At 34.7% G+C, this 288,358-nt stretch overlaps 3 protein-coding genes across 5 annotated transcripts; 1 reads left to right on the top strand and 2 right to left on the bottom strand.

Moving 5' to 3' along the window:
* The first annotated feature begins 49,999 nt into the window (after positions 1-49,999).
* Positions 50,000-184,653, top strand: ATS1 (phospholipid/glycerol acyltransferase family protein). Of its 2 annotated transcripts, none has more exons than XM_089815125.1 (12): positions 50,000-50,766; positions 89,649-89,746; positions 107,895-107,981; positions 108,121-108,218; positions 127,826-127,883; positions 128,167-128,268; positions 128,422-128,483; positions 128,619-128,729; positions 150,776-150,854; positions 169,886-170,005; positions 170,111-170,224; positions 184,050-184,653. In XM_089815125.1, exons 1-12 carry the CDS (start codon positions 50,448-50,450, stop codon positions 184,086-184,088), a joined length of 1,287 nt encoding a protein of 428 aa, XP_089671251.1. In that variant the 5' UTR covers positions 50,000-50,447; the 3' UTR covers positions 184,089-184,653. The 2 variants fall into 2 exon arrangements, with proteins under 2 accessions (XP_089671251.1, XP_089671249.1); XM_089815123.1 differs by lacking the exon at positions 184,050-184,653 and adding an exon at positions 183,328-183,754.
* Positions 175,026-176,974, bottom strand: LOC149575358 (uncharacterized). The gene is made up of 4 exons (XM_089815126.1): positions 176,863-176,974; positions 176,377-176,777; positions 175,867-176,272; positions 175,026-175,731 (listed from the first exon to the last, which is right to left on the bottom strand). Exons 2-4 carry the CDS (start codon positions 176,707-176,709, stop codon positions 175,148-175,150), a joined length of 1,323 nt encoding a protein of 440 aa, XP_089671252.1. The 5' UTR covers positions 176,710-176,777; positions 176,863-176,974; the 3' UTR covers positions 175,026-175,147.
* On the bottom strand, positions 177,119-179,852 carry LOC149575357 (uncharacterized). 2 transcript variants are annotated; one of them, XM_089815128.1, is made up of 3 exons: positions 178,326-179,852; positions 177,488-178,136; positions 177,119-177,365 (listed from the first exon to the last, which is right to left on the bottom strand). In XM_089815128.1, the coding sequence occupies exons 2-3, from the start codon at positions 178,102-178,104 to the stop codon at positions 177,125-177,127; spliced, it is 858 nt and encodes a 285-aa protein (XP_089671254.1). In that variant the 5' UTR covers positions 178,105-178,136; positions 178,326-179,852; the 3' UTR covers positions 177,119-177,124. The 2 variants fall into 2 exon arrangements, with proteins under 2 accessions (XP_089671254.1, XP_089671253.1); XM_089815127.1 differs by having other exon boundaries at positions 177,488-178,133.
* Positions 184,654-288,358: the final 103,705 nt, after the last annotated feature.

The raw sequence follows: 288,358 nt of genomic DNA, 5'->3' as shown, positions 1-288,358 counted from the left end.
CTTTATATTATGTGTGATATTTGTTTCAGTAAAGTTCTATATTTAAGAGTTAGCTTATGCACTATTTCATCTAGATGGTTGGATAATGTATAGACCTATATCTAAGGATGCCAAAGATATTATAATTTATTATGTATTTATTTGTATTCATTCAGTATCTGTCCTATATTGTATAACACATTTTGTATTATTGGAGATTGTGAACTCAAAGCTGACCTATATACCATGTTGGCTATATATGTAATGTAAATGATTCTTGTAAGGAAGTAAGATCAATGAAGCAAGAAGAAAGATCGATAGTTAGAAGTTTACTATGTAATCTAGAATATATTGGTTGTAACTAGGAAGGCCTTACAACCCAACATGTGTGTGGCTCATTTGATGTTATTCAAGATCTATTGTTAATAACATAGTTAGTTTCAATAGTATCTTGTTGTACTTCTACAATGTTGTTATTTTTTGGGGGCTTGGTCATCTCCTTTAGGGATACACCTAACTTGTAATGCATCATAAGTAGAGAAGATGTTAATCAACAAATCATTCTACTTGTTGTTCGCTACTAGTTATAGCAATAAAATCCCTGAACTAAGTGGATAATAAAAAGTCCTTTATTGTAAATCCTTTAACATGGTGGAAATTTAATTAGTGACCTAAGTACTCTGACAAGGTCACTCTCGAGAGGGTAAAGCTCCTAACAAGGCTAGATGTAAATCTCTTAAATATGTGGCACTTAACATTGTCTGTGTAACTCTTAATATGGTTATGCTCCCAACATGGTGTACTTTAAAAGGGTGCACAATTTGTGCATACTGATTCCCACTATGGTTTTCACCCAAGTTAGGATTCCATGAGACCAAAATTTTCATTACTTTGTGGATGTGTTTTCTTTTATTTTCTATTATTAATACTATACTATGATAAGGGTTTGAGTGGTTGAGAATTTGCATAATCTTTAGATTATGCATTCACCCCCCAGTAATCTGATATGTTAAGACTAACAAAATAGATATGTCAACACAAAGTAGATCTATCACTCAAACATAGAAATATTAAACAAATTATAGCACAACAATCAATGGATGCATAAATTGATATGCATGCTATCAACACACATCATCTAATGTACTAGATTTATTGGTGAACATCAAGTGATACATATATGACACACTAAGAAGCTGCACCAATGTTGACACCAATGATAACCATCAATGACAATAATATGGATAACCTCAACCTTACTTTCTAATACATGATTTATCCAAAATGGATTCATTAATAGGAAATAATTCGAGAGAGGAATAAATATAACTCATTAATGCTTCATCTCTAAATGAAAGATCATTGCAATGGAAGAAGGTAGAGTGTCTTTTCTAATGGGGTAAACCCTACTATGAATATAGAAATAATACCAAGATCCCTCCACAAGGGAAAGCTAATTGTTACAAATGGGAAGTACCTGTTGGTTCCTGATTTAACCGTTTTGGAAATAACCAAGAAACCAGACCAATACATCTAAGATTACCTAATTCCTATGATGGATGCACTTGACTGCAGTCTTGGGCCAACTATAAGGATAAATCCTTCTTCTTCTTTAGGCTTTGTTAGACCTAGGTGGGTGGACCTCAGATTCTTTATATGGTACCAGTGTAAAGGCATACAACTAAATCTGGAAAACAGATAAAATCCCTTAGTCTTTTATGTTTACGCAAGCATTCATGGGTGAAATAGCTAATAAAAAAGCACATGAACCTGATAAACTAAGTGAGGGTAAATTTTTTTAATTCTTAAAAACAAAGGAAAGATATTCGATTAAGATTTGTATCTCAGCATAACCCAGGTATGCAACAACAAAGAACATGCATCCTTCAAGCTGACTAGTCCCTTATTCATTAGGCATCAACTAAACCTTAATAGTAGATGGATACCTAAATTATACTCATATATTTAAACATGTGATCTATCTATTTGACTTGCAAACAGACATCAGTCTTCATAACAACTCTCGTACTTATTGTAAAATCCTTCTGGTGTAACCTGCAACCCTATCAGTAAAAACAAGCATTTACTTGGCTTCTTTGTTCCAACAACAAATTCATCCTGATATACAACCTTAAGGGTTTGCAACTAAGTTCAAGACCTTAGTTCTTAAGCATAGAACATTGCAAGTAATAGAAGTAGGAGATGAGAATCAGAATGAAACTAAGAAGGTTAAACCCTTTGCATTGATTTCATTGAAAATAATACATCATATGTATATCAAGGTTTAGAAGAGAACACCAAGAATGACTATATAATATGGAATACTTCAAAAGAGATATACTATGTTGTTCATAATAGGAGAATACTGAGAAAATTTGGTATCACAACTGTGAGAAAACTCAGGAAAATGGAGCCAAACTGGTCTCACAATCCACCTAAAATCTTCAAAGAATTGGAACTCTTACAATAAGCAAAAAAGGAAGATATATAGGAGAGAAAATCTTTCTGGGTCTCTAATCTGAATTTGATATGTGTCCCACTAAAAGAGTCTTCAATCTGGAGTTGTTGAAACTGAACTTCCTCATCTACCTACAGTTTGAGAACCATAAATGATGCCAAAATATCTGATATATCCCCTGTTAAAAATATGCAAATATCTCATGAAGGAATATCAAGAAATCATCACAATTTGTACTGAGGCTCTAGAAATCTGATCTCAACATGCCACATTTGCTTTGCCATGAAATTCAACATTGTGCAGTTGCCCAAAAAAAAAAATTGCTTCAACCACCTCCAAAAACATTCAATTCATCCTCACAGTTGCTGAAGAAGTCAAATCAGATGAAAATATATCTAAATCTGATTGCAATTTCATCTGCAACATTAAATTTGCACCTCTTCTCTATATAATTCTCGTTGCAAATCACTGCTAGATAAAAATTTTGTGCCCTAGCTCTGAAACTTCTTTATGCTCTATCAATTTCTTGCAATTCTATAATTCAAATAATGGCAAAATCGTAGATTATATTTGAGCATTGAAATCACATGAACGAGCTCTGATCCAAACTAACTTCTAGCAGCCATTTTTTCTCAAGTTGCATCAGAATTTCAAATCTCATCTATCGATCTCACCGGATCGGATGGCCTTAATTCAAAAAAGTAATAAGCTTTATGTCCTTAGGAGTGGGGCCACATGTTGCATTACTGCTTACCTGCATTGCTTAAATTTCTTGCATCTTAAAATAGTAGGTAAGTGTCAATCATTGATCAAGACAAGATCAATGACTACATAAATTTATAGTTGACTAAGGCCCAGTCAGTTGTTTTAACAAGGAGGAAGTCTCCATGTGAGTCTGTGTCTTCTAACAACCTCCACACAAGCAGGTCTCATATCACCTCCTGAGCGAATGAATACTTGACATCATTTTTTCCATGTGTCAAGCTAGTGCATTCTCGCTTTCTTTATTAAACAAGCATCTCCATATTGCAGGATTGTGCTAGCCATTGATCTTCGAAAGATCAACGGTGAAACTAATTATACCTTTAATCCTTCTAAGGTGGGAATAGTGACATCACCATGGACATGTGTCCACATGGCACATACCCACATTCCTTATATTTTGAGTAGTTCTTTGTTGTGGGCTTGTGCCAACCCTTGATCTTTGAAGGATCTACGATTGACAAAACTTTGATCATTTATGGTAGAGAAACCTCCTTGACAGCACAACTGGCAATATATGTTAGCAATCACTTTCTACTTGGCTCACAATGACATACACTAGGGCTTCCTGACCCCACCTTGCTACGTGTCACAAAGGCACTTGCCCACATTATTAAAAAGTTGATTAGTTCCATATTGCGGGCAAGCGCATTCTGTTGATTTTGTTTAAATCTATGGTGATTAAAATCTTGCACAATTGTATACCTAGTTAGCTGGACGGACCAATGAGACACTTCCTTTATATTCCAACTCACCTAACAACTACCACAGAAGACAAGCTATTATTATCTTCTGAGAAAGGCGGGCCCATGATGTCACATTATGTCACGTGTCACTAAGGGGCTTGCGCACATTGCTTAAAACTCGTGTACTTCCATATTGCAAGCAAGTGCCAGCCCTTGATTCTTGCTAAATCAATGATCACAAAATCTGGATTGCACAGTATTAATATCACTAAAAATACCAACCAATGAGATCACAAGAAAATCAAAACGTGCATGGGGAACACTGGCAACTCTGTAAAGGGTCTGACTGATTCTAACAACAAAAACTTTTGTGACATACTAGGGTTTGAAAGTCAATAGGGGCTGCGTGTCAAAAAGGTTCTTGCTCGCAATATTTAAAGACCTTGCAGCTCCATATTGTGGGCAAGCCTCAACCCTCGATCTCAAAAGAATCTACGATGCTCAAAATAAATTGCAACTAAGACAAGCATTTTTATCAAAAAGATTAAAAGGTCATTCTTACGTAAATAAAACTTTAGGATAAAAATTTCCTACCAAAATTATTAGAAATGATATTTTCTAAGGTTTTCAGAGGCTAGGGCCAAACAGGGCAAGGTATAAGGTTAGTTAGTTAATTTTGCCTAGGGTTTTGATTGAATTTCAAATTATTTGGGGTACACATTTAGGGTTTTTCATTGCTAAATACAACAAAACAAGGGTGGTGAAAAACCAGGCCAACAATACCAATACATGATTTCCTTGAGTGCAAGGATAATTTGAGTTTCATTCCTTCTTTCCGTAAGAGAAGGAATTGAGATATTATGACGAAAAAAGTTATATGGGTTTGATTATATAATATAATTTATGAAATAAAGCGATATGAAATAATAAAGGGGGTATATATATTCACCAAGTGTAATGCCCCGCCAAGGGATCCAAAACAATTAACCTAAAGTTTCACTAAGTGTGGTAGCATTTTTTTTAATTTTTTTTTAAACATCAAAGTTAAACCATTCACAACATACACATAGAAGTGGAAGCAATAACAACATTCAACTGAAAGTATACATAAACATACATAACAGGTTACATTCCTTAAGGATCCCTTAACGTTGTTTCACATTTAATTAACTAATATTAATTCCATCTAATACCACATCCATATGATATAATAATAAAAAGTCCAACGTTCTTAAACAATATACTTTGGTTCCAAATGTCCCTTAGTAAATTACATTTCAGAATGCTCAATCATCCACTGTACATGCCACAGGGTATGAAAGGCTTAAAATAATATACATGTGTGAAAATAAAGTACATCATCCTATTCTAATCCATGATGCAAATGCAATGAAGTAAATGAAACCATATTCGATACATGGTACATCATCATCATAAAAGATATAACATCCATCATAACAGATAACCAAAAATCACAACACATAATTATTTAAGTGCACAGTTGCTCCCAACCATAAATAGCATCATTAAACCATCGTGGGTCCTAGCCATCCCTTTGGGCATAACATCCCAAGTCACCAAAGAGATCATTGGTATTATCATAGTAGGAATGTCACTCCTAAAAAAAACACTACATTATATGCAGAAAGAAATCTAACATACTACTACATATGCATAAGAAATTTAATCATGCAAATAAAGCATAGGATGAGTAAATAACATCATCTAGCATATGCTAACCATCAATATAAGGATACGTGTCCATCATCGTAATCCAAGAACAAAATGAAGATAGATGCCAACAAAGAATGCTTTAGCCACGGTGTCTCAAACAGATCTCAAATGGTAAGAGTGAAAAAGCACTTCCACCCAACCGCATGGAACATAAATGGTCCACTCCCACCACACTGAGGAGATAATCCCAAGTCCCAAATAGTATATCAATCACATAGCACAAGTACTTTCTAAGTCCAGGAATCCTAAAAGTATACTAACTCAAAGGTTCCAACACAACCGACATCTAATCCCAGAGGCACACAAGACACATAGGAACCTACTATGTAAGCGAGAAAGTGTCATCACACGAATCACACTAGAGTTACCCTGGTAGTCTCTCAATAGACCTCGGCCCCCTAGTGATCCCTATGTGGCCACTAGTATCCTCTCGTACTGACGAGGCATACTACGTAATGCAAGGTCACAACCAAGCATTCTCTCTACTCCCATCCGAGTCTGTACTAGCACTCGAGGCATGGGCGAGAACAAAAAATTATCTTATTAGGTTCATTTAAGTCAGTATTAGGTGTAATGTTTTCACTTATTAAACAACTTACAATGAGTTACCCTGGCAGCCACTTAGGGCTCTGGCCCCCATTGCAAGCCACTTCCCGACACTACAAGTAGATAACCTACCCTAGGCTCATGAAATCATAAATCACTAAATCACCACAGTCCTATACAAGTGACTGGAAAAATATCAAAAGATAATCCACAATAAGAGCATCAAATCTCCATGAGAAACTTAAAAGCATCCATTGATAATCATGACCACAACAGTTCTCTATTGGCAACTGAAGGCATCAATGATAAATCACAATATCCAATGGTTCTCAATGAGCAACTGGAAGGTATCTCAAAGTAACACTATTCAAAGACTTCCAAAATGGTCAATTCATACATGACATCATCAAGATCAGATAAACACTTTAGTCCCATCAAGGTGACTGGAAGGTAATCCAAATACAACTGATTGATAACTCATAAATGGTTACATAAATCACAGCTTACACAAAATTTTGGAAACAATATCAATCAATAAACCACACACACAATGAAGCATGCCATCTCATAACCATGGTTGGGTTTAAAAGATCAAGATCAAAAGACATCATCATGACATCACCAATCATAATCCCCAAGCCTCTGGTAGACATCCTATAACTGGTCAACAATCTAGTCAACCCAAGAACCCAGAACAAATAGCATAGAGAAAACACAAAATTCAAGCACATGTTTTGGTTGTAAAAAAATCTCATAGTTGAATTAAGTGTGGGGTTTCAGTTTTCATTTCAATTTTCATTTCGAATTTAGATATCAAGTGAAGGAACATTGTTCATCTTCCTTATAACTAACCTGTGTATTAGTTTTAATAAGTTAAAGATTTCCCCCACCCCTAATTCATTTAAATCAATTTTCCTAAAGTGCCCAAAGGATAAATACATATTTGGACAATAACCCCCATCGAGTTCCATTTTAACATGAGTGACTACGATTTATCCTCATAATAATCTATCCTTCACAATTGGACTCAATTAAACAATAGAATTAAATTTATATTAATAGACTAAAATATTATAAGATGATTAATTTTATTAAAAGAAAAACTAATAATAAAATTTCATTTATAATAAATATAATAATTACTAATTATTCATAATATATATAATATTTAATATTTAAAATTTATTAATATTTAATAATATTAATTATAATAATCAAAATATTAAAAAAATGATTTCATAACACACATATATCAAAACATTTTTTTAAAAAAATTACCAAATATAAACTCCATTGTCGCAGGGCCTGTGGCGGCAGCAGGTACAGAGTACCCCTGTCATCACAGTACCTGTGACAACAGGTACTCTGCGACTTGCGGAGCGCGTGGGGCACAGGTTTCATCCCTCCCACATTCAATTTAAATTTTTTATTTTCAAAAACATTTTTCAATAAACATTTTCAAAGTTTTACTTATATGTATTTTTAAATAAAACGTCCCCTCAAACAATTAAAACAATTTCCCATTATGTCGTTTCTTAAATGCTGCGATATATATTTTTTTATTTTATTTTTTTATTTTTTATTTTTAAATTTTTTTTAAAATTTTTTTTTAATATAAACATTTTCAAACTTGTTTATATATATATATATATATATATATATATATATATATATAATTTAAAACTTTTTTTTCAATAATGCAATATATACATAATTTTTAAACAAAAAGGCCTTTCCAATTTTATTTTTAAAATAAGAATTCTCCTATAATGATCATTCATTAGATTTACCTATTTAATCCTTCTAATAGGTTCGTCCATAAGCATTTAAACCCTAATCCCATATATTCCTCAGATCTACGCATGTGGGGTTTGCTCATACAAAAATTTAGATATCCATGACAAGAATGCATACAACCAAGATATTCAACACATGAAATCCTCAGAAAGCATTCAAAAGACACGAAGAAGACAGGAAGTGCAAGAAGCAAAATATCATATGCAAAAATCACAAGTGTCTACTTGGACACTGATGCTAAATCACTTCTCCTCAGAATATGCAGAGCAAGCTCCTTCCTTCTCTAACGTTCACGGATCCACCCAAACACGCTTTCGAGCTTCTACGAGTACATGAATATAATGACCTCTCAAGAAGCACCTAGAACGTCTCTAGAAGCAACCAGAAGATAAGATAAGCATTGACAACTAAGCACGAGCCTTTTCCAACCTTCTAGATAAGTCACAAGGTTATAGACACCATGTGCTTGATTTGTGCACTAACCCCTGCATTGTAGACGTACGTGCAATCAAGAGGTGCGCTCTCCTAAGTAGACTTATGACTTTTGTTCTAATTCTTTTATTATTTTTATTATTATTATTTATTTATTATTTTATTATTATTAATTTTAATTTTTTGTAGTTATTTCTTTTACTCAATTAATTTCCCACTTAATTAATTTAAATCAAAATATCATGATATTATATTAATTTTTCCAAAATAATTAAATTATTAATTAAATCTTTTAATTTTAGACTTAATTAATAGAAAATTCACTAAAGACCTCCAAAATAAAATATGAAAACCCATCATAGAACAATCCATACAAAATCAGTCTAAGGGGTTAAAATCATGAATTACGTCATTCAACACATTTAGAAGGTAAAACATCTTAGATACTTGTCCTACCTCTCTAGGATAAATGGTTTAAGGGTTTAGGATTTGGACTTGAGAATTTATCTCCCCTCTCTTACCATTGAGATAGTGCGATAGGGTACGCTCATCGTGGCAATTCAGGGAAGTTGATACTCGGTACCTACAACCTGCATAAAACCCATGCATGTACATACTATATATATGCTAAGCTAAACAGGAAATGGTAGAAAGTGGTGCATCATGTAGATCCTGATTAGCAGGTGACTACGACTCCCTTCCTTAACCACATCACAAACACCATACATAAGGAGAACAAACACGCACACCATACAAATGCAAGTATGGGGTAAGTATCCATAAGAAAACACATGTGATAATAAACCATCTAACTAATCATCATCAATAACTGAAAATAATGTAATAATCATCATGCATACATGAAATGTAGAGTCTAAGTAATCTCATCATATATCACTGAATCCATAGCACAATATATGATAGTCTCAAAACAATGCTACTAACCATCAACATAAAACTGGCCTAATAGAGTTCGGCCATGATAGCAACAATGTATCTAGAAAAATGTAAACGAGGGCATGCACTACACCAAGGTAAAAACCTATACAAGGACTGTCAAATTAAAATGAAAACTAAAATTGAATGAGACTTGCAACCTTTACATCAAAATATACAATCCTAAAAAACCTGGAGGTGTCACGTAAGGGATGAGGTGAAGGTCAACCTCAAATTTCTCTACATATAACTATGAGTTCTAAAAACATTGTTAGAGACTGAAACCTAGATATGAAAATTCAATTTGAAAACTTATAAGCCTGCATCTACACACAAGAAAAGGTGAATTTTTTAAGTGGGGAGGGACTTGCCTTGGTCAATCCCCGATTGAAGAATCAACCTTAAAATGAAATAGATATAAATGAGTGAATTCTAACATATAGTAGAAGTAGATGCGACAATGAAGAACATCATAAAAATGTTGATGCACTTATATTTAATACATGATCAAATATGTTAATGCAATAACCTTAAATCAACACAAAAACCAAAAGAAAATTATGTAAGACAAAACCTCATGTATGTGGGTGCTTGCAACTTTTTCTTAATGACAAATTCTTAAATGCATGAGATTTTATCTCCTCTTTGATGGCCAAAATCCATTATCTCCAATGAAGAAAGAAGCTTGATCAAGAAGAAGAAATGATGGAAAGGGAGACCTTGAATGCTTGAAGGATGGAAATAGATGTCTCAATTGGTTGCATGAAAACTCTTTTAATACACTTTATTGATTGCTTGAGAATGGATTGCATATAGAACATGTGTATTACCAAATGAAGTGAGAAAACTTCCTTTTATACCAATTTTTAGGTCAAAATTGAAAAGGCCAACTACACAAGGTGGGAAAATAATAATAGTTTGCATTGGGTTTCGGAACTATCAAACCAAGTTCCTAGATCCAAGAAATATAACAAGGTTGGGGGAAATATGATGAGATATGAGAGGAAAATAGTCATAAATGCATTTAAAGTATGATTTTTGTGATTGTAGGAATAAATGGGAAGCCAAACAAAGAAATTTATGCCAACATAGAGTTTTGAGAATGATTAGGGCAATAAAAAGGACATTTATTTAAGTTATTAAATGCAATAGGCATTTCTAATATACCAAACCATGCTAAGGTGGGCTCAAATGTCTTAGAAAGAGAGCATTCACTTTTTAAGATGGTGCATCCTTAAGGGAATGATTAATCATATCAATTTAATTTACCATAATATTATTGTCTTTGACCAAGCCACCCTCAACAGGGTAGGTAGATATTGAGAGAATAATAAACATCATCTTCTAACAATTCATCCTAAAAGAGAGATTGTAGAGAGTACTATTATCTTTCCTCAATATGTCCTCATGAGAACGATGGTCCATAGGAGAGAAAAATTAAACTGTTCTATATGAAATATTCATTATGAACAAATCAAATTGAGAATGATATGAATGAAATGTATGAATCTATATGCAATGTTTATATAGTTTTCCAATGCAATTGCATAAACAATGATGAAAGGATGAAATTATTATTTAAAAAATTATTGTTTTTAAACATGGAAATGAAATTTCAAGAACAAACTAAGCCTTTAGTGTATAAATTGAAAGATAATGTCATATGCAATTTTTTTGTCTTTTTATTTTTATTTTTTCCTTTTCTTTTATTTTATATTGATTTAAAGAGGGGTAAATGCTTTGACCTAGAGCTATGAACCAGTGAGGCCACAAACGGGGGACCTCATCCCCATTAGATTTGAACCTTGATGGCAAGGATAACAACTCAACAAATTAACCATCACAACATGCCACTATTGGCATTTTCTTTTATTTTATAAATGAGCACAAGGTACATAGATAATATCTAAACACCAATTAGAAGTGGAAATATTATCATTTAAGTAACCAAAATGTACAATAGGAAATCATCATAAGAGGGGTCAATCATATCTTTTATTGTACATTAGAAAGGAGGTTGAACTAGTAGGCTTGAACGAGATCAAGCATTAATGTTATCTCCAATCATGCACTAAAATGAAAGGTTGGTTAGAGTAAAATAATTGATTAGTGCAAGATATGAGACAAAATAACAAGTTTTAGAACATATAGATTGATAAAGATATTTTTAAAAAGAAAACATAAGTACCTAAAATAATAATTGAAGAACAATAGAGACTCGTGATTTTAGTTTGGAGTTGATTTCCAGGGGACAAATCACCCTTGAGGGTATGGATTTCCTCAAAGGGAAAATATTGGCTTTGAGGGTAGATATTTTCTGAGAGAGTACAAATCACTTGGAATGGTAACAATTTCCCCAGAGGGTATTATATACCCAATAACTTTGTATGATTTATTTTAGATTGTTTGTCAAATATTCTACTTACCAAATTTGCTTTGATAGATCTACCACCTACTCTTGGACACATAAAAACAAGGAACAAGGTTGCAAAGAGGGGTTTGGCTTGTTGAAACCCACGTATGAATCAACCTGCAAATTAAATGAAATAGTTTGGAAGGAAAGTACATTGACATTAATCATAAATTACTTTATACCTTGATTGCACAATGCATATTTCGATGTAATTAGAAGTGTTAATACAATAACTTGGACTCTACATAGCCCAAAAGGAAATAATGAAAGATATGCCTTTCAAAATGAATGTTGTAGTTTACAAAAATGATTGATAAAAAAATGAATACAACATTGAAGATTTGAAGACTTGGATGCTTGAACTAATATGATCTCCTAGTTTGGTGGACATCATCACTTGATTGTAATTGTGGTATTGATTTATTATTATTGAATGAATGGAAAGGGATTCCCTTATAGATATCTTAAAGTAAAATCACTTTTAGGATGACTTAGAAAAATGACATTTACACATGGGGCATATCATTGGGTAATGTGCAACAATAAAATCTCACTCCTAAAATTTTGGGAAAAATGTCATCAACTAAGCACCTAGATGGGTACACAATGCCTAGGTACCCAAGTGGGTACACAATGAATTAGTAGGTACATATTCTAAAAAGTGAGCATGTTTATACACAAAAATGATTTTTAATGGAACCAAGATAATAGATTCCATTTTTTTGAAAAATGGGCCACGCATAAATGTGAGATCGATAGATGTATTAAATATGCTCAAATATTTAAAATGAGGTAAGTGCTAACCCCACATGTATCTTTCACATGAAGAGTAAAAGAATCATTGAGTGGTGTCATTGATGGCTAAGAATATCTTTTTCGCAAAATGTGTTACGGTTGAGACCAAGCAATAGAAGGAAGAAGTCTACAGCTATCGCTCGAGAAGTTTACTAGCATAGACTCTAGCTTACTTGTTGGAAAGAAGTCAAAGATGGATATCAATTGATATGGGTCATCAACACAATGAGTCACCATCAATGTGACATGAAGGAGAAGCTAAAGTTATTAGAATTTATAGTCCACTGATATAATTTAGAGGGGGGGTGAAATAATTAACCAACTATTTTCACTTACAATAACCTTAAACAAACTTAACCATATGAGTAATGTTAACTAAAACCACAACAAGATACTCACACATAATTAACACTAGATATATTAACTAAGGAAATGCTTGATCAGAGGGAAAACCCCAGTGGGAATGGTACTCACAAGATGATGTACTAATATAATTATTAGAGGATACACCCCGTTAGGAGTCTGTTACAACATTCAGTACATATAAGTCCATGTTAGGAGATTCCAACTCTGTTAGGAGTTGTGGAAGACAGCTGGACCCACTACCCAAATAGATTCAAGGTTAAGATCAAAGAACCCATTATCCAAATGATCTCTATATTATTCCTTATAGAATGATAGAATAGAAATGTACTTCCTTCCTCTGCCTTTGTCCTGTCAACTAGACTTCAACTCCTTCAAATCTTGTGACCAAATCTCATACTGTGCATCCAATGATCCCTTGGATCACTTATGCACATTCAGTAAGCATTATGCTCCTTCTCACACTGTGCACTAATACTTTTCATCCCACTTGATCTTCTTCTTCAAGACACACTATAAATAAGGAAAAAAAGTTTCCTTTATACTATATCTTTCATAATAATTCCTTTATTCGACCATGCGGCTTTCCCAATTAATTAAAATAAGATAATTAATTAATTCACAATTACAATAGCACTGTCAGCTCACAATCTATACAAAACTTCTCATGTGTGAAAGCATGTCTTGTGCACACACTAGCATCACCACACGATTGTCCTCTATCACCGTATAATTGTGCATCTCTTCATTACATCTCATATGAAAGATAGTGATAGATCATCATAACTCTATTTTCCCATGCTCTGTTGCTACACTACTTCTAGCAAATCAAATGTAACTTCCGTCTACCATCGACTCAAACTTAGTCCTCTTAACCATGTCATTAGGAGAACCTCAGAAACATGTCCTCTACTATGCATCATATAAAAATTCCTCAACTTTTGCACATCATAAGATTATTGACTACTATTCTTCCAATCTTTACAAAATTACTACTATGTTGACATCAATGACAAATATAGTCATGAATGCAACATATCAATACTCTCCAATGCATATGCTACTCACACAATGTAATATCATCAATATTCATGCTAACAATCTCCCCCTTTGGCATTGATGGCAACATAGATGAAAAATGTCTAAGTCCCAAGAATACCAAACTATATTGTGTTGTTGTTGCTGGTGTCATCTTCTTAAATCCTCTTCATCAATATGAAACCTTCTAGTTGTTTTCATGAGTTGTTTATGGTAAACAACTTCCAACACTTTTTCTAGATACATATCATTCCCATAGAGATATTCTTTTGCACACTTACATATTCTTCTATGCACTCACATATTCTTTTGTGCACTCACATTAATCTTTCTAAACCTCCCTAAAGAGATAACACTCCTCCATTAACAACTCAATAGGTTCTTATCTCACATTTTCTCTCCCCATTGCCTAGGAGATGTTTTTCTTGCACATATTCTTCTCCCCCATTGACATTAATGTCAAAGGTGTCAATACAAGTACAAAATACCAATTGCTAGAATATACTACTTTCAACTCTTAAATAAAATCAAGTGTGCAAAGATACTATTCAATAAAAAAATACCAAATACCAAGAGTCCTCAATGACTCAGTACATACCAGATACTCCCGCATATAGGAAGCATCAACATTCAGTCCAGTCTAACCATAGTTCTCTATACCACTAGACTTGTGTGCTCCTTGCATCATCTACTTTAAAGTAGGTAAGGGCATAAGCCATAGCATACCTCTCAGGCACTCAAAAGTATCTTTAGGCAAAGGCTTCATAAAGATATCTACAATCTAATCTTTAGTACTTACATAATCCAACCTTATCTCTTTCTCTGTTGCTTTCTCTCTCAAAACATGATAATTTATGGATACGTGCTTTGTATTAGAATGCAATACTGAATTCTTAGACATACTCACTGTACTTGTGTTATCACAGTAAATGATAATAGGTTCTATGAACTCAATCCCAATATCCTTTAGCATTTGTTTCATCCACATAACTTGATTATAGTTATTTCTTGCTGCAGCATACTCTATCTTAGTTATACTCTAAGAAATATAGTCTTGTTTCTTACTCAACCAAGAAATCAATCTTCTTCCAAGAAAGAATGCTCCACCACTGCTGCTCTTTTTGTCATCCATATTGCCTACCCAATCTACATCAGTATATGCACACAAAGTGAAGTCATTTGATCTATCATACCAAAATCCATAATTAAATGTACCCTTCAAATATCTAAGTATCCTCTTTACTACTTCATAATGATACTCTTTTGGATCAGCTTGGAGTCTTGCTACAATCCCAACTGCATTTTCTATAATTGGTCTATTGTGAGTGAGATATTGCAATCCTCCAATTATAGTTCTATACTTTTTCTATTCAACTATAGCTGTCTCATCTTTAATTGATAAGTTGTGACTAGTTATCATGGGTGTACCAACAGGTTTGCAACTTTCTAAACCAAATATTTTTGACAAGTCTTTTAGATACTTGTCTTGTGAGATAAGTATCCCATCTTTGCTCTGCACAATTTACAATGCTAGGAAAAACTTCATTTCTTCTATCATGCTCATTTTAAATTCATTTTTCATTTCTTCAGTAAACTTATCACTTTTTTTATCATTACCTCCAAATATTATGGCATCTACAAATATTACAATAATGAACAAACCATCATCAATTTTCCTTAAATATAGATTACCATCTACTATACCTTTAATAAATCCAAGTTTAGACAAATACCTATCCAACCTTGCATACCAAGTTTTAGGTGCTTGCTTCATACCATACAATGCTTTCTTTAGTCTGCATACAAACTCTTTTTCTTTTGTCAGAGGGAATCCATTAGGTTGTTTAATGTAGACTTCTTCTTCAAGGTATCCATTCAAAAAAGATGACTTGACATCCATCTGATAAACCTTGAAATTCTTGCTTGCTACATAAGCCAAGAACATCCTTATTGCTTCCATTCTTTCCATAGGTGCATATGTCTCTTCATAATCTATGCCTTCTTGCTATGAGTAACCTTTGAAAACAAGTTTGGCCTTGTTTCTCACAACTTCTCCTTGCTTATTCATCTTATTTCTGAATACCCACTTGGTTCCTATCGCATTCTTGTCTTTAGGTCTAGGAACTAATTCCCATGTTTCATTCTTCACAATTTGATCTAATTCTTCTTTCATTTCTTGCATCTAGTGATCATCCTTACATGCCTCATCTATGTTTTTAGGTTCTACTAAAGAAATTAGACACAATTCCTCATTCACTTTGTTCCTTGTCATCACACCCTTATCTTTGCTCCCAATTATATGATATGGAGGGTGATTCTTTGTCATGTTTTTGTTGGAAGTAGGAGTTGACATCTCAACTCTATTCTCTTCTCTAGGTTCAAATCTTTGTTCTTCTCTATGCTCATCAGATACATCATTCTACAAGTTATTTATAGTCTCAAAAAGAAATTTGATATTTATCTAATAATTCTAGAATTATAATCTTCTTCATTAGAATTATAATCTACCATCTTCTCTTTAGTACCAAACTTTTCATTAATCCTTACATTTGTGCACTCAATTATTGTCTTAGTTCTATAGTTGAAACATCTATATGATTTACTTTTCAATAACCAAGAAACATACCTTCATCACTTCTAGGATCAAACTTACCAATATCATCATCGCTCTTTATGTAACACTTACTTCCAAATATTTTAAAATACTTAACTGATGGTGAATGACCAAACCATAACTCATAGGGTGTTTTACTTGTACCTTTTCTGGTTTGTACTCTATTTAGAGTATATATGCAATGTTAACTACTTCTCTCCAAAATGTCTTTGAGATGTCATTCTCAAATAACATCGCTCTTGCTACTTTTTTTACTAACTTGTTCCTTCTTTCAGAAATCCCATCATGTTCAAGTGTTCTAGGTGAAGATAATTGTCTTTTGATTCCATTCTCTTCACAGAACATGTTGAACTCTCTAGAGGTGAACTCTCATCCTCTGTCTGATCTCAAACATTTAATCTTGACACTAGATTCATTTTCAACTCTATTCTTAAATATCTTAAATTTCTCAAAAGCTTTAGACTTCTCTTTAAGAAATGTTACCCACATCATCCTAATGAAATCGTCAACAAAGATCATAAAGTACCTTTCACCATAGAATCCTCTAGTTCTTGCAGGACCACTCAGATCTATATGAACAATCTCTAGTTTCTCTATAGTAGAGAACTTCTTGCTAGGAAAAGACACTTTCCTCTGCTCAGCCAAAATACATTCCTTGCAGATAACATTAGTAGGCTTAATAATCTTAGGAAAATCTCTCACTGCAAATGGACTACTAACTTTCACAATATTATCAAAGTTTATATGATAGAACCTTCTATGCCATAACCAACTATTGTCAACCTTTGCAACCAAACATGTTATTTCAGTAGGATTCAACTAAAATACATTACCTTTGGATCTGGTTCCAATACCAATTAACTTACAGTCTTTGTCTTTGACAATGCAAGTCTTCTCTATGAACTGCAACATATATCCCTTGTCTACCAGTTGTCCAACACTTACCAAATTATGTTTCAAACCTTCAACAAAGTAAACATCATCAGTGTTAGTTTTACCATCAAGAGTAACAAATCCAATCCCTTTAATATGACAAGTTGCATTGTTACCAACTCTAACAATACCTCTATCATGATTTTTGAACTTAACAAATTTGTTCATATCACCAATCATGTGATGTGAACATCCACTATCAATTACCCAATCTAATTTCTTCCCAACTTGGGTAACTAGAGCTCTTTCTTCTCTAATTTCTCTATCAAGATCATCTTCCTTGATAGCCACAAATCCTAATTCATCATCACTTTCACTTTGACCTATTTCATCAAATTCTTCATCCTCATTGGCATATAAACAATTTCCATCCTTATATCTTCTAGACTTAAATTCTAATGACCATATTCATCACAATTCCAACATTTAAATATTTTCTTACCATCTTTCTCTTTTCTTACCAAAAGGGCTATTCCTTCTTCAATCTTCTTATCTTCTTCAAATTTGCTACTATTGGCAAAGTCTCCTCTTGCACTTGTACTTCTTGATAGATTAGGTCAAATGTTTGGAGCACTAAAAGTTGTCACAACTCAGGCTAATTCTCCATACTATCTCATTTCTACTTCTACAAATTCTAATTTTCCAAGCAATGTTTCCTTTGCGAAATCTTTGGTGCATGGAACTACTAGCTGAATCATCTGAGTTGTTTGTTAAATGGTGGTGTTAAACTTTTCAAGATCTTCCATATAATCTCATCATCTTCTTTACTTCCACCAAGAGACCAAAATCCTGCAACAATTTCTAATATTCTTCCTACATAACTTCTCACATATTCATCTTCCATCATCTTAGCATCTTGAAATGCACAAATCCAATTTTGCAATCTCATTCTTTTTGCATGACCATCACCTTCAAAAGTAACTTCTAATGCTTTCCAAATTTAAGAAGTTTGAAATGTCTTTGCCTAATTGTATTCATTCTCTAGAAGACCTAAGAGTAGGGCTTCTCTAGCTCTCATTTTAAACATGAAAAAATCTCTTTATCCATCACTGCATTCCTTTAGCTTTGATTCTTCAACAATTGCCTTCTTAGCTTTAGTCAAAAGCCAATATCCTAGACCAATGCATAGAAGATACTTTTTTATTATTTCCTTCCAACTATTGTAGTTGGCCCCATCAAGTCTTGGACTATCCTTCCTAAACATATTCGCCATTGATCTCCCAAAGCTGCTAAGCATTATCTTCAAGGACCTAATGCTCCAATACCAATTATTAGAATATATAGTCCACTAATATAACTGAGAGGGGGGGTGAATCAGTTAACCAACTTTAACCTTAAACAAACTTAATCATATGAGTAATGTTAACTGAAACCGCAATAAGATACTCTTGTGCAATTAACACCATATATGTTAACTAGGGAAACCTTTGATCATAGGGAAAACTCTAGTGGGGATGGTACCCACAAGATGATGTACTAATATGAATATTCCTTGTTAGAGGATAGACCCTGTTAGGAGTTTGTTACAACATTCAGTACATATGAGTCCTTGTTAGGAGACTTTGAATCCCCATTAGGAGATTCCAACCCTGTTAGGAGTTCCACCAACCCTATTAGGATTTGTGCCAACCCTGTTAGGAGTTGTGGAAGACAGTTGGACCCACTACCCAAATAACTTCAAGGTTAAGATCAAAGAACCCATTGTACAAATAATTTATGTATTATTCCTTGCAAAATAATAGAACTGAAATGCACTTCCTTCCTTTGTCAGTGTCCTGTCAACTAGACTTCATCTCCTTCAAATCTTGTGACTAGATCTCATACTATGCATCCAATGATCCCTTGGATTGCTTACACACATTCTGTAAGCATTCTGCTCCTTCTCGCATTGTGCACTAATACTTCACATCCCACTTGATCTTCTTCTTCAAGATACACTATATATAAGGAAAACAACTTTCCTGTATACCATATATTTCATAATAATTCCTTGAGTCAGCCTTGAGGATTTCCCAATTAATTAAAATAAGATAATTAGTTAATTCACAATTACAATAGTACTGTCCGCTCACAGTCTATACAAAACTTCACTTATGTGAAACCACATCTTGCACACACACTAATGTCACCACATGATTGTCCTTTATCAATATGTAACTTCAGATCTCTTCATTACATCTTAGATGAAAGATAGTGATACATCATCGAAACTCTATTTTCGAATGCTCTGTTTCTGCACTACTTCCAAAAAATCAAATGTAACTTCCATATATCATCGACTTAAACTTAGTCCCCTTAACCACGTCATCAGGACAACCTCAAAAATATGTCCTCCATTGCACATCATCTAAAACTTCCTTGCCTTCTATACATCACAAGATTACTGACTGCTATTCTTCCAATCTTTACATAATTACTATTATGTTGACATCAATGACAAATACAATCATGAATACAACATATCAATACTCTCCAATGCATAGGGTACTCCCCTGATGTAGTATCATTAGCATTCATGCTAAGAGCACAAGAAGGCAAGGATGAAAAGCCACCATTGGCATACAACTAGGACTAGTAATAGCTATTAGCCTAGACCCTAGGCATAGGGTTCACAGGTCTTTCGTGAATAGAGAAGTCATGGAATTCAAAATTAGAATTCATTATGAGTGGGAAAAATTAGTTATGGGTAACTCTACCCTAACATCAACAAAATGGCCTATGCAATGAAGTGTGAATGTTGTTGAAGCGGTTGTAAAAAATGGAGAGGAGAGAAGCTGAAAGAGCATAACTACTACAGGGGGAGAAGAAAGTGTAGTAGAGTGAAAAGTAGTAGGGAAGAACTATTATAGGAAACTAAGGGAGAGCTGAGGATAAATCACTCAACAAATAAGTAGGAATACAAGAGCATCTTCAAGGGAGACATAGAAGAGATCTACAAGGTGAATCGGTGCAACATTATGGTCAAACATTTCGTATGCTTTCTTACCATTGCATCCTTTTGTTAGCACCTAATATGAACAACTTCATTCGGAATCCTATGGCGAAATCCTCTAACAAGGTGTCTCTTAGAGAGAGATTTGTAAATCCTTTAACAAAGTAGATGTAAGAAAGCTTTAGTAACCCTAACAAGTTGCAGGCATTCCTAATAGGATGTGCTTCTAGTAGAAGCACTTGCAACTCTTAATTAGGCACCCCCTTACATGCTTTATAAGGGATAGTGGATATATTATCCCCACCATAGTTTTCATCCTTATATTGAGGGTTTCCACGTACACAATACTTGTGTCAATTGATGAATGTTTTTGTGTGTGTGAGTTAACTTGTTTTATCCTGAGGCATTTATCTTATGCTTAAGTTTAAAATGGATTATCCTAAGGTTAGTTGAAGAAAGAAAGAAAATTGGTTTTACGAGTGCTATTGATTCACAGCGCCACCCCTCCCCCCCAAAAATATTGGTTGGGGCCAACAAATGGTATCAGAGCACATATCCCTATTGTAACAAGTCTAACAACTCAAGGGAAGATCAAATGGCATTGCTACAAAGATAGCTAGAAGAAGCCTTGGATGGAATTGAGGACTTGAAATAAAAGCTGAGAAAATTCTATTATGAAATTGTCTAACAAGGTGTCTCTCAGAAGGAGATTTATAAATCCTCTAACTAGGTAGTTGTAACAAAGCTTTAGTAATCAACCTAACAAGTTGTAGGCATTTGTAATAATATGCGCATCCCAAAAGCTCTTAACCGAGTACCCCTTTACATGAGTTATAAGGGCTAGTGGGTATATTATCCCCACCATAGTTTTCATCCTCGTATCAAGGGTTTCCATTTACAAAATACTTGTGTCACTTGATGAATGCTTCTGTGTGAGTTAACTTGTTTTATCTTGACACATTTATCTTATGGTTACATGTAAAGTGGATTGTACTAAGGTTAGTTAAAGAAAGAAGGATAGACAATTTTACAAGTAGTACTAATTCACCTCCCCCCTCTTAGTATCGGTTGGGACCAATAGTAAGACCCATCTTAAATTAATGAACTAAAATAATGAATAGGGCATACTTATAATAAATAACCAAAATTAAGTTTTGACAATAACAAATTAAGAGAGGATTTAAACATTACTTCAAGTTAATAAAGGTCAAATGAGTGTTAGAAGAGTGTGATATTAATGTGGGAACCTAAACATGATAAAATGGTGCTAAATTGAGCATCTAATTATAGGTGATAACTTTTTAGAATGATACAATATCTCCAATGAACACCTTTATCTATGTAATCCTGGGTTCCTTATGCACAATCCTCTGTGTGTTAATATGGACTAAAGAAAGAGTGTATTTTGTCTACTTTTTAATAAAGAATATAATAATAAGATGACTAATAAATCACAAATCATTTTCTTGTCAATCAGATAAAGAGTGGGAAATAATAGTGTTACAACTATGAAACCACAACTATTATAAGATTGAAATAAAGGACAATCTTATCTTTAGGTAAATAATATGTTTACATCCATAACAAAGTATAGTCTATTACCAATATTTTAACTAAAATAATAATAAAAAACCATCCTAATGCATGATCCCAAAAAACATGATATCTCATTACATCACCCAATTATCTATACTCTTCACGAACATCCACAATTCAATCCATCCTAACTTAAAATGCATCCCTACAAGATCATGAATATCCAAAATAATAAGTGACCTCAAAACCAAATAGAACCATCAATATTGTTCTCAAAGTTCCAACAATAATATTAAGAAAATATCATGGCATCATGATCTAACTGTTGGGAATGTAATGCAAACTAGGTGACTAAGAGGGGGGTTTGAATCAGGGACCACTTAAACTTCTTTCACTTAATCCACTTTGTTAAGTTGTGTAATCTACTTGCATGCAAGAAGCATAAATTAGTAAAGTAACAACACCATAACACAATACTTGGTAACCTAGAAACCCTCCAAGTATAAGGTAAAACTGGGGTGGAATGACACCCACAATGCTTCACTATTGTAGTAATAAAGTTGGCTTGTTAAGGCTTACAATTGATCACTTCTGGTGATCTAATTGGTTAAGAGTAATAAGTGTTGGTATCTCTAACCATTATTGTCTATTAGTGTCAATCACTTAATCATTTACAAGGCAAAGTTAGATGGTCATCACTATGACCAAGATACTCTACATAGGTTGAGTCATGTACATAAGCTAGTATGTACCGAGCAGTTTTATAGAAGCCAAGAAAATATATGGTCATAGAGTAATTCTCCATATATACTGAGCTCATCAATGACTGAGAAAGTCATTAGCGATCGAGTGAATTCCAAGTATACAAGTACCGTGTGATATAGTATATGTCGAGCATTAGAAGATTAACAAAGGCCAAGCAACAACAATGTCGAGCATTAGAGAGTGTTAAGACTGAGCAATGCAAGGTTTACATAAAAGTCAAAAATGGAACATAATTTTACACAAAATGATTATTAGGCTGACTTGGAAAGTTTATTTAAGTTTTGAAGAGGTTGTTACAGATTGTTTAATACTTAAGAGGTTGTTACAAAACATTTACATGACATGGATCACATATCCCTATGTGTATGTTCAAGGATTAGGATGAAGAGGCAAAGCATGAAATCATCTAGAAAACTCTTTGCAAAAATCTTTAAATAGTGATGATCTCAACCTAGATCATAATGAATGGAATGGTTAGAGAAGAGAAAAGTATATGTGCAAACATGGAGCATCTTACAATGAAGGATTGAGAAGATTGGAAGATATTCAAGAGGTTTGTTATCATTTAACAGAGCTAGTGACCTATTCATAAGAAGTGAAGTGAAAGGGAAAGACAAGTGTTATCAAATCATAAGAGAAAGGATTAGTAAGTAAGGAGAATACTCAAAATTAGCTTGCAGAGAAAATTGAGAGTTGAGTACAAAATCAATTTTAATAGACTTGAATCAAGGTAAATCTCTTAACAAAGTGGTCTTAACAAATCTTTGTAAGTCTCCTAACAAAGTCCTTACTCAGTTGTAAGTGTCAAATCCTTTAACAAGGTGAAACCTAAAAATTTCTTAAGTATTTAATAGGACAAACTCCTCACAAGGTAGATCATATTTTATGGTCAAACATTGTAACCTTAACTAGTTAACTTTATTACTGCAGTAGTGAAGGTTTGTGGGTGTCATCTCCACCCCAGTTTTACCTTCACCTTGGAGGGTTTCTGGGTAACAAATATTGTGTTATGTGTTTTTACTTTCATGCATGTGATTTAACTAATTTGGATGTTGCAGAAAGATTGAATTAATTATTTTACATGTACAAGTTATTGATAGATGTGGATTAATATGTGAAAAAGTATAAAGTGTTATAGATTCTGATTCACCCCTCCCCCCCTCCCCCACCCCCACTTCCCCCCCTCTTAGTATATAGTTTACACTTCCATAAATAAATAATAAGGACTATTATGTCCACCTTTTGAAAGGATTTATCCAATACAATCGAGTATGTACTTTGTTAGGAGTTTTTGTAAAGGACTATTAGGGGATTTCAAACTAATGCACTTGTTAGAATGAATAAATGGATTGATCTCTGATACTGAAGACACTCAGGCAACACTGTCACCTTGGCTAACTCTAGGACTCAGTTGATATTGGATGCTTGGTTCATATTGATCACTTGGTAGACACTTTTGACTCAATTCACACTACTCTGCAAGCTCAATTATCATCTTGAAACAAGAATACTCTATTGACTCGATTCACACTAGAGCTTGGTAGCTATTGTCAACTTTGTTGACATTATAGATTGGTGGAAACTATCAACTTGGTTGACACTACTTACTTCATGCTAGGTTAACATCGTTAATGTGGTTCCTTCATGAGCTCGGTTAACATTACAAACTGGTAACTTGATTACTACTATCTTTCCATTATGACTAAGTGTTTTAAAACTAATTGACAATATATCTTACCATGAGATTAACAATCTCCCCCTTTGGCATTAGTGACAAAAACACTTATCATGCACAATATTTGAAATCAAATTTTCTTCAGTCAAACTCCCCTTTTGACTATGCTCTATTTTGTAGCTCAGTTTGTACTTAAGACTTTGCAACTCAATTTGGACTAAAAATTCTATTTTGATTTTTCAATTATTTTTTTGGTTTTCTACATTTTACATATCTTTCTTGTTGTACATATTTTCTCCTTTATGTACGTATCTCCCTTTACATGTATATAAATATGTACATTTCCTATATACATTCCCCCTTGATATTGTTACAAATGCCAAAAAAATTACAAGGTTATGCTAAAATGAAAAAATAATTCATGGAGTACCTTCAAAATTATAGACAAAATCGTATTCCACTTATCTTGTAGCACCTTCAAAATGTGTAGATCAATCTGAAGCTCTGCTAATAACCCCAACATGTGATCTAAAACTAACAGATTTGTATCCTTGACTAGTATTGACCTTGCATGATCCATTCTCTTCTGCATAATGTCCATGTGGGGAAGTATCATACTTTGTATATCAACCAATGTTGCCCTTATCTGGCTTCTTCCCTTAGTAGTTATGCCTGAAGATTTGTCAATAATCTAGTTTTTGCAAAATGATTGGAACTGGAGCTCAGATTGAGTACCAACTGATTTGCACTATCCTTCAAGTCCATGTCAATCTTGGCCAGTTTCTTTTTTATTTCCTTGGTAAAGTTAGTGGAATCACTCAATTTTATGAATAAAGATACAACATTATTTACAACAATTTGTAATGCAGAAATCAAAGTGGATAGTTCTACTTGATCAATTCTTATTTTTTGTTCTACATTCTCTACCACTTTATTCTCAAACTTCCTTTCAGCTTTCTCAAGGAGTTTGTCCTACCCATCAATGTCCTCATTAAACTTATGAACAATATCAATCAAGTGATCAACGATAGATGATTTTTCATTTACTTGTATAGATAGAGCATCCACAAATATTTCTTTGATGTCTTCCAAAAAAATCTTCTATCTCTTTCAACCCTTAGCATTCACTGCTTCGCCCTTTTCTTCCACAATTCTTCCAAAATATCCATTTTCTTAGTAGATAGATTGGATTGGTTCCACTTTGGGATCACAGTCTCTTCATCTAGATCTATGTCATCAACTATCTTTTCTTTACCTCTGCTCTTGACAAATAAAGAAGGTATGATCTCATTGCTCTTGATAAATGAAGATTATCCATGGACCCCAACAAATTAAAGAACTAGATACCAAGAGGTCCCAAATAGAATAATTAAACTACAATACTAAACGAGTAATATATGAATGAATATCCTTTAATAGTAGAACCAAAGATGTCAAACTCTTACTAGAACCTAAAGGCATAATCCAAAAGCTCCATGTTAGCAATAGTTGTTGCAAAAAATCACTTATCTTCTAATAAAATATTATGCATTTCTTACTACACTACAATCACAACATCTTAAAACCAAAATTTTGAAACAATGAAGATGTAACACATTATGTTATTGCATAAAGCTCATATTAGAAGTGATACCAAGTTATAAAATGCATTATGAACAACATAAATCTAACAAATATTGTTGTGCATCATAATTTATACTATTATATGATTAGAATTAACATTTACGTGAGGTACTAGGAAAAAAATCCTCTATCAATATTATAAATATAACATTTTAAAAATATTAACTATTAACAAAACCTAGATGCTCATTACATAGCTTACAAGATCATCACATATGTAACCTCTCAAAGGAAAAATACATAGCCAAATCCAATATGAAATAATGGAAAGATTAAAGCCTACATTAATATCATTTCAAACAGAGATAATCAAGCTAAACATGTGGATTTCCAAGACACAAACACAAAAATCGAAGCTATACTTGATTTTACAAACAAATTCACGTAGGAATGATCATAGATCAAATATAAGAACCCTCAAAGAAGCCATAAAAAAAATTGCAACTATCTACATTATGATTACTTTGAATATGACCTTATCATATCTCTAACTACCACAAATTTTAATTAACATATAAAACTCATAAAGACATCTCTTTAAATCTGAAGTCCAGTTAAACCTATTGTGACTCCTATTATAAATGTTATTTGAACAATATAATAACATTACATTTATAAGCCCAATAACTAAAAATAAAGAGAAAATATCAATGCAATAATAAAACCAAGTTTCATGGGAGATTAAAACACATTTAATTTAGAGTCCTTCATGAATTATCATTCATTTCTTTTATGTAATTATGGGCTAAAACCACGGAGCCAACATAAACACTCCAAGTTGCAGTCTAAATAGTAGTTATTTCTCCTTGTAACAAAGATGTTAAAGGATCTTAGATCCAATATGAACACTTTCTCATTATACAAGACTATAATGCAAAGGAACAAAACATCAAATTAGAGGATACAAACATATTATCAAACACGAGCTCTAAGTTTCCAAACCATAACCAATTCCATAGTATTCCATAATCATGAGCTTGCAATCCCTGAGATAGATTATATTGACAATATCCATAGTTTGTAGTCTTGCAAATATGTAAGAAAAGTTAGCTCGTAGAACATTCATGACAACCCCATAAGCCTTTTAACTATCTTTAACTCTTTGTAATAGATTTCACAAGCATCCTGATCTAAGAAACCAAACCTATAGGAATATTCATAACCTATTTGTTGAATTATAAGAGGAGTAACTAAGAGGGGGGGGGGGTGAGTCAATTACCACTAAAATAAATCCCAGATCCCTTAGATGTCAACTATAAAATTTAGACTGATAAAACAAATTACTATTGTTACTCGGTAAACACACATAAATTGTTGTAACTCGATAAATGCAGAGTGTGAATTACTTTACTAAATCATAAGATGTTATTAGTAATTACTTGCAAGCATGAAAAAAATAACATGAGACACCAAGATTTAACGTAGAAACCCAATTTGGGAAAAACCACCAATATAACTAGTTACTATTTTTCACTCTCTTAAGTGAGCCTTATTAGGAGCCAACCCTATTAAAGGTTACAAAACAAACTGTTAGGTGTGACCCTATTAAAGGATTTAATCACCCTGTTAAGAGTGGCCTTGTAAAAGGTCTTGAAATAATTTGATAGAATTGCCACCTTGTTAGAGGATTTACAAATGGTTGTTAAACCAACTCTGTTAAGAGATTTTAGATCACTACTACAATGGTTAGAGAGTAACAATGAAATGACCTGATTGTGATGCAACTGAATTACTGAATACAAATCTCTACTTTGGTTCATACTTGATCCTTCCTGATCGAATAATACTTTTTTGCACCACAAGGATATCTCCTTATACTTCAAGTTTGCTTCCTCTTCTTAGCTCTTTCAACTTATTCAATGTGCATCTCACACACTTCTTGAAATCACAAGTTGACCTTTTACTTATACCTTTCAGATTATCAAGTCAGCTCAAATACAAATTAGAATAACCAATATTCATCACCTCAGTCAACTAGAATCAATAGGTAAAATAATTTGAGCTTTACATGTCAAAACAAGAAAATCCTTTGGTAGTCGATCCAGCTTGGTAGAAACTGATTCTGAAGTGATTTCCTGTGTTAACCAATAGAAGCTCAGTTAACACTAACTCTGCTCAACTTTCCCTTCGTTAACTGAGTGAGCTCGGTTAACACTCATTTCTACTTAACTTCCTTCGACACCTAAGTGAGCTCGGTAAATACTGCCTTTTGTACAAAGTAAACTCAGGAATGCTCAATAGACTAGGAAAAATTCCTTTACTGATCAAGTGAGCTCGACATGCACTGACTGTCAACTAATATGAAATTTGTGTAACATCAAAGACAACACACAATTAATCAATTATATCCAACAATCTCCCTCTTTGGCATTGATGGAAACACAACATGTCATAGTACAATGAATTTTTGAGAACAAGACTCCCTTTGTGAATGAACTACTTAACTTCTCCCGTTGCAAAATTTCAAAAAGATATGACAATAAACTTCTTCCTCTTTGACAATGCATGCCAAAGACAATTCTGATTAGTATTAATGTACCTTGGGTACAAATTCATCTGCAATATGTCCTTGTCAATGTTGTATCAACTTATTGATTTTCAATTTGGTTCTTGTTGATGCATCACTAAACTTTATTTAGTGAGCTTCAGATAGGGGAATGACCCCTAGCTTACCTCTTAGATACAAAAATGCATCCTTAGTTAATGGCTTGGTGAATATATCTACAATTTGTTCTTTTGTATACACATATTCCAATCTAATTTCTTTGTCTTGAACTAATTCTCTTACAAAGTGATATTTGATAGCAATGTGCTTTGTTTTGGAATGCATTACTAGATTCTTTGATATGTTGATTGCACTTGTGTTATCACAATACATCACTATTGGCTCTTTAATTTCAATCTTCATTCCTTCCAACAACTATTTGAACTAAACAATGTTAGAGAAATTCACTACTGCTGCTACATATTCTGCTTCTATTGTAGATTGAGATGTGCAGTTTTGCTTCTTGCTTGTCCAAGATACCAACCTTTTACTAAGAAAGAATGCTCCACCATGGGGTGCTCTTTCTATCATCAAGATTTCCTGCCCAATTAGCATCAGTAAATACTTTTAGCTCAAGGTTGCCTCCAAGTTTGTACCATAATCTATAGTCTTCAATGCCTTTTAGATATCTCAAGATTCTATTTATTGCCATCATGTGGTTTTCTCTAGGTTTAGCTGAGAATCTTGCCACTATCGCAACTTCTAAGGCAATATCAGGCCTTGTATGTACCACATATTGTAATTTCTCAATCATTGATTTGTATAAGATCTGATCTACTTCTTTGGAGTCATCATCTTATTTAAGCTTAAGCCCATTGCACATGGGGGTTCCAACTAGTTTTAAATCTTCCATTTCAAATTTCTTGAGTATCTCTTTGATATACTTAGATTGATTGATATAGATACCATTTATGTTATGTTGTATCTGCAATCCAACAAAGAATTTTATTTCACCAAACATGGACATTTCAAATTCTTTATTCATTTTTTCTAAGAATGCTTTGCATAAGCCATCATTTCCTATGAATAGAGTATCATCCACAAATATTTTTGCCAACACAATCTTCTTATCTGGTTCTTCCTTGATGTATAGGTTGTTGTTATCATTTGTTCTTTGAAAACCAATCTATATCAAATAGCTATGTAGTCTTTCATACTAGGCTCTAGGAGCTTGTTTAAGACCATATAGAGCTTTGTGAAATTTGCAGACCATGTCCCTTTTGTCTGGATCAACAAAACCTTCTTGCTATTCAATGTAGACTTCCTCATCAAGAATTCCATTTGAGAATGTAGATTTAACATCCCTATGATATACTTTGAATCCTCTGTGAGCTGCATAAGCAAGTAAAGTCCTAACACCTTCTAATCTTGCAAAAAGGGCAAAAGTTTCACTGTAATCAATACCTTCTTCTTGAGAATAGCCTTTATATACCAACCTTGCTTTGTTTCTTGACACTTTTCAATCTTCATTCAACTTATTTTTGAATACCCATTTTGTACTAATTACATTTTTATCTTTGGGCCTAGGTACAAGAGTCTAAGTTTTATTCTTTTCTATCTGTTCTATTTCTTCATTCATAGCCTCAATCCAACTTTCATTTTCCAATACATCTTTAACACTTCTAGGTTCAAATTTAGCAAGTAAACATGTACCTTTTAGTTTTATTCTTGTTATTGTTCCATCTTATTTGTCTCTAATTATCTGATCAGGTGCATGATGCCTTCTGACATATTTAGCCAATATTGGTTCTTTGACTTTTGAATGAACTGTACTGTCTTCATTTTGAATTTCAACTTCTGGCTCAGGTCCTTCTATTTGTGGCTTGGGTTCTTCAGACTTGGTATGCACTAACTTGGTAGTCTCTGAATGTGACTTGGGTTCCTGTGACTCGGTTCGAACTTCCTGTAACTCAATAGTTGATGGAGATTTGGAGAGCTTAGGAGATGAAGTCTCCCTTTTGTCAGATGTGTTTGGCAATGTATCATGTTCATAGTAGACAAATCTTCTATAATCTTTTGGTTCCTATTTTCTTTCTTCTTCAATCTTTTCTGCAAACTCATTAATTCTCGCATGTGCACTTTTTATGATTTTGTGAGTAGACAATTTTAGACATTTGTATGCTTTGCTTCTACAGGAATATCCTAGAAATATACCTTATCACCTTTTACATCAAATTTTCCTTTTCTTGATTCTTTCAAGATATAACATTTACTGCCAAATACTTTCAAGTAACTTACATTGGGTTTGTAGCCATACCATAGTTCATAGGGAGTTCTCTTTGAGTCCTTCTTCACCTAAACTTGGTTGAAAGTATGAACTATAGTGCCGATAGCTTCCTTCCAGTATTTGATAGCAACATTCTTCTCAATCATTAGTGTCCTTGCACAATCCATGATGGACCTACTTCTTCTTTCAGCTATTCCATTCTGCTCAGGAGTACCAGGGGTTGATACTTTTTTTTTGATTCCTCTTTCAATGCAGAAATTGTTAAATTCATTTGAGATGAATTCACCACCTCTATATGATCTTAAGCATTTCAATCTTTTTCCATTTTCCTTTTCTACTTTAGCAAGATACCATTTGAATTTCTCAAAAGTTTTTGATTTTTCTCTGAGATACATAACAGTCAACATTCTAGAATAATCATCAACAAAAAGAATGAAAAATTTTTCTCCACTATAAGTCTCTATTCCAATGGGTCCACATAAATTAGTATGTACAATTTCCAAGACATCTTCTAACTGATAGTTTTTGTTTTTAAAACTAGTCTTTCCCATTTTACCAATTTGGCAATTCTTGTATAATCCAACATCAGGTTTTTTCAAATTAGGAAGACCTCTTACTCTTTTAAGTTTTCTAATCTTGACCATATTATCAAAGTTTACATGACATAGTCTTTTGTGCCATAGCCAACTTTCTTCTACTTGAGCAATGAAACATGAACAATCACCAAGATCAAGATAAAATAGGTTACCTTTTGTTTGCCTGCCTGATCCAATCAGATTTCCTTGGTTATCCAGTAGTCTTGCCTTGCCATTCATGAATTCTACCTTGAATCAAATATTGTTCAACTATGCCACATTCAGAAAATTATGTTTTAGTCCTTCAACCCAATAGGCATTGTCACATACAAGTTTATTAGTTAATGAGATTCAACCTTTCCCTTTTATGCAATAAGGTTCATTATTTCCAAACCTTACACTACCTCCATCTAGTGTTCAAAATGTTCAAACTTAGTTTTTTCTCCAATCATATGATGATAACATCCATTATCTATGATCCACGTGTCATTCTTGCTAACATGAGAGACAAGCGTCGTCTTATCTCCTTCATCATCAGATTCATCTTTTACAGCAATATACATTATTTCATCTTCACTATTAGCAAAATCTTTAGCCATAAAACAAGTTTTCTCACCTTTGTCTTTTTAGGATTTGTGACCTTTGAATTCCTTCTTGCCTTTGTACTTGTGTCTTTTCTTCTCTTCCTTGCCTTCTTTGTTTGGGCACCTACCAGTAATATGACCAATTTCTTCACAAGAAAAACATATTAGAGGGATTTTACCTTTGTACGTTCCTCTTCTCCTATAATATTTCTTTGCAAGTAAAGCTTCAACAATTTCAAGATCACTGTCTAAACTTTCTTCACTTTCTAATTGATTATCTTTTTTTTTCTTGCCTTTTTCTTTGAGTGGGAGTTTAGCTTCAAATGTAGATTCAATATTCTTGGAAGTGGGAACATAGTTGTCAAAGTTGTCTAGTTCAAAAGTTGTCAATCTTCCTACTAGGGCATCCAAACTTAACTTGTGATTTGGATCACATCTCTTTTCTTGAATAGCAGATACTCTAACTGCATAGATAGGAAGCAAAGTTCTAAGTACTTTACTTACAACAGTTTCTTCTTTGATTTCTCCTCTAGATGCTCTGATTGCACTAACACTGGCCTTGATTCTTTCCACATATTTTGTAGCATTTTCATCTTCTCTCATATTCATTTGATCAAATTGTCCTCTAAGGCTTTCTACTTTGGCTCTTCTTACATTGACATCACCTCCATAGATTTCTTTTAGCTTGTACCACATATCAAAAGTAGTTTTACAGTCTTTGACTTCATCAAATTTAGCATAACTGAGAGCAGATGCAATGTTAATCATCATGATGTTATGGTTCTTCTTCTTAGCAATATAATCAACTGATAATGTTCCAATGGGAGTTTTATATTCTTCATCGAGATATTTGCATCTTGAATCACTGATGGTAGCTAGATGAAGCCTCATAAGTCCTTACCATGCTACAAAGTTATCTCTATTCAGTTTTGGAATCTCTCTCTTGTAAGACATCTTGATCTTTAGCTTAGGTCCTTGAAACCTTCTCTGCAAACACCAAAGCTTTGATATCAATTGTTCAATTATAAGAGGAGTAACTGCGGGGGGGGGGGGGGTGTGGGGTGAATTAGTTACCATAAATCCAAATCCCGTAGATGTCAACTATAAAATTTAGACTGATAAAATAGATTACTGTTGTTACTCGGTAAACACACAGAAATTGTTGTAACTTAGTTAATGCAGAGTGTGAATTACTTTACTAAATCTTAAGATGTTATCAATAATTACTTGCAAGCATGAAAGAAATAACATGAACACATGAGACACCAAGATTTAACATGGAAACCCAATTTGGGAAAAACCACCAATGTAACTAGTTACTATTTTTCACTCTTCTAAAGTGAGCCCTGTTAGGAGGCAACCCTATTAAAGGTTACAAAACACACTATTAGGTGTGACCCTATTAAAGGATTTAATCACCCTGTTAGGAGTGGCCTTGTGAAAGGTCTTGAAACAATTTAATGGAATTGCCACCTTGTTAGAGGATTTAAAAATGGTTGTTAAACCAACTCTGTTAAGAGATTTTAGATCACTGCTACAATGGTTAGAGAGTAACAATGAAATGAACTGATTGTGATGCAACTAAATTGCTGATTATAGATCTCTACTCTGGTTCATACTTGATCCTTCTTGATCGAATAATACTTTTCTACACCATAAGGATATCTGCTTATCCTCCAAGTTTGCTTCCTCTTCTTAGCTCTTTCAACTTTATTCAACTTGCATCTCACACACTTCTTGAAATCACAACTTGACCTTTTACTTATACCTTTCAAATTGTCAAGTCGACTCAAATACAAATTAGAATAACCAATATTCATCACTTTAGTCAGCTATAATCAATAGGTAAAATAATTTGAGCTTTACATAACAAAACAAGAAAATCCTTTGGTAGCTAACCTAGCTCGGTAGAAACTGATTCTAAAGCAATTTCTTGTGTTAACCAATAGAAGCTTGGTTAAAACTGCAAACTTACAAAATTCCTTTGGTAACCGAGTGAACTCGGTTAACACTGACTTTGCTCAACTTTCCCTTCGTTAATCGAGTGAACTTGGTTTACACTCATTTCTGCTTAACTTCCTTCAACGCCTGAGTGAGCTTGGTAAATACTGCCTTTTGTATAGAGTAAACTTAGGATGCTCAGTAGACTAGGAAAACTGTCTTTACTAACCAAGTGAGCTCGATATGCACTGACTGTCAATTGATATGATATTTGTGTAACATCAAAGACAACACAATTTTAATCAATTGTATTCAACACTATTAACCTTTAGATATGAAACCAAATGTTGGAAAATAAACAAGCATGATACCAATGGTTATGAAGATAAATATCTAACAAAAAAACTAGTTAAAGAATGAGATATATTGATTTTTTTTTTTTGGATTTGATCATGTGAGGAATTCTTTATCATCAACATTTTGAATCACACTATGTGATCCATCATAAAGATGCATGCAAAAGAAGAGGAGATGAAAGGAGGGAGATTATAAATTGATGCAGGAGCGTCTTGCATTAGAAAATAAAGGGGGAAATGTTTTTTTTTTTTTTTTTTAAAGAGAAAGAAAATCAAAAAAATGGAGGAGAGAGAAAGTGACAAAAATAAAAATAAAAAAAGGAGAAAAGAGGGAAAAGACATTTAATAGATAGCTTTATTAAATGTAACTTGTGGCTAGAGGGTTTATTTAATGTAACTTGCTAGGCCGACTTATGGTTTGAGGGTTTATTTAATGTAACTTGCTAGTGGCTGACTTGTGGCTTGGTTTGGTATAGAGCCTTGGCTTGTCATTATTGATTCAATCATTTGCAGGAGTGAGTGTGGAGAGTAGTTGAAGATCAAATTTTTCCTAAGTCTATGGAAAAAGTGTCAAATGTGAGGCAGTTTATAGTAGGATTGTGATTATCATCTAGCTTGGAGAAGAGCATGGAAGATGGAGTAGCTAAGCAAGAGAAGATTTACAAAGTGTGAGGACAGAGTGCCAAATGTGAGGTAGTTTACACTTGGATCTTGGATAAAGTTTGAGAAGAGCTAGTAGTCAAGGCTTGGGAAACAAGGAGATTTCTTGGTGGGCTTGTGAGCACAAGTTTAGAACTTCCTTGGAGGTTTCTACCAGATTGTGGATCTAGACTACCTACAATTGGGATTGGATCTCGAGGGATCTTATAGAATTACTATTGTAATTGCTTATGTATTTGGTTGTAACCTGAAAGGCCTTACAACTAGGCATGCTGGATGTAAATCTTATGATTATATTATGAGAATTGACATTATTTTGGATCTATTATCTATGTTATTATTTATTCTTCTACTGTGTGATTATTTGTTGGGGGCTAGAACATCTCCTTTGGGGATTACCTTGCACTAGACCAAGTGATATCAGAGCAAAGGTTGTTCCTAAGCATGTAGACAAATCACAAAAGTTGAGGAAGTTTGCACTAGGACCTTGGGAGGACATGCAAATGGATCTATGGTTGCAAAGATGGAAGGTTGATCTTGTTTGAGAAGATTGATCTATTGGTGATTTATTGCATAGGGTTTGCAAAGATCTTGGAAGATGGCTTTGAGAGGATTGGACCCTGGGATGATTACGAATCTCCGTGATATAGTGGAGAGGAGGATTAATGAGACAATAGCTTGGGTAGACATTATTGTGGATGTTGCTTTTTCTAAAAGATTTGAGGAACCCAAGAAGAAAGTTATATGCTATTGGAGTTGGAGTCTACCAATCCAAAAGAGAGTTGTCTGGTCAATTAAAAGACTTCTTTGAGAGAGAAGATGGCATCACAAGGTTGAGGTGGAAGAGGTTGGTTTTGTTGAACAATTTGTGGAGTCTGATACAAAACCTACAGAGCAACTAGAGGCTGTTGTTGAGGATATTTCTAACCTTTTTGATGTTGGGATGGAGATTGGTTTTCATGATCAATTGGTTGAGTTTGACATGGAGATTGTAGAGCACTTGGTCATGGATGATCCGGTTGTTGTAGGTGGTGAGTTGTATGTTGCAAAGCATCTTGTTGTGAGAAATTAGACTATTGGTGTTGAGAGTTTGACATGTGTTGATGGAGATCTACATATTGCTACTAATGTGAAGTTTGTTGTTGGTATAGATTCGCTAGTTGCTACTGTGGATGTGGATTTATTGATGAAGCATTATGTTCAGTTTGTTCTTGGGAGTGAGCATATTGATTGGATGGTTGAGATTCTAGTGTTTGACAAAGTGATGCAAATGTGGATGATTTGTATGTTGGTTTTATTTTCCCCAATGGAGTGGAAGCCTTTGGTGAAGATGAAGATGGTTGTAGATATTTCTTTTAGCTTCAAAATATAGGACACACTTTTCTATCTACCTAAGGAATCTAATGCAGGAGCATCTTGCATCAAAAAATAAATGGGGAAATAAATTTATTATTTTTATTTTTTTTCAAAGAAAAAGAGGAAACAAATAAAAAATAAAAATAAAAATTGGAGGAGAGAGAAAGTAACGAAAATTAAAATAAAAAAATAAAATAAAATAAAATGGAGAAAAGAGGGAAAAGGCATTTAATAGGCGGCATTACTAAATGTAACTTATGGCTAGAGGGTATATTTAATGTGACTTGCTAGGCCAACTTGTGGCTTGAGGGTTTATTTAATGTAACTTGCTAGTGGTAGACTTGTGGTTTGGTTTGGTATAAGTAGAGGGCCTTATCTTGTCATTATTGATTCATTCATTTGGAGAAGTGAATGTGGAGAGTAGCTGAAGAGTGATTTTTTCCCAAGTCTGTGGATAGAGCACTAATGTGAGATAGTTTACAACATGATTATGATTATCATCTAGCTTAGAGAAGATCATGGAAGATGGAGTAGTTGAGTGAGAGAAGATTTTCAGACTCTGTGAATAGAATGTTGAATGTGAGGTAGTTTACAATAGGAATGTGATTATCATCTAGCTTGGAGAAGAGCATGGAAGATGGAATAGCTGAGTGAGAGAAGATTTCCAGAGTGTGTGGATAGAGTGTCGAATGTGAGGCAGTTTACTCTTGGATATTGGATAAAGTTTGAGAAGAGCTAGTAGAAGAGGCTTGGGAAACAAGGAAATTGCTTGGTGGACTTGTGAGCATGAGTTTAGATCTTCCTTGCAGGTTTCTACCAGAGTGTGGATCTGGACTAGCTAGAGTTGGGATTGGATCTTGAGGGATCTTGTAGAATTACTATTGTAATTACTTATGTATTTGGCCATAACTCGGAAGGCCTTACAACCAAGCATGTTGGATGCAAATCTTATGATTATATTATGAGAATTGGCATGATTTTGGATCTATTATCTATGTTATTATTTATTCTTCCACTGTGTAGTTATTTTTTGAGGGCTAAGACATCTCCTTTGGGGATTCTCCTACCTTGCATCGCACCCTAAACTAAGTATCCTATAAAAAGGTCAAGAGAAAGAAGACAATATGCAAACCAAAAATAACAACACCCTATGAAATGAGAGACCAACCCAAAGACTGAACAAAGGAAAGCTAACCAAGAAATTAGAATTATTATTTTTAAATAGACTAGCATAAGAATAAAAACTAACATAAACATACAAGAATCCAAGTAAAATAAAGATAAAACAAAAAAATCTAATAACTAACATACATGAAACCAAGAATTAACTAACAAATCTAAGAATAACTACTATTAAAAGACGTGCTCAATAACATATAAGCTAAAGAACAAGTAACAACAAAATAACAAACAAATTGAAATAATTTTATTTTTGTATACGCTCTTATCTATAGCATCTAGATACATTGTAAAATATACCCTCAAGTGTGCATGTGATGATCTTTAATCCTTGAACTGCGCCAAATGCTTCTACCTCTATAACTCTGTCAATCTTTACAAAATAACTAGTATGTTGACATCAATGAATAACACTATCATGAATGTAAAACATATGTTTTGAATTGATTCTCCAACAATGCTAATATACTCCCCCATAGGAATCTCATTAGCATTCGTGATAACAATCTCCCCACTTTGGCATCAATGGCAACGTAGATGAAAAACATCTAAGTTCCAAGAATACCAAATATATTTATTCCTCATTTGCCTTTGCTCTCCCACACATGTTGCTCATGAATTTCTTCTACATTTTTACATTCATTTCAATCTTAGACAAGTTGTAAAGATTTTTTCATGTTCAAATCACAACCATATATTAATCAACAATCAATATCAATAACTACTATGCATAATGAAGGTGTTAATCTCCCCCACACATCAACATCTTTCTTCAATCTTCTCCTCCCATTGACATCAATCAATAATATTTCTTCCAAATACACATCTCATCTCTCCTCTAGAGGATGTATGAAATATAATGTTTTTCATGTACTCATCTCCCCCCCCATTGACATAAAGGGAAAAGGTATCATTGTGTCAATTCTCAAAGTTGAATCATTTGAAAAAAAATGTGTTCAAGCTCCAATGTCTAAAGACACTACAGAGTACCAATACCAAGAGTCCTCAGTGACTTAGCTCAAACACAAATACTCCCCCACAGAAGAAGCATCAAGCATCTAGTCTAGATAATAATAGTGCTCTACCACCAATTGGACTTATGCAACCTTTGCATCAATTACTCAAAAGTAGGTTGGGCTATAGCCCTAAGCTTACCTCTCAAATACTCAAAATGTGTCCTTAGCCAAAGGTTTTGTGAATATATCTACTATCTACTCCTTTGTGCTAAAATATTTCAATTTGATTTCTTTTTCTACAACTTTCTCTCTCAAAAAGTGATACTTAATAGATATATGCTTTGTCTTTGAATGTAATATTAAATTCTTTGACATACTTATAGTACTTGTGTTATCACATTGTATGATGACATGCTCAATGAACTCTATCTCAATTTCTTTCAACATATGCTTCATCCAAATAATCTAATTACAATTATTTGTTGGTGCTACATACTCTTCTTGTGTTGTACTCTAAAATGCAATCCCATTTCTTGTTCATCCAAGAAATGAATCTTCCTCCCAAGAAGAATGCTCCACCACTAGTGCTCTTTCTTTTGCCTGCACTTCTTTCCCAATCAACATAAGTGTATACACACAACGTGAAATGATGTGATATGTCATTCCATAATCTATAATTAAGCGTGTCTTTTGAATATCTAAAAATTCTTTTCAATTTTGCATAATGTGTCTCTTTAGGATCTACCTAAAATCTTGCCACAATTCCAACTACATTAGTTATATCAGGTCTAGTGTGTGTCAAATACTACAATCTACCAATCATAGATATGTACTTTTTTTGTTTAACAATAGGGGATCCAATAACCATAGGTGTTCCAATAGGTTTACAACTTCCCAATCCAGATCTTTTCAAAAAATCTTTAAGATACTTCATTTGTGATATAAAAATGCCATCTTTATTCTATACAATATGCAATCCCAAGAAGTATTTCCTCTCTCTCGTAATAATCATCTCAAATAATTTTTTAATTTCTTCTAAATAAGTTTCACTTACTTTATCATTACCTCCAAAAATAATGTCATCCACAAATACTACAATAATTAGTAAGCCTTTATCATTCTTTCTAAGGTACAAGTTACTATCAACATTATCGTTCATCAATCCCAAATTTGTCAAGTATTTATCCAATCTTGCATACTAGGCTTTAGGTGCTTGTCTCAGTCCATATAATGCCTTTTTTTAATCTGCAACAAATCCTCTTTATCTATCAAAGGAAAAGTACGAGACTTTTCAATGTATACCTCTTCTTCAAATTCTTCATAATTAGAAAAGATGATTTGACATCCATTTGATAAACTTTAAAGTTCTTATTAGCTGTATTTTTCAAAATCATTCTTACTACCTCTAGTCTAGCAATAGGTGCAAAAGTCTCTTCAAAATCAATTCCTTCTTACTGTGAGTAACCTTTACATAATGATCTTGATTTTTTTCTCACAACTTCACCTTGTTCATTCATCTTGTTTCTAAATACCCATTTCTTTCCAATAAAATTATTATCTTTAGGTGTAGGAACCAATTTCCAAGTCTTGTTCTTTTCAATATGATTTAATTCCTCTTTAGCTTCGTGAACATTCTTAGATTCAACTTGAGAATTTAAACATAGTTCTCATGTACCTTGTTTCTTGTCATAACTTCTTTGACCTTACTTCTAATGATCTATTCAGCATGATGGTTCTTTGCCATATTTCTATTAGGCGTCACTTGTTAAATTTTGACTTTTTCTCTAGGTTCTTCTCTCTATTCTTGTCTTTGAAATTTAGTCTACAAATTAGTGTTAGTCTCATAAAATAATTCCCGCTCAACATTCTACTTGTTAGTTCTCTCATTAGTTTCCTCATTAGAATTATAATCAAGTATGCTTTCTTGAATTATAAACTTTTTACCAACTCTCGCATTGGAACTCTCAACAATAATCTTTGATCTCTTATTAAAACATCTACATGCTTTGCTTTTCAACGAATATCTAAGAAACAATCTTGCATCACTTTTGGAATCAAACTTTCCAATATCATCATCTCTCTTAATATAGCATTTACTTCCAAAAATTCTAAAGTACTACACAATGGGTGAATGTCCAAACCAAAGTTCATAAGGCATCTTACTAGTACCTTATCTGATTTTCACTCTATTCATAGTATATAATGTTGTATTTATTACTTCTCTCTCGAAAGATATGTGATACATTATTTTCTAACATCATTTATCTTCTTGCTCCAGTCACTAATTTATTTCTCCTCTCTGTTATCCCATTATGCTTTGGTGTCATAGGGGTTGAAAGTTGTCTCTTTATACCATTATCTCCACAAAAATTATTAAACTCATTTGAAATAAATTCTCCTCCTCTATTAGATCTCAAGCATTTAATCTTCAAATTAGTTTCATTCTCAACACTAATCTTAAATATCTTGAATTTTTCAAAAGCTTTGAAGTTTTCTCTAAGAAATGCAATCCACATCATTCTAGTGAAATCATCAACAAGAATCATAAAATACCTCTCATCATAAAATGCCATAGGACTTGTCAAATATGTGTGCACAATCTCCAACTTCATTGAAGTAGTGAAAAATTTGCTCAAAAAAAAACTTTTCTTCTATTTTGCCAAAACACATTCTTTACACATGATGTTAGTAGGTTTCACAATCTTAGGCAAGTCTCTAACAACAAATGAAGTATGTCTCCCAACTTATCATTTGCCTACAATACATATTGATAAGCTTCTTCAACTGAACTAAGTTTCAACATACTCAATTCATCATGAATGTTAAATTTTAAATTATTAACATACCTTTAAACTTTTCCCTTAGAAGATTCACGATGCCCAAATCTAATTTCTACCTTGTAAAATTCTATAGCTTATTATTTCAAAGACATGTCCTTCTATTTCAAGTTTTGCAACTTTTAAACAATTCAAGTTCATAATCTTCAAGAATTAATTTATCCTTCAATCTAAAAACCATGGGTTTCCATCTATAACCTTAGGCTCATCATTGTTAAATCCTAACCTAAATAATCCTACACGTCTGACAATACATATCATACCTCTCCTAAATGATAATATATCTTAAGAATGGCATTTTTTATTTATACCTATCTATCCTATTGGTTCTGGTTATCTTCTTAGAGGTGCCTTTGTTAGTATTTGACTAAACTATTGATTAGTTAGTTAAGTTCTAAACTAAAGTTACTAGAAGTCGCCGACTTAGGAAAAGGTTTTAATTAATGTCTTTTGAAGGGTTATACTCTTTGAAGGAGACACCCCTTTAGAAAGGTATATGATCGGTTGTGGATGTAGAATTAGAGGACACACAAAAATACAATAGTCTGCTCCTCTATGCATTTCATTTCCAGCATTTAATAAGTCTACAAAATATATATTTTTATATCAGAATAATACAGTGGATTTATACTCAAGTTAATTTATACTTTCAGTCAACACACATAATATTTAGTATATTAAAGAAGTTCACTCTCAGCCAATCTGGGTTCTATTTTTTAACTCTGATTCAGTCTTAGAATTTGCAGAACTGTACATGGTATCAGAGCCTAGTTATAAAATCTAGGGCTCTGCAAATTTTTAGTGATCAAACCTTTTACATTCAGTAATTGTCTTCCATTTCCAATGGCATATTCAATCAGACCTGAAGATAGATTCGATGGAAAGGAACATTTTGAAGTATGGAAATTCAAAATCTTGATGATTCTCGAAGAAAATAATGTTAAATAGTTTGTTGATGGAGCATCCAAACAACCACTTGTTGAACCCCACAAATCTATATGGATCAATGGAAACAGGAAAGCCATTCAAATCATATTGGATGGAGTTAAGAATGACATTGTACCTATGCTTACAAAACACCAGACTGCTTACGATATGATGAATGCATTACGAAATGCATTTGAAATAAATAATGCAACGGGGGTCCTTGCACTAAAGAGGCAACTAAATCACATCCAAATAAAGAAAGGAGAATCAATAAACTCTTATTTTCTAAGAGTCGCTAGTATTAGAGATGAATTGTCCAGCATAGGAACCATCATAAATGATACCGAATTAACACTCATGGCCATAAATGGACTCCCAGAATCATGGGAAACATTTGCACAAGGAATAAGTGCTAGAGATCAGCTTCCTAATTTTAATAGACTTAAGAATGATTGTCTTCAGGAAGAATCAAGAAAAATAAAGAAAGGAGGAAAACCTAAAGTGGAAGATGAAGAACTTCACGTTCTTAATGCCAATTCTTATAAAGGCAAGAAAAAACATTTCAAGAAAAATAAAGGAAATCAGAAGAATGGCAAGCCCAAGAAAGACCTATAAAAAATAAAGTGTTTCAAATGTGAAAAATTTGGACACTATAGATCTAATTGTCCAGAAAACTCCAAGCAACAAGCAAATTGCACAAATGTTGTTAGAGAAGAAGAAACTTATGATCCAAAGAATCATGTATTGTATTCCTCCTTATTAAATGAAATCTCAAATAAGGCATGGGTGATAGATAGTGAATCCTCCAGGCATATAACAGGATACAAGAAAACTCTAGATTTCTTGGCCAAGAAAGTTAACGGTGAAGTTACTATTGGTGATAACTCAACACATTCAGCTAAAGGAATTGGTAGCTGCACTTTGAAGCTAATGATAGGAAATGCTCTTCTTCTCAAAGATGGACTATATGTACCAGGGATAAAAAGGAACATAATATCAATTACAACCTTAGAAGATGATGGAGACAATGTTGCATTCGCGGATGGCAAAGTATTAACTTGGGCTAAGAACTCTTCTGTCAAGAAAGCTAAAGTAATTTGTCAAAGAAAGGGATATTTGTATGAACTGAATATAGAACCCATTCAAGCCCTTGTTCACAAAGTAGAGGATTCAAACGAAATACACAGAAGATTAGGGCACCTAAACTTTAAAACCCTATCTACCATGGAAAAGATGGTTACCGGATTACCAAAATTAAACCAAGATCACCCCAGTATTTGCAAAGAGTGTGCCCTAGTTAAAAGTACTAGAAGTCCTTTTCATGATAGTACTAGAAAATAAATAATGTACTAGAATTAATTCATTCAGATTTATGTGGACCCATGTCTATTCCCTCCCTTAGAGGATTCTGATATTATGTCTTGTTCATAGATTACTTCTCTAGGAAAACATGGATTTACTTTTTAAAATGCAAAGAATCAGAAGAAATCTTACAAAAAATTAAGGAATTCAAAGCATTAACTGAAAATTTTTTAGGTCATAAAATTAAAACCCTTATAATAGATAATGGAGGAGAATATACCTCAGATTTGTTTAAAATTTTTTGTAAAGAATCAGAGATCAAGAGGGAGTATATTGTTCCTTATAACCCTGAACAAAACGGGGTAGCTGAAAGGAAAAATAGGACAATTATAGAAGCTACTAGGGCTATGATTTTTGATCAAAATCTAGAATACTATCTTTGGGTAGAAGCGTCTTGTACTACTATATACATCCAAAACAGAAGCCCTCACTCCTATCTTAAAGATAAGACCCCCAAAGAAGTATTTAATAAAATAAAACCTAATATAAGTCATCTTAGAATCTTTGGATGTCCTGTCTACATTCATGTGCCAACAGAAAAGAGGACCAAATTAGAACCATCTGGAAGGAAGGGTATCTTTGTAGGGTATAGTGAAACTTCTAAAGCATATAGAATTTTCATACCTAGACAGAAAACTATTGAACTTAGTAGAGATGTAATCTTTAAGGAAGATCTTGCATTTAAAAGAGCAATAAATTCCCATGAACCCTCTCCTTTATCAAATTCTGAAAGAATAAGTGAATTTGAATCTTAGAGGGAGAAAGTAGAAGAGGTTGAAGATGAAATAAACCTTGAAGAAAGTTCAAAGAAAAGGCCACTTTGGGCCATAAAATAGTTGAAGCAACTCAAGATTTTGTTGCCCCTTCAGGATCTGTTAGAGAAAGTAAAAGACCTAAAAGATTCTTTGGTTATACAAAAAATATGATTGATTTATCCAAAACAGAGCCAACCAATCCTTCTAATGCTATTAAACATCCAGCCTGGAAAGAAGCTATCACAGAAGAATATCAATCAATTATGAAAAATGATGTTTGGGAAATAGTTTCTAGGCCAAAAGGAAAATCCATTGTGTCTTCAAAATGGATATTCAAAATAAAGCATGCTGCTGATGGAAGTATCGAGAAATATAAAGCCAGATTTGTAACCAGAGGTTTTTCTCTAAAAGAAGGAATTGATTATGAAGAAACTTTTCCTCCTATTGCCAGATATACTACCGTTAGAGCTGTCTTAGCAATTTCCACATCTAAGGGATGGAAGGTACATCAGATGGATGTAAAGACAACATTTCTTAGTGGAAAGATTTTAGAAGAAGTCTATATAGAGCAACCAGAAGGTTTTGAAAGTCATGATCCAAATGCCTTTGTTTGCAGACTCAAGAAAGCTCTTTATGGGCTTAAACAGGCTCCTAGGGCCTAGTATGAAAGGATTGATAAATATCTCACTAGCTTAGGATTCTCTAAGAATGAAGTTGATTCAAACTTGTATTATAAAAGAGCTAAAGATGGTATGGTAATCTTGATATTGTATGTTGATGATTTATTAATCATAGGTGATGATCATCTTATAGATCAATGCAAGAAAGATCTTATCAGAGAATTTGAGATGAAAGACTTGGGTCTTCTCCATTACTTTCTAGGATTGGAAGTGCGACAGAATGCCGATAGTATCATATTGAATCAAAGGAAGTACACTTTAGATATCTTGAAGAAATTTGGAATGTGGAACTGCAAGTCCATGTCTTCTCTAATGGAGACCAATTTGCATAAACTTAAAGAAGCAGTTGCAAAATCACCTCCAATATATTCTACTCTCTACAGGTTTATAATTGGGTCTCTGACGTACCTAGTAAATACAAGACCTGATATTTGCTATGCAATTCATGCATTAAGTCAATTTATGTGTGAACCTAAGGAGATTCACCTAGTTGCTATTAAACACATTATGAGATACCTTCAAGGTACTTTTAACTATGGACTCAAATATGAGAGAGTTGCTTTAGATTTGCATGGATTCACCGATTCAAATTGGGGTGGAAGTGTTGAAGATAGGAAAAGCACTTCAGGATGCTGTTTTAGTTTAGGATCAGCTATGATTTCATGGATATGCAGAAAGCAGTCTTCTGTAGCTCAGAGCTCCACAGAAGTTGAATACATTGTAGCAGTAATGGCCTCTCAAGAAGCAGTATGGCTAAGGAAGTTACTTGTGGGATTATTTGGACAAGCCATGAATCCTACGATCATTCATTGTGATAATTAGAGTTCCATCAAGCTCTCAGTGAATTCAGTTTTCCATGATAGATCCAACCATATTGAAATTCCTTACCATTATGTAAAAGATACGGTAGACAAGAACTCTGTTAAATTGGAATACATTTGTACTGCAGATCAGATAGCAGATATACTCACCAAACCTCTATCTAGAGTAAAGATAGAACATTTCAGAAAGAGACTTGGTATGGTTGAGTTGTAATTCATTTGTACTCTTTAGTTATTAATAAAGTTAAAATTTATTTGTCAGGCTATTGACAGTTATGGGCTCCACCATGTGTAATCATTATTTAGAGGTGACGATCTCTGAAATAATGAATACTTGTGCAAAGGCATTATGAGAGGTGATGATCTCTTCAATAGTGCCCTAATAGTAGATTTTACTATAAGGTCCAGGTGAATTTTTAGATCGTCTTGTGATATTGACATTGCTATGTTCATGGGTCACAAATTGGATAAAGAAAGAATTCTAGAAATTCTTTGGGTTTATCCTGTATTCTGGTAGATCTTAAATTCAGGGTCTAATTGTGATTTAGAAATACCAGTTTCTATGAGTCACAACATGCATTTTATCACTAGTAGCAGTGATTTATCATATTATAGGCTAAGTAATATGACTTTCTATCATGTGTTCCATGATACCACATAAGAGACAAACAGATATATAGTAATAATACTTGCTTACTCATCTGTATTGATGATAGCTAGATATAAATCTCTCTGTACGATTATTAGGTTAAGAGGGTGTGTTAAATCCTAACCTAAATAATCCTACAGGTCTGACAATACAGATCGTACCTCTCCTAAATGATAATATGTCTTAAGAATGGCATTTGTTATTTATACCTATCTATCCTATAGGTGCTGGCTATCTTCTTAGAGGTGCCTTTGTTAGTATTTGACTAAACTATTGATTAGTTAGTTAAGTTCTAAACTAAAGTTACTAGAAGTCGCCGACTTAGGAAAAGGTTTTAATTAATGTCTTTTGAAGGGTTATACTCCTTGAAGGAGACACCCCTTTAGCAAGGTATATGATCGGTTGTGGATGTAGAATTAGAGGACACAAAAAAATACAATAGTTTGCTCCTCTATGCATTTCATTTCCAACATTTAATAAGTCTACAAAATATATATTTTTAGATCAGAATAATACAATGGATTTATACTCAAGTTAATTTATACTTTCAGTCAACACACAAAATATTTAGTATATTAAAGAAGTTCACTCTGAGCCAATTTGGGTTCTATTTTTTAACTTTGATTCAGTCTCAGAATTTGCAGAACTATACAATCATTATCTTCTTTGTCTTTCTATAATTCTTTCCACTACAAGGCAACATGACCTTTCAACTTCGACTGTGCTAACCTAGCTCTCTATGGATCGATAAAATTTTCAAGCTCAAAATAAACCCCAAGTTCATTAACCCAATCTATCAATTCCTCGAGATCTAAAGAACTGGAATACTTTTATACCCCCATTTTATGACTCTTACCAACTCATGTCATAACTCTCAATAATCTTTCTTCTTCTGCAAGGATTTTTGTTTCAGGTAATTTAATATCTTCAACAACTTCCACATATTCATTTTATGTTTTAGGATTCCTCCTTAAGCTATTTAAGACATTTTAGATCTCATTCCTCATCTCCACCTCAAATTTTTCAAACATATATTTTGACCTCCTAGGATTTATCTTTCTAAGCGGTACACCGGAATCCAAACAAGGTGCAATTGTCTCAATCTTCCATTTCCACCAACAAGAAGTCAATAGGTTTGTAATAGGTTACCAATATAACTTGTACAATTTCTCTACAATTGTAAGCCAAAACTATGATTTTCCACCTCACAACCAAGAAATCAAGGTCTTGATAAGTCCACCAAACTTAACAATGATCATAATAAATTCAACCTTCCCTCTGATAAGTCCAACCAAATCAAACCTTTCTCTGCATTTGATGTAGTACAAGGTAGGTGTATCCCCAAACAAGATGACCATGCCATAGCAAATAACAACACAACAAAAGTACAACAATATACAATTGAAAATAACTCTTTTATTAATAACGGATCTTGAATTACATCAAATTGAGCACATACATGTCACGTTGTTAGGCCTTCTTGGTTATGATCAATACATTCTAGATTAGAAACCAAACTCCAAACTCTCAAACTCTCTTCTTGGTCCATTGATCTTACCACCTTATATGACTCAATTACATTACATTTAGTCATCAAGACACATAGGTTAGTTTTGAGTTCATAATCTCCAATAATAGGAAACATGTTATACAATATAGGATTGACCCTCAATGAATTAACAAATAAATACATAATACATTAGTAATATCTTCGACCACATTAGATATAGGTCTACAAATTATTCAACCATCTAGATCCAAGAGCACATAAGCTAACTCTTAAATATAAAACCTCGCTAAAACAAATACCACACATCATATGATAAATAATATAGGAAATCAACACCTGAGAAGATGAAGCATAACTTCCACTAAATGTAACACTAAATTATGTGAACATAGGATGATGATCCATGATAGGTCCACAATAAGAAGCCAAGTCTACAAAATATGGAAAGGACAAACAAGTGCTCACAAAATCAAACTGTCACAAAGATAATTGGAAACAAGAAAACAAATAAAATATCTTTACGTGGATGCAAGACTGTTAACAACTTAATTAGATCTACTATAGCGTACACAAGTACTTGACTTCATTCCACACTAACCTCTAGCTTGATCACACCTTCATAGTTTAACCACACCATGATCACTACACCAATTCTTTGCCTTCATCAAATATATAACATTTTGTGAAACCTTAAATGTCCCACTACCTTAAACTCGCCTTAACACATTTTCCTTTGGTATTTAAATCCATTGATCACACACCACATTCCAAAACATGCATCACCAAGAATGACAATAGCTCCAAAATCACCAAGAAAGGTGTCCAAAGAAGACTCTTCATTCCTCAAAACCATAACCCTTGGGATACCTCTACAGAAATCGAAAAGACATTGTTTTTGGGTCTAACACTTGCCTTCCAACTTGGGTATCCAATCTTGTAAAATAGACATTGCAGTAATTGTAATAAATGATGGAATACCAAGTGACACTTGCTGCCTCTTCCAAGCATCTACTTGGAGAACCCCAAATGTCACCAATTTTCCCACTTTCTAGTTATTGATTATTCCATTCCAGACATCCATATACAAGAAAACAATATTGAATAATTATTCTCATAACCCACCTCTACTGTTGATAGGAGAACTTGTCACCCCTTATGAATGCATTGTGTAACTTTTTAATGAGAATTAAATATTACCAGTTAATTACCATTACACTCCAAGTGCCTTAGGACACTTTCTAGAGATTTTGGATGCACAACATGCAATTTATAAGGTAGATGACACCTTAATTTTCAAATTATTTTTGTCCAGTAAGTCTCCTAGCTCAACTTGCTATTACAATTTACAATAATGCACTTCTATTCATCCACCATATGCATAATACTTGCTCCACATACAAGATCTATTTCCTCAATAAAGAGGTGATGAAAGATAAAATGTACTTCACACACAATAAAAGAACATTTTAAGATGAATAATTTAAATAAACTTTAAAAAACAAGAATTAACAATATAATGATCATCCTAATCAATATATCAAAAGACCTTGAAATTGTTAACTTACTCAATAAAACAATGCCCTCATAGTTAAAAACTCACTCACTTCCTCATAATGAAAGACAACTATCAAATTCTCATATCATTGAATATTCTTCTTGTTATTATCTGGATAAAGATCAACCACCTATACAATTTAAACAAAAATTGACTGTTATGGGACAAGTAAGGAAAAGGACACCCTCACCTATATATGTTTTTGTCTAATTCTCTTATCTTATAGATAGTCCATACAAAATGGATGTCACTTCCAAGTTATTTCACCATCTTTTCCTTTCATGTTCTTCCAATTTCAGATGAAACATGACGATCGAGCCGTCAATCATGCAAACGTTGTGGCCCAGGCAATCTAATCACCTCGGTTGCAGCGAGTGAAAAAAAACCAAATTAACAAACTAATTTTGTTCCGTCCACCTGTCAGAAAATCAATGGTCAAGATCATCACAACAGTATGGAAAATCTTTTTTTTTTTTTTCAAATTTCTTCGAAGAATCCCACAAAACTCCCTCACCGAACGACCACAAAAGAATCGAGCGTTTTAGCGCCCTGCAAATATTATCTATCTCCTCCATTACCAGCTTTCAGAAGCTTTGACGCTCTTTTCAATACAGAATAACCTTAAAAATAAATAAAGTGCGAGCATCATGAATTCTTAGGAATCAATCTGCTTTGTGGATGTCTAGGCCTCGAGGCTTGAGCCCGATTTACCGTCAGGTTGCAGAAGCCTGCTTTCACTGAATTATAAGTTATCTCAAGTAATGAGTGGCTTTGATTTAGAAGACCGTCAGATTTCACAGCCCTGCGGTCGCCGAATTTCACTTTATCTGAAGTAATGGGCGGTTGTGAATTGGGCACCGTTGAGCTCTGTGAAATTTGTTTTCATTGGTCCACCTAGGTTTTAGATAAGGAGCTTGGGCGAATTGGGTAGCGGAAGATTTAATTGGGGTTATCTATGGCGGCGTTTTGGAGCGCTGCTGGAGGCTCTGCAGCAGTCTCCTGCCTGAAATCTGGGGGCACTGTTAAATCTGTAGCGGAGGTGCCGAACCTACGGCCGCCGCATCGCCAACGCCAGGTTGTTGTGGCGTCCACGAGCTGCCCTCGCTTGCATTTTTGTTGTAGTTGTAATATTAAACTGAAAATAAAGGCAATAGCGGAGCACAAAGGAGGCGCTGAGCAAGTTTTAGCGCGGCCTGGAAAAGCTGCGGTTGCTGAGGCCCACGGTAGTGATAATAATGGCGGCACAACCTCGCGAACATTTCTCTCTGAAGAAGGTTGGTTCAGTTTCCGTCCATTACTATTGTCAAACATTTCGAATCTTCACTTAAAAAATTTCTGGTGCATTCTAAAGGTAACGCTCACTTATTAATTAAGATTCTATGTCAGTGTCATTTGCCCTCGACTCGAGTACGAATTTATGACATAAAGCCTCTGAAAATATGCTGATAATTTTAATACAGAAATTCTTCTTGGACATTTCTCCTTCTGGCTGTCTTTCTCATTCTGATGATAGATTGTAGAATTTGTTCCGAAATGTTAAATGCTGATGAAGAAAGAAACACATGTGTTCCCAAAAAGAAATAACGGCATACAACAAGTAAATTGATTTGAAATATATTTGGTTATAGATCTTAAATGATTAAATTACGGATATTAGGTTTCCCTTGCAATTTATTTGGTGCCCTAATGTAAATATCCGCGATTCCATTTAACTGATGGAACTTGGAGCTGCCTAAAAATAATACACAGGTTACATAAGGCAGGTGTAAACGCAATTTGAACTAAAGATTTAAAGCGTTTGTCGTAATTTTGGAGATCACTCTTCTCGGCTGCCTTTTCTTTTCTTAGACGGGCAGAACTGTTATCTTTACAATAATTTAGGGTCTACTTTATGGTCACAATAGACAACTTTTGCTTTCAGGAATCCAAAGCTGCATATGTAGTTAAAGTTGTCTTGTAATTTAGAGCCATTTCTGGACCAAAGTGTGCAGTGAGTAATATGTTGCCCTCAAACTGTGAGCTGGGCTTTAAATTTATATGAAGTAAGGTTCAGTGCATGATAAATCTATGCAAATGAAGATTATTAATGCCCACGCCAGAGTGACATAAAGAGCACTTGCTTGCTATCGTCATTTTTGCAATTTCTCCATTTATTGAGTTTATTTCAATTCGTTTCATTATTAAGCTTCTCAATTTGATTCGACGCTTGAGGTGCACACTTAGCTTCTTTTCATTTTCCACTTTTCCGTGACAAATCTGCAACTTTTAATGTATGATGTTGCTTTTAAAGAATGGCTATCAGCTCTGGGATTATGTTGTGATGATATGGAGCTATTTGATGAAACTTATTGTGTCAAATGATGTTAAAATGAAAAAGTGTACGGGAACATCTACTAGAAGTAGGGCAACTGATCAAATCACTAGAGAGCCATTCAATGAAAATTGTTCTGGTGGGATTCAGTTAACATTATTCACAACTCTGTTATATGATTGACATTTAATGCATCTAGATTAATGATTTTCTAATTTTCTCACTTTACAAGTCATGCTAATTATAATATTTTTACGGAAAAGAGGACAGTTTACTGTGAGAGCTGAATGCAGCAGACATGGTAAAATATGAATCCATATACTATGTGATAATTTGTTAACGAAGATTACTTACAAGGCTGTGATTCATTCAAACTGTGTGATAGTAACTAAAGGAATATGAAATTCTGCAAGTGCTTGCTGGTGTGTGAAAAGGAAGTGTCCAAAATGAGCAGGACCGGGTGAATTACTCTCTGAATAGAGGAGCCAAAATGATTGGAGATGGGAAAAAAGGGGAGTCATATTATATTAAAATAAGATATGATTCCCCTGTCTTACCATGCTTGAGGTTAAATATCACCTCATTTGAACAATATATAATGTTAAATATTCCCCTGCAAAGTGCTTGCATAAAGGGAGTCTCATACACCAAATTGGTGTCTCTCTTTCTGATGACTTAGTAAACTATCTTTACCTTTCACCATGTGCAAGTCAATTGAACATTGGAGCCTCCAAGGATGTTATGGTACTGTGCAACATCACTTTAGTCATCTTACAAGCTCACTTTCTCTGAAGGTCACTCATGTCCGTTCACTTCACTTATATACTCTGTTTTAGAGGCTTTTATAACATATGATGATCCAATTGATCTCAATAAGCATTACTAATGCTTCTGCCAGAATACTTCAATGACATAAAATACTTAAACAACGTTTTTTTAATAACTGGAATATAGAACACCATAGTTCTTGTTTTTGGCTTTTCCATTTGTCTTAATCTGGTAATAAAGTACCAGCAGAACAGATTTGATTGGAGCCAAATGTTTCACTTTGTTTGTGTTGGATGCACAATGCACACATTTGGCTGATTCTGTCCTTTATTCCTGTTCTTCAACTGTTTGAAGGGTCCCCGAAGATCCGTACCAACCCAGGCCAGTCTTGTATATATTTTATTTGAAAAACCTCCTGCACAATCTCTGTTTATTATGTTTTTTAATCCTTTATCATTTAGAGTTTCAGGTGGAAACATATTTTTAAGTACTTCATTGGCCATACAAACCATGAATGGGCTTTAACTACTGAATGTTAGTGCATTAGCTTGAAAGATTGAGCTTAGATCGATGATTGAAGTGTCTTAAGATTGTTTCAAAGTTTAATAATTAAATCTCTCATGAAGCATCTCTTTGAATATATAGTCCACCAATATAACTGGGGGGGAGGGGGGGGGTTGAATCAGTTATCCAACGAATATCACAATTATCAACCTTACTAAGTCTTAACCATATGAGCAATATAATCAGAAACCACAGCAAGATACTCATGCATAGTTCACTAGATATGTTAACTAGGGAAACCCTTGATCAGAGGGAAAACCTCGGTGGGGATGATACCCATAAGATGATGTATTAATATAAATATTCCTTGATAGAGGTTAGGAGTCTATGAAATACATTTAGTACATATCAGTCCCTATTAGGAGACTTTGACCCTGTTAGGAGATTCCAACCTTGTTAGGAGTTGTGCCAACCCTGTTAGGACTTGTAGAAGGCAGATGGATCCATTGTCCAAACAGCTTTAGGGGCAAGACCAATGAACCCACTGTCCAAATGATCTCCGTATTATTCCTTGTAGAATAATAGAATTGAATTGTACTGCTCCTTCCTCTTTCTCTGTCCTGTCAACCAGACTTTTGCTCCTTCTGGTCTTGATACTAGATCACAAACCTCGCATCCAATAATCCCTTGGAGCGCTTACATGCATTTACCGAATACTTTGCTCTTGTTCACACTTCCTTGAACATGTTGCACTTCACTTTCTTATTCACATTCATACAAACGAGGAAAACATCTTTCCTTTATACCCTATCTTCAAAATAGTTTCTCGAGTCGGCCTTGAGGCTTTCTTAATTAATTATAATAAGATAATTAATTATTTCGCTATTACAATAACATGGTCGGCTCACAGTCTATACAACTTCTCACACGTGCGACAGTAGGGCTTGCACACTTGTTGACGTCACCATCAGACTATCTTTTATCATTGCGCATCTCCAGATTATATTTTTGTTAGAAGATATAATGCAATCATCAAAAATTGCTTAACAGTTACTTTGTCTCTGTACTGCTCTTTGTAAATCACATATAACCTTCGTATGTCTTTGACTTATATTACGCACACTTAGCCTCGTCATTAGAAAACAGATTCTTGACTGTGTGTCACCTGAACATCAAACCTCCGTCCGTATGACCTTGATCTCTATGTGCTACTTTGCTAGTGTTCACAAAATTGCTGCTATGTTGACATCAATGGCAAACACAGTCATGAATGCAACATGACAATACTGTCACATGCTCTCCATTGCTTAAGATACTCCCCCAAAGGAATACCATCAACATTCATGCTAGCAACATCCACTAATTTCAGATGATACTTAATGCTTCCTAAAACATCTAATTTTCAGGAAAACTGGAAAGGCGTATGATAAAAAGCTTTATCATGTAAAGCTTAATGATCAAATTAACTAAAGATAGTTCAAAAACCTGCAAAACAACATGGTTGGACTAGAATACAAATGTAAAGAGCATTAACGAATTCTTCCTTACATTGATATTTTCAATGTATGCATTGTTGTATGGTACCCTTGTGGAAGTGTTGAAGAACTTGAACTGACTTGAATTGTGGACAACCTTTAAATTGATAGGCATTAATTGAGAGTAATAAGTTGTGATTCAGTTGTTGTAGGGAATGATGTGACTTAGAATGTTTTGAGAGTTTCTGATCTTCAACATTCAATTTGTGCTCAAGGACTCATGATTGGGTAAAGGAAGAGATCAATTGATTGACCCAAACCATTATGCCCATTATTGTGGTTTGCTCAAAATAGTAGCCAATCTTTCCCGCATAGAAGTGCTAGAACTCTCCAGGGTCTCAGTCTTAATCATTAAAAGTCTGTTGTTGATGGGCAATGAAAACAGCAGGATATTTGAAAGTGCTATAGTAGTGTGTTGCAAATGTAATGGCTTCAGGACCATAGGTACATGTTCAGGGTACTTCCGAGTTTTAAATTTTTTTTCTTTAGTACATTTACTGTTGTGATTAGATAATTTTTTTGAAATTGTGGCAATGCTCAAATCTAGTTACAAAATTGTAACAACCATTCAATGTTTACCTATGAATCTTTGCAACCTGAATATGGATTAGTAGGTATGTTTTGTCAATAATACTCTCATTTGATGCATCTTTATGCTAGATCACAACTTCATTGTATTCCCTTTGTCAGCTTGGTATTGGTACTTATAAAAAGCCATAGGCTTAGGATAGTTTGGCACAACCAATCACTGAAGAAAAAAATCATTAAATCAATCTTTTCTTTTTAGTTTCAGTCCATGTAGTTTATGATTTCATCACTTTACAAGCAACATCCTTTACAAGTCTTCGTGAATTGTTCATCTTGTATATGTGTACTGTCTTAAATTGGAAGCACTTCAATCTAATGATGGTTTAACACCCATTTAGTGTGATTTTGTCATTCATTTGCATTCTTCCTCTTTCTTTTCCTTTCTGCTAGGTGGAATTAGGGTAGGACCTAATAGATCCTCTTTAAAGTTTCAACTTTCATGGCATAAAGCCTGAGGAAGGAATCAACCACCTAGGTCCACCCTTTCCTTGATCCAGTCACTCAGAATCTATTTTCTGCATTGTAATGACTATATCTTGAGTTCTGTACTCGATTTCTAGGATCCACGACCTATTTCGGGACCCCAAAAGAATGCCGAGTGTTTTGGGCATTGGTTGGTAGGGACCCAATGTATCCCTATTGAATTAGGGCTGCAATGTGCCTTGTTGGGCCAATCAAGGACGCGATGCATCCCTGTTGGGCCCTATTTTCGGTCCACTTCATGGGTCTTCTGTTTGGATTGTTCTGGGGTGTTAACTTTTAAGTGGGTTGACCTGTGGGAGAAAGTTAATTCCGAGCACTTCATAAACCCATCCATTTGCCTCATTTTGCATCTCAAACCATATCCAACATCCACAAGCACTCGCGTTTTAGATCCCAAGTTCTCAAGCACTCTTTAAGCATTCAAAGCATTCAAGCAGTTTGTCCATTGAAAATCAATGATTCATGCATTTAAGCCATTGAAGGAGTTTATGCAAGATCTAGCATTTCAACATTCAAGATCTCCCTTCATACATTCAAGATCCTTTGTTGCATCTTCAACACTTATATTCTCAACATCTACATTCATCTACTGTCATTCTTAAGGCAAATGTCAAGCACATTCATTCATGAAGGTTTTGGTTTAACTTTGATTTTGTATCCTAGGGTTTTTGAAGTTGAGTCAAGGCTGTTGCATCTACATACTTGATTACATTCTAAATTCAAGAGCATATTCATAGATTTACATTGCATCATGTTAGATCTATTATTATGTAAGTAATTGGTAAAATACTTTCTTGTTATTAATAGAGATCGAGAGGTCGTTATATAGAAAAGAATGGGACAATGTTTCCTTAGGAAATGATTGTAAAGAATAGAAACATTCTATTTTAGCTTGAAGAAAGCTAAAAAAGCTACAACTAACTAAATATTAGAAACATTCTAATATTTGCAATAGTTAACAAATAGATTACTATTAACTAATACTAGACGATTATCTATTATCGTAATACCCTTCTTTAATGGTTAATCTATCCACAATACCAAGCTGTCCTTTGAATTTGACAAACTTATTAGGACCAAGAGGCTTGGTGAGAATGTCTGTAGTCTGATTTGTGGTAGGAACATACTGCAAATCTATTGTCTCGTCTTCAACTAGCTATCGTATGTAGTGACAATGAACATCCACATGCTTGGTTTTTTCATGGAAGATTGGATTTCGTGCTAACTTGATAATGCCTGCTGTTATCAACAAACAAAGTAGTCATTCCTGCGAGTGACATCTGTATATTCCCAAGCATCCGACGAAGCCAAACATCTTCACATCCTGCCTTAACAGTCCCTTTGTATTCGGCCTGTGTAGAGGAGAGACAAACTGCCTGTTGCTTCTTACTGGTCCATGTGATGCACTGGATCCCAAACTGAACACATTTCCAAAAGTGACTTTTTATTGTTAATAGAGCTTGCCCAATTTGAATCTGTGAACCCACTGAGTCTAGGATTAGAACTTGGAGAGTAAAGAAGTCCATACTTTGAAGTGCCTTTCACATAATGAAGTGTTAGGATTTAACCACGGACAGAAATAACAATTACATGCAAATATAAACAATAACAGAATAATAATAGATCACATAAAAGAGAACACAAGACACAGATTTAATGTGGTTCACCCAATCCCTGGGCTACGTCCACCAAATAACAAGTCTAATATTATTATGATCTAGTGATTACAACCTGATTACAATCTGTAATCCCTTACAACTCAATACTACCGCAAGAACCAATTTTCGCATCACCACTCTGAAACAATCCCCAACCCTAAGCCCTTTTATACAAGTATTTTTGCCGCTTTAGGGTTAAAATTAGTTACAACATGTCGGTTGTAAAATGCCGATAAAATAACCCCAAATTTTTTTTTTTGCCACCCCCAAACCCTCACTTGGGACTCGGCTCATCCCTGAACTCATCCGAGGAATTATGGAGTATGTACAGTATTTCCTTGATCAATCACCATAATCTAACATGAAGCACACGTTTTGCGCCCATCCAATGATCGGCCTTGGGAGCTATCATAAAGCATGAGATGTAGCTGACTACAAAGTTGATGTCAGGCCTAGTAGCAGAGAGATAGATGAGGTTGCCTACTAGTTGCTTGTATGTAGTATCATCAACGGAAGGACAACCGGACTTTGCGGATAATATCAGGCCTTTCTCAATGGGTGTAGATGAAGGCTTACGATCCTTCATACGGAATTTGTCTAACAGAGCCCTAACATATTTGGATTGAGAGATGAATATACTAGAAGACTGTTGCCAAACTTCAACACCTAGGAAATAATGCATGAGCCTAAGGTCAGTCATATCAAAAGATTGGCATAAATTATCTTATTGCCAGTGATAATCAAATCATCCACATAAATAACCAGAAGGATGATGACATTGTCAGTAGTCTTGATGTACAAATTTTGAGTCTAAAGAACTCCTTTTGAAGCCTTGATCACTAAGGTACTTACCAAATTTTATGTACCATGCCTAAGGGGCTTGCTTTAAGTCATAGAGAGATTTTATCAATCTAAGAACATGACGGTCTTTACCAACAACCTTGAAACTAGGAGGTTGCGTCATGTAGACCTCTTCTTGGAGATCACCATTCAAGAAAGCACTCTTGACGTCCTTCTGATTGACCTTCCAGCCAAATCGAGCTGCCATGGTTAGGACTAATCTTGCTCATCTTTGCAGTAGGAACAAAGGCTTCCTCATAGTCAATGCCCTGATGCTGAGAAGAGCCCTTCATAACTAAATGAGCTTTGTACTTAGCCAAAGTACCATTTGATTTATATTTGATTTTGTAAACCCATTTGCCACCAATGGGTTTCTTCCATGGTGGAAGATCAGAAAGGACTAAGGTGTTATTCTTCAACAGGGTTTAGCGTTCAGAGGTCATGGCCTGTTCCCACTCTGGAATTCCGTTAGCCTCATAATATGTTCGAGGTTCAAACAGATTGTGAATGTTGGCCATTAGAGAAAAGTTAATAGATTCTGTAGGTTTGCTCTTTTTCCGAGGAGTTATCCCATCAATGAGCTCATCATTACGAAGATCAACACGTGTCTTAGTCCACCACTTAGGTCGGAGAGGAGAACGACCAACATTAGTATCAGGAGATGCATGGTGATCAGGTTCTTCATCATAAGAATCTGGATCAAACTTAGGTGAAGCATCTACAAATCGAGGTGATCCTGCAAGAGAAGCTGGAGGTGTTTGTACAAGGATCACTGGTATAATTGGAGTTGCAGGAGCTACTGGAGCCCTCTCATCAGGTGGACCTAATGGAAGCCTAACTCCCAAATCATGAGCCTTTATAGGTTGGTCTTCTGGATCGGGAACAAGAGAAACATGCATGAAAGGTCCTTGCTACTCATCAAAGATTCCTAATAGCATGGAGAATGTCGCAATGACTAACTAACCAAGAGTAGATTTAGTCACATCCCTGGAACATAGTACACATCGAGGAAGATGAGATTCCTCTCTACAGACTGAATTTGAATATTGCCTTTGTCGACAACAGTGTACTCTTCTCCGCCACCAAAAATAATAGTCTGAATAAGGCTGGTAGTTAGTAAACTAGTCTTTGCGGTGAGTAAAATGATGAGAGGCACTTGAATCAATGTACCAGGCAGACGACTTCACATGATTTGCTGGTCTTTTAGCCATGAAAGCGTAAAAGACAGATTCTGTCTGCTCATTATGCTCTGTATTGTTCGCTTTGGGTTGCGAACCTGATTGCTTAGATTGTGCAGCTAAGTGTTTCCAACATTCAACCTTCATGCACCTAAACTTGTGGCAATAGTTGCATTGAATGTTCTTTTGCCGGGAGCCATTTGATGCTCGAGCAAAAGACTTTTGCTGAGATGACCACTGAAACTTGCCTTTATCCTTTTGAAAGGATTTAGCAGCAAAGGCTTGCTCTATGGAGGTGGAGCTGGAATTGCTACTAAACGTTTGTTTCCACCAATCTTGTTGAAGCAAAAGTGTGCAGAGATTAATGAACTTCAGATCAACACCAGAAGACGTGATGTTGAGAGTCTCAATAAAGTGCTCATAGGATTTTGGTAAACTCCGGAGAGTGATAATCGCAATGCTCTCTTCCTCCATCTTGCCATTGATGGTAAGCAACTCATCACAGATTTTTTGAATACTATTCAGGTGAGCTTGAAGCGAGGTTCGCTCATCCATGATAATAGAAAACAGAGTGTTCTTCAAGAAGAAAGCTTTGCTTTTTTCAGAAGTCTCATGAAGACCTTTGAAACATGTCCATATCTTGGCAGCTGTCTTGCCGGATGGAATTTGAGAGAGCTGATCATCAGCCATGGATAATTTGAGAAGCATCATCGCCTTGGTTATTCAAATCCCAAGTATCCTAATCAGTACGAGGAGTAGTCGAACACTTCGTAAGACCTGGAACAATTTGATCGATATTTCGATATCCAAAAATTGCTATGATCCATTGCTTCCTAGTGCCATAATTCCGACCATTGAATTTGGAGTTGTGCTCGAGCAGAATGTTTGTTAGAGATACCATGGCAAGTTTTTAAATAAAAAACATGAAAATCAGAGAAGGCACGTTCTTCAAGGCAAAAAATGGAAGACCCATAAAATTTGGAGTGACCTAGAAGAGAGCTCGAAAAGCCCAAAAAGAATATGTTGAGCTCTCGAAAAACCCACCAAGTATCTAGAATCAAAAAAAAATTCCGAGCTCAAAAAACTAGGGTTTCAAGCAAAAACACAAGTTTGCGACTATGGAGGTCAGATTTGTAGAGAAAATGCAAAAAACATAGTTGTTTGGGTGTGGGTCTGATATTGAAGGTTGTTGAAGAACCTTTAGACGATGCTAGATGAGTCAAAGATGCCTTAGAATAGGCGACAATTTGTTTGTTTGATGTGGGAAATCCAAAAACACTGGCAAACAAAAATGACCAAAAAAATTCGTATTGCAGAGATTAGAGGTTGTTGCAGGGACTGGAGGTCGTGTTTGTGCTGCAAAACCAACACCACGACAAAAATCTTGACATGAGCTGGAGATGAGAGCAAACACGAGTATCTCAAATGCTATTTTCAGAGAAGAATGCGATTTCCAGACACGAAAAGACCAAAGCAGAAATCACGGGCTGCCAGAGACCAAGTCTCATAAACCCTAGCGGAAAATAGGTATTAGGAAGCAGGTAAAAATTCATGAAAGACCTTAGAAAGAACTTCGAAATTTTTGGAGTAGATAATTTCGAAAGAAATTATAAAATACTTGAAAAAAATTGAAGTATTGGTTCTGATAGCATATTACGAAAGTACTTGGTAAAATACTTGCTTGTTATTAACAGTGATCAAAAAGTCATTATATACAAAAGAATGGAATGATGTTTCCTTAGCAAACGATCGTAAATACTTGAAACATTCTATTCTAGCTAAAAGAAAGCTAAAAAAGCTACATTTAACTAAAGCTAACTAAATATTAGAAACATTCTAATATTTACAATAGTTTACAAATAGATTACCATTAACTAATAACAGACAATTTTCTATTATTGTAATATCTATCACTACTACTTGCTAGCATTCTACTTTCTATCTCAATTCAACGATAATTCCTAAACTAGGGTTTGATTGACGCAACCCTCCCTCCCTCAAACAACAAACAAAATCCTTTTATTTTGCAGGCTTCAGATCTTGGATTGGTGAAGAGGTTGTAGATTCAAATTCTCTTATCATCATTTAGCAGAATTGTAAAATCAGAATCAGGGTCAGGTACAGTTGATCATGGCGCAGAGGTAATCGTCGTGAGGGAACCGGCCTTGCCAGATTGCTGAACGATTTTGGGTTTTCTGCCTTTCAGTTTTTGGCCTAGATTGCCGGATTTAATCCTTTTGGAGGTTGTTTGACAACCCATTCTTGGGTTTTTTATTTCAAAAGGTATATCATTTTCTCCTTTTCCATTTCAATACACTATCATCTTATCATATCTTTATATTTCAGCTTTATTTGCATATCTACTTGCTTAAACTCTCTTAAGGTGGAGGTGAGAGGAAAATAAATCCAAGTTATTCACTCCTTTTGTTAATTAATGTTGTAGCTTCAGTCAAATTGAATTGATCTAGAGTTAATCCCTTATAGTTATTGGTTAAACACTTTTCTATTTGATTAATCATCAATTATATATATATTGTTGTTGTTGTTAATAATGTCTAATGGAAACTAACTTACAATAACCAATATTGATTAATATAGAAACATGTCTCTTCTACCCCTTAATATATGCTTTTGGATCTGCACTTGGAAAATACATAAAAACATATACAATGATCCTGAAAATCAATGTGGTATCAGAGCCAAGTTGATTTTAGGAGATGAAAGAAATCACTGCATAAGTTTACTAAGGTGATAGAGTATATACAAAACTACTCAGGGATTAGTATAAAGATAGAATATTAAGTCTGCCACCTATGTGAATAGGTCCTTGTGCTTGACCAAGTTATTGCTGTTAGTGTATGCAATTCTAAGTATAAGTGCACACACAAATATGTAAGCTACCGTGTATACTGAGTAGATCATACCGTTGGCTTAAGCATATTGACAGACAACATTGCCTCGACTCCTTATAGCATACCTGTGCTTACAAATAGGGTGGATATCAGCTGCAAGTTTTGTTTCACGCCTCTATTATGCTGCACAAGTTGACCTCATTCACAAGACTTACATTGACAAATCAAGCAAGATGTTCAAATATATTGTCGGTGTGGTATTTGTTGTTCAAATGGAAATGGTACAGGCCAAGATAAAGAAATTGAAACTCTGCAGGTGGATCTCATCTGAAGAAATTTGGCAACTAATTATAGTTGTGCCTTTCGTTTTACTTTAAGGAAGATAGAACTAAAGCCTTCAACAAGCACAACTTCGCTCTTTCAACTGTGTTGCAGATGTCAGAGGCGATGTTTATCAACAAGTTCATTGATGGGCATACTGAATCTGAAACGTTACAGACAATTTATGAAAATGCCATCTCTAATGCTTCTAAGTGCATAAGGAAGAGCTCTCATTAATTTTGGACAGAGGCGCTAAGAGTTAGGACTCAAAAGCCACAACAAACTTGTTAACCGATATTTGGCAAGAGGTGGTCAGGCAGTCCCCATCAGATATAGGCTGTGAGCATTAAGCATTCCTGGAGGTACCATATTGATCAACAAGAGCAATGTTGATATTTTCTGCCAAGCATTCCGAGTCTAATTGCTTTTGAAGCAAGTCAGTTTGGATATCTGATGTAGTCGAGGATAGGATACCTTTAGCAGGAAGCCAATTGAGGTGGCTTCTCACATAGATATAGCTCAATTCCAGACAAGAACACATTACAGGAATATAGACTGTGCATTCATGTGTTGTGAAAGCGTTAAGGCAAGAATGATGATTTTGAAGATCACGCGACGTGAAAGTTCTGGTAAACTTAATTAAGACTGCAATAGTCTCACTTGCAGAATACTGATTTTGTTGTCCTCTCTTATTGGTTCAGGTGATCACAGTCCTAATACACTAGTCAGACTTAAGGATTTTATTTTGATTAAAAAGCTCTTGTTATTTCTGATATCTGATGCAGATATAGAACGATTTTATGTTTGCTATTGTTCGATTCTATTGCAATGAGATCACATATATAGTCCTTTGAAAGGGCAGTCATGACTATTGATAAGAAATAGACACGACATTTCAAACTGATTTGTGATTAGTCTCAAACCTAACCAATAGTTTGATAAACAAACTAATCCATATATATCAAATGCAGATTGACGATAATGCATATTAATGATGCATGTTCGAGACCAAGAGATGATAGAGGATTTTGAACATGGAAGTGTTTGTAGTCAGATCGTAGCTGAAAGAATCGATGCATGTACAGTTATTAGATTTATCATTCTTTCGTCTTGACCGACGCTACTAATTTTAACACTCCCTCTTAGCTAGGGAAGGCAACCATGTATGACAGAATTTAGATATCACCTAACACGTGATATCGAGGAGTATACAATGTATCAAGTCGACATGATACTTGTATACCTAGTTATGGTATGTGCATTGACATCACATCGCATGATGTCTACCATAACATGTCATGGCATGTCCACCGACTATATGTCACATAATGTCCAATATGATTATCTCATTAAGAACAAATTGATATGCAATGGATATTAAGTCAGTATGATATCAATCAATTAGTCTAAGAAATTTAACTATCAAGTCAGCATGATAGTAGACATTGTAAAGTCGTCATCTTACAATGTTAAATACAAGTGTACATTATCAAAAAAATATCACCTTTCAGTAATATACATAGGTGAGGCCCATAAAGTCATAAAGTTACACATATGACAAAAGAGTTTACACATTAAACATCTTTAAAAAATTTATTAGTACAAAAGAGCAATTTTGAAATTTAGTCTCAATTACTTTACATTTCAACCATTACCAAGTTTCTTTCTGAGGTGCTCCACCTTAACTTTAGAGAGAGGCTTGGTAAGGATATCTGCTGTTTGATCATTTGTACAAATAGATTCTAGCTGAATTGCTTTCCTTTCAACCATATCTCTCAGGTAGTAATAAGAGATTTCTATATGCTTGGATTGATCATGGAAAACATGATTAACTGAGAGCTTGATGCAACTTTGATTGTCACAATGAATAGTAGTAGGCTTCAAGGACATTCCAAATAGTACCACAATCAATTTTTGAAGCCATACTACTTCTCTAGCTCCAATGGCGGCTTGCAATGTATTGGACTTCAGTAGAACTTTGTGCTACACAAGACTGTTTCCTGCTTATCCAAGAGATCATGGCTGATCCCAAACTAAAACAACATCCATACGTGCTCTTACAATCAGTCACACTTCCGAACCAATCTGAATCTAAGTATCTATGTAATTCTAGATCAACATTCTTATATTTAAGTCCATATCCAATAGTACCCTGTAGGTACCTCAAATTATGTTTAGCAACAACAAGGTGTATTTCATGTGGCTCACACAAAAATTGACTAAAGGCATTCACCGCATAGCAAGTGTCAAGTCGTGTGTCTGTTGGTTCCCAAAACCGTAGATTGAAATCCTACGAGCCTTGCCTGCTCGATGCTCGGATATCAACCGGTTAAGGCCAACTTGATGGAATTGAACAATACGGTCCAAGTTCCTTGCATTTCCGGCTTTGCAAAACCGAGGCGGGGGTACTTGATCCTGGACAACAACCTTATATCCAAGATGCTTAAAACAGATTGGTTAAAACACGAATACAAAGAAAGTTTTCTTAATGGCAAGAAATATAGAAAACTTCAAATTTGTGAATTACAAGTTAAGAATTATAAAAGAATATATGAGAGTTTTTTAAATAAAACTGATTATTATATATGATTGCAACAAATGAATATATTATTTCCTCAATGGAAAGAAATGAAACAGTTGCCAACATATGGATTATGAATCAAGAATAAAAGACCAGTGCTTAATTAAATGGGCAATCAGAGTCAATATTATAAGTTGAAATGTACAACTTTATAAAGTTCAATACACTTAAACTATAAACAATTTTAATAATTTAGATGCGACAGATCAATTATATGAATGCAATTTTAAACTAGTCTAGGATGCACTTTAACACCTATGATATGGAGACAAACTAGACATAAATATAGAAATAATTAAATATTTTACAATATTTATGTTTATCAAATTTAAAATGCAATAATGACCCAGCCCACTTATTCGAATATTAAAATATTTATAGAAATTAATAAAAAACATTTATAAAGGACACAACTTAATAATAAATTAAAACTCCAAAATTTAAAATAAATAACTATGCCGGAAATATAATCGCAATAAAGACACTCCTTACAGATGATCTATTTATTGCATTTCAATTTTGGAATGACATATAAATTTGCTCCGTAATTCAATCCATAGGCTTTGTTCAAAACTTCATTTCTCTGCCAATAAAAGAATATAATCTATCAAAGCGCATAGAATATAATTTTTTTTTAAAATAAAAAATGAATTGTCCCTTTCCCTTGGTTTTTTACATCTATATTTATAGCCCAAGAGAAGGTGCTAAACTCTCCTTATAACACTGTGAACTTTCATAACAAATCACGGATCATTTGTTATATATCGTGAGCCAGAATTAATATAGTTTGGTTTTACTTAAGGAATTAAATCATCTTCGAATGTTTGGAACTATGGTATAAGCAGGTGCACAGGCTGGAAATATAAATTCTTCTCTCGCAGCATCCACTTTTAAAGTTCGAACGTACTTTTCCAACCTTGGAATAATATTTGACTTCATATATATATATTTCTTGAATTCCAAGCGGATTCACATGTTTTCCCAGAACATTATCAGGCCTCTACATACCAAGATGTCTTGCTGTGTGCAACTGGAATTAATATCATTGACTCCTTATTTGTCTCTATGCCTGGAAATCACTCCGGATGAAGAACAACTTCCGCAACATATCATTGGGCACTCGTATCCTCAAAATTTTCACATTCAAGGTCTTTCTCAGATGCATCTGAACGTTAGACTTCTTCACAAATCAAGTTTGGTGATATCTCCGGGCACATAGCGAGCAAGCATCATCTTATCCTTATGCGTTTGAAAATACCTGCGAGAGACACACAACACGCAATCAGGTTATAATCGATAAGCATAAATACCGTAAGACTTCATGTAATGATCTCCAAACAAACTCTTCAGGTCCACGCCATTTTCAATTGCTGTGTGCATCCATTTTGTTTGCCATCTGCTCTTCACGGGATTCATCTTCTTCCAAGAGAGTATCTTTAATGCCTAGGTCAACATCTTTCAATTCTCTTCCATTTGGTTTTGTACCTTCAACAACACTTATCTCTTGGACCTTTAAAGATTCAGATTGATTTTCAATATTGCTAGTATCTGGTAGACAACTCTGTGAATAACATTTTTCTCTGTTTGGATATTTGTAATGTTATCTCCCTGGCTATTACATCTTACAATATTCACAGATTTGACAGTACCAAACCTAGTACACTCAAGACAGATATCTTCTGAGATTTCTTATATTTCCTCTTCAGAAAATTGCAGTAGCTCCTCTTTGGTTAGCAAATTCTTTAGTTTCAAAATTTGAGTAGGCTTCTGCATGAGTGCCTTTGCAAACTCTGGGATAGCATAATTTGGAAGAAATTCAACCTCAACATTTGCACCAGGAGTAGCCTGAACCACAGTGATAATGACACCTCCTAACCTCATACCATTCAGCCCCGCAGAGGCTTTAGAAGTGACAGATTGATCGACATAATCAAAGAATGCAAAAGATCTGTTTGTGTCAACTTCCAAGTGCCAGGCTTTCAGCTGTCCAAATGCAGTGACAATCTCTTTGACCTTATCAGAACAAAGCAAGCTTGGAATCCCTCCAATAAAGATCTTGTAAGGAGAATCAACAATAGTGCTGGATATCAAGTCAACCGCAGGCAAAGTTTCCTCAGAACCTCCATTTGCTGGCTCAGCATAATCTTTGGGTTGTTTGATTTTCAGATTATTTCCATTCATTGTTATGCCGTCTAACAAAAGTGTTGCAGTTGCATCTTCTGGTGTTAGAAACTCTGCATAAGCTTGATTTTTATCTTCACTAACAAAACAGCTAATACAGGGCTTAGTTCCTGGAAGGTGGTTGACACTTTTTTACAGCAACACAGAATTGAGGAACTCCATAAGGTCTCCTTCAGACACCGAGGGATGCAGATTATTCACAACTATTCTTGTTGCTGGCCTTGTTGATTGTGTGAGTTCAATGGTGCCCATCATTGAATCTACTTGTTGAGAGATAGATGGGACAAACTGAGATGCAGACACACTAGGAGTTTGCAAATTTGATGTACTCAAGGAAACAGTAGCTAATGTGGGTGTAACTGAAGATGCATTCATTTGCTGCTGAAGGTTCCTCTTATATGGCTGAGTCTCTAAATACACTGGTCCCAATTCTCTGTATATGTCAATGCTGCATGTAAATTTCACATCTGCATAGTGTTCAAATAGGAATCCGAAAACAAGCTCTTGTTTGAGGTGAGTAATCCTTGTTATGATCTGAAAATGGGATATTGATCTCCAACATGTCTTCACAAATGGAGACTCTAAATCTTGTGAAAATCTAGGCTCCATCAGTGTCAACCAAGTACATTAGGGATACAATGATTTGTCTATATAGTGTAGGATATGCAATTCAGGATGCAACTGCTGCTTCCTTCAACTTATGTAGGTTTGTTTCCACAGGTGTGGACGTAGGCATATTGTTCAACATTCCAAACCTTTTCAAAATGCCAATAGTATATTTCCCTTGATTTAGGACATCATTATGTTTCTGCCAAACTTCTGATCCCAAAAGGTAGTGTAGTAGACCTAGATCCTTCATATAAAATTCTGAAGCCAAATCCTTCTTGTATTGAGCAATTAAGTGATCTTCTCTTGTGATCAGCAGGTCATCAACATATAGAATTAATATCAACATGTCACCTTTAATAACTTTAAAGTAGAGACTTGGATCGGCTTCATTCTTAGAGAATCCTATTCCTGTAAGGTATTTGTCAATTCAATTGTACTAGGCTCTAGGAGCCTATTTAAGCCTATATAGGGCTTTCTTCAATTTGTATACATGGGATGCTGCATCATAAATCACAAATCCGTTTGGTTGTTCTAGAAAGACTTCCTCTTCGATAGTTCTATTAAAAAATGCTGCCTTTACATCCATTTGGTGTACCTTCCAACCCTTTGCTGCAACAATGGCTAAAATTGCTCTAACAGACATATATCTGGCATTTGATGCAAATGTCTCCTCATTATCAATTCCCTCCTTTTGTGAGAAACCTCTTGCAACAAAACTTGCCTTATATTTCTCTAGACTGCCGTCTGCAACATGTTTAATTTTGAAGAGCGATTTATAGGTAACAACAGATTTCCCTTCAGGTCTAGGTACTATGTCCCGCACATCATTTTTTAGAATGGACTGAAATTCTTCTATCATGGCATCTTTTGATACTTGGTGTTTAAGAGTGTCAATTACACTAGTAGGTTCTGAATTTGAAATCTCATTCATTAGTGCCATGTAGTTTGATAATATATTTGGCCTCTTACTCTCTCTAGAAGTGCCTTTTAGTGCAGCGAAGTTTTTTGCTTCCTCAACAACTTTTCTAGCCAAAAGTGGTTGTTTTTACTTGTTAACATTAGGATTTTGCTCCCTCCAAATCTCAAAACTAGTATTGTTTTCATTTAGATTTTATTCTAATTGCTCCCTTTGAGTCTTAGAGTGAGGATCTTCTTCCATGTTCTTAGCAGAGCCTTGAATTTCCAGTTGATCCGAGCCCTTAGACCTTTTAAATGCAATGTCTTTCTAAAAAATGACATCTATGCATAGCTCTACTTGGCCTTGATTAGGTAGGTAAATTCTATAGCCTTTAGAAGTTTCATTGTAACGTACAAAAATCCCTTTTCTCTGTAGGTATATGTATATACACAGGACATCCAAATATCCTAAGGTGGCTTATATCAGTTGTTATCTTGGTAAAGGCCTCTTCTGGTGTCTTATTATCAAGATGTGAGTGAGGACATCTATTTCGTATGTAGACAGTTGTTCTTGATGCTTCTGCCCAAAATGAAGTGTCAAGATTCTGGTCATACATCATTGATTTTGCTGCTTCCACAATGGTCCTGTTTTCCCTCTCAGCTACCCCATTTTGTTGAGGATTATAGGGTACAATGAACTCTTTAATCTTGACATTAATACAGAACTCTTTAAAGATTTTGGAGGTGAATTCTTTCCCATTATCAGTTCTTAGGGTCTTAACTATCTTGCCAGAGGAGTTTTCTGTTAGGGCCTTGAATCCTTTGAATTTCTTAAGGATCTTTTTTGACTCTTTGCATTCTAGTAAGTAGATCCACATAAATCTGAATTGACTAGTTCCAATACATTATCAGTTTTGCTTAAGCTATTTTGCAAAGATCCTTTAGTGTTCTTCCCTAATGCACAACCCTTACATGTTCCATACTCCTTTTACAGGATGTGCAGAGGCATCTTCGATGGTTACCTCTTCCTCATTTCTTCAACCATATTCTCTAGATGTTCTTGGGATGTGCTGAATAGAATAGGAACTTCTCAGGATCTTCTTTTGTATTTGTTTTCTTGACTTTAGCATAGGATGCTTGTTTCTTAAGTTTGTGAGCGCTTTTGGCAGCATAAGGTCCATATTCATCACATCTAAAGCATTGGACTTGTGAAACAACTCTTTCCTTGCCCTTTCCATCAAAATGTTTTTTCCTTTTGAAATTCTTATTCTTTCCTTTCTTTTGGTGTTTAGCATTTAGAACATTAAGGTCTTCATTTATGGATTTTTTTTGATTCCTTTTGGTAACTGCCTCGCTTCTTGTAAACAGCCAGATCTTAGATGGTCTAACTTTGGGAGTTTTGACCTTGCACTTATGCCTTGCTTGAATGATTCCCATGAGTTTGGTAACCCACTTAGAGCTATAAGGGATTATTCTTTGCTTTCTATCTCATGCCCTATGTTTGATAGTTGATCCCTCAATTATATTATTCTCATGAAGTAGGCCGTCACATATTCTCCTTTATTCATACTTATGTGATTCAACTGTGTTTTGAGTGCAAGGGTTCTGCCTGTATTATTTATCTCGAAGGTGCTCTCTGGAGATTTTAACATAAGGTATGTAGTTGTCTGTTTTGCTAGAACAGGTACTATGTGGTCTGTCACAGAATCTGCTATTAATCTCATAGCTTTCTTGTTATTTTCAATTCATTGGGATTTTTTAGGCTCATGTGCAGGTTTTGACCTTTTATCTTTCACATATGAATCTACTTTGTGCTCATCCAATATCATCATGATTCTTAATTTCCATGCTATGAAGTTGTTGGCTCCCTCAAGGCGATCTTCAAACCTGATTGGATTTGTCATTTTGAATGAAAGAAGTGTGACAGAACTCTATCAGCGAAGGTATTCAAATTTCTTAAGTTTACCTTTGATCATCTTCTTACCAAGTCTCTGATACCATGTGAAATTTTTGGTAAACTTATTAAGACTGCTATAATCTCACTTGCAAAATACTCATTTTGTTGTCCTCTCTTATTGGTTCAGACGATTACAGTTCTAATACACTATTCAGACTTAACGATTTTATTCTGGATTTAAAAGCTCTTGTTATTTCTGATATCTGATGCAGATATAGATTGATTTTATGTTTTTTATTGTTCTATTTGCTAGCAACGATATCACATATATAGCCCTTTGAAAGGGCAGTCATAACTATAGATAAGAAACAGACATGATGTTTCAAACTGATTTATGATTAGTCTTGACTCTAACCAATAGTTTGATAAACGAACTAATCCATGTATATCAAATGCAGATTGACGATAATGCATATTAATGATGCATGTTCGAGACCGAGAGATGATAGAGGATTTCGAACCTGGAAGTGTTTGTAGTCAAATCATAGTTGAAAGGATCCATGCATGTATAGTTATCAGATTTATCATTCTTTTGTCCTGACCAATGCTACTAATTTTAACACGCGACTATGGATTTGGGATATTTATTTGTCCAAGCAACTACTTCGAATATGAAATTTTGTGCATGTATACGATACCCTAGAGTGCTAAATCTGCAAGGTGAGCATTGTTGGGTGGGTCCACTATTAGTATCAACGGGTTTTAGAGTTTGTTGTGAATAGTTGCTGAGCATAGGAAGGAGGAATATACTTTTGAGCAGAAGCCTTAGTTGATAACATATTGAGCTTCTTGTGTTCTGCGTGTAATCTGGAGTAGTTAATATGATTTGGCTTGGTTCTTCTCTTTGGTGTTTGCAACTTGTCCTCACATTCCCCATAGAAAATGCGAAGAATGCTACTGCCATATAAAGGATTGATTCCCCTATCATTATGGGCATCCTATTTAGGCCATGAATTTTTTTTTGGGTGAAGGCTTCTATTTCAATGGAGGATTGTCAATGGCAACCTATTTCTATTAATGTGAACTTTGAAATTATATGCAGCGGTGAAAGTAATATATTCGATGCTCTTATATTAATCGATCCAATGCTCTAATATTGTAAGAATTAATTGGTGTGGGCTCAATGTGTATTTTGACGAGTATATGATAATGAAGATACAAATTCTTAATACATATAGGAAAGTGCAAGATATTTGCTACCTCTTTGTGGTTTTGGAGACAGGTTGTTCCTACGATTGACTAAGAAGAATGTATGCATCTTTCTTCTGTGAATGTTTATTTGGAACATAGCTATTTCAGTATACATTGTTGGGTGTTGGTTGATTATTTTCACCAAGCTTAATTTCTGGTGTATCGGAATAGCTTATTTACAGAGGAGAAAAGATTGTGAGGGATATTAAGTTGATGAAATTGGGAAACATGGTTTATGCACAACACTTCAACATCAAACATTTCATTCTTTATGTGTCATGAGTTTGTTATATGATACAATAAAGATTGTTTGGGCAGAGATAGTGGCACAGTTCCCAACTTAATAGTGACTAATATCTCCCAAATGTATCAGACCAAATCATAGAACGATTGATTCGATATTGTGGCTGAACATTTATGTCAATTGATAGAAAGATCACCTCTTTGAAATTTTGCTGAAGGTCTTTAGGTTGCATAGGAGGTGATGGTCAAAAGTTTTATTGACTGGAAGAAACTTGATTTGAAAGAAACCTCTGCTCTTGGCTCTTTGTTGAAGTTGCAGTAAACATCTCTAGGCAATTTGCTATAGTTGTCTTATATTCCAAAATACAAGAAGACTTTTTGACCAAGGCCTCAAAGGATCAATTGATTATTGTTCAATGACATATCAAACTATAAATCAATAAACTTTTGGTTTTACTAAGCTCATTGGTCTTGGTAATTTTGGCTCCAACACAACAAAGAACTATAAAAGTGATTTTTACTTTGGGAATGGTTTAGATTTGCTCAACAGAAAAGTCAGAAGAGAGCAACTTATTGGGAGTAGGTGAATAACCGATGTTCCATTCCCACTTGATGAACCATCTTTAGAAGGGAGATGTAAGGGAAGGGGCATCATCAGACTTTCAAATCTGAATCTTTTGATTTGATGCATATGGGCCTTCATGAGAGCAACTTGTATTAAGGATGTTGATGGGCAAAGGAATATTCTTCTAGGGAAAGAATGATGCATTTAGAATGTTGTTGAGTGATAACATAAAGACTATGAAATAAAGACAAGAAAAGGGGCTCTTTCATCTAGAGGGAGTAGATTGCAATGGAATTTTGTTCTAAGATCAAGATTGGTCTTTTAGATAATCTTTTTTTTTTGGTTGGTAATCACTTTTAATTGGAGCTATGAACCAGTGAGGCCACATTCTTGAGGGATCTCATCCTCATATTTGTCAGCATTTCGTTCTTTGCCGTCCTCTACCACCACCGTGCCATATACCTTATACCTCCTCAATCCTTATCACCCTGACTTCAAATTACTCTATCTACTTTATCCTTCCATTACCTTATCACTCCAAACTCCTTAATCATATCACTCCTTATGACTCCCGAAATGACTGCACCTGCTCACCTTATAACTCTTGAATAGGGCCGAGACCCTCGAAAAGCGCAAAACCTTATCACTCAATCTCCATTTTTTCCTCCTAAATACTCGGCAGTATCATTCACGGGCAACAAATTGGGGACCAACACCATCACATCGGCACGGGGACACATACACCTCTGAATTCCATGTCAACTCTACCACACGACCGGGCATCACCAACAAACCACCATCGTCGGGGGAGATCACGACATCGACCACACTAGAAATCATAACACCACACTCTGTTCGGATTCGAACATTTGACCTCATATAAGCGAGGCTTGTGACTTACCGTCACGCTCTGGGGTCATCCTTGTCTTTTAGATAATCTTATGATAGGAGTTCAAAAGTGATTAACTAGAGGATATACTTCAGTTGACATTGGAGGATTGTGGACATTTTGTTTCAGAGGGAGTGTAACAAGATCGAGGTGAAATTTCTTGTAATGCATTCTTCTCTGTGAGAAAGAAGTTTGAGGTGAAAGCTTTTGTTCCACCCTCTGACATGGTTCATGGTGGATATCTTGTGAGTTACTATAATTTTGCATATGTGGATTATGTCATGAAAGGTGACGATCTTTCAATGATGTGTTTGTGAGGTTGCTATTGTAAGGTGACGATCTTAACAATGGCTTAACCTGTTATCATGATGGACTACATTAAGTTGCTGTCCTAGAATGTGCTGAAGATCATTATAATGAATGTATCATGATGGATTACATTAAGTTGCTATACCAGAATGTGTCGGAGATCATGATACTTGTCATGATGGACTACATTAACTTCTTGTCTTTGAGATCATAACTGTTATGTCATAAACTATACTTAGTTGCTGTCCTAGAGTATGCCGAAGATCAAATAATCCATATCCTTCTAGGTTATGACATATTCTCTTTGTAGGCATCATGGACATGATGTTAGTGCAAATACCAAGAGAATATAAGTATGATGAATATCATATGGTTGATATTCCTTGTTGAATCATACTTTGGATGATATTGAAAGATAACATCTATTTTGATGCATATATGTTAATATCCTTAAATATGTTTTCTTTTAAGAATATTATATTGAGATGATATCTCTCTATATGCTTGAGAGCATAATGTGTTCTATAACAATCTTCCCTAGCTAAGAGGGAGTGTTAATGTTGTAGCTTCAGTTGGATTGAATTGATCTAGAGTTAATCCCCTGTGGTTATTGGTTAAACACTATTGCATTTGATTAATCATCAATTATATGTGTATATATTTATATATATAGTTGTTAATAATGTCTAATGGAAATTAACTTACATGAACCAATATTGATTGGCATAGAGACGTGTCTCTTCTACTCCTTTATATATGCATTCGGATCTACACTTGAATAACACATAAAAATATATATAGTGCCATTATATATGTAGTGATCTAGAAAATCAACACCTTTTGCATTAGGTTACGCATCGACACTTCCTATCATGTCAATTGAATCTTTTTTTTTTTTTTTCAAATAGTGGTAAACGCTTTGACCTGGAGCTATGAACCAGTGAGGCTACAAACAGGGGACCTCATCCCCATTAGATTTGAACCTTGATGTCAAGGATAACAACTCAACAACTTAACCATCACAACATGCCACTATTGGTTGTGTCAATTGAATTTAATTAAGAGGGTGGATCTTGGTTTTTCCCCTAAATGTGTTACATTGGTTGACCTTGCACAATATGTATTGTTCCCACGATGAAGGCATCCATGAACTATTTAGAGGATTCCATTTTACCCCTACATAGTATGTATTGCTCGCACAATGAAGGCATCCATCAATGATGTAGAGGTATTAGGGTAAATAACATAGTTTCGACACTTGTCGAGACTTGTTGAGGTGTGATCTAGGTGACCCTCAATGAGTCTAGGGGACTTGGTCTTGATCGAGTCTAGGGGAGATTTGCCGAACTCGTTGAGTACAAGTGAGTCTTGATGCTTAGACTTGGTCAGCTTCAAATTTTCTTTCAATCTCAAATTTTTAATCACTTTTGATATATCACACCAAAATATACATGAAAATAACATTTTACTCCCCACATATGCCTTAAAGTCGTCTCATTCTCTTCAATTGAATATTTAGATTAAATATAACATTTAAGTCACATTTCAATATGTATTTTTCCTTTCTTATACTTTAAGATATATTGCATATATATATTGGCAGGATGTGTGGTTTTAGATATTTAGGAGTTACAATGCAAATTCTAGGTTCTTGAAGATCTTATAAATTTTCAGACTTGGACAAATTTTTGTAATCAACAGGCTATGGTGCAAGGAAGGATGAAGAACTAGGGCCAAAGGCACACCCAGCTATCCAAACCACCTTGCTGAGTAAACACAACAGAAGAAAACAACAGATAACAACACCAAGGAGAGAGAACAAGATTTCTTTTATTGATTCATCAAATAATCAACCTACATGCCCAACTGTAAGGCTTTCTAGGTTACGGCTAGATACAAAATACAACTCAAGATCACGATCCAGCTTCAAATTCGCACTTTTAGGCACATATACTTAGAACTTTCTAAGCCCTCTAACTTCTCTTTAAAATTCTACCTCTAACCTAAGCTTAAGCACCCTATTTATACTTGCCAAAACGGCTTACAGAAGATTCTAGAACATTACATCAAAGAAAGGCTGACCTCAAAATGGTCAACACTCATCTCTAGAAAAGATCCTATTACTAAATTTACGATCTAAATTAAATACAAGAGTCGGCTCCAACTAAGAACCAAAACACAGACAACTTGGTCAAAGAAGGAATCAGACATCAGCAAATATGTTCACTCGACCAACACATGACAGCTTGGCCAACATTGGACAACTCGGTAGCAACTGGAACTTGACCAACACTAGACAACTTGGTCAATACTGGACAACTTGGCAGCAACTGGAACTTGGCCAACAATGGATAGCTCGACAGAAGGAACAAAAATGAGCAGGATTACAAGGCAACCCAGGATGCTTCTGCATTAGACAATCGAGGTTGAAAGAAATGATTCTCCTGAATCATTGAGATGTCACAACTTGAGTTGAATTCAACTCAAATTGAGAAATCCATAGAGCATCTTCCATTGGTCTATTCTTCCACTTCACCAAATACTCATAGTAATCTTTTCCTCTTGTGCTCTTACTAACTCTTTGATACCACCTGGTGCAAAGAATAATGAAGAACTAGGGCCAAAGGCACACCTTACATTCCAAACCACCTTGCAGAGTAAACACAACGAAAGCAAACAGCAAAGAACAACACCAAGGAGAGAGAGAACAAGATTCATTTATTGATTCATCAAATAATCATCCTACATGCCTAGCTGTCTTAGTTACGACCAAATACAAAATACAACTCAAGATCACGATCCAGCTTCAAATTCGTACTTTTAGGCACATATACTTAGAACTTTCTAAGCCCTCTAACTTCTCTCCGTAATTCTACCTCTAACCTAAGTGTAAGCACCTTATTTATACTTGCCAAAACGGCTTACAGAGGATTCTAGAACATTACATCAAAGAAAGGCCACCCTCAAAATGGTCAACACTCATCCCTAGACAAGATCCTATCACTAAATTCACGATCTAAATTAAATACAAGAATCGGCTCCAACTAAGAACTAAAACACAAACAACTCGGTCAAAGAAGGAACCGAGCATCAACAAATATGTTCACTCGGCCAACACTTGACAACTCGGTAGCAACTGGAACTCGGCCAACACTGGACAGCTCAACCAATACTGGACAACTCGGCAGCAATTGGAACTCGGCCAACATTGGATAGCTCGGTAGAAGTAACAAAAATGAGCAGGATTACAATGCAACCCAAGATGCTCCTGCATCTCGCTCTCTCTATCTCAATTACTTTATATGCCATGAGCTCTAGATCTGTCTCTCTTCTAGTGACTCTTCCTCAACCCCCTCTCTCCGCCACCCACTCTCTCCTCTCTCGACCCTTGCGATGGGCGCTAGCCTCAAGCTTGTTTTTGTGTTGTCTCCAAACCCCCATTGTTAGTTTGTGGTGATTGATTAGTGAAGTACTGTACATACTTAATAAATTCTCTGGGGAAAATTTTTTTAGGCTACTATTCATCAATGGTGGGCTACTATTCGTCAATTGGCTATTGTTTATATTCGACAATTTATAGCCGACATGTTGTAACTAATTTTAAGCCTAAAGCAGCAAAAATAGTTGTATAAAAGGGCTTAGGGTTAGGGATTGTTTAATAAGGTTTAATGCAAAAATTGGTTCTTGCGACGGTATTGAGCTGTAAGGGATTACGGATTGTAATAATATTGGACTTGCTGTTTGGTGGACGTAGGCCAGGGATTGGGTGAACCACGTTAAATCTTGGTGTCTTGTTTATTTTCTGATATTGTTTGTATTTGCATGTAATTGTTATTTCTATCTGTGGTTAAATCCTAATACCGATCAAACTATATGTCTAAGCAAGTAATAGTTTAGTGATGAATCACGATCATAAATTTCTTTATAATACATAATCCTTGTTACAGATCTCAACATATTCATAGTTAAAAATATTGTGGCTGCTACATCATCGAGGACCTACCTTAGACTTCGTAGGAAGGATTCATTCTCCTTTGAGCAGCTTAGCCATTGACTTGTTGTTTTTGTTTTGATATTTATTTGCAACATTTGATGTCATAGATTTCATATTCCATGAGTTTTGAACACATTTGACAATATTTATATATTTAAGTGTGCTATTTTCTCAAGCTACAATTTGCATTTATTCTTATTTGATTGGTTTATGCTTGTGTATGTGATCAAATTAACTTCTATTTGATATTTTATCTTTAAGATTTAACATGGGGTGCATGAAACGAGTTTTAAATCCTTAAAAAACTCTAAATTTTCTTCGGTTTTTTCACTTTTGCCAAGTTTTCCTTGAGTCTCGAGTCCTATGTTGAGGATGAGTCTTGTAATTTTAGTAACTAGATATTCTCATGCTCAGTGCAAATCTTTGGAATTGTACCAACAATCTGGTTTTAGTTATCAACATCCTTAATTATCTTTCATAAATTCAAATCTCTGGGAATAGTCTCTCGAGTTCAAGATAAGCTTGAATCGTAAGACAGGTAATCTGCTCTTTCTAAGTTGGCCTTTGATCATCCATAGTTTTGTGGATAAACTAATTTCACTGAGATCAACCCAAGAGGTGAAAGAAGATTTATGGCCACGTAAAGTCTTGAAGAAGATGAGAATAGGATAATTTAACTCATAAGGCGAATCTCACAAGAAAAGTAGATACCTCATCAGCGATTAATAAGGCTGATTTGGATGTTTACCATAGTTACACTGCCCTAGGGGACGAGTGGACGTTGGGATGGGGGGGAGGGTGACAGGGGACAAGGGGGGGTGTGTGTATAAGATATTATATATGCTGTACATGCGGTACTTAAAATGCTAGTTATGAAAAGATGTTTAATAGTATAAGACATAAAGATGTAAAGTACTAATTAAAAAAAAATTAAATACTTGGAAAATTGAAAATGAAAGTGGAACAATGAATGATAAATATCAAAATTTTAAATACTTGAATCAGCAAATGGAAGACTTCTAACTTCTATTATGTAAAAATTAAATAATAATCGTGATAGATATCAAAAGCATGAGTGTCTCATCATAAAGATGATTACATTGAGCAACATGATATGATATTCAATACGACTAATAGAATATTCAATTTTTTTTTTTTTCAAACAAACTTTATTGTTTCGGTTGGATGTGGGACATTGGAGTGTTCTTTGGAAGGGTTGAGCGACCTGTTCTTGTCCCCCTATCCCCTCAGAGGACGTCGAGACATCCTCTTGTCTCCTCAAGGTAAGTCAGAACATTCCCCTGTCTCTGCCAGAATCATGGCGAACTGGTGGCATTGCTTGAGAAGTTTGAACAATGCCCCCCGTCCCTTGTGTGTCTCGTCTCAGAGGATGCGTCCTCGTTTTACACTAATCTATGAAGTATGGTATGAATAATAAATGAAGAATTTTAATGACGTCCACGTCTTAGAGGATGTGTCCCTGTGTCACACTAATGTGTGAAGTATGGTATGAATGGATGAATGGAGAATTTTAATGATGTCCACAAGGCCAAACAATCTAAGGGACCACATGATCACAACCTTACACTGGTAGACTACAATGGGGTTAGAGCACAAATGGCAAATATTTAATAGAGAGGAAGAAGAAAGCCGAGAAAGAGATACTCTAGGTTGAAACACGCATGGAATCACAATTCCAATTTTCATAAAGGTTCATGAACCTCAAAAGCTCATGGTACATTTCCATCCATTTGGTGTCTCATATGCAAGAGAATTTTGGCATACCTCTATCTGCTAATCAGTTTTGGCTTGAGTTCTATGTATGTATGTTTGTAGGTCCTTTTGTTTTCATGATTTTTCTTAATTTTTTTCTTTTTTTGTCTTTTTGGTTGGGTTCCATAGGAAAAGATTTGTCCTATCTTTGGCTAAGCTCAGTTGGGTGGAGAGTCAGTGGTTTACACAACCATTAAAAAGTAGCATGTTTATTTTTGTACAACTTTCTAACTTGTTATTCGTATTCTGCTGAGTTGGTGTGACAAGTATGCTCCGAAACTTTGATTTGTTGCGAGGACTTCTGTAAGGTCTGCTTGAATCTTTGACCTGTTGCTAGGACTTGCCTAAGGTGTTCTATCTTGGTGCTAAGTGTTTTGTAAATCCCTGCTGGATTTAAAGACCATAAAATTGAAAACAATTAGCACTGCTTGGTTCCCCTAGACTATTCCTATTGTTGGGATCCACCAAAGGCACCTTTTATTGGCTATATTTCCATTCTGGACGCGATTGTTTCTTTGTGACTCTCCTATTATTGTTTGAAAGTTATAGTATACAAATGTAAATCATAAATGCAAAGATATCAACTGCGTCCATATGTTCTCCAAAATTAAATATATCAAGCTATTTGTATTCAAAGTTACAGATACATGTTTCATGGAACATTTTATGTCATTGGTTTCATGGGTTTTACATACATTTATGATTTGACAACATGTATAATTCTATATATCTATGTCATATGATTATGTTTTCTATTTCCTTCAACCACAAAAATACATTTTGCGTATGTGATGGATTTATCATTTATGTTCCTTGTTTATCTATGTTAGCTTTTATTTGATGTTGTTATAGTGTGTTTAAGTTAAATTCAATAAAGGGTGCATGAAATAAGTTTTAGATCATTAAAATCTCTAAATTTCAAGGGTTTTTTTAACTTTGCCGATTCATAGCCGATTCACAGTCGATTCATGCATCAAGAAGGCCTTGTCGATTCCAAACCAATTCACAAGTCGAGTAGGCCTTGCCGATTCTGAGTTTTGGTTCTTTGCTCTTATATTTGTTTATTTCAATGTGTTCATAGTTGATGGTTTTTACCTTCATTGTAAATCTTCGATGCATTCGGATTCATCGGTTTGCATCTTTGGAAACTGATTTTCTTTCATGTCCTTCATAGATATTATATCTTGTTTTTATTGATATTTTCCTGTCGGTTATTTTTAATCTTAGGTCTCTCTCATTCTTCAGTGATCACTTCTGTTTTCTTTGAAAGGACTTCATGTTACTGCTTGTGTTACACTCTTGGTGCTGTTATGATATATTTATCTATTCATTCTTGCATATAATGTGTTACCTTGGCTTATTCTCTTTCCAACATTACCGTTATGGCTTTGCTTATGATATTGCTACCTCAATCTTTGCTGGCTCAACCATTGACATGGCATTTAAGCTTATGTGACTTCCTTCTGTCTGCAGTGTCTTTCATTCTTTCTGTCATTTCATCTTCAGCGGTGTTGTCTCATATACCTCTCATTATGACACCACTTTGTGTGTCGATTTAATTTTAGTTATTTGGCTATGATTTCAGCATTTGTTCATGCGTTTCATAGCATTATTTTATTATTCCTATTGTGTATTGAATGATGACAGCTTTGTCTTTTGTATGGTGAAGATGATTGTTTACTAGCCGCCAAATGTGCAAGAATATTGATTGCAGCCATTGGCGGAGCTTTCGATAAAATTGCTGTATTCTGCAAACAAGTGTTTCTGAAATCTGAAGTATGGAATGATTATCAAATTGCAAACGCAACTGAAGATCGGTAGCTGTGTAATGGGACAATTTGTGACAAATTTTGGCTTTTAATTATTGTGAAAAGCTTCTGGTTTGAAGATGGGGGATTGATGCAGACTGTTTGCAGTGTATGCACTGTGCAAGTGAAGCTGAGCTGTTGAATGCAGGTGTACTTCGAAATTTTTGAAGCATCTCTTTCAGAGATTTAAATTTTAGGCTTCTGAGTAGCTTTAAGAATTATTCAATGGTTTGTTTTTTAATTATTTGGGTATATTGTCGAGGACATATGGAAGTGTTTTTGGTTTATTTGAATGCTTTCTGTAAGACCCACAAGGAAGCCCCTTTGTTAATTTTTTTTATTCTTGAATTTGAGTCTTCAGGTCATTTGGCATAAAGCTGAGCTGCAATGTCAAAAATTGGAAGGGTCCTTGTGTGATTGGTTCGGTGCAAGATTTGTTCTCATAACAACATTCAACATTTTGTTTAGTTTGTATTTTATTAGTGTGTAAGATCATATTTTTTGTGCATAACAATCGGTATGGTCATATTTTGATATAAGGGTGAATACCGATCTGTAGTTGAGATTGTATTTGGTTTTGAGTATTATATTACTGACTCTCAATGTCATATATTATATGTTCAGTGTCTTACATATGATAGCTTGCCATTATGCAAGAGCCTATGATTGAATTGAATGCAGGTTATTCTGGTGTTAATTATTTTTGACGACACTCATTTCAGTTGATGCTTCTCATTTTTTATGTTTGTTGCATAGAAAGAGACAAGTATTCTATCTTGACTTTCTGTTATAGCACTGGGAATAGTATTTGCTTTGAGCATTAATCTCTATATATCTCTTCATGATGGATTGATATTATGGATTATTATTAATCTCTCTTTGTCGCAAGACACATCAATGAGATGATGAGAGACTCATGAACGTGAGGATGTTGCATGTAGTCATGGGACTGAACTAATAATGCAAGAAATAATATTCAGAACCATATTTTTCCAGCTTCAGAGGGAGGTTACATGACAGAGGGAGATGTCTAACTCTTTGCAAACTTATGTGGCAGTGTAATTGCTAAAGCTCCTTGTTTGGTCAAATTGGAAACCATGGTGATCAAAGAGGGAGTCTTTAGAGAATCTCAGTCATCCTTATATATGTTAATAAGTTCTCTGCAAGAGAAGTTCGAGGTGAAATCCCTCATTCCACCCTCTGTGAGTAGGTATGGTGGACCACCCTCTGCAAGTAGGCATGGTAGAAATGAATTCTTCTCTAGGAGAAGTTTGAGGTGAAAGCCCTAGCTCCATCCTCTGTGAGTAGGTATGGTGGACCACTTTTTGTGAGTAGGCATGGTGGAAATGTATTCTTCTTTAGGAGAAGTTTGAGGTGAAAGCTCTCATTCCACCCTTTCCAAGTAGGTATGGTGGACCACCCTTTTCGAGTAGGCATGGTGGAAGTTGTCTGTGTGATTCCATGATTTAAATTTTATACACTCATGAAGTAACTATGGTGGATTATGTTATGCTGAGATAACATGTTCAATGAAAATCTATATGATTAGAATTTATCATTAACATCTTTGTCTGCAGCTATGTGCGCCTGCCATACTAAGGATCTCTCTCTTGCTAAGAGGGATTGTTGAAGATTATAGCTGCAAGAGAGATCTTTATCCCTTATTTTGCTATATTTTGAAATTGATATAATACATATATATTGTGTTTAAACTGGAGAAGATATTTATGATAATATTTGAGACAATGTTATATGAAGAGACGTGTCATGCGAAGTCATGCGTTTGGAAATATGAAGAAGCTTGTATTTGGAATTTGTGGAGATCATCAGTTGTGATATGAAGGGTCTCTCAATCCCATACATATGTGATTGCTTTGTGTATTTATATACCGGTGTCAAATGGAAAACATTATACTTGAATATTTTTAATATTTTATTATCAATAAAAGAGATATTCTCTGGTGTGGCTGGGTTTTTCCCTCCAAGTGGAAGGGTTTTCCTGGGATAATCTCGTCTTTTGTGCATTTTATTCTCTTTTCTTATTGCTATTTATCTTAATTTTCTGAGCAAAACATTAACAAAACAATTATGCAATTTGCAAGTATTGGAAACATGCACAAGGGAAAAGTCTGTGTGTGGACATCTCATGTAAAAATCTTTACTATATTTGCTTGATGATTGTACCAGATGTTTAAGAAATAATTTTTTTATACATATTGATGGGAGCAAAACAGAGGATATGGATGTAGAATGAAGCATTCAAAATAATATGGATTTCAGACCTCTTACAGCAGAACAAAATAACACCAGTTTGTATTGTAGCCAGAATACACTTGATACAGATCACTTACAATACTCACTGCTGGTATTCATAGACAATGCATTTTAGCGTTTCCATATTTGAGTGCTCTTAAAAACTTACACGGCTATCAATGGAAATGACACTTCTTACTTATGAAATATGTAGAAGAGTTCACACTGAATTTATTCCCACACAAAAGATGATAAAGCTGCACTTGAAATAGAATAGGGCTGACCACATTTTGTCATGCCATCTTAATACAGTCTGTGAATAACATTCGCCTTCACATACAGCTGCAGTGTCTCAGTATAGACCAATTGATATTGCAGGAGAAGAACAAAGATTCACGCTCTAATAAGAATCCGCAGCTTCAAGATTAGACAGAGTTTTAGGAGGCACATGAACGAGCTATGGAAAAGAGAAGCAAACTCATGACAACAGCACATTAAATATTATATATGCCCAAGATTTATAGAAGAGTCTTATAAAAAATAAGGATCAGACTCATAAAAATATCACTCCATTACCTCAATGTCCCAAAAATGTTAGTCCTCTAGGACCTCTATTTAATTAAGATGGCTCTTTTGATTGATTCCAACAAATACAAACCCAACCAGCACTTTATGATAAAATTCTCCATTGTTAACTTACGGCTGATGAAAACCTTATTACTCCCTTTAATTATTATGCAAATAATAATAAACCCAAGTAGCTCATGCCAAAGAAATATTGAATACACACATCCTGAAAATTAAATATTTCTTTATTTTCATAATTCAGAATATAAATTCTCCAAGCTTTCATAATATTAAACCTGACAGTTGAACTTATCTGTAAATTTGTCTTCAAAGGAGACTTCACAATTTTGGCAACTTTGTCACAAATCAACTCCTTTAGGAAGAGCTAGGTTTCATCCAACCTTTCTGTAGAACTATTGAGGGTTTCTGTCTCCAGAAATCATAAATCGTTTATCAAATCCAAATGTATAAGCAATACATCACCAAGAACCCCCTTATAAAGATCTCTAGGAAGGGCTGACTTGATGTTACTGGAGAAATATATTTAATAATAAATTAGTACTTGTTATTATTTAATTAAATAAATTACTATTTAGTCATCATTTGAATGTTTTGTTTTTACTTTTTGATAATAAAAATCAATTTAATTAGTTATTACCTTAAAATTGAAGACACTACATTTGAGCTGTGGAAACAAGCAAGACTCACATTACACGAGACCATGTTTTGAAAATTTTGTGGACTTTGGGTCTGGTGAGCAATTCTGCATATAGTTCTGAGGATGCAAGGGGACTCTACATCTGTGCAACATATAGTTTAGAAACTTACAGCATTCTGGTTTCTTTCCAAACTTGAAACTTTAGATTTTCTAGATTGATCTGGAGCCTTGAGTCACTGAGACATATCTTTGATGACATCTATCAATTATTGAAGGAAAAAGGCTAAGGATTATAATTATTAAATTAAGTTTTAGGACTACAATTTAGGTAGACATATTTGAATAGATGCGATAACCTCCTTATAGATAAAATGGTTAATGAAACTCCCCTTATAACCTCTTTGGTAACAGTGAATTGGAGATGGCCTGGTCAAGCAGACAGTGATGCTTTCACCTGAGTTAACTCCTCAACTACACATTGCCATGTAAAGGCTCCATTAGTACTCCAAGGCCTAGTTCCATTACTAGGTAGAGCATGCAGGTGGTGACCCTCTGACCTGAATTCATTCCTTAACCACACATTGCTAGGTGAAAGTTACATTTGTAGTCTAAAGCCTAATTCCGTTACTAGCTAGACAACCATTGGGCTCATTGAAACTTTTGGATTTACATCTAGAAAGAGTTGAATTTTTTGATTTGACAATTTAAATAGTGTCTGAAACTCAGATGAATTTAAGGCTATGATATGAGAGCGATTCATCTTATTTTCTAGTTTGGCTTTGTTACTGTGAATGTGGGTTATAACAGTTAATAGATCTATAGTGGGATTCATAATAATGTATCATAACTAGCAATGTATGGTAAACCACCTAATGCCCACTAGCTAATCCTTCATGCCTCATAACAACATCTAATCTGGTTTACTTCTTTGTGGGTATGCTTTTATGGCTGATGAGGTCAACTTAATTTCCATTTATTAATCATCACTGCCACATGCCATAATCAAAACTCAATAACCATGTTTAAACATTATTTCTGAGTCATAACTTAAAAGAGATATTATGTCAATGTTTTTATGAGTATAATCATTCACATACATCTTACATCAGTTGATCCTTGTTATCTCAACATATCAGTTAAATATACCAATTTAAACTAAAACATGGGAGCAAAGGAAGAAAGGGTCAATATCAGGTTGACAAATATCTTGTGTAAATGTGAATAAATAGACTCATGGAGGAGATGGTGTGATTGGGGTGTAGCAAATAACTCTTCTGTTGATCAAAAGCTTAATTCAAAAGCCTTGTCTTCCTGTTGTGAGGTTTTCACACCATCGCCCCAAAATTTTGTGGACCCCCTTTTTTTCGATTGCCTTAGCAATTTTTAGGTCCAGAGGTTTCAAATTTGAAGATTTCACGCCTTGGACACCTTTAGGGCCAGTGGGGAGAGGGTTAGATTTATTTTCACCCGATTTCAACTTGATTTTCTAGAGCCACCAATTTCATCGTTAGGCCGAGCAAATTTTAAAGAACAACATTTGGTAGGATAAAATTGTAAAATTTGTACTTAGACGTTTTCTTTTGAAAATCCGGATAGAATTGTGTAAATTTGAATAATCTTTCAGAAGAAGGGAAATATTGTTAGACTTGAGTTTTGGAAAATCGTAAATTTTTCTTTGGTGAAAATTATAATTTTGTAGAAATGAGGCTAAATTGCAAAAATTGATTTTTGACTATAGAGGCAATTTTATTTTATTTTTGTCAAAAAAATTCTAAATAGCATAACAAAATTGATTTAAATGAAATTGCAAAAAATTGTCTTTAATGGATTAAAATTGCCTGGAAAACTTTTTGCCATTTAATGGAATTGGTAATTTAATATTGAAAAAAATGGCTTTTGATTAGCCAAAATCCGATTTTAATGACGTATTAATTACTAAATCCTCATTAAATGGAAGCATTTAACATCTCCAAGGCATTGTTTAATTTCTTTTTGCAAATTGAAACTAATTGGCAATTTAAAAAAGCAATTTTCATTTTAGCAAAGTTAATATTTAGCTAAGTATTTAATTGTGGGCCCTAATTTTGCATTAATTATTGTTTTTCTTGCTCCTAGGGTCCAAGTTGGTTAGCTTGGGGGGAGTAAGAAAGTTGGGTATAAGAGGAGGCCTCTCTCCCATTTCCTCCTCACTTCTCACTTCTCCTTCTCGAGGTGTTGGCGATTTTGCAAGAGCAGATTTGCACTCTTCTTGCTTGGCGAATTTTGTGGGAGCCGAAATTTGTGGGAGCCAATTTTTGTGGGAGTCAAAATTTGTGGACGATAAAATTCTGATTTTCAAGAGGGGCTGCGATTTTTGCCCTAGGTTGGGAAATTTTATTTGGAGGTGAATTACATGATAAATTTATGATTTGCAAGTGGATTTGAAGTTCTTGAGGTCTAGTCCTAATTCCGAAAAGTCGCTGTACGATTATTGGTTAAGGTGAATTTTAATCATTTAGAGTTGAAAGGGGTCCTTAAGCTGACATCCTTCATTTGTTCTAGTCTATGGATTGCTTCCCTTGGTTCTACTTGCCTTCTGGTCCACCACTCTACCATCCCGTAATAGGGCGACGAGTATGGAGGATGTTAGTGCAAGTAAGAATCCCAATCGGACAAACACTAAGAAAGACAAAGAGGATATGATGCCCAAAACACCCTTCTCAAAAATGAAGCAAATAACTGACACCAATATCGATGCAGTGGACATGATACAGATGAAAGATAGACTAAAGGAAGGACAATGCCCCTTGGCAAAGAAGATATATAGAAGTGGAATTGTACATACAACAAGCAGTGTGGTGAAGTCAGTGGAACTCAAGGCGAAGCACACACCTTGCCCTCCTATGGAAGAAGTTAATGAAAGGCTAGCTAAGTTCATTGTCTTAGCTAAGAAAATGAAAGAAAAGGGAAGATTTATATTAGAAGATCATTTAATGTAAGCCCAAGTGGCAATTTCTCTTTCTTCTAGAATAGGACAAGTGTCTATTTCTGATTGGCCACCATTTTGGTGACTTCTCATTGGTTGCCACTTTTTGGACTTTTTTCATTGGTCCACTGATGAGGTGGCATCTTCTCATTGGCCGATGGGGTGGCAACCCTAATTAGGGTTTTTAGGATCCAATCTGGATTGTTGATCTTGTTTTGATCTCCATTGTCCGTTGTATTTTTGGCCCCTATATAAGGCCATTTGCTCTCATTTGTAAAGTGTTGGAGAAATTGTTGCTAAAATAATACCAAAATTGCTCTCTTCTTCATTGTTGTGACTTGCATGGTGATTAAGAACATTGGGTGTTATTGCATGTTTTCTACTTCCACATAGTTAGATTTCTTTTCAAGTTATTAAAGTTGGTTGCATTTTAAGTTGTTTAAGTGAGGTTAAAGTAGATGGATAGTTGTATGGTAGCATTGGTAGATGTTTGATAGGGATCAATACTAGATCACTAGCATCCTAGCGGCTGGTTGGGAAGCCTTGTGTGGTAAACTAGTCCATTTTTCTTTGAATCCTTGCATCTATGGAGGTGGGGCCGCTGGTTAGCCTTCATTAGGTTCGATCCCCGTCCATTTGCTAACCTTCCATTCGTAGGAGTAGGAGTAGAATAGTGAGTAGCTAGGTAGTCAAAGTTCAAGGAAGGAAGTTAAAGAAGTAAGTCAAGTATCAGAACACATCCATTCACCTTCCACCACCACCGCTTTCCCACCAACATCATCCTTGGTAGACACATCCTCCATCATCACCACCATCAACATTATTTGCCCCCGCACATTTCACAAACTGAACCACCATCACCTTCATCTCACCAAAGTCCAAGTCATCCTCAACAATTTGCGTAAGGCCACCTATGTGTTTACCAGCGAATCACATCGATAAAACTGAGTGAGTATCCACAAGTGTAAAGAACATTGGAGTTATTCTCATATCCCGTGAGCAATAACTTTTCAAGAGAGGAATTGTCTGTTTGATACTCCGTATTGGATATCCAATTACTAATATGTTATGTAAGTGATACAAATTCGCATCAACACTTCCTTTGTTGAACCATAAGATTGTGGGAGAGTTTACCTTTCTTAATGGAGGAGAGTGAGGAGGAGGTTCTTTAGGTTGTTTCCAGACATTGTCCAACTCTTTCTCAAGCATGTCATTCATTGGGATGTGACACGTCTGTTGAAGGTACCTAGATTACCTAGTGATACATTGGAACATATTATATCAGATTCATGAAAGTATGATAACCATTAATAAAGAGAGAGAATATTAGAAAACAAGTTACCTTTGCAAGGCAAATTGTGTATGCTATTAATATTTTTATTAAAAAATTGAGAATGTTTGCCTTGGATATGTGATGCCTGGCACTCCAAGACAAAGAGTCCGAAATGTCATATGGCACATTGACATTTGCTTATTGTATCTTTGTACCAATATCTTTTCTATAGCTGTTTGCGTCATGCATTTTCTTCTTTTCATTTAAATCCTGGCATGGTTTTGTTCTTAACTATAAACGGGTAATACTTTTTGTACATAATCACAAAAATATGGTTAGGATCATTCATATGTATTAATGTTCTTGTCAGTAATGGTTTCAGTAGTGATCAAAATTTTGTTGCAGAGCTCTTCTCGAGTATGAAGAAGAAAATTGAAGCCAAACGATTACCTGCTAGTGCTGCAGCTGCAATGGAGGATGTGTATCGAAATTATCAGAATGCAGTAAGTTGGAGAGTCTTTGGTAGGCTTCAAATCTTTGTTTTATCCTTTCTTTTCCTCATTATTCTATTTACTCAAATTTTCATGTCATTTTGAAACTTTTTCGAGTCTCTCTCTCTCCCTCTCTCTCTCTCTATACATCATTTGAAAGATAAGTATGAATTTTATACTTTACCCACTAATAGTAATCTCCTAAGCAACCTGCTTTTTGTTGACTTCAAAGTAGATACTGTGTTGAAAACTGTTGGAATGGCTTAGTTGTGAAATGCTCCTAAAACTATGTACCCTGGATTTAACAAGAACACATTTCTATGTTAGTCACTATTGAAATTTGTCGGGCAACCTTCTTACATTATTTTGATTTTGTGTTGCTGAGATTTGGAAGGGGCTCACCAACAAAGTACTTTAATAATTAATGGCATAAACATATTGGTAATCTATTATCTGTCTATAATTACATCTACTGTTTATTTTCATGATAGATTTTAAATGCTTATAAAGATCGTCCATAACAAATGATTGCAGTTAATGACTATCTAGTTTCAAATGCTGAATGATTCTAATGCATCTACAGGTGCTATTCTGAACAAAATACAATCAGAAAATCTTAGTGCTACATGTTGCAATGCTCAGATAACTTTTTTCTATTTCAAAACCAATTCAAATCCTCTTATTAAAAAAAAATTTAATATTTTGGCTACATTGCAGAATGCCCCTGCCAGTTTCCATCTATTTTACATGATGTTCAAGTCCATTTTTGTTGACTGAAAATAAGGGGTGTAACAAATTTGCTTATACAAAATGAAAAAGCTAAAACATAAACAGCTCATGTCATTTCCCCATTTTGAAATAGAAATAATAATTAAATAATAGATTTTTATTAAACAAAGAATAATAATAAAAGAAAATTAAATGATATAATATAATATATTCTTACAATAATAATATGTTACTACAATGATAATATGATATGCAAATAAGACAATATGTTAAAATACATTATTGAAATAACAATATATAATGTTATAATATTTTATAATTAAATAATAATGACATTAAACATATCCAGTAAATAAATGATAATTAAGATAATGATAAATAATAAACCAACTTATAGTTATTGCCAATAGTCATATTATTAATATAATACAAGTTAACTACTTAAGATATCAATTATAATAGATTAGTATATCAATTAGATTCTTAATAATAGGGCGTCATTAAGGAAGAAACATGTGTCATCATCCCACTACGATATATAAGACTTTTCAGAACCAAACAGGGGGATATTCAGGGGAGAATGCTATTCTAATATTGACCATCAAACTTGACTCTCAGGTTGAACCACTGACTTATGAAGTCATGGGGTGCATCAAATTAAAACATTGTTAAGCAGAGATGGCATAAACATAATATCATTTAAGCAGCGGACACCAAATCAGAAGCAGCAACAATATATTGCAATTTCTCAAGACACTGCACCAGATGACATTGAGATAATACTCAAGGTCTGCTCGGACCAATCAGCCGCAGATAACCACACGAGCCTAAAGACCAAAGATGGACAGAAATAGAAAGATTTCTATGTAAAGTCTATACTTGATCAATAACACATAGATATAGTACTCACTACTTATCCCTTACTTTCACATCGTTGAGTCGTTAATAAGTAACTGAATCTGAGTTTAATAGGATATCTTATAATACAGAACCAGTACTTATTTTCACTAGCATTTATCTTATGGCTTCCACAAACATTGTGTTGGCCAAACACAAATATTATAGCGACTTATTCAATCCATATAATTGTAGATAAATATCTAGTGTTTCTGCACTTGCAGGTCGATATTTATTATCTTACACGTTGTTTAGCGCGATTTGGGTATAAGGTTTATATTGTTGATATTAAGACCATAGTTGGAAAACTTGCCAAAGCCAAAGAGTTGGCAAGGCCTGAAAAACAAATTCGGCAAAAACTCAACCTTTTTTTTGGCAAAAACTCGGGAATTTAAAAATTGCGTAAATTTAAAGAAATGTTTTTTTTGCAGAATACAATGAGCCAATGAGTCAATAAACAAGAACAGAAAAGAAACAAGCTTAGTCTGGATATATTTAAACACAAAATGGGTGCAAAATCACATTCTAGTGACGAAAGCTGATGGCTGGAAGCAAAATAGTAAATAACTTATGTAAAAGTAAATATATCATTATAATTACATCTTCCTCTTCCCATCTCTAGTAAAAACTAAGGGAGAGATAGAAGTAGAGGGTCTAGTCGTAGAAGTCTGTAATGGGCATGACTGTGCATCCTCGCTCAGTATGTCTAACTCACTCTGTGGCTCGTCCTCCATCCTGGATGTAGCCCTGCCTCTAGCTTCTCCTAGCAGTAGCAATTACTACTAATTCAACTCAATGTTATCCAATATGAAACTAAATCCACTGCCCTCCTTCATAGCCTGTGTCTCCAAATTATTAATGTCATCCTCTTCAAAAATCACTGCAAATCTCCCTCAAATCCACCTTAAATCAATAGAAACCAGTTTGCAAGCGTTTGGAGTACAAAGTTTTGGAAGACTATTTTCCCCCTCCTAGCAAAATACAAGTGATTAAATTAGAAATGATATTAATTTGAGCCATTTTTTGTCTTCAAGTGCTGTTATAAAACTACAATTGAGTTTTTAACAAAAACTCAATCAGGTTTTTAGCCAAAACTCGGCAACTACTCAGTTTTTACCAAAAATTCAGAGAGTTTTTAGTGCCAGTAAAAGTCATAAAAACTTGCCAAGCCATAAAAGTTGGCCTGCTTTTGCAACTTGACCAATACTCTGCTAGTAGTACATCTATGATTAAGACAATTGTCGTTATATGGTGAGAATACTATCCCCAAGAAACATATAAATGATTGCAAATTAAAAATTTAATAAAAACCGTAAGAAATTGTATAAGTAGGACATTACAGTTCACAAGTGCCGTTTCAAGCAGTAAAGGCAAGTAAAGCTATGGTAAAAGAATTAATTGATAATTTACAGCATATGCCAGGTCGTAAGAATAAAATCTATCTTCTACTGTTTTTGGTTTTTGTCCATGCTCTGTTATTCTGATGGATCTCCATACTCTGATATTTTTTATGGATCTCCATTGTCTGCACTAAACATCCATGTGCAGTACACGCTGAGACTAAGTCAGCTGACACTGATGATTCTATCTTGTGCCTGTTTGTTGGGTTTTATTTGGAAAACTCCAGGGCATTATGAACAATCTCTACTATAGAAAGCCAAACAATGTTAGCAATACAAAAGTGTCACTGTATTCAGGCAGTTGACTACCATGGCTATTTCAAAAACAGGAATCTCTGAAGTCCATTAAATTGTAACTTGCTGAGGTTTTTGCCAAACAGTACATTCCTCCTCTGTTCATTTGTAGTTTGCGTCAGTCCAATCCTAATTATTCCAAACAATGTTCCTGCTTATTAATTTGGTGCATGCCCTACACTATTTTAAAGCTCAAGGATGGCACATGATAGCAAGTTGAGAGGTGTCATATTTTAGAACAAATAGTTTGGCACACCACTAGGGAGAGGGCATAAGCGCTAACAGATTTTTGCCCTTGCCACCCAGGAAATGCTTGAGTTTCATAAAATAATATAAAGTAATGAGAAAATATGAAAAAAACCAACCTAAATTTTTTAGTAGGCCACACCACATTTAGCCCTGAAGACTTCATCTTTTTCTCTAATCTGTTTTTACATACTAAACAAATTATCTGCTGAGTTGTACAGAAAAATAACATTTTGACTAGGGTTTGAAGCTGCAGTTGGAGAAACCAAAATTAGAGAAGCATTAGTAAGCAGTGAGATAGAAAAAGAAGCAGAAGAGGTATGTGATTCTTTAATTTCTTACATAACCGGCTAGGTGGGGATGCTTTATTCGCAAAGTCTTAAAACAGATTTTTTAATTCATTTTTTGGTTTATATTTGCATTATTTTATCTCAAAACATCATTAGAAACAACAGTGAGATTAGTGAACATATAATGGATGTAGTTTCCCTCTTTATAATTAATAAGAATAATAAAATTAAAATAGAGAATAATACAAATAAACATAATGTAATTATAAATTAAATTAAGTTTAACAAAATGTCGAATCGCATGAAACTCTCTAAAACATGATATATAAAAGGGAAAGGAGTTCATTTGAAAGGGGATATGGAGGGAGGAAGATAGAAGGGAGCATAGGAATTAGGGAAAGGATTTATGGAAGAAGAAAAGAACGGGAAGAAAATAAGGAAGTGACTATTCAAGGGCATAAATGATGAAGGGTTGTAGTTGTGGTAGGTCGTGACATTTTTGAAAGATCATAATTTTAAAAGGGTGTGACCCTTTCAAAGGGAAGGCATAAGAAGAGATGTGTCCATCCTTCAAATTAGAGGATATAAACGAGATAGGTTGTTACAAGCTAGGGTTGCTGTTGTATCAAAATATTAACCTCTCAATGCTTGATACAACGAATAGACTTACAAAACATAGGAGGCGGTTAAGCCATGTCACGAATTCTAAAGGGGAACGTTGGCAGTTAGTCCAACAGTCCTCCCCTAGCATTAGCGGAGGAGATTCAAATCTATGACCAAGCTTTGACCAGTTGTTACAAGCTAGGGTTGGTGTTGCACCAAAAGATCAACCTATGAATGCTTGATATAGAACACAGGAGGTGGTTAAGCCATGTCACAAATCCATAAGAGGAACGTTAGCAGTTAGTCCAACAAAGGTTTCATTTGAGAAGGACATACAAGAGATAAATTTGAAAATAATTTATCACTCCCTAAAAGGCAGCAATAGAGGGTGGTGACTCAAGTCTTATGAAAGGTGGATACCCTTTCCCTAATGAAGTATAAAAGAGATTGTTTTAATCATTTCAAGGATATCGTAGCAACCACATTGTAGGAGAATCCAATGCTGTAAGGCCAATCGTGCATCACTGTGTTTTTTTTGTTTTGTAGTTCTCTTAGTTGACTCAAATCCAATGATTACACTTACGAGGCGTAGGGAAATTAGAACCTTGAAATGCCAAAATATATTCACTTAGTATATTTAGTTAGTTATCCATGAAAATTGGCCCCAAGGAGTGTAATTGAAAAGCAAAATGGGTGATGAAAGAATCATCTCAATTTCTTGGACTATTTGGAAGATATTAAAGTTTTTTATCTTGAGAAATTTCTCCAATGAAGGATCAAACTCAAACTTGAGGACCATAAAAGCCCTAGAAAGGTTTGGAGATTGGACAAGCACATCATGAGCTTTTCAATGATAGGTTATTATAGAAAATAGGACGCTCGAGTCAAAATTTATGGTTCTCGAAAGTTGTGCCTCTAAAACTCAAGATTTAATAAAAAATTGACTTGCATGGGAAAATGAACTGATGGACCGTGGGTGCCAAAGGAAGAAAAGTTACACTTACTAGAACATTCTAAGGTAGTTATTGGTGGTTTATAAGGTTAGGTCCATTATTACAAATTGTGGCTCTAGATTGTAGGGTTTTCTTTGAGAGTTGATTATATTTGAAATGATATGAGATCATGTGGCTGTAGTATGTAAATTTTCTGAATTTAGATCATGTTTTATTGGGATAATAGAAAGCAAGCATTTCTTTCATGCACTTTTTTTGGTCTATTGTTGTTGTCTTTGTTGGTTTGGAAGGGGAGTAGCCTTCTTCAAGTGGTATTGGAGTATAATTCCTTGAGTGTTTAAACAATTTACTGATTGTTAGGCAATTTATTCCAAGATTGTGTTTGTGGGTATCGGATATAATTGAGAAAATGTTTCCACAAATTATGTGGTAGAAGAAATCCTAGTGTGACAAAGGGATTGTTAGAGCTATATGGAGACAAGTTCAAGTAGTGCAAGAGGAGCTAGATAGAGGAGCTCATATCAGGGCAAGAGATGAAGGTGAGGATGAATTTGAAGGACTACTTTAATGAAAAGAATTGTCCATAAATTTTGACTTGGTTGGTTTTTTGAAGGTCATTTTAAAGATTCAGAAAAGCCCAAAGATTGAAGTTTAAATATTTAATGAAAATCTTAATCTGACAAATTTAATTGATTGGATAAATGATATGGAAGAGTCCTTTGAGTACAAAGGAGTAGAAGATCACGAAAGGGTCAAGTTTACAAAGTGTACGCTGAATTGTCATCCTAAATTTTGGTTGAAATAGATCTAGTTAGAGACAAATAAAAGAGGAAAGGATAAAATAACAAGATGAGATCGAATAACAGGAAAATTAAAGAGAATTAATTTTTGTTGACTACAAGCTTTATTTGCTAAAGAAAATGTAAGGGTTGAAGCAAGTTGGAAAATATGTCAAAGAGGATACAAAAAAGATTTATCGAGTCTAGATCACATTAGGCTAATCTAAGGCCAACAAGAAGAAAGAAGCTCTTTCTCCTTGTTACATAAATTGGTTAAAGTCGAGTATTCAAGAGTTGAGTTTTGGTAAGAGTGTCTACCATTAAAGATGCATGCCAATTTTCTTTAAGGTACTTGAGAAGCTAAACAAAAGATTTTTGAGAAAGCAAAATGGAGGAGGTTAATTGTTGATGGATTGGTGGACAATCTTATGGAGATCAAAATGAACATTAGAAGAATGAAGAATCTAGTAGTGGTCGGAGTGAAAAGAGAAATAATTCTACCTTCTTTATGGTTAAAATAATAGAGATCAAGGAGGAAGAGGACAAGGATTGAGAAGAGGTTGTCTTTGTTGAACATGTTTCTAATGGGGAGCACATAGAACCCATGAGTGACCGACAACAAGGTAGGACAAATAGGAGACTAGAGGGCTATTCATGAGATGCACATGTTGGTAAGAATGCTGAGTCTTCACATTCCAAAGATGTTAAAAGAGGAGAGGTTGTTATAACAAAAAGAACATTGCTAAAACACAAGGAAGAACTATCCCTAAGGAAGAATTTGTTTCACTCAAGATGTAATGATAAAGGTTCAATATTATTGTAGGTTGTGATAGAATTGGTAACCTTGATTCAAACAAAGTGGTTAGTAAATTAGAGTTGGAGAGGAGGCATCCAAATATCTACCAGATTGCATGGTTTCAGAAGGACCACAAGGTTTTGGTACATTGATAATGTTTGTTAAAATAAAAATTTGTAAACTATCTTCAATAGATGTTATGTGATATTATGCCTATGGATGTTTGTAACATATTGTTAGGGAGGCCCTAACAATTTGAATGTCATGTCGTACATTATGGGTATGAAAATACCTATTATTTGACAAAGAATGAAGCTCGGCACATGCTCAAGCCATTGAAGGAATTGGAGGACTATTTTTTTTTACATAGCGTAGTGTATGAACACATTTTTCTTTAATTCCTAAAGCTAACAAAGAGGAAGTAGAGGACGGACTTAGAGAAGTTACAAATATTTTGGATTTGAGGATATTATATTTGATAATATACTTGAGGGATTACCACCCACGAGGAAGATCAGTCACTAGATTATCCTGATTCTTGGACTTTTTTACACAAGGAGGTCCATTTAATAACTCTGGCAAAGAATAATGAGTTGAACAACCAAGTACAAGAAGTGTTTCAGAGGGATTGCTTTGAAAGAGTTTAAGTGCATATGTTTTACTTGTAGTACTAGCACTGAGAAAGGGTGGAGTATGTAGGATGTTTATAGACTCTCATGCCATAAACATGATTGCCATCGAGTATAGATTTTCGTTTCTAAGGATGGATTATATTATGAATTGTGCGAGTGGAGATTAGTACTTCAAAAAGATAGATTTGAAGAGTGGATATCAGAGAAGGAGATGATGCACCAAGAACTTTTAGCTAACCAATAAACCAAGCACATTCATGTGGCTCATGAACAAGTTACTAAAAGAGTTTTTTGGTGAATTTTTTTTATTGTGGATGATATTTTGATTTTCAGTATGTCATTAGAGCAATATGTAAGTGTTTTGAAAAGTTACAAGAAGAAAAGTTGTCGATTTAACCTTAGGAATTGTTGCTTCATGAAGAAAGAGTTGGTGTACTTGGGGTTTGTTATCTCAACAGATGGTTTTAGAATAAATTTAGAAAAGGTAAAGACTAACCTCAAATGACCTACCCCACAAAGCGCTGTTGAGGTGAGATCTTTTCATGGTTTGACATGTTTTTATAGAAAATTTATTGAAGGGTTCATAAGTATTTGTGCACTGCTATCTAGATCAATGATTGGAGATAAGAAAGAATTCAAATAGACTATGGGGACTACAAGGAGTTTTGATTTGTCAAAAAGAAAAGTTATAGAGCAACTTGATTTGGTACTTCCATATTTTAGTAAGGTTTTCTAGGTAGATTGTGATGCTAGTTGGAATGTTGTTAGAGCTGTTTTGAGTTAGGAGGGTACACCCATTACTTTTTTCAATGAAAAGTTGAATGGTGTCGAGAGGAAATATTTTGCTTACGATTATGAGTATTATGCTATAGTCTAGGCTTTACAAAATGGAGACACTATCTTTTTCTAAAAGAGTTTGAATGATCAAGGAAAGCTGAACCAAAGACATTTGAGGTGGGTTAACTTTTGCAAAGTTACACTTTCGTTTTGAAGCATGATTGAAAATTTGTTGACAAAGATGAGATTGGAGTAGTTGGGTTCCATGAACTCAAGAGTTTGTGTTTGGAGGATCTTGCTTCTTGAGAGGCTCAGGGAGCTTGCATGGACCCTATTACATTAGACAATACAAGATGGCTGAATTTTATGATCTAAGATGGGATGTTATTTAGAAGAAGTCAATTATGTATTTGAAGGAGCTCCATGAAAGAACTTGATCAAGGAGAAGCATAGTGGATGATAGCCTAGACACTTTGGTTGAGATAAGATCATAACAAGCTAGTAAGCATTATTATTGGCCACATGTAGCAATATGTGAAGAAGTTTGTATGAAGTTGTATAGTGTGGTAGATGGGACCAAGTCAGTATACAATTTTCTGTTATCCATTACTTGTATCAGAGAGGCCATGGGTGGGTTAGTATGGATTTTTGTTCTTGGTTTACTATAGATGTAGGGAGGATATGTGTCTGTTTGTGTGGTGAGATGACACATTTTATTCCTTCTAAGAGTATTGATGCTATTCATAATGCAGAGTTATTTTTGGAGTTGTGACGAGATTTTATTTGTCATCCAAAGAACATAGTATCAAATCAAGATACCAAGTTTGTTGGTTATTTCTTGAGGACATAATGGAAAAGTGGAAGATGGACTTAATGTTCAATTCATGGAACCATCCACAAATTTATGAGGAAAAAGAAGCAATGAATAGGAGTTGGGTAACTTGCTAAGATGCTTGGTAAGGACGAGATTTGATTCTACCACAGATGAAGTTTGGAGACAACAATTTGGTTAATAGGAGTTGATACATCACCATTCCAGATTGTTGACTGAGGTACTTCGTGAACTACTTTTGAGTTAAGGAAGATGGATTAGGAGAAAAGAAGAGTGTTGAATCTAAAGACTTTGTAGAGCATCCAAAGAATTTGCATGAAGAGGTGAGACAACATATTGAGAAGTTGAATATTAAGTACAAGGATAAGGCATATCAAAAGAGAAGATATAAGAAATTTCATATTAGAGATGTAGTCATGTTTCATTTGAGAAAAAGAGGTTTTTCACAGGAGCATATAATAAGTTGTAGATGAAGAAATTTGGTTAGTCAAAATCTTGAAGAAGCATGATTCATAAAATGCTGATGAGGTAGAGTTGCCAAGTGGACTTATTATTTCACCTATGTTTCATATTTCAGATTTGACAAGAGTACGATGAAGGAGGCATTGAAGATGATTTGACAAAAGCAATGTGAAATATATGAACGAGCGCTTCACAGAAGGAGAAGATAGAAGACATATTGGATAGTCGTGTGGGTAGAAAGTATTTGCTCAAGAGGATAGGATGGCCTAGTGAAGAGTCATCATGGTGTTTGAGGATGAGGTTGACAATCTTGGTTTTCTTTAGTCAAGATCTTCTTGTGGAGGAAGTATGCTATAGACTCAAACACTTATAATATCTTGTTGCTGTGAATCTGTGTTGATTTTGAAAATATAATTGTAAACATTTTTGGTGGTCGGTTTTTTCCCATGTAAGTCTTTATCTAAGTGCCATTTCGAAAAAGGGTGCATATCTCCAATAGTTTAAACCTTGCACATATGATGAGGCGAAATGTGAACCAATTTTCCTTTTTGACAACTATATTTATTCTTTTCTCATCTTTTGATTGGTTTTTGGGTTTATTTTTCATTAATATTTGTCAAATCATAAGAAAATATCAAGCTTAGCATTACATATTTTGCATGTCATGCACTGCTTTATTATTTTATAACCTATTTCAAGTGTTATCTCCTTATTTTTTATATTTGACTTCTGACTCTATATTTCCAAATTTCTCGTACCTTGTTGTTTAGTTAAAGATAAAAGTAATCCTAGTAACCTATCTCATTGTAATTCACCTAGGCATTAAAGACAATCCTTGGAACCCTTGGGTCATATTCCATATATGTGATACTCATTTGGTGCATGGTGCTGTGGATGGAGGGCAGAATTTGATGTCAAATTTAGCCTAGACTTGCACCTGATTCCAACCATTCTTCACTCCTATTAGCAAGGGCGTTCATGAATGTGGGATAGTTAGCCTTGTTAGGGATTGAACCTTTATCTTCTATGACATTGCTTTGTTTTTGTCACTAAAAAAAGTTCGAATAAAGAAATTTCTTTTATAATTTAAAGTCTTTTTTGCAAATATGTTGTAAATAAGGAGTTGTTCGAAGTGGGCTCTGCAATCGTATGACTATAGTGAAGTGTTCATCGCGGCAACCATACTCTGTGCAGGACCTCATGGCACCTTCCTTGGTTATTTGTGTGGTCTTTTGGTCCTTTTCTTGGTTTTGGAGTCACCTTGGTTGTTGTCCTTCATTATTTTCGTTTGTTTTGTTTGACTTTGTGTTCTCTGTGCATCAAGTGCTAGCTAGGCTTTTTTAGATAATATGTCTATGGAGCCGAGTTCTCTTGGCTCCCAGCTTGGTTCACCCATGTGTAACTCGGAAGGATTAAAGGATAACAATCACCATGTGTCCCAAATGGATGTTGATAAAAGCAGTTTGAAAAATGATGGCAATGACAGTCTTGGGAAGGAGATACCGAAAAATGATAAGGAGATACCGAAAAATGATTTTGGGGATGTTAGGCCCTTGTATAAAGCAGTCCTTTTTGATCAACCTAGGCCCGAGTGTCCACCTTCGGCTTCATTCTATGGTGTTTTTTGCAAGAGAGAATGTATTTCAAGAGGACCCACAACTAATGGAGGTGAACTTGAAAGGGGAGAAGCTAATGGAGCAACAACGGGAGACAGTAGAGATGGTAAGTCCGCTCCCCATGACTTAAGAATTCTCTCCCTCTCTCCTAACAAAGATATGCCGTTGGCCATTAGGAAAGAATAGTCGAGATTGAAAGATATTGCTATCGTCTTTGTTTGCCTTGATAAAGATTCTTTGCCTTCTTGCAATTTTTTTTGATGATTGGATCGCTAACATTTGGGGAAGAAAGTTAGGAATTCAAATTAATTTCTGTAGAATGATTCAAAAAGGGTTATTTGTGGTTTTCCTTAAAACTGACGGAATGCAAGAAAGGGTTTTAAAAAAGAACTATTTGTATGCGAGTAGACCTTTATTTAGAGCATTTCAATGGTTGGCTAACGGTAAAATTGATCAGGTAGTGGCTCGGTCCACTCCTCATTGGATTGAGATTAGAAATCTCCAACCGAAGTTTTGGCCTTTCATTGCCCAAATTGTCCAACCTCTTAGGTGAGTGATTCAGATTGAGGATGCTAGATACGCATTGCACCATCTTAATGCTAGGATCTTGCTTGCCCTAGCTCTCGATATTGAATTTCTTGAGTTCAATTTGATGGACCTGGAAGAGGAAAGGTTAATGCGGGAAATTTCCCTTATGGGGAATTTAAGGTCTTGCTTCCATTGCAAGACGAATGGACACACTAAAAGTGAGTTTCTGGCCTTGAGTAGCCTTCAAAACCCTAAATTCGACAAACAACTTAAGACTAATATAAACCCTAAAGAAGGTGGTAAGTCGGGACAAAATAAAAAAAGAGTCTGATATGCATAAATCTAGAGTTAATAATAGTAACAGGGATAACCTACCTTCGGATGTAATGCCGAATGTGGATAAGATTTCACTGGATAGTTGAAGAGGTGGTAAATTTAATGGCTCTGTTGAAGAGGCTATTGATAGTGGAAAAAGTATCAGTTTATTTAACCCTCTATTTGAAGATTAGTTTGAAGTAATGTCGGCCATAGGATTTGGTACTCACAGTTCCCTAGCCGATTGTCAACCATCCTCTAATGATGTTAATGGGAAGACAAAGGTAAATAACAAAGCTCTTCCCCCACCTAGACTTAATGCTCAACAACTTGCTTTTAGCACTATTAATGAGAGAGCGAAGAATATTAGGAAAACCTCCATTGCACCTTTGGATAAAGATAAGAACCTAGCTGGGGCCCTAAAATCTATAGTGGTCTACGAGAAGAATGATAACAGAAATGATACATCCTATATTATAATAATAAAATCCCAACAACCTAAATGATACACATACATAGTTGGAATGTGAGAGGGCTGGAGATGTTTGATAAGAAATATATGGTTAGAAAATGATTTTATAATCTTTAAGCTAAAGACATTATATGTTTACAAGAAATTAAGATTGTGGGCTTTCCGGCTTACACCATTTGGAAATTTATACGGGATCAGTCTACCGGCTTTTATTCTAACCACTACAAAGGCAAAGGGGGTAATGCTATTATGGTAGGACTCCAATGGGTTGACAAGATTACCTCTAATGGCTCCTTCTCTTGTCATAGAGCTTTATGGGTTACTTTTCTACATAATGATATCTCAATTGGTATATGTACTATATATGCCCCTAATGATTATAGAGAGCGGGATGCATTGTGGAAATGGTTATCTACCAACTCACCCAAAGCACACTGGATTTTTGCTGGAGACTTTAATATGGTGGAGTATAAGGAAGGCAAAAGGGGGGATAATGTAGAATGTTGGAAAGGGAATGAGCAATTTTTCGGGTCTAACTTTAAAAGGAAGTTTAGAATTCTTGATCCTTTGGCTCTTAAAAAGAAGCCTTTCTCTAATATTTGGTTTACATGGTGTAACGACCAATTGGGACATCAAAGAGTATACTGTAGACTAGATATACTATATATTGAGGACCAAATATTCTTTGCTGACAGGTAAGATGGTCATGCCCCTGTGATTGTCTCTCCATCCTATATGTCAGATTATCACCCTATCAAATGCTTGCATTTATTTGGATACCTTCTCGGATAATAGGAAGAAGAAAAACACAAATTTTAAGCTTAATACTTCTCTACTTAAGGATCAAGACAATGATGAAGCAATCAAAATGGTGACTAGTTTTGTGTAAGCCTTGCAATCCAAATATGAATTCTAGAGATAGGTGGAAGGTTTTAGCGGAGTATAGGAGGTAGATCTATCAGATCATTGGGAAGAAACTTTCTATTGACAGAAATAAGGAGGAACAAGTTTTACAGAATGCACTGCATTCTATTGAAAAAGAATTGCAAAAGTAAAAAATGATAGGGGAGATTAAATGTCAATCAAGGAAACATCAACAAATATAAGATAAGGGATTAGATGACCAAAGCCAAGATGAACTGGATGAAGGATGGTGACAAGGGGACCAAGTATTTAAAAAAAATATTATTAGGGCAAAACAAAAAAGAGAGTTGATTGAAAATGTTTAGATTAGTGGTGAAGCTAATAGTGACCCTAGATGCATCAAAGAGGCTTTCTTCAATTTCTACAAGGATCTCTTTACTTCAGAATTTAGTGAGACCAATAGTAATAAATTACAGCAATGCCTCAAGGTCATTCCAAAGAAAAATTCAAATCAGAATGCTAGGAAACTGGATATGCCCATAACTCGGGAAGAAATTGAACCTGCAAATCTCTCCCTTGCTAATGACAAATCACCTGGCCCTGATGGCCTCCTCTCTGAGTTCTACAAGCACAATTTAGAGTGGATTGTCCTAGACCTATTGGAGCTATGTGAAGATGCCTTCAAAATGGTTTCTTTAGGTGCTGAAATCAATAAAAGGATCATTAAATTACTACCCAAGGGAGGAGACAAATCTCAAGTCAGGAACTGGAGACCTATTACACTATTAAACCTATCCTATAAGTTTGTGTCTAAGCTTCTTGCCAGAAGAATTGGAGATCTTCTGAATGATTTTATATCACCAACACAAACAAGGTTTATCAAAGGAAGATTTATTTTGGAGAATCTGATCACAAGTTGGGAGGCCATGCACTGGGCAAAAAATGAAGATCACAATGCAACAATGGTTTTACTAGATTTTGAGAAAGCATATGACTGAGTTGAATGGCCTTTTGTTACGGGAATGCTGCAAGCTTTTGGTTTTCCTCCGTACTATTGCAATGGGATAGGCATTCTTCTTGTGGATTCATCGATTGTCATTGAGATTAATGGAGAGCTTATTGAGAGTAAAAAGTTGCAAAGGTTTATCAGATATGGTTGCCCAATTGCCTCATCTTTGGTTGTTATAGCAGCTGATGCACTATTCTACATTTTCAGATCCTCTCAACTAGGATTCCCTACTAGAGGGATTTCTCTCCCTAATCAGGATATGTTAATTAATGCCAAGTCTATAGATGCCACTGCATTGTTTATTGAACTGGAGGAAAGTAACTTTGATAATTTGAGTCATTGATTACAATTTTTTTGTATGGCATTCAGACCAAAAATAGCTCCTCACAAATCGTCAATCATTGGGTGGTCTTCCTTCCCCTAGAGTGGCTTATGAGTAAAGGGTGGAAGTGGGTAGGGCCTAATGACATTATCGAATATTTGGCAATTCCTTTTTCTATAGAACCATCCCTTAAAGACATGTGGAACTGGTTGTTCTCCAAAATTGAAAAGAAGTATCTTAAGTGGCAAACCCACCTCCTCTCACTGGCTGGTGGAGTCCAGGGGGTTTAAAAGGTCCTCTTTGCTCATCATATTTATTTCTCTTCAGCCTGGTTGTTTGCTAAATATTAGAGTGATAGGCTAGAGAGGTACATGAGAGATTTTCTATGTTTTGATGGAATTGGGAACAAGAAGAGGCATTGTGTCAAATGGGAATGGTGTTGTCTACCTAAGGAGGTCTAGGCATCAAGGATATGAAAGCTTAGGGTATGGCTTTAGCATCCAAGTGGATTATTCAAGCCTTGGAAGGGGAACAACCATGGAAAGTTTTGGTTAGAAACAATATATTTCAATCTGGAATTAGAAAAGGGAAAGGTTGGTCGGATGTTCCTCTGTGTGATAAGATTTTTGGTAACTTCCAGTTGTCTGTATTTGGTTCCAAGGGCTTCCAGTCTATTTGGAAGGCTTGGACTCAAGTTAGGTTTCTTATTTCTAACAGAGGTGCTAGTGGAGGTCTTCCTACTTATTCTATATTAGATAGATCTATTTGGTGGGGAATAGAGGCTAATGGAAAACCTCTAGCACTCACCCAAAGCTGTTCTGGTAAGAAGTGTTATAAATTGGGCATTTGTCTTGTAAAGGATATGATGGTTGACAATCGGCTAGGGAGTTGGGATGAAATCACTTCTTAATACCACATTCCTAGTACTTAGAAGAAACATACTCTAAAATTGCTAAAGTTGTGGGTAATTTTTTTCTAGGGCATTGTATGAATATTGAACGATTTTTGCAAAGGATCACATGGACGGATGGGTCTAGTTTTGTAATGTCCCCATCTTTTTAGCATCTTAGTGGAGTTCTTAGCCTTTACATTCTTCGAATGCTAAGTGGAGAAATAAGGAGAAGTTAATTAAATTAATTAAATATAAAGTCACCTTTTAATTTTAAATGTAATAACCCCAACAGGTTATAACTTTTCAAATACCAATTCTTTCATACTTCAGTTGTTTGACATTTCATCAAACATTTTGCAAGCAAGAGATATATTGCATATGTAAATTCTGATTGCTTTCTAAATGCCAAACTTTAATAAATATGCTTCCAGAGAACACACCAAACAACTGACAATGAAGATGCAATTGTTTTTGAATAACACTAATTACAAATAGGAAAGTATGCATCTACAGCAATAAGACATTAGGGCCACAAATTCCGATATACATCATATTACAATAGATTTTACAGGCCCTACTAATGTCCTAAATATCTAATGCAAAATGTAGTAGATAAAAACTTGGAATTGCTCCAAAAACATGAATTTTCTTGTAGCAAATCATTGTAGCAAATTCCCAACTTATTTCTTACTCCACAAAGCTGATCCTAGGCCACAAATTCGGCACAATAAAAAGACTGATTTGTCTTCTCCAATAGTTGCAACCCTTCGGAAGATATTTCACCACCTCAGTTATGCAAATCGATGGGAGTGTTTGTTCCCAATGATCAATATAACAACTACAGAAACCCTTGGCTCCACAAGCTATCTGGAAGAGTAGATGGCAATACATTCGATGCTCAACAATGAGGCTGCCCTCTCTATTTATTCTTTTCCTTCACCCTTCTAGAAGGAAATAAAATATTATTTAATTGCACTCTCTAGAAGCTTCCCCCTTTCCAATACAATAATTAGTTGTGCTTCTAGAAAATAAAATTAATTAAATATAAAGTCACTTTTTAATATTAATTTGTTTAATGACTTTATAAAAAATTAATTTAATCAATTTCTCTTTATTTCTCCACTTAGCCTTCGGAGAACATAAAGGCTAAGAACTCCATTGAGATGCTAAAAAGACGGGGACATTAGAAGTTTTCATGCAGTTACCACTAAGAAGATTTATAACATGTTGAAAGATGACTGCTCTATGTTTGAAAAGGTAAACCATGGTTGGGGGCTGAAGTTCTCAATCTCCAGGTGGCAATTTATCTTTAGTCTTTTATGGCACTCCTCTTGTGAACCTAAGAAGTCTTGTTTTAGGTGGTTACTTCTTTTAAGGAAACTTGCTGTTGGCAATGCTCTCCCTCATGGTCTAGGTAATCCTATTGTCTGTGGTGTTTGTATTGTTCCTGAATCTTTTGAGCACTTGTTTTTTGACTGGAACAATAGACCTGGCCTTTCTTGGAGTGAGGTCTTAGCCTGTTTTGTGGAGGCCTTTGATGTTAAAGCCAACACCTTTTGGTCTGTTCTGACATGTGAAATCTTGTGGTTTCTTTGGAAGGAGAGGAATGGAGAGATTTTTCAAAAGAGAAGGAGACAGCTTACTGAGTTTGATTGTAAACTCACTCATTTTCATATTATGTCACAGGTTGCAGCAGTCCTAGAAATATCCAGAGACAAGTTTATGATGTTGATGTGGGAAAGCCAAATCATGATCCACAAGGAGGATATAGTTTCATGCCAGTACTTTACTATACACAAAGATATGCTCGGAAAAAGAGAATTGGAAAGGCTAAATCAGTTCATGGAGAGGCTAAAGATTGATGATGAACCTGCTGATGTTAATAGAACACTTCTTGACCAAGAACTACCAGGACCAGAATGTTGACAAAGTGAAAGGACCTTTTTTGAGGATTAGAAATGATCTGAAATATTTTTTTTGTAATAACTACTTATACAGTTCCTAGGTTACTTCAGTATACAAATGTATGTGCATAATAGATACTACATGGATATATAATAGTAACTTCTGAGGTCTTTTTGGTGCTGTGACTGATGTTGTAACTCAGAAGTTTTAGTTTACTGATGTAACTTGGTTTTATACTCTATGTTAATACAAAAAGAATGTTGTAAATTTGCATTTCAATTAATATGTGTGCTTGTCAAACGTGGTTGTTTTTAAGCATGTTGCAATTGTTTCATTCCCAGTTGAAAAATGGTAACAAAGGTCTTTATATTGATGTTTAATTATAGGAGATGAAGTTATTGCTGTGGAATTGCCACAAATACCTTACTTTTTTGTAAAGCAGTAGTTTTTGAGGCATGCATATAATTTTAATAGTTTGTTGTTTTTCTCTCTTTAAAGTGACAATTTTATATGTTCTTATATCTTGTAGTCTCATTACCTTTGTCAGGTTTTTGAGAGTGGGAATCCCAATGCAAAAGATATAGTCCTTTCAAACATGGCAACAGCTTTTGACCGGATGCTGTTACAATTTGAGGTTTGCTGCTTCAGATCTTCTCTATTAATTTGTGTGCATCAGTTTTTGAAATGATGCAAAGAAGACACAATTAACATTTTGCACTATAATACTCATTTGAATATACGTATAATCTTTTCTATTTCTTCCTCTACTTCAGGATCCTTTTACATTTTCTAATTATCATAGAGCAATACGGGAGCCTTTTGATTACTACACGTTTGGACAAAATTACATTCGGCCATTGATTGATTTCAGGTATCGTAGTTATGCTTCTAAAGAAGGTTTTAGTTCTTGATTTTTTGTGTGATAGGATTGGATGTATTTCACAGGAGGTCTATGATTGTTGAATTACACAGTATTTGATCATCCCTAAATAATAATAGGTAGCTTAATTTGTCATCATGCTTTTTGATTGAAAGATTTTTCTCTTATGTTGTTTTCACAAATGAACAACATGGTTATTTTAATTTTGAGACTAAAACATGACATCCTTGAGCAAATTTGTAAATGTAAGGGAGGTTATCTATATGTTAAGCACACTAGGGAATGGGATTGCTCAACAAGAGTAGTTGTCTAAGTGAATTTAGCTCTATCTCAATGGATAGATGATAGTTTGATGGATGCACACAATTCTATCTCTATGGGGGTGATGAAAGCTGGATGGAGGGGGACGTTCAAGATATGCTTAGATGAAAAAGCTACAAGGAAACTGTAAACAAAATTTTATTTTAAATGTTCCTGCTATTGGATGTGAATAAGTTGTTGTAATAAGAGCTATTGATCATTAAAGTGGCATTTTTATTTTTTTGATAATTGAGGTTCGTTCATAAATGGAATGTTTGTGATATTCATAACTCTTCAAGACTTGCCCTGCAAATGTCCGACAAGGATTGTTTTTGGGCATTTGTATATCATTAGAATTCAGACTCATTCCTAGATTATTCTTTGAAAAATGCCTGCTATATGTTCCACTCTTTAATGTTTGGTAGTTGTTTGTAGAAGACAATATATGGCTCTAGATGAATAGAAATGGCATCTGCTATAACTGTGATTATTTCTTCTCATATTTAATTCTGATAGGTACTGGTAAAGAATTGGTTGCATTAGTGCATTCGTGATATTTATTGTGGATGAAGTTCAAGAGGAAGACATAAAGTTGAGAAACAAAAATATGAAAAATATTTTATTCTTTGGAGAAAAATTCATATGGTACAGATTTTTCTTGCATTTTATGTGGAAGTGATGAGTGAGTTTGCCACATCATAGATGTATTTTTTAAAGTTGTATTGGACACTTTTACAGCTGAATTCTTTCCTCATCTTGTAATGTCAAGTTCATGGATTACAATATATTGGCACTTCAACAATTAGGGGTATTTGCAAAACATCGTGGCTTGCTATATGGCTGATTGCCACTGGTTTCTTCTGGAAGGCAAAGTGTAAGGCAACTTTTTGCAAGGACATCCTTGCTTAGCTTAGTGGAATTGGGCCATTTTAAAGTAGGGAAGTTAGGCTAGTCAAAACCATATGTGCTTGTTTGGTTTTATAAAGATGTTGAGTATCTGCCCCTTGCGATGAAGGTTCAAGCATTGATATTACTGCCATTTGTATTTTTTTACCGGTGTAAGTATCACACTTACAAAAGAAAAGTTGTGCTTTTCAAGGACGACAAATCTCCTTTAGGGTGGAGAGATGTTAAAAACCACAGGCCTTGACAAAGTAAGATAAGTAATTTACGATTGCATGATATCTAATATATGAGATTTGTGCAGATAGTTCCAAATTCGAGTCCAAGTGCAATTTGTGTTTGGGTATATTATGGGTTTTCTCTCACGTTCATCCTTGGTGCAGCTTGGGCATGCAGATTCTCTTGCAAGTTCAGCCAAACCCATAGGTAACCTGTGTACTTGAGCTGCACGTGCGATGAACCCAGGCCTGCCCGCAACACAAGAGCCCAACAGATGCCCTCCCATCTCAAGAAAAACCATTTAAAAAAATATAACTAAAAACCACTAGTTTTAACCCTAAATTCATCCTTTTGCCCATTTCATTCATCATTCATCACAATATTTTCTCACCATTTCTCCGTCAAGCTTGTTTCGGAAGTTGATGCATTTTTCTTTGATATTAAAGGCTATCAAGGAGTGGGACTTGCACCAAAGGCTTAAGAATTGTTGTAGAAGGAAAATTTAGCCATCAAAGGGGAGTAAATCTTCATTTGTTTTCAAGTTTTTAATGATTTTATGAAGATTTCTCTATTTTTTTGAAAAATTATCTAGATTTTTTCCAATTGTTTTTTCTTTTAACGAAGTTTCAATTATTTTGTAAAACTTTCTTTGCATACAAGGGGTTATAATGCCAATTTGTTTTTTCAATCTACTCAAAAATGTTTTGGGTTTTCCATTTTAGGTTCATTATTCATTCACAATAGCTGGAAGTAGAAGTTCTAGTTCAGTTGGCTTTGGTCGAAATGAAGAAAGGCCTTTTAAAATTGACGAAGGGTCACTACTTTGGCTTTATACAACAATGATTAAGTAAATGTCCAATGGTGGGAGTTTTCTTTGGCAGTGCAACCATTGCAACATGGAGTTACTAGCTCATGCTATCAAGTGAAAGGCCCCTTATGTGCTATTCTTGGACATGGAATAAAAGCTTGTTAGGGACTAGATAAGGAAGGGCTTCCAATGGACTGATAATGGAATATATTGGAGAACAAGAGGAAGCTGACATGAAATGAAACAAATCAAAGATTGATTCTCCTATTTCCAAGACAAGCTCAAAGATGTCATTGAGTGGCTTGACAAAATCAGTTAAGCCACAACCTATCGTGCCAGTGCCACCATCTTTTTAACTAAAGAATATTATGTCTGCACATATAATAACAGTAATGTTGGCAACTCATTTATCACATCAGCACAAAATCTGTTCAAGGAATCAATTACTATTATTAGACGAAATCAGTTGTAGACATCAACAGTAATCTTCGACATAGTACAACAATCTCCATCTTTGCCAATTCACTAATGAATCACAATACCATGTAGGCGGGCATCCACAACATAGAATACCATCAGCTCTCAACTATATCCACTAGCTTCTTAATCCTATGAAATCTCACTAAAACATTATCACATCCAACATTCAATAATCTCTCTACATTTTGATAACCATATCAGCGATGACAATAATCAATTAACACCCACAATTGCTGACAACTCTCTCCATAGTTTTGGATAAGCCCTCAAAAATGAAATTAGAGAATCGAGTATTGCTTGTTGAATTTATGGCAATGGGCTTCCCTTCAACATTATTAGTAGTAGATGCTGAATACTCTTTGCAATACACCTAATTATGTCAGTCTTAGGTCTGAAAAAGGGCAAACCACCTTAGTAGTGAAGGAGAAAGCTTTAGTAGAGAAATCATTGAGAGTAATTAAAGAAAATGGTCAGAAATAAGTGTGTCCATATTTGAGGGATGGAAAGATTACAAAAATAGGTCATTGATCAATATTATAGTAGTGTCCCCTAAAGTGGGAATGTTCTTTAAGATAGTAGATTGTCAGAGGCAAGTCATAAATGCAAGTTTCATTTTCAATATCCTTATATATCCAATAAAATGGCCGGGTCTCCTAATGTTGTCCACATCATAATGAACAATGCTCACAATTGTAGGGAAGTTGTGTCTATAGTGGATGCCACATTTAATTAATTTTTTTGGACACCATGCGTAGTCTACTCAATTTAATCATGCAAAAGATTGACGCATTGATTTAATGGGTCAAACAAGTTTACACAGAAGAGTGAGAGATTCAAATGTTTGTGATTGATCACCACATGTTACAAGCCATTGGCAAGACCTTCTCCAAGTTGTAGTTGGTGAAAGTAATTCAAACTTTATCAGCTAATTTTTCATAGTTGATATATGATGTGTATTATCTATGCCATGTTAGGTTACCAAAACATAATTTCCATCTCACACAATTGTCTTAAGATGATTTGTGAAGGCGAAAGAGACCTTGAGTGCTATGGTCATTAATACCTTGTCGAGTGTATGGATGCAATCAAACATAAAAAGAGCCTAAAAAGTAAGAGTAGGGATAGTTGTTGATTATTCGTGGGATCATGCAAAATAAGTTGAGTTTCATCAAGCCCATCATGAGCATGATTAGGTAAGTTTATAAGGATTACCCATGCTTTGGTGAAGCTTATGATGACATGGATGTCATGATCGAGAAAGAAAGAACAATAGAGGCCATGTAAAATGATTTAGTGGATACATTTTTACAATTGTGCAAGAAATTGTTGTTGACTCTTTGAACAAGATGATCATCCTCGTTCATGTCTTAGCATTTGCTTTTTTACCAAGGTATTATATCAAAGAGATACTTGCAATGCCAGGGAGGGTGGAACCATATTTAGATGATAAAACTCGAATATTGTCATGAACGAGTTTGGCCAGCTTGTATCTTCAAAGAACCAAGATGTTCACGCTCTTAATGCAAAATATAGGATGAGTGTTGATGAGTAGTGGTATGTACATGGTCAAGGCCCTATTTTCTTGCAGTCTCTTGTAATTAAAATACTCTCAATTACTTATTATTTGTTTTGCAAGTTCTTCAACTGAGGGGAAGTGGGGTGCATACTTAATCTACCTGATCAAGTGCACTTGTTTGGGTGCAAAAAAAGTAGAGGATTGGTGTACGTACACTCCAATCTTCGTCTATTGTCACATTAGCAACTTGAATATGATTAGGGTGTGACAAAGAATTGGGATCTAGCTCCTTAGTCTACTGATTTTGATGCATAGGTGAAGAACTTACCCAAGTCTATAGATGAACATAAGGCAGATCTTATTAGAATATTTTTTGGTTCTTTAGTTCTTTCTATTTTTAGCTTGCTATTTAGAATATCAATTTAATGGGTCATTTAGGCTCTATTTTTGAATTGTCTTAATCAGTTCTATTTTGGGTCTGTTGGTGTAATTAAATATTCATTCACTAATTACACTTACTTAAGCTTACTTAGGATAATACATTGCATAGTAGTTTGTGATTGAGACACTTAGGAGTTTGCACCTCAATTAAACACATGGTGTAGGAGAATTCCACTCTAGGTGGTCATAGTTATTATCTCATTCCACCTTTAGTGTACTTATCACATTATCATCCTCATCATTGCACATACTTCATTGCATAATGGAGGATGATCCACCTTTGGTGGACATATGATTCCACCTTGTGTGGGTGATAGCGTATATTCTTCTTATCATTGTCTCTTATTGCCTCTCCTATATAAGGAGGCCTATTATGTTCATTTCAAATCAATCCATTGGATGTCAATCAAATCCATTATCAATAATAGCATTCTTGCATCTTCATGCAATTGTCTTGCCAATCTCTTGTGGAAGTTATCTTGGTCTTTCAATTGATCTTGGTGGTGTTGTAGAGTCACCTAAAACTCTAACATAGTATCAAAGCTCTCATGGTGTGAAGACCTCTTCTCAAGAAGTGCAATCTTGGCTTGACTTATTGTTGGTGCAGCATTGGGCAATTTGGACATCACAATTTGGAGGAGATTTCAAGATTCATATTTTGTGACCTTCTATTGCAAGTGAAAATTGGAGCTTCCTGGTGCAAATCAGAGGTTGGCATTGTAACAAACGAATTTTCATAACCAATTTAAAACACCTAATAATTTGATTTAATAAGTAACTGATTCCATTTCACATGACAATGACTAATTATAACTATGGTAAAGTAACTGTTTCTATTCCAATTGTATTTCACGTTTAGCTGACAAAACGAGATAAACAAATAAATACATTGCTAACATCTTAACCATTTCTAACTAATAGCATATTTAGCTGAAAATTAAGCAATGACTAACTTTTATATCAACTAATATATTCATTCAAATTATGCTGATAGAAAACTAAACTATCTAATTATTCTTCTAAGGCTTAAAGGTAAAAGTGTAAAAGAAACATATAGAAATTACAGAAGAATCCCTTTATCTTGTTGTTCAAGCCTCGACATTGGTGAGAGAAGCATTGACATAGGCTTAACCTCCCAACCTCACACCATACTTATCCTTGCACATCATAACTTATTAGAATGGCCCTCCCTACCTCGAGATCGGGCTTGGGATGTTCTTTAGTCCAGCCGTTTGAGCTACCTGGTGGTTTGAGTGCCCCATCATTTATACCTATATAACTGACATCTACGGACAAACAAGTGATCTCAAGATTGGCACATATGCCTATAACTACCTTGGCCAAGGATTTCAAATTGGGTTCGTGAACTCGATCACCACCACTCGACTTGACAACAGATTCCATTTTTGGGACATGCATTAGCTATTAATTATCTATTATTCCAATTTGATTGTATTATTTGTTTCTGTAGGTTTATTTCCACCTCTTCATCATTCTATGGCTTCCTTGCCAGGTGAATTCCTCGGTGTCCGTATGATTATGAGCATTCTGATATTGTTTTATACCTCTTCACCAATTCTATGGCTTCCTTGCCGGGTGAATTCCTTGGTGTCAAAATATTCTAAATATGTTTAGAAAATTAATTTAAAAAAAAAACATGTGCATTGATGTGGATCTATATAATTAATCAAGTTTGATATAACTACCAAATGAATTCATAAATGATATATACTCATGGATACTTGATGGATGGTCTCATATACACTTCAGAGTACAACTAGTATTATAAATTGATCTCTAATTAACATGCCTGGCCGACTGTGGATGGATACTCAAATCAGAGGGAAAAGGATTTGAAAAATGTATTTTAATTTATTCTCAACCCTATTGTTATGCATTGGCTGAAGATAGATGTTAATCTCAGTAAAAATCGAATCATGATATACATTGTATCTATGGTATTCAACTTTGAAAATAGGAAGATCCGTTTTTCAGTCGGCTCATCTTGAATACAAAATAAAAAGGCAATCAGAAATCGTAACCTGTATTTGGATTGGGACTCCCTTGCTCTAGCCGGGTCTCTTTTCCACTCGCTAACTTTAAGACTAATTCTAGACTTCAGTTGCCGACCATTTTAAAAGAAAAATAGGGATTCAGGGTGTACAATGAGGAAAGTATTTTGCTATGACCTTCCCAATTTGGCTCAATATGAAAACGTAGCAGTATGGAGATAGGAGAGAATAGAAAAATGGAAGGAGGCATGATTTGTCTAATTCGATCATGGCTTCTTGAGGACTTAGCCGAGACTCCTTGGCTTCTATTGGTTTCAAAGATGCCTATTCGGATACAACATGAATTCGATTTGAAGAGAATTGAAGAGGGAAAAGAAATAAGGAGGAATTGAAGAGTTCAAATTTTATTTTAGTATTATATGTTCTTATATATGTTCATGAATGTATATTGACGAGTTGACGTCATTAGATTATATTATTATAACTTATTGGTGCCATTTCATTTTTATATTTATGTGTTCGTATTTAAGTGTTTATTATAATGATAAAATAAGAAGATTTAATATTAAATCTCTAAAGGTATGAATTATATTTTAATTTAGATTATTTTGTGTTTTTTTAATTATATTGTTTTTCCTAATAGATCATGTGGTCCCATAATGTGACTTGTGGTCAAGTCTTTGTATCCTCTCCAAGAGAGTCTTAGGTCATACCTGTCGATCTTGATGACTGAACCAAACGACCATCCCATTCCGATGATCCCGTTTAGCAATGCTTCCCCTCTCTTCAGTCTTCTCTTGCAATCACCCGAGCAAAACATTCTCGCCAACATAATAATTCAAAAAAAATATTGATCGTTAACTCAAATCAAACAACTGCTAATCATCTAATAACAGTTATAGGTTATTGGTTATTTCATCAATGTCTATAATAACTAACTCATTTCACATGCTTATGAAAATAAATAATTCGTTATTAGTTGGTACAACGTATATAAATAACTAACTCGTTTCACATGATCAAGAAGAGAAATAATTTGTTAACAATTGATACAACATATATAAATAACTAACTCATTTCACACGATTAGGAAAAGAAATAAGTCGTTAAACCAATAGTTATGAATCTGATCAAATAAAAAATTAGGGTAAAATTTGGGATGTAACAGGCATGATATACAGGAGGTCCAAAAACCCCTAAATCGAATTTTGTTTCATCCAAATTGAACATTTGAGCCATTTGATTTTTGAAGGTGCGGCGGAGGCGATTCAGAAAAAATAATTTCAGAGGCTATTTTCAAACAGCGATATCTTCCTCATAAGGACTCCTTTTTTCGAGCAATTTTTTTTTCTTTTGGGGTAGAATTTCACAATCTATACAGTGGTGCAGGTGATTTTGGATCTCAGTCTCTGAATTTTTCTGAAAATCGCAAATCTCGTTTTCCACAACTTTCAAGGCTCTATTTGGGCACATTTGGTAACATTTTTAGGTGCAATTTTTTTTGAAAGTGCATGATTTTTCCTCTACTTTCCAGGTCTGTAATCAGATTTCAGTTATTTGGAGTGGGCATATCACTTTCAAAAATAGTTCTTTTTTGGCTATATTTGCACTTGGTGAATACTTGGATGTCAATTTTCTTAATTGAATCAATAATTTGAAGGAGTTATCAATTGATTTCAATCATCATTTGATTTCATTATGGATTTTTCAAAAGTTCCATTACTCACTCCATATAATTATCATGAATGGAAACAAGCAGTTTCCAATTAGTTGATGAGTATTGGATTTCTTAGAATGATTATTGGACAGAATCTAGAACTAGCTACATGTGTTGCAGAAGGAAGGAAATGGTTTGATAGAAGGGATAAAGCACTTTGCTCTCTTAGATCTACCATCTCTCGTGATTTGCTATATCATATTGCATCTTGCACACATCCTCATGATGTCTGGACAACGTTGGAAGGAATCTTTGGTAAACCTAATAGAATAAGAAAATTCAAATTGGAGAATGAGCTTAGGTCTAAGTCCATGTGATTTTGACAATATTCAAGACTTTTTCTCTAAGTTCAATTCCATTACATTGTAGCTTTCTAATTGTGGCATTACTAAAGATGATGAGCAATTGATATTATCTATTTGTTCCAAGCTAGGTCCTGAATATTCAATCTTTGTTTCCACATTCTATACTACTATGGATGCTCTTGGTAGTGCATACAAAATGCCTTCTCTTGATGAATTTGCAGCTTAGCTCACAAGGGAACAAGCAAAGTTAGCACACATGGGTCAATTGAAGCCTTCAAAGCATCAAGCGCTGGTTGCAAATGACTCCTCTCCAAAGGCTCCCAAAGAAAAGGGGATCCTAAGCAACATGACAAAGGTGATGACTCTCCTTCACAACATAATATTGAATCCAAGTCCTCTTCAAGAGAGGAAACATGTAGAAGAAAGAGAGATAAATGTGCTTATTGCAAAAAGTTAGGACATGATGAGCATAAATGTTTCCATAAGAAGATAGCTCACTCACATTCTTCAAAAGAACAATATCCAGTTGCCCTCATCAGTGTCTTCTCCTTCTTCTCAATATCAGGCAACTACTACATCTACATCATCATCCAAAGGCAAAAGACAAGCACTCATTGCTTCCACACATCCTGAGCAAGGTAAATGGTTTCTTGATTCAGGTGCATCACATCATATGGCATCTTCTATGGATATGTTTTCTTCTATTGAGCCTTGTACTTCTCCATCTATATTGATGGGTAATAATACATACATGAAGGTTTGTGGGAAAGGTTCTATTCCTATGGGAGACGGTGCATTTAATGATGTTCTTTGTGTACCATCCTTGACCAGTAATCTTCTTTCCATTTACCAAATTACTCATGGGGCACAAGGTAAAATTGTTGAGTTCACTCTTGATTATATCTATATTAGGAACATGGAGACTAGAGATGTCATAGCTATGGGAGTTGTTGATCAAAGATCACGCTTGTATTCTTCTGCACATTTTGTTGATAATGATGATGATATTCATGATGTACCTAACCCTTATCAAGGGTGAATAATTCATGTGAGGAGAACATTGGACACTTGAATCATTTTGTTCTTGAGACAAGTGTTGAACTTCCTAGTCCACCTCCTGCTTCTTCAGCAGGATGATCTTTATGTTTTAGATCTTGCAGTGTGGGATGAATTCCTGGATGCTCTTTCAGATGAGTCTCATAATGCAGATTTGGTTAATACATCTAAGGAGGTTTCTCTTTGAGATACTTATTCACCTTCTTTGGAGATTGAATTTTCCAACTCTTCATGTTCTCTTGATTTTTCACATCTCATAGGTCAGCTTGATGGTGTGATAGAATCTTTGAGCTTGGAGACACCTATTCAGTCTTCAAAGATGCATACATGGAGAACTTCTTCCAACTTCCTTACTTTTTACATGGAGTGGCTTCTTCATCTTTTGATGTATTTATCTCTTCCTAAGGAGAGAAATGTTTCTTGTAGGCATTGGATTATATTTTTCTTGCAGGTACTCTTCATCTACATTGGAGTTTCTTTATTATAGGGGGGATATCATGTCTCCTTATTTCCTTCCTTTGGGGGGATCATTCTTTGTATATATATGATGTATGCAATTTTTGGGGGGTCTTGAGTACTCCATCCATCCATGCATCTTGTTTTTATCTCTCTACTAAAAAAAATTTCACAGGTGGTCAAAGCAGCCCAACAACCATTGAATATATGAAATCATGTTACATATGTTTGCTTTCAGATAGAGATGATATTTTAAAGGTTGCTGAAGTACATAATGATAACTTGAAAGGAAAGGTGGGTGAGGTTGGTGACCTCATCAAGGACCTTAATGATATACGGGAAATATTAGAGAATACACAATTTGTTCTTCAAAAAGAAAAAATTCATATTGTTGCCACCAATCAATACAATACAGGGAACAAGAGGAGATAAGAAGTTTTGAGTTTTTCAAGAAGTGATTAAGGAACTTGATTGCATACAACAAACTTATGACTTGGATAGTTGTCTGAAAAGTTGAAGTAACAAATTTTTTTGACAATTCCTTGTTTGAGGTGGATGCTGATTGAACATTTGATATTCCACTCTTTGAGTTCGATGGGGAAGTTTTTCCGATTCCAACAATGAGGATTAAATTGGCTGCATGATTTGGAACCCAACTACAATTCCTAGTAATGAGAGATGGTCATAGGATTGAAGTAGTGGATTAGTTTCTAGTGTTATTATTGCTACCCACATTCCCATCAGTCTACACATGAGTTCAGATTTGGATTTACAGGTGAGCATGATGGATTCTTTGGCTCAACAAATGAGTGGGTTTAGGTTGAGGATGGATGGTTGATATGTTTTGATTAGAGAAAATGATTTTTCAGTTGCTTCCTTATGCGTGATTTCTTTGTATTCCATGACATTTCAGATTGTTTACTGTTGTGCTAGTTCCTTCCTAGTGTAGGTGTTGACTTTAGAGTAGTCGTACTCTTCAGTGCAACTAGTTACGAGACATTTCTTGGCCATGAATCAATTATTCTTCATGCCTAAATGGGATAGTTTTAGTCATTATGGTCACTTCATAGCATTAGCTTGTGCGCTTATTGTGAGTTGGGTTTGTTGGAATGCTCGTTTTCCGTACACTAACATTTGGAGGCAAATTGCTGATGATAGGTTTACAATAGTTGACTACAAGAGTGGTACTTGGATCATGATTGATAAGATGTCTTGTGTTGGTCTCTCTCAAGTTACCTTGGCAAAATATGTGTCATGGTTTTGATCTTAGTGCTCTTAGAGTTTTCAGTTGCTTCCTTACGCATGATTTCTATGTGTCCCATGGCATTTCAGATTATTTATTGTTGTGCTAGATCCTTCTTAGTGTGGGTGTTGACTTCAGAGTAGTTGTAGACTTCAGTGAAACTAGTTATGTGGCATTTCTTGGGCACGACTCAATTATTCTTCATGTCTATACGAGATGATTTTAGTCATTATGGTCACTTCATAGCATTAGTTTTTGCGATTGCAGTGAGTTGGGTTTGTTGGAATGCTTGTTTTCCCTACACTAGCATTTGGAGGCAAACTGTTGATGATAGGTTTACAGTAGTTGACTACAAGAGCAATACTTGGATTGTGATTGATAAGATGTCTTATGAGTTGGTCTCTCTTGAATTACCTTGGCAAAATATATATCATGGTTTTGATCTTAGTGCTCTTAGAGTTTTTCAGACCTATGATAGTTGTTATGCATTACAACAACTTATGTCGAGCTTATATTTTATTTTATGCCTATATTGGGTGTTATGCACTTCATGGGAGATCACTTGTAGTTGGAGAGTTGTTTAGTGATAATAGCTTCTTTGGATACTACTATCTCTTCATATCTAACAGGTGTGACAACCTGGTAGTTTGGGATCTTGGTATTGACTTGCTTTTTACGCTTTTTCAATGGGAGTTTGATCAGTGGCTTCTTAATTCCAAACATATTATTTATACTAGAGTAGAGCAATATATTGGTAGAGCAACATTCTATGAGATCCAAGCATTTCATTTCAGCATGTAGGTGCAAATTGCTTGAAGGAAAGTAATCTTTGGGAAGCAAAAATTGCATGTCCCCTTTTCTAGTCCATTAATTCATGCTATGTCGTAAAATGAAAGCACTTTTTTATATGACCTTTTAACCCTCTTTATTATGGTTTTTGTACATTAGGACCTTTGCATTTAATTACATAAATTATGTTCTTTTCTTCTTCCAATCTTGCTCAAAATTCTATTTTGGCTCCAATTGCTATGCTTGGGCTTCTATTCATTCCCCTAACCACATAAATCATGCTTTAAGTGCATTTTCGATCATTTCCCTGCTTATGTCATCATTTTTCTTCAAACTTGCAATATTTCTTAGATTCAAAGCCCATTTTTGGGCCATTTCACCTTCGGGTCAAGGACAAGGTTGTCCCTACCTTAACTTGGGTTGTAAGGGACAAGGTTGTCCCTTACCTAGGTGATTTTACCAAATAAATCATGGACCCTACATCAAATATTGCTATTTCTTGCTTGTTGAGTTGGCCCTTCTCAGGTTTTGTTTTGAAATCGCTATAAAAAAAGGCCTTCTCTCTTTATTTTGGCATCCACCAAATCCATTCTTTATATAAGCTATCCATTACACATGCAAGCTATCCACGCCCAAGCTCTCAAGGTGCATTCAAGGAGTTCTCGAGCAAAAAAGCAAGCAAAGGAATTTTCCTTCAAGCATTCAAGATCTTCATCCTTCATTATGCATATTCTCTTCTATGTCTAGCTTCATAGTGGAGTTCAGCCATCAAAGAGGAGATTTACTTCCACACAAGCATTCATCATTGAGGCATGCTGCAAACATATTCATACATAAGTTTTTGTCTTACATGATTTCCCTTTTTGGTTTTTATGTTAGAGTCATGGTTATGATGTTAACATACTTGATCACATGTTAAAGATAATTGCATCAACATTTCTACGACTACATTGTTATATTTGCTTCTAGTAGATGTTAGCATTCCTTTATTTATCTCTATCTCAATTCAAAGTTGATTGCTCTCTCCACCAAACAATTTTCCTTTCTCTATTATATGCAAGTGCACATTCAGAGTATTTTTTAAACATAAATCCATAGACTATTTTTGGAGCACTTTCCAAATCCTTATTTTATTTCAAGTTCTGACATTCTGGGGTTAAAGACGAGGTCATCCACGACCTTGTAGTTTGAGTGACTTCAGTTTCATATTCGACAGTCCAAAGTGTAGATCTTGGAATTTTGACATTAGTTTTTGGTCTAGGTCCAAGTCGTGGGCATCCCTGACCATGGATCAAGGTTGATCTTGTCCCCATGTAGTACAGAAACAAAGTCCAACCAAGTTGAGATTGTATAGTTTTTGAGGGCTTTAGAACATAAATCAGGTCAATACGGGCTTCCAATTAGCATTAGATCAACTATTTGGCCTTCCCACTTTGATCTCTATGGTACACACATAACTATCTCTACTTCTTGCATTTCCTTTTCCTAGACTAGATTCACACACATTTCATCATACTTATCATACACTTACGATCAACACAAAGAGGTCTTCTAACTTGCATGGTTGAGGTCGCCTATTTTTGCCCTTTCTCTTTGGTGGCTCTTGCTGTATCAACTTTGTGGGCTAAGATTCCTCCTCGTAATCCCCCAACGTAATGGCAAAGTTGACCACCATTTTCTCCTTTATAACCCTCTTTGCCTTTGTCCCGTAGGCTAATCGAGACTTTGCATGGAACACAGTGAGATTTGGCCAGGCAACTCCAATTTTAAGCCAATTGCAATTGATTCAATAGGGTTTTCAAATTCTTACTATTTATAGTAAGTCAAGAGGGTTCAATTTTTGTTTTTGGCATTACAGTATTGGACATGGAACATCTCGTTGAGACCTTTTGAATGAGCTATCACACATCATTTTTCGTGTTTGATTCATTATTTATTTTAATGCAAGAAGATTAAATAGTTTATTGATAAAGTGATTGTTAAAATTAAATGCATATTAATATTTTACTTTACTATTAAAAGGATTAATTAAAACCATAGAAATAAAGATGGACATACAAGTTGGAGGAAACAAAGAGTCACATGGTTGTGTTATAAAAGAACTTTCGAAGGCTGATTCTCGTCATGCTTGGATATGTGTTTTTGATTACATTGCTCTCTTGGAGAGTTTTACAAAGCTTTAGCTTTTAGCAAGTTTGAGGGCATCCACCCATTGTTGGCTAGAAATATCACTCAGGTATCTCACATGTGGTTAAAATCTTTATTTCTTAGCATGCATTTTGGTTCTAATTTCTGTGTTTACAATTGAATTTTGGTTATTGTTTTGTTGAAGATTTAAATGCAATATTATTTTTGAAAACCATATTTCTGCTTGTATTTTGTTTTTTGGTTGGATAAATTGGAACCATCTGTATGCAAATCTATTATTTAAATTTCTGTGATACGTTTTGAGAAATTTGGAGAAAATATCATTTTGATGATACTAAATAGTATATAATAGATATCAAAAGTATGGGTATCTTATCATAACGATGATTATATGGAGTAGCATGATATCAAAACAAGTACAAACTACAAATTCATAGTGCCAAAATATAGTGAAGGAGGCCTTAGATCATCCTTCAAGAGGTTGGCAAACTCGTTATCGCTAGAACTATTAGCTTCTCTAAGGAACACCGAACATACTTGCATCTGAAATATTCTCATCGTCATCAATTTGTGATGGCTCCTTTGGCTGTACATCCCATTGTGTTGTTGGGCTCTCCTTGTATGCATGTGTCCTATGATCAGTGATACACAATCCACTATGTATAACTACTAGCTTCTCTTCTCTCTTAGAGGTAAGTTTGTTTGTCTTGAGACAGTGGATGAAGTTATATGTAGATGAATTCCTTTGAGAAGCCGAAGAACTAGAACCCTGAGACAGCAAATGAATGACCAGTGTGGTAGTTGTTGATTTTGGCCTATGACAAGTCCATGACAAACTCAAATCGTCCTATGCCATAGTGATTATGTCCGCCTTTGCTGAACCCAATAACCTCTAATAGTAGCAAATTGGTCCACTCATTGTGAACCTTCCCAACAGTCTCAAAGTCATACATCCTATCAATGTAGCTGGAGAACCCTTCCTTCACCTTATCATCTTGAATCGGTATAACTCTACCAGGCCTAGGCACTCACCACTTCAGACACAAAACATAAGCAACCATTTAATTTGTCCTATTTGTACTGAATAATAGGCCAACTGTGCTCATTGTAGAATGCCAAAGTTGGGTCCCTCTATTGCACAATTGCCCTCATTTGGCCAAGCATAGAATCGATTTAGTAGTACACCTCTCCAAGGCTAGGTGCATCCCTATATCTGATGACTTGGAAAGATGGACTAATGATGGAGATTGTATAATACATCTTTAGAATACATCACTCTTCACTATCTCCTTCAAGCTCCTTCCCTGCTTTGTCCACTCATTCATCATATTCATGAGTTATAATGGCTTTGACAACTTAAGCATTCTCTCCGAATGAATGAAATATGATACATATCTGGTCTCAACTAGTTTCAAGAACTCCTTCGTGAAGCTCGTGATGAGTGCATGTGAAGTGTAGTGGTCATAGATATACATCTGCACATTTCTAGCATTGCTGACCACTCCCTCAACTTATTCAATCTTCCCCTGTCCTTGAGTGCATTGTTCATGGCATAAACACAACATGGACTCCACCAAATATGTCTATAAGTTGTGTCGATAAGCGTCATTGCAGCTTTGTATACATGTGCTACATCTGTCACTACTTGGAAATCACGTTGTTTGGCCCAGTCTCTTCAATAACTAACTGAAGATGTAAAATTGAAAATTAACATCCTTTTCATGCCTTGATCACTCAATTGCCTTGAGAAATAATGGCTACTCTGAGCATGTAACTATGATATTGACAATTAGACAATGCCTAATGTCCGTCCACCCGTCTATGATAATGTTGCATCCAGACTCCTCTCAGCATGCCATTATGGTCTCTATTGCTGAAGTTATCTTGGCATACTCTTTATCCAAGATTGTGGTCCAAATTTTTGCTCACTTGGCAGTAGAAATAATGGTCCTCCCCCTTTCTCCACCATTTGCATCTTCTAATGATAAGGAGATCAAGCTACATGAAGTGGTATGCCATTGGAAATAAAAATCTGCAAATGGATTCTTCTATCTTCTCTTTCATGTGCACATCAAACAAATCTTCTATGGGGTTACTTTCAGTTTGTAGATTGCATTTCCCCTTGCTTGGATGTTTCAGCCATAGCACTATAAGTGGATGAAGGTGCTGAGGTTGCCCCTGACAATGTTGCTGCTCTCTGCTACGATCTAGAAGTAGAAATACGCGGCTGCCCCTGTATATGTTGCTTATGCAACTGCTGAATTTGTCACTTACCAGACAAGGTAGTAGGCATTGCAATTCCCAAGTTATTTGTAACACCTTAAAACTTGTTGAACTCAATTCCGTAATGCAGATTTTTAGGCTTCTTGAAGAACTCACATGCTCCAACACCTTTTTCTGGCCAAAAGAGGAAGTGTGCTTTCATTCTAGTGATGCTACTGAACCATTCTATACAATAAATGTTGCGTTTCCATTTACTCATACCACCACTTGATGGTGTTGGATATGTTATCCTTTGTTGCAAACTGTTTGAGAGGAGATTTAGGATCACAAGTTCCCCTAGACCGCTCTGCCTAAAGTGTGGAGGGGCAATTAGTAGATGGTGGATCAGATGGTGCAATACCTACGGAACTAGTTGCCCCTCGCTGATTTGGCCCTTGCTCACCCTCGTCACTATTCTCATAATGCTGCTCAGGTTCATGATCTGATTCGCTGCCACTATGAGAATGGGTTTCCATCTCAACATCACTTGTTTGATGATTGTCGGAGCTCATTTTGACATTGCATCAACTTATGCTCTACTTCAAATATTTAAGTTAAATAAGAATATAGGAAATGAAATAACAAGAATTTAGAAATGAAATAATGAGAATCTAGAAATGAAATAACTATAACAAAATGAAACAACAAGAGATTTAAAACTAAAAACAATGACGTTCATTTGAAAATAAAAAAATACAATAAAAAATTAGTTAGAAACCCTTCCTTTTGCTTGAAAAATCCCTTCAACTAGGTGAATAGTCTTTCTCCTCTTCTTCTTCTTGCTCCTTCTTAGTAATCTATGACTTGCAATCACACTTTTAACTCTTACGGTCACCCTTTTTTCAGCTCTTCACTCTTCTGCTTGTTGCTGTTACAAACACATAGAAAGGAAAAACTGAATAGAAATGAAGCTTGATAGTGTTTTGAAGGAATATAACACAAGAGATTGGCCCCACATACCCTTAGCAATAGAATAGAACCCCAACAAATAATTTAGAATGTCTTTTTTTAATATGCATTTTTCTTTCTTCTGTAAGGTTTCCAACAGATGGTGGAAAGATGTGTGTGATGTTGGGGATGCCAAAATGCTGTCCCCACACCCCCAATACATCCCTGTTTTGTTAATGCTTGAGATTTCAGATGGGAAGCATCTTGGGGGTACACTGGTGTCAATGTTTAGATGTGATCACCAAGAGGCAGTTATATTACCAAGATGTAGTTATGTTATTAAAATTATTAGTCACGGATGAAATGATTCCAGAAGTGCCATCAGGTAAAACAACTAAAGAGATTCAGAATCACTTGAGGGGTCTTCATGAGACATCTAACAAGAGTTCAGGGTTCATTTTGAATAACATATTGTTTTCCCTTATGATGGATTAGAAAATTCTAAAAGAGCATCTTATGAAGATCAAGGGTGTACATGATCAATTGGAGGCCATTAATTGCAAGATGGAAGAACAGGACATTATGGTGATTATGCTGAAGAGCTTGGCACGCTCCTTCCGACACTTTATTGAGACTCTTAAGGTTGATTTGAAATTTGATGAGTTACATAATAAATTCTCAGTACAGGACAAACAATTACTACCATAGATAAAGGCAAAGACATATACGCTCAACAAAAAAGACAACACATTTGAGGAAGGTTCGAAGAAGAAAATCACATGTCACTATTGTGGGAGGCTTGGTTATATCGAGAAGTTTTATGGGAAGCTGTTAGCTGATCAAAAGGCCAACTAGGGAGTGTCTCAGCGACAGGCTCCTATCGAAAAGCGTTCTAAAGAGGAGTCAACCTACTTTTCTTTTTGATAACCAGTTTTTGTTATGTCAGGTAGTTGATAGAATGCCCGTAGAGGCAGGGTATAGAATAATTATAGTATCCTGGATTCTTGCTTTTTTTAGCTCAGTATTTAGAATCTTAGTTTAATAGTCATTTAGGCTCTATTTTTGAATTGTCGTAATCGGTTATATTTTGTTATTGTCTTTATTTAGACGATTTTTACATTTCTTGTTAAACTTGTCTTTATTTAGATGATTTTACTTTTATGTTAATGCTTTTTATAGCGTGGGTAAACTCTATAGATTCGGTGTATTGGTAATAAAATCATATCAGTTATTTAGAATTTCAGCTCTTGCACTTGATATAGATGTAGGTAGTGCTAGTGACACTTTAATGGATTGTGATTCAAATGAGGTTGAACTAGATGTTGACCTTGAGGCCTTTGATGAAGATGAATATGACATTGGAAATTAAATAGGGCATGTAATTTAAATTTTCATTTGTAATGACATTTTGAGACTTGAAAATTATCTTATTTTGCAAATTATGAACATAATATATGAGGTGTTATATTTATAATTTGTTTGGCAGTTATGAATTTATGAGTATCACTCTTCTTACATTTGTAACTTTGGTGCTTGAACATGTATATATAAAATTATAATACATACACACATGCATCCATACATGCATACATGTGTACATACATACATACATACATGGACATAAGTACATATGTACGCACATCAATACATGGAGGTACCTGTGCCTATATCCAAGGAAAACTTTTTTGCTTACCCATGTACCTGTACCTATACTCGAATTGGCAACCTAGCATGGTATCTAGAAACCATTTTATGGTACACCACATTCCAATGTTGAATAATGCATTATAATTCTGTTAGGAACTCTTGGGTAATAGTGGAATTACTATGTTCTACGGAACTGAGTGAATCTGGATGTAGGAATATGTGCTGCATGGATATATTGTTAAATATATGCCTGAGTAGCGAATTTCAGGTAGATGGATTTTTTTAAGATTGCATGATTGCAATGTGCTGTTATAGATTCATTGGCAAATTATACAGATGTATTATTGTTATAAAGATATATTATAGTTACTAATATTTGATCTGTTATTTGGTTTTTATTTGTTTTAGGAACTCATATGTTGGAAATTTATCAGTTTTCAATGAGATGGAAAAACTCCTAATACAGGTAATCAGTTATGGGGTTTTCTTCTATTTCACAAGTGTAAAGATATTTGCAATGATTCTATATGCAACCCAAATTGAGCCTTTGGGAAAAGACCATTTGAGAGATTCTGAAGTATGTTTTTTCTTACTAGGTCTAAAAATATGCTTTCACAGAAAGGTGCAATAGAAGAAAATGTCCAGAGGCTGAATTTTTTGAACTGCATGATTCCATTTATATCCTGTCTACAATTAAAATGTTTACCATGATGTTTTTTACTATACTACAATTTCATCTAATCGTGCAGGGTCATAATATTGTATTGATTTCAAATCATCAATCTGAAGCAGATCCTGCCGTTATTGCACTAATGCTGGAAACAACAAATCCATTGATTGCAGAGAGGATAGTAAGTTAAAATAGTTTTTTTTTAAGATACAGGATTAGCTACATGGTACTGAGAATTTGATTGTCAATGATATGGTCTTTTCCAATTTATGCTTCATGAGAGAATAACCTCCTATTATCTAACAGTCATCCTCTTGGGTGCTCCGTTTGCTAGACATATGTAGCAGGAGATAGGGTGGTACTGGATCCAGTTTGTAAGCCTTTCAGTATGGGAAGGTATATTTCCATCTTCCAACCTGATTCAATTTTTTTTTCCGATAGAAACCTTTTACAGCTAAAGTTAACTGCTGAGTAGCGTTAGGGTTATATTCCAGGAAAAACTTGATCAGAGGTTTTCAAATGCGCTTTCAGGAATCTTCTGTGTGTGTACTCGAAAAAACACATAAATGATATACCGGAGCTGGCAGAAATGAAAAGAAAAGCAAATGCACGGACATTAAAGGAGATGGCTTTGCTGCTAAGGTTGTGTGATTTCATATTCTGATAAAAAATGGATTCACAAATTTGGATATTTATGCATGGCTATGAATCATCAATAGTAACCTTTAGTGTTTGGTGAACTAAAAGATACCACGCTTTATGCAAAACAGACTAAAACAAGTACGCACTCTGTATACCTTAATAAATTTCTTTTCTTCCATAAATATTATTTGAGTAATGACTACATATATATTAAAAGCATTGTTTGCACTTTATTCACTTATTAGATAAGAGACTGATGACACAAGGACGTCTTGTGTTACTGGTCATAATTTATCCAGATCATTCTGTTCAGAATATAAATAATAAATTGTTTACAAATACTTGCAGCTCAACAGCAGCACCATAGCACAAGTAAAGAGAAATTTAGCTTCATCTTTGAAATGAAATCCTCAATGATCCTTGCAGTGTCCTCACAACCCAGTGGCGATTCTATGGATTTTCCTCCTAAGCCATCCCCGTGTATTTGTATATCAATAATACATCTACATAGTGGAGGAAATGGAGAATCATTTGCACAATAATATCCAGACATCGGTTGAATTTGGGAATTGTTGACGTCTACAAAATTTGCAAGCAACTATGTAGATTATGTATGAAAATAAACCGGTCCCACTCCACCTGCCCCCCTCCCTCCTGGCCATCTGCACAGTTAAGACACAGTTGAAGTGATTTGGGACATTGGCCAACTCCGTTATAATTGACTATGATTCACAACAATTCTGTGGACATTACCCTGGAAACTGGAAATATGGAGGACACTAGTAGCCAACATGCTATGGAGAATAATATCACAACTACCATCTGTGTAGAACACCTATAAATACAGAGATAATCTCAACAATTAACATAATGTAGAGAATGGTCTCAACAATAGGTAGCTGCAATGAATACATTTAGAAAAAGTATCAAGTAAATTTAGAACTTCAAACATATATTTTTGATCGATAAGAGACCGAAGCCATGATTATTTATTATTGTTGTGTTGTGATTTATTATTATTATTATATATATAGCTCTAGTAGACTCGAACCCAAGATCTTCCAGATAACAGGCTCACAATTTACCATTGGGTCGTAGGCTCTTGCCTAAACTTCATCAAATATTATTGGTATGGGTTCCTCATTTTCTTTGAGGGCTAGGGTTCGGTGACCACAAAAACTTACACTGCTCTGGGAACATTGGGATGGCAGCTATTAAAATTAAAAGCAGTTGAAACTAAATAGGTCAGATACCGATGTGCCTGGGTTTGCTGCAGATTCAGAAGCGGATGCCTCCTGGAAGCATTATTTCTCCTCTGTAATGTTCATTTCCATGGTATGTGTAGTGCTAATGTTGGTATGCGTGTTTGTAATAAAACTAAAATTTCACGTCTGTTACAATCTTCACTGTTAGATGCCACATTTTATTCCTTGCAGCATGTATATTCTAATGGGACATATTCCATAGCAACCTTCCACTGCTGACTACCAAGGTTTTTAATTTAATTATTTAGTGTTTAATATTTATTTATTTATTTAATATGATAATTATTATTGGTATGAATTATTATAATTTGTATCTTGATATTTATATTTAAATTTAATTATTTTATATATTATAATATACATTTTATTAATGTCACCGTATATTTCAAATGTATGATTTAACTATAATATTTACACAATGGTAATATACTTAGATATTAAAAATTTAAATATAATTTTGTATATCCCTCGCATTTCTTTGCATATATATATATCCTATATTTCAAATGTATGAATTAAATAGAATATTTACACAATGGTAATATACATAGATATTAGATATAATTTTGTATATTTTATGCCATTTCTGAAACTCAAAGTATCACACAATTGGAGTTGAAGAAGCAGCACTTGAGGGCATAGTAAGCTCTCTTCGTAGCTCACGTATCCACAAATCCACTATCCCTTGGCCACCACTTATAAATTCGCCTCGCATTGGGTTGGGCTTCCAGTGTTTGCACCTCTCGGTTTTTCCGTGTCTTTCATGTTGTTGTGACTGTTGTCTGCTGCGTGTATTCATTTTCTTTGTTGTCTGCAGGTGTTTCTCTCTTCACAACTGTTGTTTCTTGAAACCGGCATTACTCTGTACTTGCCTGTTGTGCGGTTGTTTTCTTCCTAGCCTTTCCTTGAGTGCCTTACGACTTCGGCTAGGTGTTTTCTGTGTTAACATGAATATGTAAAGATATTTTATGCCAAATCTCCAAAGGACAGTAATTGAAAGATGAATTGTATATCTATATAAAACATGATAGCTGAAGATATATATTGTCCACAGGAATTGTGTATATAATATATGTGCATGATGTTTTATTTATTACATTTATTTGCTATTGGGTTTGTGTGGAGAGAACATCGGTATTGCTTTAGTAGAGTATAAAATTCTTAAGCTGTGAGAGAATGAAATATTTAAAGAAGGCACTAAATAAACGTTTGAAGATGGTGCTTATACAATGAAGTTAAGAACATAATTTTTGTTTAGACTTTGATGCTATAGAATGCAGTTACATGATGATTGATCAAATATTTGAACTGATTATTAGTTTGGAAGTTTATATTGTTTGGGTCAAACTAAACGTCTGGGACAGTCAACATTTGCCAAACATAAAAATGGAATGTTAGTATTGGAATATGCAAGGGGTTGAAACCTCTTCAATATGATGGTCCTAGTTTCATTCAATGCCTGGATTTAGTAGAAATTGACCCTGAGATTAGATTGACACTTCATGCTATTTCATTACATACATGCGAAGCTTCTGGAGCTGTTAGCAAACTGATGGGAGATCTTGATAATTCTCTACTATCTTGGGAATTCCAATCCCCCTTACCATTGTGACCTCTAGCATGGGATTCGCAAACAAAATTATTGATAATCCGTCAAGCTACATATATAGGAGGACTATACAAGAATGGATCAAATCAAAATTGAGGGAAAGGTTATAAGGAATCTATAAGAGGATAGAGGGATTAAATTTTGAAACCTTTAGAGTTATATGATAGAAGATGAACCTATATCAAGCAGATCTATTTATAGTTTCGTAATCCGGCATGTGAGGTAAAGTCTTGATGATGAGGAATTCTTTTACGCTTGAGCTTAAAAGAAAATCAGTCCCAAAACCTAAGGGGATTCACCATCCTAGCATTATCCTTTGACTACATGAGATAAATATTCTTTTCTACTACAAAATTTTCAAGTATTGTATTCCTAATATAGTAAACCTCTCTTATTTGTATTTCTATATGCACTATAAGAGCTATTTGCCTTGATCTTTTCTTTGAGAATGTTTTTACAAGATAAAGGAGATTGGTATCATATTTAGAGGGAGTCTGACACTTCTTCAAAGGTAAAGGAGCTCAGAAGATTGATGTTCAGACAGAGTCTGACACATTTGTCTGAAGGAGTAGATGGAGGATATGATTCAGTCAACCTTCGGTGATCTTAGTCATATTGATTTAGAGGGAGTAAACCATGTTGAGATGGACTCTCCAGTGATCAATAAATTGTAGCAGTCAAGAGGACTGTGGCTTATGAATATACCTCATGACTGTGACTTTAATGGGCCTACCCCTTGTGTACATCATAAGGAAGTGACGACTTCCAAACGATGTCACTTGTATTTGTAGAAGTTATTGAAAGGTGACGATCTTACAATAACTTAATTTTCTATTATGATGGATATATTACAATGTCTATGCAGATCATGATAGATTATACTTTGAATAGTGGATGTTTATATGGTAAGCATTATGAGAATGCATGTGCACATACCTTATAAATTTTTTTTGTGAGTACATGGGGAATGTTATGCATAGAGTACTTGGTGAATATCACGTGTCTTGATGTTCTGGAAGGCCATTACTCATAGAGTACTTGGTGAATATTACGCGACTTGATGTTTTGGAAGGCCTTTACTCATAGTATTTGGTGAATGTCTTGCATCTCAACATACTGGAAGGCTATTACTCAAAGTGTATTTGGTGAATATCATTGATATTTTGGGAGGCCAATACTCGTGATATTATATGTGATATCAAACATTTAAGAGTAATTGGTGGATATCATGTATTTTGGGAGACCAATACTCATGATATCAGATGTGATATAATTTTTTTTGAAGTATTTGGTGGATATTGAATGTCGATATTCTAGGAGACCAAGACTCGTGATATTAGATGGTATATGCGTCCACCAATTTATTTTTCACACATGTAAATTACATTAATAATTTCGGGTCCTTCAAAAACATATTTCCAAGCCTTATGCCTAGCCCCTTTAGGACACATGTATATATATCTACATTGGCATGCGTTTATTGAGGCACTACCATACCCTGCAATTGACCTAGTTGTGGATGAATCTTTATTTTCAATTTTAATCAAATTTCAACCTACACATACAAATTGAAATCTCAAATAAATATATAATATTTTAATAAAGAAATTTTAGCAAACAAACTAAAATAGTTTAAGAAATTTTAAACATAGTTGAAATTTGGAAAAGAAGTGTTAGGGTTTGACTTTTCTAGGAAACTATGATATTCTTGAGAATACTATGAAAAATTCTAAAAGCATTGTTAAAGATTGGGGTTAAATCTTGTTCATTATGCTCTATAGCAATTTAAAGTACTTAGAAAATGCTGGTACTTCACACTAAAGAAAATTATGCTATTAATTTTGAATCCTTCAAAGACATACTTCCAAGCCTTATGGCTAGCCCCTTTAGGATGTGTGCCCACTGCCTACATATCCAGATAGATATGTGTCCATTGATGCACAGATAGATCCTGCAACTGACCCACTTGTGGATGAATATCTATTTGCCATTTTAATTAAATTTGAACCCACACATATAAATTGAAACCACAAATTAATATATTATATTTTAATTTAAAAAATAGCAAACTGAAATAGTTTAAATAATTTTAAACATAGTTGAAAAAAAGTGCGACGTGTTTGAAATTTCTAAGAAAATATGATATTCTTGAGAAGACTATGAAAAAATGTAGAATCATTGTTAAAATTCGGTGTTAAATCTTTTTCATTACGCTCTGAAGCAATTTAGAATATTTAGCAAATGCTATTATAGGGTTTTTATAAACCTAGATGCCATAAAGTAAAGACAAAATGATAAAGAAAGAAAAATAAACTTGAAAACATACTTGTGAACCTAATCTTGCTTCAAAAATCTTTTCAAATCCGCTTCCAATCTTCTCAAAACTGTTCTAGGTTCCCGCAAATAACCTTTCAGTACCTTGGATGCATTATTTCCATCCATACAACATCATACAACTCAAGAAATGAAGAATGCACTTTTGTTTTGCTTTCAATCTCTATTAGTGCATTGCGGCTGAAAACTTACCCGTGAATTTGATTTTGCTTCAAAAACCTTTTCAAATCCGCTTCATATTCACTGAAAATTGCTCTAGATCTCTGCAAATTTTGGAAGCTTTGTTCCCCCAAACAATAACATACAACTCAAGAAATGGAGAGTACCCTTTTGTTTTGCCATCAGCTCATATTAGCACACTGCGACTGATATATAAATGACTTATAACGTTTTTATCAGTGATAAGTTGTGAACTTATTGGCGATAAAAATCTGCACTAAAATGTGGCAATTCATCACCAGTCAGATTCTAGCGCAATAAATACGCTTACTTCCCATAAATTAGTGATATGTGCATCTATGGTAACAAAGTTTCAAACTGATTAGTGATTACATATTGAAATAAGCTTAATAAATGGCAAGCTGATACACAAAGAAAAACCTGAAACAAAAGTCAGAAATCTTATTCGAGGTCCTTAGCTATGATGCTCTCCTATGAGTATTTGGTACTTGGGTACGTGCACTTGGCATCCCAGGGGTATGGATATGAGTAGTCATCACTCACACTCACACACACACACACAGAGCCTAGAAGCATGAATTAAAATCAGAATGCACCTAAAATCACAGTAACAACAAAAACACCATAAAATTTTAATCATAGCATTATATTATCATCAAAATGTTAAAATATGTAATGTCCCCTCTTCTTGGATTGGATAATGAGCTTAGAACCTTGACTTGTTCTTTAAAATCTGTTGTTATGTATTCTCTAATACCTTAAATGTGTGTTAGTTCTGCAATTTCATTTCCTCTATTTCTCTGTCTTAGAGTTATCAGTTGGAGATTGCACGTTTGTTTATGGTTCTTAACTCGATAAGAGCACTATCTTGTACGTTTGTGGTCTTCCTATAATTCCCTTTGAACAATCATGGCAGGTAGCAACTCTTCTTTAGTATGCAATCAGTAATAGTTATTGTTTGGCTATGCTGTATGGTGTTAAATGCGAAGTCTTCCACCTAGGTGTCTTACTCTCCTCCAATCGCTTTGTTCTTTTTCCTTATCGCTGTTGATTGTATCTTTGCATTACTATAAACTCCTGCTTTCATAGACTTATCAACTTTCATCTTTTGCTTTGCTGTTGCTAGCAAGGATACTCTTGTCTTATTCTTCCCTTGTCCACTTTATGTGTGGCCATGCTGTTCTCACCGTTTGTCTGTTGTTAGGTATCACAGTCTCTGTATTGTCTTTACCATTCCCTCAATTCAATGCTCTGCTGCAATTGTTATATCTTATTTTCTGACGGGATTTGCTCATTGATATTTATTTTATTGTTCTTTTTGTTTTATTCTCTTATGTCTGCAATGTTCCCTACCCTGATTATTTTCTTCAATGCCCTCTATATCTTTTCTTATTATCTTCTATCTTAATGATTCACTTCTGATTTTTGAGTAGACTCCAAATGGGTTTTGCTGCGTTGGTATCTATCTTATCCAGTTCCTGTCCCCTCCAACTTGCCCACTGGTGTTCTATCTGATGTCTCCTATTCCAAAAGTCGTGGTCCTTGAAAGTCAAAGATGCCTGATGTTTCATCTATTGAAGATATTGTCTATTGTTTAAAATATAATTTATAACCAGAGTTGGACAATGATCATTATGAGCAACTGGATATAAAAATTTCACAGGAAGAAATCTTGAAGGCTAGTTTAATTTGATGTAATAAATATCTGAACTTGAACAAATTTTGTTTTGTAATATTGAAGATCTTTATTCAAATTTTATAATAATTGTTTACTGGATTGAACTATGGAATGTTTCTTAGTGAAAATGTACACAGTTCACGCTTGTTCTGGTTGTGTCTACCTTGGTTCAACCTAAGATTGGCTTGAATGAACCAGCCTGCTTGGAAGGGTCGTGTCCATCTCCATTGGTGAACTATACTGATACCAGGTTCCCAGCTAGGTGAACCAGACTTCGTAGCAATTAAACTAATGCTTGATTCTATCATTGTAGTTATTTTGCATTCCCGAGGTCATTATTTGCCAGGTGGTCTATAGGCTTATTGGCTTTGCTACATATGTTACTAATAAAGAAGACTACTAGCTCTTCAAGCAAATCCTACTCTGACATTGAAATGTTCTGTAATTAACAATTTGGAGAAATATTTAATTTAAGATGATGAATTATTACATGTGAAAGACCTCAATTTCAATTCTTTTAATATTCTAGAGATGTTCCAGTTTAAGTCCAAACATAATTCAAGTTTAAGTCCAAACATAATTGCTTGAGCTTCCACTTCATTGTTGATTTTATCAGACAACCCTTGCTGCTACCAACATGTTAATCTCATTCGAAATTACACACTCAAGTGCTCATTTGCTTATGTTGACATAAAATGCTCCATTGCAATTTAATTTTGCGTGACAAAGCTTTAGATGAATCCAGATTGCCTCTTGGAAGACATGAGATCTATATAAATAAGGTGGGGAATTCAAGTTTTTAAGGATAGTAGCAACATGACGAGGAAACTACATGTTTCTTTTAGATTGGTCAAAATTCTATCAATTGCTATTTTTGTCAGGACAAACTCCATTTTGTTGAAAAGGGTTTTAAGGGCAATCAAACTATGGGATCTCCTTGAAGATAAGACAGATAAGTGAATATCTTCTTGATAGGGATGATAGTTATCATGGCCTAGGAGGATAGTAATGCCCAAGCAAGGATTTCTTCTATTCTCATGTATTTGTTGTCTTGCTCGGCTTTTACTGTAGGGGGGAATCGGTAGTTGATTCATTTTATGAGAATATTCTTTTAGCAAAGTGGTTCTTATCTCACGGGATATGACATTTTGTTCAAAGAAACATGGCAAAGGGTGTTGGGCTTATGGATTAGATTTGGTAGAACAATGCTCTTGGGGCTAAATTAGTTTGGTGAATGGATAAAGAACCTCATTTGAAGTGGGACAAAATTCTTCAACCAATGTATTTCAACAACAATATTCCCATCAGAATCTTCAAGACAACAAATTCACCAAGAGGTTCTGGAGTTGGATTTTTGTACTCAATCTTAGGATCAGTGATCATAGAGTCCTTATCTTGGGATATCTATGATGGGAGGTCAACTTTATTTTGGGAAGATTCATTGGGAGGTTATCCAAGTCTGGATGGCATTCTTGTTGTTGAGATTACCACGGCCTTCCTAAAATAGATCAGGGGATGTGTTGTGAAAGACTCTAGTTTTTGTCTACTGGGGTGGAAGTGGAACACTTTCTGCTCCCCCTTACCTATAATTGAAGTCAATAGAGTATTAAATGCTCCAGCTAGCAGATTGGTAGTGTTACAGAAAGGTCAAGACAAATTATATTTGGCTGGTTGAAAGAATGGTTCCTTCAATTGTAAAGATGGCTACAAAATGGTGGCAAGTCTAGAACAACAAATTAAAATGTAGATACTGATGCAGTTTTGTTGGAGCATGTACTTTATGCCAAAGGTTGGAGTTTTTGTGCGGGTGGCCATCAAAAAGAAAATTCAAACATATGAAGGGATTCATGGACCTATCTAGATGTGTATTGTGTAGAAATGGAGAAGAGTTCATGGATCATCTTCTATTGGGGTGCCCCTTTGTACAATTGTGCTGGCAATGGCTTTATGCCAAGCTTGCTAAGTCATTGCTCTACCTAATGATAAAATGAGTCTCTTCAAGGGGTGGTTGACTAAAGTTGGAATGGGTCTTCTTGGATGCTTGTGGATTATGAGTCCCTCTTTGCTAACTTGGGAGGTACAGAAGGAACCAAATCAATGCAGAGAAAGAAATGACACTGTATTCCTTATTGAATAAAGTGAAAGCAATCGTAAAAGTGGTAAATACCTGGACAACTCTCTATTCTTTTAATTGACAAACTCATTTATTGGGACAGGAGAATAAGTTTAAAACAGAGTGGTTTGAAGATCCCTCCCTTTCTAGGCAGTGAGGGCACCTAGGTAGAGAAATCGGGGCTGATATAGTATGGAAACCACCCCAGGCAAGGTACTTTAAGCCGGCCTTTGGTGAGAGCTTCTTGTGGGAACCTGACACCGCATCATTTGAGTTTCGGGTAGAGAGGTAGTTGGAAAACTGGTAACTTAATCAGTGGAGGACACCAATAACATTGTAGAGCTGTAAGCCCCCACTCACAAGTTGTTATTTTGCAAGGTCTCCATATTACTAAGTTGAAGATTTAAGGTAATGCAACCCTTGTTGTGAATACAGTAAGATCATGCTTTATGACAATAATAATGGATATTTTAGGATTCTTCGTATCCTATACTGTCAACCGTGTATGTAGGAAGACAAACTCAGATGTTGATTCATTTGCTAATTTGACAACGAATTGTTGAAGTATGATAGCTATGGTCAAATACATGAATGATATTTATGTGCAGGCGTGCGCACACACACACACACATACATAGATTGGAAAACTGTTCATCATCCACACACACACACACACGCACATAGATTGGAAAACTGTTCATCATCCATATACCAGATCATAGTTGTAAATCCAAGTATATTGGCAAATCTGTTTGTACAGATTATCTATGAATATTTTATGTACTATCTTCATTGAGTGCAGATGATATTGAATCAGATTAAGTCTGATTAATATTCCATGTTCGGTGTTCTCATATTTATATATTATTTTAGCTAAGAATGCAGTTTTAACTAATCCTGATTATGATCGGGTTTCTTCTTTGTAATGAACCGCTGCATATTGGAAGACATGTCCATTGAAATAATATATATATCCTTGAATTGATCTGCCTAGAAACATTGAAACTCATAAATATTATCTAGAGGATACTCGTAGTATTAATTATTTGTAAATACCAAAATTGCATTTCTCCTACATTTTGGCATATGACTGAGATCCTCTTTTTCTGATTTAAACCTGCACATATCAAATCAGAGATTAGTAAATTCAATCTTGAAATATAAAAGATATCCATTGCTCTAAATCTGATAGAAATCAAATCTACATTTACATGGTATCAGAGCCTTGCTAAGGAAAATCCGATTAAATTTGAGATATCAGATTACACTCTTGTTATTGCAGTCACATGTCATTCTTCATAATTGTCAAGTGTGACCAGACTCGAGGATCGTCTTGAAGGTCCAAACAACTTCACATCATGGAAGTTAAAAATTGTGACAATACTAAAAGAGAATGAGTCAGATTCATTTGTGAAAGATAAGAAGACAAAACCTAAGAATGAACTAGAGAAATGTCAATTGATGGAGAATAATGAAAAAGCTATGAAATTAATAGCAGATGCAGTTAGGGATCACATGGTACCTATATTGGCAAAATAGGAGACTGGATACCTTATTTTCAAATCCCTTGAAAGCACATTTGAAATAAATAATACTCGCAAAAACCTTGCAGTAAAGAGACAAATTAATCACATAAGCATGAACAAAGGAGAATCCATCCATGCATATTTCAAGAGAACCACTGAGCTAAGGGATCAACTGTCAACTTTTGGATATGAAATGATAGCAAAGAGTTAACACGAATAGCTTTAGGTGGCCTACCAAATTCATGGGCGTCTACAAGAGGAAGCTAGAAAAATGACAAAAGGAAACAATAAAAAATCTATAGAAGGGGATATTTATGTTTTAAACACTAAGTCTCATAAGAAAGATAAGAAGAAGAATTTCAAAAGAAAAATGAATTTTCATGGAAAGGGTTCATCCAAGCAGAGGAAAGATGTTTCCCAAGATTAATGTATTAGATGTGATCAATATGGACAATATGCAGTCAAATGTCTTGACGGAGCAAAGAAACAAGCATCCTTTGCTAAGGTTGGCAAAATTAATATAGAATATGATTATGAGAGATTTGTTTTCTACTTGAGATTGTGTTTGCAGCACCCAAAGGAACTTTCACAGAATGTAAGTGGCCCAACAGATCCTTAATGAGCAAAATAATTAACCAAGAACCTACTAGTGTAATAGAAGCTCTCAAGCATCAAGTATGGAAAGATGCCATGACAGAGGAGTATCAATCCATTTTGAAAAATGATGTATAGGATATAGTACCTAGACCTAAAGAGAAATCAGTTGTCTCTTCCAAATGGCTCTTCAAAATCAAACATGCTACAGATGGCATACAAAGAAACATAAAACATGATTTATTGCTAGAGGGTTCTCACAAAAGGAAGGTATTGATTGTGAAGAGACATTTGCACTTGTTGCCCGTTATACTTTCATTAGAGCAGTCATAGCTATTGCACCAACTAAAGGTTGGAAAATCCACCAAATGGATGTGAAAACTGCATTCTTGAATGGGACTATTGAGAAGTCTATCTAGAACAACCTAAAGATTTTACGATTCATAGTGCAACCTCACATGTATGCAAATTGAAGAAAGCTCCATACAAACTTAAACGGGCTCCCCGAGCCTAGTATGAATGAATCAACGACTATCTTATGGGACTAGGGTTTACAAAGAATGATGTAGACCAAAAGCTCTATGTTAAAGTTATCAAAGGAAAAATGTTAATACTAATCTTGTATGTTGATGACTTGCTAATTACAGAGGAAGTTCACCTTATTGTCTAGTGTAAGAAGGACCTGGCTAGAATTGAACACGAAGGACTTGAGCATTTTACTTTACTTCTTTGGATTGGAAGTCTAGCAAAAATTTGATGGTATTCTTTTAAATCAAGGAACATATACTATTGATCTTCTGAAGAGATTTGGAATATTAAATTGTACGCTGATGTCTACACCCATGGAAACCAATTTACATAAGTCGAAAGAAGCAGCAATAGAATCTAGATTTGTAGATCCTACTCTTTATAGACAAATAATTGGATCTTTGATGTACCAAGTTAACACTAGACTGTATATTTGTTATGCAGTGAATGCCTTACACCGGTTTATTTGCAAACCACGAGAGATACACCTTGATGCTGCAAAACATATTTTGAGGTACCTTCAAGGTACTATTGGATATGGTCTTAAATTTGGAAATGTTGACCTAGATCTACATGGATACTTTGATTCAGATTGGGCTGCAAGTATAACTGATCAGAAAAGCATATTAGGATGTTGCTTCAGTTTGGTATCAGTTATGATTTCTTGGATAAGTAGGAGACAATTTTTAGTGGCACAAAGCTCAACATAAACCGAATATATTGTAGCTTCTATGGGAGCAAGAGAAGCTGTATGGCTTCGAAAATTGATTGTGTGACTATTTGGTGAACCCTTGAAACCTACTATCCATTGTGATAATCAGAGTTGTATTAAGCTTTCACTGAATCCAACATTCCATGATCAATTGAAGCATATAGGGATTCCTTACCACTATGTGAGAGATATGGGAGAAAGGAATTTGATCTAGTTGGAGTATATTAGTGAGAGCAATCTAACAATAAACATTCTCACTAAGCTTCTCTCCAGAGTTAAAGTGGAACACTTAAGGAGAACCTTGCGTGGTTGAAGTGTAAGTTATTGAGATTAAACCTCAAAAGTGTTTATTTGTACTCATATATAAAAGATTTCTAATGTGTAAACTCTGTCATATGTGTGACTCTATGACTTTATTGGCCCCACTTGTGTACATTATTGAAAGGTGACAATCTTTCAAATAATATACACTTGTATCTAATATTTTAAGGTAACGACTTTACAATTATTAGTTCTCTATCACGTGACTTGATATTTGTGGACATGTCATGATAGTTTCTCTTGAACAATTTGAAAGATATCACAAGACTTGATATCAGTTATAGATCATTATATTCTTTGTCAGATATGTCATGGTAGACATCATGAAATGTGATGTCAGTGTACACACCATAACACACACACACACACACACACACACACGCATACACATATAAGAAGAATGTCACGCGATTTGATATTCTTGAGCAAATGTCACGTGACTTGATATTCTTGAGCATATTATATCCTCAGATATCACAAGTTAGGTGATATCTCTTTTCACAATAGATGAGCCTATTGTGATATATATACTTGTTTAGATCTTTATCTTCCCCAGCTAAGAGGGAGTTTAAAAAATATGATAGCTATGGTCAGAAAAATGAATGATATTTGTGCATACATACATATATATATATATATATATAGAGAGAGAGAGAGAGAGAGAGAGAGAGAGAGAGAGAGAGAGAGAGAGAGAGAGAGAGAGAGAGAGAGATTGGAAAATTGTTCATCATACATATACCAGATCATAGTTATAAATCCAAGTATTGGCAAATCTGTTCATACAGATCATCTATGAATATTTCATGTACTATCTTCATTGATTGCAAATGATGTTGAATCAGATTAAGTCTGATTAATATCCAATGTTTGGTGATCTCATATTTATATATTATTTTAGTTAAGAATGCAGTCGTAACTAATCCCTATTATGATTGGGTTTCATCTTTGTATTGAATCGTTGCATATTGGAAGACATGTTGTGAATAGACGTGTCTCCACTGTGTAGAGACATGTCCATTGAAATAATATATATAACCTTGAATTGATCTGCCTAGAAACATCAAAAATTATAATTGTTATCTAGAGCAGATCGAGCATAATCAGAATTATATCAGACTTGTAGTATTCAGTATTTGTAAATACTAAAATTGCATTTCTCCTACAATTTGGCATAAGATCGAGGTCCTCATTTTCTGATTTAAACCTGCTCATATCAAATAAGAGATTATTAAATTCAATCCTGAAATATAAAAGATATCCATTATTCTAAATCTGACAGAAATTTAATCTACATTTACATGAATTGTTTGGATATGGGAGCAACTGGCTTTAGAAAACGATCCATGGTGACATTAGTAATGGGTGATGTTAGATGTATTAGTGCCATCATATTTATAAAGGGAATGTTTGTTAAGTGATCGAGCTTCAAGGAAATTGAGATTTCTGGATCCAATGCATCTTTTTGGCCTTTCACAAACTAGATAGTAAAGGGGTAGAGAGAAACCTTGATAGGACATTAGTTAAATGCAATGTGGCACTACATCGCTTTAAGAAGGCTTGTGTATTAATATTTCCCCAAATGGAATGTCGTGGGCAAGCATTAAATGGTGGTGCCTTGGGAATGGAGAGACCTTGTTTATAAGAATAAAGCTAAGAAAAACGTGTGAGGAGTTTAGTGCCTCTGTCCCCTCTAGGTGAAGGTACTCTTCAGCAAAGGCCAATGGATTTGTGACATGTGCTTGACCATGTCTCGTGGTTCATTGTCTCCGGCTGTTGTTGCATTCATTGAAGCTCTAGCTTTTGGTGTAATGCCAGCAATGGTTCCAACAAGTGGTATCAAAGCATTGGGTTACGGGTTAAAATTCCTCGGGTCAAGCTGAGGGGCGGATTGGAGGTTGGTGCCTCTGCCCCCTCTACGTGAAGGTACTGTTTAGCATAGACCGATGGATTTGTGATGTGTGCTTAACTGCCTCTCGTGTATCCCGTCTTTGTTTGTTGTGATGTTATTGACAGCTCGAGCTTTTGGTGTAACGATAGCGGTGATTCCAATAAAATGGAAGAACAATTCTTAGAAGCAGTAAGAGATTGAGACTCCCATTTGTCTCAAGAGTGACAAAAGACAAATGTCTTTCTTGTATTTCATCACGAACCAGAGATTCTAGGTATCTTGCTATTAAGATGGCTTTGGGTAGACTTCTTGTCCTTGACAAATAGACACTGGATGGATATGGTCATCTTTTTGAGGTTTCTTGCTTCGTTGTTGAATTTGACAGAGCTGAATGTGTAGTAGTTGATTTTGTTGAGGGAGATTTTCAAAACATCTTTGTAAATGATATAGAAATTGTGGTTCTTATGGTACATGGCATTAGAATGTGTTGGTCCATTGCATTCCCAAATTGTTTTGGCTAGATGTTGAAGTGGCGATACAACCATTTATTCACAATTTGGAGGTAAGTGGGTTGGAGCATCATTGACAATTAGCATGGTTGGGATGTAGCTCCAAATGGTGGGCATTGCCACCAAAGCCAACTTTGCTTTAATGGAAACCTTTGCCAAAATTGTTTTCTTTGAGGATTTCTATTATTGCGCTTGATGTATTTGCTTCTTTGTGATTAATTTTGTCTATCTTCTCCATTGAGAAGAAAACTTATGTAGGGACTCTAGAATGACAATATCAATGGCGGGTTGGTGTCTGTAGAGATTTTTTTCTTTAATAATGTAATGTTTTCAGTCTTTATTCTACGGCTGCTTGCAAAACATGTTGTTCTAACTTGACTTGGGCTTATAAGTTTGTAGGTTCTACGTTGGAGGGAGGGGGTGTGCTTTGGGTTTGCCATCCTTAAATCAATCTGGTTGAATGTTGCTGAACTATTGCATCTCTGTAAATCTTGTTGATATTAATTATTACTGCAACCTTAGTCGAGCATTACATAGTGAAAAAGAAGAAATTTTAAAAACTATATATTTTAATATGTTCAATAAATTTGTGAAGTTGTTGCTGAGTTCCAGTTTAAAAAAATTTTGTGCATGCCGATTTATTTTTGAGTTCGAGTTTCTCAACTACTGCTGAACCAGCTTAACCTCCTGCACTTTTCTACATCACCTTTGATTTTTTACATTCTTAAAATTTTGATATGAGAACAAATAAAGTGGAATGGAAAATATGAAAAGAGTAAACAAGATTGAGAGATGAGGGAAACCAAAATGCACATGGATGACGGATGTTGGAAGATTTGCAATTGTTTTGCACTGCACCATTGATGACAAAATGCAACAATGACAGACAAATATCAATTTTTTTGTTGTATATGGTCTGCATTGCTCGTCCTTTGTATGCACTGCTTTGGAGAAAAGGCTGAGTGGAAGGCAGCCAAAGAGGTCCATTAGTCCTGCCTTTACCGTATTGGAAATGAAAGAAGTCAGTTGGACAACGAAGATTATTTGAATGTAAGAAGGTATAAAACCAGATTGATTTGAAGAAAAAAAAGCATTTTTCAAAACGCAATATAAATATAGAAATTGTTAGCAAAAGTTGATGCCTTTTGAAAAGGTCATCTCTAGTCAAAGAGATGTCTTTCTTCACAAAAAGGCCTAAGGATATGTAAATTAATATTTGAGACTAAAATAGAGAGAAGTGCAAGTGTGGAATAATATCATATAGACACCAGCAGTTCTGTGGAAAATTTGAGGATGAATAATGTGTTCAAAAGAAGCAATTAGTATTTTCAGTCTTTGTCAATGAACATAACTATTCAAAGGGTTGCCCATTTCCTAGGAGTTGCATCGTTTTGTGATAACACTGTGATATAAGATGTGGCTATGAACCATGAAGAAGAATCATGCTTGGCGATTAATAAAGTATATCATATGTAAACCAGCAGCCTTGTATGAAGAGGACAATTGATATATAGATATGATTTAAGCATGTGAAGATAAAAAGAGGAATATATGCAGATGGAAAAGAAGAATACATATGGAAGAACAAAGTTAACAGAATATTTGGTTAGGAATAGTCAACACACACACACGTACATATACATACATGTTAATAGCAAGGAAGATACCTAGAAATATTCCCAGAAATACTCCTCTCTTTCTGAACAACAACTACAGAACCTGTGAATGAATTTCTCTATATATGAACTGAACAAAGATATATATCTTCTCCATAAGATTGAAGAGTCCTATATTGAAGAGCAATCGTCGACAGCTATGGAATAACAGCAACATCTTTAATATGAGAACCAATGATATCAATGAACTAACATTATCAATGAATGAACAGATGGCTGTATAATATAAATGGTGAGCACTTCCATTTTAATAAATTGACAATATACTCTGCCAGGCGGAAATTATACATTACACCTGTATGATGCCTGGAAAACTGACGGGAAAGATACATGAGCATATCCAATATCAACAGAGGTTGAGTCAAGTCATCCCAAAATTCATCTGAACATATGAATAGGGTAGGAACAATACAAAGACAGTAGGGAGCTGGAAGATGACACCAAAGATAATCATGATGCCAATAAAAGAACCATGATAATAAATACTAAGAAAGAACCAAGATATATGATGCCAACAGAATTGTCTCACAAGGTCTGAAACCACGCAGCATGCTGGAGTATCATGAAGAGAAGTACGAACATACAAGATGAATCACGCAATAGACTATTATAGATATGAAGGAGCTCTATCACAACTACTTCACCTCCAACAACAATAATACCCATTCTAACTTCTTTTTGAGTGGAAGTCACGAATTGCTAGGAAATCTGGCTCACATGGGATAGCAGTGGGATTAGAAATTGAATTTATTGTAGATACAAATAAGCCTGTGGTTTAATAGATCTAATGAGGCATATGGAGCTTTGTGTTTATCTGTTTTTCCTAATTTACTCTTTCGTATTGGACCTTTGAGTAATGAAATCCAGACAATGTTAGAGGTTTATTTGAACTCAAGAACAATTAGGGTTCATATGTTGGAAAATGGAATCATAAGTCTAAGTTGAGGCTATTTTATGATAATATAGTATTTCTTCACAAAACTAAAATCTGTAAGGATGCAACTAAAGGAATGTGGAAATGAAAAGAAAGATTTACAACTAATTCTTATTATTCTTACTAAAGTAAGTTTTGAATATTCAGTATTTGTTGCTACCTTCTATGGTACCAAGGGTGCACTTGGGACTCAATTTACAGTCCCATCCTTGGATGGTTTTTCTTTTTCTCTTACACGTGAGCAAGATAAACTTATCTAGATGGGCACTCTAAAATCCTTTTAGTCACATGCCTTGGTTGTCAACTACAGCACAAAAAAATGTAAAGGACAAAGTAGTAACAACAAAGAGCAGAAACAAAAGAATAGCAATGAGAAGGACCATAAAAAAGCCTCCCCAAAAAGTAGCTAATGAGACCCACTCTTGTAATGGTGGCCAATCATAAGAAAGATAAGGTCAAATGTGCTTATTATAAAAGACTAGGTTAAGATGAGCATAAATGTTTGAAGAAACAAATTAATCACTTGACACACATTCTTGAAAAGAATAATATCAGTGTTCTTGAATTAATAAAATAAAATTCAACAAGGTGTCTAACAAGGATAAAGAAATAAGCAAGGGGAAAGGATAGGGCAAGTCTCTTGAAAATTTTGCTTCACATACATCCACTTAGGGTCTTGATTTGGGTGCTCGCACCAGATCGCTTTATGAAAGGATGAATTTGTAACCTTGGAGCCACTGAGTGTCTTTTCCCACTTTACCCCCCCAGCCAATATGCCCTACAACAACTTAACTATGATGGTGCAGGGGACCCTTTACTATACAGGGGGCAGGGGGGCTTATCCCACAATAATCTTGTTGGGGGGCATGCATATCGATCCCCACCCAACCCGGCAACTATAGTTGGTGGGCAACCACTCGATAGTTGGTATATAGTTGGTGATTCCAGAATGCAACATCATCACTATGAATGTATCGAAGCCCGATGGACCTTAGAGTGGGAATAGATAGCACTTATACCTTAGCGATCAGCAGGTCTCACTGCAATGAAACATCTGTTATAGCTCCGAGCTATCAAAATTGAAGAGTCAGACAGAAAAAGAAGTCTGTGCCTGCCTGCGATGGCGTTCAGAGTCCTACTCATTTCATTGCCTGCACCAAACCCCTAAGATCAGTCATCTCCAGCGAGACGAGTTCGGTGCCTGCCCACCTATGCCTTATATTGTTTTGGGTGGTGAAACTCATGTTGAGGTGTGTGGGAGAGGGTTTGTTGATGTGGGGTATGATACATTCTATGATGTTCTTTGTGTGCTTTCATTATAAACTGATCTCCTATCAGCATATCAGATCACTCACATAGGTTCAGGCAAACGGGTTGAGGTCTCTCTTGATTCAGTAGCTATTTATGAGTTGCACATTGAAGCTATTTTTTTGAGAAGCTTCAAGTATACCCAAGTGATATGTAGTTAGGTGGGAAGAGTTCAATTCCATGGAGAGGAGCTACACTTGGGATCTTGTCCTTCTTCCCAAGGGAGGAAAACTTGTTCGATGTAAGTATATCTATGGAACAAAATTTTCTATAGATGTGTTGATTGATAAGCATAAGGTTTGTTTGATTGCTAATGCATTCTCCCATATTCCTAGGATTCACTATTATAAGACTTTTGCACTAGTTGTCAAAACGAGTTCTATGTGACTTGACCTTGGTATTGTGATAGCTCATATATGGGAAGTTAATTAGATGGATGTGAAGAGCACATTTCTTCATGGTGACCTTTAGGTTGACATATGCATGGAGCAACCACATGGGTTTATTCAAGATCCTTCACTGGCATGTCATCTTTGAAAGTCTCTCTATGGCCTCAAACAAATCCCTTGGGTTTGGTATGCTAAGGTGGACTCCTTCCTTTTGACAAGGTATACTCATTGCCATTCTAATCTAAATGTCTACATTTTGCACCAGGATGATACTATTAGCTTTTTGGTTGTCTATGTTGATGACTAATTGATTATTGGGAGTTACTCATCAACCATTCAAACTTTAATGCTAGACTTTAAGCGTTTTGTCTACTTCTCGGGGATTGAGATCACTCCATCTTCGTTAGGGATATTTCTTGCACAACCTAAATATGCTCTTGCTATACTCCCTGATACTGAATGGCTGACTAAAAGCCTACAGTGACTTTGTTTTTGTTTAAGGACAAACTTGAGGCTAGGTGCTCTTCAGCTTTAGTGGATGACACTTCGTATCGACAACTTTTTGTGGTTCATATACTTGACTCGGACGAGACCTGGCATTTCAATGGTTGTAGGCATGGTCACTCAGATTTCAATAGGAGCACTTTGGGATGCACAAGAAGGCAACTAAAAGGATTATTCCCTATATTGAATGTACTCACAATTTTGGATCCACTACGTAGCAGGCATGGATTTTTACTTACTGGGGTGCACAGTTTCAGATTGGGTATGAGACTCTCAGGTTGCAAGTATACTAGAGAATGTTGCTTGTGTCTTGGTTCTGGTCTAGTTTTTTGATTGATCAAGGAGTCTGCGATTGCTCTTTCATCATTAGAGGCTTAGTATCAAGGATCAGTTAATGCTGCTACTGAAGCTATTTGGCTCGGAACATTCTCATGGAGTTTGTCACTGACTTTCAAAAGCTTATAGTCATCTTTTGTGACAAACAGTGCCATACAAATATCTCACAATCTGGTCCATCATCAGATGACCAAATGTATTGAAATTAATATGCAATACATTTGTGAGTTGATTCTTGAGTAGATCACTGATCTCAAGTACCGTTCGACATCACAGATTAGATTACAGATATCTTCACCAAACCCTTCACTAAAAGAAAGTTCCTTCATTTGCAACCTTTGGAAGGTGCTTCTCAGCTCTCTCTCTCTCTCTCTGGTTTTATCTCTCTATTTATGAGGGGCTTCTCTTTTGACTTGGGGGAGCTTATTCTATTTTGAGGGTAACTTTTTGTGCACGGGTATCTGATATGGCCTCTTTTGCTGGGACCTATCATCAGATTACCCACCTAAGCTGCACTAAGTGGGGTGATAGTATAGGTTTATATTTCCTAATTGGCTATTTATTTTCCTATTCCTAGTTTTTTCCTACACTTTTAGTTATGCTTGCTTAGGATAATAAAGTGAGTAGTATGACTGGGTGCAAGGTGTCAACATCTTCAATGGTAGTTGTACTTGCCTTTTTAGGCTATTGTGGTGCTCTGTTCCTATTGGGCATATTTGCCACCTCTACCCATCCTCTTTTCCGATGTATAGTCATTCCTACCTAGTCTTATTTCATTCTATTTTATTGTAATTGTATTCTGCAGATTTCTCTCTTGGATTCTTTTAATGCTATTTTACTTTGTTTAGCATTTGCTGTTCTCCATTGGAGGCTTAACTCTATGTTACATTCTTAGTTTTATTTCTATTAGTTTTCACTAAATCTTTTTCCAGTTATTCATCTTTGCAGACTCTAACATTGATTTCTGATACCAATTGTTGTAAGTTGCTTGAAATAATGGAGTAAGAGATTTTAAAAAAAAAACTTTTTAAAGATATAACATGAGTTGGCTATGTGAACTTCTACCTAATGATTTCCCCATTTGTTTTTTATTACACAACTTGCGATGTAAGACTATATGACATTACATAACAGCTACGACTACAATCAGTCATATGAATGTTCTACTGTTACTCCTTTTAAATTATATATTTCAGAAACGATTCAATGCTCTTATATTATGTTTTCTGGGTCCCGACATAGTACTCATGTAAAGACACTTACATCTACTGTATGCATCCATCGTAAGATTTGGTAATATTTCATCTTTGCACTTTTAAAAGTGAATACATGGTGGCAAGAGCAATAGAGGAAGGGATGAATTTACTTTTCTTGGGCAACATCCTCTGTAGTTTTCATACTAAGATTTACTCAAATGTCTGTTTTCTTTAACTTGTGCTGATTTCACATCTTTATTGAACTCTATGAGACATTCTGTTACCTCAAGTCACTATTTGAATACTCTGAAATATTCAGTTGAAACAGAATGATTTGAGTATCATTCTAAAATGTAATAATTTAAATTATGTGTTTAATGCTTGGTTTCATATTAGAATATGTTTGATTGGCATTTTTTGATGGGATTCAAATTGGGAGCATGCAGGAAGGGTGGCCAACTGATCTGGATAGCTCCAAGTGGTGGTAGAGACCGTCCTGATCCAGTTACGAAGGAGTGGATTCCAGTAAGTGAAACATTATAATGCCCAGTTCTTGTTTGTCAGTGTGACTGGAACATTATTTTATTATGATGCACACGCTGATGTGTGAGATGTTATATGAGTTTATTATTTCCTATGTCTTATCATTTTTGCATCTTGCAATTGGGGATTATTAGGATAGGAAAGACTTAACAATCACTCTATACCTGAATGCATTTTCAGTTAAATATTTGACTCCACTAGCAGCTGGAATAAGAATATCAATGTCTTACAGCATTCTTTAAATTTCAATTTGATCGCTTCCTATATGCTGTTATATGTGTTTTTTACATTTGTGTAATAGAGGTTCTTTTCATATTTCTTTTAATGCATTATTTTATTATTTATTTAGGTGAGACACTTAGGAGTTTGTGTACTCTCATGAGTTGTCATGTTGACAACATAGAAGTACGCAGCTCTATTTCAGCACATGGTGTCTACAACACTGGAGTTTGCATCATTCATTGGGTTGTCATGTTGACAACACAGTTATTTGCACTCTCTTTTTAGCACATGTTGTCTACATCATTGATTTGCATGATACACCATTGTAGGCTTATCCTCTCATCATCGCACTTACTTCTGTGCTTAATGGAGGATGACCCGTATCTAGTGGACATGTGCCTGGTTGTATGACTTATCATGTTGTTGACTTCTATGCATTCTAGAAGCTCTCCAGAGGCCTTTCTATACAGGCACTCCTAGTGTACTTTCATATGGCATATTGAATGAATATATCCTCATTCTGATCATACTCTCTTCCGTCTACCATTGTGCTTGTGTTTAAGCTCCTTGGTCTTGGGTGAATTTTGCTCTAAGCCAAATTCTTACATGGTATCAGAGCTCGAGGAGATTCTCTACACATAGCCGTTCGAGACCGTTCATACTTCAACACTTCGACTCGAATCCGGAGTATCTGCAGAAATTGGGAGTGTCTAGAGCCATATCTGATCTCGCCATTGCATCTGAAACGTCGAAACGATGAAAATCGACTATAAATTTTCTTATGCTAGGCTAAAGTTGATCGTGAGGCAAATTTTTTTTGCAAACCGGCACCCGAAGGCACCGATTTGCAATCCAGGTATGATTGTTTAATCGATTTGATTGTTTGTTTTTTAGATTTGAATTAATTTCATCTTTGCAATTCATTTTTTCGAATTTAAATTTTGGGAAATTTTCGGGATTATTTTCCCTAGTCAGAGAAATGTTGTTTTTGTAGAACCGAGCAATCACACCCTGGCTCTGCAATTTATTTGTGAGGAATATTTTGCTATTAATTAATTGTAGGGTATTATATTCCAATTAGCGGGCCATATCATAGAAATCGATAGGCATCTTACAAATTCAGAGTGTACCTCTGCATAATCCGGACAGCGTTGACATGCCCCGGTCAATATCCCTCACTGGCACTCAAACAAACCACAACGGGCTTCTTTGTTTGTTGTGTGCGCATTTGGTGTTTTAAACACTACGCATGGTTTCAAACCCATGAATGTGGGATTATTAAAAAAATCCAGCGACGTATTTATAATCTTGGCACCCGCTAAAGTTGAGCTCCGGCAACGGCAAACTAATACACGTCGAAGTCTATTTAAGATCCGGCATTGGCGTGAGTTAAAACCGGCGCTCACAAAGTTTACAGTCTCCCGGTGGCGAGGCATTCACAGTGTAATCTTCTGGCGACGAAGGAAATTTTCGGCTCTGTCACTCCACCTCTGCGCAGTGACGCGGTAGTCAATCGTAGGACACGTGGACACTCGAGCAAGGGTTCCACCTCAGTGCCAACACGTTTGTCACATTAGCTAACATGGCGCCAACTGTACATCCAGTCAACAATCTCTACGCAGACCACTTTGCCAACTTAGTAGTTCGCTGTATGCCACGCAAGCAACATGTGGATGCCACTTTAGTGCATCCGACATAGTGCCGTACTTTGCCATGTCATCCCTTGTACCAGTCCGTACACAACACGTGGCAGGCAGTACATTTCCGTAATGTGTTGATGTCACGTCGACGTCATCAAGGGGGCCCATTTTTGTTGATGTCATCAAATCCATTAGCCTAAATTTGACGGCCGTCAGACCGTCATTCTAGGCCAAAGTTGAATTGTTGCGACGGTCGTATGACCATCAAATTTAACCCCGTCTTTTGCTGATGCAACCCTTCTCTAGATTGATTTTTGATTTTGCAGTATGATTTTGGGAGGCCATATCTCAGTCATCCAGACTCCAAATTAGGTGCGATTTTTTTTGAAATTGGATAGAAATTCCTAAGCTTTTGAGTGGTGCAACTCTTTTCTAGTTTTGGTGCACAGATTTGTTAGAAATTGTGTTTTTTGGCGATTGTACCTGCATATTTCTGCATTTTGCAACTTGAAATGCTCTGTACGGGCACATCTGGACTCGAAAATAGGTTCTGTTTGTTTTGAAAGTGTGTTATTTTTCGTCTACTTTCCAGATCCGCAATCAGATTGTAGGGTTGTGTGGACAAAAGTCACTTTTAGAAATAAAGCCTTTCTTTGCTTTGTATTGCTTCAGAATTGCAGCACATTGTAAAGTTCCAGATTTGTAACAAGCAAAATCAGAAGTTCACGAAGGCCAAAAATTGGCAAGTGGCCATTGTAATCGCACTACTTATAAAGTGCCAAAAAGCATCTATTTTGGGGGGGTTTCTTGATTTAGTGAAAAGGGGGGGTGTTCTTGGTGTTGTGTTCTCTCTTTTCTGCACTTTTCTTTCATTTTCTGCATTATGGGAAATTTTAATCTTCCAAAATTAATTCCACATAACTATGCCACATGGTCCATCAAAATGTGGTATCATTTAATGCACAATGGCGTTTCTCAATATGTAGATGGTACTCTTCCTAAACCAGCAAGTGATAATGTATCAACAAGTGATATTTCAGCTTGGGTAGCAATGGATAGGAAAGCTCTACGTGATATACGTTTGGGGGTTGATGACAAGATCATGTATCAAATCAAGAAGTGTTCTACATCCAAGAAAGCTTGGGATGCCTTTGAAAACCTATATGGTAAAGTGTCTGAAGAGGATGTTTTCAAAATTGAAGATGAGCTTATCTCCTTAGATCCTAAGTCATTTGATTCAATACAGGATTTCATCATTAAGGTAAATGAACTAAGGACAAAGCTTACTGATTGTGGGAATTCTATCAAAGATGACAGATTGATCTATCTCATACATAACAAGCTACCATCAGAGTATTCCACATTTGTATCTTCTTTTAACACCTCGAAGACTAGATTAGGGTCTGCCTATAAGAAAGTCTCCTTTGATGAATATGCTGATCTGTTGGATACTTAAGAAAAGAAGTTGAAATCAATGGGGATTCTCAGATCACCTAAGTCTAAAGCATTGGTGGCCAACAATGAGGGTTCTCAAAATTCAGCTGGACAATCTTCAAATAAAGGAAAGGGTAAGAAAAAGAAGTGGAAGAACAAATCAGAGGATGCAAAAAAGACAACACCACAATCCAATCAACAAGGCAAGTCTTCCTCAAATTCAAACAAGCAGGTGGACAACAATAAGGATAAGAAAAAGTGTGCCTATTGCAAGAAGTTGGGTCATGAAGAACATGAGTGTTATCTTAAGAAGATTGATCAGTTGACCAACATCATGAAGAAACATAATGTTCCATTGCCTAATGCTTATAAGGATAAAGGGTCTTCTTCAGATTCAAAGGGCAAAGGGCAAGCACTCATGGAAAATTCAAACTCTTCAAAGGAATGGATCCTTGACTTACATGCCTCTTATCACATGGGTTCTTCAAAGGAAGATTTTTCTTCAATGAAGCAGTCAAAGGTATTGCATATCTTTGTGGGAGATGATACCAAAATGGAAGTTGAAGGGAAAGGAAACGTGGAGATGGAAAATGGAGAGTTTCAAGATGTTCTCTATGTTCCAAACCTAAGTTCAAATCTCCTATCAATCTACCAAATCACTCATCTTGAAGATGGACATAGAGTTGAGTTCCTTCTTGACTCAGTATAGGTGCATAGTCTTAAAGATGACTCATTGGTTGCAGTGGGGAAAGTGAATCATAACAAAAGGTTGTACTCTTTCTCCCATTTTGTGCCCAAGTCTCTTTCAAAGGCCTTGTTATCTCAATCCAATTCAAACATGCAATTATGGCATGAGCGGTATGGACATCTTTCCTTCTGCTACCTTCAACAACTTTGCACAAACAAAATGGTCAAAGGTCTACCCAAATCAACTTTTCTTATGGTGAATGTTCATCAAATTCAGTGGATATGCATCTAGAGGGGAAGTTACAGAAAGGGAAGTCTTCAAGAGCACCAGTTGTTCTACAGATGGTTCACATGGTATTAGCAGGTCCTTTTGCAGTCAGCTAGGGTCGCTACATACTTACTTTCGTTGATGACTTTTCAAGATACACTTGGGTCTATTTTCTCCATCATAAGAATGAAGTGTTGGACAAATTTCTAGTCTTCAAGACTGATGTTGAACAGAAGTCGAGGAAAGCCATCAAAGTTATTCGAATGGACAATGGAAGTAGCTTTATGAACATAAGACTTAAAGACTTTTGTAGACTTGAGGGAATTGATCTTCAGAATCCACAAGCATTCAGTCCGCATAAGACAGATGTTGTAGCATTGAGATCCGAACTCTTAAGTCTATTGCAAGTTGCATGATACAGGCCAAGTCTCTAGATCCATCATTAGAAGTCGAAGCAATTAGTAGTGCCACTGACATTCTTAACAGGTCTCCTCATCCAGTCTTAGATGGCAAGACTCCTTTTGAGGCATGGTGTAGTAGAAAACCTATTGTGACACACTTTAGAGTCTTCGGTTGTCTTGCATGGGCAAATAGATCTTCCAGGGGTTGCAAGGCACAGTCACCTCGAACTTGTACTTTCATTGGTTATGAAGATGGTGTGAAGGCATACAAACTATTGGATCCAGAGACACAACAAATTTTTGTGGAGAAGGATGTACACTTCTAGGAAAGTTCACCAAGCTTGTCCTCTGATCCTCTCCGCACATCATATAGTGTGGAAACTGATAGTGACACTAGCGATAGTGCTTCAACAGATTCAAACACGTGGGGTTCTATCGACAGTTGCAGCGAGAGGTCACTACATCAGTTCAGTCCACATGCATATATCGACACAGTGATAGGTCCAACACAACAGGGTACATCCAGTCTTCCAGGTTCAGCATCCGTGACAGATTTGGGGGATAGTATTGATGATCTGTCTCTTCTTCTTGATGCAACAACACCTTCTTCAGTTGTCACGAGGGCCCCATTCGACCCTCTTGTTCATTCTCTGCATGATCGATCGTTACAGGTTGAAGTGATTGTGGGTACTTATGCTCAGCAGTTGCAAAAGGGTTCTTCATCAGTTGAGCAGACAGATAGTTCTTTGAGACAGGTTCTTCAGCCAGTTGAGCAGGTTTTGGAGACATCACTTATCCATGGGATTCTTTCCATGCACAGCGGAAGCGTCTCATTTGTACCCTTGGCTTTGTTTCTTCCTAAGGGGAGGAACACCATTCCGTAGTCTTGGATCAGCTTCTTCATTGGAGCAGTCATTGGCAGGCATTCTTCTTTGGGGGAGGGAGCCTATCCTATCTTTCTTCCTCTTCTCATCATTCTCTTATATATATGCTAGATGCATGTCATAATGGGGGGGTCTTGATTACTCCTTCCATCCATACATCGTATGTGTTTTTCATCTCTTTTTTTGGGGGAGGGTTTTTTCCCATGAGGTTTTCCCTATTTCTCCACTTTATGAGAGATTGCATTTGCATTATGTACATGGGTACCTAACATGGCCTAGTAGCCGGGACCCATCATGCATTTCATCCTAGATTTCCTAAGCTTAAGGGCATTCCCCTAAGTTGCATTTAAGGGGGGGTGTTGGTGTAAATAAGTTCTTATTATTTACACTTTACTTAAGTTTACTTAAGTTAATGCATTATTTTATTATTTTGCATTATTTGATTATTTATTTAGGTGAGACACTTAGGAGTTTGTGTACTCTCATGAGTTGTCATGTTGACAACACAGAAGTATGCAACTCTATTTTAGCACATGGTGTCTACAAGACTGGAGTTTGCATCATTCACTGAGTTGTCATGTTGAGATTTGTGTGATACAACATTGTAGGCTTATCCTCTCATCATCGCATTTACTTCTGTGCTTAATGGAGGATAAACCATATTTGGTGGACATGTGCCTAGTTGTATGACTTATCATGTTGCTGACTTTTACGCACTCTAGAAGCTCTCTAGAGGCCTTTATATACAGGCACTCCTAGTGTACTTTCATATGGCATATTGAATGAATATATCATCACTCTGATCATACTCTCTCTTTGGTCTACTGTTGTGCTTGTGTTTGAGCTCTTTGGTCTTGGGTGAAATTTTCCGTAAGCCAAATTCTTACACACTTTACTTAAGTTTACTTAGGATAATGCATTTTCATATTAGTTGTCATGTAGAAACATAGGAGTTGTACTTTATTTGAGTACATGTTGTCTAACACCTCTCTTTGTGTGGTGCACCTTTGTATTCTTATCCTCTCATTGTACCACATACTTACATGCACAATGGAGGATAATCGACCTTTGGTGGACATGTGCTTAGTTGTCACTTGCATAATTCCTAGTTATCATGCATTGCCTATATATTCAGGCACTTCTACATGCATTATATTTGAATTTGAACATTGGGCATTCTACATTGTATTGTTGATCATTATTTACTAGAATCAATTGATCATCATTTTGTCTATTTCTCTTGTGCTATCTCATGAACTTCTAGATCTTGGCATTGATTCTTGCCTTAGGCAAATTCTTACATGATACAAGCGCTTGGGATAGATTCTTACATGGTATCAGAGTCATAGGAGCGTTCGATTCATAGCTATTGGAGAACATTTTGCTTTATCTTTTGGAGGGCCACAATTAGGATTCGGGATCAACATTTTTTTGGGAGCATCTAGAACAAATTTGCACCTCACCATTGCGTCTGGGTGGTCATTCCATTGAATTTTGACCATAAACTTGCTTATGTTAGGAAAAAATCAAATTTGAGGCAATTTTATTTTGCAAATCAGAACCCTAAGGTCTGATCTGCACATTGATAGTACGGATCTGAGTTTCTTTTATTCAAAAATAATATTGCAATTTTTTTTTGTCCAGATCTCTGCTTATTTTCCGTCATTTTAATTCTACAATTTATTTGCATTTTTGGGGCAAAATTTGTAGGGCTGAATTAGCCACTTTACTTCTATTGGAAGGTACATTTGTGGAAAAAATCTTTTCCAACATCATGCAGTGGGAGTCTTAATTTTACAATCTGATTATGGGCTTTCATATTTGTGAAGTCGAAGAGAGTTTGATTAGGGCATGTGGGACTAAAGGTCCACCCCAAACTCGCACGCAGGCACATTTGTAACCCACCTGGTCTGACAAAAGGGCACTTGCCCACCCTTCCATTGCACTGTATCAAGTCTTGCCTTCACATCGTTGAAGCCTTGACTTGTTCGACATGCATGCGGTCTCTCACAAAGTCTACACCATTTGCCAATAGAGATTTCAGGCTATTGCACCACTCGATTTGATCTTCACACTTCAAGCACGACCCCTCTATCAATGACACACAACTCAAATTCATGCATACGGTGAATAGATTCAAGCTCATGCTTCCTTGACCACTGAGCTTGACAACATACGAGTTGAAATCTAACATCCCATTGCGTGACATCCTATAAATTGGAGATTTCATTCTCAACTTAGACACTGATTCAATTACGATCCGACAACGATCATCAGATAGATTTTGTCCTTTGCGCATCGGCATTGATCTAAGCTTGGTCAATGAGCCTGAGCTCGATATTGAACAGGCCTGAGCTCGTCCTCACTTTCGATCGGATTTGCAAACATAAATCTCACACCACCAGACATTCCCTGCCAAGGTTACCAGCTCAGAATGGTGGCAAAATCAGTCTAGTAGCATGGACGACCAAGTCAAATCAGTAAACTTTAAATTTTTTTTTTTTTTTTTTTTGCTTTTTACATAGTTTGCACAACATTAAATTTGACGCCCATTTGGACATCATCAGGCACATTTATTGTTTTGCCTTGACAACTTCAAAATCGTCAATTTTATCTTAGAGCTTGCATCAACATTTTATGTGATTCAATTTGACAACCATCTAGGCGTCAAATCTAAGCAGATTTGTTTTCCTATGATAGCTAGAGGACTGCCAAATTAAGCCAAGCAGTTTACTGATGTCATCTGTGTTCAAAATTTGAGACCCGTCACCATATTCATTTTGGATTTTGGTAGTCCATTTTCAAGAGGTCATAACTTGGTTATCTGGGCTCCAAATCGGGTGCAATTTGTTTTTCTTTTGGCTAAAATTGCCTGATTAGAGCACAAATTTTGTAGAAATTCTACTTGTTGGTGATTGTAGCAGAGCATTCTTGCATTTTGCAACTTCAGAAACTTCATTCAGGCTTGTACTGGTGCAGAGCAACCTAGGCATTTCATTAAGGTCTATGGCATAGATATATAGGAAATAAGTAGAAACAAGAAACTTTGATTGTAAACCCAAATTTGTAAGACCAAGTAATCCAATGGTGCATTATAAACCATGGATTGTCTTGCGTCAAATTGAGATTTTTAAGGATTTCAATGCATATCTGGTAGAATAGGTGTTCTTAAGGCTTTTTAGAAGGTTCTATATGTGTCTTGACCATTCCAAGGTCATGAGTTGTTTAGAAACATGAAATTGCAAAAGTTACATTTTGTTTGGTAACAACAACATTTTGCAAAATAAGTTGTACCCTCTTTCTGAACACTTGTGAGCGTTGGGAGAATGATATTTAAACATGATTCAAATCTCCCAAGGTCAAAGACACGAAGTGGGATGTATGATTTAGTTGAACTCAATAAAATTCTGAAGTTTTGCCTTCTAAATTGCTATTTCCAATAAGTGCACAGCTCTGTACTGATTGGGAGTATGGATCAATTGATTTGGTTGGATAGAGGAGTGAATTAACTTTCCTTTGCACTAGGTTTGGTGTCCAATTGAGTTGTTTTATGAAAGTTATTCAAGTATTTGTGTAGACTAATCTGAAACCCTCATCATAGCAAGGGTTTTTCAAAGATGTAGCCCTAACTTGGGTTTTCACTAGTGCAATTAAACGACCACTTGGGGAAAACAAGCTAGGGAGATGTACTATAGGATTTCAAAGGCTGAAGATGAGATCTTACGGTTTACTATTTTTAATGGTCAGCCCTAGGTCAAATATCTCTATGTATTTGACCCTTGAATTGTAGGGAACTTGCATATAGGTGCCTAAATGATATCAGTGACCGATGGAATCAGGTACTTGGTATAATTTGGAGTAGGGGAACACATCCAAGGGGTTAAGTCAGTTTTATGTACCCATTTTCACATGCTTTGTATACCAACCCTAATTAGGTCTATTAGGTTTGTGAGCAAGGTAGATTTTTGGGAATGCAAGAGTGCTGTGTCACAAGGTTCACTGAATTTTCGTCATGAGGTTTGGAATTTGGCGAATCTATGAAAAAATAATGAAGTTTGGAAAAGTTTGTCAAATTCGTACGGTGAGAAGTAACTCGGCCGCCTTCTAAAACTATATTATAATAATGCATTTTTTAGAGGAAATCACATCAGTGGTTTGACGCCTAGGGCAAATATTTTCATAGTGTTTCATATTGTTGGCAAATTCGACTGCTAGGAAATCGTCAACACTGCACCTCTGCGCATATGTAGAAATTTGCATTGTTCGCATCTTTGGTAGTGGCTTGTGTCTACCGGCATCACTGGAAATCTTTGTCATTTGTGGCTTTTGGCATTGCAAAAACCTTGTATTTCCTTGGCTGCGTTTGTCCAGGGAAATCTCGGGTGGCATTTGTTCACCGAAAGGTTGCACAGGTGATGTTTTGGAGTTTAAACATTATGCATCGATTTACTTTTTATTTTAGGTTTTTGTTTTATTTTGTTTTGTTTGTATTTATTTTTTACTTTAATTTTGGTGCATTTGGACTTTCACGTATAAATTTAAGTTAGTTTTACTTTGTTTACATATTAATAATAAATTGTTTTAAAATTTTAAGTTTATTTATTATTTAAAAGTAAATAATAAATATGAATATTTTTTTATTCGAATATTTAATGTTTAGTGCATTTTATTTTTTATTAATATAATTTATCCATTAATCTATAAATAAGTAGTTTTGGAAAGTTAGAATAAAAAATTAATATATTTTTATCGCTATGCTTTAACAATATAGTTTAATTGTTATATTTTATTAGTTTGTATTGAAAATTTGATATTTTGAAATAGAAACTAGTTTTATTTTAATTTAATTTTTAAGTTTGTGATAGAATTTTATATTTTATGTAATTTTTATGTCAATTAAAGTAGTATATAGTATTTATTTTTTATTTTGTATTTTAGAGTTCAAAATACATGGATCATATATTTTATTTTAATTTTTTTTTTTAAAATATTGAATTATTTAGTATTCTTTTAGATCATACAAGTGGTAACTGAATGGTTGTCAAAAGATCAAATTCTAAAGTAAAAAATATGTAATCAAAAACATCTCTATAACCATCCTTTCACATGTTCCTTATGGTTAACATCTTAGAAATATAATATCTTTCTGTTATGATTTCAAATCTAGTTTCTAATGTTAAACTATTTGGATAAGTTATCATATACTTATTTTTCTTTAAAAATTATATAGCTGAATTTGATGCCGATTTTTTTTTCAAATTTTTTGACTTGCCGAACTTCATCCGAACTTCATGATTGTCGAACTTGAACTCAAATTCGAATCTTGTGACTTAGCAAGAGTGGAATGCAACCTTGATCTTTTGGAGTCATGTATAACATCCAAAGGGGTATCTGAAATTGAAACTTGTTTGGTGGGTCATTTGGGAAGTTGAAACAATGAAGAGTGCTGAGCATATAATGGTGGATCATCGTGCCACCAAAAGGATTCACAAAGTGACATATATCTTACCATTCATCATACTTAGATAATTGACAAATATTAGGGGAAGGATAAAGGATATTGGGAGTTGGAAGCATATGACGACTCACGTGGATGGAAAAGTGAGACGCCAATTGATCTCCTTAAGTAGTTAATCTTTTTCTTCAAGGACTTGATGCCCTGATACCAATTGTTAGAAAGTTTAATGTCCACCAAGATAACTAAGAGTGGGGGTGTGAATCAGTTATCCAACTATTAAAACATTCATCAACCTTATTAATCCTTGACCATGTGAACAATATTTGGGAAATCCGTGTTGACAAGACCTAATTGGTCTACTAGCCCTAGTTGAGGTTTTGGTGTTGTGGGTTTGTGGGAACCCGACAAATGATTGATTCTGCATGTTTATTCATCAAATATACCATCTAAGTCATTAGGAGGAGTTTGTGTAAGGGGTAAGGGTGATTTCCTTGAGTTGCCCAATTTGAAGGAAAAGATCCTTGAAACCCCAAAAACTAGTTTGCAAAGGGAAATGGCCTAAAGCTCTCTTTGGTGGAGTTGGTGATAAAAGTTGCATTCACCACATTTCTTGTTGCGCACTCTGCATCACATAGACATTTTCAAGTGCCGTTTATTTTCAAAAGTGCATACTTTATAGAGAGCAATTCAGATTTACTAGATTTACTATCCTAAGATAGTAAATTATCTATCTAGGGGTGGGGAAGTGGGGTTCATTCATTCATTGTATTTTGGGGGCAGATTATTGATGTAATCATGGAACATCTTGCAGTCATACAGTTAACTAGGGATAATTATGTATCATGGGCAAAAGGCATCTTCACACATTGTAGATGGCTTAAAATGTTGCCTCATCTTTATGGCCTCATATTTGAGCCAAGAACATATTGGAAGAGATATGCGTGCGATTTTAACAGTGAGCATATTAGAGGTGTCATTGGAACAATTCTCCATTCCTTTAGATATCATAAAGTCTATCGTATGGCCATGGATGATAATAATCTTAGTGTTTCCCCTCTCGCAGAATGGAATCTTATTTGGGAACATTTTGGAGATCTAGAGATTCCTCCAGTACCGGCTGATCCAGTTGGATGATGCAGATAATATTCCCTATGATGATGACACATTTGAGTTCGTCACAGAACTTGCAGCATATGAGCGTCGTGATGATCGAAAGCCAAAAGTTGCATCTCCTACTCTAGTTGCAATCAAATCTATTGTTGTTCCTGATGATACTTGCATTCACACAACTATGGATTCAATTGATTTAGTGCAGCAAGACATTTGTTGTCTTCCAATTACAACTCCTTGGGATGACTTCTTGACAGACATTGCAGGTTTGTTTATGGAGTCCTATATTGAGGATTTGGGAGACATCATTGACGATATTTATCTTCTCTTTATTGAGGATGATCCTTCTCAGTTGTTGTGAGGGATCATTCAGACCCTTCTCATTCTTCACTTGATAATTCTTTGAGTTTGACATGATTGTGTGGATCCTTTGATACAACAGCTGGAGGAGGCCTCTTTCAGTTTAGAGAAGACATTCAAGTCTTTGAAGATCATTTTATCACTTGTATCAAGGCCAAGTTTGTGTACCAACTGCTTGAACCTTCTAGTATAGGTCTTATCTTACACACATGGGAGTCTTTACATTTAGCAGAGGAACATTGAAAGTTCACACAAATGAAAGAGAATAAATCACATATAGAAAGTCATAGATATTGGCTTCAGCGTAATGGTTTGGTCAATGTGGAACTTTGTTGCTTTCTAGGATGGATGGAGGCCATGATGGCAAGTAATTGGTGGAGGAAGAAGTGTGATGGACACGATCTTGTTGCTCTAGTACACATATGCTAAGCTAAATTGGTACACATATGCTAAGCTAAATTGGCACCAATGGTATCAAACATGGTGTCAAATAACACTATACATTACTATTTGCACACAGAAGAGTGTTTTAGAGAAAGTTACAGTGCAACAAAATTGAATTTCCTAGTAATGTACCTTCTAAATGAAGTCTTTGGTCTTTTTGTAATGTCTGCATATCACTTGTTTTGTGATGATTGGTTAAAATTGAATGTGGGAGTTTCTTATTATGACAGGAATTGGCCAAAATAGGGAAAAAATGAAGTCTTCGATCTTTATGTAATGTCTGCATATCTCATGTTTTGTGATGATTGGTTAAAATTGAATGTGGGAGGGAATAATCACATTTCTTATTACAACAGGAATGGGTCAAAATTGGGAAAAGTTGCTAAATATCTCACTATGTAGAGGATACTTTGTAGAATTTTAAACCTACTGGAGAAGAAATGAATAGTATTGCAAAACTTTTTAAATGAAATGAATGAAATCGAGCAACTAGCCAAGGGTGCTTTCCTGACAAGACAAATATATTGGAAACCATGTTGATAATTTTGAAGCGCAATTTACCAACAGTATGTGTTTAGAAGGGCCTTCTTGATCCTGACTGCATCATAAATAAATTGGATTTAGTTCAATTTAGCCATTAATCTCATTCTGCAAAGACACTTGTCAGTGTTTTTGTAAAATAATCCGCTTCCCCCAGTGTTTAATGAACCAACAATTTGTTAAACAGTGTCTTGGAATTTCATGTTAAGTGTTTCTCAGTGAAATTTATTATTGCTATATTTGAAATGGTGTGGAATGAATTGCATTGCATAGCATTTTATTCCTTCATGGCACAAGAATTACATCAAAGACAATTCAACATGCTTAAGATTAAATATCAAGGATTCTTTTAACAGTTTGATGTTTTAAAATACAGAGATAAATAGACTTATTTCTAACCTCCTTTCAATAGTTTAAATCTGATGTATGAACTTGACCACATCACAAGGTTGGTCTTTATTTTGCACCAGAAATTTGAGTTTTTGCAATGAACACCCATGAACTGTTAATGCCAGACATCAGCCTTGGAAAATTCTATAATACTCCTGCATAAGCAATTATGTCAACTTCCCTCAATTAATAGAAAATTTTCTTATCCATTAGAGATCACAACTTTGCAATCAATATAAGGCATTGATTCCATATTTGAGACAGCGATCTGCATACTTAAGAAAAGCAACTATATTCAAGGACAGTGATTATGCAATGAAATAAATTAAGCTAAAGCAGCAATCATGAGGTAGTGATTATGGAGGGTTAATAATTTATAAAGAAAAACAATTGAGCTAAAGGCCATGATCCTGAAAAGTTAAGATTTGATTAAGAACATAAATTAAAATTGTTAAGTGGCACATGGAAGAGACACATTCTTTGAAGAGAAAGGTAACCACCTAAGAGACACAACCCTTCAGTAAGATAAAGGCATATTTAAGAAGAAGAAAAACACCATTCCAAGTATCATTCAACCATCAAGCAAATCAATTGATTCTTTCAAAGGAGCATCGAACCTCATAACTGCTTTCAGAAATAATAAAGAGAGTAAGCCAGCCGTTTTTGATAGTAATGGCAAGGCACTTGAAAATACTTAGAAATAACACACACACACACACACACACACACACACACATCGCTGTTATTATATATTCTCTTAGTTACTGATTTGGGATACAAATTTAATTCGGGCACATGAATCGGATTCATGATTTTTTATTTTTCCCATTAGGATTCGTGAGTGTGTGTGTGTGTGTGTGTGTGTGTGTGTATAGACATAGATATACATTATATATTTATTCTAAGTTTGGGCTGTGGGTCCTTCGGGGATTCATGATGGATTCATGCAGGATCCTTGTTTTGGATTGTGGATTCGTTTGGATTCGCGGTCTGTGGGTCCAAATGTATCCATAGTTCAAAACAAGGATCCTACTTGAAATCCGAATGAATCCTGGAACGAATTCGGATCCGGATTGGATTTGAATCCGAATCCGACCTTCTAGGCATGAATCCGATAACTAAGTATATTCTCAATATTCTCATTCTTGCTACCATTTAAAAAAATATACGCATAACTAATTATCTATCTTACTAGGTTTGCCCCCTAGGCCCATAAACTTGGACTTGTTTAAACTAGTCCATTGTTCAGTGATGGTCAGACTTTTGGTCTTAATAGGGTCTAGCCCAAGTGCTGGTGGTTTGAAACAACCACAACACAATTCAAACTCAGGCAGACCATGCCAAACTTGAGTAGACTAGGCTAAACTTGGATGGAACATGGTTGAACTACTATGGGCTTTGTGGTCATTTTTAATGCCTTGTTAACTTATTTTATAACTTAAATTATTTTTTCACATATACAACCCTAAAAAGTGGATTCTAAATGACTTATGTGGGCCTTTATCTTTCATTTGTTGTGCATATAGATTTTTTTTCTCTTGAGGTGGAGCAAATAAATAGTTGAGCAAGAGTTTGGTTGTGCAGGGAGTTGGAAGATTGATTTGTGGATCTTAATCAAGTGTTTGTGCCTCATTCCTACACCTTTGCAAGCTTTCAATGATTGGAAGAGATTAGTTTTTTTCATTTGATTTTTTTTGTTTAAGTTTTAAATTTTTTCATCTCTTTCATTGTCCAAAAGATCTACCTATTAGTTTTTAAAATTTTTTTTTCCTAAGTTACCACATTTATATGTTGAACTTGAAAATTAGTAGTCGATTTGCTCAAAATTCGTTTGTTGTTCAGATTCGTTACAAGTTCACTTTTTCTGTGTGTAATTTGCTGCCAAATTGGTCAATGAGACCTTGCTCCATTTTTTAATGACTAAAACCGAATTTTAAAATTCCAATTCAAATCCAAAGCAAATGGTAATGGTTTTGGAGCAAATTTCCTGAATTGTCGGGTCAAGTTGACTTTTTGATATATATTTGTTAAATTTTATAAAGTTTTGGCCGGTGATTTTTATGGTTTCTTTAACTATGTTTGGGGACACACAAGCATTCTTCCTGTGTTTTCAGGCCATGCAAGAATACAACCCTAGCACATGTCAAGATGACGCATTTTTTCTTTGTCCGAGTCATTTTAATATTGTTTCGTTACCATGCTTTTTGTAGACTCTAGACTTAAAGGAAATGAGACACTTGAACAAAGCTATCGAAGTATTCACATTTGAATATTTCAATAAATGTGGTCAAATGGCCATCCACGATAGCCATTGTCTAGTATTCTCATTTTACATTGCTTCTACATATTCTATTTTTGTATAGCTCTGTGTCATATTATTCAATCATATTACAAAGAAGCATATATTTTCCATGGCATATTGTGAACAACTAGTGGAACAATTGAGAAAACCAGCCTTAGAGATGTTCTCAACGATATTACAGTATTTGACCACATTTATTAAAATATTCAAATGTGAATACTTTGATAGAAGAACATTGTTTGAACTAAATAGTTGATATATGTGGCGGTTTATTTTACTAAGTTGCTTTAATATAAGCATAAAACATATTTTACATACATATAATTTTTTATCTTTAAAAAATTCCTTGCACAGATGAATCCGAAACGAACATGAATCCAACCCCAAAAAATTTCGAGCAAGTTTTGAACCCAAATCTTGAACTTGCATTTATACCATAATCCAAACCAACAATTTCTTTCCATATGAACTACAATGACATCTACCACTTCCTCCATAGGCAAAACTGAATAAATAATAGAACTAAATTCTAATTCTCCTCTGTGGAAGTATGTTGATATTATGAGACCTCTTCCATGAGGTTGTGCATCCTGATGAAAATGTTAGGGTTGTGATAAGAAAAGAGTAGTTCGTATTAATGGGTGGTAGTCCATTTGTGTGGATTCTTTGAAAGAGGAGCCATGGAATGACTTGAAAAAAAAAATGCACCTATGCCAAGTGAAACAATTTTAAAATATAGTGTGTAGCATGAAACAATAGTAGAGAAAGAAGCACCTAGGCAAAATACAACCACTTGTAGTAAAAAATCAAAGGGAATGCAAACTCCCTCTATTGTGATAGAAGACCACCCCTTGTATACTATCACAATTTAACCTGAAAGTGAAACTCAAATACCCATTGCATGCAAAACAAAGTGACTATTGGAAATTCCATTTCAAAATAGGACATTGCTGACATTGATGTAGCAAGATGCTTATATGCAAATGAGCTTCCTTTTAGTCTAGTCATAACAGATGACACAATTTTTTTGAGAGTTGGTGGTTAGTTGGTGGTTTGTTGTTTGAAGAGTGATATCAACACCTCTTTTGAACACCAAGTAAAAGATGACATATATATTGCTAATATTCTCATCACTGCCATTGAACAAGTGGGAACTATAAACGTTGTTCATGTCAGAACAAACAACAGAAAAAAATAGAGAGTTGCTGGTTTGTTGGTTGAAGAGTGATATTAATATTTTTGAACATCTTGTGTGCTCTATCCACTCAATCTTATGCTACAAAAGATTGGGAATACAATTGGGTGGATCAAAGAGGTGTATGCAGAGGATAAGGACATCTAGATGTTCGTCATAAACCACCATAGTACTCAAGGAATTTTTAGATTATTCTCACATTTGGACTCTGAGGCTACTAAAGGTAAGTGGTCTTCAACTTGAAGTAGTAATTTAATTTAAAAATAATAACATTAGTATTTTACATTTTCTAATTTTCATAATTTGAGTGTGTAATGGCTGTAGTAGTTGTATTTTTTGCTCTAATAGCTATTACAGGTTGTTGAGACTTGTTTTGCATCAAACTTTATTGAGATGATTTGTGAAAGTGAAAGTGAGCACAAAGCATATTTGATGACTCATGGTGGGAATGTGTGGAGTATCTTCTTAAGTTCACTAAGCACATTTTGAGCTTGCTTCGCTACATTGACATGGATAGACATTTCCTTGGGGAGGTGTATGATGGCATGGACTCAATGCTTGAAAAGATGAAGCAAATTTTAAAACAAAAAGAGCAAGATCCCAAGGAGATCACCTTCAAACAATTGCAAGGAATTGTTGTAGATCAATAGAACAAGATGACTCCTAATTTGCTTGCCTATGCATTGACACCAAAATATTGTAGCACCCAATATCTTGATATTTTAGGAAGGTTAACATTGTATAGAGATTTTGAAGTGCCTATATATTCTTAGGGCATAGCTCTGTGTCATATTATTCAATCATATTAATTGAAAGACTCTTTCCTAATGATGATATGTAAGATTTGATTACATTAGTTCATAAAGTTTGTGAATGCAAGAGGTCTAAGTAATGATTTTCTTTGGCATCAACTTAGGGAGGATGCTCATAGTCAGTGATTAAGTAATTTAAAAACATAACATAAAGTGGATTTATGTTATATTTTTTCAAAAAGTGAATGTCCACTTTAAAATATAGCATGATATTTTAAATTGTGTAGTTGCACCTGGAGAGTCCACCTTTTGGGCACTACAATGATCATATCTTGTGATTGCCAACTCCAATTAAGCCTAAGATAAACCGAATCGAAGGGAAAACTGAAAGCAATGATTTGAGCAAAACCGAAAGACCAAATGCTAACAAACACACACTAAAAAACGAAGAAAAGGACAATGAAGGCTTAAAAAATCAAGCATAGGCTCAACAAACAAAAACTAAAAGGACTTGACAAAAGCCTTTAGTAAAATGATCCATTATAACAATTGGAGTCGATTGGTTGATCAATGTTTTCCAATTAAATAACGAACTTAGAGAAATGTGAAACTAAGTTGAAAAAGTTTTATGCATGTAGGACAACACCTTTCAAGGCCTGCAACCTTGTAATACAGTTTCTGATTGAGCTTACCATTATCATTATGTTTTAAAATACATGATATATGACATGGTGTCGAGTTTGGCTTGCTGTTGCAGTGTACTTATAAAGGCCCGAGACCCAAATATGCTTCAAAACGTTTCTTTTTGTCTTTTCATACTTTTTACTGATCATTAATTTACACAATTGAATTGTTTCTCTTTAGTACATATTACTCATTCGTCCCCTTTTCTTTGTCTTCCTCTCGTTTGATTTGAATGTTTGCAGGCTCCCTTTGATGATTCATCTGTGGATAATATGAGAAGGCTTTTAGACCATTCTGGTGTTCCTGGACACTTATATCCTTTAGCATTGCTTTCCTATGACATCATGCCACCCCCACTTGAGGTTTGTGTAAATAAAATAAGTTGAAATATAGTTGTGAAAGTACAATATTTTTTGTTCTAAAATTATTTTGTCTGATGAATGCTGTTAATCTTCTCTGTTTGGCAGGTGGAAAAGGAAATAGGTGAAAAGAGAAGGATTGGGTTTCATGGAGTTGGGATATCTGTGGCTCCCGAGACAAAGTTCACTGACTTTTCAGCTGGTCTTGAAAAACAAGAAAAGGTTATAAGTGCACCATATTTTCTATAACTTCTCTATTCTATTCTTTAACTGTATCATTATTTTGATCTACTTTTTTCTGAATATATGCAATGCTTATTCGTGTTATTCTACAAACTCCAATAATAAATGATCTTAATCAGTTTTTTAATCTGTCCCGTGCTTTCAAGATTATGATCCCTTTCTGCCTTAACCAAACAAATGAATCAATGATCTGTTCAAACTTCAAATTAAATATAATGTTACCTGCATAGCATCCCTTTTTCTGCTACTTAATTCTCAACCCTTTGTGGAATCATGTATCTCAAAAGAATGATTTTAGAAAAACTGAGATCTGGTCAACTTGTTATTAAATAAATGAGTGTACCAACTGATTGCTTGTATGGTCTTTTGTCATTTTGTTTTTCATCCACTGTCAATATGAGTCTAGTTTTCATAGGTTTCATCGACAATGACTTTCTTATATCCAATTCTTCAGCGATTCTAACAAATAGTTTCTTTTGGGCATGAAAATACACTTGTCTTCTTTCGTAGATCCTTTCCTAGAAAAAATGTGTATGAAGCCAAGGTCAGTCATGTCAAAAGCTCTGCTATACCCTTTCATAATTTTGCCATAAATTAATTTTAACCACAATTCCTTTCATATGATTGAATTCAGTTTTGATACTTCATCACTACCTGTATCATTTATTTTGTCTTGTGTTTGTACCATGTAAGATTTGGCTTTGAAGATAACCACCCAAGCTCTAGATCCTAATGAAATGAGAAGATCAACAGGACAAGAATAAATTGTATTCCTATCTAAGAATTCAAACAAAATAAATGACAATGTCTGAGAAACCCTTAGTATATCCAAGGTACGACATAAGGTTATGACAAGTGTCTTGACATTATGATATGTGACATAAAGTGATAAGATCACTACATCTAGAGATTTCTAGAAAGGTTCTTGTGTGTACATTAAGCTAGTTAAAGTGCTATTGTCATTGATGTCAAAGGGCCAAATAAGCTATCTCGGCACACAAATAAATGGCACAATCGAAAAGTAAATTGCAAATAAATGGTTTTATCAGAGGCTGACCTCACTCATTGTGGCTGTGTATTTTGGTGTTTTAAATTTGAAAAATAAATTAAAGACAAAATGGGACAATATCCTTCGTGGGCGGACCCTCTTGAGTGGTGTGCCCTACCTTGGGGTTCAAAATAAAATAAATAAACTTTTGTGTGCCTTGACTGAACTAGTTTGGAGAGATGCCAATGAAACAAAATAAAATAAAATGATTTTTTGCAGTGCCTTAGCTGACCTAGGATGGACGAATGTAACCATTGGTAAGGGGTGCACTTTGAATGTATAAAAGGAAGATCATTTGGGGTTCATTTATAAAGAAACTTATTGAAAATCATTCCCATTCTCAGAGAAGATTTGAAGAAGAAAATGTTGATATTTCGGAACAGATCTAATCCAAGTTTTTCAGCAGATGATAAGGTGAATTATTGCAGATTTTTAGATATATTTTAGCAGAGCAGATCTTGGAGATGTTTGGAGGAACCATTTAAGGTGGACCTAAAGTAGATTCAAGGCAAATTTTAAAGATCAAATTTTTCTTGGAGATTGGTGCTTCTCATCAAAAGAGATTGATATGTTTTGCTGGGTTGGTGCTCAATTGAGGGCATTGGTGTTTCTAGTTGGTTGGTGGCTGTGAATCACCTAAAGTGGATTGGTATCTCTGATTGGTTAATTTCAACAAAGATTGTAAAATTTTTCTAATATAAAAAAATATTTTGCTGTGGTTTTCTCTCATAAGGTTTTCCACATGAATTGTGTCTCTAATTGGTAGACCCTACATGTATTATAATTGTGTATTATTAAGTATTTGAAGTACTGCTATCGTGATTAATCAAATTTCAAAAAGTAAAAAAATGTCTCTATACTGATTTGCACCCCCCACCAACTCCCTCGCCAAATTTAATTGAGTGCTGTTCAATTGGTATCATAGCAGATTGCTTGGGATATATCCTAATCTCTTGAAGAAATATCGAAGAGAGCACTTATGGATGGGAAAGAAGGATATGGATTCTTATGAAATGAACCACTATTGTTTGATGGAACAAATTACGCTCTTTGGAGCATAAGGTTGGAGGCCTATTTCAATGCCCCCTATGATATTTGGTACTTAATTGAATATGGTTACTTAGTCCCTTCAACTACCCCAACATATGAGATTGAGAAGAAAAAAATGAGAACAATGCAAAACCCAAACATGTAGTTTTGAGTGGATTATTTAAATTAGAGTCGACAAGGTTATGCATTGGAAATCAGTTGAGAACAAGTGGGATAACTTGAAGGTTACCTATGAAGCATATGATAAAGTAAAGAAGGCAAAGCTTTTCCATGTGAATTGTGTCTCTAATTGCTAGACCTGGCATGTATTACAGTCGTGTATGATTAAGTTTTTGAAGATTGCTATTGTGATTAATCAAGTTTTGAAATGTAAAAATATGTTACTATACTGATTGTGATATACTATAAGAGAGCACTAATGGATGGGAAAGAAGGATATGGATTCTTATGAAATGAGCCACTATGGTTTGATGGAACAAATTATGCTTTTTGGAGCATAAGGATGAAGGCCTATTTGAATGCCATAGGGTATGATATTTACTTGGTTGAAAGTGGCTACATAGGCCTTTCAACTACCCAAACATATGAGATTGGGAAGAAAGAAAATTAGAACAATGCAAAACCCAAACATGTAATTTTGTGTGGATTATTTAAATTAGAGTTGTGAAGGTTATGCATTGGAGATCGGTTTTGAGGACAAGTGAGATGACTTGAAGGGTACCTATGAAGCATATAAAGTAAAGAAGGCAAAGCTTTCGACCTGTTGAAGCCAATCCAAAAGCCTCGAGATGAAAGAATATAAGATACTGTCTTATTTGCTTCGTCTTAATGAGATAGTAAGCATAGTAAGGGCCTTGGTATAAAATTTGAAGAAATTGTGATCTTTCAAAAGGTACTAAGGTATTTACTTGTAAGATTTGACTCCAAAGTTTTTGCGATTAAAGAAATCATAGATCTGAGAAATTAACAAATGATGAATTGTGTTGCACTTTTATTGTCTATGAAATAATAAAGTATGATTCAATGCTATAAAATAGGAGGTAGGCATTAAAGCATTTAGGGTAAATTATTTGCTTTGTTTTGATGGGATAGTAAGCAGAATAAGGGCCTTGGAGTAAAAGTTGAAGAAGTCATGATTTCTCAAAAGGTACTAGGGCATTCACCTCTAAGATTTGATTCCAAAGTTTTGGCGATTGAAAAAAAACATAGATCTAGAGAAATTAAAAAAGGATGAGTTGCATTGCGCTTTTATTGTCTATGCCTTGGAGTAAAAGTTGAAGTCATGATTCCTCAAAAGGTACTAAGGCATTCACCTCTAAGATTTGACTCCAAATTTTTGGCGATTGAAAAAAAACATAGATCTAGAGAAATTAAAAAAGGATGAGTTGCATTGTGCTTTTATTGTCTATGAAATAATGAAGTATGATTCATTGCCATAAAAAAGGGAGGCAGCCTTGAAAGCATTAAGGAAGGCAGCCTTGAAAGCATTAAGGAGGCAACCTTGAACCAAGTGAGAGTTCAAGCCATGAAACAAATAAGGAAGAAGCTCACTTCATGAGAGAGCTAAAGAAAGGATCCAAGAAATATCAAGGTAAGTAAATATTTAAATGCTCTAACTATAGTTGAATATGACATTTTCTTTTAGGTGTTTGCAAAATAAGAATGAAAGCGGCAAGTGAAGAGGATCGATACCTGAAGAAAGGAATAAATTATCATCAAAAGAAGATCCATAGGCAAGTTTATAAAAAGTAGGATCCTTGCAAATGCAAAAGAGTCCTTATTTAAGAAACAACAATAACTTATCAAAGGTAAGCAATGAAGAAAGTTGAAACAATGATAGAGAATAAAAGATCTTCATGGGATGGTCGGGAATGATGCAAATAGAGAGAAGGAAGAAAGAGGTTTTTGATGAAGATCAAGAAGTAAATCTAGAAATTGTAATGTTCCCAACGACAAACATGAGTTTTTTCGAGGAGACACACTCACAGGAAGTTCCTAGGAGAAAGTACTTGAAGGAAAGTATTTGAGCGAAAGCACCCTAGAGAGAGTACTTGATGGAAAGTCCCAAGGGGAAGTATTCGAGGGAAACACCTGAGAGAATGTGCCCAAGGGAAAGTTCTGATGCCATGATGTTGTTTGAGGAATGTGTTGAAGGGAGTGAGTTGGATTTGCTGAGGGGAAGACATAATCCATTGGATAAATCAAATAAAGTCAGACACAAAGATATAACAATTTTTTGCCAAAACTCAAAATATTATATTTGCAAAATAAAGATGGCGCTCCAGATGTGCCAGATCCAAAGCAAAGTAATACAAGATAGAATAGGGTGAGGGTTGAATCCAAAGTAACAAGAATCGGAATCGGCAAGGCCGAATCGAATCGTGAATCGGCAATGAATTGGCAATGAATCGGCGATGAATCGGCAAATTTGAAAAAACCCTTTAAATTTAAAGATTTTAACAATTTAAAACTTATTTCATGCACCCTTTATTGAATATAACTTAAACACACTATAACGTCATCAAATAGAAGTTAAAACTTAACATACATAAACATGGAACATAAAATCCATCACATATGTAACTATGTTATCTAAAATGTAAATTGTAGGCTAGCTGAAGTAAATAGAAATCAAATGATCACAATGATTTAAATCATAGAATGTAGGTAAGATGATCCATAAGACATCAAATCATAAATGTATGTAAGAATCTAAGATGAAGATCCATGAAAGTTTGAAACATATGTCTATCAATGATTCAGTATCAATATCTGTAAACAAAATATAAAAACAAGGCTCCAGCTCAAGCCTCAGACTCATAGTCATCATCATCATCCTCAACATCATCCAGAAGCTCGGCTGCAGCCTCAGCCTCAGCCTCTGAGTATCCAGTCTGCCTAGTAGCAAGGCGTCTAATGTAGGTCCTAGAGGACTGCCGAGCCATATCTCCCGCATGTAAGATGGGTTCATGAACGTCGCTAGGGCTTGTGCCTGTGCGTGCACGTGTGCATCTACCAATGCCTGAAGAACGTGCTCTAGCTGCCTCAGCCTCTATATCCACCTGGTCAACCCACACATGGTCTTCCTCAGTGAAGACTGGATCCACAACCTCTGTGAGCCACTCTGATTCTGGATCAATCTCCTCCAGAATGATCGGAGAGGAGTTAGTGCCCAAAATCTGTCTGATCCTAAGACGGAGGTTGTAATGAACAAAGACAATATCATTCAACTTCTGCACTGTCAACCTGTTTCTCCTCTTCGAATGGATGTGCTCGAACATGGACCAACTGCGCTCACATCCAGAAGCGCTGCTTGGCTGACTCAGAATACGAATGACAATTTTTTGAAGTTTTGGGGTTGTGGCCCCAAACATTTGCCACCATCTATCTGCAATAAGGGAAAAATTGAAAATAGAAACAATTAGTCTCATTTACAAATTACAAGTTAACTCTAAAATTACATAATCAACTTTAAGATTAGAATCTAGATTCATGAACATTGAATATATTATTTAATTTTTACCTGGCTGTAGTGTTGTCTGAGCATTTATGGCCATCCTGCTAGAGAAAAGTGGCCCCTCTTTATTGTTGAACTGGTCTAGCTCAACAATCGCAGCAGCGCTATCTTCATCGCTACTCAACCTCTGAATCACTGTGTATAAGCCAGTGAGAACCTCCGCATCTGCCTTGAACTCAGGACGGAAACGATATGCTGGATTCAGAAAGTAAGCTGCTGCATGGATGGGTCGATGGAGCTGATTCTGCCATCTCCTATCGATGATGTCCCAAATAGGGCCATACCTCTCCTGCACTCCTGCATATTGGGCTCTGATGGCCTCCTTGGCCCTATCCATGCCCTCATAAATGTAGCCCATAGAAGGCTTCTCCCCATCAGCAGTTCGTAGCAAAGCTACAAGGGGCTCAGTGACCTACATATAAAGTAAAACAAAAAACTTGAGTCAAAACTTAAATATAAAATAATATAACTTAAAGTAAAAGTAAAATACTAAATGTTAAATTGCAATAAATTTACCTGCAGGATTTCTCTAGCGGGTTTCCAAAAACAATCCTCATCAAATATGCAATCTGCCACATCTATCCCTACAGTGGTCGTAGCATAGGAAGAGGAAATCCACTCCCGCCCAACAAACATGCTCCTCAATTCATCCCTTGATGTCAACAAGGACTGCAAAGTGATGAAATTCGAGGCAAACCTCGTGATACCTGGGCGAGCTAACTCTTTGCCTTCTGTGTACTTCCTCATTGTGCTAAGGACAAATGAATGATTATAAATGCATTTGCATATGTTTTTTGCCCTTTCCACACATGACTTGACAAACTCAAGTTTGCCAATTTCCTCCAACATGAGGTCAATGCAATGTGCCGCACAAGGGGACTAAAATATGGTGGGGTGCCTCTCCATCAAAAGTTTACCTACAACAATTTTAAGTCAATTAGAAATTCAAATTTCAAAATTCAAATAAATTTATTTTCAAAACTTGAAAAGTTAAAAGTTTACCTGCAGCAACATAACTTGCTGCATTATCCGTCACCACCTGGATCACATTTTGTTCTCCCACCTCTGCTATGATTTCCTCAATAGCCTCACATAAGTATGTGGCATTTTTTACATGTGCGGAAGCATCAATGGATTTGATGAACATGCTATATCCTACAAGTAACAAAACAACGAATTAGAATATTAAAATTAAATGGATCATCAACAAATTAGCATTCAACAAATCAAAATTTACAATTATGTATGTAGGAAAGTAGAATGATCAATTACCTCCACAGGATACAAGAAAATTGAGGAGTGTTCTATTCCTCCTATCTGTCCAACCATCAGTCATGATGGTGCAACCCTTTGCAATCCACTCCTTTTGGTTCTCCTCGAGCTCAGCCCTCATGTCCTCTACCATCTCATCCAAGAGGTATCCGCTCAACTCAGCCTCAGTTGGGGCTTTAAACCCCGGACCACAAATAGCAACCGCGTCTATCATGTTCTGCCAATAAGGAGCCCTATCACAAATAAAAATTTAGATATCAAAGACTCAAATTATAAAACAAGTAAATATAATTAAAGTTTTACTTTTACTTTTAATTTTAACTTTAAAGAAAACAACGAAAAAAGAATCAATTACCTGGCTGCAATAAATGGAATGTTGCAAAAGTACCAAAATTTGCATATCTCCTTTCTGGCAGCATCATGAATTTCCTTGTTCAAACCCATGCCCTCAAGCGTGGGTTGGGAACTAGGAGTAGTGCGGGGCACAAAGTAACTATCCATTCTGTTTTTCCGCACTCTAGGCTGCAATAGGTTGGTGTGGGACTTTGTCTCAGTATGTGACCGACTAGCACTAGCACGAGCAGAAGAACTAGGATAAAAAGGAGGCCTAGAAGAACCCTCTCCAACACAACCTACAGATGCAGAAGCTGATGCAGATGCAGATGTGGATGCGGCTGCAGATGCGGATGCGGGAACATGGGAGCCAATACCCCTTAACCCTTCAAGTTGCATTTTCCTATTGGCTTTGTCTTTTTCAATTTTTTCTAATGCCATTAAGCAAGTGCGTTTTGCCTCAGGAGTTTGGTGAGTGCAAATTGTAACATCGTGTCCAGGTATAGCAGCAATGTGGTATTTCAATCTATAAATACCCCCAGAAGTTATTTTTTCTTTACAAAAAATACATTTTGTTTGATATTTGGTTCTTCCAGGAAACTCTTCATTATATTTCCAACATTCATCTTTTCTACCCATTGCGAATTTGCAAAAAATGAAAGCAAAGGCTGCTGCAATAAAAATTTATATGTAAAATATCAAAGTTTGAAGCTAATAAAAGCTACAAAACAACAAACCCTAGTTTGCAACTTAGTAAAAATAAAAAACATTCAAGATTTAAACTAAAAATCTTGAAAACTATAAAAATTTAACAAAAAATGCATAATACACTAACATGCAAAAAAAAAAAGAGCACTTACCTCTTGCAAATGAGTTGAGGAGTGTTGAGATTGGCTCCCTAATGCTCCCAATGCAATTGATGGCCTCCCCAAATGGATTGCTGATCTCTTTTGTGCTCTTTCTTCTTGCCGGTTAGAAACCTATGGCTTTTCTTTTCTCTTCTTCTCTCTCACTTTTCCTCTCTTCTACTCATGTTAAACAAATAGAAGGCCCTTTAGGGTTATAACAAAGAGAATAGGTCAAAAACAAAGTAAAAAAAACAAGCAATTTTTTAAAATTTTACAACTCTATACTTTATTGGCCGCGGGCGAATCTCGCGGCCGATTCTTGCCGATTTTTCCAAGCGGCTCATGCGATTTTTTGCCTGAATCGCTTGAATCGGCGAGTCACTTGAAGAAATCGGCAATGGCGATTTTCGACTCCAAAAAAATCGCCATTGCTGAATCTAATCGCCGAATCACCAATTCAGGTGATTTTATGGTGATTCTCGTTACTCTGGTTGAATCACACGAAAATTGGAATAGCCAAGTAGGGAAGATCTTCCACTTCCAAAATGATGAACAATACATAATTCCAATTGGAATTTGCAGTACAGAGAAATAATACAAAATCACATACTAACAACTTCCTACATGCCCTACATAAAAACCCCTTCAGAGAAAACTCTTGAGGGTTTACAAAGAATGTTGACACAACAAATAGCAAAAGATAATTAAAAAAAATTGGGCCCCTTTATTAAATAATTAAAGGTCCAAATAATATTATTTAAATTTTGGGACCATTAATTATTTCAAGTATTTTTTAAATTTGGGGGACATTACAAATCCTCACCGCCCAAAGATTGCCTTGTTGTCAAGCGATCCACAAACTCCAAGATCCCAAACCATGTGTGGACGCTGATAACTATATCTGTTGGAAACTCCATGCTTCTTCAGAATCACATGAGCATAATTGAATTCAATTGAGATGAGTAGACCACCACCAAGCCTCCACTGTGCAACTCTGATATAAACAATGCTAACCACAAGGATACCGTAGAAGCCAATCTTAAGACACATGGGGACTCCAATCCAAAACCTTCATGGGATCACGCATACCAACCTTCTCTAGATTCTCATTAGTCATGTGAATCTTGCAACTTCCATGACGATGGTCTTGCATTAACACGAATCCAAGCGCATCGCACTCCACCATTGCCACTGTATCCATATTTGTCAGCACTACCATCATATTGGTGAAGAGTGACTCTAGCTTCTGTTGCTCCATTCTAATAGAAACATCCTTGTCAAATTTCTGTTGTGCTATATTGTCATGTCCAAAGTCACCAGGATCCTAAAGAAGCCAATCTTAGACTACATCAATGTCCAAATCCACAGTCTTCATGTAATTCACTAGTATCCTCAGGAACCTCATAGCTCATGTAGATCCTATGAGGAAGCCCTTCACATGGAAAAATTGCGATCATGCACGACTTAGGCACAACTGAAGGATAAACTTTATATTCAAGCAACTGTGGTTGCTCCTACAGGGAATCATCAATAGCATCTCCATGAAGTTGCACAATTGTTGGTAGAGAATTTTCATCAAGTTGATCGATGACTATTGGTTTGTGACATTTGTGCAGGCATTTCCACCATTTTCATCATCTTGAAGTTTCAGGTGCTTTACACTTGTAGGCACAATGAGATATTCTTACTAATCCTAATGCTACTCTTCATTTTCCTCTTGTGATTGTATGACTTCATCTGTAGCCATTTATCAATCTCTCGCTTCAGATCATTGTTGAAGAATTTACTTCATTCTTGGACTAGTCATTCCACATTGGCAAAGTTATCAGATTTCTAGAGAGGCTTCTGATCCCTAGTTTGCAAGGTGTATTTGCTTGTTCCATCAAGAAGATGCAAACCAAGTAAATGAGGAATGATAAATTGAGAAACATTTTAGTGTGTACAAGTCTGGGAATGTAGTGCACCAAAAACAAGTAGTACTGCTTATCCATGCACTGCTTCAACCTTTTGTTATTTGTCAACTTCTTACAAAGTCACCCCTTTTTGTTAGTTTTATCATCCCTTCTCAATTTGTTCTCAGTGATTTCACAGACGACAACGGCATGAGATATTCATTTAAAAAATAAAAAATAATTGAAGACATTTTGTGAAACATATTAAGATGTTTTACATTTTTGTAGAGTTTAGAACTAATCACGCATACATTGTTGCAAGAAAATTGTCTACTAATTTATGATGTAAAGAGAAATGTGCAAAATAACTTATTTCAAGCATCAAATATTGTTTTGATATTTTATGCACAATTTATGTTTAAAACTTTATTTCGTAGGTATTAGAAAATGTTAATTCTATGGATTGCTGCAAATGTAGCTGCATTGCCTTTTTGTGGTATATATTTTTCAAATGTAGCTATCAATATATATTTATATGGAGAATGGGTTATGAATAGACATGTCCCTTCTATTCATAATAATATTAATCATTATAAATCATCTCTTTCTCTAATATATAAATAATAATAATAATATATATGTACATCTCTTATATACACACACACACACACACACACACACACACATCTTCACTAGAGTTTATCAGACCAAAGCTACAAAATATTAACACTCCCTCTTAGCTAGGAAGGATAAACACATGACCATATAATACCTTAATGTAATATAAGAAAAATCGAATGTCAACTCATTTGACATTATGGTGTCAACTCATTTGACGTTTGAATATCAACTCATTTGACATTTTGGTTTCTTGAATGTTGACTCATTCAACATTTGTATGTCAACTCACTTGACATTCACTAGGCGCCTTTGAGTAATGGCCTCCCGAATGTTAAGTTGCAAGATATTCACCAAGTATCGTGAGTAATGGCCTCTTGAATTTCAACTCTTTTGACATTCACCAAGTACTCTGTATAATGGCCTGTTGAACATCAATTTGCTACCATTCACCATGTACTCAAAAGTGTTTATAAGGTATGTGCACTCTCATTCTCATAATGTGTACCATAAAACATTCATGATGCAAAGTTAATCTATCATGATCTGTATAGACATTGTAAGATATCCATCATAACAGATTAAGTTATTGTAAGATCATCACTTTTCAATAACTTCTACAAATACAAGTGATAATCATTTAGAAGTTGTCACTACCTCATGATATACATAGGTAGGCCCATATAGTTTTGAAAAATATTCAGGAATCACAATCCCCTTGACTGCCATGATTTATTGATTACTGGAGAATCCATCTTCAACATGGTCTATTCCCTCTTAATCAATATGTTCAAGATCACTGAAGGTTGGCAAAGCCATATCCTTTATTTGCTCCCTCTCTTTCAAGGTTGCCTATAATAAAATGACATTTTCAAAGAAAAAGATCAAGGTACATAATTCTTATAGTACATATAGACATACAAATAAGAGGTTGACCACAAAAGTAATATAATAAAAATACTCATCTCATTATTCTATTACTTTCCATATAACATATAATTATCTCTTTATACTAATATATATGTTTCTATGTTCTAAATAAATAAAAAATAAATTAACATATATCTACAAATATATTAGTAATTTAAGAAAATTAAATAATATATAAAAGTTAAAAATACACATATACTTTACCTTAATGGGTTGGCACCGATCACCTTACATTCTTTTCATTCACCTTACATGTAGATTTTGTTCCAAGATGAAATGTATTTCTTTTGGTCCTTTTATAACTTAGCCCTTTCAATGTTTGTACACTTGGCACCTTTATTAGATCCCACTATACTTCCACCTCCTGCTCCAAAGACATTTTTCTCATAACCACCGGTATGAAATGTTTGAGTCAAGCCACGCCTTCTATCAAACACCCTTTGTACACATCAAATGACCAGAATCCATTAATTTAACTGAAATCGGTCTTTTTTTTTTTCAATTTTCAATCACAGCCAGTAGAACCAATACTATATTCCAATATGTGAGTTGTTTAATTTGATCAAAATATGAAGCCTGACAACACTTTGATACCGTAAACTAGAAACTGGGATCTTTTGTAACCAATGAAAATAAATAATGATGAGAACTAATGTTAGATTATGCCACCAACCCATACCAAACTTGGATTACTTCGGAATTTGTTCACACACGTAATACAAAGCATACCGCTTTAATCGGTTTAATGTGCCCAAGAAATCGATGATTGACATCTTTCAACAATATTAAAACAGCACTTTAAATTGCTACCGATAGCTAGAAAGCCAATAATATCATGGCAAGACTATACTTATAACTACACACCGTTACCAGTAAGGCATTAACTGTCTTGCCTATTCATTGATTTGGATGCACATTAGATCACCATTCGATACCATGAAATGCCAAACATGAGGAATCGATTTCATTTGGAAACAAGAATAGAACTTGCATTCCACCTTACTGGTCTTGGCCATCGACAGCAAGAGGAAATTATGATTTTCCTTTTCATCCTCTAATCATGCGTTAACTGTATATATCTATATTGTGCTCAATTTGTCGCATTAGCAGTTCAATTTTTTTGAAAAACCATCAGATGGAACTGTCATGTATGTATTCCTCTTCTCCTTGATTTGCTTTGTCAAATTGATTCCTAGATGTTCCATTCCATATGTGTTTGGTGAATCTCTGTTGTCTTTTCTCTTCATACATCTTTCTATGTTTCTACATCTGCAGTCCAGCTCTGATACCATGTTAATTCTATGGATTGCTGCAAATGTAGTTGCATAGCTTTTTTATGGTATATATTTTTCAAATGCAGCTATCAATATATTTATATGGAGAATGAGTTATGAATAGACATGTCTCTTCAGAGACATATCTATTCATAATATTAATCATTATAAATTATCTCTCTCTAATATATAAATAATAGTAATATATATATATATACACTACAGTTTATCAGACCAAAGCTACAAAATATTAACTGAAAACCTTAGTGACACTGAAGTTTTTTGCATTTCTTGTTTCAGGTAAAGGAAGTTTTCTCAAAAGCTATATACAATTCAGTTGTCATGCATTACAATGTCCTCAACTCCGCCATTAACGGAGGCAAGGGGGTGGATGCTTCCAGTTCCTTTGTGAGCCTTTGCCAACCTTGGATGCATTCATCTGCTGCTTCAAACTTCGAAAAGCTTTCGGATTCTTTCCATCTTGGCCACTAAAGTGCTACCTCCTGTACCAATTGTACACTGTAAAATGTAAACATTTGATAAAGCAAATCTTGTACAATAATGTGTTAACAAAGTAATGAATTCAAGGGGTTGGATTAGAATGAGATCTCAATTATATATTTCAAGGAAATTGCTGTTCCTTTCCTATTCTTGTAAAGAGCCACAAATGTGCTAATTTACACTTTGTGTCAATTTCCATGTTGTCAAAATCTGTAATTTTTAGAAATATTTTGGCTTGTTCAGTGTTTGGTAATACCTTCCGATTTCATGAATTCAGCTGAGATAAAATCATTACTATCCCTTGTCTTGCATTATGCAAATCACAGATGTTATGCAAGTGGTGGATTCTAGTAAAGTTCAGCCTCCTTGCAGGACACTGAATTTTTTATGGACTGAAAACCTACGATCTCATAGCCTGATATCTTATTTCTACACTTGGTGTCTGATTGATATACTGTATGAAAATACATAATTATATGAATGTCATTCCATTTCAACTTCTATTTTTGTAATGGCGGCAGGTTCTCAAAAATACTAGTACCGAGGAAAGGATTGAATAACTTCACCCCTTTAGGTGGATCTCGCTGAGTTACTTTTCAAGCATTTGTACCATCTTTTTAGTTAACCGTGAGAATGATGCACTGCCAGATGAAGTCTACCAATGGGCTTTGTAGAGCAGGCCTTACACGGCTTGTTTTCCTTTCCACTAGTTTGAAAGACAACTTGCTCTACTTCAATGCTTAATGAGTTTAACAATCTGTCTATGGAGTAAAGAAAATGAACTCTCAGAGTCACAGGTTTAAACTAAATTTAGGTGGTGCTTCTGGAGTTGACTGCATTATATGATGTCTGAAATGGAAATTTTATTTTTGGTGCATCCTTAAAGCTCACATAGGAGAGCTAGTGCTCTTTTAATGAGCTTCAGGTTGGCTCAACTTCTTCATTTTGGTGACAGTAATTTTCTAATATAAGGGGATTCAATGTTTCCTGAATTTGTTGTAAAAAACTCTACTAGCTGGAAAACTGAAAATATACAATGTTTAGTCACAACATACAATGTGCATGTGGGAATGGTTTATGGTTCAATGGAATTGATAGATGATAAAAAGATTAACTTGAGAGCAATGGCTTGTTTTCTAGTTTTAGCTTTCCAAGGTCTGGTTCAAAATCTCTGTTTAACTTTAGATTCCTTGTATTTGGTAGCTGGTCTGTCTCTCGACTTGCAGGGTTTTCTGGTCTACTGAAATGTTAATTTTTAATTTGATTGTTTATACAAATATAAACGAGGCATGTGATGCAATCCCACACTTAATATGCCAAAATAAATAAATAATTTTTTTTTATTGCCAGTTAATTTTAAATCGCATATACGACACTATTTTGGGACAACTATTGCAACATATACTCGAGAACAGCATATTCAAATGTATTAATATATTTAAAAATCCTTCCATAGAGAAGTATAATATTTGTGGGTATCAGTTGAGAACCAACTCGTTTATTGGATAACACAAACCTAAAATCAATCCAATCTTCACTCCAAGATCCTAGAAACCTCATTGAGTTTCCAAAACCGTGGGCCAAGTCTTGATCCAATTTGTCCAAGATGGCCCATCCAACCCTCTTTCAGAGCAATAATCCCTTTGAAATAAATTGCAGCTCATACGAAGAATTTTTGCTCTTATGTATTGTCTCTTCCTTTGACACAAGTGTTTGGAGAAAACTAATTTGTCTATTTTATTTTTATAGGCCAGTCTGGGGATTTCACGAACGAATAAGTTAATTAAGTTTAATTGTATCAAATTCTTATTTTACAGATAACTTTTGTTATAATTTAATTTTGTTAGTAAAAGTGATCATTGAAGTTTAAAGTTGTTATTAGTATTGTGAACATAAATTAAAGAGAGTTATTGTCATTGTGAATAAGGTTAAACACTACACTTTTTCTTTGTTCTTTCATTATATATCTAATTTGTTGTGGGTCGAGAACTCTTCATGGGTTACGTATTAGGTAGTATTTTAAAAGTTCATTATAATCGGCCATATTCACTTTATTTACTTTTAGTTTCTTAGACATTTATTGTTTGTGCCATGTTTATTGATACAATATCATATATCATCTTTTTAAGAAAAACATTTTATTGTGTACTTTATATTTAACTTATATAATCAATCATTTTATTGTGCAAGTTATTCCTGCTATCCCCTCTTGGGGGATGTTGAAGAATCACCTATCTACTCTTGTATTAAAGAATATGTAGTCTCCCAATTTCAAGAGTTATTATAGGTCTTGAAGAATTTGATGGGTGTATGATTTTGCTATTGAATCTAGGTTGTTTGAGAATGTTTTGCCTTCTATCGTGTCAAATTTTGTTATGGTTTGTTTGATTTACAAGAGTTTCAAGGAAGATTTTAGTTGTTAGATCCAGGGATTATAGTTGAGCTTCGGGACACTTTGAACCATTCTTGACATTGCCATTGTGTCTAGAAGGCCCAATAATTTATGATTAACCATCAAACATTGAAATTAGAGTCATTAGATTTTTTTCCTTGTACTATATGGATTGTACGTGCCAAAATTAAAGTTTCCTTCACTTTTGAATAAAATAGCAAGAGCTCTTGGAGAGCTTGAGTACTGCCTAACACAAAGTTTGAAATTAATTTAATTTAATGCCTAAATTTGCAATCTACTTGTGTACTATATATTATGGTTTCTTGTATTAACCAAAATTTAAAGTCAATACAATGTAGATAGATACATTAAATTAAAATTTATTGTAATTTATTAAATGGTAAAAATAGAAATTAGAATAATAAATATAAATTTACTAAAGATAAAGTTTATTAAATAATAATGTAAGTTAAACTTATATAAAAAATAAATTTCTTTTAATCAAATTACGAAGAAAATTTATACTATGTGTACTATTTTTAAATAAAATATTTATGTTTATTTTTAAATAGTAATCCCTAGTGTATAGAGTAGAGAAAAAATTGTAATAATTAAGATTTTTTCTTTTTGACAAAAGTTGTTTCAAACATTTGAAAATTTGAAATTAAAATCATATTATCCAACCCAATTCTTAAATCGAAATAAATATTTTATTTTATTAATTTTTATTAAATCAATATTAAATATTCATGATGTGTTTCCTACGATACATACGAGTTAAAAAAAGGAAATTCTATCTTAAAATTCCAAAGCTCCAACTTACTAGGGTGATATTGAATGACTAGAAGGTCGTTTCTTTCTTCCTCGCTCTAAGAGTGCTACAAAAGATGTATTAATTAGATTTTCCTCATATCTATACAATTGATTATAGTATCAAATCTAATTTTGTGGCCTTAGGAACCCAAATATCATTTCAAGTTATAGGTTGTCCATAATACTCATAATATGAATGAAGATTTTAATACATATTTGATGTGAAAAATACTTAAGAATTTATATGTAAATGTTAATCACACACACACAGACACATGCGCACACACGCACACACACGCACACGCGCATGCACACACACACACACATGCACACACGCGCACACAGACACAAACACAGAAAGACAGACAAACACACACACACCCACCCCTTGAAAAAGCCATTCAATTGACTTGACTTAAATTTGAAAACTTAAAACAACCATGATATTCAAAATGCATGAAAGCATTATAGTATTCTTTTTGATGTAGGGGACTCTTTGTACATACCACAAAATAATTGCCACAAATTCCACTCATGGAGATACTTTAATGAGCTCTCAAACAACACCCCATTACCACACTTATATAAATCAACAACTTCTCTTAGACATACATTGCAATGCAAAAATGCTTCAAACAATTGTAAAAAATCTGCAGACTTCATTGGAAATTGCTCATACCAAAACAATTGAATTGATATGTCAACAAAGAAAGCTGAAATAACATTGATATGACATCCATAGGGGTTGATAAAATCGTCACAAATTGATGTAAAACTTATCCATCACAACCTCACATAAGCTTTAAATTTGAAAGATAACTGGCAAACAGTTTGCATCTCTAAGTCCGCAGGCTTCACAAAACACCTTCAATTTTGAACTTGACATCAAAACCACCTTCAAAAGAAACTATAACACAATAGGCACCTACAAATTTGATTACAAACTTCATTCCTTATTTTGCCAAATCCAAATCAACAAACTCTTGCTTCAATTGAGCTGTCTAACTTTTTCTATCTCTTCATTATTCTCTGTCTTCAATGATCTTAATTCAATGGTGAATTTAGTTGTAGTAAATAGGTATGTGGAAATTGGAAGTATATTGAGCAAAATGGGCATTAGTAAAACTTGTAATGAGAGTTGTATGCATCAAAAGTCCCTAGTAACTTACACAAAATGAGTTCTATAAATATATCTATAATGCCAACTCTCTTAGGATTCCAACCAATTCAAAGTGAAGAGTTTCTTGGAGAAAAAAACAAACTGCAAAATTACAAAATTCCAGAAAGTTATGAAATTGGATACCCCAACTCGGTGGAGTCATAAGTTTCTATTTGGTGCCCAAAATTTGAAACTGCTGACATTGTTAGAAAGGTATTAAAGAGAGCTAATTTCAGTATTATAAAACTATGCCTTCTACTATTGATTTAAGTGATTGACAACACTTCCAACCCCAAAGTTCTTTGAAAATGTTAATTAGTAAAACATAGAAAATACCAAATAATGAGACTCTAAAAAGTATTTGGTAGATAGCTCTTTGCATTTTCTATCGGGTTCTACACTATTTTGCAATGGAAGAAATTTAACTTCTGATAGATATTTTATTTTACGTATTATTCATTGATTTTCTTATTGATACTCCTTGATACATTTTAATTAAATGTTTCTTTATCAGTGATGTTTCCAAAAGATAAAGATTTTGTATAGATTTTGAGCATGAATTGGAAATGGAATTCCAACACCAGGTTGGATTATGACTTAGTGTTGGAATTTGAGTTCCACTACCTAGTTCGATTTTGACCATGTCTTGCAATTTTTTCATCCTTGCATTTTGAAGGGTATATAAATCCACATGAGGATTAATTTTTTTAGATGATCAATGTGCAACTCTACTTAGTTTGTACCTTGAACAAGTGCCTGCTACATTTGAGAAGAAAGTGCCTATGAAGAAAGTCCACACCCAACAATATGAACCCATAACAAAATAAGGTGACAATTGCTAGATTGTGGTCTTAGTTCAAAAGAAAAGGTGATGGAAAATGTTATTGTCCTTGCAAAAAATGTAAGGGCTTAAAGGAAAAAAGAATTCTAATCACAACAACTCAGAGACATTGTAGGCAACATGATCACATTGAAGTGGTAAGGGTTTTGTCCTTTGGTAAATGTGGATTTTGAATAGGTGGAACATGGAGGTGTGAATTTCAAAGCAGAAGGTAATGCTCCCATGGAAGAAGATGACCTTGAGGCAAAGAACACAATTGAAGATGTTGGTATTGGTGCAGTTGATAATGTGCTAGAGAAAATGAGTGAAGAAGATGTTATTGGTGCAATTAATGAAGATGATGAAGACGATGATCGTAGCACATTTAATGATGATGATGATGAGAATCTTGATATACCTGTAATTGAAAATGCATACAAGCCCCTGTAGCAAAGCTCCCAAACAACAGTTCTCTCGAATGTATTGTTGTTGGTAAACTTCAAGGTTATGAATGGTATATCCAATGTAACAATTTGATGTATGCTAAGTTATATTGTCATTTTTGTCATCTTCTATGATAGCATACCATTAATGTTCTTCATATTAGCATTTTTTTCCCTAGGTTGATAGGTGAGTGTTTGTTTCCACCATTAAACATTCTACCTCGCTCTTACTAAGAATTATCGACCATTATGAAAGATATTAGAATGTAGTATCAAACAATATATGTATGTCCCAATGATCATATTATATATCATAAACAACATAAATTTGCAATACAATGCCTTGATTGTCACATTAGTAGATATCGATCAGATCAAATAACCCAAAAGGTGCCTCACAAGGGTCCTTGATACATTCCCATTATTCCATATTTGCAATCATTATTTAGGTGCACTAGCTTGGCACAATTTATGGATTACCATGCATGCAATAGAAGTCAATATGACATTATGTGAATGCCTGTGGATGGTTCTACATTTAAAGACATAGAAGATATGTGCCCAATATTTAAAGAAGAACCTCGTAATCTAAAGCTTTCATTGGCACCATATGGTGTCAAACCATTTGGAGAGATGAGATCTATTTACTCGATCTAGCTTGTTTTTGTTATTAACAATAACATTCCTCATTGGATGTGCGTAAAGAGGGAGCACATAATGTTGGCAATGATTGTACCAAATATTTTTTCATTTAATAGTCATCAAAATTAATTTATAAACACCATATCAAAATGACCATAATAATTATGTTTTGTTTATATTCATTCAACTAGGTAAGTACCAAGTGAAAGATATGAATGTATATATTGAACCCTTGATTGATGAGTTGTTGGAGTTATGGAATGGGGTCATTATGTATGACATCTCTAGACCAATTGGTGAAAGACAATTTTAATTCTGTACAATGCTTGTATGGACAATACATGATGCCCTTGGCCTAACACATTTTTTTGGCTTGCAAAACTACTAACACATATTTTTGGTATGTGATAGTGCTAACACATTTTCATTGTATGTTTAAGTTGCATGTGATAATAATAAATATGAATCTTCTAGTACGCATGTCATCCAATTATACATAATCTTGTAGGTCTTTAGACAAAGGGAAGATTTGCATGTCCAATTTGTGGTCCAAAGATGAAATGTCATATTCAAAAAGTTTAAGAAAGTAGGTGTTTGATGAGTATAGAAACTTTCTCCACAAAAATCATAAGTATTAAATTACTGAAAAATATCTTTTCAATGGGAAAGAAGAGACAACATCAAAGCCACGAAGAATGACACCTCACATATGGAAGTTGGAATACAATAGAATAAATTGTCAATGTGATGTCATTCCATCTAATGTAGTTTTTTGAATAAATATAAAATTTTGATGTTGTCTTTTGTTCAGTAATGATGTTCATGAAGGTCGTCAAGGCATTAATGAACAACTTCCAAAAAGACTTAAAATCCATCATAGACACTTTAGTAGGTTTCTGTACTACGAGCACCTCCCAACTATGCATGTGTTTGATGCTATGCATATTGTAAAGAATGTAACATAGACACTATGCAAAATATTGGATGGAAGGCGTGACAAAGAAAAAATGGTCAAAATTTGTAATGATGTTGATGAATCACATCATGTATTGAAGTTATTCCTTGAATCAAATAGCAATGAAAACTAGATTAATACGAGTGTCATTCCTTGGTTATTAACTCAACAACAAACTGATGCCATATTCAAAGCCATAAAGAAACTAATTTTGCACAAGATTGGCTACAAACATAAGCAATCTCATATCAAAGAAAGGTGATTTTGTGTCAGTGTTGAAAACACATGATTGACATACCTTCATCAAGGTAAGGCATGTTCTCTATTTTTAATAAATTTGTAAAACATCATCCACTTTTCATTATTTTCTTTTATAATATATTGAAAAGATCATTTTATTATTATTGTAGTACATTCTACATCTATCTCTACCACACAACTTTGACAACACGAGAGTCGAACAAGTTATATATGATCTTGAAAAATATATAAGGTTAGAAGTGTTATTTGCTAGATTTGTTGTATAGATATTATTTTTGTGTGGCTCTTCTTTTTTTGTAATTTGTTATATAATTTTTGGTAGATTCTTGCTAATATATTTTTTCATGATGAATGTCTTCTAGGTGGTTTTCATTTAAATAAATTGATAAAAAAGACAAAGCATTGGAAGAGAAAAATTATCAGCTTTTGTGTGAGATGCAAATGTGTCTACTTTCAACTTTTTTTAATGCACAAGAGCACTAGCTCATACATCTAGTTGGGGAGATTGAATTGTGTGAACTTGTACCAACTAGGTCAATGTGGATATTTGAGAAGCACTTGAAATTTTTTGAAGGGCTTAGTTTGACAAAGAGCACGTCTTGAGGGTTCCATGGTGGAGGGATATATGATATACTAGACCATGGTGTACATTAGTGAATATCTTTCCAAATTTGCATGAAAGATCCATGTAGATTGTATTTGAGATCTCAACTCCATTAATAGATTTAAAGGGGAGTACTTGACGGGGAAAGGTAGATTGAGGAAAGTGAGAGGTAATTATAAGATGTTATTGTAGTTAATTAATTCTTATCCATCATCAATATAAGTTGTTTCTAACTGGTCTATTTATTTTATATAATTTCTTGTGAGTAGGATGCACATCATTTGCATATTGCAAACATCTTGATTGGATGATGGTATGGATTGAATGATGACAACAAAATGGTCACTCATTAACATGGGAAAGTGTTGCTTCATTGGTTAAAGAAGCTCATCGTAATAGATATTCCAATGTTACACCAATGGTAATTGATCTGACAAATGGTTTAAGAGGTGGAGAGGTATGTATAAGTTAATCTATCATGACCTATTTGTTTAATATCAACTCATGGATGGATGCATAATTTTGACATGATTGAAAAATAATAGGTTAAATACCACAAAGCTATGTACTACAATGGCTGTAAATTTTGTTAAAAAAGGGTGGAAGACACTAAGAGAACTTGTAATTATGTGATAACTACAATCTTTGAGGTCACTAATATTTCCTTTCGAAACAACATGCATCCTCAATAATATGAAAATAAATACTATGGTGTTTTGGATGATGTAATTGAGTGCGACTTTAATTCCTTCATACTATTTCTATTCATTGTCAAAAGGTATAGGATATGACTAAATCTAAATGATCCTAATAGAACTATTATTGAGCATGACAATGAATTTATAATGATTAATACAAGGTCATTTGAGCAAGTTAGAAATGAGCCCTATGTTCTTCCAAGTCAATGTGAGAAGGTGTTTTAATTTGGCATTCCACATACACTGGGTTGGTCATTTGTTGTTAGACACAATCCAAGAGGAAGATTGGTAAAGTATAATATTATTGAAAAAGAAGATACCAAAGAAGTGGAAGATGAAGTACATGACGATGATGGCAAAGATGAAAATAGAGATGATGATTATGATGGCGAAGATGTTCATGATGATGGTGATGGCATTGATGATGGTGGTGATGGTGATGATGGTGATGGTAATGATGGTGATGATGATGGTGGTGGTGGCAATGATGATGATGGTGGTGATGGTGATGATGATGCCAAACATAACAATGATGACAATGGTTATAATGACAATGATGATGACGATGATGGTCATTGTGATGATCATGATGATGGTGATGGTCATTATGACGATTTGGATGTGATGGTGATAATGATGATGAAATGGATGAAGAAGATGATCAATGAAATGATCAATGGAAATGTATTAGGTGCTAATTACGTGCAAATATTTATTACAATGCTTAATTCTTGGTGTAGATTACTTATAATATATTTTTTGTAGAGGCAGCAAATTAAAAAGTATATAATGATTATGATGTATGCATATTGTTCATGTTATGTTCAATGTAATTTATAGCATAAGAATCATGTAGTTTGTAACTAACTTAAGGAAAATGATTTACATATGTAGGAAACTATACCCCTTTGATGAGGATCATACATAGTGACATGGATAGAGAGGTATAAGTTTATTGCATACTTGCTTTCTCTTTACCTTCAAGATTAACTTTAGGCCAACTTCCTCAATATTAGCCTCATTTTATAGCAAGATATTTCACTTCTTCAACTATATCTTTGATTTGATGGGCTAAAAGTACCACCAAATAGGTATCTGTCAGATTTGTCTTCCTCAAGTGAGGGAAATGCGGGAATGGAAGAGGATAGTGAGACATGTAGTAGGTCTACAAAAGAGAGACAAACTAGAGGTCAAGAGATTAGAAGTAAATTCAATAAACACATGCAATTTTTCCTTGCTCAAGGGGGGTAATGTTCTTATGATGATGAGACAAGGGTCACATCAAGGTTCCCATGAGGTACACTCATCTTCAAAAAGAATGGGTACTCAAGGAATTACCTCCAATTAACACTAATTTTTGTGTTAAAAAGAGAATATCTCACATAGCTCCACCATCATTACATGGTTTGGGCATATTTTAAATGGATGACATAAATGTTAGTCATAAACAAGTTGTTGAATTGATGGAGAATGTAGGACCTTGTTACAATTACAATAATTGGATGCAGATAGTTCAATATAAAAAAAGTATGCATAGGTATACACTATTAATGAATTATCCACAATGGAAAGAAAATGATCAAAGTAAAAGATTTATTCTATACATTGATGGAAGCCAAAAACAACAAGGAACATTGCAAGTTTTATAAATAGTACGCGTCCTAGGTCAACTAATAAGCAACCCAATTGCATTTTTGAGGCACATGAGGGAAACCATATTTTTGTATGTGTGATAAAATCAATAGGGACAGGGGAAGAGCTGTTAATAGATCACAATTTGGATCACATAGATATAAAGAAAGTTACCATCATGGGACTTGCAAGTACTATATATGTAGTATTTAAACTAATTATTTCCAACTAATAACTCCAATATACAATATACAATTTTACTGATAAGTTTTTTTGCTAAGTCGACTATTCCTTTCATTATGTTGATGTTTTTATATATTCTTTGTCACAAGGTGACATGGTCAATCCATCAGATGATAGAGGTAGGGATGTTTCTCCCACCCCTTCTTCAGCATAGGTAAACCTTTTGTATATAAAAAAATGTAATTGCAATTTTTTAAAATGTCATATTATTATGTTATTTTCCTTGAGGTTTTCAAGTTGTTTTGATTGTTTTATTGATGTTTTTGTCACAATTTGATGCTTAAGGAAAGGGAAAAGAACCAATTACACAAGACCAATTAATTGTTGATATGGCAAACACAATATTATGAGATGATGACATCACATATACCAATGACCCTATAAGCATTTGTAAAAAGAGCCTCAAAAGCATCAATCTATAAATTCTTGCACTTGTGATGGATCTAAATCCAACTGAAGAGAAAGAGGCGATGAGAAATAAATTGTGTCAGAGAGCACATTGTTTGGAAGTCAGCAACAATAAATCTTTAGCTAGGACAATAGTTCAATAAAACTTTATGTTTTATACTAATTTATGGATCATGAACCAAAATATGTATTTGTTGTTACAACATTTTTTGAGACCTCACTGAGTTGTTCCACCTAACGAGGGTACTTATGCAAATTCTATAGGTATATGGTTTCAATTTTCAACTATCAGAAGTGATATCATCAAAATCACCAATATTTCTCTATTGCAGTCCATTAATAGTCAAAACTGCACCACTATTTTTTTCATGATTATTATTGATAGTTTTATATTACTGTTGTCATGTTTGTGCAATCTATATTTTAAAATGATAATACATTGTATATATGATAATTTTTTAGGTCCTAATGACATTTATATGCCTTCTTCAATGAGGCCAACCAACACTCCAAGATTGTTGACTACAAGGTTGACAACAAGGAGCATGCAAACATCCATGCCTACTGCAACTAGAGTTGGTAAATCCTTGTTTTTCTACATTTTTTTGTGTTACAAATGATTTGATTTGTAGTTTCTTGTTTATTTGATTATAGTATGACATTGATTAACTTTGTGCAGTGACAGGTACACCTTCTCATGATGATAGAAAAAATACTAGTATTGGTGATAATTTACCATCCTTTCCTAGAGCAACCCTTATTGCTTCTACTAGATAGTTGGAGGCATCATTTTTGATGGTCGAGAAAGCTATGATTCCCTTAAAATTGCCTAAGCTTCTAGGTACTTTAAAATTGTATTTAGAGTGTAAATTTAGTTTACTTATTCATAATCCATTTTTAACTAATGATCCCATGATGATTTTGCAGGAAATGATATTTTTTATGAAACTTTTTATGATTTAACATTGAAGATATTTTAGCCCACATTACATAAAAGGTACATAGCTTCATATAATTGGTAGAATATTTTTTTGTTTATCATTGTAATATATTCAAGATACATAGCTTAAACTAAATTTTTTATCTAACAATTTTATTTTTTGTTGAAAGGTGGAATTCCCAAGGCCCTGAATTAAAAGATTAGCTCAAAAAATCTCTAGAGGATATCTTTGGTCAAAATATTTTTAACAAAGCCAAAATTATTAAAAAAGATTGCAAACATCTAAAGACTATGAGAGACCAATATAGAAGGGCTTTAAAGGTCAACCTAATGTACGAGCATCCTGCTATGGTTCCACAACTAGAGTGGAATGAAATCATTGAAGATGTAAAAGTGATAAGACTAAAAGATAAAGGAATTAAACCACCACTTGATAAAAATAGTTATGTAGTAGCATTAATGTAATTATGCACAAATTAGTGATCTTTATATTTATATAATTTAACATATTTCTAAGATTACATATATAGGCTATAGGACACATCAAAGGCTGCACAAGCTAGAAAAGATAAGGTTGGTCAACACCATCTTGGCTTTGATGGATATATGAAAATTCATTCATGACTTGTAAGTTGCAGTAAATGAAATTTCATATAAATTTTTTAATATAAAATTACAATTAAGCAATACATTCAATATTGATGATATTATGCAAAAAATGTAGGGCATCGAATTTAATATAGCGCCACAAAAGAGTTAAACAAATTGGCTTCAAGAAAGGCTATAAAGTAGTAGTTGCATGCCACCACATAGATTCTAGTGGCCAAAGAGATGTAGAAGATTTTGGTGCATTGGTTCACACATAGGTAAATAGGCCTAATGAATAATAACTAAATTTGAGAACTTCATGAGAAATAATCTATTTGATGTTAATTTTCAACAATGATAACAATGCACATGACATTTAAGTGCAACCTTCTACTTTCGACACAAATCCTACTCATGATGACAAAGGCACACATCCTACACATGACAAAGGCCATGATGTGCATCATGGTGATAAAGGTACATATTCAATTTTTATTGAAAATTAATTATGTAATTATTAATAAAATTAAACAACCTAAATTTCAATTGGTGTAACCTTTATGTGATAATTTTTGAGTATGCAGAATGTCATGGTGTTGGAGTCAAGCATGATGTTAGTGTTGAGCATGTTGAGGTTGAGGCTGAATAAAATGTGACAATAGATGATATGGCACTATGAGGTGTTGTGATGTGGAGCCTAATCAGACTCAAAGGTCTATTTAGCATGATTTTCTCCCCATATTATTTCTATGAGGGTTAGGGGACAGCGCGCCCAAGACAAGGTCAAGGAGCAGTACCCCAGGTGTGCTCCTTGTCACAGTACAAGCTAGGGTGAAGGGGTAGGGGTTTTTGGGGTAGCGCTCCCAAAGCCAAAAATGCCCTTATATTGTAAAAGGTGTTAGCTACTATTTTTCTATTGGACGACTTATTGTAGCCCTAATTTTGTAGGTAGTAAAAAGCTTGTATAAAAAGGGTTAGGGTTAGGGATTTCATAATGTAATAGTGATATTGTAGCTTTTTGTGGTGGTATTGAGCTGTAAGGGATTGCATATTGTAATCACTGGATAATAATAATATTGGACTTGCTATTGGTGGACATAACCCAAGGATTGGGTGAACCACGTTAAATCTTGGTGTCTTGTTTTCTCTTTTGTGCATTCTATTATTTTTTGATATTGGTTATATTTTCATGTAATTTTGATTTCTATTTGAGGTTAATCCTAAGATGAGGTAAATAAAAATTCCTATCCTTTAGATTAATGAAATACTTATACCATTAAAGAAAATGTTTAGAATTAAACCCATTTATTTCTTATTGTAGGGTCACATTAGCCTTGTGCTTGAAAAAAGAAGAGGAAGTATCATGTCATAAGATCAGAACCACAAGAACTGAAGGAGAATGCTGAAGATAGTCACAATGCATGCCTATTAGCCTTTATCTTCGATAAACATCAAAGAAAAAAAATGAATGTTAAAAACCTTGTTTGATGATGAATGTGTTGATGATTTTTTTATGAATGTTGTTTATTAATGAATTTTATATCATGTTATTGAACATTTTTATGTGATTATAATAATTGATGTGTTCATGAATTATTGATGAATGTTTATACGTATTAATGAATTATATGTCACATTAATGAATGCTATGTGATTATAATGATTGATGTGTTCATGAATTATTGATGAATGTTTATACTATTAATGAATTGTATGTTCTATTAATGAATGTTATGTGAATATAATGATTTAATGATCTAATTCTTAAATGAATGAATGAATGCAATATTTACTTATATGTTAATGGAGAATTTAGATTGATTATAGGTGGGGGGGTGGGGAAGAGGCCAAATGAGCTTCCACCTTCATGTGGTTGGCTTTGTTAAGTAGAGAATATGAAAGGATTTTTGAAACCAAGTGAAGCTCAAACTAAACCTATCAAAACTAATCACCAATATATGGTCTCATCATCGAGTGGTTGGAGAACTTCACCATAGTTAGTAACAATTGTGATAAATATTATCTATCAATAAATAGATTTGTCACTTTGAAACTCTTGACAATGTGCCCAATGGAAGTGTGAAAAACTAAATACAACTATATTATAAACCACTTCATAGTGTGATATTCCTCTACATTTAGGAGGGGAAACTCCCTTGTATATATTTTAAGAATGAAATAAGGACATATGAAAACATTAAACACTTGGTAATGCTCTCAAATTCTTCTTTATATATTGATAATTTGTTTCTATTTCTATTTTTTAGGTATCTAAAGTAATTAAAGAAATACTTCAATTCTTCATTGCATTTGCATTAGACACTTTGTTTTCTATTTGTGAGTTGATCCTGTTAGTGAACATATTCAAAAGGAATTGGCAATTAATATGTTGGATATCCTCTACTATTTATGTTTCAAAGAAAAATTAAAATACTATGCTTGAGTGGATCAAATTAATGCAGATAGTATTAAATGTTAACTATGTCGATCTCTTGGTTTTAGGCAATGAAAAAGGAGGCCCTAGTTCAATATGCAATCTCAATTCATATGCATAGAACATAAGGTGGAGATGAAAAATGCAATATGTTTTCATTTTTTTATACAAGTCATTAATGTAAACGTGGTGCATTTTTTCAGCTCCACCTACTGTCCATGCATATGGAACATTGTTGCACGTGCATTCTCCATTCAAAAAGGTTGAATCTTTTTTTAGATGGGAGGGAGAGAAACCAAAGACATATGGATTCTTTAGTGGCTACAGATAATGATTCTTCACTATTTACATTGTAGTTCTATTGCTAAGTTCCTTATTTTGATGATTGGTACATTCTACATTTTGATGTGATTACAAGTAATGTTTTGTTTCCTTTGTTGAAATGTGTCATGCCTTCATTCACTAAAATTGATCTCTATTAATTGTAACCATATTGGTAACATGATGATCTTATTCTTCTTAAAGTTATTGTTATAACACTATAAATCCTAGTAGTTCTATCGCCAAGTTCCTTATTTTGATGATTGGTACATTCTACATTTTGATGTTATTAAAAGTAATGTTTTGTTTCCATTGTTGAAATGTGTCATGCCTTCATTCACTAAAATTGATCTCTATTAATTGTAACCATATTGGTAACATGATGATCTTAGTCTTCTTAAAGTTGTTGTTATAACACTATAAATCCTAACATGTATATAATACACTCACCAATGAAACAAAATTAGAACATATCTTGAAACTTTTCAACATCTTTTGTAAATATAATTGATCATGATTTGTTGTATTTGGTTGTGGGGTACTGAGTAGTAGAATTGAATGAGAAATTGAGGTTTTAGGGTAAAGAAAGAATCTCTCCATCATTTGAGGGTAATTCTAAGTAAGAACTGAATCTATTCATGGTTTGAATCTAGAAGGAAAGTATCGATGACAATGTTTATTTGAGATTCTTGTGTAATGTTATTTTGTTACATGTTTGGTGTTGAATGAGGAGCATTATGTACCTATACCTCTCTTGCTCATGAATTTCTATTTTTGTAAATTATTTCTATATTTATAAACCATATCCCAACCATTCTCTTTTTAGAACTTGTACCTCTCTAGTGGTTAGCATACATAGGTAATTGGTATCTTGCATTTATAACCTTTATTTTCTTTTCATAGTCATCATTTTAGCCTAGAAAAATACAAAAACTTAGCTGGCATATCTTAGGGAGAGTCATTTTACAAATTAGAAGGAACATTTTTCATAGGTCATTCCTTTAGGGTTTGTTTGGTTTGTGGAATATTTTCACTTCAAACTAATTGCACTTGTTAGGTTCTTCAAAAAGGTAGTAGAATTGAGAGAATGCAATCTTTTTAGTAGTGGTAAATTGATGTAGAGTATAAGTGGGCATTGCACACAATGTTTAAATAAGGATAATTTCTCAACTATTTGTAAGATACAACTTCTCACATCAACTATCCTTACCAATGTCACTCTTCAAAAATCAACTCCTTAAACATCAAGCACTCAAACTTTGATCAGTCCATCAACTATTGATCATATTGCAAGGTCCAACTTCTGATCTCAATCACATCTTTTTATTACACTCTCATCACAAGATATCTTGTCCTTCCCTATTTCCACACCCTTGGGCTATAAAAACACACTATTTTCTATCCTTAATGCCCATTGACAACTACAATCTCTATCAAAATCTAGACAATAAAATGTAACTTTCCCTCTCTCCCAACCAACCCACATTACATGTTTTCATTTATCTAGTCCTTGGATCAACCCTTGACCCTTCAGTCCTTAACTCTCTTTAGGCCTAGTGATGTTACTTGTGACATACCCTTGAACTAATATTTGATACTAAACCCCCAATAGCATCCTTAACTTTGTCAAACTTATGACAGTCAACAAAACATGTGGAACACTCACCTATCAAACTAGAAAATATATTACCCCACTCTTAAATCAATAGAAACACTTACTCCCCATATAACAACAATTGTCTTACCTTGAATCACCAAAAAAATAGGATTTCTTAAACTCCTAATGCTTCCAACATGACAATCACCAATTATACTTGTAAGATAATCACTTAAACTATCTATCTTTGTGTCTCCTCACCCATAATGCATTGAGACACCCTTGGCATTCTTTTATGGTTCTGTCCACACCCTTTATATACATCCAAGTTGTCAAATATAATTTCTCAAGTAAAATTACCTTATTACTATGCTACTTGGACAATCTCTGTACACACACACACACACACACACACACACACACACACACACACACACACACACACACACACACACACACACACACACACACACACAAGTTAGTGGCATTGGTGACACAATAGGAAAATTATTTTTTTATTTTTTCTAATTTGACAAGGTCCATATCAAATTATTAATAATTTTTTAATTATCTATATATATATATATATACATATATATATATATATATATACATATACATATACATATACATATATATACACATACATATATATATACATATATATATACACATATACATACATACATACATACATACATACATACATATACATATATATAAAAGCTAGTGGCATTGGTGACACAACAAGAAAATCATTTTTTTATTTTTTCTAATTTGACAAGGTTCATATTAAATTATTAATAATTTTTTAATTTTATTTGTATAAAGTTACTATAAAATTATTCTTGAACATATAATTTTTAAATTCTATATATGTTGTTAAATTTAATTTTTTTTTAAAATATTATATTTAACTGATAATGTTATGTATAATGTTACAGTTAGGAGTAGAGTTATGGTTAGCATTAGAGTTAAGGTTAGGGTTTGGATAAGAGTTAGATCTAAGGTTAACGTTAGGGTCAGAGTTAAGGTTAAGATTAGATTTAGAGTTAGGCTTATATTTGGGGTTAGGGTTATAGTTAAGGTTAAAATTAGCGTTAGAATTATGGCTAGGGTTAGGGTTAGCTAGGGTCAGGGTTAGAGTAAGGGTTAGGAACTATAATATTGAGTGACTTATGGTTATATTTAAGGTTAGGGTTAGGGTCAGGGATAGGTTTAGCATTAGGTTTATGACCTAGGTTAGAGTTAGGGTCAGGGTCAGGGATAGGCTTAGCATTATGCTTAGGGCTAGGTTAGGGTTAGGGTCCAGGATAGGGTTCGCATTAGGGTTAGGAAAAGAGTTACATGGTTAGGATTAGAAGTGGTGTTCACATATAGTGTTCTATGCTGACTAAGCTTATATAATTAGAGTTAGGGTTTATTGTCATAATTAGGTTTACAACCATCATTAGGGTTTAATACCAATATGCTACTTATGTTATGGTTAGGGGTCTAGAATTATTATTAGGTTTAAGATTTAGTATTATATGTTGAGTAAGTTAATATGATTAGGTTAGGGTTTAATGTTAGAATCAAGGTTTATGTTATGGTTATAGTTATTGTTAGACTGAGAGTTAGGATTATGGTTAGGGTTAGGGCTTACACAAGGGTTAAAGATAGGATTACACTTAGGTTTAGTGTTTAGATTAGATTTTAGTTAGGTTTCATATTAGGGTTTTGTTATGGTTAGGAAGTGAGAATCAATGAAAATTTATAGTTAAGGTTCATATTATGGTTAGGTTTAGGGTTAACTTTAGGTTAATGATATAGTTAAGTTTATGGTCATAGTCTAGTTAGACAAATAGTTACAATTAGAGTTATGGTATAGCCTATGGCCAAGATTAAAGTTAGGATTATGGTTAGGGTTTTGATTTTAGGGCTATGGTTAGAATCAAGGTCAATGCTAGGGTTTATATAATATTTAGGTTAGGATTAGGGATTAAATGTACATGAGGGTTAGCCTTCAGTTGCATGATGATTAGGAGTAGGATTATGGTTAGATTTATTGTTTAGATTATGTTTTAGTTAGGGTTAATATTAGGGTTGTGTTGGACTTAAGATTAGGGTGAAGATCAAGGTAAAGTCTATATTAGGGTTCATATCATGGTAGGGTTAGAATTATTATTAGGGTTAACATTGAAATTATGATTAGGGCTAAGGTAAAGATTTATATTTGGTCATGATTATGGTTTAGGATGGGATTAGGGTCTAAGATAGGATTAATTTTATGATTAACATTAGGGTAAAATTAGGGCTTAGGATTATTTCTTAAGTCTAGAGATTATTTCTTAAGTCTAGAGATTATGATTAGGGCTTAGGATTATTTCTTAGATTTTGGTTATGTCTAAGGTTTATACCATGGTTAGGACCTTAAGATGATATACCTTATCAAGGTTATGGTTTAATATCATGGTTATCTCTATAGTTATGTTTAGGATTTTGATCATTATTCTAGAGTTTGTGTTTACATTATGGTTAAGGGTTAGATTTTAGGGTTAGGACTAGAACCAATATTAGTGTTTCAGTTTTTAGTTTAGATTACAGTCTAGACTAAGATTTTGGTTATGGTTAGAGTTTAGACTATTGATAGGGTTATATTTTAGGGCTATAATTATAGTTTAAGTTTGGATTATAATTATAATTTACATCATTGTTAGGGCTAGAGTTAAGGTAGGGGTTGGTGTTAGGGTTAGTGTGATTTTTATAATTCACTTCATGGTTAGAGAGATGTGTAGGTTTATGGTCATTATTAGGTTATACTAAGGATAATGGTTAAGAGTGATCTATGATATCAGAGATTTAATATGAAATATTGACTCTAATTTGATCAAAGACTAAGTATAATTTTGGCAATTTTGTAATCTGTCCATTTTGCATAACAATGCCCTATTTCAAAGTTAATAAAATATTGTTTTTAATGTCTTGGATTTGAGAGTAATTATATTAGATAAGAAATAATAAATGAGTAATATGATTAATATATTTGTAAAATAAAAATAAATTACTCTCATTTCTAAAAACTCATTTACTTTATATGAACAAAGTATTCATTTACTGGTAAAATTTAGAGATAGAAATTAGTCTACATGTATAAACAATATTTTATTCTATTGCTTATTTGCATACAAATTTATTAAAATCATAAACTTTAAACTACATAGATATTTAAGAAAAAAATCATATCCATCAACAATTAGTTTAAATTTTATATATATATATATATATATATATATATATATATATATATATATATATATATATATATATATATATATATATATATATATATATATATATATATATATATATATATATATATATATATATATATATATATATATATATATATATATATATATATATATATATATATATATATATATATATATATATATATATATATATATATATATATATATATATATTCTTATTCTTTTTAATTTTTAGATACATAAAGTCTTTGGAATATTTTTCTAAATACATATAACTAATATTTCTATTTTCTACTTTCTTTACATTCTAAGTATTTCAATAAGAACAAAATTAGATGTAACATTTCTATTTTATATTTTGTTTCTACATTCTAATTATTCCAATCAAAAACTCTAGATGTATATAGAATTCTTTATTTTTTAGAAACATAAAATCTTTCTAATTTTTTCCAAATGTTTCTAATTTTTAAGGTACGTTCAAGTCTTGCTTAAGGATTCCTCTGCTAGAATTGAAATCAATGGTTTTTTATCTAATCCTATTCCCCTATCCCGGTCCATTCAACAAGGATGTCCCCTTGCTCCTACTCTTTTTGTCATAGCTTTTGATGCCTTGTATTATATCCTCAAAGACAATACTATCTCTCCCAAAGTTAATGGGATTTCTCTCCCTGATAATTTTGAGCTTCTCAATATCCAATTTCCAGATGATACCTTGCTCTTCCTTGAATTATCTTGTCTTAATATTCAACATCTCATTTTGAAACTTGATTTGTTTGAAACCATCTCAGGTGCTCGCATTTCTAAATCCAAATCTATCATGCTTTGATGGAGAGAGGAACCTTCAGATTGGTTTCCCTAGTTCGGATGCTCTTGGGGCGGACCTAATAAAATTGTTAGATATCTGGGGGTTCTTTTTTCCATCTCCCCTTCACTCAAAAACATGTGGATTTGGGTTAAGGATAGAATTATCAATAAGCTTTACAAGTTGGATAATAGGGTGCTTTCACTTGCTGGTAAAGTGTAGGTGTGCTAGAAAATCTTGTCATCCTATAGTATATACTATTGTTTTGTTTGGATGTTCAGTAATTACCAATTGTTTGAAATTCAGAAGGCCATCATGAGATTCCTATGGTTTGATGGCCAAGGTAACAGGAAGAAACATGCTGTTAGATGGAGTTGGTGTCATATTGATAATAAATCAGGTGGTTTAGGCCTTAAAGACCTTAGGATCCAAGGAATTTCTCTTGCTACTAAGTGGATTTTTTAGGCTCTTGTTAGTCAAGAGCCGTGGAAGATTCTCCTTAGAAATAGCATTCAATCTGGTTATCATAAGCAAGCTAGACATTAAAAGAATCTTCCATTTACTGACCTTGTTGCTAGAACATTCCTTGTCTCTGTCCAAGGTTCCTTGGTTTTTAAATCTATCTGGAAGGCTTGGGAACTTGTGAGGGGTTTTATTTATAATTCTAACTTTGCTAACAATAACTCTATTCACAGTGAGCGCTCTATATGGTGGAATCTACAACATAATGGTAAGCCTCTTGCCATGACTCAAGGATGTTCTGTGAAACTTTGGAATAGCCATGGTATCAAGAGCTTTATTGATATCTTGGAAAACGATAACCTTGCCAGTTGGCAGGATATCAGGATTAAGTTCAATCTTCCTGACTCTCACAAGCGTACCTATAATATGATTGCCAATGCATGTCACACTCTCAATCTTCCTTGTAGATGTGATGTGGAATCTCATAGATTTCTATCTTTCCATTGGGATGATGGATCCCTCCTACATAAAATCAAAGCTAAAGATATATATAAGGTGCTTAATAAAGAACACTCTATTATATCACACCTAAATACCATTTGGTATGTGAATTTGGATTCTCTTGAATGGAAGAAAATTCTTGACAGATTTTTGAAGTCTCATATTCCTCCCAAAATCTTGCATTTTAAATGGTAGCTTCTTCTTGATAGGCTTCTTGTTAAAAATAAAATTGGTGATACCGACTCTTGTTCTATTTGTAGGTCTCCTAAAAGTTTAAGGCATATATTATTTACTTGTCAATTTTCTAGGATTATATGGAAGTTTTTTGGAATCTCTATAGCTGATCATGTCTTTGTTCTAGATACTATTCTTGGAAACATATCTAGTCTTAAGAAGGATGCTAACTTTTCTAGAATATTCTCTCTTCTCATATTTTTGGTTTATTTGGAAATGTAGAAATGAGGAAAAATTCCAAGATGTTAGTAGATCCCTCACTTTGTTTCATTTGAAACTTATACATTTTAAGAATGTCTCGCAAGTGTGCTACATTATGAAACTTGAGAAAGACAAGCTGAAAAGGTTTCTCCATGATGGGCTCACTACAATGTTCATATATGAGATGAAGCATGGGCTAGAATGGGCCAACATTATTGACAACTAGGCTGCTTTTGAGGAAGCTCTTAAGGAGCTACTCAAAGAGATGTAGGATACTAGAGACCCCTTTTCTAATAGACTTGATTTCTTTGCTCAAATTCTTCAGCGGAAGAGAGTCGTTTGGATGGAAGGAGAGCGGGGATGGACAACTTGGTTTGATGACCATGATGATATTCTTGAATAGCTAATATGTTTTCCCCTTTTTTAATCTCGTTAAAACTGTTACATGTTGTGCTAAGTTGACTGATTATGGTTTTTAGTTGAACTAGGTGGTTGAGGCTCGCCTCCCCCTTGCTTTTGATATTGTACCTTCTTTTTGATCTTTTGATTATTTATTTAAAAAAGAAAAGTTTCTATTTTCATTTTTCTTTTTATATTTTGATTATTTCAAAATAAATCTATTTTAGCTATCTTAAAGATTGATTACTTAAGAAATCAAGAATTACATATACATTTTTATTTTGTGAAATGACTCCATAGGAATTACTTTGCACTAAATGTTTTTTTTTTTTTTTTTTTTGTCAATTTTCTATTTTTTTAATGAATTTGATTTGCTAGAAAAAGAAACAAATAAATAAAAATAGGGATCTCTGTCCCATCTTGCCATTGTATCTTGTAAAGGTGCCTAAGCAACATTAAGAAATAAAATACCAATGTTGAAGATCTAAAATGAATCACTAAAATATCGAGTGCTTAAGATGCCAAGGTAGAAATAAATAATGCAATCCATAGCACAGAGGTGATAAACTTTACCAAAGGTGGACATGTAATCAAATTCAAGTTGGAACCTTACAGAGTAGTGTAATATTCATTCAGTTTTATTTTTAATAAAAAACATTGCTAACTGCAATATTTTCAAAAGAGAGAGATCGATTTCTATCAACACTCAAAATAAACAAGATGTCATTCTAATCAACCGTGATATGAGCTTCCCATACTATGTGTATTGTGTTGTGCATTTCCTCTACCGTTCAGTTATAATTTATTAAATCAATGAAATTCAGATAATTACTAAAATTTCCACATCGCGTGTTTTGGATTAAAAATTAATAAATTTTATTTTGGACAAGTGACACTTTTTACATGCTGATAAGAGAATATGTAAATTTTTTTTCCCTCTTATTGTAGTGTTTTAAATTTCTATTTAATTTTTATAATGATTTTTAAAATTTATTTTTATTTTTATTAATTTACTTGGGGTCCTATTATTTCAGCCCAACCCCTATTATTTTGGCACTATTATTTTAGCCCTTCTGGCATCCAATTTGTTTTTTCCATCTATTATTTTGTGGATTATTTTAATTATATGATTTTTTGTTGTAACTGCTCACATTTCTTTTTTATTGATGGAGAATCTTTTTTGGCATATTCTCGTGCTGGGCATTCGTGCTAGCATTGTATAGAATGCCTCTTGATGTAATGAAAAAGCCAAGGTTATTGTCAAAGTTTTGACGACTATTCATTGATCTATCGACACTAGTTGTCGTCAATGACATGGCAACATTGTTGGAATCCCATAGGACTTCGATGGTATTTTGTTGATGTTTCGACAAGGCCTATCGTCAATGGCATGGAAAGCTCATCAATAATCACCCCTAATTGTCGAAGTCTCATCATTTTCTAGTTATGGTCTAACATTGCCTCCTAATAAAGATTGGACTCATTTTCAACGAAGTTATTTGTTGATAAATGGATAGCCCTTGCTATCGCCAAAATTTCAACAAAATTATAGCAACATAATGTTTTGACCATTGGTGGTCAAAAAATTGACCAAACCTCATCAAAAAATAGGTGCAAATTTACTAGTGAGTCAATGTCGAGTGGATTCAAATGTTCACATTTATGTAGATTACTTGAAAAGTATAATTATGCCAAATCAGTATATTCTCCAGGTTTGTAGAACTCATATATTATAAAATTTATTGAAGTTTTGATTGCAAAAATAAATTTGTGAAGGGAGTTATTGGAGGTGGTTGAACTATTTCATAATTCTAGATATAAAAATTGATTGTAACTTCCAAGGGATATTAAATGTATTTGTAGTGATTACAAAATTTGGTTGCCAAGTAGGAGATTTATATCCCAATGCCATCTTAAACACTCTCCCAAACATATAGAGTGCTTTCTTTAGCCATTAGGAAATTTATATTCTATTGAACTTCTAGATTGACACTATCAATGGAAAAGGAACAACTAATTATTAGGTTGTTGTAATTTTTTGTATAAGTTTGCATTGACAATGCCAAAAAGGGAAGTAGATTCATTAAAGAGATCAACCACTTTAAGTTGTGCGGCCATCCTCTTCCTTGGGTATTTTACACATGCCAAGGGACTACTGAAGTTTCTAGAGCTTATTGAAGGTGGATTAGGACTACAAATAACATCAATTGAAGTGCCAATTAATTCACCTTCCCCTAGTTGTTTGATATCCGAATCTTCATTTTTATTGACACCAATGTACATATTATGCTTTGGCACAATGTTCATTCCAATTAATTAGAAAATATAAAGGTTAATTATGATAACACATTTTATTATGATTTGAATGCTCCTATATTAAAAGTGTATAAATACATATTTGTAAATATCTTTATTGTTTGAAACAAGAAATTATAGTTGTTGTCAACATTAGCTCAAAAAATGTTATATAATTTTATGTCTACTAATTGTTTCACAAACTAATTGTGATTTGAATTGAGAATTTTGGAATATTATAGTGGTAATAGAGAAGTATATCCCTACTAATCTTCAAGGGTTTGAATAAATTTAGAGAGTCAAAGATTTCACATGAAACCAAGTAAATGAGTGTGCAAATATTATTTAAGTCAAGACTTCTAAATTCTCTAGGTATTTAGAAGAGTGTTCAAGTGATTTTCTAGTTGAGGGACATGTTGAAAACATCATCATTGAAATGAGGGATGTTTTAGAAGGTAATAACATGAATCGAATTTTGAATTATTTGAATATAGGGAAAAAATATATAATCTGATAATTGGCATAAATGACACAAAGTATGGACATAAATATACCTTGATAGGGACACTACGAATACAAACATTCTAGTTAACAACAACTTTTGGGTAGCTAGTGGGTCATCTAGGCCTCTAATGACTAGTTTCAAATATGGGCACCTTAAAAATAATGACCAATAAAATATAAAGAGGATTTTGTGGACTACTTCCATGAGTATCATTCTGAGGGTGATGTGTTTAGTTGTCATGCCTTTTTGAGACTTCTATTTGTTGTCCTATATTTTTTCACCACAAAATGCAGGTAACAGTATGAAACTTTTTCAACTTATTTGCATTTCTCTGGGATTCGTACTCAAAATTGCTTTCCCAATTTGAGTGCCATTCCAAGCTTTTGAGCCCTATGAACACATTTTTATGCATGTGTACTCGACTGTCCTTTTGAGTCCTAAGAGGTGTTTAATGTTTCTAACACCTTTAATTCAACATATCCATGTGTCCCATGAAGATAAACTACCATTTTGTGTCATTCCATGAAGTCTCATTTTGAGCAATGTCTAAATCTGCATTTTTTGCCAAATGTAAAACAATGACAGGAAGCCTTGTTTGCAATTGAATATCTTGCACCCAGTTATGTTTCATGACTCACTGCTTTGGGAGTGTTGAGTACGCATATCATGGAACTTATGTTTCAGATTTCAAGTCATTTTGATGTCTTGACTAGGTTTTGAATCCTTCAAAGTCAGTCATTTATTGTTGTCATGCTAATGCTAATTGTTTAGAATTCTAGAAGGCCCTATTTGAATAGTTGTAACTTTGATCCAGTTGACCAAAATGAGAAAATCTATTTTGCATTGCATTCTAGAGGTTAGAGACTCATTATGTTTCAGATTTGAGCTTATGACAAATCCGTTTGATCAGTCTTTGAACGTGATTCCAAATGCAATTTCTAAAGTTTTACTAGTGTCCTAAGGTGCAAATTAATTAGGACCCCTATTTGGGATGTCATAACTCTAAACCCATGATGGCCTGAACCAAATGGATTATACCATTGTGTTCTACTTTTAAAATTCTTTAAGTGTGCCAATTTTCATGTCTTGATGAATTTGTCTACACACTTTTCTAGGTCCATTCTATTTGTGAAAATCACTTTTTCGCCTGTGTTCCCAATTCTGCAAATCCAAGTAGCCTACTTTGATCGCTCACCAAAATCATCGAATTATTTCTCATCAACCCAAATCCCAGATTTATACTCTACTCATGACAATGAACTAACACCCCAATTTTCATGCCCCCAAGTGTTTGTTTGCCCTATTTTCAAAGCCAAAACCAAGCACATTTATTATTTTTTGACATGTTTGCTTGAAGATAGTTATAAGAAGGAAACTTTGATAGTTAATATCTTTTGACCCCAAATTCATCATGACACAAGATCTAACAGGGTAAGAGATTCTTGAACAGAGAAGTAGTATGTCAAATCTTAGGGCCCAACTGTTAGTTTCAGTCAGTTTTTAAGGCTAGTCAAAGAACCCCTTGGCATGAAATTTACAAGTCGTAGAAAGAGGTGAATTGAGTTTTAAAATATTATTTAGTGGTATAATTTGATTCTAATCAGTGCCATATGTTTAGTAGGCCAGTTTAAGGAATCATGTGTTTCAATTTGATTTTTTTTTTTTACTCAGACCCACTTTGGGTCCTGACTAATTATAATGATTGTGATCATCAAATTTCTTCAGCAATTACATAATTTCATTTGAGATCAAAAGGGTTTGTGGAGTTATATGTATAAATAGACAATAAAGATGGGAGCTGAGCTTATCAATGAGATTTGATGTTTTGAAATCATCTTTTAGGATCAATTCAGAAGTAACCCTCTTTGACATTGAGGTTTGAAAGCTATTCCTCATAAGATAATATGGCACAAGCTTGATCATACTATCAATTTGTATGAAGGGGCTAAATCATAAATAGGATTGAATGACATCCCAATGGGGCCAATTAGTAACGTGAGTGAAGCAATGACATTAGATTGTTTATAGAGGTTTGGTACACTTTTGAAAGGCAGATAATAAATGATTGAGCAGTTTTCAATCCAATGAGATATGAACAATAGTCAATTTACTTTGAACCCACCTTTGTGTTTGATTATAATGGAAATGTGCCCAATACTTTTGAATGCTTGTTCTTGGCATGAAGATGAAGGTACTAAATGAAATGGTGCTGTCAAGCATCAATTTTTCCATGATTTTCACTAAAGTCTGTACATAGAATAGAGTTGATAAAAAGGGAATGGAGATTGAGCTTTGAGATAGTGAAGGAAAATTTTATTTTATTTACTCCCTCCCAGGGTAAAACATTTCTAGAATGATAAAGAGTGCACCAAGCTTTGTTTTTTTACATAAACTTAGATAGCTGATTCCACTTCTGCATCTAATCTAGTCTTACTTCTCTATGGGCAATTATTTAATTTTCTTCTCTAGCTCCTTACGCTCGAATGTATGCATATTGTAGCCAATGTAGAGGGCATTCCCAAGCTTCTTTTTAACAAATAAAAAGCCAAAGCCCCATCTAATTTTCACACAACTATCTCAATTTTCTAATTGCGTTGAGCTATTTAACAAAATCAAAGTTAATAAAAGAAGGAGATAAATGCCAGATGCCGCAAATTATGAGGAGGGGAAATGAAGACTCCCATGTTTAGACTAGTTCTCATAGGTTAGAGTAAGGTTTTATGAAGCATCCAAAATATGTAGTCTTCACAAACTAGAGCCGCTTAAAGGGGAGACACTAAATGAAAGTGGTGATCGGTTGAATTCTTGCACCTTGCATTAATGGATGTAGGTTATTGTGAGGCATTGACATTTGAAAACACCACCATAGAGTAGCATTATGTGGTTTCTTTTAGTGAAATCTCTATTTTATGTTGATGCTTCCTTCTTAAACTCCATTTCATGATTATAAAGGGGACGAATAGGATTGATTTGAAGTTGTTGCATAGCAGCAGTTTCACAGAGCAGGAGGTGGATGTTGATGGTTTGTAGATGGAGCTACCACTTGTTAAGGAATGAGGGGTAATAAGATAAGTTGGAAAGTCAAGAACCTGTCCTTAATACAAGCAAAAATCTCATCCACAAAGAAGCTTGATGAAGACCCCGAATGGTGAGATCTTTCAAAACATAATATCCCACATTTGTTGTGTGACAAAGTATTTGGATGTTTAAGTATCCCATTGTACAATACATAAATGTCTTAAAAGGAAAGCACCTTTTGAAGGTAGAGTAAGTGCTTTCGTGGGCCCTATGGCTAGGTAGTTAGAGGGAAAACATAATAAAATTTTGAATGAAAGTACTGACATGGATAGTTGACATGTCATGATGACATGGAATTCCAACCAACCAAGAGGTGACATGTAGCATCAAGCTCAACAAATCATAGAATGATACATGGCATGCATTTCAAGGAGAGGTGATTACATGATGAGACTGAATCTAATGATCCAGATCTCACCACATGGCGAGATCTGACGGTCAGTGCTTCCCCACATTGTGAAGTTGTTTGAATATTAAACAATGTAGATAAGCAATTAGTCAACACATGGTAGTGGGCCTTGGTCGATGATGACATGGCGGGGGCAGAATTGTTGTCAATGACAAAGTTCCACATGGTGGTGATGTGACAAGCTCTTGATAGGAGATGATGTGGCAGTGATTGACTGATAGGAGGTCCAATGAGAAGCTGCCACATGGCACTTGAGTGGTAGGTGATGTGATAGACCTTGACCAATGGCATGCTACCATGTGTCAGATGGTCAAACTTGGGTTGACCCAGATGGAAGAAACAAGAGGGAAAATAATTTAAAAAGTAAATTTTAAATATTTTAATATTTCCTTCAAAAGGGGCACGTACATGATTGTTTTAAATTAGAAATGTTATATTATATAGTTTTAACTTTAGGATAAAGTTAAATCTTTGCAAGGCAAACGTATAACTTAAAACCGGTCTAGGGGCATGATTTTCAAATGAAGATTCTTGGCATTTTTGGTAATTGGATATATGATTATTATATATTGTTAGAACTAGGATAGAGAAAATTTTCCATATTTGTGGTTTGTTTATGCACATGAAGCCACTGATTCAAGTTATGCAAGGTTTTGTATCAGGTATCCATTTTCAGTCTTATTTAGTTGAGGTAGTTCAAAATTGGTTTTTGGAAAAATGATGAATTGGGTGAATACTAGAGGTAGTAGGGATCCAGTTGGGAATGAATTTGCACACCTCCAAGTTAGTTAAATGAAGATATTATCAGTATTTCAGATGTACATCTGATGGTTCTTTTAAGAATAGGGTTTCTAATTAATTAGAGGAGATATTTTCAGTTGGTTACAGAACAATGATGAGATTTTGTTTAGATTTTAGTTATAGAAAGATGAGAGATACTTTGCAACAGTAGGGAATGAATATTCAAGTGGACACATGTCACTTCTAGATTAGATCTAAGATTTCATTCTTTTCCTATATCTTTCTCTTTCTCATTCATTATAAGGGTTCCTATTTTTGATATGTTTCATTACATGTTGGTTGGTTCCAATTTGTCCGTGAGACCACATTTTTGGATCTAGAACTATGATTCCACCATATTCTTCAACATTTGTCTTGTAATCAACAATAAGTAAAAAGAACATAGATAGTTCTAATCTATTTAGTGGTTTTATGAGTTATTTACATGCATCTTGAATGTATAGTTTCAAAGAAATGAATACAGTGAGCAAGAATCTTCTTAGTTGCATTTGATTCTCACCTCCTATCTCTGTAATCTACAATATTATGTTATTTAGGGACAAAGAACTTACACCCATTTGAATCCCCTTAAGGTTGTATGTCTGGTATTTTTTTTTGTTGGAACAAAGAGCCAAGTAGATGCTTGATGTATTTGACATGGTTGTTGGTTATTTAAGAACGATACTTCATGAGAATGAGGTCTTTATGAAAACCGATGTTTGATTCACAAAGTGATAAGATAGATCTAATATCTTGATGTATGGAATATGTCACTGGTATCATAGATGTATGTGTGTGATTTGTGGAACCTCCCAATAGATAAGGCACTGATAAGCTATAGGATCAACTTGTTCTTACTATTGCATATTTGAGGATTTGCTGAAATCAAAATTACAATCATCCATTTCCCTTTATGTTTAAGAGTTGAAAGGATGCCCTCACTTAACTTATCAATTTATTATGTCATGTTATTAGCTATTTCATGTCTATTATCTTTGCATAAGTATAGAAGATATAAGGGTTCTATCTGCTTTGTTTAGATTCAGTGTATGCTTTGAATACTGGTACCATATGAAGAATCTAAAGGTCCAGCCATCGAGGTTTTGGAGAACCTAAAGTAGAAGGGTCTAGCCTTATAGTGGATATGTTGTAGATGGGAAGTAGCTACCCCTAGATATATTCTATTCTCATTGAGGTAATTTGAAGTCTAATGTTTCAAAACACCAACAAAATGGTGACTTTTCTAGGGAGTCTATGAAGAAATTCATTGTTAAAAGTACTAGAATCTCTGGTGTAAATTGCATTTTTAGAATATCTATGATAGAAAAACCTTGAGAATTTGAAAAAGATTCAATACAACAAGAAGAATTTTCTACAACAACAAGGTCATGAAGTTTATCCATTTCTTTGCTAAAGATTCATGTCTCCTAGTAATGTTTTATCCATTTATAGTAGTAGCATTGAGGTTGAGTGCAAATTGTATTGTTACTAGTGTTCATCTTCAATCAATTTTGGCAGATTTTTTTTTTCAAAGTTTTGTAAAATTAGAGTCAAGAATGAACAAGGTTGTGTTCTCTTTTTCAAGTTTGTAAATCTATGAGAGTGGTTTGATGATTTTCATTTCTCCTACATCTGAAGGTCTAGTTCAGATTTGTCAAGTTGCAAATTATGTTTCATTTCTCACATGTGTGAGTGTTGACTCTAAATCTGAATATTTATTCATAGTTGATTTAATTGTAATATTTTGAAGGACTTTCAAGTTGTATAGGCAAATATGAAGCTTTTGATAGTTTCTTGAAAAAAAAGTTTTAAGTTCTTGATAAGTTTAAAGTGTTGTTTGCAATCTATTGTTATAAGAAAGTAAAGATGTTAAAAAGTAAATCATGGCATTCATTTCTCTTTCCTCTTCAAGGAGGTGGTAGCTCTACATGGTTTTGATCAGTGGTGTGAAGGATTTTTAGTATGCACCCGTGCTGAATCAGTAGGTCAAATTTTAGCATCAACACTTGAGGTATTTTTATTTTCATGTTTCTCTTTCATGGAAGTCAAGTGTTAAAATAGTTGCCTCTATTTAGTGATTTTTAGCACTAGGATAAAGAGGTAGAAGGTTTATTTCAAGATGGAATTAGATCTCAGATCTAAAATTAGTTTACCAAATCATGGAGATGTGCTTGAAGATATTGTAGAGATATGAAAAGAACTCCAAAATCAGATTATTAGTTTCATAAGAAATATGATAGGAAGTGTTCAAGGTCTAGGAGATTATCAGATTTATATAAAATTCAAATCAAAACTCATGTAGTTTCATTTTGATTTAAGACCTAAGGAATCTTCTTGGCCTATTGTTTTCCTAGATGTCTTTATTCATGATTTAGTTGACTGGCCAACACATTTGAGATTACAAAATCTTTTGAAAATTGAAGAATACGTCAAGAAGATTGAAAGTGTTTTCTATGAGAATAGAATTCATGTTGAGACTTCTAATGATGTTGGTGAATGTGTTGAAAATTAGAATGAATTTAATGAATCCTTAGAGAAAGATAATTTGTCTTCTGAATGTGTAGAGAAGGATTCAAATGTTAGTGAATTAGATGATTGTAGTTAGCATGAGGAAAGCATATACATAACTAAAAATGAATCATGTGATGACATTTTTTAATGTGAAGAACATGCTAGCAGAAGTAGTGATGGTTCTTCTTGCAATGAAAATTATTATAAGGATGCACCTAGTGATGAGGTATCTTGCAATGAAGAAGAAATAATTCATGAAAAGGATTCTAGTTTTTTAGATTATTTTACTGATGTTACCATTGTTGTAAGTATTTTGGATCAGCAGGCTTATGATCAGAGCTTAGGAGAATAGACTTGTGATGAAGTCTTGTTGAATGTGGATGAAATTTTAGAACTACTGGCTCATGATTGTGAAAGGTATGCAAATGTTTCTATGAATGTTCTAGTTTTCCCTTGTTATGTTTCTTCTCAAGATGAAGTCCTTTCCCCAAAATTTGATGTTGAAAGTGACAAAAATTCAAAAAATTATGTGTCAAGCCTTGGAGGTGTGTGTGACCATAGTTCATATGTCAATACACATGATGAATTGTCTAATGTAGAGAGTATTGTTAAGGGAAGATTTAATGTTGATTATAGTTCTCTTGATGTTGATAATGCTGTAATGAGTTTTGATGTTTCATGTAACAAAAGGGAGAATAATAGAGGTTGCAATTCTTATTTTGAGTTTCCATTTTTGGTTGATGAGTCTAGTGATGATGAGTTTGAAAGATTTGAAGTTCATTGTAACAAGTTTTTGGAAAGAAACAATGATAGTAACCAACAAGTTTTGTGTGAGCACTTCAATGATAAGTTTTTAGACTTGGTAACTAATCCATTGTTTGAATGTGAAGGAGTTTTAGCAAATGCAAAATCTGATTTGATGATTGTCAGGACTACAAATGAAGTAGAGAAATTAGATTTCATGTACTCCTCACATCTAGTTACACAAGGTGAGTTGCAAAATTTTGACACATGCAACTTTTTGAACAAAGTAGAATATGAATCCTTCGTGTTTTCAGTTGATAGCATGCAATAGTCGTATGTAGATGATGATTTTCAAATTGATTCTTATTTACATGAGCAAGCTGATTTATTTCCTCATAGTGAGCATGATGTAGAAGTTAAAGTTGATTTGTACATACACTATGAGAATGAAGATGTAAATCTAGTTTTGCAAAGTGAGTTGATTATGAATACTAATCTGATTGGTGAAACTAATAGAAGAGATGTTTCCAGCTTACCTCATGAAAGTGTAGACAAAAATCAGATCTATGATAGAGTAAATTTTTTTATTGAAGTTCGGTGGCCCGTGGCCATCTTCTGTATAGTTTAGGAGTAGATTTCCTTGCTTTTAATAAGTTGTTCGAGGGAAATTTTTTGTTGTCAAGTGTGTAGTTTGATTCTTCCAGTGATTCTGAATCCTTTCCATGCTTGTAAGGGACATGCATCCCCATATAGAGCCATTTTTGGGACTCAAAATTGCCTTCTTGATTTGAGTACCATTTCAAGCTTTTGAGCCCTATAAGTGCATTTTTATGCATGTGTACCCGATTGTCCTTTTGAGGCCTAAGAGGTGTTTAATGTTTCTAACACCTTTTATTCAATATATCCATGCATCCCATGAAGATAAAATACCATTTTGAGTCATTTCTCAAAGTCTCATTTTGAGCAATGTCCAAATCTGCATTTTTTGCCAAGTGTCAAATAGTGAAAGAAAGCCTTGTTTGCAATTGAGTATATTGCACCCGATTATCTTTCATGAATCACTACTTTGGAAATGTTTAGTATGTATATCAGATAGCTTATGTTTTAGATTTCATGTCATTTTGATGTGTTTTGACTAGGTTTTGAATCCCTCAAAGTCAATTATTTATTGTTGTCATGCTGATGCTAATTGTTCAAAATTTTGGAAGGCCTTATTTGACAAGTTGTAACTTTGACCCAATTGACTAAAATGAGAAAATTCCTTTTGTATTGCATTCTAGAGGTAAGAGACTTGTTATGTTTTAGATTTGAGCTTATGATGAATCCATTTGATCAGTCTTTGAATGTGATTTCAAATGCAATTTCTAAAGTTTTTCTGGTGTCATAAGGTGCAAATTGATTAGGACCCCTATTTGGGATGTCATAAATCTAAGCCTATGATTTCTTGAACCAAATGGATTGTACCATTGTGTTCTACTCTAAAAATTATTGAGGTGTGCTAGTTTGCAAGTTCTGATGAATTCGTTTACACACTTTCCCAAGGCCATTCCGTTTGCAAAAATCACTTTTTTGTTAGTGTTCCTGGTTCTGCAAATCCAAGTAGCCCACTTTGACCACTTGCCAAATTTTCCTAGTAATTCTTTGTGAGCCCAAATCCCATATTTATACTCTACTCATGATAGTGAACTAACACCCTAGTTTTCATGCCCCTAAGTGTCTATTTTCCTTGCTTTCGAAGCCAAAACCAAATACATTTTATTATTTTTTGACATGTTTGCTTGTAGGTAGTTCTACGAAAGAAACTTTGATTGTCAATATCTTTTGACCTCGAAGTCATCATGAGACAAGATGTGACAAGATAAGAGATTGTTGAACAAAGAAGCAATATGTCAAATCTTAGGGCTTGGCTATCGGTTTTAGTTAGTTTTTAAGGCCAGTTGGAGGACCCCTTGGCATGAAATTGAAAAGTTGTAGAAAGAGGTGAATTGAGTTTTAAAATCTTATTCAGTGGTCTAATTTGATTGTAATCACTGCCATATGTTCAATAGGCTAGTTTAAGGAATTAGGTGTTTCAGTTTGATTTTGTTTTAGCTAGACCCACTTTGGGGCTCGACTGATTTTTGTAAAGATATTGAGAAGATGTCTAGGTAATAAAAGATGTTTTTAGAAGATTATAATGATTGTGATGGTTAAATTTCTTCAGAAATCACATACTTTCAATTGAGATCAAAAGGGTTTGTGGAGTTGCATGCACAAAATAGACAATAAAGATGGGAGTTGAGCTTATTAATTAGATTTGATGTTTTGAAATTATCTTTTAGGATCATTTCACAAATAGCCCTCTTTGACATTGTAGTTTGAAAGCTGTTCCTCATAAGATAATATGGCACAAGCTTGATCATACTATCAAGTTGTACGAAGGGGCTAACTCATAAATAGGATTGAATGACATCCTAATGTGGCCGGTTAACAACGTGAATGAAGCAGTGACATTAGATTATTTATAGATGATTGGTACTCTTTTGAAAGGTAGATAATAAATGATTCAGTAGTTACCGGTCTAATGAGATATGAACCATTGTCAATTTCCTTCGAACCCACCTTTGGGTTTGATTATAATGGCAGTGTGCCCAATACTTTTGAACTCTTGTTTCAGACATGAAAATGAAGGTTCTAAATGAAATGGTGTAGTCAAGCATCAATTTTTCCATGATTGTCACCAAGGTCTGTGCATAGAATAGAGTTGATAAAAAGGGAGTGGAGATTGAGCTTTGAGCCAATGAAGGATCATTTTTTTATACCCCCACCCAAGGTAGAACATTTCTAGAATGATAAAGAGGGTGCCAAGCTTTGTTTTTTTACACAAACTTAGATAGTTGATTCTACTTTTGCATTTTTTCTGGTCTTACTTCTCAATGGACAATTAATTAATTTTCTTCTCCAGCTCCTTATGCCCGAATGTATGCATACTATAGCCAATGTAGATGGTGTTCCTAAGCTTCTTGTTAACAAAGGAAAAGCCAAAGTCCCATCTAATTTGCACACAACGATCTCAATTTGCTAATTGCATTGAGTTGTTTAACAAAACCAAAGATAATAAAAGAAGAAGAAGATGAATGTCAGATGCCGTAGATTGTGAGGAAGGGAAATGAAGACTCCCACATTTGGAGTAGTTCCCATAGGTTAGAGTAAGGTTTTCAAAAGACACAGTCTTCATGTGTTGGAAATATAAGAGGAGTAACTGAGAGGGGAGGGGTGAATCAGTTACTACTAAAAATAAATCCCAGATCCCTTAGATATCAGTACAACATAAACTTTGAAAATTGAACTCTGCTGATGCTTGACAAATACGCAAAAAAAATGTTGTAACTCGGTAAACACTAAAAATGCTTGGCAAATACTTAACAAGAAAATATTAAGATGTTATTTGTGATTATTACTACTTTAACATAGTTGCAAACACATAAGAGAAATAGCATGAACACATTTGACACCAAGATTTAATGTGGAAACCCAATTTGGAAAAAACCACCAATTGCAACTAATTATAGATTTTCACTCTTCTGAATTGAGCTATTTTTGTAGCCAACCTTGTTAAAGGTTACAAAATGCACTATTACATGTGACCCTATTAGAGTATTTAATCATCCTATTAGGAGTGGCCTTGTTAGAGGTCATTGGACAATTCAATAGAAATGTCACCTTGTTAGAGGATTTACAAATAGCTGTTAAGCCAACTTTATTAAGAGATTTAGATCACTGCTACAATGGTTAGAGAGTAACAAAGACATGACCTAATTTGGATGCAATTGAATTGATGATTATAGATCTCAATTCTAGCTTGTATACTTGGTCCTTCTTGATCGAATATATCTTTTTCAGCTGCTTAAGGATATTCTTCTTATCCTTCAGATTTTCTTTTTGTTAGCATCATCGAATCTTCAACTCTCTTCCATATATTCACACTTTCAAACTTTCAACTTGATCTTATATTTATATCTTTCATATTGTCAATTCGGCTAGAATACAACCTAGAATAATTAATATTCATCTTCTTAGTCAATAGATAAATCAATTAAACTCAATATGCCAAAATAAGAAAATCCTTTGTTAGGTGACCCTTCTCAATAGACACTAACTCAGAAACAATTTTCCTGCTTTAACCAAGTGAACTCGGTCAACACTACATATTTACAAAGTTCCTTCAGTAATAGAGTAAGCTCATTTAACACTCAACTTCTGCACACATTCCTTTAGCGCCTGAGTGAACTTGGTAAATACTATCTTTTGAACTAAGCAAACTTTAGAACACTCAGTAGACATAGAAAACTGTCTTCAATGCCCAAGTGAGCTTAGCATGCACTAATTGGTAATGACATAACATTTTGTGTAACATCAAAGACAATACACAATTAATCAATTCTTTCAACATTTATAAACTAGAGCCACTAAAAGGGGAGACACCAAATGACAATGGTGATAGGTTGAATTCTTGTATCTTGCGTTAACAGACATTAGTCATTGTGAGGCACTAACCTTTAAAAGCACTACCATAGATGAGGATTACGTGGTTTCTTTTAGTGTAATCTCTATTGTATGTCGACATTGCCTTCTTAAGCTCCCTTTCATGATTGCAATGGAGATGAATAGGATTGATCTAAAGCTGATGCATAGCAACACTTTCATAGAGTAGGAGGTGGTTGTTGATAATTTGGAGATGGAGCTACCACTTTTCAAGGAGCGAGCGGTAATGAGATAAGTTGGAAAGCCAAGCACCTCTCCTTAATACAAGAAGAAATCTCATCCACAAAGAAACTTGATGAAGACCTTGAATGGTGAGATCTTTCAAAACATAATATCCCACATTCGCTAGGTGACAAGATATTTTTATGTTTAAGTATCCCATTGCACAATACATAAATGTCTTAAAAGGAAAGCACCTTTTGAAGGAAAAGAAAGTTCTTCTGTGGGCCCCGTAGCTAGGCAACCAGAGTGAAAAAATAATAAAATTTTGAATGAAAGTGTTGACATGGATAGCTATAATAGAATGATGAGTGGAATAATGAAAAACTAGGAGGTGTAATATGGAATTTAGCTCAATGAATCACATCATGACACATGTCATGCATTCCAAGGAGAGGTGATTACATGGTGGGCTTGAATATGAAGATCCAGATCTAACAATGTGGCGAGATCTGACGATTGGCACTTCGTTGCATTGTGAAGTTGCTTGACTATTAAGCAATATGAGGAAGCACCTAGCGAACACATGGTAGTGGGACCTAGTTAGTAATGACATGTCAGGGGCAGACTTCTTGCCAATTAAAAAGTTCCACATGGTGGTGAGGTGGAAGGCTCTTGACAAGAGATAACATGATAGTGAGTGAGCAATAGGAGGTCCAATGAGAAGTTGCCACATGGCAGTGTGTTAGGTGACCAGTGGACCAATTAGAGGGTGCCACATGGTGCTTGGGTGGTAGGTGATGTGGTAGACCCCAACCAATAGCGTGCTACCACATGTCAGATGACTAAACTTGGTTTGACTTAGATGGAAGAAACAAGAGGGAAATTAATTTCAAAAGTAAAGTTTAAATATTTTAATATTTCCTTCAAAAGGGGCATGCACATGAATTTTAAAAATAAAAAATGTTATATTATTTAATTTGACTTTAGGATAAAGTTAAATCTTTGCAAGGCAAATGCAGACCTTAAAACTAGTCCAGGGGCATGATTTTCAAATGGAGATTCTAGGCATTTCCAATAAGCGGATGTCTAACTATTACATATTTTTGAAATTGGGAGAGAGTGAATTTTCCATATTGTGGTTTGAATCTACACAGAAAGCCACTAATTCAAGTTATGTAAGGTTTTCTCTCAAGTATCCATTTTTCAATCTCATTTAGTTAAGACAGTTCAAAATTGGTTTTTGGCAAAATGATGAACTGAGTGAATACCAAAGCCAGTAGGGATCCAGTTGGGAATGGATTTTCTCATCTCCAAGTTAGTTAAAATAAGATATTATTAGCATTTTAGATACATATCTGATGATTCTTTTCAAAATAAGGTTTCTGATTAGTTAGAGGAGATATTTTCAGTTGGTTACAAAATAATGATGAGATTCTATTCAGATTTCAGTTATAGAAAGATGAGAGATTCTTTGCAATAGTAAGGGATGAAGATTGAAATGGACACATGTCACTTCTAGATTAGATCTAGGATTTCATTCTTTTCCTATATCTTTTTCTTTCTCATTCATTGTAAGGGTTTTAGTTTTTGATAAGCTTCATTACTATGATACCATGTTGGTTGGTTCCAGTTTTTTTGTGAGACCACATTGTTAGATCTAGAGCCATGATTCCACCATATTCTTCAACATTTCTCTTGTAATGAACAAAAAGTAATAAGAACATAGATAGTTCTATTTAGTGGTTTCATGAGTTGTTTACATGCATCTTGAATGTATAGTTTCAAAGAAATGAATATAATCAGCAAGAATCTTCTTAGTTTCATTTTGATTCTCATCTCCTATTTCTGTAATCTACAATATTATGTGGTTTAAGGACAAAGAACTTAGATTCATTAGCATTCCCTTAAGGTTGTATGTCTGGTATGTTTTTCTATTGGAACAAAGAGCCAAGTAGATACTTGATGTATTTGACATGGTTGCTAGTTATTTGAGAAGGGTACTTCATGAGAATAAGGTCTTTATGAACATTGATGTCTAATTCACAAAGTGATAAGATAGATCTGATATCTTGATGTATGGAACATGTCACTGGTATCACAGATGTATGTGTGTGATTTGTGGAACTGCCTAGTAGATAAGACACTGATCAACTATAGGATCAACTTGTTCTTACTGTTGCATATTTGAGGATTTGCTGAAATCAATATAATCATCCATTTCCATTTACATTTAAGAGCTAAAAGGATGCCCTTACTTAGCTTGTCAATTTCTTAGGTCATGTTATTATCTATTTCATGTCTACAATCTTTGCATAAGTACAAAAGATATAAGGGTTCTATCTGCTTTGTTTAGATTCAGTGTATACTTTGAATATTGGTACCATATGAAGAATCTATAGTTCCACCCACCTAGGTTTTGCAAAGCCTGAAGTAGAAGAATGGTCTAGCCTTATAGTTGACCCAGTGTCTAGAAGGATATGTTGCAGATGGGAAGTAGCTATGCCTAGATGTATTATGTTTTCATGGGCTAATTTGAAGTGTAAAATTTCAAAACATCAATACCTCTTGAGTCCCAAAAATCTTCAAAATATACCAAACTACAACTAGTGCAACCCAAGTCACAATCTGAAAGACCCAAGTCATAGTCAAAAGCTACTAAACTATTGCCAGAGCAAATTGAGTTAGATGGACTCAACTCACAGATAGTGGGACCTGAGCTTGATATGGAAGATCATGAAGAGATTAATGGAACATATTCTAAATCTAAAGTACTTATGTTAGTAAGATATTTCAAAAGGCACCATGCACCTAATCAGATCATTTGAGACAAGTCAAATAGAACAATGACAAGAAACAAATTGAAAGGTACATTTTTGCTTGCTGAATTTGAACTTGGAAATGTTGAAGATTCTTTGGATAATGAAAGTTGGACTAAAGCTATGAATGAAGAAATATAAAAAATACAGAAGAATAAGACTTGGACTCTTGTTCCTAGACCCAAAGATAAAAATGTAATTGGCACAAAGTGGGTATTCATAAATAAGTTAAATGAAGATGAAAATGTTTCAAGAAACAAAGCAAGGTTAGTTTGTATAGGTTACAAGAAGAAGGTATTGATTATGGTGAAAATTTTGCTCCTATTGCAAGATTAGATGTGTTAGAACTTTACTAGCATATGAAACACATAAAGGATTTAAAGTCTATCAAATGGATGTAAAATCTACATTCTTGATGAGAAAATCTACATAGAACAACCTGAAGGTGTTGTAGATCCTAGTAAAAGAGATATTGTCTACAAATTAGAAAAAGCATCGTATGGTCTCAAGAAAGCTCCTAGATCTTGGTATGAAAGACTCTATAACTACTTGATAAAAGTTGGTTTTCAAAGAACAAATGATAACAACAATTTGTATATCAAGGAAGGACCAAACAAGAAGCTTTTGTTGGCAGAAATCTTTGTGGATAACACTTTATTTACAAGAAATGATAACTTATGCAAGACATTTTTGGAAGAGATGAGTAAAAAATTTGAGATGTCCATGTTTGGAGAGATAAAATTCTTTGTTGGATTGTAAATCTAGCAGAAGAAAGATGACATCTTGTTGCCCGGTTATAAAATTCTTTCAATTTTATAAGCCTTGGTTAATTTTTGAAAATTGCCAAATTTTAAGCTTTCAATTGGTCATTTTATCTCTGAATCTTTGTGAGTTTTTGAATCTTCATGTCTCCGTCTTGTTCCCAACTCCGTGTAGCACTTGAAATTTTTGAAAACTGACTTCTGAGTCTCAGGTTATTGCAGGTTAATGGAGAGACCCAAAATATGCATTTTCAAGTTTATCATTAACCATTAACCTCTCAAAAAGGTTAATGATAAATTTTCAATTGCACATTTTGGAGTAGGTTAATTAAGTTCTCCAAAAATGCATATTTCTTAACCTCTCAAATAGGTTAATGATAATTTCCAAAATGCACATTTTGGAGTAGGTTAATTAACCTCCCCAAAAAAAACACGTTTTTCTTAACCCCCATGAGGCATTTATTAACTTGTTTAAGAATCTTCCATAAGAAGTTGGATATGTACATGGTAACATTTGGCAATAATAATGGAAGTAAATCAGATGGAGTCCTTGATAATTCATCATGTGCAGTAAGAGATGTTTTAATTTGATTAAACATTGTGGAAGCTTCTTAAAGGTTCAAGTTAAGTTTTCCTGTTAGATATCAGCCTAGCTACATAATATGGTATTGAGGGTTAATAATGCCACATCTCGGTGATAACTGGAGATAAATTCTTGTTTTCCTCTACCATTTCCATACACATCCTGTATTATTTTATTAACAAATTCAATCATTCAAACCCATTGCTATTAGAAAATGGAGAAGGACAATATGCTAGAGGGTTTCTCATAACTCCTATATCCTGTCACAGAACTGCAAATTTCTCTCCGCAAAGTCAAGGGTAAGAATGTTTTTGCAGAAGCAATATTCAATACGTTGTCAACTCACAATTCTGCCTTGTTGGGATCATCTTCAAACTGTGGCTTTCATTCCCAAATGCTAAATGTTTAAATGTTAGAATGTTTAAAGATTGACCCAAGGGCATGCATATAGACAACCTGTGGATAAACAATGATAGATATGGAAACTTGCCAACGTTATATGATACCACCATGATCATAGTGCGGGCATGTACATAAGTAAACTGGAATAAAATCGATTAATGCTCACCATTCCCTTAATAAAGTGCAGAGAAGGATCCTTTTGCAAATAAACTCACGCCACCTCATCCATACACTGTCAACTGCCAGCAGATTAATCGTCAACTTGTGCTTCTCCTTCACAATGGAAAAAATTTTAAAAGCTAGATGATATAAAACCGCAAGCATGTTTTGTGGATAAAAAGTGATATGTATATCAACTTGCTAAAAGTAAAAGAAATATCACCATATTTATATAGGCGTGTACAGAGGAGTGTCAATTCTAGTTCACACAAGAAAAGGAAGGATGTTGTAATGAAACAATTGCACTCATGGCTTATTCATTAGACATGCCATCTTCCTCACCCTATTGAAATACATGCAGACACAGTACCAATTTCATGTCGAAATCGAGGGAGGCGAAGCTGAAGGGTGGTTCAAAGGCCTTTGGCTCAAATGCCTAGGGGAAATGATCGAATCTCGCTCTTAATTGGCACTTTGCATGCATTAGGAACAAGACAATTCCTACCAATCGCAAGCTATGTGTACATGAAATGACAGAATCCGGTTGGATCACTTTTCCCATCCCATTAAATTCTGGGGCAAAACAAGGAACAAAATGGGGCATCGTTCCATCTAGTCTCTTCTCGACTGACTGCTTGCCAACTCTATTGGGGGGTGTTCTGGTGGTGTAAAAGCTTCAAAGCAGGACCATAATGCCTTCGCAAATGTCCTTAATCAATTAAAATACAAGCTATAGGTAGAGGAAATCTACAAACATTATTGAAGACTATCAAACATGACTAGATCAAATGATTGGAGGGATAAGGATGCAAAAATAAACATAAAGAAAATCTAATTGATGCAAGACAATGACAGTCTTAAATAAAAAAGAAATTTAATGGTCCATTTTCAAATCTGTGGATATGTAATGAAGAATGCAAGTAATGCTTGAGTTGTACTTAACATTTTTGACATAATGTCTCAATAAAAAGGGCAGGAAAGCATGGAATATGCTTGACAAAATGAAATGCCCATTCTTGACCTGTAGCCTTGAAAGCTTCACTAATTACATCACTCAAATTTAGCTGGAAACAAAGAGTGCAGTGCGAGGTTGAAGACATCCACAAATTTGATAAAGAAAGATTGATAATCAATCATGAAGTACAAGTATCAAAATTTAGATTATGCTCCTGTTCTAAGAAGTACACTTCCAGATATCGGTGATACCATTTTAGTAAGTGTCTACCTTCAAGACTTCTGGTCATCTCTTGTGAATGAAGAAAGGACTCCATTAGCTGAAAAGATATTAGAAGGTGGCTTGGCTCGAGCAGGCATACACCCCATTTCAACATAGTGCCCAGACTTGGTATTGGAGTGCATGAAAGCTTATCATCCGAATACTAGAAAAGTTATTTCATCAAACAATAAAGTAATTGTCTATCTAGATCTTGCCTCTATTGCTAGTGTTTTTCGATTACCTACCCGGATGCAATATGCTAACATCAATCTGAGAACTGCCAAAGATTATTTTATTGCAAATTAGACTCAATGTCTAAACACCATTGCCAGGTCATGGTTCTTGCAACCAAGAAAAGGGAAATCTCAATTTGGAAAATCCATTCACAGGTCGCTGTTAAAAGAAGATGTGGCAAACATGGTGACCCTACTAAGAAGGATCGTTGGTCTTCGAGACTCACACGAGTTTGAAGGTTGGATGTTTCTATTTATCAACATGATCTGTGAAGGAAAAAAACATATTGATTGGGCTAAAATTATTAGTGATTCGCTACATAGACAGCTCATGGAACTTCAAGAAAATGACTACTTTTATATGACTTCATATCTTTTCTATGCAATCGCAAGTAACAAAAGTTGGTCAGGACTTAACCGACAGGGCGTTTATGATGACACAACCATCATTTATAATCATCTTCCTCAAATTTAGTATGATAATAGCCTACACCATTTTAGAAGAGTGAATGATGCATTCACCATGCTAACTGTAAGGGAAATTCAAGGGAACATTGGACTCAAAATTTCACCAAAAGCAGTAATGAAAGTACAAAAATATGGAAGTGTTCTCATACAATTCTTGAAGTTTACTTATATCAGGTTAGCTGCCTATGATGGGTGTCTGCTGATGCTACCTAGATTTGTTGATGATAAACTGGTCTTAATTGAAATGTGCAGGCAAATTAGTCAAATCAATAAACTTTGCAGGAATAGGAGGATAGATGAAATAGCTTTTCCTATCAGCATCAGATATTATAGTTGTGATACTGCATCAAATGCCAGGAACATTAAAAGATCTATTGCCACAATAAATTTGCATCCTTACATGATGTGTTTCCCTTATGATAGTAAGGGCTATGCAGTGAATGAATTAAAGTTAAATCCCAGTCTTGGTCACTTCCCGGCTCTAGAAGACTTTTGGGAGGATTGTGAAAATGACTTCGAAGTCAAGAAGAGAGATTGGATGTGGCTTACAGTACGGCAGGTGATAGACTTCAAGTTGGACATTGATGTGACAGGTGTAGATGATGATGAGGTTTCTTTGGTCGATCCTTACTATTATGAGAAAATTGAATCGCTAGATCTCCCTCCTATTGATTGGTCAATTCCAAAGTTAAAAAGCTTGAAGGAAAGGACTACTTTTGTTCTTAAAAGGACAAGAGACTGGATCAGTAAAGTCAGAGCTAAAAAAGAAACTGGTGAATTTCAAGGTAAAGAGAGGAGAAATAATAAAGGGGAATCATCTTGGATGGTGATAGAGGCAACTTCTAGTGAGAAGATGCAACAACTGGATACAGTTGCTCAAGATCAAGATGAAGATCTGAATCAACCAAATAAGTTTACAGTCAAAAGAAAAAGGACAAGAATGAAAGGTAGAATGAATCAAGAAGGGAATGAATCCAATGAAAAAGATCAAAGAACTCCTCAAATTTCTGAATCACATGTCCCTGTTACATCCCCTCATGATGCAGTGATTCCTCATTTGAGTCTTTCTCCTCCTGATATGCCATTAATAGACATCACACAATTAGATAACCTGTTATCTAATTTAGAAGACTTAATGATGATTGCTGAAAATGTAACAAGTGATGTACAAGCTTCAAAAATTACACATTCATGGTTCCAAAACAGTCTTCAGAAGAGGAAGAAATTTGTTCAAATGATCCCACCTCTGTTTGATGTGATCTCTAGTATTCTTCAGAAGCCTCCTAAGGTGAAAAAGACCAAGGTGATGTCCAGGTTAGCTATTGATGAAACTTCAGGCAACTTGTGTGTGGAATTAGCCAAGCCTATAATTGAAAAGAGTGTTGATGAAGCATCTAAATCAGATTTCATTCTAGAAAAGATTGATCTTAGTCCTTCTAATGTAGAAAGAGAGTTTCAAAATTTTGAAGTGATTGCTTCTTAGATGTTGCAAAGGGAAAAGGAAGAGAAAAGAGCCAAGGAGCAACTCAAGGAACAAGTTCAGATGATGGTAGCTTATATTAATTCAATTAGCAATCCTTCTAATGCCCAAGCCATGGTCACTCCATTAGTTTTAGCAGGTCTTGTTGGTATTTTAGATCATACTGTTGTTGAAAGAATCAACAAACACAAGTCACATAGTATGATGATCGAAGCTTAGATAAACATGATGATAGAGGATGCTTCAAAACTTATAACAAGAGTGAAAGAGATATATGGGAAAGCCATAGCACAGATGCAGGAAATTTCTAAAGAGTTGGAAAGTAGCAAGGAACATAAATCCAACTGAAAAAAAGTAGCTGATGGATTAAAAGAAATGGCCAAGTTAGATACAAGCACCCTATTTCTTGAGAAAATTATTGCTGATCCAAATGAAAACCAAACACATATCTTGAGTAAAAGTGTTGGTTGGAAGGTGATAAACATCAACAAAGGGATCATTAAGTTCAAAAAGCTAATAGATTATTTGGAGCAATTGAAAACAAAAGGTACAGATGAATTAATCTCTACTATCACAGGTGGGATGCCAGTAAGTGATCTTCAGCATGTTGATTGTCAGTTTCTCCTTGATTCCTTCAGTGTTCAAATTCATTCAGAAATAGAGAACTGTGTATCAGATGCTGAAACTATGATGAAGCTTAGCCTAGTTGTAGTCACTCTGGGAGATTGTAACATTTCAGCCTATTGACAAGAGTCAGAAGAAATTCAAGATAGATACTTCACAACCAAACTCAGGATGGAAAATGTGTTCATTCTGAACTATGAATCAATGATGATCATCCTAGATGCTTACAAGGATTTTCAAGATAGATCAATTGTGTTTGGGTAGATAGAGTTGGTAGCTAGAAGAATCAGTGATTGTATATGTAAACATCCTTAGGAACTCTAGCTAAAGTTTTGTTTTTGCAAGTTTCCTTGTATAAGTTAATTTTCTTGAGGTTAATTAACCTTCCAAAATTACATATTTTGGAGGTGGTTATTAACCATGAAGAGGTAGTTATTAACCTCTATGTCTAAGCAAGGGGTACTTTTTGGTTTTAAAAATAAGGGAACATTATGCTAAAATTTTGATTGAGAGATAAATTTTGGAAAGTATCTACACTTTTTATCTCTGAAATTGAAAATCTCTTTTATCTTCTTGGTGCAAGGAAATGGAATGAGATATGCTTTGGGTTTCTTATTCTAAAATCAAACTTGTTATCTATTGTAGTAAACATCCTCATGGTACTGTGTGAATGTTTATAAATGTTAATGAATGTGCTTAGTAATACTGGTTGTTTTCAAGCGTAGTCCTTGATCACTTTTGTTATCAATCTTGTTTACCGAAGAAGGTTGTAATGACGCATGGTGCATTCGTCCTGAATGACTTTCTCCTAATCTTCAAAGTTTTTTTAGATTCTTTGTTTAAAAATCCTTTAAAAATTATATCATACGAGGGAGTTGCCCCTCTAAATGCAAAGGAAGGCCACATACCAAGGGCCTATCCAACTGTTGTGAATGGTTTGCCACACACACTCCATTGGGAAAATTCTACAGTGAAAAATCTATTTACCAACAAATTTTTGGTGACTCCGTTGGGGAGATTGAATGAGAAAAGACTAACAATTTCCTGTAATGAAGCACAATGGTGCTTCTGCATGAGAACATTTTTCCTGTTCTCCAACTGAACCTCAGCTTTCAAGACACCCAGGAAGATATCATCTCAGACTTGAACACTCTAGCCTAGAGGTGTAGACGAAGTGCACAGGAATATCATCAAGTGAATCAAGTTCTTGAAGAAGAAGAAGAGTTTGAAGAAATCTTGCAAAGAGCCCCTATTGGTTAGAACATTGTAGTTATTGAAAGAATAGTGGTCATTCCAAGAAGAAACAGACAGAATCTTGGTCATATTCAAGGGAAAAAAAATAATAACCACTAAGCTGGCTGATAAACCATACATGTGAGTTGATAGACAAAAGGGTTTGGTAGAAAAAGATTTTGAAGCCCTTTGAAAGTTAGATTTTAAGTCAGTTACTCGTAAGAAGAAGAAGAAGGTCAAGTCTGTTAGTAGGTCTTCTTCACCAACTAAGGCTACTGTTTCTCCTACGACCTTTCAAGCTTTGATTTTTCCAGGTACTCTTGTACCTTTAACTATAAATTTGCAGCCCTTGAATATCATTCTTTTGACCATGGCACATCAAGCACCGCAGCCACCGGTCCCATGGGGAGTTGTTATTGGTCCTCTAAATTTAGGGAACCAATTACATGACATGCCTGTTGGTTCTCAAAAAATTCTTCCCAAGTTTTTTGGTGACGAAATAGTCACTACTGATCAGGATATAAGTGCATTCTTTACAACAAGCGGTGTTCTTGCAATCCAACATGAAGATGTTTTTGTTCGTCTTTTTGTTGAAACACTCACTGAAGCCGTAGCTGAATGGTTTGGATAGCTACCAGCTAGATCAATTACTTCATGGGTAACTTTGATTCAAGCTTTCGAGAGGAGATTTAGGACTATTGAAGATGAACATTTTCTCCTTTCCCAGTTGACTCGGATGAAGAAGGAAATTCATGAGCCCATGCGAGAATTCATTGTTCATTTTAATCAGACGGTGAATCAAATTCCTGTCAACAAAAAACCCACTGAAGAAAATCAAATGAATTTCTTCATTAGTGCTCAACCTTCTAATGTAAGCTTTCAAATATGAAGGACAAGACCTGCTAATCTAGCGGCCGTGCAAACTTTGACTATCGAGGTAGAAGATGACTTACTTAGTTCAGGAAAATGGAGTCGTGATCTACAAAAGAGAAAAGGTCAACAAGCTCCTATCTCTACCACTAATCCTTTATATCAAAAATTGGCTAATGATTTGTTACAACTCAAAAAGGAGTTGCCTCATAATCCTCCACCTTTGTATCAAGATATTCCAAGGAGGAATTATATGCCATATCAATAGAATAGACAAACTAAATGGCTACCCCAATCAACACCAAGGTTAGCCATTGAACATCCCTCATCATCTGGTAAACAAGCTGCTATGTGTGATTTTCACCTAAAAATAGATCATGATGGTGCAAACTATCCCAAGATGGCTAGATTCATGCAAATGCATTTGACAACGGAGAAAATAGAAGAATATGTAGCTCTTGAAGATGTAACAGAACCTACTATTGGGACCTCTTCTATTAAATTTCTGGAATATGAATCTAATGATGACAAAGCCGAAGATATTAACAATCATTCTTGCAATGCGGCTCCACCAAGTTGGAGACAAAGATTGGAAGAAAAGTGGAGTAAACAAGAAAAGGAAAAAGCTTCTGATGAGACTGCTAAGAGGATTCTATCTCATAAGCATACTCCGGAAGAGCCTTCACAAGAAAAGGAGACAGATAAGGGTAAAAATCCTCCTATCATTGAAGACTCTTTTGATTTTATTGATCAATCTAAGAAGACCAAAGTACAAATTTCTCAGTTGGATTACCTAAAAGCCAATCCTCATCAATTAGAAAGGTTGATCCAATGTGTTGGTAAAGGAAAAAGTTCACCTGAGATCACTATCAACCATGAATCAGGAGTTTCTCTAGAAGTGGAAGATAATATAGAAGGGCCCATGACTGAGAAAGAATCTTTTGTTGCAACATCTTTGTCAAAAAAACCTGAGCCTTTCTATGTTTCTCTTTATATAGCCGGATGTAAGTTAAGTAATTGTATCATTGATTTTGGTGCATCCGATAATGTTATGCCTTCAAAGGTGGCCCATGCCCTAGGTATTTCATTAAGCAAACCATCAGGAAAGGTATATTCAATGGAGGTGAAACAAGTCCTGCTAGTTGGCCAGTTGAAAGATGCTCAAGTAGCACTTGCAGCACATCCTGAGAAGAAGTTAAAATTGAACATCTTGGTTGCTGATATTCCTAACAGTTATGGGATGCTTTTGAGAAAAAGTTTTTGTAAAGACCTCGGTGGTGAAATCAAGATGGACATGTCTCATGCCCTTATCCCGATTGGAAATAAAAAGATTAAGCTTAATCCTGAACCTAAAGCTAAAGATATGGTCTTGAAATCAGATGATCCAAGAGTTGCTATATTGTATGTTGATATTGGGCATGGAACGTATATGATAATGTCCACTAAAGAAGATGTAACTGAACCTCTCATGCCTGATATAACCAATGAATTATGGTCAATGGAGTTTGATGGAAGCTCTTCTTCTTCTGGTTTAGGTGCTGGTGTTAATATCACCAAAAGGAGAGAAATTCATGAAAGCTTATAAGTTGGCTTTTGAGGCCACCAATAATATCATTGAATATAAAGCCCTTCTACTTGGTCTTGAGTATGAAAAAGAAAAGGGAATCAAACAGCTCAAGGTATCTGGAGATATAGAATTAATTGTCAACCAGGTGTGGAGATTATATCAAACAAAGAATGCCAAATTGAAAGCATATAGAAATAGAGTGTGGGATGAGATTGAGCATTTTGATGCCTTTTATTTATATGCTATCCCTCGTGAACAAAATTCTAAAGCAGATTGTCTTGCAGTCTCTGCATCTCTACTTATTCCTCACCCTGAGTTCAACAGAGATGTTTACATAGTAGAGATGATTCATAGACCCAGTGTGCCTGATAATGATCGACATTGGCAAGTTTTTGATGATGATGGGAAAATTCTATAGTGACAAATCTATTTACCAACACATCTATATTACTCAATCCAAATATATCAAGGAAATACTAAAGAAGTTTGGAATGGAAGATTCAAAACCTGTTGGAACACTTATATCTACTGGACATAAGCTTTCCAAAAATGATGGTTCCAAAAAGGTAGATCAAACAACATATAAATCAATGATTGAAAAACTATAGTATGTAGTGCACACAAGGCCTAATATTACATTAGTAGTTGGTATGGTGGCAAGATTCTCAACAAATCCCAAAGAAAATCACATGATGGAAATAAAGAGAATCATGAGATATCTGAAAGGTACTAAAGACTATGGATTATGGTACATAAAAGGAGGCAATTTGGATTTCAAAGAATTCACAGATGCTGATTGGGCAGGAAGTGTTGATGAAAAAAAAAACATAAGTGGTGTAGCATTCTTTCTTGGTAAAAGACTATTATTTTGGTCAAGCAAGAAGAAAAATTGTATTTCTTAGTTCGCAACAAAAGCATAATATTTTGTAGCAGTACCTAATTGTTCCAATGTTGTTTAGTTCAAGCAACTGTTAGATAGAGATCAAGGATCTAGTGGTTATCTTCTGTGACAATACTAGTGCAATTAATATATCCAAGAATCCTATGATGCATACCAAAACCAAGCACATCGCTATAAAATATCATTTTTTGAGAGAATTGGTACAAGATAAAGAGGTAAGATTGGAATAAGTGAATACTAAAGTGAAAATTGCAGATATATTCACTAAGCCATTACCTAAGGACACATTTTTGTATCTAGGAGGTAAGTTAGGGGTCATTCCCCTATCTGAAGCTCACTAAATACAATTTAGTGATGCATCAACCACAACATGTTGAAGATCAAATAGTTGATGCAGTATTGACAAGGCACATTGCAAATGAATCAATACATAAGGTACATTAATATTCATTGAATATTGTCTTTGGCATGAGATGTCAAAGAGGGAGAAGTTTTCTATCATATATCATAGAAATTTTATTACTTCAAAGATGTCAAAGAAGGAGAACTTTGTCTAATATAAAAGAAGGAAAGTTTTCTATTAGAATAAGATTTTGAAGATATTGTTTTTATGACAGAGGGAGAAAATGAAGGCAGAGGGAGTTCACATTGATAGAGGGAGTTCTCATGGATGAGAATTAGAATGAAACTAGGGATATATTCCTTACTTTATTCTTGCTCTAAAAATTTCATTGTATTATGATATGTTGTGTTGCCATCATTGACAAAGAGGGAGATTGTTGAAAATAATTGATTAGTTTTGTATTGTCTTTGATGTTACACAAAATGTCATATCATTTCCAGTCAATGTATGTTGAGCTCACTTAGGTGATGAAGAGTTTCCTGTGTTTGTTGAGCATTCCATATTTTTCCAAGTTCAAAAGAGTATGTTTACCGAATTCACTTGGTCATCAAAGGAAAGTTTGTAGAAGTTGAGTGTTAACTAAGCTCACTTGGGTAATGAAGAAAATGTTGGACGAAACCAATGTTAACTAATCCCAATTGGTTGCCAAAGGAACTTTGTGAATATGTAGTGTTAACTAAGTTCACTTGGTTAACATAGGAAAATAGTTTCTAAGTTAGTGTCTACTCAGTATGGTCAACTAACAAAGGATTTTCTTGTTTTGACATATTGAGTTCAATTGATTTAGTTGTTGGTTGTAGCTGACTAAGGAGATGCATATTAAGTATTCTAAGTTGTATTCAAGCCGAATTTACAATGTGTAAGATATAAATATAAGGTCAAGATGAGGATTGAATGCATGGAACAAAAAAAAAAGATTTTAAGATGCTTAGAGGAAGAAAATTAGAAGGATAAGGAGAATATCCTTGTTGAGCTACAAAGATAAATTTGATCAAGAAGGATCAAGTATCCAAGCCATAATTGAGATCTATAATCAGTAATTTAGTTGCATTAGAAATCAAGTCATTTCATTGTTACTCTCTAACAATTGTAGCAGTGATTTAAATCTCTTAACAGAGTTGGCTTAACAACTATTTGTAAATCCTCTAACAAGGTGGCATTTTTAGATTGAAGTGTCTAAAGACCTCTAACAAGGCCACTCCTAATAGGGTGATTAAATCCTCTAATAGGGTCACACCTAACTGTGTGTTTTGTAACCTTTAATAAGGTTGGTTCCTAACATGGCTCACTTTAGGAGAGTGAAAATCAGTAACTAGTTGCAATTGGTGATTTTTTCCAAATTGGGTTTCCATGTTAAATATTTGTGTCACTTGTGTTCATGCTATTTCTTTTATGTGTATGCAACTAAGTTAATCTTAAGGTTAATGACATTAATATCAGTATATTTAGTTATTTCAAAGTTATAATATTTGCTAGTGTAAACTGAGTGCATGTGTATTTACTGAGTTACAACATAACACAGTTTTGATTTGTATTGACATCTAAGGGTTTTGGGATTTATTTTTGTAGTAATTGATTCACCCCTCCCCTCTCAATTACTCCTCTTATATTTCTAATATTTTTTAGCCCTTGGAATTTTCATGTTGCAACACAAAACATGTCTGCATCCACAAAATACAAAGGAAAGATTAAGTACCAACATGAAAAGGAGTTAGCTTATGCAACTATATGTCTCAAGTTTCATCACATAATCTAGATCAAGTTTCCAACACAGAGTTTGGGCACATTGACATGGACAATTCTTGGAAAGGGTTAAAACTCCTTCAAATAAAGAGATGAGACACATCAAAACAAGTAACATTCATTTGGTGTCTTCTTTCCCTATGTATGTCATAGAACTAGAATTTGTCTTGGGATGTGCTCGACATTTTAGTTTACATATTTGTACTTGGAAATATATGCACTATATGGATTGTGTTAGAGTACTTAGATATTTTCTAATTAACTCTAGTTTTCTTAAGCTAAAATTTAGGCATATAATAATTAATTCTTTTATTAATTATTATTATGCAACCTAGATTAGACCTTTTTAGGGTTTTGATCCCCTTTATAATGATGATCTCTCATTGTTAATTTTGAATTAAGAATTGAGACTCTTTTCTTTTGATTATAGCAATCTACTTTTTTTCTCTTCAAGAATGTCTTGTCTATGGATCTAGCAATTTTTGCCTCCATAGCTTTTTGTTTCTCTCTCCTGTAATAGGTGTTGTCATGCAGGTGATTCTTGGGATCTATGAGGTTGATCTTTCATCAACTTTAACATGGTATTAGAGCTCCAGATCTTCATGCCCCTGTTATGTTCTTGAGAGATTTGGCATCGATTTTTAGATCTAAGCTTTCAAAAGTATTTTGTATTGGAGCTAGGGGGACCTATTTTTTGGAGCACTTTGAGCCCAAATGGACGTCACCATTGAGCTCAAAGCACTCAAAAACCCCCATTCCCATATAAAATACATCCAGTTTGGACACTATTGAAATCTAAGGAAAATGTTTTTTGCACCAAGGGCATTTTGACTTGGACACACAAATTGAGGTGATGATTGGAGGCATTAATTTTGGAGCATAAGTGTTTTGTTGGTGGATTTTGATTAGGGTCAACCTTTAGTTTTTGCACCAGTATTTTTTCTTGGCCCTATTTGTACTCAGCCCAAGTCTTTGGTTTTGTCATTGTGCTCTCCAACATGGGCTATTTTTTAAATATATATGGACGAGTGAAGTTGCAAGTTAGATGTAGAGACAAAAGGCATTATTTGAAGGACATGACACCTCTAAATGCATCACGGTGGTATGTGTTGTAAGATCTACTGGGCATTGGATATACTTGGTAATCTAATTTGACTGCATTGGAAGATGATCCAAATCAGGTGGGTCAAGATTGCACTTTTTTGGGGGTTTTTGAGTATGGCCTCTACCCTAGCATCAGACCCAATGTCCCCAGTCTTCTTATGAAGGTGACGTTTTGGCTATGGAAAACAATATTTAGCTGGCTTTGGCTCCATCTTTGCCACGGTGGGCCCATGGTTCCTCTACTCGACTCCAAACTCCATGCCTCTACATTCGATCATATCTGATTTGAAATCTTGAGGGAGAAATTTTTTTGGTGGGGCATCACCATCATTGGTTGCATTCCAGGTAGACTAATGACTTGATTGGCTATTTTTGCCCTCAATGTCTCTTCTCTATTCCCTCATGGGCTTGATTGGTTGTAATTTTTTGGAATTATTATTTTTCCATTGGCATGATTTTAGATGGAAATGTTGTTTCCATTAAATGAGGATTTCCAGAAAATGCGGTGCTAAGTTCTATTTTGCAAAGTTATTTGGTGCTTTATGCTATAAAGGAGGATTAAGAGGGGAGGCAGTTTGTTCAACGGTGGTGCATGCACATTTTTTGGTGACCCGTGGCTATGTGTGAGAGTTGAGCATGAGTCCTTGGTTTTTTGGGCATGTTTCATAGAAGATTTTCCGTGTGTTTTTTGACTGCCTTTGGTGTATTGGGTCCACATGGATTTGGGAGGTTGATATTTTTTTGCTTCTCTCTACAGCCATGTTGAATCCCATCCTTATACCCATGGCCTTCACAAGTGGTGCCTTTTTTTATGGCTCAGTTCACCTCATAATTGGTTAGGAATCAACCATGCAAGCTCGTGTTTTATGGCAGGAGACACATTTTTTTGGCATTTTATTTTTGGCATCTTGTTTTTGGTGAATTTGGTGTTTTTTTAAGCACTTGCTTATTATTTTGGCCATTAGGTAACTTTTTTTGGCACCGACCTCCTGCTTGTCTTGGCTATTAAGGACTTGGATATTCCCAATGTGGTTTGACTTTTTTTTTCAATCACATGCTTTTTTTTGGTAGATTGTGGACATTTTTAGACATGTGCTTTAGCTTGGCCATTGGTTTTTAATCAACACTGGCCCTTTGATCCGACTATTGTGACATTTTTTGACATCCTGGTTTGTGTCTAGCGGTTGGATTTTTTTTTTCTGACAGGGGTCATTTTAAGGCATTTTTTGCCTCAACAACCATTTGATCATAAAATTTGGGCTTGTCACTTGCTGATGTCAGCACTACATCAGCATTGTATCACCACTTCCTATCACCTCCTCAACCTCTATTTGGATCTACTTTTTCATTTTTGCTCATATCTCACGCATACAGACCCTATTTTTTACAAATGAGATATCACTAGAAAGATGGTTCCAAACTCGTCATAGTGGTATAGTTAGTTTTTAGTTTTGATGGCTTTTTTCTATCAAAGTTAGGAGTATAGTTTTGCACTCTGCAAGACATATCTTGAGCATTAGACATCTATTTTGGAAATTCTTTATATCGTTGCAAAGGTCTTTATGAGCTCTTTCCACTAATGCTAGTTGTTTTTTTGGATTCTACTCTAGGCATATTCTATTCAGTCATCTACATTTTTGCATTCTGGTGGATAACTTGGTTATTTTAGGTCTGGGGATTGATTTCATTGCTTCAAATGATTCCTCATGACTTGTATTATCTTTTATATCAGTCTTATGTCTCTTCTAGTCTATTTGGACACCATTTGTATGCATTCTTGTAAACAAACTGAGATAAAGTGTCATACTAAATATGTATTTTTGTTTCAATTGTTTGCCTTGTTTTGCCTTCTAATTTGAGCAGTGTCATCTAAGGACATTCATATAGATTATTTTTTTCTTGGGATTCACCATGTCTTATGCCTTATTGTACATGCACTACTCATGATAAAGTGCCATGGGGGTTTGATGTTTTGCCTTTGTTTTCCATCTTCATTTGTTCAGTGAACATCCCTTCCATGATATTAGCCTCATGACATGTCTGAAATTGATCACCTCAGTACACACATGTACTCTTTTGTGCATCTTGATCATGGTTCCTTGACATGAAGTTCTTTTGGCCCACTTTTCCAATTTCCTATCACCTCACCCTTGTCTGCATTAGGGGGGTTCTTCTATTGTTTCTCATGCTTCCTTGGTTCAATTGATCAACTCTTTAGGCTTTGGTGTTTCATGCCATCTACATCTTCGAGTTCAATTATTTTCCTTTATGTGCCTCCTAATTTGATGTAGATTACAGTCTTCTCAAACTAGCTAGGGTGTATTTCAATGGGGGTTCTTTAGATCAACAGTTACTTTTGATAAAGCTTTGCAACTTCTACATGCTTCAGTGGTGTTCTACATGATCATCTTTTGTTCCTATCTTTTGGGACATTTCCTAGTTTAGAGGATTGTTCAATCCTTCACTAGTTTCTTTTAGCACATTTTCCATCTCTTTTTGGAGTAGGGTTTTTCTCATGTGGTTTTCTCCATTTCTCCTATTTTTAGAGATTTGGTTATGCTTGGGTACCTCATCAGGCCTTTTTTGCCGAGACCCAAATCTACTCTTAGTAGTAGTTTCTAGGTTTTTACCTACTCCCTAAGTTTATCTTAAGGGGGGGTGTTAGAGTAATTAGATATTTCCTAATTAACTTTAGTTTTCTTAAGATAAACTTTAGGCATATAATAATTAATTTTATTATTATTTATTATTATGCAACCTAGGTTAGACCTTTTTAGGGTTTTGATCTCCTTTATAAGGATGATCTCTCATTGTAAATTTTATTGGAGAATTGAGACTCTTTTCTTTTGATTATAGTAATCTACTTTTTTTCTCATCAAGAATGTCTCATCTATGGATTTGGAAATTTTTGCCTCCATAATTTTTTGCTTCTCTCTTCTATAACAAGTGTTTGCAAACAGGTGATTCTTGGGAGTTGTGGGGTTGATCTTTCATCAACTTCAATAGATTGTATGTGCCAAAGTTAAATTTTCCTTCCCCACTCACCTGCGAGTTAATTTATCATCAAATATTCCCCTTTGTTATGAAATGTTGGTGTATATGGGGTCTTTTGCATCTTATATATCTTGCACACTTCCTTTTTTTTTGTGATTGCACAATATATTGGTGGTGCATTTTCATATGTGATACTCTTTGTTGGTATAAAACATTATTTAAATCACAATTATTTTAATATAAACTTTTTTGGCATTGCTTTATTTTTTTATTTATCGAGTGGGAAATGACTTGTACACCCAAACATTGTGCACTATTCACACATCACATCGTTTCATTGAAGTTTGAGAGCTCAATGACTTGTGCCATTTTTTTTTATCGAAGTCAAATATTTCTTTTGGGTTCTTAGCTCATAACTTATTGAAAAAATCTTTAATTTTTGTGATTCTTATAGCGATAGAAAGGTATTGATGAGCTCTTCCTTGGCATACATGCCTTTTTTCCATTTTTATCCCTAATTGTATGATATATTAGTTTCTACCCCATGGGTACCTTGAAACATTTATGGGTTATACTATCATATGCAAAGGTGTCATTTGAATTATTAATGAGTTATACTATCATACACAAAGGTGTCATTTGAATGGTTACACTTTATTTCAATTCTAGATCATTTTTAATTAAATAATACTTTATCTAGATAATTTTTAATTAATTGTTGCTTTATCAAATGCTGGAGATGTGACAATTTGAGTATTTTCTAGTTCAGACTTATTCTATTTGATTATTTGCTCAAATGTATCTTATACTTTGTTGCTTAGATTGATGTTCTTTGAATTTACTCCACAAAGTAATTACAATGCTTCTTTGTGACAAGTTATCTCATTATAGAGATGTTAGTTGTAAGAAAAAACTAATCCATCATTTCAAAGACTTTAATAAAACTCGATGCAAATCAAATCGATAATGATCATAATATAATGCGACCAATACTGAGATCCGATCTTAGATATAAACAAATATATATGCAGAGTTAGTTTTATATACAGTATAATTAATGTAGATTATATATGTGCATATATACATGAATATATTCTCATATTGATAAGAGATATTGTCATAACCGAAGCTACATATTTTAACACTCCATTTTAGCTAGGGAAGACAAAGTGCATATAAGTTCTTCTCATTATGAGAAGTACTATCATCTAGATATTTTAAAAAAATAAAGTCTCATGATATTCTTTCAGTTATGGTGCGTACATAGATATCAAGTCTCATGATATCCACCATAAAAGATCATGACATATCCATAGCTATTAAGTCATATAATATTCATCATGAGTTTAAACGCATTGATCTTCAATAGATATCAAGTCACATGATATCCATCAACATTCTCTTTAAACTATCATGATTTTCCATGAATATCAAGTCACATGATATTCATCATAATAGTAATCTAATAATTATAAAGTCGTCACCTTATATTATTAGTGTCAACATTTCAATATAAAAGATTGTCACTTTTAATATTGAACGTAGGGTAGGCCCATGAGTCATAGAGTTACACATATGACAAAAGAGTTTACACTTTAAACATATTTATTAAATAATATAAATTTACAAAGTTTGAGACTCAATCTCATAAACTTACATTTCAACCAACACTACTACATTTAACCTCATTTTTCTACCAAAATTTTTTACCATCAACTAAATAAGTTTAGGTTGGTTGGAATGTTAAGGTAAATTTTTTTTTTTTTACATGTAAGCCCCATCTTGGTCAAAATTTTGACCAACATAGGGCTTACATGTTAAAAAAAGAAATATTTCTTATTTTGGGCGCATTGGTTCATTTGGGTTTTGTGTGTTTTCGCATGGTTTTTGCAGAGTTGTTCATCTACAATAGAATACTAAATTCTCTATTGTGTCATTTCACACCTATGTCCAAACACCCCATTAGAAAGTGGTGGTGAAACAACTAATGGCTGCTTACTAGTGAAATGGTGTGAAATCACAACTATATGGATGTAGATTTGTCATTATCAGTTGGGATTGGCATTGCCATAGGCTGCACATTCATTCTTGCATCCAAATCCTTGAGTTGATATTACTAATAGAAAAAAATATAGCCTCTCCATTAGAATAGTAGGGCAAGCCCTCTAGAATGAAACCCCGGCATGCGGTCGAGTGCTCGTTTTAAAGATAAGTCGATCCGATGCTCTTTGAGTTGACAATTGAATGTTTGGCCAAACTCTTCTCTAAACATGTCTCCTTTATCCTTGGGAGAATCGCGAATGAAGGAGGCAACCGAGGTTAGGAATTGAGATAGAGGATTCAAGTAGGTGGGTTGTGATTTGATGACAACAAGGCTTCTCCTAAAAGGATTATTTTGCTTTGCATTATTCAACCCTTGGTTTTGCACTAACCTGCACTAACCTTTTCTAAAGTGGTATGAGTTAAATTTGAGAACGCCGTTGATTTCCATTTTTGGCTACTAGAAATAGGTAATGATAACCATATGCAGGATTTGATAATTTCCTTAGAAGGTTAAGAGTTCTCAATTTCGCTGTACCCTATGGTAGTTAGACATGAACTTTTCTTTGCATTTATGACTTTGGATCAATGTTGTTGTTCGAGAGAAGTTACTCTCTAATTTGGCTATGTTACAATTATGGTTCTTTTTTGTTATGTTTATAAAAATGTAATCATAGTGCAAACTAGAAAGTTTCTTCTCCATGCCATAGTTACCAGAAACATGACGGGAGACCTCTGTTTCCTGTTGCGATGACTAAAACAAGTTTCCCATCATGAAATCGACATTTCAAGAGATAATTTCAGTGTTAATAATCTCAATCAAATTAAAAAAATATTAAATCTTCCTCAGTTTTGACTACTACAAAAACATAAATAATACATCGACTGTAGGAAGTAATAGTTTTAAATTCTTATAGTTTATGATCAGTTAAGTATAGTTTCATTTATAATTATTTAGCATTTAGTTTTAATTTGTTACAGTTTAGAATCAATTAACAACAATTTCATTTATAAATTTTTTTTTGGAATGTTTTAAGTATGAGTTAATTATATTAATTTATAATATTTAAGTATGAGTTAACTATCTATTAATTTAATTTATAGATTTTTAAAAAAAATAGTTAATTATAGAATTAAGATTAAATAATTTATTTTCAATTTCAATATTTAGTAAATTTATTAGACTTCTTACATGTCACATTTTATATAGATACTAAAAATTTATAATTAATATAAATATAGATAAAGTATACACACACACACACACACACACACATTTCTTATGCACAACTTTTCATATATTGCATTTCTCATCACGTTGCCATTGTCATTGCGTTTCATGTTTCTCATTTTTGGTAGGCTATATCAAGTGCAAGTGCCATGTTTTATATGCCTGCACATTTTTTGACTCTTGTTAGATGGTATGAAAGGAGAACCACCGCATGGTCATCTTTAGAGTTGCAATGACAAATGGTTACAATTTTAAAAAAACATCTTCTGGTTACAGTTGTTTATTGTAAGTCCTTCAAAATATTAAGGGAGAAAATTAGAGTCTGCTAATTCTTTGTCAGTTGTAATTTCTAATGACAACTCTCTCTCAAAAATTTGATTCCTGTAATCCATTGTTGTTATGGAATAATCAATGAAAAGTTTCCATTCTATGTTTTTCCTACATTATTTTATTATTATTTATTAAATTCTCAATATGTTAAGGTTATGATACTTATTATTCAGCTTAATATGTTTGTATTTAGATTAGGATTGAAATGGCATTTTCCATTCTGAATAGTGTCATTTTTTCAATATTAAGCCTAGTGATACATGGCAAGTTAACAACTACACTGTTGATTCTCTTCTACCAGTATGAGATGTCTAAGAAAAATGATCACTTAATCCTGGTCTATTGAGGGTTTTTATGATAGTCTAGTCTTTAATGAAGGGAATGAGAGATACAAAGGTAGTAGTCTAGCCCATGGAGGGAGGGAATCATAACTTTTCCAGCTTGATAGTCTCTAGCTCTCAAGCAATTTATAAGTTTATCATTCTTTCATTTTGAAAGTAAGAAAGAGAGGAGATGAAATGAATAGATGCTTTCAAGAGATCTACGTTATTGCTCTTTGTGTTTGCACAAGAGTTGGTAATTTAAAGGTATTTGGTTACTTGGGTTTCCATTTCCATGGACTAAGCCATTCCCATTTAGAGGCTTTAGAGTCTCTTTCCATCTTAGATTTCTTAAATCACACATGGCATACAACTTCCATAGCAAATGTTCTATTAGATATAAACTATTTCTATTATGGAAATAAGTTAGGCAGACCAGTAGATGGGGTGGATCACTTCAAAGAGTGTTGAATTTCTCATTTGTAGTTTCTTGTATTTTCTAATTTCAAATGAATTACTACATATGTGCATGTTGGTGGCTATTTGTTTGTTTGGAGTCTTTCATATATTTTGTTTGTTTTTAAATTGAGACTACCTAGTAGATTCATGACTGCACATAAGAGACTTGCATACAAATCTTTGTCTAGTGGGAAAGGGCAGTGTTGGACTTGATTGCCTATTGGGTATAGAAAGGAGCGATTGGAGCTGTGTATGCAGTATCTTTCAATGGTCAAACAACCCTATGGATTGTACATCAGTAGCACTACACATCACAAGAGTATTAGCTACTGTTAGTTTTATTCTTCCCAAATTAAATTTGTTCTCACATTGACACAAATTTTTCCTACTAAGTGAGTGCTTCAAAGTTTCAGGGTTTAATTTCAGTAGTTCTTGAAAACTTTCGTTCTAAACATTAGCTGTTCTTTTAAGGGAGAAAAGTTTTTAATTAAAAAAAAAAAAAACATGTTGCAGGACTACTCACAGATAAATTTAGATTGTGAGTCACTTTCATGTGACCTGGTTTTTATTCCTTAGCATTTTACGATAGAGCACTTTTTTGATCTTCTGACATAGTTTAGGCTCTCCTGTTGCAGTGGCTCAAAACATTCTTCCTAAACATCAGCTATTATATTTTTGTGGAGTTTTTAATTTTGTTTTTCGGGCTCTAAATGAGTAACATTTTTGCTGGACCATTCTGGTTCAAGACTAGATCACAATTCCCTACATGGATCCTTATTTTAATTCCTAACATTTTACAAATGAGTGCTTTGTATTTGTAGACATTGGGAGATTTTATTTATTTATTGGAGGATAAGAAACATCTTCATTACTGCATTTTACTATTTTACAACCAAGGTATTAGGTGCTTGAATAATTACTTCTTTAAGCTTAGCCAATGTCTGAGGGTGGTTACCCTTCTCCCCAATTTGCTTAGGGCATGATCTTGGCCTCATCCGTTAAGAACATCAACCCTTTGCACTCAAAAGAACTTTTCCTTAGTACACAATGTCAACCTCATGAATAGATGTTATTTAATGATGATGATTGCTTTTGCTTCTAATACAAGACCTTCTAGGTAATCTCTATTGGATAATTTTAGTTCTCTAATTAGGCCAATTATAAGGGTAAATGGATGGTAGAGGGAGACTTTAATACCCCACTATTTGTGTTAAATTGTTGGGAGCTTTGGATGACTTTCTAAAGGTATTGTTGATTTTTTCTCCTTTGTTGGCTGGCCTTATAAACATTTATCTTTAAGCATCATCCTAGGCATTTTTTACTAAGTTGTTGATAATATGATACTAAATATACTATTTTTTGTCTGTAGAATGGATTTCATTTCCTTTTCTTCCTATGGTGAAGATGATGGCTTAGACTTAAGTACAGGGTATTGTTTTCCACTTCCTAAGAACAAATAATCTTCTCCATATAATTATATACTTATAGTATAGGAATATGTTTCAGACCCTTCATTCAAAAATTATTAATGGAAGTAGGCAAGTTATTGATGGAATCAAGACTAGTAGAATATCTAAAACTTACAAAAAAACTATAAACAAAAGACCAAGTTGGCACATAACACCCCCTCCACTAAAAGAAAACCAATTTCATATAGTTTTGTTGACTTTTAAAGCTTTTCACTCTTCAGCTAACATTGTTCACCATCATTCACAGCAACAAATGCTTGCATGACAACAAAGTCAAGTCATCCTAGTTTTATCATGGCAATGTTTGGCATTGTGTAAATATAAAGTCATTCTCTTTTTAATGATTTGGGAATGGAAAGGGTGGCTAGGTTGGGAGTGCTTGTCAGCCTAGGTACCTTAATAGGCTTGCCTTGACATAATTATATGTATACCCTCTTCTTGATAAATCACCGTGCTCATGTGCACTAGCTATTTCAATTTTTATAGGGTATTTCGTTTAATTTGGCTGGCATTGTGTTCTCAAATTTTGTAGATGTCAAGGGTGGTAGCAATCATATGGATTCATATGCTACTAATACATAGATTTTTGGGCTATGACTATATAGGTTTCTCCATAACATAACTTCATAAATGTGTAAGTTTGGTAAGACTAGCAGGAAGGCTATTTGAACTTTGTTAATGGGTATAATTTAGGACTAATGTAGTAAATTTATGTGTATGTAAGACTATTCTATTAACACTAAGATTAATGAGGCTTCACTGAAAGGATATACAGTTCATGCCTTAATTATTGTGTGTAATACTATGTTATCCTTTTCATATTGCATTTTATCTAGAAACTAAATTGATTGCTATACTCTAGTTGATGGCTAGTTAAAGGCAACACCTTTCTTTTTGTATGAGCCTAATCATAGGCATGGTCAAAGTTCTAGACATTCCATTAACCAGTTTGAAAGACCCGACTACTTATAGGTTGAGAATCTATAGACTTAAATGAATTTTTTTTTTGAAACCCAACACAATTTTTTATTTGGTGTCTTTACTATTGTATCATATTTTGTAATTAAATTTGATGACCGTATTTAAGCTATATGTTTTTGATGGCACTGGAAATTTGAGCTATTCTTTCATAGTTGTGTACTTTTATTTAATTTTGAGTAAATTTCATTGACTGATTATTGATTATATAGCTAACTTTTTAAATTTGTTTCAAATAGATGGCTGGGAGAGCTGTTGGGTGTAGTCTAATTGGAAAAAGGATGAAGGCACAGCTAGAGAGTGGGTTCAAATAGTAGGGAAATGGCATGGGGATCTAGAGGAGAAGGATGTGTAGTTATATCTTGCTATTTTTTTTTTAATAACCTTTGAATACTAAAATGATTTGGCTAAAATTGTAATATGTTTAAAAAGATTTAGGACTTGGTTATTAAAGTGCTCTTGTGAACACAAAAATTGATTATTTTCTATTCTTCTTATTCTCCATGGAATGAACTGAAAAAGAATTGGAATGAACTAGTTTTCTATTTTTCTTTAACTTCAGCCAAATTCCCTGAATTCAACAACAAGGATAAGACCCTTGTTCTTTAGTTTTTTGTCAAACATGAGCATAAACTTGATTGTGGTGGTGACTACCTAAAGTTGATAAGTGATGAATTAGACTAGAACATGTTCAGTGGAGAGACAACTTATAGGTATTTAGTGTGCACTATAAATCATGTTTAGAAATATTGTTCTGCTAGGATTTCTAGTTATATCTTTTTTTGGAGTTTGGAGTCTCTATTGATGCATTTGCTTGTAATTTTTTTTTATTGCAGCATCATGTTTGGACCTGACATTTGTGGTTACAGTACTAAGAAAGTTCTTGCTATACTAACCTATAAAGGAAAGAGCAATCCTATTAAAAAGGAGGTCGCATGTGAAATTGATCAACTAACACATATATATACTTTTATTCTTAAAGTTGATGCAACATATAGCATTCTTATTGACAATATTGAAAAAGAATCTGGGAGTCTATATAAGGATTGGGACTTACTACCACCAAATAAAATCAAGGATCTTGATGCGAAAGAGGTATGTGTATTTTTCCATTGGATATTATGGACCAGATCTTTTGTGCACTACTGCACTACTTTATCTTCATCTCTTCTTCTTATGGCTAGTGTAAGCATTTCCCAATAGTAAGGTCTGAACATCCTCTAAATATCTTATTCAACCATCTTGTTCTGATAGGGCTATGAAAAGATAGGCATGAAGTTGGACACAAGTTGCAAAAAGACATATTCCACAATTCTGCCTTTTCAGTTGGAGGCAAGTAAAGGATTCTCAACTTCTCACAAAATTTTATTAGTCATCTCATAGTAGGCCACTACAGTTAGATATAAAACAACATGTTGAGGAAGGTGTATTTACATAATATTACCTCTCTAATTGTAGACAAGAAAAGGGAATTGCAAATTGTTATTGACAGATCAAGTGGGGAAACATTTAAAAATGCAAGTTGATAACTTTCATAAATAATAGAATGGAGGCCAAATGCTCTGATCTCACCCACAGTATGGTTGACTCTAGCGGTCAAAGACAAGTTATTTAACCCTGGAAATAGATTACATGGTTTGTCTTGCATATAGATTCCTTCTCATGACAGGCATAGAGAGGGACTGCCATCTCTTCCTCATGATAGTTTTAGAGATAGGGTTTGGTCCATCTCTCATGACAGGAATAGAGAGAGGGGTCGGTCCATTTCTCATTAGAGGAATAGAGACAGGGGTCGGTCCACTTCTCATGACAGGAATAGAGACAGGGAATGGTCCATTTCCCATGACAAGAACAGGGACAGGGGCTATGGTAGAAAGTGTTCAAGGTCTCGAGAAGCAAGGGAACTGTACTCCAATTTGTGAGATAGAGTTAGGGCTTATGGGGAAGTCAGGAAAAGATCCAGATCTCTTGAGAGGGATAGACATGCATATATAATCTAATCAAATCTATTATATATATGTTTGAGTTGTGATTGTCTTGGTAGACATGCATGCAAAATTAACAAATCAGATTTCCACAATCCATTTGTAATGCAAGTTTGTTTTGGATTTGATTGTGTGTGTTTTTTAGCATCATCATTTCAGATCACTCTCTATAATCCATCATCAGGATGAGAGAGTGCAAGATGCATGCAAAATGTCAAATCATAGACAAGGCATGTGAATTGATAGAATGTCTCAAAAAAAATTTCTACTAGGCATTGGTCAAAATTTTGACTAATGCCTGGTAGAAAACTAATAGGCATTGGTCAAAATTTTGACCAATGCTTGGTAGAAATTGTGCTAGGGCTTTTGACAGATTTTGGCCAATGGATTGGTCAACATTTTGACTAAATAGTGAGTTGGTCAAAATTTTGATGAGAAAATTTTTGATGAATTGGTTGGTTGACATTTCGACCAACCTGGGTCAAAATTTTGACCAATATTCATTGAAAAATGAGGTCTAATGTACTAGTGCAAGCCAAGTTTCTTTTTTAAATGATCAACCTTCACTTTAGGAAGTGCCTTAATGAGAATGTCAACTATTTGATCACCTGTATTGATATATTCAATTTGAATAACTCTTCTTTCCACCATGTCTCTTACATAGTGGTAAGGAATTTCTTTATGCCTAGATCTATCATGAGATATTGGATTCACAAATTTTTGGGTGATGTGACGCACTCCCCTGCCCACAGGTGGTTAATTATGTGGTGTTCCATGTTCACTAAAAGTCATGGCTTTTGGTGCAACGGCAAATGGGCCCCACAATTGGTATTAGAGCCTAGTTTTGGCCTGGTCATGGGTTCAAATCTCCCCGATGCCTTCCCGACCCGCGTAAGCACCTGGTATGCACGTCAAGGGGGAGATTGTTGGGTGATGCGACACACTCCCCTACCCACAGGTGGTTAATTATGTGGTGTTCCATGTTCACTAAAAGTCATGGCTTTTGGTGCAACAACAAATGGGCCCCACACAGATAACTTGATACAACTTCGATTATCATAGTGAATAGTGGTAGGCTTCATAGGCTCACAAAAAAATTTAGAAAGCAACTTTCAAAGTCATACTACTTCTCTAGCTCCCATTTCTACTACAATATACTCCACCTTAGTAGAACTCTGAGCAATTGAAGCTTTCTTTTTGTAGATCCAAGAGATCATAGGGTAAGGGCACCAAGTTGTGGTGCCAAAAGGGGGGTATAAGTGGACACCTTTTTCCTAAAATCAGCAATTTCTGAACTTCAACAAGAATTTGAAGATAGTTACGCTCAAAATTTTAAGATATGAAAAAAATAAAAGTCGTAGTCCTTTGAATCTAGTTTCTAAACTACTAATTTTTTTTCAAAATGGTTTAGTTTTAGGTCTTCAAAAAAGGGGGCCACAGAAAGTGATACTGTTTATTCTAAAAAAACATAACACAGTACAAAGTGTGCCCCCCCTAAAATTTTAACTTTTAAAAAAAAATTCTTTAATCGCTCTAGTCAAAAGTTACTTAACACTATGTAGTTTACCCTAGATTTTTTGGGTAATTTTATAATGTGTATTTTTTTTAATGAATTTTTTAACTAGACACATCCTTAAAACATGAAATATCTATGTGCTCCCCCTATAAATAATTGAAAACTAATCTAAAATCAAAACATTTTTTTTCAAAGTGTGTAGAATGGAGTCTAGTTTCTAAAAAACTAAGTTGTTGCAAAATTCGATGAGCAAGCTAAAATCTACAGCCCAATTAGTACATGGTGGTTTTTGAAAAAAAATGGACATACATTCAAAAGAAATTATAGATGAAAGATTTGAAATAGTTCAAATTAAAAATAAATTATATGGTTATATAGCTAACATAGAGACCTACAATGTCATGTAACCTGATCTTATCGATGCCCAACCATGAGGAATCTTGAAAGAGAGCACACAAGAAAAATTAATCATTTTTTGTATGTTTGTAGAAAAACACATCTCAAACTTGTTTATAAACTCCAAACCTCTGGGTTGGATCTCCAAGGCAAAACCAAGCCTTAGGCTTGGTTTTAAAGAAAAAATTTGAATAGTGCATACACCCAATAACGCGTGCATGCTAGCTTTTGAATTTGGATCTCAATAGCATGTGCATGCTATAGTGCACACACACTATTGATACCTAAATAGTGCATAGAGAAGGAAGAAGAGATGCAAAGAAAGAGCAAGAGCAAGGGGGGGGGGATGGATATGTCTGTGTGTGTGAGGGAGAGAGATAGAGAGAAAGTAGGGGATGGGAGAGGGGAGAGAGAGAGTAGGGGATGAGAGAGAGAGGAAGTGAGAGAGAGTAGCTCAGGTGGCAGAGAGAGTATAGGATGGGAGAGAGAGGAAGTGTGAGAGAGAGTAGGGGTGGCAAAGAGAGAGTACAAGATGGGGGAGAGAGATTGAGAGTAGGGGATGGGAGAGAGAAGAAGTGTGAGAGAGTGAGTAGGGTGGTAGAGAGAGTATGGGATGGCAAAGAGAGATTAGGTAGTGGGAGAGGGAGTGAGAGAGGGAGAGAGAGAGGAGGATGTGAGTGTGTGTGTGTGAGATAGTAGGGGTGGTAAAGAGAGATAGTAGGGGATGGGAGAGGGGAGAGAGAGAGTAGGGGATAAGGGAGAGAGAGTAGAGAGGGAGAGAGTGAGAGAGAGAGACAATAGGTGGTGGAAGAGGGAGTGGGAGAGGGAGAAAGGGGGGGATGGGAGTGTGTGTGAGAGATCTAGAGAGTAGGGGATGAGAGAGGAGAGAGAGAGAGAGGGGGGATGGGAGTGTGTGCTGTGTGTGAAAGAGAGGGAGTAGGATATGGGAGAGGGGAGAGAGAGAGTAGGGGATGGGGGAGAGAGAGTAGGTGGTGGGAGAGGGAGTGGGAGAGGGAGAGAGGGGGGGAATGGGAATGTGTGTAAGAGAGAGAGTAGGGGATGGGAGAGAGAGGAAGTGTGAGAGAGAGATTGAGAGTAGGGGATGGAGAGAGAGAGAGTATAGGATGGGAGAGAGAGATTGAGAGTAGGGAATGGGGGAGAGAGAGAGTAGGCAGTGGGAGAGGGAGAGCAAGAGAGAGGAGGATGGAAGTGCATGTGTGTGAAAGAGAGAGAGCAGGGAATGGGAGAGGGGAGAGAGAGAGAGTAGGGGATGGGAGAGAGAGAGTAGGTGGTGGGAGAGGGAGTGGGAGAGGGAGAGAGAGGGGAGATGGAAATGTGTGTAAGAGAGAGAGAGTAGGGGATGGGAGAGAGTGTGAAAATGTGAGAGAGAGTAGGGGGTGGCAAAGAGAGAGAGTAGAGAGGGAGAGAGTGAGAGTGAGAGAGAGAGAGAGAGAGTGAGAGTGAGAGAGAGTAGGCAGTGGGAGAGGGAGAGTGAGTGAGAGGGAGAGAGAGAGGGGGAATGAGAGAGTGTGTAAGAGAGATAGTAGGTAGTGGGAGATGGAGTGGGAGGGAGAGAGAGAGAGGGGGAATGAGAGAGTGTGTAAGAGAGAAAGAGTAGGGGATGGGAGAGACATAGTAGGCAATGGGAGAGGGAGTGAGAGAGGGAGAGAGAGGGGGGAATGGGAATGTTTGTAAGAGAGAGAGGAAGTGTGAGAGAGAGTAGGGGTGGTAGAGAGAGAGAGAGTACATTGTGGGAGAGAGATATTGAGAGTAGGGGATGGGGAGAGAGAGAGTATAGGATAGGAGAAAGATTGAGAGTAGGGGATGGGGGAGAGAGAGATTAGGTAGTAGGAGACAGAGTGGGAGAGGGAGAGCGAGAGAGAGGAGGATGGGAGTGCATGTGTGTGAAAGAGAGAGAGTAGGGAATGGGAGAGGGGGGAGAGAGAGAGTAGCTCGAGAGAGAGTAGGGGATGGGAGAGAGAGAGTAGGTAATGGGAGAGGGAGTGGGGGAGGGAGAGACAGGGGGGATGGAAATGTGTGTATGAGAGAGAGAGAGTAGGGGATGGGGGAGAGTGTGAAAATGTGAGAAAGAGTAGGGGGTGGCAGAGAGAGAGAGTAGAGAGGGAGAGAGTGAGATTGACAAAGAGAGAGAGTGAGAGTGAGAGTAGTTGGTGGGAGAGGGGAGAGAAAGAGTAGCCTAAGAGAGAGAGAGAGTAGTGAATAGGAGAGAGAGACTAGGTGGTGGGAGAGAGAGGGGGGATGGGAGTTTGTAAGAGAGAGATTAGGGGATGGGAGAGAGTGTGAGAGAGAGTAGGAGGTGGCAGCGAGAGAGAATGGGATGGGAGAGAGAGAGTGAGATTAGGGGATGGGAGAGAGTGTGAGAGAGAGTAGGGGTATGGGAGAGAGAGTGAGAGTAGGGGATGGGAGAGAGAGAGTAGAGAGGGAGAGTGAGAGTGAGAGAGATAGTAGGTAGTGGGAGAGAGAGGGGGGGATGGGAGTGTGTGTGTGTGTGAGAGAGATCTGGAGAGTAGGGGATGGGAGAGGAGAGAGGGTGAGAGAGAGTAAGCGATGGGAGAGGGAGAGAGAGAGAGTAAGTAGTGGGAGAGGGAGAGTGAGAGAGAGAGTAGGTGAGGGAGAGAGAGAGAGAGAGAGAGAGAGAGAGAGAGAGAGAGAGAGAGAGAGAGAGAGAGAGAGAGAGAGAGAGAGAGAAGGGGATGGGAGAGGGAAGAGAGAGTAGGGAGAGAGAGAGATAGAAAGAGACAGTAGGGGATGGGAGAGAGAGTAGCCCAAGAGAGAGAGAGAGAGGGAGGGATGGGAGTGAGAGAGAGAGAGTAGGGGATGGGAGATGATAGAGAGTGAGAGAGTAGGGGATGGGAGAGAGAGAGTAGGCGATGGGAGAGGGAGAGTGAGAGAGAGTAGGCAATGGAAGAGGGAGCAAGAGAGGGAGAGTGAGAGAGAAAGTAGGGGATGGGAGAGGAGAGAGAGACTGAGAGAGAGTAGGGGATGGGGGATGGTGGGAAAGGGAGAGATGTGTTTTTACATAGTATAGTGCGTATGTGCTTTATGATGCATACATGCTATAGTGCATACACACTATGTCAAATCACCCAAAAAAAGTAAAAAAGCAAGTCTGGATCCCATTTCATCCATTCTCTACTTTTGGTCTATTGTGCATTCTTTTGTTTTGACATAAAACATGGGTTTCAACATAGCAATCACTATTTGAAGACTTTTTGAAGCTAGCAAACACCATATTCAATCATTGGATACACGATTTGAAGACTTTTTGAATATTCTTTGTATAGAAAAGGTTAGTGCAATCCTTTTGAAATATTGTTTGTTGATATATAGATACATATTTGATTATAATTTGACATGTTGTTTAATATATAGTGAATTCATTGAAATTTGTATGTTTGAATGAAATGTTATTTTGAAATGGTTGAAAATTTGACAAGTTGTTTGATATATATTGTGTATTCATTCAAATAATTGTAATTTTTATATGTATTTGAATGATTTGTAATTTATACATTGTAAGTAATTCAGATGTTTGAATAATTTGACATGTGTAAATCATCATCATGCCAAGGAAGAAATAAAAAACTCAAACAAATGAAGATAGGGATAGAGATTTGGAAATTAAAAGAGATAAAATGAAACTACTACGTGAACAAAAGATGAGGTATGGTTGTTTTGGACCAAGTCTCTGCTATTACACTATGGGCCACTTTTTAGGCATAAAAATGAGAAATATAGGTGATTTTTAAAGGAAAAAGATATTTTTATATTTTTTATAAGGTTATAAAGGTCCTTAGGGTCATTAGGTTAAGTTTTAGGTGTCTAAGAGTTAAGATGTCAAAAACTGCAAAAAATTGCAAAAGTTGTCAAAGCAAAATTGCAAAAATGCTAACAACTTTGTAGGAGTTTGGGAATTGGTGAAGGGATGAGAATTTGGAAATAAGTTATTTTACTATTTCTGAACCTTTTCCAAGTCATAGAATTGGAATCAAGTGAAAAATGTAAAAATTGCACTTTTTGTGCAAAGTTGCATTGTTGAAAGTTGTAAAAGTTGCTCAAATTTGTAACTTCGTAGAAAAAGGTTCATGGGATAAAATTGTCTATTCTATTAGCTCCACATGGCTAGGTAAACCCTATCCCCAACCTTGTCCTATCCTGTTTAGTGCTCAAATGTTCTCAAGCATGCTAAATCGGAATGTTCCTAAGGGTCACTAAATGCCATAGGGCTGCAATCTTTGATGGGGCATATCTTAGAGCTCATGTGAGATATAGATGCAATTCTAGTTCTTATAGGACCATTTTGTGGAAACCTACAATAACCTCTCTCTCTTTTTGGAGATCATATTCCATTTTGATTTTACGATGCCATCTCAGGTGATGCTGAAATTTGTAGTGTTGGCCAGTACAAAGTTGCCAACTACCAAATCTCTCTCACCTTTCATCGTGGGATCAAACTATCTACTCTGTTAGCTCTGGTTTGTTGGGTAAACCCTATCTCCAACCTTATCCTATCTCGTTTAGTTCTCGAATGTTCTTGGGCATGTCAAACTGAAATGTCCCAAAGGGTCACTAAATGCTATAGGGCGTCGATCTTTGAAGGGGCATATCTCAAAGCTCGTGTGAGGTATGGATGTGATTCTAGTTCCTATAAGACCATGTTGTAGAGACCTACAATAACCTTTCTCAATTTTTAGAGATCACACTCTATTTTGATTTTGCGATGCCATCTTAGGTAATGCTGAAATTTGTAGTTTTGGCTAGTACAAAATAGCCAACTACCAAATCTCTCTCACCTTTCGTCGTGCGATTGAATGGTCTACTCCATTAGCTTTGGGTGGCCAGGTAAACCCTATCCCCAACCTTTTCCCATCCCGTTCAGTGCTCGAACATTCTTGGGCACATCGAACCAGAACGTCCGTAAGGATCATTAAATGTCATAGAGCTGTGATCTTTGACGGGGTATATCTTGGAGTTCCTACAAGGTATGGATGCAATTCTAGTTCCTATAGGACTATGTTGTAGAGACCGACAATAACCTCTCTCACTTATTAGATAGTATACTCTATTTTGATTTTGTGACGCCATCTCGGGTGATGCTAAAACTTGTAGTGTTGGCCAATACAAAGTTGCCAACTGCCAAATCTCTCTCACCTTTCGTCGTGGGATGAAATTGTCTACTCTGTTAGCTTCGGGTGGCTAGGTAAAACCTATCCCAAACCTCCTCCCATCCTGTTCAGCACTCAAACATTCTTGGGTATGCCAAATTGGAACGTTACTAAGGGTCACTAAATGCCATAGAGTGGCGATCTTTGATGGGGCATATCTCAGAGCTTGTATGAGGTCTAGATGTGATTCTAGTTCCTATAGGACCATGTTGCAGAGACCTACACTAACCTCTCTCACTTTTTGGAGATCATAATCTATTTTAATTTTGTGATGCCATCTCGGGTGATGCTGAAACTTGTAGTGTTGGCCAGTCCAAAGTTGCCAACTGCCAAATCCCTCTCACCTTTCGTCATGGGATCGAACTGTCTACTTCGTTAGCTCCATGTGGCTAGGTAAAACCTATCACCAACCTTGTTCCATCCCGTTTAGTTCTTGAACATTCTCAAGCATGCCGAACCAAAACATCCATAAGGGTCACTAAATGTCATAGGGTAGTGATATTTGGCTAGGCATATCTCGAACTCATGCGAGGTATGGATGCAATTCTAGTTCCTATAGGACCATGTTGTGGAGACCTACAATAATGTATATCACTTTTTGGAGATCTTACTTTGTTTTGATTTTGCAATGCCATCTCAAGTGATGCTAAAACTTGTAGTGTTGGCTAGTACAAAGTTTCCAACTGCCAAATCTCTCTCACCTTTCCTCTTGGGATCAAACTGTCTATTTCATTAGCTCTAGGTGGCTAGATAAATACTAGCCCCAACCTCTTCATGTTTCATTGAGCACTCAAACATTCTCGAGCATGCCAAATTGAAACATCCCTAACAAAGATAATGACACATTAAGGGGCTTACAAGAGTTCATAAGTTTCTATTTATCTCCACCACATTGAAAATATTATGGAGAAAACATGGTGTGATGTGTAGAAGGATAAGATTATAAAGGGCTCATAACTTTTCCTCCTCATTATAACTCATGATCTTAAGGGTTTATTAGAGGTAGGCTTAATATGGCACATATTCTAATGTGCCATAGGTTTATAAGATTGTGTCAAAACTATCAAAGGAATGATAGAGATCACTATTTTGCATCATTATGAATGTTTACAAAGGAATAATCAATGCATCACTATTTTTCATCACTATAGAGACAACATTAATGATAATCAATGCACAAGGTAAGGGCATTGCAGAGGAATGAGATCAAAGGAAAATATTCAAGGAAACAATAGTGAGTGTGATTAACAACTTTTTAAACCTTTGTAGTAGTTAGATCTTTGCTTTATTAATGTTTCATTAAATCTTGAGAATCCTATTACGCACACACTATTTTTGAAAGTGCTAGGATCAACATAAGTGTAGCATTAAAAATATTCATCCAATTTTGGGGTGGAAGTTGGGGAATTTTGTGGGAGCATGTTTGTCCAATTCTCATAAAAAAATGTGATGTCATCTTTTACACTCACATTAGGGCTAAAGGTGGGTTGTATTTAGCATAGGTGAAATGCCAAGATAGTCTAGATTCAAAGAACTAGGAACTAGTTGCATCATAATTGTCTCAACATGATGCCATAAAAGTATTCCTCTTCAAAGTTTTTCTCCTCCTTAATTGCAACAAGTCTGAGTTCACAAGTTACTATGGGATGGATCATATTGTTGTTTCTATGATAATATTTTGATATGCCCAAACATAATGAATGAATGATAATAGCTCTTTGCATTTAGATAGGGAATTAGAAGTTAAATTTCTCTGTCTGGCCTTTAAGTAGTTCAAAATTGATTTCATTCTTTTCTATTGATTTTGTAGCACATTTGAATTGTGGTTAACTTTTTCAAAGGTAATTCTTACCATTTAGCAACACATATAAATACTTTATAATTCTTAAAAAAATGATGAAAAACTATTGATAACTAGACCTGCCATATAAATTTTACATATTAGTTTGTTAACAACAAGGAATTATTTTCTTTAATGTTTCATCCTAAGAAGTTATTTTAGAAATCACATATTGTTGAATTGATTGCTTTATTATTTGTTTCACTGGAAATAATGTACAAAAAGTTAGTATCAATAATAAATAGAATAAAACTAAAACAAATACTTGTGTGTAATTTTAATTATTTTATAATCATAAGAAAGTGTTACTTATACATATTTAGTTGGTCAAATTCATTTGGATTGGTTAATGGATTCATGTCAAGCTTCCAATTGTTGACCAATAGCCATTAAATGAGACCAGGCTAGTTAATAGTTTGTTGGGGATACTTTTGGAGGACTTTATGATATTATTGACACTCCCATCCCCAACTCATAAATTTGGAAAAATATGGAAAAGATGACATGATATTGGGTTTAAGTAAAATCTCAAGAAGTGATGCACTTAATGGGCATAAGAAACCTACATGTACATTCCCCAACTTATAACGAATGCTTGGATATAAAGGCTCCATACGCTGGCCCAAAAATGGAAGCCAAGGATGTAACTATGCATGTATTGGTATAGTCTCCCTATAAGGATCCCAAGTATCTACTGATGTTATTAATTTGGGCATCACTATATGATCTAGAATGTTATGAAGTACTAAAGCATGTAGTAACTTCTCCTATGTCTCTAGAAAATGTAGCATAGGTTCAAGGTCCTTTGGCTCCCAGGAATTTGTAGCAGCTATTCTCAATACTATAAGATTAACTTCATTGAAGAGTCGAGTATAAGGAATTGAATAAGAAAGTTTTGCTTCTATGTAAATGCAAAAATCATGAGGCTCGTTCCCTTGCATAAGCCTTTTCCACAATGAAATTACCTCTAAACCATGCAAAGGATGTTGAAGTGGTTTCCAACCTTGAAACACTCTTATAAACAATGCCAGAGCTAAACATTATGCATAATAGAGAACATCTTATCTAGTGTAGTACAAGATTGAGTAATTCTATGGTGAGCACCCCATCAAACCAAGGAGTCATAAGGTCTTCTCCCATCAAAATGAATAATTTTAAGGTCTTCTAGGCCTTTTCAAACTTGTTTTTAGCATGTTTGGTTGTTTTTAGACTTTCTTGCATTTAGACCCTATTGTGTGAACCCTTGAACAACTTTGGTATTTCTATAAACCAGTTGATTCATGAGGTCACATGGGTCTAGTATACTCCTAGGGTCTTGTTAGAAGTCATAGGAAGTTTTAGGATCTTTAGAAGTCTTTATAAAGTCATAAAAAGCAAAATAAGTTGCATAACTAGGGTAATAATGCAACATTTATGCAATAATATGGATTTTTGTTTGTAATGGCTCCCTCCAACGGTCACAACCTTTGAAAATCAGTTAGACCAGTTGGAGGAAGGTCTTCATAAGCCCTTACAGGTAGGTGTAAGACATAGATTGTACTTTTTCTTTGAAATTAATAAAGAAACCATCATTTTTCATGGAAAAAGACTATTTTTTCATGCATTGTACAGACTGTACAGATCAAGGGGCCTAAAGAGTTAGGTTTTATTGAAGCCTATAGAGTCATCTTTCCAATGAGCCTACTCTAAGCCCTTGATTTGATGGGAGGTTGGAGATATAAGGTTTTTTTGTAAAAGTTGCTTTCAAACCCTAACCACCTAGGGTTTTCGAAAAGAATGCTGATTTCTCCCATTTCCACTGTTGGAAAATTCTAATTTTTGGTGGAATGGGAGGTTGTCAAATGTACATTAAGATTTTGGTGGTTTCTAGGCTGGAGCAGATGGTGACTATACAGAATTTGCACAAATGAGTTGGCATTACCATGTGACAACTCTACTGCATTATGGAATTTTCTAATTTGCATGCCTCGGGGTTTGAACCAGTAAGTGAAACTTTGAAATCTGCCTTCCCTTGTCCTAACCTAATATTTGGATGCATTGGTTTGGTCTTTCTCACTAGATTTTTGGTACTTCCTTTGTTAAGGTGACCTAATTGGGGTGATTACGCCTGTATAACAGTCCAATTTTGGAAGGCTTGTAAATGGCTTTAGCACATTTCCCTTTTGGGGATATAAATAACTCAATAAAGGGTACTTGGAATGCTAATTAGTTCCTAAGATCTTTTGGGAGATATGGTACTTGTTGCCTAATTTTTCTTTGGAAGGGCTAGTAGCCTAGATGTTGCATTATGAGGACAAAGTTATGAAATTTGTGTTTGGGTTGCTGTTTGGCCATGGTTCCTTGGTTTTAGTGTTGGGATTAACCCATTCACATGCTGATAAACCTTATTTGTGAGAATCCACCATTCATGGGTGTGAAGCCAAGTTTTCTAGTGTAAATTTGTATGGATTAATGATGATCCCTTAGTATTATTGTTGCATCAAAGTGTAGAAGTTTGGGTGTATAATCTCTCTTATTGGATTGACATCAGCATTGTTCTTATTTTACCCTAACCTCTACATCATTCTACCTATAAAATACTATCTTCTATAAGGTACAACATTGACCAATTGTGCATATAAGGAAATATATGCACTGGAATACATGTGAGTGCCCATTACAATTGGTATTCTATGATGGAAGATCTAACATATGGAATTAATGAAACCTTGATAATCCTATTAGGCTCTACCTCGTAACTAAACGTTGGAATTAATATAATGTATTATTTTCAATTTTAGATTTTTTATATGTTTGTAATAATAATTTATGATAAATGTTTAGATGCATAACATGGAAGGTAGGCTTTAAACATGAACAAGAAGATCATAAATCAATATGATAATGACATAAATTGCAAATGATAAATTTTTGGCTTTAACACTAATAAATTTTATTGCTGATCAATATTGTATCAAAAATTCAAACTAATTAGGTATTGAATTAAGCTTGATAAACAAATGACAGAGAAGCAAAACTTTAAACATGAACAAGATCATAAATCATATGATGATGACATAATTGGAAATGATAAACTTATGCTTAAATAGTGATAAAGTTTATTGTTAATCAATATTCTATCAAAGTTTTAAACTGATTAGGTATTGAATTTAATGTCATACATGAACAAACATATAATATAAAATGATAACCAGTAATGTCATGTACATTAACAAACACATAATATATTATGATAACCAATAATGTTGTACATGAAAAAACATATCATATATTAACCAATAATGTCATAAGTCTAATAATGTCATGGATCAAATAAATGTCATACATCAAATATAAAATATCATGTATACATCAAATGTATATCGAATATGTCCACTGACATAAAATCCAACATATATGTCCAATAGTGTCTATACATGTACATGTCTATCAACTATATCATCTCCTTCCTATGAGGGGAAGTAAATAAATCTATAGAGGCCTTCAGTTGTTGTGTGGAGGGAGACGGTGGTGATGATGGGGTCCTCCTCACATGCTAGCTTGTCCTCTTATTGAGGCTCTTCTCTAACTTGAGCTGATACAAAAAAAGTAGATCTGAATCAATAATTATTATACATTGAAATCAAATATATGTACACACAAAATTAATTATTTTCTTATTGCCATCATATAGTTGCTCTGCAAGTCCATCTCAAAGGCTCACAGACGATTAGGTGTGACAAGACCATACAACAATTGAATCAATATAATCACTTATAAATAACATTATAAATTTTGATACTAACTATTATAAACAAAAACTAAAACCAAGAAAATTCTTTCATACATCAGTCAATGGCTGTGAACTAGCCATAGCTATAGCCACTCCACGATTGATGAACTGCTAAAGATGAGGAGGAGTCTCCGATGTCAAGAGCCACATGTCATAGAATACAAATTTAATGTAACATTAAACATGAAACAAATATAATCAAATGAATTAAATTAACATGAAACAACTATACCTCTATGAAGCTCGTGTCGCGTCTAGTCTCGAAGTTTGTAGTGAATGTCGATGGTCCTATAGAGAACTGATGCACATGCATAAATTTTTTTGTCAATCTTTCATATGTTTACTTAATAAATATATGTATTCATTTAAATGATTAAATCGATACATACCTCTAGACTCATCGAGGGGACAAAAAATGGGGCCGGGGGATCGCTACTAGGCCCACCAACACTCTGACCCTCAATTTTGAATAATGTAAATACATGCTAATTAATTAGTCATTCACTTTACCTATGAAATGTGATCAAATTAGTTTACTATAAGTGTAATTTACCTATGTGTCAATGCCAAATGTCTCATTCAAGAACTGATCAATCACTAGCCCATCATCTGCACCATCTTCAGCATGACTACCAAATGTACATAAGGATCCACATGATGTGCACATGTGACCATGATGTGTAGAAGGCTACTCCTCAACTAATGGACTCGTGTAATCAATGATGGTCTACATGAAAGCTCTAATAGTCCCTATAGCAATGGCCTCTACATGTTCCTTCATAACTAAAGGAATAGTCACATGCTCACCCTATGGCTTGACCACAGGTGCCCTAACTACATTAGGGTCATGACGTGCCCCTGACCTCTCAAATTATGACCCCCCACCTCTACCCTGAGAGTTTAATCTATCAAAATAATTGGGGATCTCCCCAAGAACAAACTCAAAATACAATTTCCTTGAGAAATAGATGGGGACCTCGTGATTATTGAAAGGAGGGGCATTAAAAACCATCCACCATCTATCCCAAAAATTATTTCTAATAGAATTGTGAACCATTTAGTACCCTCTCTAACAATATTTTTTTCACCAAGATTTCTAAATAATGCATATATTCTACCTTTTGGTATATCTTTTTTTTAACATCTTGATATGGTAATTTATTTGCATAATATCTTTTTTGTTCTTCCCTCTTAACCCACCAAACATCTAACTGACCACTAACAGAAGCTATGTGGGTCTTAATGGATTCAAGGGATGATGCCAATTGAGCTCTCATTGGATTGGTTTGTCCACATTTTTTCAACTAACCAATGAGTACTTCTAATTTAGTTTTGCCTCTTTCTATTTCATTTATTATATTTTCTTGTGTGCCAGGAGGAGGTCTTGCAATTGGTTTAGGCTGCAAAATTTGTTGTTCTTCTTGTGGAGGGTTTTGGTTTTGATTTTCTTAAGGGTTTTTGTTTTGATCTTGTTGAGGGTTTTGACCTTCTTGGGGATTTTCCAATTCATTATTGACATTTATTGATAAGAAATCAATTGAAATCTAAATAAATAAACAAATTTAAAGAAAAATTGTAAGAAACCTACGAAACAATATAAAAAACATATCAAACAATGCAAAAAGAAATTTAGAGAACATACAACGTGCTCATGATCTTGAACTTCAATAGTGAGGAGGCATATTGGCAAGGTGGGTGGTGAAAAAATTGTTTTGTTGCAATTTGTGTATGCACTACAATGAGGAGAAGTAGCAAAAATGAGTGAAAATGAATGGGTTGCGGGTATGCAACCCATTTATAATATTTTTTCTTTTTACAAAGTGCCTACACACTATAGCACCTATGCACTATATTGCATATGTGCTATGGCTCGGGTTACCCAAGCCATAGTGCGTGCACACTATAACATGTACGCGCTATTAAAAATTGAAAAAAAAAACAACGTGTCACCTTTTTGGAACCACAACTTGGTGCACTTACCCCATAGTTGATTCTAAGTTGAAACAACATCTTGATGTATTTTTCTAGTCTTTTACACTTTTGACCCAATCAAAATCAATATATCCATGTAACTTCGAGCTGGTATTCTCATATTTAAGTTCATACCCAATAGTACCTTGGAGATACCTATATACACAAAAAATCTACCTATCGGGAGCATGCATAAACAAACAAACATTAGTTGCATACATATATCAATATTCAAAACAAAACAAAATACAAACAACACTATGCTTGAGTTTTGCAACTCAATGCAACTGAAAAGCAAAGTCCTCATGTGACCTCAAAGCAACTCAACAAAGGCACCCATGAGAGGCCCTATTGGTGTGCTTTGGATTGAAGGGATGTGGGTGTGCTCTTCCAAAACACAACTATTGAACCCTTGATAAAAATGCAATATGAGATGAATGAATCTAAGACTAAATTAGTGGAGAAACCTTCAAGAAATGGCTATGAGTGATCCAATTCTCAAAGGATTCTAGGACTGAGATGGAAATGCAATGCAAGAAAGCAACCTAGAACATCATACTACTATGAAAGCTAATGAAAACTAGAAATATAAGTAACACAAACAACTATCAAAGGTTAGTTCTAAGCATAAAATCTCTAAAACGCTCTAGAATCACACTAGCATGATAACAATGCAAATGAGGGAGATGGATAATGCTTGAGACAAGGGCTCTATTTATAGGCTTGAGAGAGGCCTTCGGGAGGTGGCATCTATGTCGCATCCACATAGATGCCACAAGGGAGACATGGGGAGAAGTCATGCAAAGGTCAACATTCAGAGTTTTCTCACACATGTGTGAGAAAACTTGAAGGAGTGGGGGACCAAGTTGTAAGAAGTGTGGAAGGTGTGAGAGGTGTGAGAAGTGTAAAGGGTTTCTCACACATGTGTGATCACACACTTAGGAACTGAAAGGGGTTTAGAAAGGTGTTTAGGATAAATAAGTGGGTTTGAGTAATGAGTAGGCTTAGAAGGATGAAAGTGATGGGTGTAGACTAGATTTTTATGATAGGTTTAAGACTAAATTAAATAGGATTTTATTTAATCATAGGGTTAGAAAATTTAATGGAATTTATTTAAAAGGGGATTTATGAAGCACTATGCATTAAATAAGTTTAATACATTAGGGGAGGAAGTATTTAAATTAAATTTAAATACATTAGGAAAGTGGACCTATTTAATTAAATAAGTAGAATAATATGACAAATATAATTAATTAGTAAATAATTAACTATAATGCCAAAGGAAATATAAAATGAATTAATATAGTGTTTAGAACAATTTTAAGTGTCTACATTTTGCCCCTCTTTGATATAATGTCAGTACAACATTATATCGAAGGAAAAAAATATAGGTTACCCTAGAAAGGTTAGGAGTCCTAGGAGTGGTGTCATAGTGATGACAGGGGAGGAGGGTTCCCCCTCAAGAAAATGGGGTGAAAAAGGAATATATTTTGCCCCATTTTCTTGAAAATAGACATGGGAATGAAAAGAAAAAGAGAAAAGGCTCAAAAGATGACCTTGCATGACTTGTTGGTAAGAGTGGAATGAAACAGGGTGGATTGGATAATGATTAATCTAAATGTAATTGAACTAAATGAATGCATGGGATTTAGTTGTGTTCATATGGGAGAGCACACCTAGTTTGATATTGCAAGAGGAGTTATGCATCAACTTCTATAGTAGCATATACGTGACAAGATTCCTTTGCCTGGAATAGACTCTCAACACAATAGATGTAGGTTTTAGAGTCATGATGGAACAAATGACATATACACACTAGAGAGGTTTGGGCACACCCAAAGTCTTGTTAGGGATCTTGGTGGAAAGTGTGCTAACCCATTTTCCCCAATGAGTAATGCATAATCATAACTTGAAATTGACATAGATGTGTCAAAGAATCATGAAAATAGATTATATCACAAAATGACAAGTGTAATCAGGTTAAGTCATTCAAATGACACCAATATATTGAAGATTGAGGCACACTTGGGGAGACTATCATTGATACACAAAGATAAAATAAACAAAAGACCTTATGACCAAATAGTCATTCAATCCACAGTTCTTGCCATAAACTTTATTCTGATAGTGAAATTTTTTAAGCTTGTGTAGGAAGGATTCATCTTGTAAGGCTAAAATTGATAGTTTGATTGGATTCTATTGAAATATTTGTCATTATTTTCTGGAAATTATGTGAAAGGAACAAGGTTCTCAAATCATTTAGTCTTAGTGTGAATTTGTGTAAGTTTTTTTGCAATCACTATTTTGATAAGCTCAATTTGATGGGGTGAAGCTCAGTATCATGAGATTGGATGATGAACTAGAAGAATTTGGATAAGATATGATAAGATGATGGATGAATTTGATTGAATGAGTTGAATAATGGCGATTAGAAGAAAAAAGAGACTTATATAAGATGTAAATTGATTTGTAGGAAATGATTGGAAGAACGGGATTTGATTAGATTAGATGATAAATGAATGGATTGAATTGAATTGGAAGAAGTAAAAATGGATGGAAGGTGTAATAGATTAGAACCAATGACAAGGGATAACCAAGGAATGGTAAATGGATGGGAAGGGTGGAGATATCTAAATGGAGGAATAGTATGGAGAACGAAAGGATATGGTATCAAACAATGGGGAACCAAGGACCATGTTTCAAAGGAGTTCAAATGCCCCATACCAAGGATAGAAAAATAGAAGAAAATATGGTGGGAAAGGATGTGTGGAAATGGAAAGATGGTGTAAAGGATATTTTATGGAGGAAGGAAAGGCATGTGGATGTCCAAAGCATGGATGAACAATTTTTTATTACGCCTCTAGTATGGATCACGAGCATAGGCATGAAAGTGGAATGAATACGGGATATGGGAGGTAGGGTATGAAATAAGGATAATGATATGAAGAGTATGGATGAAATGTGGGACATGAAAGAAATGATAGTCAAGATCAAAGATGGAAAAGGATGATGAATGATAGATGGAAGTATGGAAGTGTGGTATGGTTGAAGCTTTCTCCCAGTGTAGAGTGCAAGTGGAAGAGAAAAAAATGAATGGATGGATAAGTGGAATTGGAAGATAATGGATACATGATAAGGAAATAAAAGAGAGGACTTAGGCATCTAGTTACATGGATGGGATCCCTTGATATCTTTTCCTTTTTTTTTCTTTGTTATTTTGAAGGATTTTTTACTATTTTCTCATAGATGTTGGTAGGATAGTGAATGGAGGATAATGACTTATGAAAAAGTTTGGATTAATGGGGTGTAGTGGTTGGGAGGAAGACATGGTTGATGGATGCTAGGTTGGAAGATTTGTGAATGAGTGGATGAAGGAGGTGGAATGATCAACATTGACACACACCTTGAAGGGTGATGGAAAGGAGGAAATTTCGAAGGAGATGTAAGAGAAAGTTTGAATGAGGGAAGCCTTTGGATTAGTGAAATCAGATGCCATGTTGGACTTTTCTTTGAGATTCATTGATTCATTAAGTAGCTTTGGGATCCACATGATTTTTGAATTTTTATTTTCAGCCTTTATGGCCTTCTAATTTTGTTTTGGATCATATTTTTCTTTTTGTGAACATGTCTTTTAGAGGTACATGTTGATCATTGGATATTTGTGGATATTTGGCTAGATTCACTTTATCTTTGGCATCAAATTTTCTTCCATTGGTCATGGTATGAGAGGATGAGGATAAATGGTATGGAGAGCTTATGGATGGTGAAAATTGTAAAGAATTCAAGGATGTGTGCCTTTTTTGATCTTGATTAGGAGCATGAGGGGATGGAATGGAAAACATGGGTATGGTGGATGGGTGCATGTATGGACCCAAAATGGATGGAAGTAATGAAGGGTTTGGCTTTGGAACATAAGGACCTAAAATGGATGGAAATGAGGAAGGAATGGGAATATGTTTATAAGGGCCCAAAATAGACTTGGAATATGGGTGATGGGAATATTTAGGTTTGGAAGGAGGAATTTTGGATTTGGAAGGAGTGGAAGGTGTATCAACATCTTGAAACATTATTTCTTCAATGGGATACTTATCATTTTCAATACAAGATGTGAGTCCATGTATATGGGGTTCATGAGTGGATTGGATAGGTGTGATAGGATCATGTGGAGGATTAGGATCATAAGGGGGATTATGAGGGATAATAGGATCTTGAGATGGAGTGGGATCATGAAAGAAAGATGAAGGGGTACTTTGATCTTGACTTAAAAGAGGATCATGTAGTGGAATGGAAGGAATGATTGAATCATCTAGTGGGATAGGATCATATAATGGAGTGGATGGCATGGAACCATGAGATGGAGTGATTTGATCTTGACATGGAGGAGTATTAGTGGATGGAGTGGAAGGAGAATCTTCATGAAGTGGATGATCTATGGGTGCTAACTCTTGAGATGGAATGGAATCAGTAATGTGTGTGGTGCATGGAATATCTTGATCTTGATTAGCAAGGGAAGCATGAGATGAACTTAGAGGGATAAACGGATCTTGAGGGATAAGGGGATAATGGGATGGAGAAATGCTCTAATATATAGGAGAAAAGGAATCCAAAATGGCATGCTTTGGAGGAAGGTTTTGAGATGGATTTGGGTGTATGACATTAGGTGATTGGATCACTTTGTTTTTAGTTTTGTATTTAGACAAAGTTTCTAGTGAGATAAACCTATTACATGGTGGGGATGATGTTGAGTTTGGAGGATTAAGATTGTGTGAAGGTGGAGGTATGGGTAGGGGATTGGGATGATGTTTTTGGACATTAAGCTCAAAGTATGGGGAATTACATAAAGGATTTGGGTTGGATGGGACATGAGGATTATGGTCTTTGAAACATGGGGGAAGAGGAAATATGTCATGGAAGGTGGACTTTTCCTTTTGATTTGCTAGGCTTAAGATGGAATTCTTTAGTTCCTCAATTTCTTTGGCAATGACATTTCTATTTGAGGAATTTTGTGGGCTATGAACGGAATTGTAAGTGGATGAAGGATAATGAGGTGGATTTCCCTTGTCAAAGATAGAGGAAGAATAGAAAATGTGACATGGATTAGAATTGGATATGAAGTTTTGAGGAGTGATTTGATATGTAGGTCGAATAGGAGGTATAACTCCAAATTCCCTTTGAAGATCTTCAACCATTTGATTCAGCCAATTTGTATCCATGGAACTTAGATGAAGAGTGATGAAAGATTTGATGATGGATGAAATATGACCTTAAGAATAGGAGCAATTTTGGACTTTGTTTTAATTTGATTTGGATTGGATTTGACTTGATATTGATTGGATTTGATATTGATTAAGGTTTGAGATAACCTTGATAAGATTTGGGTCATTCAAGATAACTAGGATTAAAGTCCAAGGATTATGATGGTGCTCCTAAGTCCGAAGTAGAATATTTTAAGGAAATTTGAATTAGAAGAAGATTTGAATGGATGAAATTAGAAATATTGATTTTGGATGAAGATGTAAATGGATTGAATCAAGAGTTGACTATAAATGAATGAGTTTGACAAGGGACTGGATTGGAAGTGTAGGAGTTGAGAATCTGACTCCAATAATGCGCCAAGATCATCTGCAGTGCAAATAGCTTGCTAAGGAGAAACCTAGGGAGCAAAGAGCTTGAAGAAAATACCGCACAAGAATATGTCACAATAGGAAATTACAATTGCTATGTGAAAATGGAAAAATGGAATGAATTTACAATGAGTGAGAGACCACTTATAAAGGCCTCATGGAAGCTTGTAGAACAAGCTAGAAAGAGGTAGAAGATAAGGTTGACAACTCAGCACACATCCACAAAAGGTGGAAAAGATAAGTATGCTAAAGGGAACAAACTCCCATGTTGTCAACAACTAACCTCAACTACATGCATTAACCTAAGTAAGCTTAAGCAATAGAATAAATAATTAACAATTAATTAATTATTTACTCTAACACCCCCCCTTAAGTGCAACTTAGGGGAATGCCTTAAGCTCACAAAACAAGGAAAAAATGAAAAAATGGGTCCTGGCAATGAGACCATTTTAGGTACCCAAGTACAATGCAACTAAATGCAACCTCTGTAAAACTGGGAAAGAGAGAAAACCACTTAGGAAAAACTCTCCCCCAAAAAGAGGTAAAAAATAACACGCTGAAAAAAAACATGAAGTGAAGTAAGGAAGGCCTCAACCAATCCCCCCCAAGGACAACTTCTGTAACCCCAAGCATTGAGCGTAGCTAAAGAAAGTGAGGCAATGAAAAAGGCTTAGTGAAGATGTCTGCAACTTGACTGATGGTAGGAATGTACTCCAATGCAATAACACCATCTTGGATCAACTGATAGATGAAATGCATATGCAACTCAATGTACTTGGTATGCTGATGTTCCACTAGGTTGCATGAAATGTGTATGACACTCTGATTATCACACCATAAAATAGTGGGACAATTAGGAGGAAATCCAAACTCAATCATCAACTGACAAAGCTATAAAGCCTCCTGGCTAGCAAGAACTATGGCCCTGTACTCGGCCTCTGTGGATGAAGGTGCTCAAGCATGCTGCTTCTTGCATGACCATGTGATGGGACTGGAACCAAGGCAAAAGACAAAGCCAAAAGTAGACTTTCGATCATCGACATCACCGGCGCAATTTGAGTCAGTGTAGCCAACAATGTGTGGATTCCCCATAGTGTAATAAATGTCATACATAAGTGTGCCCTGAATGTAGTGCAAAATAGGCCTGGCAACTTGCTAATGACTCTCATGAGGATCCTGAGAAAATCGAGAGACTAGGCCAATCGCAAAAGAAAGATCAGGGTGGGTGTGTGTCAGGTAAAATAGGCTGCCAACCAACTATTGATACAAAGTAGCATCTGTTGTAGGTGAAGAGCACAAAGTAGAGAAAGTGACACCCAACTAAAATGGTGTAGGAGAAGCCTTACAATCAAGCATGTGAAAGCGATGAAGTATGTCAAGAGCATACTTCTGCTGATACAAAAAAATGCCAATAGGAGACTGATGAATTTGAAGAGCAAGAAAGTAGTGCAGCAAACCAAGATCAGTCATCTCAAATTGGTCCATCAGTGCATGCTTAACATCCTAGAGCATGGATGATGAACTACCTATAAGGATAAGATCATCAACATATAAAACAAGAATCAGAATCTCATCACCAAGACGTTGAATGTACACTATGGGATCGAAATGGCAGCGAGCGAAGCCTGTAGACAGCATAAATGAGTCCATCTTCTCATACCAAGCCATAGGGGCTTGTTTGAGACCATACAATAAACCTTGAAGCCTACAAACCAAGGTGGGATCTTGTACAAAACCTGGAGGCTATTCCATATAAATCTCCTCTATAATATCACTATGCAAGAAGGCACTCTTCACATCCATCTGATAAATTGACCATCCATGTGAAGTTGCAAGGGATAAGACAAGGCAAATAGAATTCATCTTGGTGATAGGGGCAAATTTCTCAGAGTAATCAACACCCTCGACTTGTGAAAAACCCTTCGCAACAAGATGAGCCTTATGATAAATCCACTTACAACACAATAGTTTTCTCCCCTTAGGAAGAGAACAAAGATCCCATGTGTGGTTCTTCATCAAAGAAGAATATTCCTCCTCTATTGCACTGTCCCATTCTAATTGTCTTATCACCTTTGCAAAAGTTTGAGGATTAGTACTAATAGCATGACTGAGTAGACTAGAACTTGCAGTGTGAGAATGGGTGTGAGAGATGTGGATAGGTCACCAGCTAGAGATCTTGTAGCCTCAACAGTAGCTTGAGCCCATTTAGGCATCTGGGGAGGATCCTATGGTGGAGGTATATCAGGATCACCATGATCATCATCCTCATCATCTGTGAAACAAACTAGCGATGAAGAGGGAGTAGTGGGAGCTGGAGGAGGTGCTAGAGGTGAGGAATGAACTACAAGAGGGCTCTCATCAAACTGGACATCGCGTCAAAATAGGACCTCTCTAGAATCATGATCAAATAACCTATAAGCCTTTACATCCTCATGATAGCCAAAAAAAATTAGTGGTCAACTCTTCGGTTTGATTACTTTCCTCTGAGCATCAGGTACAAATGCATATTTTGTACTCCCAAAAACTTTGAATGATGATACATTAGGCTTGACATGGGACCAAGCCTCCTTAGGAGTCATATGTCGAAGTACCTTGTGAGGCATCCGATTCTGAATGTAGTTGGCACAATTGACTGCCTCTGCCCAAAATCATGAATCCATGGACCTAGACTAAATCATGCAATTTTCCATCTCCCAAAGGGTTCTATTCTTTCTCTTGGCCACACCATTCTGCTAAGGAGTGTAGGGAACTGAAAGCTAATGCTGAAGATCATGCTCAGAACAAAAATATTTGAAAGCCTAGTTCACATACTCCCCCCCATTATTCATGAGTATCTGCCGAATAGAAAGTCCAGACTGCTTCTTTATAAATGCCTTAAAAACTCAAAATGAGTTGAAGGCATCAGACTTGTACTTAAGAAAGTACACCCATGTGCATCTGGAGAAGTCATCAATGAATGTAAGCACGTAGCTAGCACCTAAAAAAGATGGATTAGGAAATGACATGAGGTCACTATGAATCAACTCCAAAGGTGCTAAAGCACGAGTGGCTCATCCATGTGGAAAAGAATCCCTATGTTGCTTGCCAAGTGCACATCCCTGAAAACACCATCTGGACAGGAAATCTGGCAAAGCCCAAGAACAAGTGCCTATGTGCTCATCTGCTATAGATATTTGTAATTGACATGCCCAAAATGTTCATGTCAAAGTCTGCTTACTGAATCTGCATGTGCAACTAAACATGGAACTGTGTCATCAGAAGACTCAAATCCATCAAATCTGTAGAGGCATGATGCAGAGTCAACACTCCTATTGACCATGATCATCTCTGAATCATGCAAGTCCCAAATAACCACATCATGTAGTGAGAACTTGATTTTCTTCCCAGAGCTAGAGTGGAAAATCTAATAGATAGACAAAAGGTTCATCAAAATATAAGGAACATAAAGTACATCCTGAAGAGAGCTCTTGGCCAAAGCAACAATGCCAAAACCCAAAATTAAAAGTTGTGAAGAGTTCCCAACTACAATCGGTGTGGTGGCACAAGGAGAAAGTGAAGTAAGCAACTTAGGAGTGTTTGTTAAGTGGTGAGAAGCCCCAAAATCAAGAATCCATAAAGGCGTTGAAGTCGTAGCTCGTGCAGAAAGAGCATGACCTTTTCCTACAGGTGGAGATGCAGACTGAGGAGTTGAAATGTGATGCTCCTTCATGGCTTCCTCTAAAGCCTCTAATCATTTCCAACACCTAGAAACTGAATGTCCATCTTTCCCACAAATGCTACAGTTCTCACTCTATTTCTTCTTGATCTTGGAGGTAGACTCACTCGACTTTGTAGAATCTTTACCCTTGGAAGGGTTTGCTAGAGGATTAGCTAGAGGATTAGATTTTGATGTGTCTTTCTTCGATTTTCCTTTCTTCTTTGATTTCCCCTTAGAATTTTGAGCAACCAATGCTTGGCTGGAAGAGCTAGAGCCATCCACCTATTGGATCTTTGCCTGTTCCCTAGTCAACCTATCAAAAAATGTCTCAAATGTAGGCATCCTATGTCTATCTCCAAGGGCATCCATGGTGGAGTTGAAACTAGAAGAAAAGACTTTATACTACCTCTTTAGCTTTGAGAGTATAAAAAATATGCACTCATTATCCATTTTGTTCTTCCCACATCCATGTAAACCTGCACCGTAGGGATTTGAACTTCATCAGAAAGTCCTTGATGGTGGGAAAGTTGCTTGGTGACAAAGATGTCAATTTTGAATCTAACCGAAGTGATCAGAACTCATTCACCTATCTAAACAAAGTCTAAATTTTTTGCCAATAAGCCCATGGAGTAGTCAAATCATCCAGGTGAAATAGGAGACTGTCTGAAATGTTGAGTGCAATCAGTCCCATGGCTTCATCCATCTTGTTCTTGTGCTGTAGAACCTCAAAAGGTCACATAAGAGTAGGCTGATTCTCATCCAAACAAGACCATAGACCTCTTGACATGAGAAGCCTAGTCATTTGTGCCTTCCAGGTGTGGTAGTTGTGTGGTGTGAGACGAGTTATAGATGAATCTGCTATTGACAGAAAGAAGAAGATGGAAGTAGAAGGGTCTTAACTAAAGTAAATTACAGAAAAGCAAGACACCCTCCCCCAAAAATGTATAAGAATATCTCCCAAATAGCACAAAAACAACAATAGAAAGCAAAAAATTGGAAAAGAACCTGGATTCATTGATGTAGAATAGGAGGAAATAGAAGCCTCTAATTTGATGCTAAAAATGGAAGCTCAAACAAACTCAAAATCTTACAAAACCAGCACGAATATCTCTGTCTCTGAGTCAACTTTTTGACACTTCTTTTGGATTGGAAAAAGACCTCCATATGCTCAAGTTATAGCCAAAAAATTGACTGTTGCTCCAAAAATGCAACTTGCTAGAAAATTATAGACACTGGCTTAAATTTGACACATGTATGGCCGTCATGGGACTGTTGCCGAATTGATGACATCAGCACCAGAATGATGATGTTAGTGGCCAGAAAGATGATGTTAGCAGCTAAAAATGTGACATCAACAGTCGAGAAATGATGTTAGCATAGGTCATAGGTACAAATGATGTTAGCACCAGAATATGATGTCAGCTGACGGGAAGTGACATCAGCAACTGTTTGTAGGTGTCCATGTGGTAGAATGTGGTTGGAGTGATGCATGAGTGAAGATCACTGATGGTAGTGGTGCCCGAGAGGAAAACCCATTGGTACCGCTGGTGTAGGTGGCTCCTTGACAGAACTATGGCAGAGCGCTGGAGCGCGTTGGCTACAGTGGCCTTTGGTGGCATTGTGGTGCCAGCCGTTGATGAAGTGGAGTTTGAGCAGCTGGCGGGTGGCTGTTGGGTGGCACTTCGGCACTGCTACGGTGGTGCTCGTAATTGATATTATTTTTAAAATTTTTTTTCGCTTTGTTCATCTGTATAGCTACTTGGGAGGCCAAAAAAATTTCTAGAAAAATGCTTGAAGCCAAAAATGATTTTTTTTTATATGAATCTTAGCTGTAAATGGCATTTTGGATCCAATGGCAACGTCTGTATGGGCTGAAAATACTCTAAAAATTTTCTCTATCCTTGATTTGAAAAAAAATTGCACAAACAAACTAGAGTTTGTGACTCCAAATTATGGCTTCAAAAATCCTTCGAACAAGAAGCAGCAGGGAGGCTCTAATACCATGTAGGAGTTGAGAATCTGACTCCAATAATGCAGCAAGATCACCTATAGTGAAAATAGCTTTCTGAAGAGAAACCTAGGGAGCAAAGAGCTTGTAGAAAATACCGAGAAGAATATTTCACAATAGGAAATTAGAATTGCTATGTGAAAATGAAAAAATGGAATGAATTTACAATGAGTGAGAGATCGCTTATAAAGGCCTCATGGAAGCTTGTAGAACAAGCTGGAAAGAGGTAGAAGATAAGGTTGACAACTCAACACACATCCACAAAAGGTGGAAAAGATAAGTATGCTAAAGGGAACAAACTCCTGTGTTGTCAACAACTAACCTCAACTACATGCATTAACCTAAGTAAGCTTAAGCAATAGAATAAATAATTAAGAATTAATTAATTATTTACTCTAACAGGAATGATGATGATTTGAAGGATGTAATTAAGGATGAATGATGAGATTGGCTGAGAAAATTGGATCTTGATGTGGCTTATGAATCATGAGTAGAATGAAGATTAGGAATTTGATTGAATGAATAGGAAGATGAGGAAATGATTTGGATGAATAGAGATAATTGAAAATTTGAGGAATTTTTTGAATGATTATGACAAGAGATGCATGATGGTGATGAATTTTATGGATAGAAGAAGTGATGTGGAATTGATGTGGACAATTTGACTACGAGGACTTAAAACAAGACTTGTTTTGTTATTTTTTTGATTTTTTTGATTTTTGAACTTTTATGATTTTTTTGGATTTTTTGAAACATAACATGCAAAGCATACAATAAAAAATATATACAAGAAAATCATAGAGGGTTTGTCCCCTTCAAATGGGGAGGTTTTTGAACACTTAGCAAATCGAATAAACCAAGAATCCTATAAGGTTTTGGCCAAGATATACAAGCTCAGCTAAGCATGTCCTCGATATACACAAGGTACATGAGGCCCAATTCTATAGATGAAATAAAATAGTGCCACATAGTTGGGAGGAGACGGTAACCCAAATCTCCACCTTCACTTTCCAAAAGTATAAAGTTCTTTGGGGCTTAGCCAAGAGTGACAAGATTATACTTCCAAGAGAGGTGTCTTTTGATTCACCTCTTGATATTTATACTCCGCCAAAATTCTTGAGTTGAGGTCATCCCAAAGGGTGATGAAATTCCCCTGTAGGCCTCCTAAAAAGTGTAAAACAAGACTACTTATTTCTTGTGCACTCAAGATCACCCAAAGTCGCAAGAGGAGTGAATACATAAATGGTATTGGGTTTAAAATACACTTATTCTTTTCCAATGAAGCTTTAGGTTTTGTAAGCTATTTTTGAAGAAACTCGTGTATATAGCATACAATGTTCTTTCCAACTTGACAATGTCATCAACAGAATAGAAATTGAGATTTCACCAACATAAGAAAATCGAGCGTCATAAACATAAGAAATTTGATAAGAAAAGAGTCAATTCCTTTATGCATTCAAGATTGAGTGAGTGTTTATTTTAGGCACCAAATCCAAATGTTCTTTGATCCTTAAGCATTCAAGATTTGATGAGATTCATTTCAAACCCAAATTGAAATGTGTATCATAGCATTGTTCTTTGACCTTTATGCATTCAAGAGTGTATTTGACTTCCAAGCATTCATTCCAAAAAAAAATGTTTGTGAATTTCCTTGAGGCATTCAAGATTGTGTTTTAACAACATTCATCTAAATGAAAGGTTGTGTTCAATTGATTATGCATTCAAGATTGGATTTGCTTGTTTTATGTTTAGCCATTCAAGAATGTGTTTAATTTATCCCATTAAGTGCAACATCCATTTAAAGAAAAATGATTAAGCATTCAAGTTCATTCCCTACAACAATAAAATATTAAGAAAAATCTGCAAGAAAACATGGTTAGGTGTTTCTAAAATGCTCCCATTTGTAATGCTGCAATAAACAACTTGATTAGCCTCACAAAAAATCTCCAAAATGAAAGCTTTATTATGGGAAAATTTATTTTAACTTTTTTTGTTATTTTTTCTATACATAAATAAGCTTAGAATGACTCCAATCCTATGGAACCACCAAAAGTCAAAATTGGATTTTTTTTTTCAAAAATAAAAATCACAGATGACAAAATGTAGGTAGAGACGACAGACAGTAGAGATGACAAAATTCAGAGATGATAGAATAAAAAGAAGTGTGATATACCTGATAGTTACACATGTAGATCACAGAAGATAGAGTAGATATTAGAGATGCCAAACTACAGAGATGATAGAGAATAAAAATTGTGGAGATGATAGTCGATCAAAATGACTAGTTTTTGGCCACCCACAATGCATATGACAAAGTAATGAAATTGTAGAGATGAAAAACTACAACTCAGAGATGACAAAACTAAGAAGATGATAGAATATAATTATAAAAAAAACTTTAAATAGGCAAAGATGACAATATGCAGAGATTCCAAACTACGAAGACGACAATATGCAGAGATCACAGAAGAAAAAATAAATTTTTTTTAGCAATTTTGGTATGTTGAGTCTGGCGGAGATGACAATGTGTGGAGACAACAAATCATCTGCACAGATGACACTACATCCTAACAGAGATGAGAGTGCGCAATTTTTTACCAAAGATACCATTTTTTGACTGATTTTTCAAATGAAAAAGAGACATGGGTCCCACTGGGTGTGCCAAAATGTATACAAAAAAACCTAACCTGTCAGGAGCATGCGTAAACAAGAAAACATTAGTTTCATATGAATATCAAATATTCAAAACAAAACAAAATACAACCAACACTATACTTGAGTTTTGCAACTCAATGCAACCAAAAAGCAAAGTCCTTATGCAACCTCAAAGTAGCTCAACAAAGGCACCCATGAGAGGCCCTATTGGTGTGCTCTCCTAAAATACAACTATTGAATCCCTTGATAAAAATTCAATATGAGATGAATGAATCTAAGACTAAATGAATGGAGAAACCTTCAAGAAATTGGTTATGAGTGAGCCAATCCTCAAAGGATTCTAGGAATGAGATGGAAATGCAATGCAAGAAAGAAACCTAGAACATCATACTACCATGAAAGCTAATGCAAACTAGAAAACTAAGTAATGTAAACAACTACTAAAGGTTAGTTTTAAGCATAAAATCTCTAAAAAGCTCTAGAATCACACTAGCATGATAATAATGCAAATGGGGGAGATGGATAATGCTTGAGACAAGAGCTCTCTTTATAGGCTTGAGAGAGGCCTTGGGGAGGTGGCATCTATGTGGCATCCATATAGGTGCCACAAGGGAGACATGGAGACAAGTTATGCAAAGGTCAACATTCAAAGTTTGCTCACACATGTGTGAGCAAACTTGAAGGAAGGAGTGTGGGACAAAGGTGTAAGAAGTGTGGAAGGTGTGAGAGGTGTGAGAAGTGTGAAGGGTTCCTCACACATGTGTGAGTACACACTTAGGAACTAAAAGGGGTTTAGCAAGGTGTTTAGGATAAATAAGTAGGTTTAAGTAATGAGTAGGCTTACAAGGATGAAAGTGATGGGTGTAGACTACATTTTAGGATAGGTTTAAGACTAAATTAAATAAGATTTAATTTAATCATAGGGTTAGAGAATTTAATAGAATGGAGGGATTTAAATAAATAGGATTTATTTAAAAGGGGATTTATGGAGCACTATGCATTAAATAAGTTTACTACATTAGTGGGGGAAGTATTTAAATTAAATTTAAATACATTAGGAAAGTGAACCTATTTAATTAAATAAATTTAATTAAATAAGTAGAAGAATATGACAGATATAATTATTTAATAAATAATTAACTATAATGTCAAAGAAATTATTAAATGAATTAATATAGTGTTTAGAACAATTTTAAGTGTCTACATTTTTCTCCTCTTTGATGTGATGTCAAGACAACATTATATCAAAGAAAAGAAAATATAAGTTTCTCTAGAAAGGATATGAGTCCTAGGAGTGGTGTCGTAGTGATGAAAAGGGAGAAGGGTGATGTATACATGAAAACTTAACCTGTTGGGAGCACGCGTAAACAAGCAAACATTAGTTGCATACACATTTAAGCTTCAAATAAGATTGATAAAACCACTAAGTCTATTTGAGTTTAACTACAACTATGCAACCAACAAATAAAGTCTTCACATAACCTCAAAGTAGCTCAACAAGGGCACCCATAAGAGGCCTTGTTGGTGTGCTCAAGTGTGAGGATGTAGATGTGCTCTCTGAAACACAACCATTGAATCCCAATGTAATGAATTATAACAATGACCATGCAACTAAACTAAATGAAGAATAATGCTTCAAGAGATGGCTATGGAAGCAACCATTCTTGAGAGCACTCAATGAAGAATGGAGATGGATGCAATAAGAAAATCTAATAATGAAATACTAACATGAGTTTGGAAAACAATGCAAGAAGTAAACAAACTACCAAAAGGTTTGTAGCAAATATGTAAGTCACAAAATCACTAGAGAGCTATAACAAAAAACTAGCATGATAATAATACAAATGAGGGAGATGCATAATTCTTGAGACAAAGGCTCTATTTATAGGCTTGAGAGAGGCCTTGGGGAGGTGGCATCTATGTGGCATCCACATAGGTGCCACAAGGGAGACATGGAGACACGTCATGCAAAGGTCAACATTCAAAGTTTTCTCACACATGTGTGAGAAAACTTGAAGGAAGGAGTGGGGGACAAAGGTGTAAGAAGTGTGGAAGGTGTGAGAGGTGTGAGAAGTGTGAAGGGTTCCTCACACATGTGTGAGCACACACATAGTAACTAAAAGGGGTTTAGCAAGGTGTGTAGGATAAATAAGTAGGTTTAACGAATGAGTAGGTTTAGAAAGATGAAAGTGATGGATGTAGATTAGATTTTTATGATAGGTTTAAGAATAAATTAAATAGAATTTAATTTAATCATAGGGTTAGAGAATTTAATGGAATGGAGAGATTTAAATAAATGGAATTTATTCAAAAGGGGATTTATGGAGCATTATGCATTAAATAACTTTACTACATTAGTGGAGAAGTATTTAAATTAAATTTAAATACATTAAGAAAGTGAACCTATTTAATTAAATAAGTAAAAGAATATGACAAATATAATTAATTTGTAAATAATTAACTATAATGTCAAAGGAAATCTTAAATGAATATATGATTCAAAGAAACAAGATGAATGCCACAAGATTCACACCTGAATTGACTTAATGCATTCACAATATAGTAGATATTAGGTTGAATATTTACAAGATACATCAGAGGCCCAATTATTTGTTTGTATAAGGTAGGATCAACTAGTCTAGATTCAACATTTGCTTCCTTTAGCTTGTGTAAGTTAGTTTCCATAGGTGTAGACATGGGTCAATAGTTCCACATTCTAAATCTTTTCAAAATATCAACAATATACTTCTTTTGATGTAGAAAGATATTCCCAGACTTCTAATGCACTTCCAACCCAATAAAGTAATGAAGAAATCCTAAGTCCTTCATTTCAAATTTAGAAGCCAAATCTTTCTTACACTAATTAATGAAATGTTCTTCCCCTATAATCAAAAGGTCATCAATATAAAGAATTAGAATTAGCATATCACCTTTAGTTACCTTAAAGTAAAGATTTGGATCAATCACATTCTTGGTGAATCCAAGACTCAAAAGGTATTTGTCAATCCTTTCATACTAGGCTCGAGGAGCTTGTTTGAGTCCATATAGAACCCTCTTCAATTTGCATACATAAGAGGTAGAATCATGAGTCACAAATCCTTCTAGTTGTTCCAAACATACTTCTTCCTCAAATTTTCCATTAAGAAAAGTAGTTTCTACTTCCATTTGATGGATTTTCCAACCTTTGGCTATTGTAATGGCTATTAGAGCTCTAACTAAGGTGTACCTAGCGATTGGTGCAAATTTTTTTTCAAAGTTGATTCCTTTCTTTTGAGAAAACCCTCTAGCCACAAAATGAGCTTTATGTTTTTCAATGTTGCCATTTGCAACATGCTTAACTTTGAAAAGACATTTTGAAGACACAACGGATTTTCCCTTAGGTCTAGGAAGTATATCCCTAACATCATTTTTTAGTATAGATTGATACTCTTCCACCATTACATCTTTCCAAGCTTGATGTTTAGTGCTTCTGAAGTACTTGAAGGTTTAAGGACTGGACTCTCACACATGAAAGCATTTTATCTCAATTTTCTAAGTCTCTTGCTTTCTTAGAAAGTCCCTGAAGGTACTACAAATCCATCTCCTTCCTGTATAATCTTCCTTTCCTAGAGTGGCCTTTTGGAATGATCAAGACTATCTTCTTGAGTCTCAGGAAGGATCTCAATTTCATTTGAAGTCTCTTCAGGGTACTCCCTTTGAATCTGAAGAGAAAGAGCCTCTTCTTGGGATACATCAACTATATCTAGTTCATCTAAATTTTTGGCTCTTCCGAAGGAAATTTCTTCTTCAAAAATGACATCTCTTCTTAGTTCTATTTGTTTCTATCTAGGTATGTAAACTCTATATCCTTTTATTGTTTCACTAAAAACAATAAGGATACCTTTTCTTCTAGAAGGTTCTAACTTTGTCCTCTTCTCCTTAGGTACATGAACATACATAGGACATCCAAATATCCTGAAGTGATTGATGTTAGGTTTCTTTCTTGAAAAATGCTTCTTTAGGGTTCTTATTGTCCAAATATGAGTGAGGAAATGTATTCTAAATATATACTACTATATTAGATGTTTTAGGCCAGAATGACATACTCAAGTTTTGATAAAAAAAAATCATAGTCATAGAAGCTTCTACAATAGTTCTATTTTTCCTTTGAACAACTCCATTTTGTTGAGGATTGTAGGGGACTGTGAACTCCCTCTTAATCCTAGCAAGTTTGTAGAACTCTTTAAATATTTTAAAAGTTTACGCTTTCCCATTATCTAGTCTTAGAACTTTAATGTTCTTTCCAGAGGAGTTCTTAATGATTATTTTGAATTATTTAGACTTAGAAATAATCTCTTTGGATTCTTTGCACTTAAGGAAGTATATCCATGTATTCCTTGAAAAATCATCAACAAATATCACATAGTACAAGAACCCTTCTATAGATAGTAAAGGCATGGGTCCACATAGATCTGAGTGCACTAGTTCCAACACATATTTAGTTTTTCTCAAATTATGAGGAAATGGATTTTTAGTGTTTTTCCCTAAGGCACAACCTTCACAAGATTCATTGTGAATATGGCTTAATTTGGGCATTCTCATTACTAGCTTCTCCATGGATGTTAGGGCACAAAAGTTGACATAACCTAATCTTATATGTCATATTTCATTTGAATATGAAGTCTCGCGTACAAGTGCAAAGTCCATCTTAGTGCATAGCTCATATAATAGTCCTTTTTGTACTCCTATTGTTAGTGCCTTCTTTATGGTTAAATTCTTAGGCTAAGCTAGTACCTTACCTTCCATGACTAAAATTTCATAACCATCATCTTCAAGTGTAGATATAGATATTAAATTCCTTTTAATACTTGGTACATAAAGAATTCCATAAAGCTAAATAGAATTTCTAGATTTCAATTTGATGGTGCAGGTCTCAATTCCTTTTATAGAATGTGTAGAATCATCACCAATTGTAACTACTTCATTTGTTTCTATTTGCATGCTTTCTAGGTTATCTTGATATGCCTTGAAGATCCACTATCAATTATCCATCTATTAGATTTGGTTGAAATTTGACTAGACAATGTTGAATAGAAGACATATTTCTCAGATTCATGTCCTTTGTTTGATTTATCATATTTAGAAAATGATGCTTTAAGTTTAGATCAATCAATAAAATTTATCACATAATGTCCATATAGATCACATATAAAGCATTGAATTTTGGACAAGTCTTTCTTTTGTTTAGACTTTCCTTTTGCATGAAAGTTTCTTTCCCTTTTGTTCTTCTTCTTCTTTTCCTTCTTATGAAAGTTTGTGTTAAGAAATTGAATGTCTTCATCTAAGGTTTTTTGTTTTCCCTTAATCATTAATCTTTATTCTTATTGAAGATAACCAAATCTTAGTCAATCTAGTTTTGGAATTTTAGATCCAACACTTATACCTTGTACAAAAGATTTCCAAGAATTTGGAAGTCCCCCTAACACTATTGGGGATAATTCTTGGTTGTCAATTTCATAACTAACTACAGATAATTAATCTCTCAAATATGTTATTCTCGTGAAGAAGGCATTTATAGTTTCTCCTTTGTTCATGTTGCTATTATTCATTTTTCTTTTGAGAGCAAGTTTTCTGCTAGTGTTATTTATTATGAATGCATTTTCAAGAGCTCAAAACATGTGATATGTCATTGTATGTTTTGCCATAATAGGCACAATGTGATCTTGAACACCATCCATGATTATATTCATGGACTTCTCATTATTCTTGATCTATAGTGTTTTCTCTAGATCATCTTTAGGTTCTTCCTTATCTTCTCTTACAAAAGATTCCAATTCATTTTCTTTTAATAACATCATTATATGAAGTTTCTAGTATTCAAAGTTATCAACACTTTCAAGGTGATGTTTGAATATTAATGTGTTTCTCATCTTTTAGATAAAATATTGACTATAATTTAATGTGAAATATGATCTCTTAAACTTAATGAGATCTCTCCCTAACAAGGCTCTGATACCATGTAAAGTTTATATCATATTTCTATGACAGTATTGACAAATATATAGTTTTTATTTTTAGGTTCAATCTCTGTTGGTAAAGGACCTAATATGCTCCACAATATATGAGATGACAATGGAAAGATATTGATATAATGTTTCTTCAAACTTCAATACTTATATTACCTTTGATATTCTTGCATTAATTTATTTTGATGCTTGCATTATCGAGTAGAAATGAAAATATATATAAGAAAGGTTAGGTATATGGGTGAATGAGCATGTCTCCAATTGGAGACATGACCATTCACTGATATACTTGATCGGTGATTTAATCACACTCGATGTTAGTTGTAACAAAAACTAATCCATCATTTTAAAGACTTTAATAAAGCTCGATGCAAATAAAATTGATAATGATCATAATATAATGTGATCATTACTGAGATCCAATCTTAGATATAAACAAATAAATATGTATAGTTGGTTTTATATATAGTGATCATCATAATTAATGTAGATTATATATGTGCATACATACATATCAATATGCAAATTATTTTGGTACATATATATACATGAATATGTTCTCATATTGATCAGAGATATTTTTTTAACCAAAGTTACATGTTTTAACAATTACTGGACACCTATTCACATGATAATATAGATCCTAGATGACATTATAAAAGTTAGGTATAATGTGGTGATGTTTCTCTCATTTACTTTTTGTTTCATGACTACTTAATATTTACATTAGGCATTTGATGTTTGCATCATTTTTGATATTAAATTATATATTATCTTTATAAAAAAGACATTGGATACTTCATATTTAGTTGATCCACACAATCATCATTGTTATATGAGTATTCTTGTCATTCTCTTTTTGGAAGTTGTCTACTTCTAGAATTATGTGAGGCCTCACCCCAATCCATCATAGCACATTTGATACATTTTTATTTTGATACATTATGACTTGATATGTTGAGACATTACCTGATGGACTTGACATTAATATAATATTCTATGTTGTGTGATGCTTTACTTTAAAATGCTTAATCATGTTATTTGATGTTTTATAAGCATGCATAATGATGGTGTATTACAATAAATGAATTCAAGATTATGAATATGTTAAATACCTTAATTATGCAAATTTGTAATGATTAAATATGTGTGTATAAATGAGATAAAGGTTATTTAGATGAAATTTTGCTGTTTCGATCAAGGTGATTATGTAATTTAGATTAAATGTATGAGTATGCTATTATCAAACTACTGATGTGTGAATTGAGTGTGTAGGATTATTAACCATGGAATCTAATGGAGAATTGGTAATTGACCATATGTTCAGTTTGTGAAACCAAGTTTGAGTCTAATGAAGAGATGCAGACCTCATTGTTTCATATTTTATTTTAATTTGAATTTGAATGTGTGTAGCATTCTATAATCATAAATTGTTTAATGTTATGTAACAATGAATCTTATGGTGTCACTTGACACTTGTAATTCATATATGTGTATTAGCATATTATTTAGGGTTAGTAGAGTAACCCGATAATCTAAGTTAGTAATCTAAGGAGATTTAGTCAGTAACCTAAATTAATTACCCTAATTAGAGTTTAGTGAAAAGGTGTCATTCTTAGGGTTTTAAAAGTCCAAATATTTTAAGCCAATTTATAGGTCTTGAAAATGATCATAGAGACCAAAATTAATGAAAAAAAAGTGCTTAGAGGGTATGTGTATGGGTTGGGGATGTTTTCCACCCTTTTAGATCCTTCTATTGACTTTTATGACTTGCTAAATATCTCATTTTCCCTTTAGTGTGAAAAGTGAACATCTCTTTGAGTTTACCAAGTTTACACTTGACCAAAAAGGTTGTCTTAATGGTAGAAACAAGTTGGAAGACCCTAGAAGGCTTAATTCATGTATGGAGTTATTGCCATTTTAGGTGAGTGAGTTTAGAAGCCTATTTAGGTTCTATTTTGAGGGTTGAAGGGTGTTCACCCAATCTCTACATTTAGAGAAAGTAAAGCTAGGATTGGAAGAGGAATAAGGGTTAGCTCTTCTCAAAAACTCCATTTTCCATAACCATTTGTGAAGTTTGGATCCATCATGGCCTTGTTCTTCATGCTTTACTTTTATTTTCTTAAGTAGACCCATTGCATGTGTTTGTATTTCATGTGTGTGATGAAACATGTGAGGGATGGGTTATTGTGGGTTTTTTAATTTGTTTTCCTATCATGTTTTCCATTTTTTTTTATGGAGAAAAATGTAAGGGTTGTGTTGGCATTACTCACCCTTGCATAGGGCAGAAGTTTCCATGTATGGGAGGAGGGCCTTAGTTGGACTCTGGGTTAGTGCAGAGTCTCTCTTCATGATGAGAGGGAAAAAGTAGGGTGTTATAGGTCCCTACTTATCAATACAATTTTTTTTGTGTTTGGGGAGATAAGGAGTGAAAGAATGGAAGTTCTTTGTGATTATTAGCCTTAAAAGAGACATATGTTTTGGTATTATGACTGACATCTCCTATCCTAAAAAAATCCACTTTCTCCCTAGTCTTGGTTTGATATGGAACTTGTTGTGCAAATTTGGAATGAGATTAGTTGGTCGAATGTGTCTATGTGTTTAAATATGATTGTCACCTAGTTAGTTTTGGTTCTCCATGGTTGTCTTGATGTAAATTTGCAGATTGCTTAATTGATACCTTGATAGGGAGAAAAACTAGATTCAGAGTTTTGGTATTCTTGAGTCTAACATTATGGAGACTTATCCTTGCAAAAATGATCCTAATTTATAATTCATTGTTAACTTTATATTTGTAACAACAATGATATCGAGTTTTCTTCCCTGATTCTTTCCTGATTGATTCCTTAAATCAAGTTTTTCAAAATAAAATATATATGAAGTGGTTAGCCCATGTATGTTGGAAAAAAAAGAGAGCAATTCAATTCTTATGACATTCTGTGTACTCTTGATAATTCATTTCATATGTATGTGATCAATGGTAATTAGATACAATGATGTTACAAGAAGTTATGGAATTAGATTATGGTTATGTGATAGAGGAAATTTGATTCTAATAGATGGTACCTTTTATTGCTTGGTGTTAAACTATTCAATTCACTCCTATTCTAATGCATAATATAACATAAAAAATCTATGCTATAATTCATCCTAGAAAATGAACAAACATTAGTAATATATGCCATGTTAAAATTCTATAAGAAAAAAGCTAGTTTTTGGTGATAAAATAAACCTTGGAAAAAATTCATCTTTTAGAGAAAATGCTTTGTAGAATTTGTATTGCAAAAGTTTTAATTCTCCCTTGGACAAAGAATATTCTTCAAGATTCCTTTTAGATCTATTTGACTTCTTATTAAATAAAGAATATATAATTATTAAATTTAAAAAAAAAAGATAAATAATTAAAATATATCTATATCTATCCTATCCTAAGTTCACCTACTTAACTTTATCCTATAAACATTACTACACTTACCTTATCTCTACCTTTACCTATAAAATTTTTTAAACATAACTAACTTTCCTCCTCTTCAATGCATGAGTTAGAAATATTTGTCCTCCTACCTTGGAAGCCACAACACCTTTCCAGGTAAGTGTGCTATTTGGGTATGTACCTAATAGGAGAGTGATGATATTTTGCAAACATTGTAATTCTCCTCCAATCAAATACAATGAAAGTTTCCTTTTAAGCTTTAAACATCACCATATCCAAGATGCCTATGTATCCACCTTGGAGGGGACAAAGTCTGCACTTGGACCTTCAAATTTTAGACCTTGGGATCACGTGCCCATCTGGAGACCTTCTTAGGAATCCACCCTTGACTTGGGAGTTATGGATAGGTTAGTTAGGGGGTAGGGTTAGTTAGGTAAGGGTTAAGTGGTTAGTTAGTTAGGTTAGTTAAGTTAGTTTTTATAAGTGTTAATTAATATTAGTGATTTGGCATAAAGTAAGTAAGTTTATTAATTTAATTAAGATTGTT

The sequence above is a fragment of the Cupressus sempervirens genome, chromosome 2, assembly GCF_028749045.1.
Source record: "Cupressus sempervirens isolate cs-2001-9-10 chromosome 2, ASM2874904v1, whole genome shotgun sequence".
Taxonomy (NCBI): Eukaryota; Viridiplantae; Streptophyta; class Pinopsida; order Cupressales; family Cupressaceae; genus Cupressus; species Cupressus sempervirens.
The sequence above is the reverse complement of the archived record's forward strand: the minus strand, read 5'-3'. Positions and strand labels throughout refer to the sequence as shown.

Coding starts and splice junctions, on each gene's coding strand:
- ATS1 (XM_089815123.1), top strand. CDS start 50,448: ATGGCGGCGTTTTGGAGCGCTGCTGGAGGCTCTGCAGCAGTCTCCTGC. Junction 107,982..108,120: donor GGATGCTGTTACAATTTGAG/GTTTGCTGCTTC, acceptor CCTCTACTTCAG/GATCCTTTTACATTTTCTAA. Junction 170,225..183,327: donor GTCTTGAAAAACAAGAAAAG/GTTATAAGTGCA, acceptor TTCTTGTTTCAG/GTAAAGGAAGTTTTCTCAAA.
- LOC149575358 (XM_089815126.1), bottom strand. CDS start 176,709: ATGTTGGAGGAAATTGGCAAACTTGAGTTTGTCAAGTCATGTGTGGAA. Junction 176,273..176,376: donor CCGCTAGAGAAATCCTGCAG/GTAAATTTATTG, acceptor CTTTATATGTAG/GTCACTGAGCCCCTTGTAGC. Junction 175,732..175,866: donor TCAGACAACACTACAGCCAG/GTAAAAATTAAA, acceptor CCCTTATTGCAG/ATAGATGGTGGCAAATGTTT.
- LOC149575357 (XM_089815128.1), bottom strand. CDS start 178,104: ATGGGTAGAAAAGATGAATGTTGGAAATATAATGAAGAGTTTCCTGGA. Junction 177,366..177,487: donor ATTCCATTTATTGCAGCCAG/GTAATTGATTCT, acceptor TATTTGTGATAG/GGCTCCTTATTGGCAGAACA.